This window comes from Rhinolophus sinicus, chromosome 14 (assembly GCF_057876585.1).
Source record: "Rhinolophus sinicus isolate RSI-liver-muscle chromosome 14, RSI-T2T, whole genome shotgun sequence".
Lineage (NCBI taxonomy): Eukaryota > Metazoa > Chordata > Mammalia > Chiroptera > Rhinolophidae > Rhinolophus > Rhinolophus sinicus.
The window spans coordinates 15,832,022-16,117,388 of record NC_142514.1 but is presented as its reverse complement, the minus strand read 5'-3'; the positions used below and the strand labels follow the sequence as shown (position 1 = coordinate 16,117,388).

The 285,367-nt window shown below is 45.2% G+C and overlaps 6 protein-coding genes and 1 long non-coding RNA gene across 22 annotated transcripts; 6 read left to right on the top strand and 1 right to left on the bottom strand.

The window, feature by feature from the left end:
• Positions 1–1,469: 1,469 nt before the first annotated feature.
• Positions 1,470–13,927, bottom strand: LOC148755451 (uncharacterized). 2 transcript variants are annotated; one of them, XR_016018565.1, is made up of 4 exons: positions 13,609–13,927; positions 13,159–13,263; positions 9,983–10,100; positions 1,470–6,362 (listed from the first exon to the last, which is right to left on the bottom strand). It is a non-coding gene; the product is annotated as an uncharacterized LOC148755451 (long non-coding RNA). The 2 variants fall into 2 exon arrangements; XR_016018564.1 differs by lacking the exon at positions 9,983–10,100 and having other exon boundaries at positions 13,609–13,887.
• A 37,073-nt stretch (positions 13,928–51,000) lies between these two features.
• On the top strand, positions 51,001–52,599 carry ID3 (inhibitor of DNA binding 3). The gene is made up of 3 exons (XM_088790496.1): positions 51,001–51,382; positions 51,496–51,578; positions 52,119–52,599. The coding sequence occupies exons 1-2, from the start codon at positions 51,083–51,085 to the stop codon at positions 51,553–51,555; spliced, it is 360 nt and encodes a 119-aa protein (XP_088646622.1). The 5' UTR covers positions 51,001–51,082; the 3' UTR covers positions 51,556–51,578; positions 52,119–52,599.
• Positions 52,600–70,247: 17,648 nt separating this feature from the next.
• E2F2 (E2F transcription factor 2) lies at positions 70,248–92,233 on the top strand. Of its 3 annotated transcripts, none has more exons than XM_088790495.1 (7): positions 70,248–70,938; positions 76,554–76,659; positions 78,765–78,978; positions 79,772–79,931; positions 81,030–81,143; positions 83,839–84,031; positions 88,858–92,233. In XM_088790495.1, the coding sequence occupies exons 1-7, from the start codon at positions 70,687–70,689 to the stop codon at positions 89,118–89,120; spliced, it is 1,302 nt and encodes a 433-aa protein (XP_088646621.1). In that variant the 5' UTR covers positions 70,248–70,686; the 3' UTR covers positions 89,121–92,233. The 3 variants fall into 3 exon arrangements, with proteins under 3 accessions (XP_088646621.1, XP_088646620.1, XP_088646619.1); XM_088790494.1 differs by having other exon boundaries at positions 78,765–78,984; positions 79,775–79,931; XM_088790493.1 differs by having other exon boundaries at positions 78,765–78,984.
• A 15,375-nt stretch (positions 92,234–107,608) lies between these two features.
• Positions 107,609–151,166, top strand: ASAP3 (ArfGAP with SH3 domain, ankyrin repeat and PH domain 3). Of its 4 annotated transcripts, none has more exons than XM_088790490.1 (26): positions 107,609–107,886; positions 130,695–130,767; positions 130,863–131,008; positions 132,471–132,545; positions 133,587–133,636; positions 138,997–139,146; positions 139,361–139,472; positions 139,709–139,794; positions 140,257–140,332; positions 140,513–140,599; positions 140,768–140,877; positions 141,792–141,861; positions 142,190–142,277; positions 143,355–143,403; positions 143,512–143,702; positions 143,793–143,926; positions 144,162–144,256; positions 144,488–144,665; positions 145,629–145,714; positions 145,883–145,998; positions 146,562–146,629; positions 146,723–146,830; positions 146,963–147,158; positions 147,980–148,205; positions 148,766–148,856; positions 149,781–150,006. In XM_088790490.1, the coding sequence occupies exons 1-26, from the start codon at positions 107,758–107,760 to the stop codon at positions 149,853–149,855; spliced, it is 2,865 nt and encodes a 954-aa protein (XP_088646616.1). In that variant the 5' UTR covers positions 107,609–107,757; the 3' UTR covers positions 149,856–150,006. The 4 variants fall into 4 exon arrangements, with proteins under 4 accessions (XP_088646616.1, XP_088646615.1, XP_088646618.1 ...); XM_088790489.1 differs by having other exon boundaries at positions 146,960–147,158; XM_088790492.1 differs by lacking the exon at positions 138,997–139,146 and having other exon boundaries at positions 149,781–151,166.
• Positions 151,167–153,782: 2,616 nt separating this feature from the next.
• TCEA3 (transcription elongation factor A3) lies at positions 153,783–189,802 on the top strand. Of its 3 annotated transcripts, none has more exons than XM_088790487.1 (12): positions 153,783–153,804; positions 154,457–154,579; positions 159,640–159,702; positions 160,462–160,567; positions 161,081–161,225; positions 165,729–165,791; positions 175,923–176,086; positions 176,253–176,314; positions 179,142–179,291; positions 183,856–184,002; positions 185,682–185,753; positions 188,006–189,802. In XM_088790487.1, the coding sequence occupies exons 2-12, from the start codon at positions 154,511–154,513 to the stop codon at positions 188,012–188,014; spliced, it is 1,050 nt and encodes a 349-aa protein (XP_088646613.1). In that variant the 5' UTR covers positions 153,783–153,804; positions 154,457–154,510; the 3' UTR covers positions 188,015–189,802. The 3 variants fall into 3 exon arrangements, with proteins under 3 accessions (XP_088646613.1, XP_088646612.1, XP_088646614.1); XM_088790488.1 differs by lacking the exon at positions 153,783–153,804 and adding an exon at positions 159,216–159,263 and having other exon boundaries at positions 154,381–154,579; XM_088790486.1 differs by lacking the exon at positions 153,783–153,804 and having other exon boundaries at positions 154,374–154,579.
• A 5,423-nt stretch (positions 189,803–195,225) lies between these two features.
• On the top strand, positions 195,226–204,577 carry ZNF436 (zinc finger protein 436). 3 transcript variants are annotated; one of them, XM_088790483.1, is made up of 4 exons: positions 195,226–195,994; positions 197,284–197,376; positions 198,179–198,305; positions 200,813–204,577. In XM_088790483.1, exons 2-4 carry the CDS (start codon positions 197,344–197,346, stop codon positions 202,063–202,065), a joined length of 1,413 nt encoding a protein of 470 aa, XP_088646609.1. In that variant the 5' UTR covers positions 195,226–195,994; positions 197,284–197,343; the 3' UTR covers positions 202,066–204,577. The 3 variants fall into 3 exon arrangements, with proteins under 3 accessions (XP_088646609.1, XP_088646611.1, XP_088646610.1); XM_088790484.1 differs by lacking the exon at positions 195,226–195,994 and adding an exon at positions 196,575–196,626; XM_088790485.1 differs by lacking the exon at positions 197,284–197,376 and having other exon boundaries at positions 195,547–195,994.
• A 10,165-nt stretch (positions 204,578–214,742) lies between these two features.
• HNRNPR (heterogeneous nuclear ribonucleoprotein R) lies at positions 214,743–246,242 on the top strand. 6 transcript variants are annotated; one of them, XM_088790478.1, is made up of 12 exons: positions 214,762–214,901; positions 218,083–218,248; positions 220,518–220,636; positions 221,279–221,386; positions 224,950–225,063; positions 231,284–231,358; positions 233,496–233,672; positions 235,268–235,403; positions 238,037–238,242; positions 242,392–242,541; positions 244,707–244,828; positions 244,965–246,242. In XM_088790478.1, exons 2-12 carry the CDS (start codon positions 218,092–218,094, stop codon positions 245,575–245,577), a joined length of 1,977 nt encoding a protein of 658 aa, XP_088646604.1. In that variant the 5' UTR covers positions 214,762–214,901; positions 218,083–218,091; the 3' UTR covers positions 245,578–246,242. The 6 variants fall into 6 exon arrangements, with proteins under 6 accessions (XP_088646607.1, XP_088646608.1, XP_088646604.1 ...); XM_088790477.1 differs by having other exon boundaries at positions 218,080–218,248; XM_088790481.1 differs by lacking the exon at positions 218,083–218,248 and having other exon boundaries at positions 214,743–214,901.
• The last annotated feature ends 39,125 nt before the right edge of the window (positions 246,243–285,367 follow it).

Below are 285,367 nucleotides of genomic sequence, written 5' to 3'. Positions count from 1 at the left end.
GTGGCTATTTCTCATCCTCCCTCTACCCCAGCTTAAATGTCACCTCCTTCAGGGGGCTTTCCCTGCATGACCTCCCAGCTGAGTCAGTGCCTGGTCACTCTGTCTTGTCACTTTGTGGTGTCCTTCCTTGCCCTTCTCACAAGTCACATTATTTCATTTATTTATTTACTGGTTTTGCATCCATTTCCTTCCACTGGACAGGGAGCTCCATGAGTGCAGTCAGGGGCTGTCTTTTCATCTCCATGTTGTTCCCAGAACAAGTACCCAGCTGGCCTGGTGCCTGGAATGTGCTATTTATTCAGTACCATCTACATTAGATACAGTCCTAAACATTTTTATATAAACTAACTCATTCAGTCCCCACATATCAACCCTGTAACAGAGGTACTATTAACATCATCCTTATTCTATAGAAAGGAAACCAAGGTACAGATTTGCTAAAAATTTACCCATGGTCACAGCTAGTGAGTAGCAGAGAGGAGATTAAAATCCAGGCAGAGGAGCTCCAGAGTCTACACTCTTAACCACAACTCTACTCCCCCTCCAGTATTTATTGAGGTCATCAATTGACATTTGAGGAATGCATGAATAAATGAATGAAAAAATGGCAAAGGGATTGGTACAAAGGGCCCTAGAATCAGATAGATGTGGGTTTGGGACCCAGCTCTGTCCCCTAGGATCTTGGGTCTCATATTCTCACTCTATTAAGAAACAAAAACATAGGGGCGGCCGGTTAGCTCAGTTGGTTAGAGCGTGGTGCTAATAACACCAACGTTGCCGGTTCGATCCCCGCATGGGCCACTGTGAGCTGCGCCCTCCTTAAAAACAAACAAACAAACAAAACCAAAAAAACTTCCCTGAGAATGCCTCAAAGCAACAAGAACTAAACAACCTAATTAAAAAGTGGGCAAAAGGCTTGAACAGGAAATTCACTGAAAAAGAAACCAGAATGCAAAATAAACAAATGCAAAGATGCTTCGTCTCATTCGGGAAATGCAAATGAAGACTGACATATTAGAAGTCAATGAAGGAGTCTGGTCACACTAAGTGTTGGTGAGGATGTGGAAGGACTGGAACTCTCATCCACTGTGGGAGAGGAAAGGGAGAGTATTCCTCCAAACAGGTACTTTGGAAAACAATCTAGCAGCTCTCGTAAAGCTAAGCATATGCATATTTAATGACCCACAATTTCCATCTTGGGTGTGTAGCTTAGAGAAACTCCTGCATGTGCGCACCAAGAGACAGAACGATCATGGCAGCCCTATTAGTTATAGCAAAACATTCAACAACCTCCATGCTCATTGACTGGAGAATGGATAAAGTAACTGAGGTGTACTTAAACAATGGAGTACTAGATATGTGGGGAAAATGAATGAATGAATGAATGAATGGCAGCTAAAATGCAAAATCTGGTAAGTATTTTAGAAACATAATGATGCATGAAAAAAACCAAGCCAAAGAGGAGTGCATATGCAAGATACACTATTTATATAAAGGTCAAAAAGCAGACAAAACAAAATGTTGTATGGGATCCATTTCCATACGGTGACTTTTTTTTTCTCCCCAAAGCAATGAATGGTGACAGAATTTAGGATTGTGTTGACCTCTGCAATAAGGCAAGGAAGAAAACTGGGGAGGCACACAGGTGGCTTCAACAGTGCGGGTGAAGTTCAAGTTCCTAAGTTGGAGCAGTGGGTTCACCGATGTTTGTCTCCACAAACCAGACACTGATCACAGGTTTTTTGTAGTCACCAAATATGGCATAGTAAAACATTTTTAAATTTCTCAAGTTCCCAGGGTTGTTGTAAGATTCCAATGGGAATGGGAATGGAATCGTTTCTTTATTCAACAAGTATCTACATTAGGCAAAGTACCCTCTTAGACACCAGGGAAGATACACAAAAAATGAGCACATGATCCAATTGCGAGGAGGTGGCTCAAAATGAGAGCAGCTTTGGAGCTAGAGAGGCCTGGGTACGAATCCCACCTCTCCTATTTACCTGCTGTGTGACGTTGGGCAAGTTACCCAACCTCCCCCTTCCTCAGTCTTCTCGTCTATAATTCAGTCAGAACAATCGTGGGAAAGCTACGAGGCTGAGCTAAAGTTATAAAGACACCTGTCTTGCCAGTTCTGATCATTCAGTACGAGGCTAGTGAACGTCATTATTTGTGCAAAATGCTGAGGAGGTGGGGTGGAGAGGAGGGTGCCGCTCCGCCCAGGTGAGAGTTGAATGGGAAGAGGAGTCTAGATGGGAAGGCCCCGAGGGGTCACTGAAGGTTTGAAGCAAGGCAGGCACAGGATTTGTGTCTCAGAAAGAGCTCCCTGGGTAAGGTGAGGGGTAAGACCGCAGCCAGGAAGGCTGTTTTAGAGGCTGTTTGTCATGCAGTTTGTCATGCCTCTGGCCCCCCTCCCCACACAAGAACGCAGGATATGGTAAGGCCAGAAAGGAACACCAACGGAGCCATCGATAGGGGAGTCATACCACTATATTCTCGCTGACGGCTGGGTTGGAGACACAGGAAACAGGAGGCGCAATCTGCCGTCCGCTTCTCTGCCAACCAACAGCCCACTTGCTAGCCACGGCAGTTATATCAGTGGCTAATAGCTAACTGGTTACAGCTGATGGCCAACTAGTCACAGCTGATAGCCATCTACTACCCGAGCCAGCACCTTTCTACGAGAGGCCAAGAACCTAGAAACTGCTCTCCTGGCTCTGTCCCCACATTGTTACAATAATCCAGGTGAGAGATGATGGAGTCCTGAACTAAGGGGTCTAGCGTGCACAGCAACAGGAGGACTGGCAAGAAGGGGACAGATTCTCGAGTTATTGGGGAGATTAAATTGATTGGACTGGAAGACTCTGTGGGGGCAAAGGAGCAGAAATAACCTGGAACAATATCCAGGTGTGATGCCCCGAGGCAGGGAACCCAGGAGGAGAAGCAGGTTAGAGGGGAGATCAAGATGATGGGTTCAGAGATGGTCAGGTTGAATTGGGGTACCTGGGGGTCACTTAGTGGAGATGTGTAGGAGGTACTGCATTTATACGATGGGCCGGGCAGAGCGCAGCTTGGAGAAGGTAACTGGGAGTGGGCGAGGTTGTCCCGGAAGGAGATGGAGGGTGCGCTGTAGGCCAAGGTGCCCATGACCCCAGGGGCAAGAGGAGGAGGAACTGGGGTGACTGCAAAGGAGCTGCTACGGAGGGAGGCAGAACAACAGGAATACGGGGTTTCCCTGAAGCTAAGGGAGCTGGGAGCTTGAAAAAGGAGGGCATGGCCCACCCCAGAGTCAGATGTCGCAGAGAGGCTGAGACAAGGCCACCAGATCTGGCCATCAGGGGTTGTCCATGCCTTGGGCAGGAACATTTTCCTGGTGTAATAGGGACTGAACTTTGGAGAAGCTCCATGGTGAAGGGCTTTTCTCAGTGTTCCCAGCGTGTCCCCCCACAGCTCCCATCCATCCTGTCCACCTTTCAGGTCTCACCATATTTGTTCAAAGTTTATTCCTGGTTGGTCTGTAAACTCCAGGAGCAAGGAATCATGCTAAACCTATCTCCTTTGAACCTCGTTTCAGTCCCGAGAAGTATTATTCTCATCCCCACTTCACAGAGGAGCAAACCAAGGCCCTGAGGTCAGGGACTTCCTTGGCCAATAGCGGGGATAGGTTCCATCTGTAATTTCCCGGGTGGCAATCAGGAAAAACAAACTCCCATCACCGGAACCTACAATGCCTGAACTTGGTGGTTCTCAAACTTGAGCCTGCATATAAAACACCAGACATGGGTGGGAATTCTCAGGCTCTTCAGTCCCAAACTGCAGAGCTTCCCTTCAGCAGGTGCAAAGCAGTGTCTGGAGACCTGTTTCGTTAACCCGTACTACAGGTGATTCCCTGCAGGTGATGGAGAGCCGCCCTTGAGGCAGCATTAACCCACTCCTGTGCTGCACACTTGGTAGAATTTGAGGCAGCAGAGTGGTCCTAGACTCCGAAGCTACTGGTTTCTGGCCATCAGTTAGGTCTCTGGCTGCAGCTGGGAGCGGGCTGGGGCTGGGGGAGGCAGAGGGTGGTAATAAAGAAACAACAGGAAGCTCAGCTTTTATTAGCCCTGGGTACTGCAGCTGCAGGTGAGTAATCTGATTTCTGCGGCGTCCTGTTTTCTCCGCTGCCTGGCGGTTCCTCGACACCCACTCACCTGCCACCAGCCACGGGAGAAAGGGCGGGTGGGAGGGAGGATGGGCGTGGGGGCTCCGCCCGTCTGGGTCCCTCGCCTGCGCCCACGCGGGCACACCCGCCCCGCCAGGGCCACCGGCCGTGCACCTGGGGTGCTTGCTGCGGGGACGCTGGGCTCAGCCTGCTGGGAGCTGGGGGGAGATGATGCAGACGCCCACTCGCGGCCCTGCCAACAGCGGCGGGAGCTGTGCCCCCTGACTCAGGATGTGCTCCACCGGGTCAGAAGGCCTGGTGCCATCTCCCGTCTCCACCATCCGCTTCTGAGCTCAGTTGCCGCCTCTATAAAATGGGAGCATGTCCATCTCCCAGTGTCAGGCTGGAGATGGGGGAAGAGATGTGAACGTAATAAACGCTAAATGCTGTACCAATACCGAGGCGTCAGGGAGAACCCGTCTAAGAGCGGCAAGTCTCTTAACTGCTCTGTGCCTCAGTTTCATCATTTGTAAAATGGGATTGATGGGCGGCTGGTTAGCTCAGTTTGTTAGAGCGCGTTGCTACTAACACCAAGGTTGCTGGTTGGATCCCCACATGGGCCACTTTGAGCTGCGCCCTCCTTAAAGAAAAAAGGGAAGGTAAAATGGGAATAATTAAACTCTTCCTCATAAGCAGGTAATGCTCATGAGGGGCCTAGAACACTACACAATAGGGCAGTAGCTGTCATTGTGGTTTGCCACTATGGTCACCTTTATCCCCATCCAGGAGCCGGCATTCTCTCTCCTTACTCAGGTACTCTGGTTTTCCTGGGTTCTCAGCTCCGGTCTGGGAAACGGGAAGGTTGGGGAAGGCTTGGATCAGAAGTCTGGGGGTCTGAGAGAGTCAGGGGCTTGCCCGAGACTGGGATTGGTTCCATCCCTAACACTCTGTACCAAGTTTTCCATCTGTAAAATGGGGTTGATAACACATTCCCTGACAATCTACCAAGATGGAAAGGCCACATGAGAAAGTAAACCTGGAAACATTTTGTAAACTACAAAGCGCTGTCCACGTGCAAAGAACTGTAATTATGATTTCTTCCAGGCACCTCTTTGCCCTAAAGCAGGGGTGTCCAAACTTTTTTCAACGGTTTTCACCAAGGGCCATATGCGGTAAAATACAAAAACAGCCGGGCCACTCACTCGAGGTGAAGTACGTATTGCCTCACCTGGTTTATTTAAGTAAACTAACTATATTTTTGGAATTTGCTGCGGGCCAATTAACAATGGATCACAGGCCGCCGTTCGGACACCCCTGCCCTAAAGCATCAAGGATTAGTCAAGAACCAAACTAGAATGAGCCAGTGAATTTCTTCTCGGAGGCTCGCCAAAACAGGGCCACTTGGCATTCTCCTCTTAGACCCTGCCACATCATGCCTCCCCCACAAGGGTGGAGAGGGAGAGCCTTCCCTCAGGGGCTTCCTGCTCCAGTTTGCCCAAGAGGCAAAGATGTCCCGGGAGCACAGAGGAAGGAGGAAGTGGCCTCCCTAGGGTCACAGGGTGAAGGACTTCCTGGAGTTAGCCTGGAGAAGACTCTTGGAGGAATGGTTGTAGTTCACATGAGAAAGCGACGCCCATTCTGGGCGGAGACACATTCCAGCAGACAAGTCCAGGGATGAGAAAGTGTGTAGTGTGTTCAGGGAAAGGGCGTGACATGGGTTCAGGATGAAGGCAAATTAGGTCAGGGCTTCTGTTGCCACCCGAGGCTCAGACTTTATCCTGAGGCTGATGGGGAGACAGTCAGCATTTGAAGCTGAGGGATGACGTGGTCAGCTGTGGGTGCTGGAAAGATCGCTGTGGTCACAAGTATGGAGGATGGACAAAAGGAAGAAAGAGGAAAGGGAGGACACGTTGAGTTGAAGGTGGCCTGACCCAAGGCAATGGCAAGGGGCAGGAGAAGGGACAGATGGGACAGAACTTTCTAAAACACAACAGCAGTACTTAACAGTAGAACAGTTGGAGGGAGAGAAGGTAAAGACGACTGAATTTTCTGTCACTGGAGCCCAAGGTAGATGGTGACAGCATTAAATGTGATGGGAAGCCCAGGAAGAGAGCAGGGTGAGGTCACCTTGAGGTACCTGTCAGACATTCGTTTCTTCAAGAGCTGTCTGCACTAGGCCCCTTGATGTGGCCGTAGAGAAGACCCAACGTCATCCAGGTAGAAGCTAGAGAGAGAAGACAATATTGCATTAGTCATGAATCTTTGGTTGTAGTGATAGAAACTCAATTCAAATTAGGTTAAGGACAAAAATTAAAAAGGAAAAAGAGAAATTAAGAATTGCGTGGCTCCTTTATCTTGGAGCTTCAAGGGTGCATCAACTTCAGGCATTGCTGGATCCAAGGTTCTCAGTAATGTTTTTGGGTTATCTCCCCACCACCCCCATCAGTCAGTTCTGATTGCTTCTGCCTTTCTGTAAGAATGGGCCTCTTTCTCTACCATGGCAGACAGGCCCACTCCTGTACCAGGAAAGATGCTCTCATATTTACATTCTGTCAGCTAATCCTTCAGAAGGAGAAAGCCAATGGTCCCCACTGGCTCCATCACAATCCCAGGGAGGGCCTTGGTTGGCCCAGCCTGTATCACATGCCCAGGCCTAACCCGGTCATCGTATCAAGGAGAATGGGGCCCTGCGGTTGGCCTACTTGCCCTTCCCAGTGGGTGTGGCCCTCTGACGCACACCCCATCCCACATGGACAAGAAATGGGAGGGGGTGGAAACATACCCCAGACAGGCAAAATTAAATACATCCCTGCCTCCGTTCACTACGAGGTTTGAGGGCAGAACCCTGGAAACACCAACAGTTAAGGACACAGGAGTATGAGAGAGGAGCGGGGAGAAGCAAGGTCTTCAAGGCACGAGAAAAGTTCTACATGGAGGGAATGGTCGAAGACAAATTTTGGAAGGAGTGACAGGATCCCACTTTTCTGGGCTCCACCCACCTGCCCTGACCTGCAGTGGAGAGGCTATGAGCCTTGGTTGGGCCAGTGCAGGTTCTACCAACTCCCCCAGCAGAGCCTGTTTCCCTCTCTGTGAAATGAGGATCCTAACAGTACACCCACCCAATAGGATGACGGAGAGGCATAACATCCAACTGAGAAATGCTTACCCCAATGCCTGGCACATAGTAAATGCTCAATAAATGGGAGCTACTTAGTGTGCTGGTGGAAGAAATAATAGCAGTGGTTGTAGCAATAGCACCCAGAATCCTGTTGCCCTTGTAGGGCAGAAAGTATAGCTGATACATTCAGCACAACTGAGACATCATTCATTCATTTGTTGAACAATCTTTAACTGAGCACCTGCTGTACACCAGTCCCTAATGCCAGACACAGCAGATGCCAAGAAGACTAGAACACAACAGTTGGTGGTAGTGTGGGATACAGACGTGATAGTGGATAGTTACAATACAGGATGATAAATGCCATGCAAACTGGGCTGTGGGAGGGTGCAGCAAGGACAGTAGGATAAGAAAAAGATGGGGGCCATGACCTCCAGCCAATCCTGTGCCTCCTGGAATCTCGGTCTCCTTATGTATTCAATGGGGGATGAGGAAGTCCATTATCTCCATCCCTATATTACAGATGAGGAAGCAGAGATTAGATCAAGGCCCTCTGGCTACAGAGCCCCAACACTGTGGCTCTGTCAGAGCAGATGAGAGGTGAGAGTTTGCTGCAAACCCTCCTCTCTGTCTCAAGGGTGGTAGCCACGAAGAGCCCCCGCCCCAGAGAAGGGGGAGCCTCCACAGGAGCAGCCTTCAGAGGGTCCCAGAAGACACTCCTGTGCTCTTATACAAAAATTCAATCTGAGGAAGTGGGGAGAGTGTTATTGTACTGATTAAATGAATTAATACATGTAGAATGATTTAAAAGTTCCTGGCACATAGTAAATGCCCACTTAACTGTTAGCTTCTTAAGTAAATCTCCAACTAGTAAATATGCTAAGTATTGTAAATGTGCTACATGCCTTTATATCGTCATGTTATTTTATTATGTTTAATCTTTATAATCACCCCTCCCATTTTACAGGTGAGTAAACAGAGGCTCAGAGAGGTGAGGTCACAGAGCTTGAAAGCCAAATAGTTCTGACTCCAGAGCCATGCCCCTAACCACTGCCCCACTACCTGCATATTTATAAGGGGCCCCTGCCCGCTGGCAGCCGAACCTGGAGGACTCAAGTCACAGGGCAAGCAGGCACTGTCTGCCAGGCCCTGGTAACCTGAAGGTGACCCACAAGGCCCCTGCCAGGGAAGAGGCCCCCCAAGTTCAGCTGGGCCCAGGCCCTGCCACACCTAGTACCCTCATCTCTCCTACTCCATATAGCTTCCTCTTGAGCCCCCGCCACCAGAGGCCTTGGCCCAGGTGGGGCGGGGGGCCAACGGGTGACAATGACCGATTTAGAAAGTAAAGTTGCTTCTCAAACAAATAAGAAAGAAGAGGAAAGAAAGAAATGGCCTGCCCGCTTCCTGCCCCACTCTCTCTCCCAGCACCTGGGGCCCAGCTGCGAGGTTTTCACTGCTTGTTTGTTCATCCTGCCTCGAGGAGCCTCTTCTTAAAGCCCCAGCCCCCTCCCCATGGGCAGCAGGATGATTGTGGAGCCAATGGAAATAAGTACCCTCCATGATTGTTGTATTGTTATTGTCTCAAGTATTGTTTTGGACAACAATACCAATAATCATTACAATCTGGGTTTCCTGCAGTTGGGAGAGGAGCAATTACCAGCTTGGACTTGGGGGTGGCCATCCTGGCTCTGCAATTTCTGAGGTGTGAGGGCCTGGCCCCATCATTACATCTCCGGGCCTCAGTTTCCTTGTGTGTAAAATGGGGACGGGTGGTGGTAAGGGCTGGATGAGGCCAGCAGGTAAAGCATAGTGCAGGCCCAGCGGCAGCGACTCCGTTGGTTACTGTGAAACCGGGATCATACAGGAATACAGAGCCTTCATGGATGTGGCTGGAAAGCTTACAGGACTGGAGGGAGAATGATGCTTAGTATGTTCTAGCTGCTGTCTGAAGCGCTTTAGGTATAACTCATTTTATCCTTATCACAACCACATGAAGTCGATGCTGTTGTCATCCCCATTTTACAAATGAGGAAACGAAGACCCAGAGAAAGTGACTTGCCCAAAGTCAACATGCCTGGTAGGTGCAGAACCAGGGTGAACCCAGCCTGTCTGGGTCCAGAATCAGTACTCTTAGCTGCATACGATGCGCTGGCTGTGTAGGGTCTGATTTGCTGTGTGACCACAGACCACTCTCATTTGCCTTCTCAGCCTCAGTTCTTGATCTGCAAAGGGCGCACTCCCTAATACCTGTCTGTAGATATTAGACAATCCTCAGGGAGAGTTGTGGTCAGATTTAGTAACAATGTAGAGAAAGACAATGAATAAACCTACCAGGAGCTCAGAAAGCCATGGTTGTCACTGCTGTAATTATTATTAGTTTCAGAGTCACAGGCGAGCACCAGCCTAGAGGATGCTGAAGGCCCCGCCCACTTCAGAAAATCTAACTCATGTGGTTGCAGCTGGGGACTGACTCCAGGAGGCACCTGGTGAGAGGTGACTCCACCCGTTGGGGCTAAAAAAATCCCTGAAGCTGCTACCGTGCAACCTGCTGGTTACCTGCCCCATTTAATGCCAAACTCTCCAACTCTGCTTCCCTGCCCTGTCCCTACCCCCATGAGCTGTGTGGCTCTGGAGAAATCACTTGATCTCTCTGAGACAGGAAAAAGATACAAGCTGACAGGTTTGCAGGATTAGAGGTAATGTCGATGAAGTGTTTAGCATAGTACCTGACACGCAGTCTCAAAGAGATGACGACAACCTGAGTTGTGGGCCCGACCTGTTCTCGTCCTGGCTACACCATTTCCTGTTGTGTGATCTTAGACAAGTTACTTGGACTTTTTGAGCCTGGAAAACAAATGAGCACAGCACACAGTAGTTGCTTAACTAACGATTGTGGTTGGCTGTGACCATTTCTTCTACTTTATAAGGATGTCCTAGGGGTATAGTGTTCTTTTTAGTGCTGATTTCTCTGTTTCCCCCTCTAGAACTGCCCTCTGCCCTTCTGCATCCTGTTCTGGGCCTTTGTAGGTGAGCTCTGTGAGTGACATCAATGGCTGACTTTGCCCTCTGGCTCCTGGTTGGGTGGGGCAGGAGGGCAGAGGGCAGATAAAGAATGGGGCCCCGTACTTACTCTCCCAGCCCCTTCCTGCAGGGTTGTCATGGGTTGGCTGTGTCCTTCACCCAAAGGCTCCCGCTCCTGTAGGTGGCCCCCTGCATATATCTCAGGCCCTGGGTCCAGGTAACCTCTCTTTCTCCACCCTTCAGGCCATGGGTGGTAATAGCTCCCCACTCTTGCTGGTCCAGAGACACTGCACTATCCCTCTGGTTTCCCTGATCCTGCCCACGTTTTTGTTTATAGTCCCTTGATGAAACTCTCTTCAAATTACTCGATTTGCGTGCACCATCTGTTTCCTGCCAGGGCCCTGGTCACATTGTATTCTGTTGCATTCATCTAGGACTCTAGGTAGGGGAGACTAATAAAAATTCCCACTGCTTTCACACACACGAATTTATCCATTCAATTAACTTTTGCTGAATATCTGCTGTTTGCCAGGCTCTGTGCAGGGAGACGGGAACTGAGATGACCAAGATATAGGCCCAGATCTCAAGAAGCTCATGGGCTAGTTGGGGAGACAGACACCTAAGCAGACAACCACAATGTTTGCTCAAAGCCATAACACAGGTGTGCACAAACCTGTGGCAAAGCCGAAGAAAAACCGTCAAACTCTGGGAGAGGCTGGGAAGGCTGCACAGCAAAAGGACTTTGGATCAGTGTGGGGACAGAGCCAGGAGTGCAGTTTCCAGGCTCTCGGCCTCACGTGGAAAGGTGCTGGCTCAGGTAGTAAATGGTCATCGCGACTGTGATTACATGGCCATCAGCTTTGGCTAGTTGGCCGTCAGCTGTAACCAGTGAGCCACTGGCCACTAATATAACTGCCTTGGCTACGCTAGCAGCAAATGGGGGCTAGCAAGAAGATGGTGGCTGAGCTAGCAAGTGCGGATTGAAGCTAGCACGGCGGATTGCAGCTAACAAATGAGGTGGGTTGGCAGAGAAGTGGACAGCAGATTGCGGATTGTGTGGCTTCTGCTTCCTGTGTCTCCACCAGCCGCCAGCAAGACTATAGTGACTCCCCTATCTGTGGCTCCGTGGGTGTTCCTTTTTGGCCTCACCATATCCTGCGTTCTTATGTGGGGAGTGGGAGCTGAGATCCCGCATGACACCCGGCATGACAATCAGCATCTTTTCGACAATGTTAATAACGTGTTTTATTTAAGTAATATTCCAAAATATTATCAACATATAATATTATCAATTAAAATTTTGATATAAAAGTTTTTGAAATTTTCTAACTCTTCAAATTCTGATGTGTATTTTACACTCACAGCCCAACTCAGTTCAGCCTGGCCATGTTTCTTCTCAGGAGCCATATGACTCACAGCTGAGCAAGCATCTCATTTGATCATTACCACAGGTCTGGGAGGTAAATGGAGTTGTTTCTCCCATTTTACAGATGAGAAAAGCAGAGACTCCCGGAGATCACAATTGCTCCCTGGTGGGGCAGGATTTGAACCTGCGTCTGTCTAGCTCCAAAGCCTATCTGCCTGCGGCCTTGCTCTGTCTTGGGCCACCCCCATCCCCAGAGTGAAGCAGCTGAGCAGGACTGAAAAGTCAAAACTTCAACTGAGGTCTTCCAATCCCGAGTCCTGTAATTTTTCTACCTTAGCTGATTCTATGGGACAGATTAGGGGAGGGTAACAACCCTCCAAAATGGGTTCTGACCCCATCAGAGATGGCATGGGGATAGGGTGGCAGAAGAGAACTGGGGATGGCTGGTAAGTTGTTCAATTCTCTTTGTGGGGAGGGGATTGTTAATTTGGGAGGCACAGTTCGCATTGGATGGGGAAGGTAAAGGTGGCAACTAGCCTAGGCCCACTGAGACGTCATCTTGGCATTTGTGCCAAGGCCATAGACAGCGATTCCTTCCTAGCCCCAACTCTGGATTATCCAGAAACGCACACTGAGCTTAGTGGAGTTCGTAGAGGCTGCAGTGTAGTAGTCACCATCAGTTCACACTGATGCTTGGGGAGTTTAAATACGGGATGATAAAGGTCAGACATTCTGATGGGCAGCTGACCCCGGCTCTCCTATGGAAAGCGTCATGGGAGGATTCTCAGACCCACACCCACTTTGGAGGAGAAACCAGAGCCATGGAGTAATGGAAGCAAGGGGAGTTCCCTGGCAAGCCCAGGGTGTGTATTTGGCGACTCTAGTGATGTTGTGTGATGCTAAAAAGAATGGATCAGTAGCTGAATATTCCCAACCTATTTACTATTTATCAATTCTCCATCCTCTCATAGAATCATACGTCCAACCATCCATTTACGTCCCTGTACACCCATCCATTCATCCATCTCTCAACTCCTTCATTCCTTCATCCAGCCATTGATTGCTTTTCTTCCCCATCCTGTCATCCACCCATCTGTTACTATCAACTCTGCACCTAATCCTGTGCTCCGTGTGCAAAGTAAGACTCAGACCGTCCTCTACACCTGGTGAGGCAGATGGACACTTAGTCTAAGCAAGGGAGGTAAGTGTGGTGATGGAGGGTGCTAAGAGGTGCAGTGCGAGCTCTGAGGAGGAAATGCCCAGCTGTGCTCTAGAGAGTCAGGGAAGGCTGCCCAAGAAAGGAACACCTGAGCTGGTCTTGAAAGAGGAACAGGGGCCTGTGAGGCCAGAAGAAGGAAGCCTGGCTGGTGAGACGGGCAGTGATGCGGGCTGGCCAGTGACACAAAAGAACCTGCAACAGAAGCTGGTGGGAGGACATGAAGGACTGGCCTCGAACCAAGATTTCACCCCAGGTTCTCAGGAGTGGCTTAAACATGGTGAAAGTAGCAGCCTTACCTGGCCTTGCTTTCTCAGGATAGCACAGGGTCTGGGATGTCAGACCTGGGAGACCTAGAGAGCATCCGAGTTAGTCTTCTTATTGTAAGTCAGAGAAACTGAGACCTAGAGAGGAGAAAGGACATGTGAAAGTCACAGAGAGAGTCAGGGGGCGCCCAAGCCCAGGTCTCTAAGGCCAATGCATTCTAGTGTTCTTTCCACTAGGGTCTAGGCCCCAGCTCCCCCACCCCCATTCAACAACACTGGAGTCTAAACACTTGCAACCCCTCCGTGCCTGGCACAGTGCTATTGCTATTCCATGTTCCCATTTAATTCCCACAACAATCCCAGGGGACTGGAATTACTGCTTCTTTTTAAAAATTGGGGAAAGGAGGCTCAGAGAGGGGAAGGGGTTTGGCCAGAGTCACACAGCTCAAACGCAGAGCCAGCATTGTGACTCCCCTCCCGTACCTGATCCAGACCCCGGCGACACGTCACATAGCGTTCAATATTCTGGCCCCCAACTGACCCTGTGCCATTGAAGTCAGAGGCTGTGGACAAGTAAGTTCCTCAGGGAAAGGAATCATACCAGGGTGGGGAGCTGGGAGGTAGAGGAGGACCCTGGAGAGGAAACCTCGGAGATTGTTTTCACCTGTAACCTGCTCTGCTCCACCCAGCAATGGAAAATGTGTGTCAGAGGAAGCTGCTGGCTGGGGACGGGCTAGGTGTGCGTGGGTGACAGTATGTGGAGGGCACCTTGGGGGGGGGCAGGATGTGCTGGGGTTGGGGGGCAAGGTCAGGGGTGCTGGAGCAGGGTTCAGGGTCTGCCTTTTTCTCTCTGGTTCTCACTTTCTTTCTCCTGCTCTCAGAACTAACGGTAAGACTTTCACTTCCAGAAGGATGAGCAGACCGTCCCCAAGCTCTCCTCCCAGATCTCCTTGGCCACTACCAATTCTCTGCTCAGTAGTTCAGCCAACAAGCATTTATTAAGCACCTGCTGTGTGCTGACACAGGGCTGCAGTATGGCGTCTTCCCCTCCCCGGTGAAGTGCACAATCTGGTGGAGACAGAAACATAACAAGACAGCTAGAGACCTGGGTGACACAACCAAGCAGGAAGCCAAGGCGGTGGTCAGGGGGGCTTTCTGAAGGACAGCACACCAAGTACAAGGGACATAGTAACAACTGCTCTGCCGTGTGCTTCCCACAAGCCAGGCTAAGCCCCGTGAAGGCTTTCATCCCTTTCCACCCCCAAACAGCCCTGTGAGATAGGAACTGCCAGTCTCTGCGTTTCACAGGTGAGGAAATTTAGACATTGAGGCCAGAACTTGCCCAAGATCTTGCTGCTAAATGCTAGGAAATGACAGAGCCAGGACTCGAAACCAGGCAGCCAGCTCTTAACCGCTTCACTGAGGAAAGGGAAGAGGGAACAGGTGTTGAGGGCAGGATGTAAAGTGAGCAACCAGAGGAAAGGCCCAAAGAGGAGACGGTGTGTTGGAGCTGAGAGGGGAAGGGAAGATGCTGAACGATGAGCCTGGGGAGCAGCCAGGGCCCAGGCGAGAAGTCCCTCAAAACATGGCCTTGGCCCTGGGGAGCTACAGATAAATTCTGGGCAAGGGAGTGACATGGACATGTTTGTCTTAAAAAGCCACCCTCCTTTCAAGTGATCATCTGTGGGGGACGACGTGGACAAAAGGGAAATGTGATTTATTTCAATGTTTTATTAGTTTCCCAGGGCTACTATAACTACAAACCCAGGGCTGAAGATAACAAATTTATTCTCTCACTGTTTTGGAGGTCAGAGATTGAAATCAACGTGTGCTCAGAGCCGTGTTGTCTGAGGCGCTGGGTAGAAACCTTTCTTGCCTCTTCCTAGCTTCTGGTGGTGGCTGTCAGTCCTCAGCACTCCTTGGTTTTCAGCTGCATCACTCTAGACTCTGGCTCTGTCATCACATGGCCTTCTCCCTGGGGGGCTCTCTCCTCTAATAAGGATGCCAGTCATATTAAAGACCCACCCTACTCCAGTATGACTTCATCTTAACTAATTTTATCTGCAACAACTTTATTCCCAAATAAGGTCACATTCTGAATACTAGGGGTGTTAGTATTCAACATATCTTTTTGGGGGACACAATGAAACCCATAACAGACATCATTAAAGTGGTTGTCATATAGATAAAACGGATCGGAAAAAATCCTATGCAGATCACATGTCCCAGTTTGAGATTCAGGAGGTCTGCCCCCCACACTCATACTTTGCCCTAGTGAGTACAAAATAAATGTTTAAGAAATAGTTGACTTGTGGTCCCCTAAGGCCCTCAGGTCTTTCCTTAACAAGTTAGAGCAATAGAATAAAAGTCCCCAGAGAACAAAGTCAGGCTGCCCTCTGTCCTGGATCCCTGGCAGGCAGCTGTTCCATTGACCTGGGCACCTTCTTCCCCTCCAGCCTGGGCATCAGCTCGGGGCACAGCCAGTCATGAGAAGGATAGAGAGGAGAGCTCTTAGTTCCCTTCCTCCCTTGGTTAAGCACTACCTACCCTTCTCAATTCTCTCCCTTGCTTTTCCATCCAAACAGGCTCAGATTTCTCCATGCAGACAAATGTCCCTGCCTCCTTGACCCGGTTTGGACCTTTGTCTTTACCATGGGGACTCTTGCCCCAGTCTCCAAATTGATTTCCCTGCCACCAGCAGCCAATTGGGCCATCGTAAACATGTATCTGATGACTTTTCTTCCTGCCATAAAACCTTCAATGGTTCTCTATTGCTATCAGACTCCAGACTTCTTGGCCTATTATTTCAGGCCTTGTATGAGTTGGTCCCCAGGCAGCCACCCACACTTGTTTTTCACGATCTCCCGATATGTGCTCTATCCTATAGGTTCGAGAATTTCCATTTAAAGTTGACTGGGGTGGGGGGTGCAGTCTGGTTGGAAGGGGGCACAGCAGGGGCTTGTCTTGACTGTTGTCTGTAAACAGGAACACCTGAGCGCAGCTGTGCTTCCCTCTGTTCTGCATCTGCTCCTTGGCATAGGCTGCTCCCTCCATGTGGAACGTTCTCTCCACATCTCCGCTTTTCAACACTGGCTCAAAGGATACTTCACCCTGATCATGTAACCAAGAGGACCTCTCCCTCCTCCAAATACAGACTATTTTGGTTGAACTGCCTCATGAAGCTTATTCCAGTCTAGCTTGGATTGAGCAAGGGATACACCTTTCTCCCTTTAGAGCAAGGTTCTAGCTCCAGGTGTGTGGCAGAATAGCAGGAAAAGCAGGTGAGAAAAGTACCAGGTTTGAACCCTGACTGCTAGTATTTTTTGTCAGTGTCTTGCCATGTGACCTTGGGCAAGTCACTTTTCCTTTGTGGGCCTCAGTTTCCTCTCTATAGAATGGGATGTGAGGAAGGACATCCAAGCAGGGTGAAAGCATGAGCTAAGTTTCTCCCTTCACCCATGTCTGGCTAGCCTTTGGTCCTATGAACAAGAACTTCTGGGGTCCTTTATTTTTGCATTAATTTGCATATATTTGTATATATGCTGTAAGAGGCACCAACTACATTTCATTCATAGAAAGAATTGAGACTGTTATCTAATTGATGTCCAGGGATGGAAAAGACACAGTGGCTCATGGTTCCATTTAAGTCTTACCAGTCAGAGACCTTTAGTAATTAACCCTCCAACCCCCTCCTTTCAGAGATGAGTAACTGAAGCTCAGAGAGGGAAAGTGAAGAGCCTAAGGTCACACAGCGAGTCAGGAGAGCCAGGCTTCCTCCTAGGCTTTCCACTCTCTGCCAGGAGATTGCACTAGGCCCCTCATTCCTCTCTCCATGCAGGGTGGAAGAAGGTGCAAGGAGGGGGGCTAAGTTTTCTCATAAGGCCCTTCTTTGCACCCCAGAATAACAAAGCTTGCCGGCTTGGCAACCTCCGCAACCACTACAGGAAACCAACTTGTAGTAGAAAGGCAGATGGGAGTGGAAAATCGTCTCAGAGATGTTAGATCGTTGCTTTCACCTGTTCTAAAAATAACCTGGTTTATTAGAGATTGATAGATGACAAGATAACCCACAAGTTATTCCACTGAGGCTGGGGAGAGGAGAGAGAGTGTGATTCTCTTTAAACAAAAAGGGAGTTGGGAGATGCTGCAGGGGATTATTGAGCTGACTGGACCCATCAAACTCAGTATTTGGCCAATGGCAATAGAGGGAGTGAGACAGACCTGGATGTTGCCTTCAAGAGATGTTAGACTAAGTAGGGGGGAGACAGGTAACAAAAGTGGACAAAATAATTGCAAATTGGGATAAGTTCTACGAGGAAAACAAGCAGTGCTGCGACAAAAATTAACGAGGCAGACCAGGCTGGGCAGGGAGGCCTCTGGAAGGAGGGGACTTTAAGCTGAGACGTAGAGGATGAGAAGGAGCCCGCTCAGCAAAGAATGGAAGGCAGGACATCCCCAGGAGGGAGACAAGCCCGAAGGTGGGAAGGAAGCTTGATGGTTCAAGAAAGGCCAGTACAGGGGGAAAGAGTGAAGAGCTATAGACTTTCAGGAGGAGGATGGAAAGGGCAGGGCCAAATCTGTGCTGGCTTTGAGGACGTACTTAGCCTTATGGATTTGATTCCAAGTCAATGGACGTTACTGAAGCAAGGCTTTGAGTAGTGGAATCATGGGGTGTGGTTTGTTTGCCTTTTAGGAAGCTTGCTCTTGCCTGTTGTGTGGGATAATAATGGGGGTAAGAGTGGGGGCAAGCCACAAAAAGACCAGTTAGGCAGAGAATGTAGGTAGGAGAGTGCCGGTGGCCAGGACTAAGATGGGAAAGAGAAAACAGAGAGAACTGGGTGGATTCAAAATATGTTTTGGAAATGAACTTCATGGGCGCTGGAGATGGACTGGGTCGGGGGTTGGGTGGAGGAGGAGGGCCCTGCAGGGGACACGCAGGTTTCTGGCCTGAGCACCTGGTGGGTGACCATGCCATTTCCTGAAATGGGAAACCTGCAGACTGCAGACGGGAAGGGCAGGTGTAGGGATCCGGTTTGGGGCACAGGGCACGCTAGGTTTGAGAAGTCTGCAGACTGCAGAGAGAATGCCTGGACGCTGCTCCAGAGGCCCTGGCCGTCTTGGGCCATCGATCAAAGCAGACAGTTGGTCCTTCTATCATTAACCAAATCTGAAGAGTGAGCTCCAGGGGACCAGGGAGCTCTGCTTTGTTTCATAGGTTCAGCACCTAGAAAGGTGTCTTGCATATAGTAAGTGCTCAACAAAAAGTTAGTGGATGAATGAAGCTGGACCACCAGCTGAATGAACTGGCTGACAGACATGGTGGGAGCTGAATAAGTATTTTAGGAATTCTCCGATTCCTTTTCTCTCACCCCCCACATGCAGTCAGTCAATGATTCCTGTAGATTTGAGTTTCTCAGACCAGTCTCCTGCTCCATCCCTGCTTCCTGCCCTAATTTAGACCCTTAGCATGTAGCCATATTTACGCTGACCTTTAACTGAGAACCTACTATGTACCAGGCACTGTGCTAGGCCCTTTATTCATAGTATTCGCATTGAAACTTCAAAGCAGCACAAAGGGGCAGGAAAGCTTTCCCCGCCTTTTCCAACCCGCAGCACTACTGCCCCAGCCTCCCATGTGATCTCACCGCCTTTGGACTCCACTGTTTCAGTCCACCCTCCACACACCAGCCAGGGTGGTTTGAGAAAAATCAAAATCTGAACAGTTCCTCCTCTTCTTAACACCCTCTTACCATCTACCGAATTGTGACCCAACACACCTTAACTCGGCCTCTAGGACCCTGAGCTCCAGCTCTGCCTCATCGCCCCCTGGGCCTCATTTGAATCTGCACTTGCACTTCCCCCGGGCACCCAGGGCTATTTCTCATCCCCAGGCCTTTGCTCACGCTGTGCCCTCTGCCAGGACTGCCCTTCTAACTGCTAGTTCATTCACATGCACCATTTGAGGCTCAGCTCTTCATACAGTCTTCCTTGACTCCAATACTGGCTTGACTGGGGGCCCCTCAGGCCATCCCCCCATTTATGTCGACTTCATCAGTACCTGTCATAATAAGAACTTTTTGTCATATGATAATTTCTCTTTTAACATACAGGATTATTCCCAACTCATCATGTCTGGTGGTTCCTTGCTGAACCCAAACCCAATCCAAGGGGCTTGGAGGCTGTGTATCAGGGGTCATTAAACGCTCCCTCCCCCAGCATTGGGGAGTCTGGGGAGAGAGGCCGGCTTCCCGTCCTCTCAGCCCTTAGGGTCTGACACCTCTTCAGGGGCAGGAAACTATTCCTTGTCACAGAGCTGTAGCCACTTCCCCCCCTCTGCTCCCCACCCAGGTCACTCCCCTCTTTATCCCCCTCGAGGGTCCCGGTAAAAGCATCCGCTTGTCAGTGTAAATCTGCTGGTTTCAGACCAGCAGCTGGAGATGGATGGGCAGGAAGCAGTAACAATGGATGAAAGACCCTCTGTGCCCAGGTGGGTGGGGGAGGGAGAGGCAGGAAACAGAAGACTCCCTCCCAATGAGGCCAGGAGTGCTGGCGGGAGGCCTGGGATGCCAGAACCTGCGGGGTTTATTTGGATTCCCCAAGGATCCAAGCTGGGAGTCCTTCACAAACATCAGATCAGCTCATCTCCATGGGGTGCCAGGTCCAGGATGTGTGTGACAAGAATGGTGCTTTCATACATCACTGTTTGTCCCCAGGGCCTAGCACAGGGCCAGCTACACACTAGGGGCTTGTTGTTGAAGGAAGAAATTAATCTGGCACTACCAATCATTGAAGAATTACAGTTTTATATCCATTTTCTTTTTAAAAAATTAAAAGCATCCACAATGATTCCTTTCCTCCTTCAGAGCTTTTGCATGTATGGTTCCTTCTGTCTGGCATGCTCTTCCCTCTGCTTTTTGCAAGGTCAGCACCTCTTCCTCCCCCTCCAGCCCAGCACTCTGACAATTTCCTTCATGGTACTTTTCATAATCAGAAATCCTTCTGTTTAATATCCATCTTCATTTTTTTATATCCTGTCTCTCCCACCAGAATGTAAGCTCCAAAAGGGCTTCTTGTTCTTTGTTGTGTCCTCAGGGCCGGTACTTAGAAGATGCTCCCTAAATAGTTAAAGAGAGAAAGAGATGAATGAACAAGTCCCTCTAATAATGTCATTCACACCAGATGCTCTGCAATCTGCTTCCTGGAAGAGAACAAAAGGAAGTCTTGCTCTTGCACTGAGGATTGTAAAGCACCAACCCACAGTGAGTGGCTAGTTCTCAGGTCAATGATTGTGACGATTGCAAATCATTATAGGGCTTTGCTTCCCCCACAATTGCTGAGGTTCATCACAGTCTGGGTGTGCAGAGGGTTGAGGGGAGGCCTATGCATGGGAATGTCCACTGCCCATCCAGCGTGTTACAGTAGGCACCGGGGTGGGCAGGGCTGGTTCCATCAAATGATCCATTTCAAAGATGGGAAAACCAAGGCCTAGAAGTGCCAACCTCACACACACATCAATGCAGAGCTTTACCAGCAGCTTAATAGAGCTGCATATTTCTTGAGTTCTGAGGTTTGTTCATTCATTTAACAGATGTTTATTGAGCACCTATTATGTGCCTGGCACTGTGCTAGGAATTGGGGGTATAGCAATGACTAAAGACTCAGAGACTAAAAGGCTCAGCCTGCGTGACACAAAGCTACTTCAGTGACCTCAAAAGCAAGTCCCTGCTTGGCCAGGTGTGAGAGCTGGGCCTGGGGTGGAGGAAGAAGAACTCCAAAGTCTTAGGAGGCAAAGAGAGGGAAAGTTGACCTAAGGCTGCACAGAGAGACTCCGAAATGGAGGAGAGTGTTGACTATGACTAAGAAAGCAGCTTCACTGGGGGTAGTAACCCTGCTCATATGCCCGCTGTGACCAGCTGGGGTTGGCTCAGAACCCAGAAATGCCGTGCCTTCAAGTGGAGTAATTTGTGCCATCTCAACAGTGTGGGACCCAGTCAACAGAGAAGACAGAAGGCCACTCATTCACTCAGGAAACTCATATTAGTCACCTGCTCTATGCCAGTCCCTGTGCTGAGGCCGAGTTACCAAGGTGAAGGAGACACAGGCCCATCTCTAAAAGTGCTCAGTACTTGGGCAGGGGCGGGGGGCACGTAGACGTGCAGGCAGCCTATGATAGTCCTGAGATCCTGGCCACCTGAAGGCAGCTCAGATCCGCAAGGAAATCCACCAGCAGTGCCTTCCCACCTCCCTCTCTGTCCACACCAGAGATATCAGGGACCATTAGGACCGTCATGAGGCCAGACAGATCTACGTCTGGTCTCAGCTCCACCTTGAGGTAAACATGTGACCGTAAGCAATGGTCTCTGAACCTCAGTTCCCTCACCTATAAAATGGGGATAATAACAGTACCTGCTGAGGTGGTGATGTGAGAATGTGATGAAATAAGCTGTAAAGTTCCTGATACAGGTGCTTAAGAAATGGGAAGCCGGGGGCAGCCGGTTGGCTCAGTTGGTTAGAGCACGGTGCTCTTAACAACAAGGTTGCCGGTTCGATCCCCACATGTGCCACTGTGAGCTGTGCCCTCCACAACTGGATTGAATCAACTACTTGACTTGGAGCGGATGGGTCCTGAAAAAACACACTAAAAATAAATAAAAGTTAAAAAAAAAAAAAAAAGAAAGAAAGGGTAAGCCAAAAGCTGGCCTCTCATTTGGACAGACATGGTGTGCAGTCAAATAGCCTGTGGCCTACAGTTGCAATTACCACCGTTCAAACTCACAAGCCCCAGTCCTGGATGGAGTCAGTCAGGAGACAAGCATGTATTGAGCTCTGACTCGTGCCAGGCCCAGTACCCAGCATGGGGGAGCAAAAATGAATGAGACCCAGCCCTAAACCAGGAGGGAGTTGCTCACCATCCAGGGAGGAACAAATACCATATGATAATATACTCAGAACAAAATGTGACCGATGTGATTATAGTCTGAGGCACAGTAGACAGTTCTCTGAGGTGGCTTCATTTATACCACACAACGGTCCTTTACAAGGTACGCATTGTTACCCCCATGTCACTGATGCGCAAACTGAGGCTCAGAGAGGCAAATTCAGCAGCACAGGGTGACATAAACTCTGTCTGCCTGTCTCTAGAACCCAAGCTCTGTCCTCACAAGCACCCTGCACAGAGCAAATGCTGTTCTCCAAAGTCCTGGACAAATGTTGGCTCGTTCAGTCAGTGAACATTATTGCATTCTGCTAGGTGCCCAGCCGGTCCTGGGTACACTGGGAGTGGGGATGAATAAGATGTGGCCCCCGCCCCCACCTCCAGCCAGCAAAGAGGTAACTTTGAGGCATGTTGGGGACCTGTCCCCGTGTCTTCTTAGTGACACTGGTGAGGGCCCCTTTGGCAATGGTCCAGCCTCCGCCCCCATCAAAGTGCTCATAGGGTTGCTGGGAAACGCTGAGGGAGGGAGGTTGTGACAGCTTCAGGCCCCCAGGGCCACCATGTCTGATCAGCCTGGCTCTGACTCACTGCCCACACCTGGTGCTGGCCTCAGGCAGCCACACTGCTGGAAATAGACCCGTGGTGAAGAGAGCAGGAGCCGAGGAGGGCAGAGAGGTGGCACCTGCACGCGTGGCTGCCGTTCCCACCCTCCCCGCCAGGAAGCAAAGAAATGTCATACAACAGAGCCCACCCGAAATAGCAGCGCTTAGGGATGCCCCTGGGTGTTGAAGACCCCATCCTACCAGGGAGGATGTCCCAGGAGCTGTGATGATTACAATAAAAATAATGATGATGCCTCACTTCCCCTAATGCTCGGTGGTTATTGAACACACTGTGTGCTGGGCACTGGCCTGAGTAAGTGCTTTGCATGTCTTAATGATCTCATTGAATTCTCACAGCTTCCCAGCAGGTTGTAATGTCATTAAGCGCATTTTACAGATGAGGAACTTGAGACTCAGAGAAACAGTAACTTGCATAAGACCACACAGCCCCTGTATTAGGCAACTTGGACTCACCTCACGCTCCCCACCCAATCCTAGCTAAATTGGCTTGTTCCAGGTGACACGACAGCTCTTTTCCCATCTGCCCTGCCTGTATCACTTTCCCACTTGGCCAAGGTAAGGCCTCCCTTCTTACTGCTCTGGGAGGCAGAAATCAAACCATAATCCTTCTCCTTTCCTCCCTACTTATCGCAACCCTGCTCAGCTTTCAGCCCAAGTCTGATCATGTTGTCTCAAACTGGCAGCGGTTCCTCATTGCCCTCAAGATAAAGTATATTTAAAGCCCTTCGTAAGCTGGGCTCCACCCACTTCTCCAGCCTCATAGCTCAGCAATCTTTGCTTGGGTGAGTCAGGATACCTCCCGGGGCTCACTCTCCTGGTGGGCAGTGATGAGGATGAAGGGGCTGATGCATGTAATGTACCTAGGAGGGTAGTTTGGTGTTTAATAAACCTTCCTGCCCCACTACCAGCTCTGAGCCACAGGCTGGGCCAGAGCTGGTGGTGTGTGAAATGGCCTCTCCTTTCCGCCAGGCTGGGGTCAAAGGCTTTCTGGTGGGCCAGTCCAAAGGCCGTCTGTGCTATTAGAATTCATCTTTTTGAGGAATTCTGAAAGGAAAGCAGTAGTTGAAACTAAAGTGGGAAAAGAAGGCAAAGGAACCACTGATGAGAATGTAAAATGGTAAAACTGCCATGGAAAACAGCATGGTGATTCTTCAAAAAATTAAAGATACAATTGTCATATGACCCAGCAATACCACTTCTGGGTATATACCTAAAAGAATTGAAAGCGGGGTCTCAAAGAGATGTTTGTGCACCCATGTTCATAGCAGCATTATTCACAGTAGGTAAACATGAAAGCAACCCAAATATTCACTGACGGATGAATGGATAAACAAAATGTGGTCCATCCATATAATGGACTATTATTCAGCCTCAAAAAGGGAAGAAATTCTGATGCATGCTACAACATGAGGACATTATGCTAAGTGAAATAAGCCAGTCACAAAAAGACAAGTACTGTATTAGTCTACTTATATGAGGTACCTAAGTAGTCAGATTCATAGAGACATAAAGTAGAATGGTGGTTGACAGGAGTTGGGGGGAAGGGGAATGCAGAGTTAGTTTGATGGGTATACAGTTTTGTTTTACAAGATGAGAAGAGTTTTGAAGATGGATGGTGGTGAGAGTAGCATATTATGAATGTATTTAATACCACTGAACTGTACACTTAAAAATGGTTAAGATGGTAAATTTTATGTTTGTGTATTTTACCACAATAAAAAAAAATGGAAAAAGAAGACAAAGGAAACCAACTTTCATAATAGGATCATTTTTATCTTTACCACAACCTAGAAGGTAGATATACCCAATCTGTGGAAAGGAAAACTGAGGTCAGAAGGGTGAGGGTTCACTATCAGAAAGAGAGCTGGATCTGGGACCAGCTTGTCAGGCTCCAAAGCCCATGCTCTTTCCTTACCTGCACCCGGCTCCTTCGAGCCTGGAGGATGGAGAGCATAGGATTAGGGGAAGAGGTCCTAGAGTGGGTGTTGGGCACAGGGACAGAAGATAAAGAGCTTGAATGCAGGCCTAAGGCAGGACAGGTTCCAGAACTTGAGGCAAATGGTGCAATGAGTGGAGGGGAATAGCTGAGGTGAGGTCATCTGCCATAAGCAGTGACTCCTGGACTTGATCCTTCCTTCCCATCCCCTCACTTCCCAGGTGAAGAAACTGAGGACCTGTTTCTTACTCAGGCCTCCATAATGCAGCGGGCTGGTGAATGGCTGGAATAAGGCTGAGGGAAAGAAGAGGCAGGCTGAACAGTAGCTGCTACCTCTTCCTCCACCCTCAGACTTGGCCTGGTCACCTGACTTACAGGTGGGAGTGACTCAGGCTGGGGGCCTGCTTTACTGCCTCTGGCCACTGGGCCACAACGGAGCGGAGCTCTGGGCCTCTCAGCTGTGATGTCAGGGCCCTTCCTTCCTCCTACATCTGCTTGAAAAGGTCGCCTATTTTAAACTCTTTCTCACCCTACCCTGTCCTGCCCCCCGAAAGAGGCTGAGTTTTCTAACCTGTGTCAACAGCTCAGTTCAGTATCCACACAGCTCTCTGTCTGGGTACCCAGCACCAGTGCCTCCATTGCCAGAATTCCCAGTCTCAGCTGACTCCCCCGGGTTGCAGGAACCCATCCTTGCCACTTTCAATTTAACAAATGCTTCCTGAGCATGTGCTACATGCCAAGCACTGTCGTAGGCCCCCAGGAATAGACTCTGCCTTCCTGGATTTTACATTTTAATAGAGGCAGACAGACAATGAATAAACAAGTCAACACATATGTAACAAGTTCATTTCTAATGGTGACCACAGAAAATAAAACAGGGCAAGATGATAGTGACTGAGGGCTGGCCGGGTGGCTCAGTTGGTTGGAGCGCGAGCTCTCAACAGCAGGGTTGCCAGTTAGATTCCCACATGGGCCAGAGAGCTGCGCCCTTCACAACTAGATTGAAGACAATGAGCTGCAGCTCAGCTGCTGCTGAATTTCCAGAGGGGTGGCTGGATGGCTCAGTTGTTTAGAGCGCGGGCTCTCAACAAGACTGCCGGTTCAATTCCCACATGGGATGGTGGGCTGCGCCCCTTGCAACTGAAGATTGAAAACACCAACTGGACTTGGAGATGAGCTGCGCCCTCCACAACTGGATTGAAGGACAACGACTTGGAGCTGATGGGCCCTGGAGAAACACACTGTTCTCTAATATTCCCCAATAAAGCTTCTAAAAAAAAGTTACTATGAACTCATAGATTCAAACATTAAGAAAAAGAAGACAGTGACTGAGAGGCTATGTTAGAGTGAGTGGTCAAGGAAGGCTTCTCTGAAAGGTTGACAAAATTTGGGGAAGGGCATTCCAAGGAGATGGAACAGCAAGTGCAAAGGCCTTGAGGTGGGAACGGAAAGGTCTCTTAGAGCAAGGGTTCTCAAACTGGGGTCCCCCAACCAGCAGCATCATCTGGGAACTGGTTGGAAACGTACATTCTCAGGAGCCACCCCAAACCTACTAGACACTCTAGGGGTGGGACCCAGCAAGCTGGGTTTTGACACGTCCACCAGGTGATTCTGAGGCACCTTAAAGTTTGAGTCACTGTGTTAAAGCTCAGAAAGAAAGTCTTGTGGCTGGAGTGTGGGGAAGGGGAGGGGCCGACTGCTAATCCTTAGCCTCATTCTAGCCCATGCCACTTACTGCCTTGCCCCCACCTAGGCTCACCATCCTGGCTCACTCAAGGCAAAGCTGAAAGTCCTTCCAAGGCTCCTCATTGTCCTCTAGGTGAAATCAAAACCTCTCAGCTGGGCTTATGAGGCCCCTCAAGATCTGCTTCCACCCACCTATCCAGCCTCATTCCTCACCCTTCTCCCTCTCACATCTTAGGCTCCTAAATACAGCTGTGCTTCCACTCCTTCAGACATACTGTTCTCATTGTCTAGAATACTCATTCTCCACTTTTTCACCTGGCTAATTTTCATCCATCTTTCAAAACATAACTCAGGACTCACCTCCTTGGGGAAGCCCTCTCTGATTGCCTAATCAGGGTGAGGGGCCCTCCTCTCTACTTCCACACCAGAGAGCCCCCATGCTTCCCCATCACAGAGGTTTGACATTATCTGGGGGAAGAAGGGTTATTCTTATATTTTTATTTCTAGTTGTATTGAGATATAATTGACATATAACATTGTTTAAGATATACAACACAATGATTTGACATACGAGTATGTATATATTGCGAAGTGATTACCACAATAAGTTTTGTAAACATCCATCACCTCACATAGTTACGAATTTATTTTTTCTTGTGATGAGAACTGTTAAGATCTCACTTAGCAACTTTCAAATATACAGTACAGTATTATTAACTATAGTCACCATGTTGTACATTATATCCCTAAGAGTGATGGATCTTATAACTGGAAGTTTGTACCTTTTGACTACCTTCACCCAATTTCCCCTTCCCCCTGGATTGTTTTTTAAATTATTTCTTTTCTATTAAATTACATAGGTACCGTGTTTCCCTGAAATTAAGACCTACCCCCAAAATAAGCCCCAGTTAAGACTGTCAGCCAGACGGACGCATTTAGTATATTATGATGATGTTCCAGAAGATGACATGACTGTATTTGAATAAATGTAGATTGTTGTATATGAAAAAATAAGACATCCCCTGAAAATATGCCCTAATGTGTCTTTTGGAGCAAAAATTAATATAAGACTCGGTCTTAATTTTGGGGAAACACTGTAATACATGAACATGTACTTATTATAAAATTTTCAAACATACAGATACAGTAAAAGACTTTCTTCTCATTGATGCTAGTTTGTTGTCTGTTCATTCGTACTTTTTTTGGTGCATTGCACACATACATATACAGAAGTTTAAGATTCATTTTGTGTTTATTTTTTCACTTGTAAATTACATGATATGGATAATTATTGTTTTACAACTTCTTTTCTTTAATTAACAATGTCTTGGAGGTCATCTATGTCAGAACATGGAGATTTACCTTACTATTTTTAACTGCTGTCTTGTATTCCAAAATAGGAATGAACTGTTGTTTTTTTAGTTATTCTCCAAATGCATTAATGATTTTATTTTTTTAAGATTTTATTGGGGAAGGGGAACAGGACTTTATTGGGGAACAGTGTGTACTTCCAAGACTTTCTTTCTTTTTTCCCCCAAGTCAGGTTGTTGTCTTTTCAATCCTAGTTGTGGAGGGTGCCGTTCAGCTTCAAGTTGTTGTCCTTTCAGTCTTAGTTGTGGAGGGCGCAGCTCAGCTCCAGGTCTAGTTGCCGTTGCTAGTTGCAGGGGGTGCTGCCCACCATCCCTTGCGGGTCTCGAGGAATCGAACTGGCTATCTTGTGGTTGAGAGCCCACTGGCCCATGTGGGAATCGAACCAGCAGCCTTCGGAGTTAGGAGCATGGCGCTCCAACCGCCTGAGCCACCGGGCCGGCCCCATTAATGATGTTTTTAATTTTTTGTATTTTCTGATGCTTTCACTTCCTAGGGCCTTGCTAATCCTGGAAAGACTGCCCCTCCCAGGGCTAGCTAATCCCTAGAGATAGTAAACAACTTGCCAACCAACTCAAAGCACATATCCCCAACCACCTCCTCTATCTAATTCTCACATACCAAGTCAATATTTGCCCTACCCTAAATCAGCCCAGCCAGGTACTACTGGACAGCTAGGGACCACCCCAAAAGCCCAAAGCCTGCAGACATTATGCAAACTATCCAATCCTGAACTTGTTCAAACTTGCATACCCTACTTCACCCATTCTTACAGAGAAAACCACAATCAAGGCTCTGGTAGGTCCATCCTCTCCCCTCGCTCCTTCCGCCTCCTGACTGACCCTGGTGTAATGTGCCCCCTCCTCTGGGGAACTGTAAGTAATAAAACTTTTAATGGCGTTGGTCTCACTATGTTGTCACTCAGCCATCTCAACAAATTAAATCCAGGTACAATCAAAACATGGAACAATGGACATTTAGAGGTTTTTGATTTTTCACTGTTATAGAAAAAGCTACAGCGATCGCCTTTATACGTATAGGCATGCCTGTTTGTACACATATATGTGTGCCTATTCCTCTGGAAGGTGGACTGCCAGGTGGTGAGTACCTAATTAATTACATGAGCGATGCCCCTCCCAAACCCACCGCCTGCTCCCTTTGCCTCAGCCCTTTCACAGCTATTGAATCACAGAATGAATGAGACTCATTCTCAGAGGTTTGGTGAGCACCAAGGAGGCTCCACGGTGTGAAACATCTTCCCTGTCGTCAGTCCAGCCTGTCCCCTGAATTTCTTCCCATTTGAGCCTTAGCATCACCCAGTCAAGAGAGATTTCCCTGGAAAGTAAAACATACCAGCCAGAAAGTCAGCAGAAGCTCTGTCCCAGTCATGCCGCATGGAAAGAACATGGATTTGGGGGTCAGAAGAGCTGACTGTGAGGCGTGGGGCAAGTGACTTCAACCTCTCTTGAGTCTTGGCTTCCTTATCTCCCAGAGCGACTGTCAGAATATATGTAACACATATAATACACATACCATGCTAAAAACAAAAACAAAGCTTGCTGTGTGTTATCCATTTGCCCCTCCAGATTGGCTCACCCTTCTCCACCCCGGGAAGCACCTGGGCTTCTCTGCTCTCTGGCTTCCACTTGGGTTTGTTCAATGGAAACACTGGCAAAAGACTGGTGTCTAAAGGAAGAGAGGGGATAGGTCTTTACTGTCCTGGCTTCCTCCTACGCTCTGGGCTAGGTTGGCTGTGTTCAGTTCTACCTAAGGCCACAGCTCCCTTCCTGCAACTCTACAGCTCTCAGCACTCCTTCCCCTCACCCTTCAGGTTTAATGGTGGCCAGGGCTTCATGCTGTTGCTTGTCCCTGGGTGTCCCTCCATCCCTTAACCCTGCCAACCTCTTGAGAAATGAACGCCCTTCATTAAACTTTCTTTCCAGTTGCCCCTTCCAGTGAGCTATCTGGTTTCTGCTGGACCCTTGATTGAAAGCAAAGAGCCAGTTTCCCTATTTTTATCAAGGCGTTCTCTGTCTGCCCCTCACCCCAGCTGCAGACAGAAAGTCCCTGTATCCCAAAGGATAGACCAGTCTTGGGGAAGTCTCTAGAGGTGTGGAGTGAGACTCCAGTTCAGAGGAGAGGCCTGGGAGAGGAGCATCTGCAGAGCTGTCTGCCCAGCTGAGCCCCACAGGTAGCAGCCCTAATGCCCCAATCTTCTTCCTGAACTTTGCAAATTCAGAGTCTAGTCTGCCCATTCCCCTTCCACAGCCCAAGTGTCCAGGCTCTGGGACCCTGACTCACACTAGTAAACCCATCCAGGATCAACCAAAACCAGATGTTCATTGATCCTGAGAGAGATACAGGCTGAACAGCAGGAATTCTGAGGTCAGCTGGTCAGGAGTTCTCTTTCAGGAATTAGTAGTAACAGTGACCAGATACTGAGCACCGACTATGTGTCCAGGCACTGTACTAGAACTTTCATTCACTCAGTCGGCAAATATTTATTAAGGGTCTACTCTATGTTAGTCACCATGCTAGGCCCTGGGGATACAGCAATGAACACACAGATGAAGATCTGCCCTATTGGAGCCCAAGGGAATGGGCAACTGTAGCCCTGGTCACTCCTTGAATAAGGATTTTCAGGTCCAGAAACTTGCCAAGGGCATTCAGCTGGTACGTGGCCGAGATAGGATTCAAACCCAAGCTTCCCTGCAGGAACCATCATCTTTAAAAACTACAGGAGGTTTGGGGGCTTGGGAAGAGCCAAACCCAACTCTCCAGAGAGAGGACCTGAGAGGAGGATGCCCTGAGCTTGGGGGAGGGGACACAAGGTTCCCAGCTGTCTTCCAGATGGTTGCAGTGACTAAAATATAGGGTCAGGAGCCCAGGGTGACACAGCCAGGGAAGGACACTCTGTGAAACGATGCTCCTAGTTATTACTTGTTTGTAATTTCCTTCTTGACGTAACACTTGTGAGTCATGGTCTCAGAACTTGTCTAGGTTTCACAATCCGCACAGATGATTACAGGCACTATTGTGTCTCCTGCCAGCACATTCTTAACAGTCATCCCCACCCCCTATTTGGGATTTATTTTGGAAGGCTGGTGGGAGCAAGGCAGGGAAAGGTAAGCACAAGACCCCATGCTCCACTCAAGGGTCTGGAACAGCTAAACAGCTCCTCAGAACTCCCTCGCTCCAAACACACGCAGATGTTCGTTTCATTCAGCACTTACTACATGCAGACAATGGATTAGGCAATGGTTAAAACTGTAGACCCTGGATCGATTGAATTCAAGTTCCAGCTCTACCACTTTCTGGCTGTGTGGCTTCAGGCAAGTGAATTCACTTCTCTGAGCCTCAATTTCCTTATTTATAAAATGGTGGAAATAATAGTGCCCACCTCACAGGGTTGCTATGATGATTAAATGAAGCAACACATCTAAATGCTTAGAAGAGAACACAGCACATTGTGAGGGTGCAAAAAATGTTAACAGTTATTACCATCAACAAATGCAAGTAGAGAAACAAATACGTGACATGCGCACATCACATTTGTATATTTATAATAATAATTCAGTTGTAATACAGATGGATACTCATGGTAATCAGTTTTTTTAATGGTAATCAGTTTTATCCTTCATGTTTTGCTCTTTAGTTTTTACACAGCACCCTCATTAGCATTAATTCGCTAGGTCCTCACCTCTTTGAGGTATCAGTTCAAATATCTCCTCTTTAGAGGATCCTCTCCAACTGCCTAATCTAATCAGAAATGTGCTCTGTCTCTACCTTACCACACTTTTTATTTTCATCATAGAACTTACCATTCTCGGACATTTTCCCATCACCCTATTTGTTTACTGGTTTACGATCGGCCTCTCCCATAAAAAATGTAAGTTTCCAGGACAATAGGACCCTGACATCCTGGTCCCTTCTCAAGTCTCAAAGTCAAGTATGATGCCTGGCACATAGTAGGTGCTTAAAAAAAAATATTTGTTCAAAGAACAACTAATACATTCGATCTTCCCAGCAGCCGTCTTTAGGCACCAGTACCTCCTTTTACACCTTTTACAGAGGAAGGTGACAGGCTCAGAGAGGCAAAAGGTGATTGGATGTTAAGTCTCAAGCGTGCCTATCTTAGTCACTGAGTTGGCTCCACTTTGCATCTGAGCTGTGCCCCAGAGAGTGACGGGATGAGGTGGTAGCTGTCAGATGTGGCAGTCAGAGCTGTCTGATACGGCCCCCCCGCCCCTCACTCCTGGTACCACATGATGTAGAAACAGCATCTGGCTTATAGAGCAGGAATCCTGCTTCCCAATCTTATCACTGAGGTGTTGGGTGACCATGAACGGGTTGCTTCTCCATACATGGTCTCAGTCTCTCCTCTAGAAAATGAAAGGGGTAGACTAGGTCAAAGGTTTTGTTTGTTTGTCTGTTTGTTAACCAAGATATTCACATACCATAAAAGATCAAAGGTTTTTTAACTTTTTTGGTCACTGAATCTTTTTTTAAATTTTATATGAAGATCCCATATATAAACCAGATAAAAGTGAGACTGCTCTGAGGAGTGGAGGGAGTGGCTTGAGTACCCAGCCTGCTTAGAGTACCCCTTGCCTCCACCGTGCTCCCCCCCCCATCCTCAGTGGTCCCTGAGGCACTTCCACAGAATCCCAGGGCTTGGAGAAACCCAGTCAGAAAACCACTGGACAAGAATTACTCTTTAGGGTCCCTCCCAAGGTGCAGGAGCCCTGGGGAGTGGTGGGGGGCCCCTACTCTCCTAACTTGCAGATGAGAGTTGTTCCTTGACCTGCAGTCCAGCTGCCTCCCAAGGGTCATGAGAAAGAAGGCAAGGGCAGGCTCAGGGCGTAGGAAATGGAGCCGGCCAGCTGGGAGGCAGTGACAGGCGCTGGTACTGTGGCCTCCTGGATGGGCTGGTGACATCACAACCCCAGGAAGCAGCTGCCCGAGAGGCCCTCGCTGTCCCTCAGTCCTTCTCTGGGAAAATCAGCCACCAGCTGTTGTAGTCTTCTTCTCACTCTCTTGCTGTTCTGGATTGTCCCCTCCTAAACCATCATCTTCGGCCACACCAGCCCCTTCCTCTCGTTAACAACCTTCTATGTGCCAAAATTGCACTATCCTTTACAGAACGGCTCATAATTACGTGCATTCCCTATATCCCTTAATTCAATCATCACATTAACATTATGAAATAGAGATTAACATCATCCCCACTTTACAGACAATGAAACTGAGGCTCAGAGGGGCAAGACAGATTGCACAAATTCATCCAACTGGTAAATGCCAGAACCAGTATTTGAACCTGGTTCTATCTGGCTCCATCTATGCTGTTTTCATGAATTATCCCATTGTCAGATTCAAAGCAAAACAGTCTCAGATGGAGATATCGCCATACATGTTGAGATTGTAAATTTCAAACCCAGTTTTTTGTTTTTGTTTGTTTGTTTTGTTTTTATTAACAGTTATGCCTGGCCTATTATCCAGGCTGAGTCTTAGGGTGCATGGAAAAGGCTTAGTACACTGCCTGGCACTCTACAGATATTAGCTATTACTATGACTCTCCTCATTTTACAAAGAAAGAAACCAAAGCTCAGAGGAGCAAAGTCGATTAACCAATACCATAGCACATGTAGGTGCCAAAGCCAAGTCTGTGAGACCCCCAAAGGCAAAGCTGTTCCACTTTAAGTCCTGAATTTCTTAGCCTGGATTATCCTGTTCAACCCCCATATTAGTCTCCTAGGGCTGCTGTGACGAACGTGGTGACTTAACGTCGCGTCCCACGCGACGAGGGTTGTGGGGAGCAAGGAGCGCGGCGCAGGGTTAAGAAAAGACAGTAGCCATGAATAGAGTGAAGAGGGGCCAAGAGTCTGCAGTCTCAAGGACTGAGCGTGGAATCGGGCCTACGCATAGATTTTCTTAGTTAGGTGAGGAAGGAGATAAAGCTTGTCAATCTCAAGATCTGTGAATCCTATACATCATAATAGGAAACTGATTCAAGCCAATCACCCTTGCCTGCAGGCAGCAGAACCGTAAGTCAGTCTCAGGATGTATGTACTTCCCCAAAGGACAAAACCTTTATGCATATGAATAGATGGAGAGCACACCATTGAATCACTTCCCTTGCAGGTTGTAGGAAGGAATGCAGCCACAAAGGCAGAGGCTCTCCTTAGCTGGGGGAAGGTGGGGGGCCGTGCCTACCTCTATGAACCCCGTGGGTTCTCCTGTTGGTCCCCACTTGACTGCGCCTGGCTTGAGTTGTCCCTCCCGTGGGGAATCTTACTCATCATTGGCTGACCAGCCATCTTTCTGGGGCCAAACTGGGAGACATAAGGTGCAAGCACAAAGGTGAAGCAAAGTCCCTGAAAGGATCCGTCTCATAGACTCTCCTTTCTTTGGGGGCAGGTATGAGGAGACAGACGGGTAGGCTGCTGCGTGGCAACAACTTGAAACAACAGAAATTTATTTCCTCACAGTTCTGGAAGCTCTGAGGGAGAATCCTTTCCATGCCTCTCTTCCAGCTTATGGTGGCTGCCACCAATCCTTGGTGTTCCTTGGCTTGGAGCTTCATGACTCTAATCTCTGCCTCCGTCTTCACTTGGCTTTCTTCTCTCTGTGTCTCAAACCTCACTTTCCTTTCTCTTATAAGGACACTAGTTTTTGGAGTTAGGGCTCACCCTAAGTAGGATGTTCTCATTTTGAGATCCTTAACTTAATGACGTCTGTAAATACTCTAGTATTTCCAAATAAGGTCACCTGCACAGGTAGTGGGGTAAGAACTTGGACATATCTTTTTAGGGACATAATTCAACCCACTGCATCACCATCACCACCCTGTTCAGCAAATCTTCACTGAGCCTGAACAGTGTGCCAGCCAGGGACACAGCAGGCACATTGCGTGAATGCTGCCCACGGTTGAGTGGGACAGGCAGTGGATGGAGGAGTGGTTTTCATACTAAGTTTAGAAATAAAGAATATGAACCCACAAAAGAGAGCAAACAATGACGTCTGGGGTGGGGTAAAGCAGGGAGCATGGTCCTATCAAGCGATAGCTCTTTATGAAACACCATGTGCAAGATCCTTTAGAGAAATATATATATATATATGTGTGTATAGATAGATAGATAGATAGATAGATAGATAGATAGATAGATAGATAGATAGACAGATAGATATGTATGGAAAAAACCTACACAGAGTAGAAGAATAAGCCTAAATTTTAGCTTTAAAGGCAGAAAGCCCTCAAATTCAGACTTTAACCAGCCTGTGGCTCAGTTTCCTCATTTCTAATATGGGAATACTAATAGCATTTGTTTCAAAGAGTGATTATTAGGTTTAAGTGAAATCACCCAAGCATTGAGTCAGCAAATATTTATTGACTATTTCCTATGTGCTGGGCACATAATGTACAGTAAGGGGCCAGCAGAATGCTGCCTTGGCACCAAGATACACTTCATAAATGTCGGTTCTTGTCCTCTTTCCCCTAATCCACAAGTTAGGTAAAAGTTCAGGAGAAATATGGGAGGTCACAAAGAAGGACAGGCTGCAAGCCAAGTAAAGAGCACTGTTTCTATGTGTTTAGAAATAGTGAGGACATGGCCAGATAGGTGTGCAAATGCCTCCTGGGGGAAACAGGCAGCCCCTGGAGGAAGGTAGGAAGGAGAGGAAGGAAAACTCCACGTAGCAATAGTGGTGTGAACATAAGGTTGGACTGAGAAAATTCGTTGGTAAGAAAAGAAGGTGTGGGCCAAATGGGGACACTTTCTACGGGATTCTGGGGAGCAAATGAAAGTTAGAAGTTTTCTAAAACTAAAACAAAAAAAAATCAAGGGCAAGCACAGAGGAGAACATACTTAACCATATCACAAGCATTTGCATGTCTTTAAATTTTGCTCCAACTTTGGTATCACTTTTTTTTTTTTTTTTAATTTTTTACTGGAGAACAGAGTGTTTTCCCAGGGCCCATCAGCTCCAAGTCATTGTCCTTCAGTCTAGTTGTGGAGGATGCAGCTCAGCTCCAAGTCCAGTCACCGTTTTCAATCTTTAGTTGCAGGGAGCGCAGCCCACCATCCAATGCAGGAATTGAACCAGCAACCTTGTTGTTGAGATCTCGCACTCTAACCAACGGAGCTATCCGGCCGCCCCTTGTATCACTTTTTATGCAGGACATTTTCCATCGGGAATTGCTCCATATGTTTCTATGATATTTAACTTGTCTGCGTTTCCTATTCAATTCCTATTCCTATTTCCTTGAAGACAGAGACTGTACCTTAGCATCAGTACATCCCTGGTACCAAGCTCAGTACTTGGCATATAGTAAGTGCTCAATAGCATTTCATTGATTGAATAAATTGCTTTCATATTTCGTTTTTACATAAGAGCGTAAAATTTTGAATGGTGTGCTAAAATTCATGCTTCCAGGTCTGGGGCAAGTATAAGATACGCACAATATGCAAGCGAGGTAGAATTATTTGTTTGGAGACAGCTACAGGGATCTAGTAGGACAGAGGCATACAGAGGCTTTGCTAAATGAAACTCATGAACTCACAGGCTAGGTTGTAAACCTATTAGGCTGTGTTGCTTTAAACTCGGGTCAGCCAACCAAAGGTGGATGCAAAAGACTTTTCTTTAAATGAGCCAGCACCTTGAGACTTAAGTAGAACAGAAAAGGGAATTCACAGGACTCAACCTTGTCTTCTGGCTGGAGCCCTTAAGACCCGAGGATGCTGGCTAGGCTAACTCTGTGTTGAGATAAGAAATGGCAGCTTCTTTAAGATTTATTTTGTTTTTGGAGCCACCAGATCCAGTGGGCGTATCATGCCTTGAAATAGAAGCATCTCAAAAGGCCTGTGAATCATTTCTTAGCTCTGGCCTGCAAGGTTTCATATCCTGTTCTCGGAGTTACCTTGGGTGCTCTGTGTGTGTGTGTGTGTGTGTGTGTGTGTGTGTGTGTGTGTGTGTGTGTATTGTTTTCAGGGGTGTTTGCTTAGGATTTGGTTTTGAAACTTTTACTTTCTTATAATAGTTTTTCTTTCTTTCTTTCTTTCTTTTTTTTTTAAGTTGGAAGAATTTTTCGAATGGCTGCAGGAGAAAGTTCAAACCCTGGAATGGTAAGTCTCTGAAAGAATTTGGATTTTGTGAGGGGAGTTTGTTTGCACTTGGTATGAATCGCCCAGTCACTGATTTCTGCAGTGATAAGATCTTTTGGAAAGTTTTTAGGTCAACCCCCTCAATGTACACATGGGGAAACTGAGGCTCAGGCAAGGAAAGGGGTTCGGCCAAGGCCACACAGCATGTTAGTGGATGTGATAGAACCAGAATGCAAGTCCTACTCCTGGAGCCAGCTTCGGGTTTGCAAGAAGCTCTCCAGCACCCTGTCTACATTTAGCTGGATACCTCTTCTAGGTCAGTAAAGGAAGAGAAAGAAAAAAATGGTTCTGAGGAGTCAGAATTCACTGAGTATAGGTATACAAGGATAGGGAAAGGAATGAATGAAGGTATCTTCTATGCGTTAGCTCATTTAGTCCTTTCCAGGTTCTGTGAGAGCAGTCCTTCTCAACCAGGGTTAACTTTGCCCCCAGGGAACATTTGGCAAGTTCTGGAGACATTTTTGTCACAGCTCAGGAGTGGGGGTTGCTACTGGATCTTATCGGTAGAGGCCAGGGATGCTGCTAAACATCCTATGATGTGGAAGACAGCCCCCACCACAAAGAATGAATTATCTGCCCTAAATGTCACAGTGTCAGGCCTGAGAAACCCTGCTAGATAGAGGGCATGCGTATATAGATCCCAACTTAACAGCTGAGAAAGCTGAGGCTCAGAAAGTACACCTATTCCCTAACCACGTGGTCTTGGGCAAATTACTTAACCTCTCTGTGCCTCAGTTTCCTCATCTATAAAATAGAGACAATAATAGCTCTATCAATGGTTGTTATGATGATGAAATAAATTAATATTTGTGAAGCATTTAGAACACTGCCTGGCACATGTTAAGTATGATATGATTATTTGTAAATAAATAAATATAAACACACTTGCTCAGAATACACAGAAAATAAGTGGAAGGATTGTGATGAAGCCTGAGGACACTTGAGGGCACTGGGACTGGGAGATGGGAGACCTCTGGGATGTAGGGCCCTGAGAGCAGTGGCTGTCCACGTGGCATCCGACATTCCCCTGGACCCGGAGGTTTTCCTTTCAGATACTGCTACCTTAAATGCAGCTTCATCTTTGTATGTTAAAGTGACATGCACTGTGAAACATAAACACTTTGGGAAGTCTGACACAGTAAGTCGCTATCAGTCATCAACAATTGCTCGACATACATTAGTTTGTTTGCTCCCTTCCAGCAAGTCGACTCCCCTCTGGTAATCCTAAACCATCAGTCTTGCCCACATCAGCCAGCACCACCTAAAGCAGGCCTCCAGCCTGGACCAAGCCCCTGCCCCGCCCCACCTTGCACCTACCTCACTGCAGGATCTTCTCCTGATCCTCCCACCTGCAGCTCTGATGGCCCCTTTACCCAGCCTGAGGCCTAGCCCCCGCTTTTCTGTTTTGACCTTCTAATCCTGTCCTCAATCAGGGATCAGATTCATCCACTGACTGCTGACATCTGTCACCTACCTGAGTGATTACCATGTGTAACCCCCAAGGCCTAACTGCTCAGCCCAGCTCGCTCAGTGAGAAATGGGCCCTGGGAAGGCAACCAGGCAGAGCGGTGTTCTGAGAGCAGAGAGAAAAAGCCAAAGCAGGAGTCACTCATGTCTCCCCTCTGCCTGGGACCCACCTTAAAAGCCTATTCTTTATAATGAGGTGCGTTTTATGGAGCATTTTAAGTCAAGTGTCTTACATACTGATAACAGTTCTCACCAGCCGTGCCCCACTCCTGACTCTTGGATCTCACTGAGCTCAAAATCAAGGTGTCAGCAGGGCTGTGTCTCTTTCTGAAGGCTCTAGAAAATAATCCATTTCCTTGCCTTTTCCACTTTCCAGACACTGTTGACATTCCTTAGTTCATGGCCCCTTTCTCCATTTTCAAATCCAGCCATGGCACCTCTGTGACCCTGTTTCTACAGGCACATCTCTTTCTCTGACTCTCTTCTTCTGCCTCCCTCTTCTCTTTTTAAGGACCCTGTGATTACATTGCACCCAACAAGATAATCTGGGATCAACTCCCTAATTTATGATCAGCCAGCCAATTAGCAACTTTAACACCATCTGCAACCTTAATTCCCCTTTGCCAGGTAACCTAACATTCACAGGTTTTGGGGATTAGGATAGAGACGTCTTTGGAGGGGCTGTTAACCTGCCTAACACATTAACTGACAGGGAATGATGGGGACCATGACAATCCAGAGAGCACATACTCCTTCTAAAGGGAACAACTGACACTCAGCCCCAATGGATTTCATCATGCATGAATACATGGTCACTGTGGCTGGATCTGCCAATATTTCAAAGGAAGCTGGAAAATCAGATTTTCAGGTGAAGTGTTCCAACTTTGAAATCACTGGGCAACGCTGCCCCCACTTCCGCCCCCCACACACAAAAATCTCATAGGCTAGATTTGGCCTGAGGCCACCCAGGTGTGAGCTCTGGATTCACCTCCACTCCATGAGCCATGGTGAGATGAGATGTTCTCTGGCATTTACAGGCTCTGCGGGCCCTAGGGCATGAGGAACCAGCTGGGCCTGAAGGTGGGAGGGAAGGTGGTCAGGAGCCTAGTGGGTACTCAAGGGGGTGCCTGGGGGAAAGTTTAGAGGGAGAAGGGACCCACCATTTCCCTAAGGGACCAACCATCACCTGCAGGAAGCAGTGGTGCATCAAAGGGTACAGGAAATCAGGCAGAGGCCAACCTGAAGAAATCAACCCAAGTAAGGTAGACTTTATGCCTGGTGGCTTCAGAGCAAATCAAGCACACCCTTTCTAATTTCAAAAAGTATCAGTTCTTCCCCTCCCCCTGAAAAAACGAGCAATATTGGTTGGCTGTGAGGGGACTGGCAGGCTGGGGGAGGCAGGGCTGAGGGTGGGAAGGAGGATTTTCACCTTATGCCTTTTCGTGTTTTTTGAATTTTGAACCAGGTGAAAGCGTTACCTATTTAAAACAGTAAATTGAAATTCTTTTATTCATTTAAAATATTTTAAAGTACAACAGTTTACATTCAAGGTAAAATCATGAATACAGTTGTCATGGTGATTCTATTGCACTTCCATGAAAATGCTATAGGGGACCTCATTGCAGGATGGTTTACAAATGGTGAAATGTTAACAACTTTGGCCAATTAATACGGATCTATCATCTTAACTGCCTGCTGCTTTTCCTTATCCTTACATACCAGCGACTTGAATAAACCAGGCTGGTGTCTTTTTGAGTTCTAGTCCATTCTTAATGGCAAAAAGTTAAGGTTCTAGAGTCAGTCTGCTTACCCCTTACACACTAGATGTCCTTGAGCAACTTACTTAACCTCTCTGAGCCTCAGTTTTCACATCTGTAAAATGGGGGTAATAATGCCAACTTGGGTTGTTATGAAGATTAACGAGTTAATGTATGTAAAGCACTTGAGACAGCACAAAATCAGTGCCCATAAACGCTGACTCTTATTATTAACTATTTTTACCATTCTCATTTAACTTTGTTTCTTTTGAGTGGGGGATTTATTAAAACAGTAACAACGTAAGACATAATGTAGGCAATTTACATTGAGATTTAACCTCTGGCCTCCCAAATCCTTACAACCACCCTCTGAGGGGAGTATCATTGTCTCCATTTCATAGATAAGGAAACTGAGACTTAGAGAAGGTAAGTGAACTGCTCAAGCCCACTGAGTTTGGAGATAAGATAGCAGCTTGAACCAGGTTTTCAAGATTCCAGGTTCCATGACTTTCAACTCAAGTTTGTTCTACGGTGTGATTATAAAACAATAGGGCTGAGGGAGACAGTTGGCTTTTGGTTTGTTAGTTTGGTTTGAGGACAGTCCCTCCCCCATCAGGGCCCCAGATCCAGTAGATTCCAAGGTGGGGGTCAGGTCAGGTCTCTGGCTCATATTCTGCCCTCAGCTTTGGAGCCAAGTTTCTTTGTCCCTTGGGAGGGAGACAGGGTTGGGGTGGGGGTGTCGGAGCATGGGGGTTACCGAGGATGACCCTGGCCAAGCTGCTGCCTGAGCTTTCTCACGAAGGAGGCTTTTCCAGTGTCCCAAAGCTACCCCAGGCCCTCTGCCGCCTCCCCCAGACCCTCGTCATCTAGTCATCTAAGAAGCAGTTGTTGCAGCTTGAAAATATGCCTGGCATCAAATTTGGGAGTTAAATGCCCCAGAAAGACGAAGAGCACTACCTAAGCAACTGCCAGGAAGCTGGAGAGCCCAGAGGGCAGGAGCACAGCGTTGCAGGTTTAAAATTTAGCTCTACTACTTCCTAGCTCAGTAGCCTTGGGCTTCACCTTTCTGAGGTTTCTGCAGCTGTGAAGTGGGATAATAATAGTATCTATCACAAAAGTTGTTGGGAGAATTCTCTTCCTTTTATAAAAAGCCTTATTGAGGTATAATTTACATACCATAAAATTCACCCACTTTAAGTATACAATTCAATGATTTTTAGCATATTTAAGAGTTGTGCAACCATCACCACATTAGAGTATTTTTATCCACCCCCACAAAAAAAACCCACTGTACCCATTAGCAGTCACTCCCCTTCTTTGTCCTAGCCTTAGGCAACCACTAATCTACTTTCTGTATCTATAGATTTACCTTTTCTGGAAATTTCACATAAATGGAATCACACGTTATGTGGTCCTTTGTTTCTTTCTCCTTTCACTTTGCATAATTTTTGAGGTCCAGCCATGTGTCACATATATAAGTAGTTCATTCCTTTTTGCTGCTGAATCATATTCCATTGTATGAATATACCACGTTTTGTTTATCCATTCATCAGTTGATGGACATTTGATTTGTTTCCACTTTGGGGCTATATGGATAATGCTGCTATGAATATCTCTGTACAAGTCTTTGAGTAGCATGTTTTCATCCATACCTAGAAGGAGAAGTTCTAGGTCATATGATCAATTTATGTTTGACTTTTTAGGAGACTGCCAAACTGTTTTCCAACATTTTATATTCCCTTCAGCAATGTATGAAGGTTTGCTGAGAAAATTAAATTTGATAATTAACAAAAAGTGCTTAGCATAGTGCCTTGTCATAGTGAATCTTCATACTAATAGAGGTCTTCGTAGAATCAGCTGTAGTTACAGTACCCACGGTACTGCTGCCTCCTTCCCTGAAAAGAAAGTGCATCTCACAGAATGACACAGTCATGCTGAGGTATTAATGCCCACATTCACTGTGCTCTTAGCCTGGCATTTAAGGCTGTCCACACACTCCACTTCCATCTATTTATCTATCCAATCTTGGCTAGCATCCGCCCCACCCTCTAGCTTCTGCTTAGCCAAACTGATCAGCACCTTTGCTCATACCATTCTCTGTCCTCTCCCTCCTGTCTTCTCTTTATGTATCAGAATCCCACCTGGCTTTTAAGTTTCAACTGGAATATCCTTTCTTGTCTAAGGTCTAGCTTGATGTTCTGACTAGATCAGCACTGTCCAATTGATAACTAGCCATATGTGGCTATTGGGAACTTGAAATGTGGCTAGTCTGAACTGAGTGAGATGTACTGAATTGCAAAGTATACACCAGATTTGAATGACTTAGTATGAAAAAGAATGTAAAATTAATCGTTTTTTTTTGTTGTGGTATTAATTACATGCTCAAATACTATTTTGGTTATAGTGAGTTAGGTAAAATATATTATTGAAATTAATTTCACCTGTTCTTACTTTTGAACAATGTGGCTTCTAGACAATTGGAAATTACGTATGTGGCTCACATGTGTGGCTCCATTATAGTTCTGTAGGCCAGCACTGGTGTAGAACATCAACATTCTCACAGTTACTGTTTATTGAGCATCTATTTCTTACATTTTTATATCTATTATCTAACATACTGCTCAGCACAATCCTGGGGGTAGATATTGTGAATACCTCCTTTTTACAGATAAGAAACAGAGGTAGGGTATGATCTCCCCAAGGTCACATAGCTGGACAGTGGCAGATTCAGGATTCAAACCCAAATTGCCTGACCCCAAAGCCCATAGTCTTCCATGGGATTTTGCTGTACAGACTATTAAAGCACCAAGGGCTTTGGGGGTCTCCCTGGGGTGTCTTTGACTGGAATTAGAACAGCTCGGCATGGTAATGAATCATGCTAATCAGAAACTCTGACTGAATGCTTGTCTTTCATAAATACAAATGAGAAAGCAGATTAATTAATACAAGCAAGACATGTGGAGTAAATCGGATCTTGGGATCTGAGGGTGGAATAAAAGTTTGACAACCACTGATTTAAACAAATACCTCTTTTTACAGGTAGGGATACTGATGTCCCAAGAGGAGAAAGAATATGCCCAGGATTGTCAATGAGGAGCAGAGTCAAGTGCAAATGCTGGGTTTACAGGATCCCAGGCTGAGCTTCCCAGCATGTACCTCACTGTCTTTGCAAGGAAGGTCCCTGCCCCCAGCCACCTGGAAGCCCTTTGTCTTGAACCAACCCCCTTCCTCCCCAAGCCTGTCCCAAGGACTAGAGAGGAGGGGGCCAGGAGACCCAACCCATTTCCCATCAGGGTCCCAAGGCCACCATCCGGTACAGGGCCAGGAATTCCTTTCAGAAGCTGAATCAAACTGAGCCAAAAATAATTCTGAACCCTTGGAGGCCTCCAATAGCCCCTATTCCTCCTCAATCCTAGTCTAGAGGGCCAGGCGTCCCCAAGTGTCCTCCCCTACAACTTTCTGGGCTCCCCCAGACATCCCCAGCCAGCTCCCATCTGTACTCACACGTGTGTAGAGTGAGATATGTTTAAACAAACTGCCCACATCCCAAGTTCCCTATTCCCAGCCCTCAGAGACTGTGCTAAGTCCAGCTGCATCCCTATGAGCCAACCGAGAAGAACCATAGCCAGAGGCACAGAGAAGGAGCCATCAAGAAACAGAGGCACAATGAGGCACAAAGTGTGTCTGAGACAAAGAGAGAAAATAAAGGATGGCTGTTTAGATCAAGATAAAGATGCTGAGCTAGAGACAGAAGAGAATAGAAATGAGAAAAAGAGGAAAAAGAGGTGGAGGAGGAAAGGGGACTCGCGAAAACGAAAATTAGAAAGGGAAATAAGAAGGAAAAAAAAAACAGAGAAATTAAAATTTGAGAAAACTGACAGAGGGGAGACAGAAAGAGCAGGGGCGCCAAGGGGGAGAGAGACGGAGACTGAGAGCGCGAGGAGACGCTCGGCGAGCTGGGGCGCAAGCGGCCCCGGGACCGCAGGGGCCGTGGGGGTCCCGGGGGCGGACCCTCCTCGCGGCGCCTCGCCCTGCCGCGGCGGTCCCAGCAGCCACATTCCTCCGGGTTTCCCACACACTCGCCATCAAAGAGTCCCCAAAGCCCCAGCTTTTCCCGCGCCCCTCCCCCGTCAGGGCTGGAGAAGCTATTTTTCACCCCCTCCTGGCCTTTAATCTGTTGTGGGGAAAGAAAGCGGCTTTTGTTGGTCGAGGGGCTGCGCGGGGGGCACGGAGGGGGCGACGGCGATTGTGTGTCCCGCAGCTGCGCGCCTGAGGCCGCTGGGGGTGGGGCCTCCGGGGCGCGGGGCGCGGGCGGGGAGGGTCGGATAGGGCCGGAGTGGGGGCAGACAGGGCGCGGGGTGCGGGTGGGGAGGGTCGCGGTGGTTGAGGGAGTGGAGGAAAAGGCCACCCGGGCGCACAAGCCCATTGTCCTCTTGGCCGTTCTGCACCTGGCCCGGAGATAGGGGGAAGATGGACACATAGGGAAGCGGGCACCGAGGGAGAGGCTGCACAACCAGAGGAGGTCGTATACTCAGGCAGGGGGCCACAGCACTCGGGGAGATACACCACACGTTTAAATGGGCTACAACACTCAGGGAGAGACGCTCTCTCACCAGAAGCCTAGACACACAATCCTCAAGGAGAGTCCCACACCCAAAGAGAGGCCAACAACACACTCAGAGAAGAACCCACTTACTCCGAGACTCACACACACATAGGCTATACCAGTCTGTTGAGCAAAATGGATTTCAAATATAAATTTCCTTCTTCCATCCCCAATTTCTCCTTAAGACAGTCCTCCATTCTCCAGCATTTGCTTCCTTTCTCCCTTCAGTTGGTGGCCTGGCTCATGCTTCAAAGCACAAACCCTGGACTCAGGCAGCCCTGCTCTACCTCCCAACAGCTGTGTGACCTTGGGCAAATCACCCCACCTCTCTGAGCTTCAATCAATATGAGACTTGAAGGAGATAATAGGTGTAAGATGCCTGGCTCATTGTTGGCACTCAGCAAAACTTAACCTTTATAAGCCTGCTGATGTGATGCTTGGGCCCTGTAATGATGACACTCAGGGACAGCTTTGACCGGCAGGAGGCTCTCTCTGAGCTGCAGTGGCTGCATGAGGCTCTCTCTGAGCAGCAGTGGCTGCTTCTGCTTTCTGGCACCTGGCATTTCCAGCGTACTGCAGAGCTCGGGCCTGCTTAGGGGTGGAGAAGCCCTTTCCTCTCTGGCAGGGTCAGCTCTGTCCCCAGGCTGGATCCCTCCCTTCACAGCCTTTGAACTGCTGCTGGGACCTAAGCCAACACAAGACAATATCTAGGCAGAATAAACACTGCTTTGCAAGGCTTTTTTTTTCCACCTTCATCTTTTCTTGCCTTGAACTCCATCATCTTTCTAAAGGGTTTCCTGAACCCCATTAGTGGGAGCCCACATCCAATCGTCTGCATCTGTCTGCAGCAAAGGCCATTATGCCTGAGAGTCACAGAATCAGAGTCATCCAGCACAACTTGCATTTCCGTTTTAAATCATCCTGTAAGTGGTCTTAGCAAAGTGATTACTGGGGTGGAACTTACTTCAGTACGGTACATCTTTACTAAGTGCCCATCCTGTTCCAGGCACTGTGAGGGATACTGAGACCAGGGAGACAAACAGGACTTGACTATAAAGCAGGTGAGCTCTATGCCCCATATGGTGGTTGGGAGTGTTCAGTGAAACCATGAATGAAAGCGCTTTAGAAATAGCAAAACCACTGCAATATATTATTTTCCTTTTATTTGCTAAGTCAGAGTTAAACTCCTACTAACCTACTGATGCTTTCCAGTCTAGAAGTTCCAAACTTTTTCCTTAACAGAGAAATTAGGTTGTCCCTGCCGGTCATTAGCCTAGAAATGCTAGGGTGAGGGAACTACTCCTTGTGTACCTGGACACCGTATGCAGTTTGAATGTCTGTCTCCATCCTTGTATGCAATGTTTGAGCCACCTGCCTGGGTTCAAATGTTGATTGCTGAAGTTTTTTTCCTACCAGCTATGTGGACTTTGAACTTCAATATCTTAGTCACAATAATATCTATCCTAAAAGACTCTAGAAGAGATTAAACAAGATAGAATGTATAAAGCGCCAGCCCAGGATAGGTTCTCAGAAAGGAAACTCCCTTCTTACTTCTCTATGGTCCACCCCACCCCCACTCCAGATGTCAAGCCAGCCCCTGGACATCCCATGGTCACTGCCTACCTGCTGAAGTGAGGGGTTAGGTAACTGCCATGCTCTCTGAGTCTCTCCACTTAGAAAACAATGTTTTCCCCTAATGTCCCTAATACCTTAGTATCTGTCTTCCTACCGAGTGCATTCTCCCTTTGCTTTCCTCTATCCAATAGAATAAAACCCTCTCAGGTTCAAGCCACCTTCTCAGGAGGTCCCTTGAAGAAGCAGAACAAAAAGCTTAGGCATCTGAGGACACTCTCTGAGACAAGCAGACCTGGTTGCAAATCTTGGATCTGCCACTAACTAGCTATGTGACTGTGGGGAAACAGGGTCAATGAGATAATGTGCAAGAAAACAAACAGGATTTGGCAAACAGTTAAGATATACTAAAGAATGATGATGAAAATGACACCAAGTACCTCTGAACTGTAGAGTAGCTTGTCTTGGATGCCCCTGAAATCCTTACTCCTATAAGAACTCATGACTTAGCTCCAGATGCTCCCCACACTCCCCTTCTCAGTATTGCCCAGATTCCTGAAAACACTCTCAGCAGGAACCATTAAACTTACCTGGCACCACCCATCCCACTCGCCCAGGGTCCATTTTACATCATAGCACATGAAAATAACCACAGTAATTGGTTCCCACAGCACTTTCCATCCCTTATCCCCTTTGACCCTCCCAGCTATGGGGTAGGTGAATATTATTTTCCTCCCCATTTTAACAGAGGAGACAACTGAAGCAGAGTGGGGCTAGGTAGTGCGCACAAATCCTGAGCGTGGCCTTGCTTCTGAATTCCCTGTGCTTGTATCACACAAGTCTCAAGCAGTTCTTTAAGGTCTAGCCTTGCCAGGGGAGAAGGGATATGTTTTGTTTACAGCTGGTAAGTCCTGAGCACACCTTTACAGGCAATTTGTGAGCAAACAGGTACATATTAGAAAATGCAGTGTCTGGAGGTTTCTGAGACCACAACAGACCATCCTAATGCTAATAAGAGTTAAGAGGCAGAGTGGACAGAGAGCCAAATGAAGGGGGTGTCTGGGTCCTACCGACACATCAGCAGCTGACATCCCAAGTAATCTTGGGCAAGTTTCTGAAGTTTCCTTGATCCCCCGTTTCAACATAAATGGCAAAAAAAAAAAGAAAAAGAAAAAGAAAAAAAGGGTAGATAGACAGACAGAAGCTCAGTTTAGGCAAAAAAGACATCTGCAATTCTCATCATCATTACTTTGGCTTTGAAATCGACAGCTCAGAGACCCCCCACCACTTTTTTAAAATTTAAAGACAAAACAGTATAACTTAATGGTTCTGCCAACTCTTCAAAAAAACCCAGAGAGCACAACACTTAATTTTTTTTTCTTTTCTCTCTCTTTTTTTTAAATTTTGGCAAAGGAAGATTCAGTTCCTGGAAACGCTTACAAAATAATTCCTGACACTGGGAGGAGATAGTTAAAAAAAGGAAGACGACGACGACGACCAGAAACTATATACCTATATAGATAAGGAAGACGATGGAAAGAAAGGAATAAACAAAAGAAAGAAGAGAAAGAAGGGGAAAAAAGACTTTAAAAAAAAAAAAAGGCCCCAATTCAAGGAACGTTATCAAGTTCTCAGCATCTGCAATTCACAAGCCGCTCGCGAGTCCTGGTGGCGCAGACTCCGCCCCTTTCTCGGGTGTCGGGCGCTCATTGGTGGGGGCGGCCGTCGCCGGCCGGTGACTGCCTGAGGAAAGGTTGCCTGGGACACGCATCCCTGTGTGAACGCATGACGTCCCACCCTGGCGCCAGGCTGTCTGGGGCTGAGTCTTAGATCAACACAGCTGTGGGACCGGGACCCACAGCTGGGCAAAGGAGCGGATTCCTCAACAAAAAATAGGATTGTGAGAAAAGTTCTGAAACAAAAACAGCGCAGACAAAAGCCTTAATGACATCCTTTCATAAAAATAAAAAATGCAAGAGGGGGGAAAATGCTGGTAAAAGGAGCAGAACTGGGAACAGAAAGTTCAGAGGCATTTGGAATAAGAGGTTGAGGCCCCGCCACCACTACACAAGTTGTAGAAGGCCTGAGCTAGCCCTTCAGTCCGCTGACGGGGCGGGGGGGAAAAGAGGTTTTTAGGGTTCAAAATTCATTCAGTGTTCCAACCTTAACCTGCTTCTTTCAGAATTAGAATCTTAGATTGGAGACTACGCTTAGAGGTCATTTTCTTTCCCAGCCCCCAATTTTACAGAAAATGAGGCCCAGGAAGGAAGGAAATTCGTCCAGGGCCACATTGCAAGTTACTGGCATGGCCAGGACACAATTCGGTGGCTTGTTAATTCCACAGCATCCCTCTCCTGTCTAAGGTCACACAGCCCAAAAGTATTTCAATCTGAATGCATCTTGGGAAATAATAGATATGAAGGTGCTTTGTTAATGGCTATACAAGCCTGAGGCATCTGTAGTAGTAATAAAAGAGGGAAAAGGAGAGAGGAGAGCCTGTGAGGACCTGTGGACTATGCACATAACCATACACTGGTCCATGTTGAGTCCCCAGGCACCCAGGAGACTAACTGATCAGATGCAGAGAGAATGTCAAGTGCTTTGCAGAGAAGAGGCACTCATCAATAATTATTTGTTGTAGGAATGAGGTTGGTTGAATTAGACCCATTTTATAAACTGGGAAATTTAGGCTCAGAGAGGTGACCTACCCAAAGTTCACATCATTAGTAAAAGACAATGGGGATTTGAACATAAATCTGCCTGGCTCTGAAAGCCATGCTTTTTCCAGAACCTCCTAGACTTTACCATTTTGCACAAACCATGGAAATCTGCATGGTAGAAATGGAAAAGGCTTTCTATTTGGTCATTGAAGAGTCCCCATAGCCACCATCTTCCCTTCCCATGACCAAATAGCTGGCGCTTCACTTCACATCTGTAGCATGTATAGACTGACTTGTCCACTCACAGGTTATTTTCCTCCTTTTTCTTAAACTAAAGAGGCTGTCCTTGAAAACATCTTTTGAAGACCTTTCTTGGGACACAAAGCCCTGTGGTATGATGGCAGAGAACAAGATTTCGGGTCTGGCTCTGCTATTACTTGTAGTGTGACATTGGATATGTTTTATAGCCCCTCTTTGTGCCCTTTACTGTCCCACACCTGTCTGTCCAAATTTCATAAAGCCTTAGACTTCTAGAGTTGGACAGGAATTTAAATAATCACCTAGCACCATATCCCCATTTTATTCACAAGGCAAATAGGGCCAGAGTAGCTGGGCTTGTTCAAGATCACATGACAAGTTGTTGGCAAGGCTGGGATGTTGAACCTAGAGCTCCTAATTTCTAGTTTTATGTCCTTTTTACTGTGACTATTTTGAGTTCCTAATGTCCTGTTAATCAGTGCCACATACTATAGAACTCTTAATTGTTTCCTGTGTTAATCTTGTCTCCCCAAATTGTGAGATTCTTGAGAGCAGGAGCCACTGCTTTATGTGAAGCGACTCTATAAATATTTACCAACTGATTAAGCATTGGGGGATCCCACTTGGTGAGTTTCAAGATGGCAACCAGCATTTTAAGGATGCACATTCCCAAAAGTCCTGGGAAGTGATAAGAAGACAAGCAAAGAATACTGAATGCAATGCCCTGTTGCAGTACAGGGCTTATTAACTTGTCTGTCCTCTGGTCCCCTTCCTGGGTTCTCAAATAGAGCTGAAGCTATTTCAGCAACAAGGCTAAGGATAATCAAGTCCAGGTGCCTTCCCTTCCATAGCAGAAAGGGACAGACAATAGAGGGATGGAATTACCAAACTATTGTTTTCTGCATAGAGGTGTGTGGAGAGTGGGGGAAAGGAGGAAGCAAGAGTTAAGAGATTTGCTGACTCCATAGGGGGCTCCTAAAAAGGTTATATAGAAATCATACCCTTCTGTCACCTCTCCCCCCACATTCAAAACCCGGTCCAAAATTCTAATCAAACTCACTTCCAAAACATAACTGGGCATATATTTGGCTCCTTATGGAGCGCGTGGGGCCAGAGGGTGGGAGCTCTTTTCCTTCCCTATGCAAAAAGCATCGATTCAAGCTGCTTTCTTCTTTTTTTTTCTTTTCCCCTGTTGCTCAAATAAATAGTGTTTTTTGCTCAACCCCCCTTCCCCTCCTCCTTCTGTAATCTCAGCGCCTAGCCCAAATCTGTTTTCTTCATTGTAACCTCAGCTTCACCGCAATTAATTTTTTTTCCCCTCTGGTCACAAGATAATTCCTGACGCCAGTGAGTCTGGAGGTCAGACGAACAGCAAATTGGGGAACAAGGCGGCACTAATTCCTTACAAGTTTCCCTTGAAAAATCTTTTGCTTAAAAAAAAAAAAAAAAAAAAAAAAAAAGCTTTGCTGTTCAGGGATTTATGACCTCGGAGGAGCTGTGGGTTCGAACCAGTGTTGGGCTGTGGGTGGACTGGCAGGGGGGCAGGGAAGCTCAAAGATCTGGGGCGCTGCCAGGAAAAGGCAAATTCTTAAAGTTAATGGTTTTAAGTGATTTTTAAAATCCTTGCTGGCAAAGAGTCCCGCCTCTCCCCAGTAACCAGTATCAACGCTTCCTCATTCTTTGAATCCACTACTACGCGGTATTCGGCGTCAGACCAGCCGGAGAAAGCCTGTTTGCAATTTAACCGGGTTATGAACGCCCAGGCTTGGCGGAGGCGGGGCTGAGGCGTAATGTTTTGCATAAAGGGGCGTGCCTTCAAGGCAGGCTCTTTAAGTACCGGCCGCGGTGAGAGTGCGTGCATTGCTAGCTGCTCCAGGGTTTCCTTTGCCTACTTCGTCTTTTTGGCACCTCTAACCTCAATCCTCAGCATGAAGGCGCTAAGCCCGGTGCGTGGCTGCTATGAGGCAGTGTGCTGCCTATCGGAACGCAGCCTAGCCATCGCGCGAGGGCGCAGCAAGGGCACCGCAGCCGAGGAGCCGCTGAGCCTGCTGGACGATATGAACCACTGCTACTCGCGTCTGCGGGAACTGGTACCCGGAGTTCCGCGAGGCACGCAGCTTAGCCAGGTGGAAATCCTGCAGCGCGTCATCGACTACATCCTCGACCTGCAGGTGGTCCTGGCCGAGCCCGCCCCTGGACCCCCAGACGGCCCGCATCTTTCCATCCAGGTACGCGTGGTAGTGCGCGGGAGCCGGGGCGGGGCTGAGTTTCACCGCTAGGATGCTGCTGGAATTCTTGAACTCCCAAGTGCCATGCGTAACTCCTCTTTTCCTTTTCTCAGACAGCCGAGCTCTCTCCGGAACTTGTGATCTCCAACGACAAGAGGAGTTTCTGCCACTGACCTGGCCGTCCTGGAGCCTCCAGGTGAGGATCCCCACCTTCTCGGGAGTGGGGGTGCTGTGGTGCTGAAACCGTAAATCTTGGAGTTGGTAGGCCTTTTAAGGGATTACCGGGATCCCCTCTGTTTAGGAAAACCACAGTCAGAGAGGGGCAAGTAACTTGCCGGTGGTCATATCAAATGAATGACGGAACCAGTCTAACGTGCGTTTGAATCTTAAACGCACGTTGCCCTTGCCCTCCCCCAGTGGCCAAAGACCCAAGCAAGTAAGTTCAGGTCCAACTAAATAAAATAGCCGTTTTGTTTGTAGTTTGGAATCGTAGAGGGTGCTGTGTGTCTTCTTCAGCCCCCTCCCAACTAGTGTCTATTCCAAAAGGGGAGGGGTGGTACAAGCTCCGCCTGTGGTCCTTTGGCGCCAACTGGGTGGGGGCAGCGTAGGGCGCGGAGTTATCAGCTGGAGGTAGAGACCAAGTTTCCTCCCTGGCGCCGGCCAGTCTACGGACGGCCTCCTCGGCGCGCTCGGCGGAAATTGACGGCTCCCTGGTCTTCTTTCCTCCTCCGCCCAGAACGCAGGTGCTGGCGCCGGTTCGCCTGGGACCCCGGGACCCTCTACAGCCGGAAGCCAGAGGGCATGGATGGGCCCCAACCTCTCCCTGCCCACTTGACTTCCCCAAACCCCTGCCTCGAGGCTGGACCTGGCGCCCCGGAGCGAAGGACTGTGAACTTGGGTGGCCTAAAGAGCCAGAGCTAGCTCTGGGCACCAGCTGGGCAACGTCACCCAGCCCCACCCAATCCCCAAGTTTTAAAGACTGCCTTTCAGAGTGTGTGGGGGGAGTGGCTGCTCTCCAAACTCTGCCAAGGCAGCGGTAGAGCTGGTCTTCTGGTCTCGGAAAAAGGCTCTGTTGCCCTGATTATGTATGAACTCTATAATAGAGTATATAGCTTTTGTACCTTTTTGCAGGAAGGTGACTTTCTGTAACCATGCGATGTATGTTATTAAACTTTTTATAAAAGTTAACATTTTGCATAATAAACAGTTTTTAAATACTTGTGTATATAATTTGATTCCTTAAGTGCTAACTTTCCCACAAGGCTAAATTTAGGGAAAATACATGTCCTTGGAGCTTGGGAAAAGCAAACTTGCTTATTCTCTTAAAAAGGAAATGGGAAAATGCCCAGCTAAGACTGGAGTGGAGGGGGGAGTGGAAAGGGCTCATGATGGGAGCCCTACGTCCATTGAGGTTTGGGTGCAGATAATGTCCTCGCCCTGACCCCTCATTAGGGAGGGGAAGTGACTGGCACCACCTCACCCAGCAAGTTGGGAGCTCAGGTTAGAAACCAGGTCTGAGTCCCAGCTCTTAAAGTCCCTTTAGTGCTTTTGTGCTACTCTAGCAGATGGCAGTCTTCAACCGTTAATTATTCATGATGTCTTTCTAGCAGGGGATGTGGCAAGGGAGCATCACCTGGTACCCAGACGGGTGGTGGTTCACAGACCCATTTCAGAGATGAATAAACAGATCACTGGGTCTGGTTTCATTTCCCTCCTCAGCTCTCTGGTTTGTCTTCCTCTTGGGCTTCCAAAATTGGAAAACAGGGGTCTCTTCCTTCAAATCCCCATCCACTCTGATCAGAAGGATTTTGGTGTTGGTTGGGTAATACTGATACCTATTCATCCTCTACCATCAATCAGGTACTTGAAGACTTATTCTGGACTGGGCATCTGAGGAAGAGGCCCTACAGCCTCATTCCTTCTGGTATTTCCTTCCCCAAACACCTCTTTTGGGAGCCTACTCTGTATCTTTATCCCTATTTCAGAAATGGAGAAACGGGCTCAGTGGGTAATAGGTCTGAGCCAGGTTCTCACAGCCCCTTGAGACAGAATTTTAACCTTAACTACAGTGACCAACATTGTAATGGACAGGAGCAGGGCCTGAGACTGGCTATTCCATGGTGCCAGGCCCCCAACCCACATCACTTTGCCCCCACCTGGCAGCTCCCCAGGTGGGCTCCACAGGCTCCTGGCCTCACCACGTTCCTGTTTATGATATGATCTCATCAGTGTGTTGGTCCCTGGCATGAATTACTTCAATATTTCATAACAAACAGCTCACGTCATCACCTTTCACACCTTAACCCTGGTGAGCTTTCAGGGGTGAACGGGCATGTAGTGGGGAGGCAACCACTGTCTCTGCCAACCTTTCTCTCAACTGACCAGTGGTTCTTAACCTGTTTCCTGGTCTCCTCTGATGATCGGATGGAAGGTATGAACACTCCCTTCAGAAAATACACACAACTTTGCAAAGCAATAATAGCAAACCTCCAATGCCATGGGAAGCCCTCTGTCCCCATGTGAGGAACTTTTTCCTCAAACCAAAACCCGAGCTGGGTCTACCTTGGATCATTAGGTGTGCTGTGCTGGCTCTGGAGACAGCCACACAAGGGTGCAGATCCTTGTTCTGCCACATACTAGCTGTGTAACTGAGCCTCAGTTTTAACATCTGTAAGAAACTGCTGATCTTAAAGGATACAGTTCTGAGGCACCACATTACACCATGAATGGCAGTACAGCCAGGCACTGAACTCAAACTTTCTGTACCCTTTCTTCCACAGCATGCTGCTTCCTGCTTGCTCAGAAGTTGTGGAGCTGTGGAAGGCTAGAAAGAGCAAGCCACTCTCTCCTCCCTTGCCCAGCAGCTGGTGGTTCTTGTACTGCTGCCTCCCTGGACATAGATAATGGTGGGAAAGTTCTTTGAAATGCATCACACACCTACAAGGTATTATTAAGCTAATTCCAAGGAAATTGCCTGTTAGGTCTGCTGAGGCTGAGCTGTTCAGGTGGCTGAGACAAAAGCTGAAAGCAGCACACCAATTCATTAGTCATTAGAGAGTGAAAGCAATTTGGCCTTTGGTCAGAAAACAGAGAGGATAGCGTCTCCTGTCATAATCACTTATTGAGTGCCTACCAAGTGCCAGGATCTATTTATCTTAATTTTTTCTCATTCTCACCACACCCTAGCAAAGTATCATTCCTATTTTATGGAGGAAACAGATCCAGAGAGGCTGAACTTCATCTAGGTCACATGACAAGGAAGTGGCACAGCAAGGTTAATAAACCCAACTTCATCTAGCTTCAAAGCCCATGTTCTCACCTCTACTCCAGGCCAGCCCTTTTCCCTTGCCATTTCCCTGCGCCTGGCACATGTGTGGTCCCCAGCGGGTGCTTGCTTAAGGAAAGACCTAAGGCCACCGAGGTCTTCCTTTCATTTGTAAAATGATGATGGTACTTCCCTTGCAGGTTTGTGGTTCAAATTAAAGATAACACACCTAAAGCATCTACCAGGCTCCCTGAAATACAAGATTCACTATTAACTCCGTGTCTTAACATTCATTATAGCATCAGCTCTGAAAGACGATCATTTGGGATTTTTGCTTTGTAAAAAAAAAAAAAAAAAAGGCTCAGAACAGGCGAAGTAACTTGCCCGTGGCCACACAGCTCCTGGGTAACAAAGCAGGGATTCGAATCTATGCCTGTGATACCGGAGATGGTGGGGCCCTTTCGAGAAGGCCAGTTATAGCTCTCCCTACCTGTGGATGCGCGAGACAACCTTCAATTATCTGTCTTCCTGGCCTCATCATCTCTCATCGCCACCACTCTTCTCTTTTCCCCAGGCTACACCCTAAAAGCCTCCTGTCGCTCTCTTTCTCTCAGAGCTGCATCTCAGGATACCCTCTGTGGGGTCCTGGCTCTGCAAGAAGAAAGCCGCACCCCACCGGCGGCCTGTCGGCGCCTGGGCAGGGGCGGAGCCTCAGCCCACGTGGCTCGGAGCCCGGCAGGGCGGAGCCGGCCGGCCCCGCCCCTCGTCCCGCCCCCGGCCTGGCGACCCACGCTCCCCCCGCAGGCCCTGGGGGCCGCTCGCAGGTGTTCGCTGGCGCCCGGATGTCTGAGCTCTGGCTCCGCTCTGGCTCCGGCTCCCTCCGCAGCCTGCGGGCGGGGCTCCCAGCCCATCCGGAGCCTCGCGGCGCCCCCACCACTCTGCCAGCAGCGTGGCCTCCCGGTTCCCAGCCTCCCGGCCTGGGGGGGCCCCCCACCCAGCGGAGTCGCTGACCCGATAGCTCTCCCGCTGCCCCCAGCTGCGTTCGGGCCGCTGCAGCCTCGGCGCTCCCCCACCCGGCTTCCTGCCTCGGCAGCTTTGCCCCGGCTGGGCGGCCGCCCTGGATCGCACCCCGTTCCTTCCTTCCTTCATTCTTTCAGGCAACTCGCATTCCTCGAGCGCCTGGGACGCGCCCCGTACAAGGCCTCTCCGACCTTCTGAGTGTGGCCCCAGGCCCACCAGGGGTCCTCCGGGAAGCCTCTGCCCTCTGCACCAGTCTCCCTCCCCACCCCGCCTCAGCCTCTCCTCTCTGATGTCCTATTTCACTCACAGAGTTGAGCATTTAATTGTTTTCTGATTACTTTTTTTGTTAAGGGTCAGTCAATGGCAGGGGCACGGGGTCGCTTTGTGACCAAAATCAGGGGTCAGTATGAAAGTAGGGTGAGGGGTCAGAGAGGGGCCAGAGTTGGGGTTCATTCAGACTGTGGCAGGGTTTGGGGATAAGTGTGAGTAGAAGTTGGCAGCAGTCATTCTGTGGCCTGGGTTAATAGGGTGTGAGAGTTAGTCTGAGTAGCATCAGTGGCCAAGGTTAGTGAGTCAGTCTTTGGGTAGGGTCAGTGGACAGTTGGGATCAGGGTAGTGGGTCACCCTAAGACCAGGATTTGGGGAAGCCAGATAAGGTGCTGGGGGTCCTGTAGCTCTCTGAACTCAGATTCACATCATTTCATGACTGGGGGCTGACCATAGCCTCCTCCTTCACCACCCAAGTAGTGGAGCTGACCTGCCATCTGGGGACACTCTCTTAATGCCATTATGCTCCTATTTTGTGCCAGAAGCTGGAGGCAGAAGCCTTCATTGGGCCAGACTGTGGTCAAAGGGAACCCAGACTGGCAGTAACAATGTCCACAGTAGGGAGGCCTTAGGCATCGGGGACCCAAGTCTGGAGTCACCCATGTTTAATAGGTAAGTTGATGCTCTTCCCTGTACCTTCTGTCATTTGGTCATAATCTAAAGCCTGTTAATGATGGAAGGGCCCTTGGAGGTCACAAGTGTGGCCCAGAGAGGGGAAGGAGCCTGCTCAGGGACACAGCACATTAGTAGTCAAGAGGACTCAAATCCAAGCCTCCTGGCTTCCTATCTAGGGCTCTTACTGTGATACTCTGCCTACCCTGAGCAGGGTAGTCCCATTTGAGAGATGGGGCACCTGAGGCCTCACCTACAGCTGTCACAGAGGGACTGCAAGGGGCTGGTGGACCGCACAGCCCCTCACCCTTAGGTTCTGGAAATGTGAAGTCAGAGAATGGTAATTCCCCAAAGCATTGTCTCCTTGTCATTGCCACCCAACCCCCTCGCTCCTGCCCTCATTAGGAGCAAATGAAACAAGGGTGGCCAAGTATGAATTGGAAGCCAGGAGAGGGAGAAAACACTTTTCAAGAACTGCTGGGGAAAAGCTTAGCTGGATTCTTATGGAAACATATGGAACTCATTACCCTAAGTCGAGGTGGTCGCTGGCCAGCTGGCAGTTGGTTGGTTTGGGGCTAAAAGTGTGTGCTGTGTGGCAATGAGGGTACCCAAGGCACCCTCAGAATAACCTGCCAGCTCAGTGATCCAGGTTCTTCCTAAACCTGGTTTTGTTTTGTCTATGCCATTTGTAGCCTAAAAAAGAGGGGATGTTCAAGATCCTGGGATACAGGCTACTGGGTCACTATAGGTTATATAAGGAGAAGAAGAGAACTTGGGGACCATCAGGACCACCAACCCCCCTCCCCACACACACACACCCTGACTCACACCAGGGGCTCCTGACAAGTCTTGCAGTGGGTCCAGAAGTATGAAGGGTTGATCCCAGCTTCCACAGAGGGTTCAATCGCATTTTCCACTGCATATTTCACTCTGCATACAAAGAGAGTGGCAAGGAAGTGTTCAAAAGAGGCCATTCACTAGTGCACAGCATTTTAGTCTATGTGGTAATAGGGCTGGAAGGGGTTGGGGGGGGGCTGCCTCCATTTCACCCCTGCAAGGCTCACAGATATTAAGGGACCTGCCAGAAGTAACCCTGATATAAGTGTCAGAGCCCAGGTCTTAAACACAGCCTGAACATGCAGGCATTTGGAACATCCAGTGCGTTTAATGTCTGCACCTCTTTTAAAATTTTGTACAAACCAATGGGTCATACAGAATTGGCCTCTCCCAGCCACCTCAGCCCTGCCAGTACTTTCTATGAGTCTGAAAATCCAAGAGATGCTGATTGAAATCTTCACTTTGTCGTGTGTCAGCTATGCCATCACAGGTAAATTATTTATCCTCTCAGAACCTCACATGATTACTGTGTGATTAAATCAGATGGCACATGTAAAGCCCCTGACATTTGGTAGGTCCTGTATGACCCCAACCACGGAGCTGGCTGGGCATGGTTGTCAGATTCCTAACATAATTCCTTCATCAGTATTTTTGATACAATCCAGACACAGCACCTCAGCACTGCCTGTCCAGCACCTGTGCTCATCAGAGCCCTTTTCACACACCCAGGACAACCTTGAGGAATAGCGCAGGGACTAAAAGGAGGGCTCCAGCCAAGTGCCTCCAGTCCCAGGCTCTGCCACCATGGGCCATCTCTTCACCTCTCTGAGCTTCATTTTCTCCCGTGCCAGAACCCTGGAACCAGTCCACAGAGTTGTGGTGAGGATTTAGTGAGGAACTGACGTAAAGCACCTAGAAGCCTGCCAGCAGCACATGGTAGGCACTCAGTAAATCACAGCATTACTATTCCTATTTCACAGATGGAGAAACTGAGTACCAGAAGGAAGAAGTGACTCAGCCACTGTCATGTGGAAAGATCCCTTCATAAACCTGGGGATTAAAAGCCAGATCTTGTGCCTGCCAGATGGCTAAGGTGGTTGGAGTGCTGTGCTCCTAACGCCTAGGTGGCTGGTTCAATTCCCACATGGGCCAGTGAGCTGCGCCCTCTATAGCTAAGATTGTAAATAACAGCTCTCCCTGGAGCCGGGCTGCTGTCAGCAGCCAGAGCTCTGCGTGAACTGCTGTGGGCTACCTTGTACTGCCATGAGTGGCCAGCAGCCATCATGAGGGGCCGGCAGCCAGCAAGAGCTACTGTGATGGCCGACCGACCACTGGCGACTGACTGCCTCAGCAGGGGGGAGCACAAGGCTCATAATACTAGCATGGGCCAGGGAGCTGTGTCCTACACAGCTAGACTGAGAAACAACGGCTTGAATCGCAGTGGCGGGGGAGGTGACAGAAGAAGGGGGCAAGAAAAAAAAAAGCCAGATCTTCATGCTCCCAGTCAGGGCCCAGCTGCTACTTTCCCATTATTGGGATTTGTAATTATTTCATCACAACTGTGTTATCAGCTGATGGAAGGACGGAGCTTCGGACTCTGTGAGCCTGCCTAGGCTCAGCCTGATCCAGAACCAGCTCATTCATGAAAGCACTCTTCTCTCACAGAGAGTGGGGGTAGGAAGGGCATGACCCAGAGGCCAGAGGGCCTGGAGACCAGAGGTGATGTAATTATGGGCGTGAGCAGCAGCTTTGTGATCAGACAGACCTGTGCTCAAATCTCGTATTTGCCACTTCTGAGCTGTGTGACCAGCTAAGTGACACCACCTCTCTGAGCCTCAGTTTTTTATCAGTAAAACTCCCAATAGTAACTCTTTCATAGTGTTGTTGGAATTAAATGAGACAACAGAGGTAGAGAACCTAAGTTGCTAGCAATTGGCAGCCTTATAATTTTATCAAGAAGTCCAGTGGGAGCCAGCTGCTTCTTTTAACATCATCCTCGGCTCAAATCTTTTTGTAAACTTTAAATTGAACAAACAATGGATCATACAGATGTTCTAATATTTGGCTATTGAAATATGGGCCTGTGTGTGCCCATATGCCTCCACTTACTAGCTGTATGAACTTGGACAAGTTACTTAATTTCTTTCATCTTTAGTATCGGCATCTATAAAGCGGGACTAATAAAAGTCCCTGCCACAGACAGTTGTAAGGATTAAATTAGTTAACATATGAAACTCTTAGACTAGTGGTTGGCACATAATAGGAACCCCCAAATGTTAGTTGTCATTCATTATCTTACTATACCATGTGAGGTGTGTGTTCTCATACATTCTATAGCCATCTGTGTTTTCATATAAAATCATGTCTCTTTTTTTTATTAAGTGAAATTGACAGTTCAGGAAGATGTACAGATTTTTATCACACGGCTTTTTGAGACCTGGCACCCGGCCGACTTCTCACAGTCACACATGTACATGTGTACAGATGTGCATGTGTACAGATGTGCATGTAGACACACACTTTGAGAAGGGCATACTACGCTGTGCTGCTCCCCAATCGGGCAGAGATAAGCCCTCTTATCTTGGAGAGCTGCCTGTACGCTCCCTCCCTCTCATCATGCTCTGTGGTGTAAAAGGCAAGAAAGGATGCTCACCTCTTAGCGGGAGTCTAGCAAAATTGGCCTGGGAGGAAGTCCTGGCTCCAGCTTTTAACCTGAGTGTCAGAGCCTGGGTCCCAGTCCTGGCTCTAGCCTCTCCTTACTGTGCAACCCTAGGCAAATAGCTTCACGTCTCTGATCCTCAGCTTCTCATCTGTGAAAGGCTGCTGACCATTTCTACCTTCAGATTTGTTGTGAGAATTAGAGAAATGCATAAAAAGTGCCTGGCACGTAGTCATTTCTCCATAAGTGAGAGCTCTTAAAAGACTGGCTGGTTTTTTTTTTTTTTTAAATTCAGTTAAAAACTATCTTTTATATTACTCTTTAGTAAAATGGGGCTATGGTCTGTGGGCCTGTAATGCAGGGACTCAGCTCCCGCTCCCTGCACAAGAACGCAGGATATAGTGAGGCCAAAAAGGAACAACAATGGAGCCATGGATGGGGGTTCATACCACAGTATTCTCGATGGCAGCTGGTCGAGACACAAAAGCAAACATCTGCCAGTAGCCCAACAAGCGGTCTTCCTGCACCCTAGTCTCGCTGGTGGCCGGGCGAGACACAGGAAGTAGGATCCACATGATCGGCAATCCGCCATCCACGCTTGCTAACCCCACTTGCTAGCCACAATCCGTAGTCTGCTTCTCTGCCAACCAACCAACCAACCCCCTTACCAGTGTAGCTACGGCAGTTATATTAGTGGCTCATGGCTAACTGGTTACAGTTGATGGCCAACTCGTCACAGTTGATGGCCATCTACTACCCGAGCCAATACCTTTCCACGTGAGGTCAAGAGCTTCAAAACTACTCTCCTGGCTCTGTCCCCACAGGGCCTTACATAATTTACTTTATTGCTTTGTAACACCAATCTATTAATCCAATAAAGATGTTTTGTCCTCCTAAAATTTTTTTCATATTTTATTCATATTTTACAATATCTGGGCGAGTCATCGAAACCCACTGAGCTTCAATTTTCTAATCTCTAGAATGTGAAAAATGCCTTCCTCATGAGGTCATTTTGAGAATTCAATGAGATGATGAATGTAAAAGTGCTTTGTAAATTATAAAGTTGAACAAGTGTAAGATTATTTTTTGCACCCCGCCCGTTTCCCTCTCACTAGGCTGAATTCCTCAAAGACAAGAAGGAGTTTTATTTACCTTTGGATCCCAGCATTGAATGCATAGTAATAAATTTAATAATGGTGATGGTGATAAGAACTTTCATTTCTTGAACACTTACTGTGTGTGGGGCTCTGGGCTAAGTGCACTGTAATGGAAGGATGAGTGATAGACATTTAAAAGTTATTGGTTCCCTCTGCTGATTATTTAAAGGTGAAGGGATTGTTTTATTTTTCCCTTTGGCAAGTTCTGTCTTCTATACCGCAGACAAATTGATTTTATTCTTCAATCTTATACATTGTTTGGCCAATCCAGTTGAATAACAATTGGCACAGGGTGGCAGATCTTTCTGGAATAATTCCCTGATTCTGAGACCCTCAAGTCCTACTTCTTCAGAAAAATCTCCCTTATCTGTCACAGCACTAAAGAGTCAGCTCACCCAAATACCCCATGCCTGTCACCTGTGATCATGTGTTGCCTATTCTAAGAAGGCAGGGTTGTATGTTAGGGGTTTGATTTCTATTTTTCCAAGCATCTTCTTACATCATCTCATCTCATCTTATAAACGTTTCAAATTCCCCAAGTCACAGATGGGGCAGCTAAAGCCCAGAGAGAAGAGGGCCTTGTTGAACCTGTCTGAGCCCAGGTACTCTCTGAGCACCTTCTTGACGACAGGTTTTGTGCTTGGTGCTCCCTCATAGTATTTTTATAATGCAGGTGTCCCCACTTTCCAGATGAGGAAACTGAGACTTGAAGTAAAATAACTTGCCCAAGTCAGACAGCAGTAAGAGACAAAATCATGACTTGATCAGGGCTGACTCTAAAATGTGTGCTTTTTATTACCCTGGGGACACTGTAGCTTTTGGAGCCTCAGAAAGATGGCCTATCCTGAGTCTCTGCAGCAGTAGTGTTGTACGCTAATGCAAGAAGTGATTACCAAGGCTGACCCCCACACCCCAGTATCTCAGCCCCAGCAATAGGGGGTCAGAGGATTCACATAGCAGGGCACACAAGGCCCTTGCTGCAGCAGTGATCTGCATGGAGAACCCCACCCCCCCACCACCCCTAGCCCATTGTCTCTCCTGGAGACAATACAGATAAAGGACCCAGCCTAGTGGGCTGCCTGCAACAATCTGTAACCATGGAAACCCCTACGGAGACAATTCCAAAGCCCTCCCTGCCACCCTCCACCCTGCAGCTGTGGCTCCAGGAACCCAGCCTCCAGCAGAAGGGGCATGGCTGATAATTGCCGCCCCCTACCATTACCACCATCAAATGGGACACAGCTGGGCTCCCCTCCACACACATCCTCCCCCAATCCCCAACCCCCAGTCCCAGAGAGGCCTTGGATGCATTTAAGGCCTAAACCTTATTTATTTTGCAAGAAGATCAGTTCCAAGAGGTTCCGCACTGGTGAGATGTGACCTTGGTTGCCGGGTTGGGCATAGGGAAAAAAGGGCTCAGCAGAATTCTTAACCATTGAACGGTCCACTAGGGCCCTGGGTAGGGCTGAGGTCCTCAGCACGTGACTTCCCTCTGGTGGCCAGTTTCTGCAATTGTCAGCTGAGGCTCTGGAGAGGAACAAAATTTACGTCTTCTTCCTGAGTTAGCTACTGTGTTCAGATGCCCACATGCATTAGACCGAATTATCACAATCACCATATGAGGTGGGTGTTCTTATCCAGCTTTATATGTGCTGAAACTAAGGCTTTCAGAAGTTATGCAGAAGGAAAGATGCAGAGCAGAGGAGTTAACAGGGTGAACCTGTTTCCACCATCACCAGCCCTGTGACCTTGAGCAAATTACCTAAACTCTCCGAGTCTCGGTTTCTTATCTGTAAAGTGGGAATGATAATACATACCTCATAGGGATGTTATGAGGATTATATGAGTTAAGATTTATAAGCCTTCAGAATTGGGACCGGCACATAGTAAATAAATAAAATTCCAGGAGCTATGCCTTCAGTCATATCATGAAACTACTCCTGGCCTCAGTTCTTTTACTGTAAAATGGGGCTAATTATGATGTCCTCATAGGGCTGTGGTGATCATTAAAGTGGATTTGGGGTGGAAATGTGCTCACTCTGCTATTATTGGCATCATTTTTTGGGGGGATATGCCTTTACAGGGAGGAATAATCATAGGTGTGGGGGTGGGGATGGATGCGGTTTGAAAGGGAGAAGTAGTTATGCTTCTCCGCAAGTCAGGGAAAGCGGGTAGCTGAGCATTCGGGTCCCCCATTTTCCCCTATGCAGAGTCACAAAGAGACTGACAGTGGCCAGAGACTTTCCTGGGAAGAGATTGGGAGTGGTCTTTCAACTATTGCAAAAACCTTTCACTGAGTTCAGTTCAGTAATTAATGCTTATGCTCTACCCTGTGATGGCCACTGGGCTGGATATTGGGGTGTTAAGAAAAAAGAAAAATGAGCATCTTAAATCTGGTCGAGAAGATAGAACAGAAAAACAGCTGTAATTACAATGTGAAATGATGACCGACTGAGATTCCTAACAGGAGGTGGAAAGCAAGGTCAGAATCAGCTTCTGAGCATTGGGTGGTATAAGCTGTCAATACTACCTGGACTCCAAAGACTGAGGGTCTTGCTTATTTCAACAGAATTCTGAGTCTTATTTCTCAATGTTAGTAATTGATTTGGATTCTTGACTTTGCATTCCAGGTTTCAATTCTGTTAGTCGGAAGAGTTAAAATATACCCATTCTTATTGATGTTGTTTGAACTCATGTGAGCATATGGGGTACACAGCATCTCGATGACTTGTGTATCTGAAAAACTTGTGTCTGAGGGCAGACCTTTTTTTTCCTGGTAGAAGAGGTGGAGAGAGACACCCCACGCAGGAAAAACAACATCAAATAGGGAGAGGAGGGAGGCCAGAGGCGGAGTCTGAAAAAGTGTGTGTGATCAGAGCCTAAGGTCCCCCTGTGAAGGGGGCTGCAGATCAGAGGGGCTGGGGTTGGGGTAGCCAGGCGACAGTGGGGAGCTACTTGCCAGACCTTAAGCTAGAGAGTTACAAGGTCGGGTGTGTGTTTTAAAGAGTTCCAGCAGGAAAAAGAAGGAATACATTGATAGTCACAGGAACTGTATGTGGTGCTTCCCGGAGCTCCTCTGGGCACCCCTATTGGGACCCGAATCCGATTGCCCTCCTCCAATGTGAGGCCACCACCACAAGACCAACATCTGTGAAAAACATCTCCAAGGTCTGGAAACATCTGGGAAGAATCTGGCCAATCTGGTAGCCCTGGCCTTCCCAGCAGGGCTGCATCTTTCACATTCTTTTTCTCCTCCCCAAGCCCACAGGGGGTTAACTTGTTGACTAGACTAGACAGGCTCGCATGCTTTTGGCAGGTACCGGCACTTACCTCTAGATGGCAGCCTTAACCCTTAAACCCCTTCAGCTTCCTCCCAGAAGCCTGAGAGAAGGGAAAAGAAACTAATAGGAAGGGTGCACACCCACCCTCTCTATTTTACAGTTGAGAAAACTAAGCCTCCGAGGGGTGAAGCCACCTGTCCGAAGTCATATAGATAGACAGGCACAGTGGGACTCCGCTTCTCTGACCTGAGTTTCCTTATCTGTGAGATGAAACTGACCCACCCCTGACAACACTACTCTGCTTTCCGTCTCTGTAGATTTGCCTGTTCTGGACATTTCACATAAATGGAATCATACAATATATGGCATTTTGTGTCTGGTTTCTTTCACTTAGCGTAAGATTTTTAAGGTTCAACCATGTTGTAGCATATATCAGTGTTTCATTCATTTTTATGGCTGAATAATATTTCATTGTATGGATACACCACATTTGTTTATTCATTAATCACTTGATGGACATTTGGGTTGTTTCTGTTTTTTGGTTATAATGAACAATGCTGTTATGGACATTCATGTACATGTTTCTGTGTGAACATTTGCTGTCAGTTTTTGTGGGTATATATCTAGGAGTAGAATTCCTGGGTCATATGGTAACTCTGTGTATAACTTTAGAGGAACTGCCAAACTGTTTTCCAAAGCAGCTGGACCAATTTACATCCCCATTAGCACTATATGAGGGTTTCAATTTCTCCATATCCTGACCAAACACTTGTTATTGTCAGTCTTTTTGATTATAGCCATCCCAGTGGGTGTGAATCTCGTTGTAGTTTTAATTTTTATTTTCTTAATGACTAATGATGTTGAGCATCTTTTTATGTGCTTATTTGGTCTCTGTATATCTTTGGAGAATTGTCCATTCAAATCCTTTACCTTCGTGATACGTTTTGATAATATTATACTACACACACACACACACACACACACACACACACACACCACAGCACATTCACATACCACTCCAGATTTGCTTCAACCACCACAATAACCATATGAGGCAGCCATGATTAGCCCCATTTCTCAGGTGAAGGAATTGAGGCCCAGAGTAGTGCAATAATATGCTCAAGAGCACACAACTTAAGGAATGTTGGGTCCAGAATTCTATTTATTTAAAAAACATTCATGTAGTATTTACTATGTGTCAGTCCAGAGAATCCATGAACCTTACATTCCAATAATTTTACAGTAAAAATATTATCACTAGCAGAACTTCCCCAAAGTAGAAACTTGTTTCTTTTTTCCAGAAAACCTTTTTTCTCCAATTACCTAAGTCATACATGCTTATTGTATAATAGTTAGAAAAAACTATACAGAGAAGCACAAAGAGTTTTCTGCCTTTCTTCCCATCCCTTCGACATGGCTTTGCTCTGATTTTGGATTCATGTAAACGGGTAACACACTGAGGCGCCTCGAAACAAAAGGTCTGTGTCTTCAGGAAGCTTCTAGCCAGCATTTTGTATTTGGATTAATTACACTTTGAACAGAGGGAATCTGAGGCATTTTTCAGGAGAAGATGTACCAGGGATGATAAGGGGCAGCAGCTGGAACAGAAGTTTGCTTTGGGGGCTTTTCCATGGCTTTTGGGCCTGGCTGGAACAGGGGCTTCCTCCCTTACCAGCTGTGAACCGCAGGCAAGTCATTTAATGTCCCCTATGCGTCACTTCCTCATCTGGAAAATGGGACTACGCATCCCTAACTTACCTAGTTGTGGGGCACACTCCACACCCACAAATGTCTGCAGCACTGGCACCCTAATTCATTGGCAGACTGTATCCTCCTGTACATTGGGTACTGGAGCTATGTTTTTTGTTCACAATGGCTTCGTACTTTAAGAGACAAGAGATCTGAGTTCTGATCCTGGTTTCATCTTTAACCAGCCCTCAGTCAAGTCCCTTTACATGTGTGAGCCTCAGTTTCCTCAACTGTCCAAATCGCACCTATGTTATAGGGTAGATGGGAGGTTTCCACCTAATGGTGCATGTAAAGTACCTGGCTGGGTGCTTTATACTGAGAAAGTGCTCGGGAAATAGGAGCTATTATCACTATCCTCACCGACTGCAGCCCTTCTATGTGCCTGGCACTCTCAAGGAGTGGGACACAAAGGTGAAAACGGAGCCTGGGTCCTGCTCCCCAGGAGTCTGAAGTGTCACTGGATGTCTGACTTCGGATTCTTTGCTCCTGTCATTCCACCATTTGAGTTTGGCCCTTGAAGGATGATGGATCAGATTTGAGCACATGGAAATAGAAGAGAGGATGGGCCTTGTGTATATGGAGCCATATGTAAGCAAAGCCTGAGACATGGGAACGTGTAGAGCATGTCGACATAAGCAATGTCCAAACCGGTAGAGAATTTTTATGAGTTTATTTGAGCCAAACTGATGCCATATGCTGGGGGTGGGGTGGGGTGGGGATGGGGCAAGATCTCAAATGCTCCAGAGAATAACAGTTTTGCAGCTTCTTTTATGCATTGAACGTAGATGGACGTGGGAGAAAGCAAGTTGAGGATTGGATTACAGGATAGTGCTGTGCTCTCTTGAGGGTTAATACCCCCTTTGAGGGATATTCTGGCATTTCAAAAGTGTGTTAACCTAGATTAGCAAGAACAATGGACAGGGCTGGTTTAAACCTTTCACTAAAGAAGTTATATGCTGGGGCAAGACTACCCAACATCACCTGCCCAGTTAAGAATTTATGATCAGATCATCCTGTGAGGTTACTTTCCATAGAATCCCTTTTTTTTCCATCCACAGGTATCCATGGAAAACTGCAAGCATTTTAGTACCGTTCCATGTGAGGGCCTTGTCTGGTTCATCTCACACTTCCGCTAAAAGATTCAAGTACCCACTACGCATGCGCCCCTCTGAGGATTTTATATCCAACACCTTATTGATTTTCACAGTAAGTGGAAAGGTGGAAAGGCCATTCCCATTTCAAAGATGAGGAAATTGAAGCTCCGAGAGGTCCAGCGGCCGACCAAGTGTACAGTGCTAGAGGTAGATGGGGCAGGAATTCAAATTCAGGGTGACAGACTGCAGATCTATGCCCCACATCTTTTACAGGAATCAATTCCCAGGCAGTGAAACTCTAAAGCCAGCCCCAACTGCCTGAAACTCAACCACAGAGAGCTGGCTCTCACCCCCTTGCTGGCTCCCTTCTTTTGTCTCAGCCCCACCCTGCCACCCCCATTTTCCTTCCTGGCCCTGGGGCCCTGTTCCTTCCTCAGACCTGTTCTGCCACAATTCCTTCCAGGTTCCCACATCTGTAAAATGGGGATAAAAAGAGTGCCTGTCTCAGAAGGGTGCTATGAGGATCAGGGGAGGTGCCCAAGAGCTTGGAGCCCAGCACACAGTAGGTTCTCAAAAACACCGGGGGTGCCAAAAAAAATGTATATAAGTGGACACTGGTCCATGTTGCTCAAGCAGTAGTTCACCGTAATCAGATGTGTCTGGATGCTGATGGTAACCACTATGAGCACCTCTTGTAATTGCAGAAGTCAAATATGACTTGTATTCACCTTTTGTTATCGGTGTATATTAAGTATTAACAATTTTAATATTTTCCTTTCTTAAAATGTGTATACATTTTTTTGGCACCCTCTGTATTAATGATCATCACCACCACCACTATTTCCATAGTGTCTCTGAAGTCCTGTGAAATAGGCTGAGTGAAAGCATTATTTGAGACATGGAGCAGCAGTTTGTCCAGAGTCACTCAGCTAAGAAGTAGAGAATGGGACTTGAATTGGGGCCTCCTTGCCCCTCTTTGCTGGGAAGATGAGCTAATTATATAATCTATATTGATTATACCCACCTGCATGCAAAGCCAGGTCCTAAATGCTGAGGGGCAGTCAGAAAGAGAGACCCTCTGATCCCTTGAGGGAGCTTAGAACCCTACTGATAAACAAAGCATAGAAACAAAGCCTTATTTGTTGACACACTTAAGTGGCCAAAGAGTGCAAGAGGCACTCTGGTAAAGGGGAGGCAGGCACGGAAGACTTCCTGGAGGAGGTGATGTTTAAACTGGGCTTTGAAGGATCAGTGAAATATGTCAACTGGAGTGAAGAGGTCTGTGTCCTGGAGATAAGGCCAGAGATGTAACCACAGCTACCATTTCTTGGGGTTCCTTATGAACCGGGCTCTATGCTGAGAGCTTTACATACATTATCTCATTAGATTTCCCCAGAATCCAAGGAGGTGGGTGTTATTAGGAATGAGTTTACAAAACTTGCCTGGGGTCACACAACTAATAAGAGTGATAGGGCCTGGGTTTAAACCAAAGGCTGCTGCAAAATCTGGGCTCTTAATCACTATGCATTATTGCCACCTCAGCCTCACTATCTAAGGATGAGGAAGAAGTCTTAAGCTGGGGACTGATTCTGGAAGGCTTTAAATACCAGGCTCAGACATTTAAAAAAAAAATCACACAGTACCAGGTAGGAATCAGCAGACCTGGAATTTAACAGCAATTTCTAGCAGCACTAGCCAAAGTGAGCCTCAGCATCTCTAAACTGGAGAGAAAAGGAATGTAAATGGATTATCAATAACGAAGGTTTTTAAAGAGGGAGAAAGGCTCTGTGACAAAAGGATTGTTTAGGAGAAACCTGGAGATATTCAAATATTTACTGAGTGTTGGGCTCTGGGAATACAACTGTGAACCAGACAGAACTCTGCACTCTGGACCCTCACCCACTCCCCTATCCATGCCTGCAAGGGGCAGATCACAGCTTGGGAGAGTTGGGGAGGAATCTTTTACTGGAACAGACAAGGACTCAGGAGCTGGCCTGTCCCAGATTGGATTGCCAGTTCCCAAATCAGCACATCTCTCTGTGTGAGCTGAGGCAAGTTACCTAGCTTCTCAGACTCTGCATCTTCACGAAGATCCTCATTCCTCTTCCCAAGATTGTTGGATTAAATTAAACACATGTAATCATAGCAAGGTGCTGAGCATACTGTAGGCGCTCAGTAGATATTAGTTTTCCCCCATGAAGAAGTATAAATGTTAGGCTCTGCCCTTTGCCTTGCCTTTGTGCCAAGAGAGAGAACAGGTTCGGGGCTTTCATTGAGTTGGTGGGGGTGGGTGGGATAGAAATGCATATACGCAAGGAGAACTGACTCTGGATAGTGAACACACAATGTGATATATAGATGACGTATTACAGAATTGTACACTTGAAACCTATGTAACTTTACTCACCATTGTCACCCAATAAACTTTAATTAAAAAAGAAATGCATATATGCTAGCTAAGCAACCTTGCCAACTAACAAAGGGCCCTGCGGCCTGGATAATGTACTGCTGGATCTGAGTTCTGGTCAGCGGGGGTACCAAAATGCCCTTCCCCTCTTCCCGCCAGGGAATTCGGGCCCATTCCCCAGCGCGCTCCGCACTGCTCCGCTGCCTCAGGATTGTACATGAACCCCCATCCCCACCCCAACCCCCGTCTGTTTCCCGAGCGACAGCAAGTGTGGCGGCCCCTTTAAGCAGCAAAGCTTGTGTTGCAATCGCCGCCTGGGGACAGGTCCTTTCCGGGGGGTGGAGCCTATGCCTGTTGCAGCGACCAACGGAAGGGCGGCATTTTCCGCGGGAGATCCGAATTTCGCGGCACGCAGTTTGGCGCTAAAAAAAAAAAAAAAAAAAGAAGAAGGAAAAAAAAGAGGCAGAGAAAAGCTCGGGGATTAAAGAGCGAGGCGAGAGAGAGTGGGTGCAATCGGTCTCTCTTCCCGAGTCCGAGCGCATTGCGTTTCCGTGGAGCCCGCAGGCACCCCAGAGACCCCTCCTCGGAGCAGGCCGGACCCCAGGCGCCGAGGCCTTCAAGGCCGTCGGGCTGTCCCGGGTCTCCGCCAGCCTTGGGGTGGGGCAGCCCCTGGCTGTGCGGCCGCCGCAGCCGCCGGGCGATCTCTAAGCGGGGATCTCCAAGCGCTGCTCGGTTCGGCCGCGGGCCAGGAGGGGAGGGTCCGGCCTTGCCCCGCAGGCGCCCATTGGCGGCTTCCCCCGGCCTCCGCTCCATGCCGCCGGCCGTGTGAGCCGCGGCAGGATCGGGAGCCCGCAGGTGCAGGCAGGCGCTCCAGGGGAGGGGGCGCTGGACTTGCCATGCTGCGAGGGCCCCGGGCCGTGGCTCCGGCCGCCGGGCCGCCCCTGAAGGGGCTGCCCGCGATGAGCCCCACAGAGCTGTGGCCGCCCTGCCTCGGCAGCCCCCAGCTCTACCCCGTCACCACTACCTACTACACCCCGCTGTACCCGCAGATTGTGCCTCCCACTGCGGCGCCCGGCACCTGTCTCGACGCCACCCCCCACGGACCGGAGGGCCAAGCTGTGCGATGCGCGCCGGCTGGCCGGCTGCCGGTAATTCTGGGGACCCCCCACCCACCTACCGCTTCCCCCTATGCTTTCCGGGTGTGGGAAAGGAGGGAGGGGCGCCTGGGACCCAGTTTGAGTGAAGCAGGTCAAGTTTGGGGAGGGAGAAGGGGAACTTTCAGCTTTCAGAACAACCCATTACCCCAATATCTGAGTAGAAGAGCCCTTCATTTTCAGACTTGGGATGAAACAACTTCATCCATGGGACTGGGAGTGTGGAGACCTAAGCCACTACCCCCACTACACCGTGTGACCTTGGGGGAAGTCGGGGGAGCCAACTTTATTGTCATCCATTCATTCTTCATTCATTGTTTGGCTCAGAAACCAGGACTGGGCACCTGCTATTGTGCTGGCACAGAGCTAGGCCTGGAGATACTGTGGGGACTTTAAAATGGGGGGTGGTCTTTCAGGTCCTGTCTGGCTTGGACAGACTCCAAATTTTCTATCCAGCTAACTCCTTCCCAATTATTGGCCCTGGGTCCTCCCCCGGCCTAGTCTTTCCTCCTGGACAGCCACTGGCAGGTGCAAGTTGGGGGCAGCCCCTTGGTATTCCTGTTCAGATTGACTTCCCTCCTGAAGCCCCCAGGTCTGTTGCCAGGGAGGGCCCAAATTGTGGTGGCACTAGGCACAGGGTGTGTTTTGTGGGAGTGGAATTCCTGGATGGAGCCCAAGAGAATCTAAACAACCAGAGGGTGGGGGTGCAGTGGGAAAAGCCCTAGGGGCATGGGAGTGGTGGTTGGAGAGCCTGGTTTCTGGTCTTAACTGCCACTAATTCACTGTGTGTCCTTGGACAAGTGTTGGCCCCAGTCTGGGCTTCAGTTTCTTTTTCTTGAAAATGTGTGTGTGCTTGAGGTAGCTGTGGGGCTAACTCATTTCAGATCACTTCCAGCTCCAGGTCCTGGATTATGGAAGCAGGATCCAGGGAGAGGTGATGGGATTGTTGCAGGTTTACTTAGTCTTGAGTGGTGAATAGTGCAGGGATAAGACCACCCCTAGAGGCATCTGGTCAGACTTGTGTCAGTCAACAGGCACAGACCTCCCCCCACTAGCCATTTCTGGATGCAGGCAAAGCACCTACTCCCTGCTACTGGAATCATGCTTTGCCCATGTTCAAGGCTTCAGCTTTCCCAGAGTCTCTTGCTGCGTATTATTTCCAGCTACGATGTTTCCCCGAAAATAAGACCTAGCCAGACAATCAGCTCTAATGCGTCTTTTGGAGCAAAAATTAATATAAGACCCGGTCTTATATATTATAATATAATGTAATGTAATATAATATAATATAATATAAATAATACCGGGTCTTATATTAATTTTTGCTCCAAAAGACGCATTAGGGCTGATTTTCTGGCTCGGTCTTATTTTCGGGGAAACATGGTAGGAGGAAGGAGGCAGAAGAGGTAACCCATTTTACAGTTCTAGCAGCCAAGGATAACTGGATATCTGTCTTGTGTTCAGCATCTTCAAGCCTAAAACAGTTTTGAACCCTGTGAAGTAGATGGCATTAGTAGCTCCATGTTGCAGGGGGAAATTGAAGCTCAGAGAGGGAATGTGACCTGTTATACAGGCAGGTGATCATTGGTCTCTTCTCTGTAGCCTTGACTTTCCCCAGTACTGCCAGACTTAGAAGCGAGGTACCCCCCAGAAAGGGCCCAGTGACTGGCCCAGTCTCCTCTGGCCAGCTGCTTTCAGGCACCCAGGCAGAGTTTCAGTAACAGCTGTGGTTTTGAACTGCTTCCCTTCCAGAGGAGCCCAAGTGCATCTGTTTGTACCTCCCTCCCTGAGGGGCTCAGTGTTCACAGCAAGAATGGCTCTCTCTTACTGAATGTCACTCGTGTGCCAGGCAGTGCTTGGCACGCTTCACATTTGTTATCTTGGTCAAGATGCTTGGCATGGGGCATCTTACAGATGAGGAAACTGAGCAGAGACGTGAAGTCACTTGTCGAAGTCACAAACCAAGAGGTGGGAGAGTCTCCTTGTATCTTGACCACCCTAAAGGCCTACCAGGCCCAGAGCCCCCTCTCCTGTCAGTCTCCAGATGCCTGGTGCTCCCAGCCGCATGGACAGGCCTTGGCCCCCTGCTTACTCATTTACCAGGGTGTGACCTGGAGCAGCTCCAAACCCAACCCTGGGTGTGGCCACTTGCTTTGTGGCCAGGCTGCAAAGTGCAGGGTGAACAGGATTTGTCAGCAAGCTGCTGTTTAAAGGGACCTCAGGCACTGCCCATGGATGGCAACCAAGTTCAATGGCAGAATGAAGGCCAGAGCCCAGGTCGCCTCACCGCTGTCTAGTGTTCTTTCCACCACTCTCTGAAGAAAGCTTGAGATGCTTGTCTGTTGGTTCCCCACTCCGGCCAGGCACACTGCATCATTTTGTTTCATACCTGCAGGAAGCTGTGAGAGGGTGGGATTCTGCACAGTTCTCCTTTCCTTTTAATTTGCATTCTCCAATTTTTCTCTGAGAACCATGAAAGAAAATGAACACTTTAATAAACAATCCTACAGGGCGGGTTGGATGAGGAAATGTAGGCTCAGAGAGGCAAGGCAGCGAATCCTAGGCTACCCAGCAACAGATCTAGGATCTGGAAGCAAGGCTCTCAAAACCTTACACTTGCTCCTACCCCGCATTGTCTCATTTAAGACTTGGGGCTTAGGGGTGGTCTGGCTCCACTCCCTGTGTTACCTTGGGCAAGTCACTTCCCTTCCTCCAAGCCCCGGCTTCCTCACCTTGCTGCCTGCAGTGGGTTTGTGTCTGGTGGGCTCTGCATCTCCCGCTTCTGGTGCTGCCTGAGGAAGGCGCTTTGCCCTTGGCCCCTGGGGTTGGCCGGGTGGTCTTGAATCTTAACCAGGCCCTTAGGAAACGGCCAAAGGGGCTGCCTCAGATGGTCCAGTTTAGAGCTAAACTGGACACCCCCTCTTTTCAGCTTACCTCTGAACTTTCCCCTTGCTAATGTCCCTGACATTTAAGTGAGAGCGCTTGGCACTGTCTCACTGAAATCCTCAGCAGAGGCTGAGCAGATTATCCCCATTTTACAGGTGAGGCTCAAGAGGTCATCTGACTTGCCCCCCTCACCCAGCTAAGAAGCGGGGTGGGGGGCTAGATAGGCACCCAGGTGGGTCTGCCGCCAAGGCTTGCTCAGCCTCTCCTGGATCCTCCCTCATCCTCCTGTCACTTGATCCTTGTCCTCTACACTTCTGTTTGCACGCTGAGGCCCATCCATGAGCTGATTTTTCTCTGCGCAGTGCCCAAAGGTGTCAGAGAGATGTTCTTGGGTGGGAGAACACTTAGGGACTTGGGTAAGGGTGAGGGAGAGTGAGGGAAGCGGGGGGCTGGTGTGTGTACGTAAAGTGATGGAGCAGATGGGTATAGCCAGGCCTTGACTCAAATTCCAGCAAATTCTGGGGCAATATGTGTGGATGGAGCTGAGGCAGCCTGGTACATGGCTTTGGAATCAGACCTGGGTGCAAAGTCTGGCTCTGCCCTTTGTGTGACGTTGGGCACATGGCTTAACCTCTCTGAGTCTCTGCTTCTTGTCTGCCAAGAGAGATTGCCAGTTCTGATGTTGCAGGACTGAGGAGCATGTGACAGGCCCAGCACAGGTCCTCTGTTCAAGGTTCACCCCTCCTTCTGCCCACTCTTTAGGTCGTGAGGTTTTCTTGGTGTGTTCTGTGAACTCAGCAGGGGCTGGCTCCTGTCGGGTGGGAGAGGTAGATGGGGTTGGGGGGATTCTGGGTTGCCCCACCTCTGCTTCAGAACTCAGCCTGACTTCCCTTACTCTTCCTGCCCTTGGTGTTCCTTTTGAGGAATGAAGGATTCTGGGATCAATAACCTCCGTCAGGATTGATAAAGGCCTCGGAGCTCACCAAGTCTCAGTTACTTCAACCGTAAAATGGGGATTAGTGGTTGTTGGGAAGATTTCAGTGAGATGATGAATGTTGGGGGTTGGCCCAGGACATGTGGAAGTTCTCAGTGAATGATTGGGTCTTTCTCTAGAGATAAGATGGGGCTGCAGCAGATCACCTTCCCTAGAATCTAGGAAGTTACCAGCTGGGAGGTTAGAAAAGGAATATTCCAGAAAGACTTCAAGGGGAACGAGTAAGGAGGTGTTTGGATTATGTCCAGGTCTGGGTAGGTGTGGAAGAGAGAAGCATCATATCCAGGTTCCTCAAACCAAGTAGCAGGGCTCCTCAAATCAGCCCAGGAAGACTTCCTGGAGGAGGTGGGGAGGGCAGTACAGAGGGGAGCTGACAGCAGGAAGAACTGTCATCACTTCCCACACCTGTCAGCCCAGCTGTGCTCAGCAGCGGTTAGAAGTCTCAGCCCTGTCGAGCATGACCTCACCACCAAAGGTTAAAATAGGCGTCTCTGTCCGAACCAGGGTAGGGGTGACTGGATGACTGGGAAAAGAGGAGAGGAAGAAAATGGGCTCAGCGACCCCTAGAAGGATGTGTCCAGAAAGAGGCAGAAATTGGATTTTAGGAAAGGGACTCTGCATTTCCTGAACACCTACTGTGTGCTAAACCACAGGCTGAGCACTTTACAGAAGTTATCTCCTTGAATCTTTACAATGGCCCCTTGATGGAAGTATTTTCTGCCCCATTTTATAGAAGAGGAAACTGAGGCTCCTAGATGTGGAGCATTTCCCCAAGTCACACAGTGAGTCTGTGAAGGAGCTGGGAGATGCAAGCCCAGGTCTCTGACCCCAGTGACCCAGTGACCCAGTGCCCTAGCCCTGTCCCTGCCCAGCCCTAGCCAGGAGAGAGGCCCCTTCCGGGCCAGTGCAGCTTCTGGGCCTAATTGGGGCTGGGTGGCAATGGGGTGGAGAGGAGCAGATGGGTCTGCGGTTTGATTTCCCCAGCAGGTGTTTCCCAAGCTTGGCGGGAACAAGGAGGGGGAGCAGGGGGAAGTCAGCTGCTTGTCCTTAAGACACTGGGGAAGGACTCATTGTCTGCTCCTCTCTGCAAAGAAAGAATGGCAAATGGAGTCTATTCAGGAAGTCCTGAGGCCCTTGAGCTAGAGCCCCAAGCATGGGGGTGAGGGATGTTTGCACTGCTTCCCGAAGTGGGCACCTCCCTGGGGTGTGGCACCGATCCAGGAAGTCCCCTGGGCCTGGGCGGATGCCCAGCCCCACCCTGATAAGCGCCAGCTGTGGAGCTGTGATGGGCACCCAGTCTGGCTGGGCCAGCTGCTTGTGCAGGGGGGGGGGCGGTTCTCCCCAGCCTGATGTGGTTTAGGCCCCACCCATTCCTTCCTCCCTGCATCATCCTCTGTGTATGGTGGGGGAGGGAGGGGACAGATGTCGAAGTGACCTTGGGGCCTGTTATTAAGGAACCCTGAGCTCTAGGCCAGACTGACTTTGGTAGGGTCTCAAGTGCCTGGGCCTCAGAGGATGGGAATGTCGTGCATCTCTCAGAAAACAGGACTTCCTTCCCCTGAAAGCTCACTTTTCAGGTCACTGCTATTTCCTTACCAAGTACACAGATGTTTCACCAGGACTGGTGGTAAACTGAGGCAACAGGTGGCCGCTGGTGCTTTGGCCCCAGATTGGGGAAAGGCTGAAGGAGGAATGCTTCTCAACCTCTGCTTCTCTTCCCCTCTCCAAGGCCAAAAGGAAGCTGGACCTGGAGGGAATCGGGAGGCCTGCAGTCCTGGAATTTCAGACTCCCAAGGGAAAGTGCATTAGAGTGGATGGCCTTCCCAGCCCCCAAAGTAAGCTGTGCTGATGGGACATCTAGGGGCGGGCTCAGGATACTGGGGGTGGGGTGGCAGGGGCAGAGGGCAGCAGCCCTGCCCAAATCATCAGAAGTAATATTTGTAGCACACTTCCCGGTTTATAAAACAGTTTTCTGTGTGTTCTCTCACTGGATCCTGCCAGGTAGGTAGGATTACCCCTTTTACTGATGAGGCACCTTAAGACTCAGAGCTTGAGCGGCTTGCCCCAGGTCACACTGCTAGTAAGTAGAGCCAGGACTGGAACCTAGTCTTGTACTGCTTTTCTCGCACCATACACAGCTCTTGTGATGACCAACGATTTAGTTGGGAGCTTAACTATTTTAAAAAAGATTTTACATTTAGTTCAATCTGACCTTTTCTAAAAGAGAGAATCCAGCTCAGAGAAGAGCAGGGTCTTTCTCCCACATGCAGACAGCTAAATAAGTGATTCAGAGGGAAGTGAAGCTTGGATTAATCCAATCCATGCTACCTCAGAGTTTTTAAGATCCAGAGGCTGCCTAGGTGGTGACTTTCTAAAGCTAAGTTGCAACGAATTTCCACCTCTTCATATTTTCAGTTAATATCCTGGTCTCTGGGCAGGAGTTTCAGCACCTGTGTTAGGGAGGAGGCGGAAAGCTAATTTGGGAGGTGAGAAACCTAATGAAGAAGGTATGTGACTGGTGGGAAGCATGCCAGTCAGGAATTTGGGGGTCTTTGCAGGGCCATGCTCTGACCTGACTGGCCACTCCTTTTCTGTGAACATTAGTTGTGTCATCTTTTTTTTTTTCTTCAATTTTTATTGGGGAATGTTGGGGAACAGTGTGTTTTTCCAGGAACCTATCAGCTCCAAGTCAAGTCGTTGTTTTTAATCTACTTGTGCAGTGCGCAGCTCAGCTCCAAGTCAAGTTGTTGTTTTCAGTCTAGTTGCGGAGGGCACAGCTCACTGGCCCATGTGGGAATCGAACCGGTAACCTTGGTGTTATGAGCACTGCGCTCTAACCAACTGAGCCAACCAGCTGCCCAGTTGTGTCATCTTTAAAATGAAGTACAGCTAGATCAGGAATAGCAAAAAAGTTTCCTTTCCAATTGATTGGTAGAGGCTGCCCAAAGCTCTTAATCAAAGGATCCTAAGTGCACTGATCAATTAGTAATAGCTGTCAGGGATGCAAAAGTTGAAAAAACAGCCTGTGTGCCAAATACTGGTCATCTGTATGTTAAGCTAGTCTAAAGTCCCCTTCTAGAGGAATCTGAGACTTTCTAAAACTGTTTCCTAAACTAGTTTGGCCACTAACTTGCTATATGACTTGCAAGTCACTCGATTGCAAAAGTCCTCTTGTGGTTTAAGATGTTTCATCTGAGATGTGGTCTTGTGACATCAGCTTCAATAAGAAAGGGACCTTTTTCCGCGAATCTGCCCCATTTGATATTATAGGACAGACTCCTCTCAGATAACCATTAGGCTACACATGGAAAGAAAAGGCAAGTCTATAAAAATGTTCTCAAGTCCAAGGTCATCATTCTTTCCCTACCCTAATTCCCAATTCCTGCAATAACTGGCGGGATAGGGTAATGGCTAAGAAGGAAGACTCTGGAGCCAGACTGTCTGGATTTAAATCCCCGCTTTGCCACTTTCTAGCTGAGTGAGCTGAGCAAGTTACTTAATCTGTCTGTGCGTCAGTATTGTCCTCTATACAATGGAGATGGTTATACACCAAACTTACAGTGCGTTGTAAGGATTAAATTTGTTTTATATGGAAAAGTGTTTAAAACAGTGACCTACACACAGGAAGCATTTATTATTATTGGTGGTGATGGTGGTGGCCCTAAGCTATGGTGGAAAGTTCTTCTGAACTAGGAGTTAGGACACTTGGTTTCCAGCCCTGACACTGCCCTTTGACTGTGAGACCTTAAGCACATCACTTTCCCTTTTAGGTATCAGGTTCCCTGTTTGGACAATGGTGATGAATGACCCCCCTGCCTCAGTGCTTTCACTGGAAAGTGGGTGCTTATGTGAAGGGTCGTACTTAATGGGTCCAGGTCAATGGAGGAGGCTCACCAGGCTGACCCTTTCTGAGCGGTGACGGGGCCCCTTTTCTCCTCAGCTCCTAAGTCCCCTGGGGAGAAGTCTCGGTATGACACGTCGCTGGGGCTGCTCACCAAGAAGTTCATTTACCTACTGAGAGAATCCAAGGATGGGGTCCTGGACCTGAACTGGGCTGCTGAGGTACTGGATGTGCAGAAGCGGCGCATCTATGACATCACCAACGTGCTGGAGGGCATCCAGCTCATCCGCAAGAAGGCCAAGAACAACATCCAGTGGGTGTGAGTGCCTGGGCTGGGGCTGCTGCCCATGGGTACACATGCTCGGGGCAGAGCCAGGGGCAATACCCAGTGGGTGTGCATGTCAGGGGTGGGGCTGAGAGCAACATCCAATGGGCACAAGTGCTGGGAGTGGACCCAGAGCAACATCCAAAAGGCTTACATGCTGGGGGCGGAGCCAATGTATTTAAGAGCAGGTTGGAAGAGCAGGTGTATATGCTGGAGTAATATTAGGAAAGCTTGGCAGGGGCAGGGTGGAGAATGATTTCTAGGATGTGTAAAGGCCTGAGAGGACTCCATACTTTTGAGTCAGGGATCCCAAAATTCCCCTCTTCTAGCTGGGCGGTAATAAACCAGAGTCCTTCCAGCTCTGATAGGGGTACGCCAGGCTCCTCTGCTCACTTCTACAAGGTCTTAAATAGCAGACCTGCAGCCCCTGGCATGAACTCTAAGAGAACCCAGGCAGGGGCGTCAGGACAGGTCATTCCAGCTTCCTGCTGTTTGGAGGATGGTGGGGCATAGGGTGTACAGAGTTGAAAGCCCCCAAAAGTGGAGTCACTCCCTGGTTTCTTTTCCCTAGCTCAAGCCCCAAACCTCAAGTTTCAATCCCTGGCAGCTCCCTAGGAGCTGGACAGGACCGCTGATTTGCACAACCCAGGAGCACTATCGTAGAACATGTGAATGGCCTCATCCGGGGTTTGCACCATCGGTGCAGCTCTGCACAGCAGCCCTGGGGGTGGGGTTCCTGAGTGTGGACTGAGACTGACACTGGGGGATGCTCTGTTCCCAGAAGCAAGGGAATGTTTGAAGATCCCACCCAGCCTGGGAAGCAGCAGCAGCTGGGGCAGGAGCTGAAGGAGCTGACGAGCAAGGAGCAGGCCTTGGACCAGCTCATCCAGAGCTGCTCTCTGAACTTCAAGCACCTGACTGAGGACAAAGCCAACAAGAGATATCCTCTTTGGTTGGGAGAAGGGGTCGGGGAGCTGGGGCCCGTTACATACTCATATCTATCCAGAGATGATGTCATACCTCTCTGTAGGGACTAACTCAGCCTTAGGTTCTGGCATATCTGTTTTTTCCTTTCTCAGTGGCTTTTCCTCTCGACTCTATTGAGGTTAACTTTCTCATAAAAGCAAGACAGGTACATTTCTTTAAACCTGGAAAATAGAGAGAAGAAATAGCTGCCACCTTAGTAGCCATTGTTCTTTAACTGTACATAGGGTATGTGTTATTTAAATATAGTGTGTGACTGCTGTATGTAACATTTTATATCCTGCTTTTCTCCACGTAGTATATCACATAGACATTTTTTTGTTGTTACAAATCCTTCCTAACTATTTGGTGGCTCTACGTGAAATTGTTGATATTGGACCATTTTTTAAAAATCTACAAAAACAGCAATCTCATAGTGTTTAACCTCATATTTAAAATGGTTTGAGAATTTCCTACTCAGACTGCAGTCTTGTTTGTTGCTAGGCCTACAACAGACATTTAGGTTGATTCTAGGTTTCTGCTTTTATAAAGCAACAAAACGATGAATGCCTTTGTATATAGAACATTTCCCTATTTTTTGACTTATTTCCCTCAGTCAGATTCCTAGGATTGAAAGGATGAGGTCACAGAGCATGGACTTTGCTAAGGCTTTTCATACATTTTTCCGAAATGGTTTCACCATCTAACGGGTTTTTGGATATGATCTTGTATTTTCTTCAAGGATCCTAGGCATTGTGAGAAATTTAAAGAAATAAGACATGTCTCCCTGCTTTCTCAGAACTAATCATCTAGTTTGAGAGATGAAGCCTTTATATAAAAAAACTGACAAAAGCATCATTTTAAATTATAATTTGTACCCCCATTTGCTTTCTAAAGGGACCCAAGGTAGCTTATGATATTAAAAGAACGGGTTACAGATTTTGGTTATTTCTAAGCTATATAGAGAGTGAGAAAGAGATGTTCAGGGGGCTAGGAGAGGTGGGTTGGCGTTCTGCCTGGCGGCCTGGGGGTGTGAATTTTGACCAGTCACTTCTCTTGACTTTCCTGCCCCTACACTGGCCTATGTGACTTACCAGGACCTCCGTGCTGTCAGCAACTTTAAGGAGCAGACGGTGATCGCTGTCAAAGCCCCTCCACAGACAAGACTGGAAGTGCTCGGCATGAGCGAGGTGAGAGGGGAAGCATTTGGTAGGGAGCAAGGTTGGAGGGTCCCGGGCAGCTCTGTGGGCTCTGTTCCTGACACTGCTCAGCCCCAAGCTTCCCTGGTCCATGCTGATGCCCACAGGAAGATCAGTGGTCTCTGAGCTGGGGTAGAAATGGCAGAAGCGGGGCAGCTGGTTAGCTCAATTGGTTAGAGTGCCCTGCTCTTAACAACAAGGTTGCTGGTTCAATTCCCCACATGTGCCACTGTGAGCGGCGCCCTCCACAACTAGACTGAAACAACTACTTGACTTGGAGCTGATGGGCCCTGGAAAAACACACTTAAATAAATAACAGTTAAAAAAAGAAAAAAAAAGAAAAAGAAATGGCAGAAGCTGCAAAGGGGGCAATAGGTTCTGGCCTGAGAAAACCTCTGTTCCTGGTTTCTTTCTGTGTCCCACCAGTCCCTGTATTCTTGCACACGGACGCACGTTGTGTCCACACACAGCGGTGTTAGTACTCACAATAATCCTTCATGCTAGCCATCCTCTCCCAGGTTAGAGACCCAAATTCTTAACACTCCCTATGAGGCCTTCCATGCTCTGACCTCGCCAACCTCCTCTGGCATGCTGCCCCTGTTCACTGTCTTTGCTCCAGCCACACCGACCTGCCTGCAGTTTCCCCACCACACTAAACTTGTCCCCAGTATTGGACCTTCACACATGCTGCTCCCTCCGGCTGAAATGCTCTTCCATCTCTGTGCTTGGTTTACTGCGATTTATCCTCCAGGTCTCAACTTGAACATCACCTCCTTCAGGAAGCCTTTCCTGATCATCCTCAGACTTGATAACCACCTGTGCTTTTCCACCACACATGATTATGTTCTGCCTCATCTATTAGAGTGTAAACTCCACAAAAGCATGTTCCACTCATGTGGTACTCCCAGACCAGGGCCTCATGAGGGCTCAAGAAATAATTTGTTTAATGAAAGAATATTAAGATTAATAAGGCCCTGCCCCCGGCTTGGAGGAGCTCAGAACCTAGTGGGGGAAAGACCCAAGCAAGTAGTGATGCTGTGATTTATAGGCTGAAGAAGTGCTTTGAGGGCCCGGAAAAAGGAGAGTTGGAGGAAGAGCCCATAGGTGCCAGTTAATCTGGGTCCTAAAGAATGAATAGAATTTTTAAAAAATTAAGTCTTTTTTTAATTTCATTTGTTATTATACTTATTATTTAAATATAGTTGGTATAATACATTTTTATATATATTTAATAATAGTGCCTGCATCTCAGGGCTCTTGTAAGGTGTTGTGTTTTTTTTGTAATTTTTTATTGGGGAATGTTGGGGAACAGTGTGTTTCTCCAGGCCCATCTGCTCCAAGTTGTTGTCCTTCAATCTAGTTGTGGAGGGCGCAGCTCAGCTCCACGTCCAGTCGCCGTGTTCAATCTCTAGCTGCAGGGGGCGCAACCCATCATCCCATGTGGGAATTGAACCGGCAACCTTGTTGTTAAGAGCTCGTGCTCTAACCAACCGAGCCATCCGGCCGCCCTCCAGCAGCTCAGCGGCAGCTCCTTGTTTTCAATCTAGTTGTGGAGGGCGCAGCTCAGCTCCAATTCAAGTCATTGTTTTCAATCTAATTGTGGAGTGGTTGTTTTCAATCTAGTTATGGAGGCACAGCTCACTGGCCCATGTGGGAATTGAACCGGAGACCTTGGTGTTATGAGCTCTGTGCTCTAAACAACTGAGCCAACCGGCCCACCCTACAATATTAGATTAGTTTCAGGTGTGTAATATAATGATTCCACAGTTATATACCTTACACTGTAGTCACCACACTAAGTCTAGTGATCATCTGTCACTGTGTAAACTTGTCTCAATATTATTGAATAGGATTTTTGCCCCGTGAAGTAGGGGGAGGTGGAGGGTGCTGCGTGACAAGACTAGAGACCTGAGTGCGGGCGGGAATGGCATGTGTGTAGTCAGTCATGCCTTCAGCTGTGGGTATGTGGTAGAGAAGAGGCAGGGGTGGGGAGGCCAAGTATCAGGACATTTGGTTGCAAGTAACAAAACGACAAATCCAGTTGGCTTAAGTGAGGGGGGCAGGGGGGAACTCAGTGACTGGTCCAGGGGGAGGATTTGGAGACTGCAGGCAAGGCTGGCCCAGCAGCTCACGTTATGGCTTTAAGTCTGCCTCGCACTCCATCTCTCACTGTGCCATTCTCTGTGCTGACTGTTCCCAGGTGGGCTCTCCCCTTGTAGTAGCAAAGATAGCTTTCCTGATACCAGCTCAGCCACCCCAGAGGGAAGGGAGCTTCCATTTCCAGGTCTTGGGCCTGATGCTGGTTGGACTGACCTGAGTCATGTGCCACCCTAAACCAGTCATTGTCACTCTGACTTTCTCACCCAGCATCCCAAACTCACCCATTGGAGTTGGGGAAGGGTGCGGCCCCTCCCTACTCCAACTACATGACCTGACAGTGGGGGAGGAGTGATTTCCCAAAGGAAAATCCAGGCATTCGCCCTAACGGAAGGGGCTTGGGGGCCAGACAGGCAGAAGCAGCAGATGTCCGCCAATGGCCGGATGAGGCAGGCCTCAGCATCCAGCTCAGGAGTTAAGCTTGCTTGCTCTCATCGATGGTGGGAGCCACCTGTGTCCATCCCTACACACTGACCTGTGAGTAAGTGTCCAGCTGTCCAGAGCCATGACCTAGTTTCTGTACCTCCAGGAGAACCTGAAGTTACATCTGAATAGCACGCAAGGGCCCATCGAAGTCTACCTGTGCCCAGAGGAAGTGCAAGAACCAGAGAGTCCTGCCAAGGAACCCCTCCCCTCCACCTCCACTCTCAGCCCCAGCCCTGACTCCACCTGGCCCAGCAGCAGCACCAACCCTGGGATTCTGGAACCCATGGCACCCCCAGGTAAGGCCCGCTATCCAGAAGGACAGGAGGTGGGGAGAGCAACCAGCCTTAGTTTCCTCTTCCATGTCAACATTTGTTTTGGGTATTGACCTACCCAGCAGCAGGGGGTATAGTTCTCCCCCACGTGTGTGCGTTGCACTCTATACCCTAAAAATCACATGCGCATTCCTTGTCTCACTGGCAGGCTAAGCTCTCTTTGCCTCAATTTCCTCATCTGTAAGTTGGACATAATAATTAATAGTATCTACTGCATCGGTTGTTGTGAGAATTAAATGAGTTAGTATACGTAAAGCCTTAGAACTGTGCCTGGCAATAACTCTTAGCTATTATTGTCATTATTATTGCCATTATCAGTAGTACTGTGGCTTCTATGGCAACGACTAATAGCAAAGCTCCTGGCACTCAATAAGCCCACATTAAATGGAAACTATAGGTTTTTTGAGGAAGGCTCAACACTTTCTTGGGAGATAATAACTAAGGCTTTTTGAACCATGACTGTACCTGGTACATCCATTTTCACATTACTCCTCACGGCAATTATTGAGGTAGGTTTTATTATTCCCAATTTAGAGATTAATAAACTGAGGCAGAGAGGTGATGTGACTTGCCCAAGGTCTCCCAGGCAACAGAACTGTGTCTTGAACCTTGGTTTCCATATTCCTAGCCTAGAGTTGTCTTCATGAGGCACAGAACAAATCAAGATAGGGGATCCTGGCTCAGCCCTGGCTGGGAGGTGGACAGTATAGCTAAAACCTGGCTACACTTGGCAGAAAGTAGTATGAGGTACTTGCCAGGGAGTAAAGCGGTAGAAGAGGTCCCTGAGGGCTTCCCAGGGAGGGTGGGAGTCCAGAAGGAGTAGAAATGGGAAGTTGTGAAAGCCCCTCCACCAGAATGGTTTTTTCCCTTTACTGGGATCACGCATCAGGTCAGACTGGCAGGATCCTTTGAGACCGTGTAGGCCAGTGTTGCACTCCTTGTGTTCTTAGCAACAGAATTCCCTTAAGTAGAACCTCAGTGTTTAAACAAATGCAGAGCTAGAACTGGTCTGATGGAAGAGGCATGGTTGGAGGAGGTCCATAGAACACAGGTTGGATTCCATTTCTTTAACTCAAGGGTTGACAAACTATTGCCTGCAGACCAAATGTGGCCTGCTTTTATATGGCTCATGAAATAAGAATGGTTTTCATATTTTTAAAGAGTTTTAGGAGGAAAAAGAAAAGAAAAGAGACTGTGTGACCGTAAGTGTCCTCCAAAACCTAAAATATGAAAGCTTGCTGACCCCTGATCCAACTCAACCCTTTGTTTTACATATGAATAAAACTGAAGCCCAGAGAGGGCAGTGACTTCCCTGAGGTCACACAGCAAGTTAGTGGTAGAGCTTGGCCAAGATCCCAGACTTGCAACTCTTCTCTAGGGATCTCTCCTCTGTCCTGGCCTGGTCTGGGGACCAGGGCTTCTCCCTACACCAGCCATCTGTCTCTCTGGGCACCTCCCAGTGCTTATCTCCCACTCCAGACCTGTGCCCCACCCTCTCCTCCCTCCTCCTGCTGCATCTGCCTTTTCATTTCTACTGTCAACATGTGCACAGCTCTCCAAAATTAGAACCACTTTCACTTTAGTTGTCCTCGAAGACCTTGGGCGGAGGTGGGGATCCTATAATGTAAGCAAGAGCGAGGTTTTTACCTCACTTGTACAGATTAAGAGTCTGAGGCCTGAAAGGAATAGAGGCTTACAGAGCAGTTGGTGGTGGGACCAGCCCAGAAGACCACCATGGCTGCCCCTCTCCACCCTTGCCATGTGGCCTCTTAGTGTTGTCTCTGTTGAAGGGAGCAGGAGGAAGCTTTCCAGAAGGTGTACACACACGCACATGCACGCTCTCCATGTTCTGGCCTAAAGCAGGGTCATTTTGAGGTCTGAGTGCTAGGAGCCACGCCCAAAGAAGAGGCCACTATAGTCTTGGGACCCAGGTTCTAGCCTAGCTCTGGCATCACCAGGGGAATTGCTAACCCTTTGGGGCCTCAGTGTCCTTATCTGTAATAGGAGGGGTTTGAATAATATTTGACTCTAACATCCCTCCAGGCTCTGACATTCTGAGGTAAGCCTAAATGTAGCTGATGGCACAGGAGTTGAAACTGGGAGATGTGGGCTTGAGTCTGCACTTCACCTACTTGGTGACAGTGGGTGACTCGTTTTAACCCCTCTGGGCCTCTGTTCCCACATCTCTAAAATGGGGACACTTCAAACTCCCTCATGATTCCTGAGTGGGTTACAGGAGATTATGCAGCGTGAATGTGATTTTTTTTAAAAGCTTATGTGAACCTAGCACCTACTTGGAGTATGTGTGGCTTTGGAGATATGGAAGTGAACACGAGCCATTTAGACTACAGTGGAGGCACAGATATTACCATTAGCAATTAGCAGTTCTCTTCTGGATGTGATAAATGCCAAGAGAGAGCAAGGTCCGTCCTGCATCAGAGGCTTTCACGTGTGCTATCCCAGTTACTATTTCAGCCACTCAGGTAGATCTTTATTTTTGCTTTTGAGAAAACGGAGGCACCAGGTCCTACATCTGAGCCCATGTCCTTACTCCCAAGCCAGGCCTCTTACTATACCACCTGCGGGCCTCTTCAATGTGCTAAACAAACATTCAGGTTTTTTGTTTTTTTTTTAATTTTATTGGGGAATGTTGGGGAACAGTGTGTTTCTCCAGGGCCCATCAGCTCCAAGTCGTTGTCCTTCAATCTAGTTGTGGAGGGCGCAGCTCAGCTCCAAGTCCAGTTGCCGTTTTCAATCTTTAGTTGCAGGGGGTGCAGCCCACCATCCCATGCGGGAATTGAACTGGCAACCTTATTGTTGACAGCTCACGCTCTAACCATCTGAGCCATCTGGCCGCCCTTCCAGCAGCTAGTTGTCTTCAGTCGAGTTGTGGAGGGCGCAGCTCACTTGCCCATGTGGGAATCGAACCAGCAACCCTGTTGTTCAGAGCTCTAGCTCTAACCAACAGCCATCTGACCACCCCTCAGGTTTTTTTTTGTTTTGTTTGTTTTTTCATTCAAATACATTGAATTGCCTTTTTTGAGCCTCAGTTTCCCCATCTGTAAATAGGGGTGACAACATTGCCGCTTGAGTGTCAGAGGAGGTGAAACATACCTCTTCTTGAGAGCAGAGTTGGCCTGGTAAGCCCTTGGGAAATGGGAGCCATTATTATTGACAAGGGCAGCATGCAGATCCCATGTGGGGTTTCTGCAGACCAGCTGTTCTTTGCCTGTATTTATCATTTAATCCCCTCAACAACCCTGTGAGCTCGATATAATCATGCCCATTGTAGAGGTGAGGAAACGGAGGCTCATAAGCATTAAGTTGCTTGCCCGCAGTTACACAGCTAGGAAGAGGTTGATCAGGCAGTCTGGCATACCATCGCAATTGCATTTTCAAAAGTGATGCTTGGTTAGGCTCTAAGGAATGACTCAAAGAGTGAGATTCTGGTGTCAGGATATATTTGGTAGGGGATTTTTGGTGCCCTATTCCACGTCCCTGTGTAGAAAAATCACCTTTTCACTTCTACGTGGAGATGAACTTTCTGTGCTGAGGAATAGCTGATGGCCAGTGTTGCTAGAGAGGGTGAGTGTGAGCTGTGGGAGGAAGATGGGAGAGGGAGTAGCAAGGTAGGTGGGGGCCAAATCATGCAGGGCCTTCTCAGCCCGGGTTGGAACTTGGATTTTATTCTAAACTCTTTTCCTGTCAGATGTCAGAGCACAGATGGCGAGGGGCAAGAGTAGGTGGGAGAGGAGGAGGGTAGGACCAGGACCACAGCAGTGGAACTGAAGAGAAATGGGCAGCTTAGAGAATTCATTTGCATCTGGAGATGACTGAACTTGCTGCTGGATCGCCTGCAGGGGAAATGGCAGGATAGCAGGTGACGCCTGGGCCTTTTGGCCAAGCAGTTGAGTGGGTGGTGGTTCATTTGTTGTGATGGGGGAAGATGAGGGGCATAGGTTTAGGGAAAGAAGTTTGGTTTTGACATGCTCAGTTCTTTTTTTTTTTTTTTTTTTTTTGACATGCTCAGTTCTAACGTAGCTTAGACATCCAAGTAGAAATGTTGCAGGAGCCCACAGCTCGGGGGCCAGGGACGTGTCAGAGTGTCCTCTTGGGAGCAGTAGGTCTAGAGAGGGATTTAAGGCCATGGGGCCAGCTGAGAGCACTTGGGCAGGAGTGCATCCAGAGGAGAGAAAAAGCTGAGGGTGGAGGCCCGGGGCCTTCAGGGTTAGAAGTTGGCATTGGTTCAGTGACATGGTGGGGACAGACCCCAGGGTGGAGTGGTTGAAGAGTGAATAATGGCAGGGAAGTAGAGAGGCAACTCTTGAGAAATTTTACTGTGAAAGGGAGAGGTACAATGGGCTGGTAACCAGAGAGTCATGAGGTGAGGGAAAGACAGGAGTTATTAGAGTATGTGTGTGGATGGGAATGGTCTAGTAGAATGAGAGAAATTGATGATGCAATAAAAAGAAAATGATTTCAGGGGCAAAGTCCTCAATGGTAAAAGGGGGTAGGGTTGAGTAGAGAAGCGGAGAGTGAGTTTTGAGAGCAGGAGACCCCACCCACTGTCAGAGGAGAGGGGAGAGAGTGGGAGAATGAGGGTGGTTGCTAGAGCTGGTGCTGGGAGCGGGAGGGTGTTCCTGTCCCATTAGGTATGGGGCAGGGTGGAAGAGAGACGAGAAGGGTGCCCAGTCATCCAGAGACCCGCAAGGCTGTTCTGGTCCTCGGAGGTCTGACCAGAGGCTTCTGGGCACCAGGGCCAGGCATAACCCTTGTCTATTTGTCTCCAGCGCCAGCGCTGACTTCCCAGCAGGAGCTGTCACCACCGCCATCCCTTGTTCCTCTGGAGGCTACTGACAGCATGCTGGAGCTGCCATACCCACTTCTGCAGCAGGCTGAAGACTTCTTGGCCCCAACCCTACCAGGCAGCTCCCCTCTGATCAGCTTCTCTCCGCCCTTGGACCAGGATGACTACCTGTGGGGCCTGGATGGGGGTGAGGGCATCAGTGATCTCTTTGACTCCTATGACCTCGGGGACCTGCTGATTGAGTGACCTTGCCTACCCCCAGCAGTCCTGTCCCTGTCTACCTCCTCGCAGACAGCCTGACAGGTCCTCTGTCTGCACAGGGACATTGAACACAACCTGCTGCCCTCAGGGTATTGGGGGGGGTTTTCCTCTCCTTTCCTATCTGACCACCCGCTGAAGTTGTCTAGGGGATTCGTGGAGGATGCAGGTGAGGAACGTATCAGGGTTTGGTCCTGTCCTTCCTAGTGAAAGCTGGGTCCGGGAAAGCACATTCAGTCTTTTGACCTCTCACCTTTCATGCGAAGGGCCACAGGCGAGGTGACCAGGTTCAGGGACAGGCCTTGCCATTGCCTTTTGAGGGATAATTAGGACCCTCAATTTATCGAGAAGCACTTAATATCTTTGTATTTATTTCAGCTTGAGTTTTATTTGTGTTGTCTTCCCTGAGTTTTAGCAGGGAGATTGTTCTAGTTTCTAGTAAGACTTCTCAGACAGGCCCAGCACTGTCTGCTGTCCAAGGGCAGCCCTGGGGCTTCAGGGACTCAGGCCAACTCCTTGGTTTCCCCACTGTGGTGGGGGCTGGGTCTCTGAGGGGCTGTCTAGTCTTCTGGAACACTTATCGCACTTAGGCCTCCTAATTCTAGTAAGTGGCAGGTGAGGCACCAGCCTTGGATTCCTGGTCTCCTCTGTGCCAGAGATGGTTCCAGGGAGCCATCCCAGTGCAGGTGGAACTGAGGCTCCTGAGGCAGCCAGGTACGGAGACCCCTGCCCTATGGAATTCCTTATCTCCCTACCTTAGAATGTAAAAAATGATCCTCCAGGGAAGAGCTCCTGAGGAAACACATGTGGAAGAGGCTGCAATGGCTGCTGCAGGCACCTTTCCTCTGTGTTTGCCTCTTGCTGGGACAAGCTGATTTACACTGAGGACCTGGGAGGCAGAGGCAGGTAGCTGCGCCATAGAGAAAGATGAGATTAAGACAACTGCTGAAACGCACCCCCTCTGGTAGCTGCCGGCATCAGTCTCCCCTGGAGAATATATATATATATATATATATTGCCTCCTTTATAGAAAGGGGTGATTCTTTAAGGACTTCCCCTTCCCTCCCAGTTCTCACACAGACCCCCAGGGACAGAGGCGACCACGGCTTGCTGGCATGTTGCCTCCTTTTGTCACAGGAAAGCTGAAGGGGTGACAGAGGTGTCTTTATTGCAGACCAGACTTTGGCAGCTAATGGGGAGATGGGCTCATATTACCTCTTTAGGCTAGGGGTCCTGAGAAGTTCTTTTGGCTTCACCCCACCCCCCAGAGACTTGACTATCCCATATTGTCCTTGTAGCCCAGTTGGGTGTGGGGGGTCAGCTTTCCCCCATCTAACCTGGGATGAGGGTGCTCTGGGCTCAACCAAGGTTGTGCCTTCTGGAGAGAGGCAGCCATGGGTGGTGGTCTGAGAAGCCCCCCACCTGCCCTCAGGGAGCTGGGTTCAGGGGCTCAGTTAGACAGCACTTTTTTTGTTTTTTAAGTTTGTAGCCTTAAGTTGGTTTAAAATATGAATTTGGCCTCGTGCGATTGCTCTTGAGCTGACCTATTGGCATCTGAAGTTTGGGAGGTGGGCTTCTGTAAGGGTAGGGTTCCAATGTCAGCTAAGTCCAGCTGGGGTCAGTCATGCCTTTTCATTTGCTCAACTTCCTGGCCCTCCAAGTTAGTGCCCTCTCAGGAATGGTCAGCAGGTCCCAGGTGCCCAGCCCTGTAAACAGGGCTAATTTCGTATGATTTACAGATATGCCTTTGGTCTTCCCTCCTCCACAGCTCCACAGGGCTCTCACCAAAAGCCTGTTTTGAAGCGCAATGGGCCCAGGACCAAGGGACCACCTTGGCCCTTGGGTGGGGGAAGGAGGTGCTGCATGGAACCTGGTTTGGGGCATGTAAGGCTAGAGATGGCATTGTTCTGAGGTCTCTGCGGGGCTGCCATTTAGCCACTCACTATCTCTGAGGGCAGAGATATTGAACTTCCAGGCCTTGGGCTCTGTCTAGAGCTTTCTCCTAAAATTAAATCAGAGAAAAAGAAGAGGCCTGCAGGACCCGTTGGGAATGAGTTTAATGGTGAAATCTGGCCAGAATTCAAACTCGTTCTCCAAATGCCCAGCCTTAAGGTTGGACAGAGGGGCTGCCCCTTGGGCCCATGGCCTGTATCCTACGCAGGTGTGCCTGCCCACTTCTGTCCTGTTCACTCCACACTCTGTCTGGCCCAGGGGCTGGACCACCCAGCCAAAGCCTCAGGCTCAGGGTAGAAAACAAGTTTGAGCCTCTTTCTTACCAGTGACAGTTGAAACCTCCCAATTCCATCAAGTGCTTTAAGATTGCATTTTGAGAGGTATTTCCTTTAGAGGCCAGGTAAACTTTAAATGTAGGGCAGAAGAAAAGCCAGTGTCTTTCAGTACATTATTTCTGCTAGGAAATTCCCCAGCCCCACCAGTAGCCCCAAATTACCTATGTCCCTAGGGGTATCAAGGGCTCAGGGGCTCCAGGGAACCCAGTAGAATTAAATTGTTGAATAGTGTTGGCGCTTAAAACCAGGGACATACTCGTCTGTCCCTTCCTGTTTAAAGTGTTAGCTAGATCAGACTGATGTCTCTTCTCCCCTGCAATGCTAGTCTAACTAGCATGGCTGCAGAGAAGAAGGGGGTGATTGTGAAGCTTGTAAAACGGGCTCTAGGCTGGTTTTGGCTTCATTTTCTCTCCCTACGTGTTTTCAGCATCAGTGCTGCACAGTGTTTAGTGTTTTTAGTGGAAGAGTTTGGATGTCCCCGCATCCGAGTATTGTGTGGCTTAATGCATTTGGAGTGAAAGCCTTTTGGGGTTGTTCATAAGCAGCTTTCTGGTTTTTGTCATTGTGTCCCGAGGTCCCCACCTCATCCTGGGACTCCGTTCTCCCATGAGAACCTTCAGTGACCAGAAGCCCTGTATGTAGCCCATGTGTCTTGAAGGTGAGAGAGCCTGAGGGAACCTGGTCCCGGTGCTGGGACTCCGTACAGGTCACTTACCTCAGCCTGGTTTTGTCCTGGGTCCTACCTTGATGAGCAACATGTAAAACCCCTTGTGTGGTGACAACTGGGCATTAAACAACAACTTGTCTGTTGTGCTTTCTGAGTGTCATTACGAAGTATGGGTCTGGTCCTCCCACATCGGGCATGGAGACTCCTGACCAACTGGCTAATTTCTCCCCAGAAGCAGCGTCTCTTTCCCACATTGGCCTATTACCATGCTTGAATTCTCACCATTAAAACACCAAAAAATTGGCAGCACACAGATCTGAAATGTGAGCACCTGCCCTGCTCTGCCTCCGTCACCTCTCGCCTGGGCTATTTCAATAGCTTCCTTATTATTCTTGCCGCTACCCACTCCTCTCCATCCCGTCCTCTATCAGTGGTTCTTAAAGTGTGGTCTTCAACATTACCTGGGAATTCTGAGAAATGCATATTCTCAGGCCCGATCCCAGACCTTCTGAAGAAGAAACTCAGGGAGTGGGACCCAGAACCTGTCTTAATAAGCCCTTCAGATGCTTCTAATGCAGCTGAAGTTTGGGAACCCATGCCCTCCACTACCCCAGAGAGATCCTTCTAAAATGCAGTTTTAATTATGTCACTCCCCTACTCAATGGATGGTTCCTCTCTGCCCTTAGGATGAAGTTTCCCCCTTCGCTTGGCATGAAAGTCCATTTACAATCTTACAACTGGCTTACCCTCCCTTCTTAGCCTCACTGGCCACTCCTTCCCACCACCCAGAGCCACATGGGACTTTTTATCAGTTTTCTGATGGAAATGAATAAGAATAGTCCCCATCCTAAGGATGCTCACAGGACACAAACACTTAAAAATATAATTACAAATGATGTGACAGTTGCAGTAATATACATTATAGGAGTTAGGGAGGAGTGGTCATTAGGGAAGACTTCCTGGAGGAGGTGATGTCTTAAAGGATAAACAGGAGTAGCCTGGACTTAGGGCATATGGGGGCCAGCAGTCCTCCCAAGCAGAGTAGTCAATACCTTCTGTTCTGTGATCCAAAACAAGGGTAGGTAGCATGAGCACTGCTTTCTGCCCCAACTCTGCCACTTTGGAGCTCTTGCCCTAGAAAAGCCCACTGAACCAATGAGGTTGACACAGACCTTGAGAGCAGTGGAATGAGGGGACAAGGTCTGGGGGTTCTGTTAGACCACAGGGGCTAATTGACTAATGAGAAGGATCTGGAACTTGACACTAAAAAGTCAGTTTACATGGAAAGCATGAAGACAATCTCATCCAGGTAAGCAAAGCAAGGTCTGAGGTTTGGGACATTAGCATAAATAAGGGAACATCAAAAAAGATGCCATTTATTAAGCTTTTACCTGTATTTGGACCCAATGCTGTGCTAAAGACCCTTTGCAGATCATAATCTTATTTAATGCCCATTTTATGAAGGGAGTATTATTATTATCACCACTTTATAGATGAGGAAGCCCTCAACCTAAATAAGTTCCCAGGTAACCCTCACACTTCGCTGGTGGGAGTATAAAATGGTACAGCCATTGTGGAAACAGGCAATTCCTCAAAAAGATAATACGTAGAACTACCGTACAACCCAGTAATTATTCCTAGGTGTCTACTTAAGAAAAATGAAAACATGTTCACGCAAAGACAAGACTTGCACGTTAATGTTCATCGTAGGATTATTCATAATGGCCCCACACTGGAAACATCTAAGTATGCATCAAACGGTGAACAGACACAAAATGTTAGATCCATACAACGGAATATTATTCAGACATAAGAAGGAATGAAGTACTGATACAATATGGATCCTCAACAACAATACGCTAAATGAAAGAAACTAGTCCCAAAAGATCACATATTGTTGATTCTGTTTGTATGAAATGTCCAAATAGGCAACTCTGGAGACAAAAAGTAAATTAGTGGTTACCTGAAATTAAAGATAGGGATGAGATTAACTAAATGGGCATGAGGGCTCTTCTGAATAGATATGCAAAAATTCTCAACAAAACACCAGCAAACCAAATACAGCCACACAAAAAGGATTAGACACCAGGGGATTTATCTCAGGCATGCAAGGTTGGTTTAGAATCTGAAAATTCATGTATTATACTACATCATATTAGTAGAATAAAGGACAAAAACCACATGATCATCTCAATAGATGCAGAAAAAACATTTAACAAAATTCAACACCCCTTCATGATTAAAAAAGGGGTATTTTTCGTGTTTGCTTCGGCAGCACATATACTAAAAGGGGAATTTTCTCAATCTGATAAAGAGCATTTGTGAACAACCCACTGCTAGCATCATATTTGTGAAATACCAAATGCTTTCCTGCCCAGATCAGAAACAAAACAAGGATGTCTGCTACCTCAATTTCTGTTTAGCCTTGTATTGGAGGTTCTAGCCAGGGCAATTAGGCAAGGAAATGAAATAAAAAGGCATCCAGATTGGAAGGAATAAAAACATCCTATTTGCATATAACATGATCTTGTGTATAGAAAGTCCTAAGGACTTTTGGGTAAATTTATTATTTTTCTAAAAAAAAATGTCCCGTTTACATACATTTTCAGCTCTGCCTCTCACTGGCTGCATTACCTGGGAGCTTTAAAAAACACACAAATTTATTGAGGTATATCTTACATAATATAAAATTCACCAATTTTAGGTGTACAATGCAATGATTTCTAAAAATTTTATCAAGTAACCGTTACCATAAATCAGTTGCAGAACGTTTTTGTGTCCCCCGTAAGATCCCTCTGTCCCTTTGTAAAATGATAGCTTTATTGAGATATAATTCATATACCATATAATTAATCTATTTAAAGTATACAATTCAGTGGTTTTTAGGATATTTATAGAGTTGTGCAAAAAGAAATAGAAATCATTAACTAACCTGAATTGGCATTCAAGAATTTCTGACTCCAAATGATGCCGGAGCAAGATGAATTTACAGGCAAACTTTATTAAAACAATCTTGAACTTATACATTTTTCAGAGAATGGGAAAGAAAGGAAAGTCACTTATTTTATGAGGCTACAATAAACTTGATCCCCAAACCAGACAAGGACAATACAAGAAAACAAAATTACGGAGTAATTCTCTTAAACATAGAGGCACAAATTCTAAATAAAAATTAGCCAATGAAATATAGCCTTGTGAAATAAAAATACATCACAGCAAAATTGGATTAATCCCAGGAATACAAGCACGTTATCAGCACATTTGCTGCAAAACTCTAAGCTTTGCTTATGTACAGAATGTGAAATAGAAATGCTATTCTTTTGGAAGTTTGCCCAGGAATTTGTTCCTCATTTATTCATTCAACAAATATTTGAGTCCCTGTTAAGTGCTGGTTCTGTTGTGACACCAGTGCATAACACAAATTCCTGCCCTCAAAAATGGAAAGAAAGCAACCTATGCAATCCCCCACATTAACAAATTAAAGGAAAAACCCATGTGACCATCTCCATAGATACAGAAAAAACACTTGAAAAATTCAACACTCACGATTTTTAGAAACCTGATGGATAAATGAGAAAGCACAGAAATGACTGTTCTACAGCAAATGTTATACTTAATGGTAAAACCTTAGAGAAACAAGACAAAGATACCTATTGTCAGTTTTACAAATCAACATCATCCTGGTGACCTCAGACAAAGCAATAAGACAAGGGGGAGAAAAAAAGGCCAGATCTGACTGCCCCAAACCCATGCAATTAACTACTATGCTCTCCTGCACAAGGGTCATTTATTTATCAGACATTTATTGAGCATCTACCCTGTGCCAGGGTGGGCTCATAACTATTGCTCCTTCTTTTTCAAGGCTATCAACATGCTTTAAGTGCTGTCTGCCTCTTTTTGTGGATGGACAAGGGCTGGCAGCTGTGTCTGCAGCACAACTCTCGAGGTGCCAGAAGTTCCAGGTTACATCAAGGATAGAAGACCAGATGTCTCTGGGGTTCTAAACGAAAGTTTCTCACAGGGCTCAGCAGTGTGACAATACTGTTTTGCTATATAGATTCATATATTTCATTTGCCTCTTGGCCATTCCATCAATCCTAGGAGAGAGAACAGGTAATAAAACTGAAGTTTGGAAAGCTTAAGAGACTTAGAACCACAAAAAGAACCAGAAGGGATCGATCTTCACTCATTTGTTTTACAAACATTTTTTTGAGCACCTACTATGTGCCTGCATCTGCTAGGTGCTAGGGAAACCATGACCCCTGCTGCCTTTGTGGAGTTTATAGCCTTTTCTAATTCAAATCACAGATTTGTACATTCATTTAAACAAATACTTTAGAGCCTCTGTTCTAGGCTGATGCATCTCAAACGTCAACCCTCATCAGGAACAACTTACGGGCTTGTTAAAGCACAGATTACTGGGCTCCATCTCCCCAGAGTTTCTGATTCAGTCGGTCAGGCGTGGGCCTGAAAATGTGCATTTCTGACAAGCCCCGAGGTAATGCTGAGGCAGCTGTTCATAGGTACCCTACTTTGAAAACTGCACTCCCCATGTGCCCAAGCATCACACAATGTAAAACAAAAATGGTAGGGTACCACTGAGGCGCTTATGCTCAGTGGGTTTGATAGTCATGCACTCACTCATTTGTTCAACAAACCAGGGCCTTGCATGGATGTTGTCACTTAGTTTTCAGAAAACCCTATGAGCTGGATGTAGCCCCGTTTTTACAAATGAGGAAACAGATTCAGAGAGTTTAGGGGATGTGCACATGGTTACAAATATGTGACAAAGCCCAGACTCCGGGTCCCCAAGAGTCCCTGTTCTTAACCACTGGTTAAACTGCTCGTAAATAATTTAGTGATGTGTTATAAATGCTACCATTTAGGAAAGAATAGAATGGTTTGGGAACCCAGATGGACACCATCTATGGAAGAAGGAACTCACAGAGATCACATTGGGAGACATTTGCAAAGGAAAGAGAGGGAGAAGGATGCACAGCAAGCAGAAGGAACTGCTCTGGAAAAGGCCAGGTGGCTTTATGGCTTGAGTTTATAGAATAGAGTATCCCAGAAAATTCACTGGTCTCAGCTTCGTGCCAATCCTCAAGTGACTGCAGCGGACAGTGACCAGCAAGGTTCCCAGTGTATCTGTTGGCTGGTGGCTGTGTTGACTCAAGCAGGGCCACACACCCCTCCCGGCACTCGTGTGCGCACGTGTGGGTGCATGCGCACGTGTGGGTGCATGCGCACGGTCTCCGCGGCATTACTGATCACCCGGCAAGTTATTCTCCAGTATGGAGACCACTGCCCTCTGGTGGCCACTGATAAATGCTGAAACTGGGAAAAGAACTACCCTTTATTGAGACTGTTAAGGATCATTAAGGACGAGGTTTTATTTTATTTACTCTCCCCCAAACCTTATTGAATAGGTATCACTATTCCCAGTGAGGCACAGAAAGGTAAAGTTACTTGCCTAAGGTTACACAGCTAGAAGTAGTGTAGGAATGACTAGGAATGAGTAGCCATGACTAGGAAGAGGTAGTAGGATGAGGCAAGCAAGGAGTCTCACCTGCCTCCTCCTAGTCCAAGCTCTGGTAATGGAATGGGACTGGAATCAGGTTAGCCAAACTCCAAGGTTCATGGTCTTAACCACCACGTGGCCCAGCTTCTAATTGGCATTACAGAGGTTCCCTTCTGACCTTGGACTTTTCTCTGTATGTACAATGTGAGATGCTGGGGAAACAAAGACACAGCCCTTTGCCCATGAAGAGCATGACTCGTGTCTGGTCATTGCAAGTTGTGTGAAGACACCTTGCTCCAGAAGAAGCAAAGGAAGCATGATTTGTGTGTGTGTGTGTGTGTGTGTGTGTGTGTGGTGTTCTAAAGGAAACAGGTGTCCGGGAAGTATGAAGGCAGTGTCCCGGCCACAAGGACTCTTCTTGCCCAGGCAGTGCATCCCCTGAGACAAGCCAGTGGGCACCAGGTAAGCTCCTTGGAGGTGCTGGCGAAGTGTTTGTTGGATAAATTACCACAAACTTGCAACATAGTTGATCCGCTGTCCATTGTGATGATACACATGATTGTTATTGTACTGGGTGGGCACGAGACATAGAAGGAAAATTCTCATCGGTGTGAACGTAATTAGCATTCCTTTGACCCAGACATACCCAGTTGGGCTATTTTAGCTCTTCTCATTTTGCCAGCATTTTTCATCAGGGTCCAAGTCAGTAGTTTAACATAAAACCAATTCACAAATTGTGTGAAGTGTTTGAGAACACACTAGGAAGTAAAAACCCAGGGAGAGGGAAATTATAGAGGTAGAGCACTGTGTCATTTATTCAGCAGCCTCAAGGTCCATGGCACATCAACCCAAAGGGGGGGACGGGGATGAATTCTTTCAGAGATGAGAAAGCAGCTCCGAGAGGGGAGAGGGCAGAGGATGTACCCAAAATCACTCAGTGAGAGGCAGAACTGAGATTCAAGCCCAAGTCAAGCCTCATGCCAACTCCTCAACCTGTGTGCCTGCGATTCTCAAAGTGTGTTCCCCAGGCCAGCATATCGGGATCACCTGAGCGCTTGTTAGAAATGCAGGTTACTAGGTCCCACTGCAGATGTACTGAATCTGAAATTCTGGATGTTGGGCCCAGGAGCCTGTGTTTTAACAAGCCTTTCAGGTGATTCTGTGCGATTCTCAAGTAGTATGAGAACGACAGACCATTGCTATAATAGTTCCTGTGCTTCAACTGTCCACAGTCAGATGGGGACCCATAACTCTAGTCAAGACATTCTATAATATGCTAGAGGACGATGAGTCGTTCTGGGGGTGCTGAAAAGCTTTCACGGAAGAGACGACACTTGAATTTGGCCCTAATGAATGGAAGGACGTTAATGATCATAAATGGAGGAAAATGCTGTGGGGACAGAGCCAGGGGTGCAGTTTCCAGGCTCTCGGCCTCACGTGGAAAGGTACTGGCTCAGGTGGTAAATGGCCATCAACTGTGATTGGATGGCCATCAGCTGTGGCTAGTTGGCCATCAGCTGTAACCAGTGAGCCATTGGCCACAAATATAACTGCCGTGGCTACACTAGCAGAAAATGGGGCCTAGCAAGAAGATGGTGGCTGAGCTAGCAAGCAGCGGAGTGTGGATTGCAGATTTTAGAGAAGCGGATTGCTGGCAAGTGAGATTATTTCGCAGAGACAAGTGGATGGCGGGTTGCAGACAGTGTGGCTCCTGCCTCCTGTGTCTCCAACCCAGCCACCAGCGAGACTATAGTGGTATGACTCCCCTATCTATGGCTCCGTGGGTGTTCCTTTTTGGCCTCACCCTGTCCTGCGTTCTTATGTGGGGAGCAGAACCAGAGACCCAGCAGGCCGCCCCGCATGACAAATGCCTTTCAGGCAGAGCAGAGGCAAGAAAGTACCTGTTTGTAAACGGGATAGAGGCCAGTTCATGAAAGGCCTTGCCTGCCAGGCTGAGAGGTCCAACCCTTATCCTAAAGGCAGTGGGGAGCCATGGTAGGTTTTTGAGCACATGAGTGCTCATAGCTCAAAATCCCAGTAGGTCACTGCCCAACAACAGCGTTTTCTTACTTACCCACTGTGATAGAGAGAAGAAAGAACCCCCCAAAGATGTCCATGTTCTAATCCCCAGAGCCTGTGAATAGCTTATGTTACATGGCAAGGGGAAATTAAGATTCAAGATGGAATTAAGGCTGCTAATCAGCTGACCTCAAGTAGCGAGCTGAGCCTATCTTGGTGGGCCCCATGTAATCACAATGGTCCTTTTAAGTGAAAGAGGAAGAAGAGTCAGTAAAAATGAGAGATTTCAAGATGTTACACTGCTGGCTTTGAAGCTGGAGGAAGGGGACGCAAGCCAGGAATGTAGGCAGCTTCTAGACGTTGGAAAGGTAAGGAAATGGATTCTTCCCTTTGAAGGAACACAGCCCTGACAACACCTTGATTTTAGCCTAGTAAGACCCATGTCAGACTTCTGACTTCAGGGCTAGATAGACCTCCAGAAAACTGTTAGTTTTTGAATACAAATAATAACATCAGTCACCATTTTCTGAGTGTTTACAGTGTTACGTACTTTATGAACATGCTTCTTTAATCCTCACAACAACCACGTGAGACACATTATTATTTCCATTGTCCATATGGGGAAACTGAGGCTTGCCCAAGCTAATAAGGAGCACAGCCAGCATTGAAAGCCAGAGCTATCTCCAAAGCTTGTTCCTACTAGGCTTGAGAAAAGACTTTAGACCACCCCTGACAATCTTCCACTTGAGGTTTACCTGGAGGGGCTTCGGCCAACAGTGCTGGAGGCCTTTCCTGGATGGAGCAGGGGCCAAGGGGTTGGAGGACCCTGGAGATCCTCCCCCTCTAATGAGGAAGTTGGTCAAGACAAACTTGAACTTTTCAGTGTTCCCCCGGCTTGGGTCTACTTTCACCTTGGCCAAGGGAAATAGAAGCCCAGACATTGGGCATCTGTTCACAGCCAAATTGCCTGCATTTGTCTCCTGGTTCCATCACTTGCTTACTGGTAATTTCTTTGGGCAAGTTCTTTCCCATTGCCTATCTTAGTTTCCTATTCTGTAAAATGGGGATAATAATAGTACCTACTTTTGAGAGTGTACTATGAGCTATTGTATGTAATGGGCTTAGAATAGTACCTACACAGAGTAATTCTGATAACTCTTTTCATTATTATTTCATGTCATGGGAGACCCACCCCATCCCAAGCCCTCTTCCCAAGAACATTGGTGGTGATCGGCTGTGCGACAGGTTCCCATACATACCCTTTTAATAGGAGTATTTTAGGAGTATTTTTATATGTTCACCAAATATCTCTTTAGGAGTTTTCAACCTTTTCTGGGTTTGTGCACCCTTTGGGAATCTGATGACAACTACAGACCTTTGTAGTCTACACCCTTCTCTGAAAATTATCCCTGGGTGCACAGGGGTAGGTCCCCACAAGTATACGTATATTCTGTGGGTGTTGGTGGGCCTCCACATCTCACAGGAAGTTGAGCCCACCCTAGTGACTACTCAAAGCTGCTTTGCCGAACCTTCCGGCTATGCAGCCTGTGTACTGCCCAACGCTAGGGGACGCCAGGATATAGATATCCTGGAGTTGTGTAACCTGGAGCCTCGTGAGCTTCTGTTGCAGGCTGGGGCAATTCAACTCTCAAGGGAATTTAAGAGTTGAGATTTTAAGATTAGTGTCTGCTGGAGGCTTAAATGGAAGATACGCAAAGACTATTTGGCCCTGGAGAGGAGCTGCCTTTGGTTCTTGGGTACTTTCTGGTGCCTTGTGGGACCTTTGGGTAGGAAACATCTTACATAACTTGAGGCCACAGGATCATGGAGCTCCCAGTCTAGTAAAGGGTTCGAGTGGGTCTTTATACACATATGCACACACAGGAAGTGAAGGAAAAACAACAAAATGAAACATGATGGGGCAGCACAGGGGCCTATGGGAAGGGCACCAAGCCTTCTCACGCATCATGGAAGAATTCCTGAGGCAGCGACATCTATGACATCCAAGTCATGAGGATGAGTAGGAGATGGCCAGATAAAGAAGCTGGAAGAGTAATGCTGGCAGAAGGAACGGCCTGTGCCTGAGCAGAGGGGTGGCAGTCTGGGAGCCTCAGGAACTAGACGTGGTTGGTTTTCTTTACCTGAGAGGTAGGATTGAAGAGGCAGATGGGGCTAGATCAGGAAGGGGCTGTGGCCATGTAAAGGCGCATGGACTTGATCCTAAGGGTGAGGAGGAACCCCTCTTTGCATCCATTTTCCCTTGGTGATCCTCATTTTCACTTTTGGTCTCATCTCGCCCCATGACATGAAACATGAATTCTCCACTCCCTGGAGGTGAGCCTAGAACCTACCTCCAGAGGATGGGTCATGGAGCAGTGGAAGAAGCAGGGATTTTGACATCAGATAAACCTGGATTCTAATTCTGCTCCTGCCACTCACTGCTCATGTAACTTTGGCCATCAGAAAATTGGGGTAGTAACACCTACTTGATCCAGCAAATATTTATTGCGTACCTGCAATGGACAAGCTGTAGGGACAATAAGTAGCACTGTCGAGCTAAGACATACTGTGTGCTGGGCACTATTGCCTAATCCTTTGCATCCATCACTTCATTTAACCATTTCTATAACCCTGTGATGGAGGTACTATTATTCCCCCATTTTACAGATGAGGAAACTGAATGCCACAGAGATGAAGGGGTAATATTTGCCCAAGGTAGATAGCAAAGCCAGGATTCAAACCCAGGCAGTCTGGCTCCAAAGCCTAGGCAATTAACCTGGTTTCCCACAAAGCCCTAGTCAGGACAAAGAAGCCCCTGCCCTCACAGAACTTACATTCTAATGGAGGGAGTGAACAATAAACCATAGGCAAATAAGAAAAGCAATGTGTTGAAAGGTATAAGTGCTAGATAGGAAAAAAAAATAGAGCAGGATAAGGGTGATAGAGAGTGTGGGGGAGAGGTAGGTGACTGTAGTTTCAGATGGGATGGTCAGGATAAGGATCATTAACATGGTGACAGTTGAGCTATGTAACTTGAAAAAAAAAGTGGCCATGTGGATATCTGAGAGAAGAGTATTCTGGGCAGGGGGAGCAGCCAATGCAAAGGTTCTGAGGCAGGACTGTGCCTAAGTGTGATTGGAGCAGAGGTGGGGAGCAAGGGGAAGAGTGAAAGTAGATGCGGTCAGAAGGAGACAGTTTATGTAAGGGTTTGCAGGCCATGCAACGACTTGGCTTTTGTCTGAGTGAAATGAGCCATTGGAGGGTTTTGAGGAATGAAATTACGTGATCTGACATGAAAGTGTTTTTTTTTAATTTTTATTGGGCAATATTGGGGAACAGTGTGTTTTTCCAGGACCCGTCAACTCCAAGTCAAGCCATTGTTTTCACTGTAGTTGTGGAGGGCGCAGCTCACTGGCCCATGTGGGAATCTAACCAGCGGCGTTGGTGTTATGAGCACAGCGCTCTAACCAACTGAGCCAACTGGCTGCCCCTGACACGATATTTTAAAGGACCACTTGCTGCTCTGTTGCAAATGGACTGTAGAGGAGCAAGGGTGGAAGCAGACCAATTAGAAGACTCCTGAAGTAATCTAGATAAGAGGTGATGGTACCTTGGATCAGGCTGGTACCAGTGAAGTAATGAGGAGTGGTGGATTCTGGATCTATTTTGGGGGTAGAGCCAACAGATTTCCTGATGTGGGGAAACTGGTTTGGAGAGGGAAATCAGCTTTGTACATGTTAGTTCAAGATGTCCGATTAGACTTCAGGTGGGAGTGTCAAGGTGGCAGTTGGATACAGTGGTGACTTTTCAATGACTCCTGCTGAAGGGGGAGCAGGGAAATGGGCAGTAGCTGGAGGGAGAACTAAGGACAAGAGGAATTGTTTTATTATGGGAAATGTTACAGCATGCATCTATGCTGATGGGAACGGACTTTTCTGTATCGTCTTTCTTATCTTTGCTCATTCTGTCCCCAGCTCCCTCAGACCCTTCAGGACTCAGCTCAGGTGCCCCTTCTTCACTGAAGCCTCCTCAGCTTCCCTGAGCCAGATACCAAAAGGGCTCTCTTTTATCCTCCCCACCCCTAATTCCCATTGGATCTCTTTAAGGGCATTTACAATTTGCATCTTATGATTATTTGAGTACAAGTCCCTTGAGAACTGCTCCATGTTTTGCCCATCTTTGTATCTGCAGCCTTCCCACTCCTCATTTTCCACTCAGGAGAATACACCTAGAACTGCTTGATAAGTGTTTGTTGTATGAACAGTTGAATTCCGGGGAGCCAGATTTGTGTAGGCTGGTCCAGGGACCTAGAAAAAGCTATTTTATAAGTAGTCTGTCTCAAACTCTTCCCTTGAAATAGCCCTAATAAAGTGAATGTTTACATAGGGGAAATAGTTTGAAGCAACTGGAAATTTCCTTGAAGGCACATGTTTTCTCTGAAAACTCCTAAAAATTTTATACCCTACTCTGACATAGCTCTGGGTTTATATTATTTCCATTTAATACTGTAATTTATTTACCCTTTGTTTTTCCATTTTCTCCCCAAAATCTTGAAATAAAACTTATGCTTCAGAAAGGGGCTCACCATCAGTAGCATGTGTCTCTCAGTTTGAGTATCTGATATGGGATTTGACATTAAAGTAGTTGCTTAACAAAATATTAAGGAATTTGTTAGCCTGCAAGATATTATGACAATATTCAGCCTCTGGTGGGTGGCATATTTGAACTATAGGAGAAAATATGTGGAACAATTATATCTACTTAATTTGTAAGAGGCAATATTTTCTAGTTAGGTAACAGTTCAGTGATTAATACTAAACCAAAACCAAAACAAAAAAAGATTTTGGAGTCATGTAGACCTGGGTCGGAATCTTGATTATACTACTTGTTCATTCTGACTTTATACAAATTCACCTTTGTAAGCTTTAGTTATCCCACCTATAATACAGAGATGGGAAGAATAATATTACCTGCCTCATTGGATTGTTGTGGGTATTGAGTGAGCTATTGCTTGTATAGCACTTGGCACCCCAACTGGTACATTGTAAGCACTCAAGAAATAAATAAATGGGCCAGAGACCCAGACCAGCAAACAGGTGATTACAATTCACAAAGAGAAGTGCTGTGGCAGGGAATATTGGGTCCTATAGGAGTCTCCACAGGGATATTGGGGAAGGTTTCCTGGAGGAACTGACGTCTAATTAGGCCAGTTGAAAGGAGGTGGGGAGTGTTACAGGCAGAGGGAAGAATCGTGAGAGGGCTCAGATCATGGCAGGGAGGGAATGGTGAGAGATAAGGCTATAAATGGCAGGAGGATGGAGATCATGCCGGACCAGGTAGTCATGAAAAAATGTTTGTCTTTCATCCTGAGACCAATGGGGGCCACTGAAGAGTTCTAAGCAGAGGAGCAATGGATCAGATATGCAAGATTGGGGGCAGGGAGAGCAGTGAGCAGGTCAGAAGTGGCATGGCCTGGACTAGGGTTGGCCTGGAGATGGAGAAGATGGCCTCATTTGTGAGACATTTAGGAGGCAGTGATAAGACTTGATGACTGAGTGGAGATCTGTGGAAGGAGATGGAGAGGGTGACTCCCAGGGAATGTATGGTGGTGCCTTCACAGGGCAGGGTATAAGATAGCGAGTTCAGTTTGGGACATGTAGAATTTGAGGTATCTGTCTGTGACACAACCATGTGAAACCATCCCATAGGTAGTTGGATACATAGATCTCAAACCACAGAAGGTCCTAGGCTGAAAATGGAGAGTTGGAAGATGTGGTAGGCTCAATAATGACCCCCAAAGATATCAAGTTCCTAATTTCTGGAAACTGTAAATGTTATCTCATATGGCAAAAGGAATTTTGCAGGTGTGATTAATTTAAGGATCTTGAAATGGGGAGATTATCCTGGATTATCCAGGTGGGCCCTAAATATAATCACAAATATGCTTATAAGATGGAGGCCGAGAGAGATTTCACCACAGAAAAGAAGGCAATATGACATAGAAACGAGATGCCCTTGCAGATAGAGGAAGTTGGCCACAGGCCAAAGAATGCAAGGAATGCAGTTCTAGAAGCTGGAAAAGGTAAGGAAACAATGCTCTCCTAAGGCCTCTGTACACTTCTTGTTGTTTTAAGCCACCAAATTTGCAGTAATTTGTTACAGCAGCAATAGGAAACTAATACAGAAAAACGTCAACACTGATGGTGTAAAGGAAGCTGGTGGCGTTGGATGAAGGTGTCCAAGACTGGGTAGAGTGAGAAGAGCAGAGGGGCCAGCAGAGGGCTCCCAATCACTCCAGCATTTAAGATACAAGCAGAGAAAGAACATCTCAGAAAGGGCCTGGAGAAGGAGCAGTCCCAGAAAGGAGGATCACCAAGGAAAATGGTTGTCCTAGAATTCAAGAAAAAGGATGTTTCAAGAAGGAGGGAGTGGTTAACATTGCTAGATGCTCCTAGAAGTTGAGCAAGAGCAGTGCCTGTTGCATTTTAAAAGAAGGAGATCCTAGTTGACCTTGAAATAACTCTTTGGGTAGTTGGGGCTGAAAATAGACTAGAGAGGGTTGAAAGGTGACTGAGGGGTGAACCAGAGTTATATTCCACAGCACAGTCATCCTGTCTTCTCCACCAGCTTGGACATATTTTTTCAACTTTTGATTCTATGACACAAGTAGTATATGTTCCTTACAGAAAAGTTAAGATATACAGATTAACCAAAAGAAAAAAAAAATTACTCATAATGTCCTCGGCTGGTAATATTTTAGTGTATGCCTTTTCAGATTTCTTTTTCTAGGAAAACTGTATAATTCTCTCAATCACCTTATGGGGTACAATACCATCAGGCCATTTTAAGAGGAGGAAATTCAGGCTTGGAGAAGCAAGCAATTTCCCCAGCTGCACACAGTTGGTTAAGAGCAGCACCAGGATTGAAACTTAGACCTATCAGACTCCGAAGCCCATGTTCTTCACTTTGGTATTTCCCTGATATTTTTACCTGAAGGATTTTTTTCCAGAGGGCCTCAGGCTTCAGAACTAAACTAAGTGGAATTCTATCCTGAACTCCATCCATCATCCACCCAAGGATATAGGTAGTTCCCAAGAGGAAGAGGTTAGTGGGTAGGGAGGCGTGGCAGTCTTTAGCCTGGTAAGGATGGTGAGAGGGGGTGAGGAGTGAAAGTCACCAGAGTGAGCCCAGGAAGAATGAAGGCTGCGGTGAGAAGGCCAGGTAAGGGGGAGCGGGTTACTGAGCGCCTATCCGGTACACGCACACGTTAGGTTCTTTCCTCGCAAAATCATAACCAAGTGGGCATCAGACTTTCCATTTTGCAGAGGAGACTGAGGCTCCAAGATGGGCTGTAATTTTCCCCAAATCACAGTTACCTAGGGGCGCCCAGCCACATAGACCCCGGAGGCGGGGCACGCGGCTGGGGGCGGAGCCAAGAGGTGGGTGGGCAGCCCCGGAGGCAGGCGGAACCCGAGGCAAACAGCTGGGAGTGGGGAGCAAGGGAGAGGTGGGGCGATCCGGGTGGAGCGGGGCAAGGACACTGGCAGGCCTTGGGGCGGGGGGTTGTAAGGCTGAGCTGAAGGGGCCAGGTCATGGGGGCTGGGAACGAAGGGAGGCCCGAGGGGGAGAAAATTTAGAAGGCCAGGGAGCTGGCAGAAAGTAGGCGGAGCTGTGGAGGCTCCGAGAGGGAGAGAGGGGGCCGGGCGATCTTCTAGGGAGGCCGGGGGCGGGGCAATGAGGTATGGGGTGGAGCCGAGGAGCCAGCGAGAGGCCAGGGGCGGGGCAGTGAGCAAGGGGCGGAGCTCTCTGGGGCTGAGAGGCCAGGGGGCGGGGCCGAGGAGCCCGGCGTTGGAACCGGGACCGCTGTCCAGGCAAGGTGCAGAGAGAAGCTGGAAGGCTGGCGTGGGGCTGAGACGAGGACGGAGTGGGGAATCTCGAGGCTCCTGGGGCGCGAGAAGCTCGGCGGTAGGTAGCTAAGGCAGTTGGGGGCGGGGCGACGCGAAAGGGGTGGGGCGTGCGAAGTCCCTGAAGGCGCCCGAGGAGAGCTAGCTGTGAGGCCAGCCTCGCGCTGTGTAGCGAGCTCCCCGCGACCCGCTCCGGCAGTCCCGGAGCCCCCGCCCCGCACCCGCCATGCCCGAGCAGCTCAGCGTCGCCGAATTCCTGGCCGTCACAGCGGAGGACCTCAGCTCCCCAGCCGGGGCTGCCGCCTTCGCCGCCAAGATGTCCCGGTGCCGAGGGGCAGCACTGACACGGGAGGAGGTGAGGGGGCTGAGGCGGGAGGGGTCACGAGTCCCGGGAAGGGTCTCGCCTTGACGTTCATAGGCGTGACCCGAGCTACGATGGCCCTTACGGCTTCCCGCAAATCTGCCCTCTCTCTGGATCTGTGAGAACCGAGTGCATCACAAACATCCGCGTCCTCACCGTCGAGGCCGGGGGAGGGCCCGAGGGTCTGTTTGTGGGGGGCCTCACGGTCACCTCTATGACAGACTTCACAGGTCAGAGGACATGCCCCCAATGCTCTCGGTGACCTGCCCCATCGCAAGTGTTGGCTCAGCGACTCACTGCATGTGTCTCGGTTTTCATACTTGGAGCCCCACAAGTTTGGTCCTCCAGTCACTCCCCTTCTGGGAAGCAGGCCTTCCCGCCTCGGTCCTGAACTTACTTCTCCCTGGCTGCAGGGAGGCCCCCTCCCCCTGGCTGCTGGCTCTGAGATTTGGCCCGTGTTTGAGGAATGAATGCGAATGAGTAGGCCCCAGGAGCTGGGGTTCACCTTGGCCAGGCTGTTGGCAAGTTTCTCGTCTCGTCTCCCCTCCCCTCCTCTTTGTCTTTCCCAGCATCGCGTCCCAGGCCTTTCTTTGGCTCTTGCAGGCTGCCCCACCCCATTCCCCTGCTCTTTGGAGTTCATTCCTCTTCTCCGACCTGCTGCACTTTCCCGGGCCTCCCCTGCAGGTAATATTCTAAGGCAGACACCCTGTGGCTTTGGGCCAAGGGAAAATACTGTGTTTTTGCAACTCCCTTTCAGAGGATGCCCAGATTTTGGACCTCAGTGGCAGCACTCACCTTCCATTTTTCACCATAAGAGTACTGAGCACCTACTTGATACAAAGCTCAATAGTTCATAATACCCTGGGTCAATGTCTTGGGAAATCTCTCCTTCTCCTCTCAGGCTGAAACCCCATCTGAGTCTGGGTGTATCGCTTTGTAGGAGTGACAGGATTGCGGAAAGAGCATGAACTTTGGGGGAGGCAGACCTGTGTTCAAATTGTGACTCTGAAGTTTGCCAGCTGTGTGACCTTAGGCGTGTGACCTGATCTGTTTGAGCCCCACTTTTGGCATCTGTAAAATGGGGATAATAATGTTTACCTCACAGCACTATGGTATTATAGGAGGCAATGCATGCAAAGCATGCATCTCGATAAATGGAATGATGATCAAGTTAATTGACAGATCTCTTTGGACAGTGACTGGGTCTCTTTTGTCCATTTCCCTCACAGAACCCAGCCTAATGCTTTGCACATAGTAGGGTTACAGGTTTAAATTAAAATAAGAAGCAGCCAATGGCCTTTGGCTTCCTTCTTTGGGCAGAACCACTAGCTTGGAGTCTACCACCTATGCATGGGGATTGTATTTTACTGGGAGACTCACAGGGAATCTGCCACAGAGCCTCTTTCTGAGGAGAGCTTCCCGAGGTTTGTCTTCATAGGCTCACATTTCATGACCCGGAAGAGTTCAGTGCCATTGGCACCATTAGGGCTGTCACAGTTCACCCTCCTCTCTGGGTTGTTCATTAAAATGTTAAATCAGAGCAGGGGTGGGAAAGGGGCTGTACTATGAACCTTTCTCCTGGGACAGAAATGCCCATTTATGCCCGTGCATCTGGCCTTGCCTGGCTTGGTGTGTGTAAGCACTTGTGTGTGTCTGGAGGATAGTGGGAAGGGAGCCCTTGGAATGGGTCTGGAGGCCACAGCGGGCTCTGGTCAGGGTTCAGCTTTGCCCCAGTTCAGACCTGACTAAACCTGTCTCCTTTGTCTTTGGGACTTTGGTTTGGTGCGCACAAGGTTCATTTAACAACAGAAAGCCTGTGGCACACAAACACAGCTTTTCTCTTCAGCATTTCACTGCCCAAAAAGTTAGAATCTGACCTTTGGATTGGACTTTCCTGAGGCTTCCTGTTTGGTTTTGCATTCGTGTTGATATTTACATGTAGTTTGATGCTGGCATCCCCCTCCCCTTTCCTGAGTATGACTAACCCACCCCCAGGTTTGAAGCAGGATGAATTTGGCTGAATCAAAATGCAACTGATTCTTAAAGCAAGTCTTCCAGTCCCAGCTGGTTTCCTGGGAGTAACTAGGGACTCTGTCCTGGGATTTGTAGCCCTTTTTTGCAGTCCTGGGCAGGTCACAGGAAACTAGAATGTCAGTGCTGAGGGACCCTTTAAGATGGAGATCACCTAGGAACATTCTCATTTGAGGTGGGGAAATTGATGTCCAGAGAATGCAGGAGACTTGTCCAAGCTCCCATGTCTGGGTAGGGGAAGAATTGGTATTTCTACCCAAATGTTCTAACCCCTGGTCCTATTCTCTGTCCTTCTAAAGTCCAACTGCCTGCCCTCCCTATGTAAATTCTCTGAACCCAGTTATTACACCCTTAAAATGGGTCTAATCATCCCTCCTTGCTTGCCTCTCTGGGTTGTTAAAGATTTTTTGGTTTTAATTGTGAAACACGGTACAAATGCAAGGGAGTATTAAGACAGATAATCATTCTGTCGTCACCCATCTTCTTTCTGTCCTGGGCCCCTTTACATCCATCATCTCACTGATATTCACAACAACACAGGTGAAAATGGGCATAGAGAGGTTAAGGCAGTTGCCTTTGTCACATAGTGGGTCTGTCTGACTCTAAGGCCTGTCCAGTTTTCCATGTCATCTCTGTGCTAGGCACCAAGGACATAAAGATGCTGCTCTCGTTTGCTGGCTGGGGAGATGTAGCCCATCTTAGAGAGATAAATTGGAATCCTAGGAGTCTGTCCTGAGTGCCCAGAGAAAGGTACAGTCAGTGCCAAGAGGCTAGTGGAGCGGGTCAGAAAAAGAGCAGTGAGGATGGGTGCGATCAGGGAGAGCTTCCTGGACGAAGTGACACTTCCAGGTGAGCCTTGAAGGATGGAACAAGTCCATTAAGTGGAGAGGATACGTGAGTGAATTTGGACACTGGTGGGAAGAGAGCATATTCAGGACCCAAGTAAGCCATTTTGACCAATGCTGAGAATTCATGCTATAGCGTGCATCCCAAACTACTGGTGAAACTGAAATCTCCTAGTGGACCTTGGATGAAGCAGTCTGCCACAAATAGGAGATCGTCAAAGGCTTGTGTTTTATATATACTTTTTGAGATTTAATGAAGTTTTAATTGCACAAAGGACAAAATTTTTAATTAAAAAATTAAAAACATTACCAAAAAGACTAAAGTCACCTGTGACCATGTCTCACAATCCCTATGCTCTCCCCAGAGGTAATTGCTGTGGAAATGTGTATGCTTCCCAGCGTGGGTCCTCAGAGAAAATGTATTATCCATCAGGGGGTGCTAGTTAGGGAGAATATTTACCTAAATTGGTATCTTGTCTTATAATGCACAGTTTTAAATTTTATTGGCATCAAATTTATCTTTTCCGTTGTGACTTTTGCTTTTTTGAATCTGCTTTAGAAAGTATTTCATTCTTAATTCTTAATATTTTGTGAATGTTACCCAAAAAATGCAGTTTTTGTTTTACAAAAAATAATAATCGTAGAGACTGTTTGCAAGAAACATAAACCCTCTCAAACGTGTTTACGTTGAAGGGAAATTTGTTTTAAGGAATTAGAGGTGCCTCATGGGACTGAAGAGCAGTCAGTAAAAGTAAACCTCACCAGGGCCTCACTGGAGGCTGGAAACTCCCCAGGGCCTCAGTGGAGGCTGGGAAATTGTTGGAAACAAAAGCAGCTGCTCCATCATTCTCACTGTTTCTTGCCTCTATTGCTTTCTGCATATCTGAACGGTGCTTTTGATCACTTGTCATCACACAGGCCCCAAAGGGCATAACACAGTATTTTGAGGAAGATAGGCAACTTCAGCCCCCACATTCACGTGACCTCATTGGTCCAGCATCTAAAGGTAACCAGGCCAGTCTTGTGCGCCACTTCCAGGTTCCTGGCAGAGAGGTTAAAGGCCCGGCCCAGCTTCTGGATTGGTTCCAGAAGCCGGGTCTCCACCCTGGTTTCATCAACAGAGGTCATGAGGGATAGACTCGGGCGGGGTAAACGTGGCACGGAGACCTACACTGTGGAGGGGTGCACTTCTCAGAGAAGAGGGGCACGGCCAGAAAGTTCCCCTACAAATCCACAGCACTTCTGCTCCATTTGGCACACTAGGATCCGGGGAGCGGCAGTGTGCTCATCCTGTTGTGTGCCCACCTCGTTATCCAGGTATAGATGACGCCCAGTTTGGAAAACTCAGGTGTAAGGGAATTAAAAGGATGGATTGGAGAGCTCAGGAGGTACAGCATGACTTGGAGGGCCTTATATTCCAGTTAGGCATTTGGGCTTTTTGCTGCGCAGTGGGGGCCACTGGCCCCATTGTGTCGGAATGGATGAGACCAGCCTGCTGAGGGACAGCAGTGAGCATATGCTTAGGGTCTGCTCCATGCCAGGCCCTGGATCAGGCACTGGATAGACATGTTGCTCATTAGAAGAGATGCAGTCTTTGCTCCATTGCGATTACGGTCTTCTGGGGGAGACGGGCAGTAAACAAACAAGTACATCAGTAATTACATGTTATGATAAGTGACGTGAAGGCTCATCTTCCTGATCAAGGCCCTCCTTGGCGTTTGGTCCTGTGTCCTCCTCTCTTTGCATCCTAGCCTCTCTCCCCAGGCCATCTCACCCACACCCAGGGCTTCAGTCCTTTCCCATCTTTAGGCGACTCACACATTTGCACCTCCAGCCCAGACCCTTGTGTTCCATTGCTCACTTGGCTGTTTCATTTAGACTTCTCAGCACGTCCAAAACCACACTCTTGACTGTCTCACCTGGCTGGCCCCTCCGGTGTTCCCTTCTCAGTGAGTGGTACCTGCGCCGTTACACAAGCCGGAAGCCTCGCACCTCCACAGGCACCCTTCATCACCAAGGGTCATCAGTCTTCCATTCTAAGCATCTCTGCCATCTACCCATTTCTCTATTTCCCTCCCTTAGTCCAAGCCACCATCATTTCTCCCCGGGAACACTGCAGTGGCCTTCTAACTTGTCTCTCCGTGGTTACTCTAGCTCAGTTCTCCCTCATAGCACCTTATCAGCACACATCATACATAAACTTTACATTGATTTGTAGAATTCTTTTATTAAAATCTGATTTCTCACGAAGTTTCTGACTTCCATGAGAATAGAATCCATCTCTCCATTGTATCCCTAGTATTTACCATAGCACCATAGTAGGTGTTCAGAATATATTGGTTGGATAACAAATAAATAAAAGAAGAAAACTGAAAAGGAGTTTTAATAGAGAATAATGGTGCGAGGTGCTCCTGGTGGAGGGAACAGCTTAGGGAACAGGTAAAGGCCCTGAGGCAGTAAAGAGTCTAAAGTATTTGAGACACTGAAAAGAGGCCAGAGGAGCAGAAGCATAGCAATGGGCAAATGGAAGAGAAACGCAGGATGAGTTTGGGAAGCAGGGGTAGGTCACGTTCAACCTCCTAGGCTGTGGTAACAAGTTTGGATTTTATTTATTTTGCAGGCAAGCAATATGATCCCATTTATATTTTAGAAAGACCTATCAGCTCCTGTGTTGAGACTAGATTGAAGGGGGAAGGAGACCACCCAAGGAGGCTATTGCAGTGGTTCACAGAAGAGATGATACGATGGTGGTGTGCATAGGGCTGTGATTGGTGGAAGGGAGAGGGGGGTGGGCTCTGGAAGTATTTTATAAGTACAGTTGACCCTGGAACAACATGAGTTTGAACTGCGCAGGTCCACTTATATGTGGATGTTTTTCAGTAAATCCTGTAACTATTTTCTCTTCCTTATGATTTTCTTAATAACATTTTCTTTTCTCTAGCTTAGTTTATTGTAAGAACACAATATATATAATACATATAATGTACAAAATATGTGTTAATTGATTGTTTATGTTATCAGTAAGGCTTCTGGTCAACAGTAGGCTATTAGTAGTTCAGTTTTTGGATAGTCAAAAATTGTATGTAAATTTCCCACTGTGCGGGGGTGAGGGGATCCGTGCCCCTAACCCCCACATTGTTTGAGGGTCAAATGTACAGCCATGCGCTACATAATGACATTTTTGTCAATGATGGATTGTGTATATGGTGGTGGTCCCAAAAGATTACAATGGAGCTGAAAAATTCCTATTGCCTAGTGATGTATTGCCTAGATGTTGTAACGTGCATATCACAGCGTGTTTACAGTTGCCTATGGTATTTAGTACAGTACCATGCTGTACAGGCTTGTAGCCTAGGAGCAATAGATTACGCCATACAACCTAAGTGTGTAGTAGGCTATTCCATTTAGCTTTGTATAAGCGCAGTCTGATGTTCACACAAGGACAAAATCGCCGCACAACACATTTCTCAGAATGTGTATACCTGTTAGGTGACACACGACTGTAATAACATCAAGATTTATTGATGGAGTGCATGTGGGGAGTGGTCACAAATGGTTCCCACGTTCCTAATGGTAGAGTGCCATTTACCCTTCCTAGGAAGGGGGAGTCTGGAAGAGGAACAGGTTTGGGGGAAAGTCAAGCCTTCTGTTTGTGCATCTTATGGGTCTTTGAGACATCCAAGTGCAGGTGTCAAGAAGGCGTTTGGATATATGAGTTTAGAGATCAAAGGAGGGAGCTGGAGATACACATGTGAGAGTTGTCAGTATTGAGATAGTGGGTTTTAAACTTGCATTTGTGTAATAATCTTTTGGCGTCATTCCCAGAGAGTCTAATTCAGTAGCTGTATCTTACTTGGACTTCTTATTGCAAGTAACAGAAACCAACCTGAGCTGATTTAAACAGAAAAGGAGTTCATTGAAAGGGAATATTCAGTAGTTCACAGAATTTCTGGGAAGCTGGTGGGCTGGGGTAAGGAATCAGGCAGGATTTCAGCCAAAATTACTCCACTGAGCCAGTTTGGCAAGGACACTGCTACCCCGCAATAAATGCCACAGCTTGTACTCCATTGTCCCTTGGAGACAGGGAACCTTCACTGCCAGTGCCACTAGCATAAGAATGGATCTTCTACTCTCTCTGTTCCTGATTCAAAGTCTACAGTGGGTGCCTCTGAGTGGCCAAACTTCACTCATACACCTGTACCCTAGCTGCAAGGGAGGCTGGAAAAGCAAGAATTTGATCTTAACGGCTTTTTAAAGAGGCAAACACTGCCAAGACTTGTGCAGCAAGTAATTTCCCAGATGTAGAAAAGAGGTTCAGATGCCAGATTGGCAAAAAACTCCAAATGTTCCTGGCAGGTTTGCCAGCATGTGGGAAGGTGTCTAGGAATCTGAATTTTAACCAGCAGCCCAGGAAATGTTCATGCGGGCTGTCCAAACCACATATGCATACATTGCATTAGCTGGTATTTAAAGCTGTGGGAATGGATGAGATCACCCAGGGAGAGGAATGAAGAGGGCCCAGGCCCAAGCTCTGGGGAGCTCCAGTGTTGAGAGATTAGGACGGGAAAAGGAATTCATATAGGAGACTGTAAAGGAGCTGCCAATGAGAAAGGAGGGAGATCAAGAGAATATAGTCCCTCAGGAGGTATAAGAAGAATGTTTCTATGAGGGAGCTCTGTCAGATGCTCCCTAGATGTCTAGAGGTAAAATAAAACGACAGACATGACCCCTGGCTTTGGCATTGGACAGATTGAGTGCTTTTCCCCCCTTCACATTGGTCTGGATTGATTGGAGGGGGAGGTAGATGAAAAGTTCCCTGCATAGAGGAGCAGACACATGGGATGGTGACCAGGGATGTGGGCCAGGAGGGTTTCCCAGGATGGACTTAGAACGCAGCTCTGCCGAGCCCAGTCTCTCCCATACCAGGCTGGCTCTGCACAGGGCAGAGGGTCCTCCTGGATTTGTCCGCCTCTAGCCCAGTCTTCCAAAGATCCTCCTGTCCCCAAATGTTAGTCTTCGGTGCTTCCTTCCTTGCCTGGTATTCAGTTGTTTCTGGCCACCGAGGCGACATAGGCAGGTTTGGGAACTTTAGGTCAGAGCAGAAGGAAAATTCTTTCCCCAAAGGCAATTTGGTAGGACAGGCATCCCTCGAAGGTATTGAGGGCTCAGCTTCAGACCACTGCAGTAAAGCAAGTGTGGCAATCAAGTGAGTTGTAATCTTTTTGCTGGTGGTGAGTCTTGCCTTCCATTTGTTAAAACACACCCCATCTGTGAAACGCAGTAAAACAAAGCACAATAAAATGAGGTGTGCCTGTATACCCCTCAGACAGGATTATTGCTAGGAGGTCTCTTTGATGGGCCCGGGGCTTTGACCCAGAGCACATAAGGGCCCACAGAGGCACAGTGAGTTCCCCAGGCTCTAGGGAAGGGCTGTGGGCTCCATTTGTTCTGGGAACATTGTGATTGGGTCTCACTGGGGTCAGTGAGTAGGCCTCCTTGTGGAGGGTTCATGAGGCCCAGCTGGGAACAGCTGCTAAAGGTTCTCTAACTCAGCTGGGTTTTGACCTTGACTGACTTTTTAAGAACGTCAGGCTCCACCCAGACCTACGGAATCAGAATCTCCCAGGGATGAGGCCTGGGCAAATGAGCAGATCAGAAGTTCCCCAGGCAACCCTGATGAGCTGTCAGGGTGAAAACTATCGTGGTGAGCTATTGCGTGCGCACTTACGGTTAGTAATCTATTGAACTCTACTTACTGAACGCCTGCTGTGTACAAAGGTGGGATAGTAGGTACTGAGGGCATGGAGATGACAAGTCCCCCATCTGGGAAGGACAGGGACTGTGTCCGTGAAAAGATGACTGACAACCCGTAGCATACAGGGACATGGCTGAGGTCTATGGAGACAGTCCAGTAACTGAAATCAGACAGACCTGGATTTGAATTCCTATTGGTTCTGTGACCTCGGGCACATGACTTACTCTTTCTGAATCTGTTTCCCCATCTGTAAACCGGGTGATAATAACTATATGGACTTGTTTGAGGGGATTATATATGAAGAATCTAGCATACACCTGGCACATAACAGACACTTGGTCATTTTTAAAAATTCCCTTCTACTAAAAACGTAAGTATCCCTGTCCCTGGGATAAAGAGATCAGGAACCATACAGAGAAATGCGGGAGATAATTGCAACAGGGATGAGGTAATTACTACGAGTGATCGCTGAAATTGTACCATATAGTCCTGTGCTAGAGCAAAAAGAAAAATCTTGGCTGCCTTGCAGATGCCCAGGAATGAAAAGCTGAGTCTTGTTCTGGACAAGGCAGGTTCTTCCCTCAGCTTTGCCCTTTGCACTTTCCCATCCATTCATTTCTTCATCAAACATTTGTTGACAGCCTACCCAATTCTCCGTCCTGGCTGCACAGTACAATCCCCTGGGTTGCTTTTAGGTGCATTTTCAAAGACTGAGATAAGATTCGTATAATATAAAATTCACCTTCTAACTATTTTAAAGTAGTACGGTTCGGTGGCCTTTATTCATGGTATTGTGCAATCATCACTACTGTCTAATTCCAGAACGTTTCCATCAGCTCCAAAAAAAAAAGCTGTGCTCATTAGCAGTCACTCCCCACTCCCACTCCCCCAGCCCCTGACAACTTTCTGTCTTTGTCGATTTGCCTATTCTGGACATTTCATATCAATGTAATCCTGTAGTACGTGGCCTTTTGTGTCTGGCTTCTTTCTGTTGGCATAATGTTTTCAAGGTTCTTCTGTGTCATCTGGGTTGCTTTAAAAGCAATAAAAATAAAAATAGCAAATACCAGTCAATGTTGTTAGCATTTCCCATATATTGATTCATACAATCCCCATAAGGAAACAAAGGCACAGAGACCCTCCCCCTCCCCAGGGCCTTTGATTTAACAAAGTGAGGCTCTGGCACCCTCATTATTATTATTATTATTATTATTTTTAAAGACACATTTAATCAGCGTCATGATAAGACTGTTACATTTAGCAACCAACAGCATGGGGGCAAAAAACCCCCATCTACATTAAAACCTATTGTTGGTGGCATTCTTTTTAAAGCTTTCCAGGTCACTCCCCTGGGCAGCCTGGGGATGTGTGTCTCAGGACTCAGGAATACAGAGATGTCTGCTGGGCAGGTTAGCTACTCTGCAGTCCACCCTGTATGCCCTGCCCTGGGCTAGGTGCAGTCCTACGAGATAGGTGCTGTTATTATCCCATTCAACAGATGGGGAAATGGAGGCTCTGAGAAACTAAATCACTTGCCCCAGTTCACCCAGCTAAGAATATTAGAACCAGAATTTGGACCTCAGAACAGTGTGATGTAAAAGCCAGAGTCCTTAATTCCCACTGTCTTTTCTGTGTTCCACAGGCCCTTGCTCATACCCATTCATTCATTTACTAATTCATTCATTCATTCATTCATTCATTCATTCATTAATTCCACAAACATTTATTGCTATTCATGTGCTGGGTGCTGTGCTTGATGCTGTGGATGCAAAAACAAATGAGCCAGTCCCTGCCTTTTTGGAGTTTTCAGCCCCGTTAGAGAAGTCAGAAATGTGGTGAATAAGGGCCGTGAGTGCCCTGATCAAAGTGGGCACAGGGTGGCATAGAGACAGGAGGGGTGAGTTCTGAAGGGGTTGGTTCTGTTGTGGTAGGAAGGGAGTGACCTGTAAGCTGAGTCAGAAAAGGTGAAGTGTTTACTAGGCAGAATGGGGGAGGGCTCTCCAGGCAGGCAGGAGCAGCCTGGGTAAAGGTCTGGTATATTGGGAAATTGCAAAGAGTTGGACAGGGCTAGGGTTTAAGGGATTAGTGATGGATATCAAGTCCAAGTCCGGGACAGGGAGACATTCAGCCAGGCCTACAAGGGGGCCCAGAGGATGGGGGAGCAAGGGACCCTTTGCAGCACTGTCCAGGAGGGCAGGCCAGGCTCTCCCCAGGGTTGGGTGGAATTCCGGGCTTCGGCTCAGGCTGGGATTGGAAGGGAATCTTCAGGGGTTGGTCTGCAGAGTTCTTGCCCTCTTAGCTCATCACTGCCGAGCAGTCTCCAGAGGAAAGTCCCAGCCAGGAAACTTGGGGTTTGCAGAGGCCTCAGCATACAGTGAGGGTGCGGCTGTCTTCCTGCAACCCCTCTTCCTCCCTGCTTCCCACCACCCTGCAAGGGGCAGCTGGTGAGGCTGAGCTGACAAGACTGGACAGGCTCCCGGGCTGGGGAGACATCTGCAGGGGCCCCATCGAGGGGGTACAGGGCCAGTCACGGGTTCCAGCAGTGCAGGAAGGAAAACAGTGAGAGGCTGAGGGATCCTGAAATAATAAATGTCAGAGCTGGCAGGAGCCTTCCACGCCACCGCCCAACCCCTTGGTTCCAGATGAGGAATAGAGCCAGGGAGGGAAGGAGACTGCGCAAGGTCACACCAGAGGCTGGGGCTGGCCCCAGGTCCTGGCTCCCTGGCCTTGCGGTGTAGCCACTGCAGGGGCTGCGGGCAACAGGCAGGGCTGAGCACTTCCCTGTCGATGGACCATGCAGAGGGCAGCTGGGAAGTGCCCTGCCCTTCTTTGCCACCTCCTTCTGACTGTCCTCACCCAGATCCTAGGGAGCTGGGGGTGAGGGCTTATCCAGATGAAAACCATTTGCAGACTTTTGCTCCTGCTGGTGGCTGAGGTTGGAGCAGCCTTGCAGGTCAGATTAACCTTGACTCTTGAGTCCTGGAGCCTTGACCTGGAAGGGATTTAGAGTTCATGTCCGTCAGCTCTGAACTGTACAGATGGAGAGACTGAAGCACAGAGGGAAGGAACTTGCTTAGCGGGATACAGAGGGGCTAGTGGCAGAGGCGAGCCTAAAATGCAGCACCCCCTTCCCTCAAAATGTTTCTACATTGACTCTCAAGAGGCCCGACATCCACTGTTAGAAAAAATATGACCTAATTTCATCTTCATGGCGATCCTTACAGAGATAACTGGGGCTCAGCGAGGTGGGATTTACCTCGTGATTTGCTGCAATGTGATAGTGAGAGAAGGCTCTGGAGAGAAGGCTGGCTCTACACTTCCTAAGTGACCTTGAGCCAGTTGCCTAACCTACCGCAGCCTCGATTTGCTCACCTGTAAAAGGGGGAGGATAATAACCACCTCATGGGGTTGTTGGGAGGAACAGATGAGGTAACCAACATAAAGCGCCTGCCCCAAAGCCGGCACTCAGGAACGGGGGCGGGCGTTGGATTCCTGTCCCCAAGCAGACTCACCCTGAGAGCTTGGAATCCGAGTCCTTCCTGTTGGGAGGACTGCTTTGGGCCCGGCTGGGCTGGGCTCCCCATTACCCTGTTGTGCCTGGGGGACAAAGCCGCACCCCTTTTTTCCCACTTGGACAAGTCTGCAGCTGAGCCCCGGAGTTGACCTTTCTACCACGAGAATCTATCCAGTCACTCTCTCTTGTTCAGAACCCTGCAGGAGCTCCCCAACACTTGTGGGATAAACACGTAGAGGCTTTGGTTACAAGCATGGATTCTGGAGCCTGAAACCCTGGGTTTCAGTCTTGGTTCCACCACTGACTAGTTGTGTGAGCCTGGGCAAATGCCACAACTTCCTTGGGTCTCAGTTTCCTCCTCTGGAAAGCCACCTGGGGTTACTGACAGGATTACATGAAATAACATACAGCGTGTTGCGGGCTTAGACTAAGCCTGGCACGTGGCAAGGACGACACAGAAGCACCTATGCAGCTCTCATTAGGAGCCTGGTCTCCCAGCGGGTCACTCTGGGCCCTGCTGAACCCTGAGGCCTCCCTGCTCGCCTCTTCCCCACTGGCCCTGGTGAGTGCCTGCTCCAGGAAGCTCCGGGCTGTTCCCCACATGCGCTGAGCACTCCTACCCGGGGCTTCACAGAGGAGCCTCTGCTCTTAGTCATCTGGCCCTGGCCTGCTTTGCTTCATCAGTGTCTCCTCAGTGTTTTTGAGGCTCTGGTGAAGTATCCTTATCTCCCTGTGAGAACCTTGAGGGCAGGGCCCGAGCCTGCCATCCATCGGTCCCCACCCCTGCACAGGGCTTCGGGTACAGCCCTGCGCTTGGTAGCTCCTATTACGCGCCAGTGACTGTTAGAGACTCCACCCCACCAGGGTGGAGAGGGGCAGGTTTGCAGATTTGAGATTCTGGAGCAGAGGCTATGAAGGGAGTGGAGCTGAGCTGGATTGCCCGGAGGTGGGATGCTAGCAAATTCTTCTCAGTCCCACCCATGCCCCTCCTTGCTGGCCACCCAGGAAGGGCGCTGTGGGGCTCCCTGCCTTGCTCGGGACCTGGTGGTTGGGTAGGTGGGTGAGAAAAAGCAAACTTAGCGCATGACACCAACAGCACAGCTCATGTTTGCTCTGGCTACAAACTTTCCCAGTCTTTATGTGATTTGATTCTCAGTGGGGGTGGCTAGACCAGCAGCAACTGTCATTCCCATTGTACGGGTACCAATTCCCCTAGAGGGGCAGGGGCCTTGCTCAGGGGCTTGGAGCTAGTGAGGCATTGGGTCTGGAATAAAACCCAGGTCTCCTCACTCCACATCCTGTGCTCTATCTACTATGTGCCTTCTTTGTAATTAGGCCACAGAGCTCGGTGACCACCTTTACCCAGCAGGTCAGCCTTAACCCTTTCCTGCCTCCCCTCAAACACCCTCCTGCCTTATCCTTGCCCTGCACTGGGGCAAGTCTCTCAGGCTGGCTTCTCCCAAACCCCCCTCTGTCCTATCACATCCTTCTTGTTGAAAGCTGTGCCTTGATAGGTGTCCATCAAAAGGGGCCAGTTCAATATACTAAGGTGTCAAAGACTAGTTCCAGGTAACTTAGTGCAGAGGTTCCCAACTTTTCTGACTATAAGAACCTCTTGCCTTTTATTAACTTTGTATTGTAGAAAATTTCAAACACACAAAAGTAGACTCACCCAGCTTCAACTTTTAATATTGTGCCAATCTTTTCATCTATTCGTCCTCACTTTTTTCTGACAATAGAGAATTTGGGATATTCAGAACAGAATGATGAACCGCCATTTACCCATAAGCCTCTCCACATTCCCACCTGCTTCCCCGACTTTTGTTTTATTTTGAAGCAAATTCCAAACATCATATCATTTCATCTTTACATATTTCAATATGTATCTCTAAACAGTAGGACTTCTTTTTTGTTTACATAACTATGATGCCATTATTGTACCCCAAAACATTAACAATAATCTGTAAAAAATCAACTATCCAGTTTTCAAATTTTCAGTCGTTTCATAATTCTCCTAACTTCTTTTAGAGTTTTTTTTTTTTTTAAAGCAGGATTCAAGTAAGGTCTATGCATTGCATTGCCATTTGTTATGTGTTTAAATCTCTTAAGTGTCCTGCTCCATCATTTGTGCTTTTTTTAAAAAAATTTTTATTGGGGAATATTGGGGAACCGTGTGTCTTTCCGGGGCCCATCAGCTCCAAGTTGAGTCGTTGTCCTTCAATCTAGTTGTGGAGGGCGCAGCTCACTGGCCCATGTGGGAATCGAACTGGCAACCCTGTTGTCGAGAGCTCACACTCCAACCAACTGAGCCATCTGGCTGCCCCTGTGCTTTTGCGTTTTGCGGTCCACTTGTTAAAGAAACCTGTAGTTTCACACAGACTGATTGTACTCACTGTTGCATCCCCAGGTGTAGTGTAACAAGTGTCTCCATCTTCTGCATTTCCTGTAAATTGGTAGTTGGATCTAGAAATGAGAAGCACCAGGTTTTTTTGGTTTTTTTTTTCATTTTTAAATATCATTTCATTAAATGTTTTAGGTCTAGCTTGGTTTGCTCATTAAAATATCATATTTTTAATTTTCACGTTTAATATGTGGTACATTTAACTTAATCCTGTGGACATCAGAGTTGAAGATCAAAGGAGTTAGGATTCCGCCACTTCACAGGAGGAGCCTTTTCTAATGTCAGACTTTCATTGACCTTCCCTCAACAGTTGTACTTTTAGTATTGATTGATTGACAAAAAGCTACCATGAATTCAAGAACAATTGTAAAGATTTCTGGATCTTACTGATCATAACAGCTGCAGACGTATTTGGTCAGACTGATTTTTGAGACTTGTTTTATTGGTCTATGGTGTTTGTTGTATGTGTGGCTTCGTAGGGCCCTGGTAGGAACTGGTGCCCACAGACTGGGAGTGAACGAGAGAGTTAGAGTCTAGCAGTTTGGGTCCCGGGTCCATCTCCACCACTTTCTGGCTGTGTGAGCTCAGGCAACTTTATGTCTCTGAGGCTCACGGACACATCAGCCAGATGGGAACAAAAGCAGTGACAGCCTCATTGCGAAGCTGTGAGTGTTAAAGTGTAGATGTCAAACTGCGTCACAAACTGTAAAGCCCTATACAAGATTTGGTTTGTATTCTTTTTCTTTAGTTTGTTTTCATTTCCAATGAGACCTGGTGCAAAAAACTCATTTGAACCTTTGTTTTGCAGTCTGTAAAATGAGGAGGTAATGTTAGATTATCTCTAATATTCTGTGATTTCATCTCTCAAGGGACGACATCATGGTCCAAAGCAAAGATAAATGGTTTTCATTGCCTATGCCAACTCTAGTTTAATTGGTAGAGGTTACCTGAAGAGCTGTCCTAGCAGACTGATGCACCAAGCCCAGGGTCCATGGGAAAAATTCTGTGATTGATTAATGATAGCTGTTATGGTCATGAGATACCACAAAAGTGGTCCCTATGCCTTGTATTATAATAGTCCAAAGGAGTGAATGTCTAATGGTGAAATTTAATCTGCAGCTCCCAAGGCCTGAGCTTTAGCAGCTCTGCCCCCTTGGCTGAGTTGCCATGGCAACCACAGCTGGCTCTGAGAGATCCCAGGAATGAAGAATGGGTCCTATTGATGAATCCTGACTCAGGAGGGGGGCATGCAGAAGGCCCTTCCAAGCAGGGCAGCTGGGCATGGCCCTAGTGCTGCCATCTGTGGTCTTTTGAACACAAACCAGAGAGCCATAGCACAGTGTGTGTGTGTGTGTGTGTGTGTGTGTGTGGTTTGGGTGGGGTAGGGTGGGGGCACAAAGGGCAGTGCCACCAGCTAGAATTCAGGCTTTGTCTAGGGCCAGCCAGGCAAGACTTCCCAAAGGCCTCCAGTTGGTTTTCGAAGTGCACATGTCCCTGTCGCTCTGCCTTTCACCTGTCTTTGTCCAGTGCCTGACCAGGCTCTTGCATGGAGCCATTGACTCTTAGCATTGAGAGATAGCTAAAGGGCCACCGATACTAACCCAAACTCCAGTCCCTGAATCACACTTTACCACCTGAAGTCCTTCAATACTTCAAGTGATGGGGAGCTCACTCTCTACAGGGTCCGCATATTCTTCCTTAGGATATTCTGTTTGAGCTGAAATCTGTTTCTCTCTCCCTAACTTCCACCTCTCACTCTTGGGAAACCTTTCCAGGGCCAACCTGAAGAAATGTGTTTTCTCTTCAGTAGGATAGCCCTTGGAGGCTTTGTAGTTGGGGCCCATCACTGCTGTCCATTTTGCTTTCTTTGGGTAGGTCTCCCTCCCCACCTCCCTCTTTCTTCCCCTAAGTTTGTGAGGATGGTGAGGGGATGTGGTAGAGGTGGTAGACTTGAGGTTCAGGTTCAGAGGCAATCTAAGTCCCAGGATCAAAGAAGCTGCGTCCCCTCACCTTTGTGGAGCAGCTTGGTGGTATGGATGTAATATTGGCCCTGGATTGGCTAGACCTGGATTTAAATCATGACTCTGCCACTGTTCGGCATTGTATGACCCGGACGTCCCTGGACATGTTTCTTCCCCTGGCAACTCCTTCTATAAAATGTGAATGATGATGCCGACCTCAAAGGATGGCTGGGAGAGTGACAAGTAACGTTCCTGGCTCAGCAGGCACTCAGGACATGTAACATCTTGCACTGTGAATGCCCAGTGGCAGAGGTTTCACTGTGGCCCCTCTGCACCGCTGGTTCCCACATCGTGCTGAGTAAGATGATTGGGAGGGTGGAGGAAGTATCTTTAATTAGCTCAGAGAAAGTTGAGAGATTCCTAAACCAAATTCAGTTTCATTTTGAAGTAGGTAACATTAGCTTCAAATAATAATGTTCTAAGCACTTTTTGTGAATTCATTTAATCTCCCCCAAAACCCTATATACGTGTAACAGGAACTATTATCACCCTAACTTCATGAATGGGGAAATTGAGGCACAGAGAGGTCGCACAGCAGCTGAAATTCAAAACCAGGTAGTTTGGGGCCAGCCCCATACTTTTAGCAATGAAGATTTACTGCATCTCTGAAGGGTAGAAGTAGACCAGTGATTCCCAAACTTTAGCTGCATTAAAATCACCTAGAGGGCTTGTGATAACACAAATTGCTAGGCCCCACCCCCAGATTTTCTGATGCAGCCAGAGAATGTGCATTTCTCACATGTTCCCAGGGGCTGCTGCGGTGGAGGGGCCCCACTTTGAGGACGACTGACTCCTGGGGATTCAATGGGCCCACCCGGATCCAACGGCTGACTTTGTTTTTTCTAACCTACCCAGGCCCAGGCATGGGGAGTGAGAGTTGATCTCACACAAAAGCAGAAAACAAACCACAGTAAGAATCATACTCATATTTTCCAAATGCCTTAAGCCTTGGCACACGTCTGCGATCTCATATAAACCTCACAGTAACTCTGTGTGTTAAGTGGAAGATGGTTTTTTTCCCCCCCTCGTATTATATTATTTTTCTCCTGTTTTAAAGAAGAGGAGGTTTGGAGAACTGGCTGGGCTGGTCTCTCCCAGGGAGGTAGTTCTGGGGAGACTGGGGCTTGTGACTCATGCTTATCGTAGCATCATTGCAGGTGTCCTGGACACCTCTGTGCCTTCCCCAAATACCTTCTCATCCCCAGGCTATGATCACAATTTCCTTAAAACTATATTTCTTTAGCTTAAATCTTTGCCCCGTTATATCACAGAGGATAGCGGTGATCAGTCCTTTACAGCCCAGTGTGAATGACTTTCAGGTATTTTCTTGAGAAGAGGGTGATTCGAATTCTTCCCTCTTGTGCCCCTTTCAGGCTCTTGTGTGTTTATATGTCTGTGAGCCTCTTGAAGGCAGGGACCATGCCTGGCTAAAAGTGGCACTGATAGATGCTTGTTGAAATGAATGAATGAATGCATGAACAAAGGAATGGATGAACAAACAAACTGTATTCCTCTCCTTGCCTGTTCTTCCTAGAGCAAGCCTCCCTTGTCTAGCAATCCTACCGTTATCATACCCAGCGCTCCCCACAGCGCCGCACAGTGCAGGCTCTTATCCCTTTTCTGCCTGACCAGCCCTAGAGTCAAGCATCACAGCTTCAAGGAAGCCTTCCCTGTTCCTGCCAAGCAGACATGGCTCTGCTTCCCCTGGGTTCCCCACCTACCATTGTCGTCCTAATCACATTGCATTACAAGTATCTATTTACTTGGCTGGTTTCTTCTCTTAGATGGTGATGCCCGGAGAGCTGACATTGTGTCTTTTTATTTTTTCAAAAACAAAGCCAAGTGTATTTGTTCATTTCTTGCATTTGATGTCCTCTTTGCTACAGTCCTTACTCACCACTGTACCCAACCACGTTACGGGGCTTTTCCCTGTCCCTGTGATGGAGGCCGACCCACTCCCTTAGCTTCTTGCTGTCATCAACCCTGACTAGGTGGGTTTGGTGTTCAGCACAGAGGGCCTCCCCCGACCTGACGCACGTGGGTTCTTTGCAGTTGGATGCCAGCACACGAAGATGGGCTTGGCGCTTGTCTAAGGCTTTGACAGCTTCACAAATTCCACGTGCTAGGCCCTCGTGGATGAGGGTGGCCTTCAGCACCTCTTGTAAAGCAGTATTAATGTCCATTGCACCTCCGCCATGGCGCTGGGTTCCGGGTGGAGCCGAATCTTGAATGTACCCAAGCCTCTGTCCCACACTACTCTGCAGCAGCAGGGAAAGAGCTGAGATTGTGTCTTTCACACAGGTTTTGAACACATAGCAGGCATTGAATGAATGAATGAATGAATGAATGAATGAATGAATGAATAGCGTGTGAACCTTGGTTGCAAAGAGCAGTAGGGACAGGAGTGGCATCTTGCTGGGAAGCAGTTTCCTCGATAGATGTCTGACAAGGGCATCAAGGGACAGTTTATGGGTGACTTGCCTGTCTGTACCAGTTAGAGCTAGGTTCAGCTACAAGTGACGGAATACCCAGTATAACAGTAGCTTCAATAAGATAGACATTTATTTTTCTTTCATATAAAAGGAGTCTACAAATAAGTAGTCCAGGGATGTTAGGGTGGCTCCCCAGTCACCAGGACAAGGCTAGAAATTTTATCGCTTCACCATTCATAACACATGGCTTCTACCTTATGGTCCAAGATGGCTGCCTGAGCTCCAGCCATCACAGATGCATTCTAGCCAGGAGAAAGATGTGACAGAGGGCACCCCTCCCTTCCTTTTCTTTTCTTTTCTTTATTTAAATAAAAATAATTTCTCTTTTAGAGCAGTTTCAGGTCCACAGCAAAATTGAGTAGAAAGCACGGAGAGTTCCCATCTACCCCTGGCCTCACACATACACAATCTCCTCCACTGTCACCAGCCCACACCAGAATGGTGCCTTTGTTATTGTCAGTGAACCTACACTGACACATCACTGTCAGCCCAAATCCATAGTTTACATTAGGGGCCACTCTTGATGGTACACATTCTATGAGTTTTGACAAATGTATAGTGATATGTAGCTGCTGTCATAGTATCACACAGAATAGTTTCACCACCCTAAAAATCCTCTGTGCTCCACCTGTTCATTCCTCCCTTCCCCCGCCCCCTGACAACCACTGATCTTTTTATCATGTCCATAGTTTTGATTTTTCCAAAATGCCATAGAGTTGGAATCATTCAGTATGGAGCCTTTTAAGATTGGCTTCTTTCACTTAGTAATATGCATTAAAGTTTCCTCCGTGTCTTTTGTGTCTGGATAGCTCATTTCTTTTTAACACTACTATTCCATTGTCTCCCAAGTTTTGGCAGTTATGAAAAAAGCTGCTATATAAACATCCATGTGCAAGTTTTTGTGTGGAAATAAGTTTTCAACTCATTTGGGTAAATACCAAGGAGTACAATTGCCAGATCATATGGTAAGGGTATGTTTAGTTTTATAAGAAATTGCCAAACTGTCTTCCAAAGTGGCTGTACCATTTTGTAGTCCCATCAACAATGACAGTTCCTATTGCTCCACATCCTTACAAGCATTTGGTGTTGTCAGTGTTTTGGATTTTGGCCATTCTCATAGGTGTGTAGTCCCTTCTTTTTAAGAATACTTTCTGGAAGCTAACAATGAAATATCCATTACATTCCATTGGCCACCACATTTATCTGCAAAGTAGGCTGGGAAATGTAGTCTTTATTCTGAGTAACTAAGTGGCCATCTGAAAAATCAGAGTTCTTATAGCTAAGGGAGAAGAGAGAATGGACCTTGGGAGCCAGCCAGTTGTCTGTGCCACATTGCAGGGAAGAGAAATCCTCTCAAACTAGCTTAAGCACTAACGGAAATTTGTTGAGTGGATTCAGGGGGATTTCATGGAGACCCAAGGACAGGAAGTATGGAAGGGTCTCTCAGGGTGCTGGATCTGGAAAATTTCCAGAAACCAGGGCAGCTCTTTTCTTCTACCGTTCTGTGGCAGCACGGGTCTCCTGCTTCTTTCTACATATCTGCTTTGTTCTTTTCTCTTTGCACATGATGGGAAAGATGTCCCAGTTTAAGCACTTTCAATCAATCAGTTAGTTTCCAAAAGCCCAATTCCAAATTCCTTGGAGAGAGAATCTCATTGGCTGAGCTTGAGTCAAATGTCCACCCTGGTCAATCAACTCTGGCTAGAACAAACAAGGTGGCAAGGGGCCACCTATAGAAGGGAGGGGGGCTATTTTCAGAGAAAAGGTGTCACAAGATGAGAAGACTCCCCAAAAGGTATCTAGAGCATGGACATAGTCCTGTCAGATTCATGCCTTAGGACTTTGCAAACCATCATTTATTTAGGTAAACAACTTTGAGCACCTTTTGTATGCGAGGCATATGGATCTGCCTTTTAGGGAGTTTTCTAAATCTCTTTGTAATTTGTTCATATCTTTAACCTACACTATCTTTTGGAGTGAAATTATAGCTCCTTAATTTAATCACTTCTTATCTTTCCCTTTTCAAGTTTCAAGGTGGGGATCAAGGGCTTTGGTGAACATGTGTTTCCCCACCTGGATCTCTGGGAACTGTCGAGCTGTCCGTGTTCTCGCCTCTTATCTTTGTTTCTCCCATAAGAAGTGTCTTAGTCCTTAAGCTGATTCAAACATCAACCTCCCTGATCCTTGACTTTCTTTCTTCAGCCCTGGGATGGGCCTCCACTGGTCCCAAACATGGAAGTATCTCAAGGTCATACTCAGGGAGGATATTGGGTTTCAAATCCGTATAGGGAAAGTACCCAGAATTTGATGGACCTCTTTATCATCATCATCATCATCATCAGCTGCTGATAATGGTCACAGGTGCTGTTCTTTAAGGACATACTGTGCTCAGCACCACGCTAAACCCTTTAGGTCCATCATCTCACACAAAATAATCTCCATAACAACCCTGACAGGTGGGCATTGTTTCCTTCATTTTACAGATAGCTGATTAGGAAGCTCAGAGAGAATAGGCAACTTGCCCAAGGTCACAGAGCATCTGGGCAGGGGAGCTGGGCTTCAAAACCAGGCCTCCTCCGTCCAGAGGCTTCCCAGAACCCTCCACGTGGCCTCCGAGGTCTGCCTGCCCTGTGCATGTCCTCCTGTGAGCGTCGTTTAGAATCTTTGTAGGTACCAATCCAAGTGTGTTTGCTAACTCTTGTCGCATTGAAGTAACTCTTTGGAGATGAAACTCTGACCCCATTTTAGTCACTGGACAAAACAGGTGGGGCTGGGGTCAGGGCCGGGCTATGGTATGTGGGTGGAGCCCTGTCAGCTCTGCTTCCGGCCCACTGTTTGACTGGGCACGGCCCTCCCTCTCGGCCTTAGTTTCCTCGTCGTGGCTCTGTGGGCCCTTTGCAGCCCTAACGTTCTATGACATTCCATGTTAACTATGTGTTTCATAATGGCTTCTTGAGGTTCGCAGCTTCCATACCCCATTGAAAGAGGGGTACGTCTGGGAGGTTTCCATGAGGCTGAGTCCACCTGGGCGTGGAAGGCCTGCTTCTCGCCATCACAGTGTCTGGCCTTCCTGGCAGTTTACTGTTTGTTCTGCAGTCCCTGGACTTTGGGGTTGTCTGATGTCATCCCACAATTCTCTCCACTGGGGGTTGAGTGTGTCCCTCTGCCCTCTCTCACCTCACCGCCCATCTATGGAATCCTGCCTCTGCTTCCTCCTCACGTGGCTGCTTATTGAGCCTGGGATTTGGGGAACAAGCTGTGTCTTTCAAGAATATAGAGATGTCCGTGTTCTCTCCTCTGGTCGTTTGCTAAGCATATTCATCAAATCATTAGTTCTCTCAGCAACTCCGTAAGTGCATAGTATCATCCCCATTTTGCAGATAAGGCACCCAAGGCTCAGAGAACTTAACAGATTTGTCTAGGCTGACACACTAGTTAGTGCCAGAGCCAAGATTCTAGCCAGGGCTCGCATACCCCACTGCACCACATGCTGTGGAATCGCTGCGTTTACTTGGCCTGCGCTGGAGTCGGCGAGAAGTCTGTGGTCCTCCTGGAGTGGTGTGACTGGACTATGGTTCACGCGTGGTCTCGGTGGAAGAAGGTGGTCTGTTTATGTTTGGAGAAAGGTGTGGGGGTACCCTCTGGAGGAAACTCTTAGCGTGTGTTTGGAGGGTGGGATCGTGAAGTGAGGCACCCCACCCCCAGCTGAGCACCGCTGAACCTGTGTCCGCGTTTGCTTCCAGAGTCTGGAAGGAGACCAGGCCATCCTGCAGAGAATAAAGAAGGCTGTGCGGGCGATCCACAGCTCTGGCCTTGGTGAGTGAGTCTGCTTGATGCCCACCCTGGCCAGGCAGCCCCTTCCCCAGGCCCAGCCTGGAGCTAACGCCGAGCTCCCTTCCCTACCTTCACAGGCCATGTGGAGAATGAGGAGCAGTACCGAGAGGCCGTAGAGTCCTTAGGCAATAGCCACCTGTCCCAAAACAGTCATGAGCTGTCCACCGGCTTCCTGAACTTGGCCGTATTCACCCGTGAAGTGGCTGCACTCTTCAAGAACCTGGTGAGGCCCCTGGTCCTTTCTCAACTAGCCCCTATCCTAGGCTCAGGGTAAATCCAGTGGGCTTAAGAACCTGACAGGGAAAGGGTTAGTTTCCACCTTTCTCCAAGATTGCTCTTGACCTCTAGTGTACTTTGACCTCTGACCCATGACTTGAGGTCCCTATCCAGTTTTGACCTACTTTTTGCATTCTTCTTCCTCTCTGATTTCTCGCCCACGTCTTCTCTCTGTCTCTCGCCCTCCTCTTTGTCTTCTGTGGTGACTTCCCAGGAGCAGTGGGGGTGGGGGTGGGAGGGTGTCTCACAGTGGGGCAGAGTCCCACACCAGGGAGGGCTGCCTGGAGGAGGTTTGGGAGAAGGGAGGGCAGACTCTGGGGTTCCTGTGTTTGCTCCACAGCTTCTCCTCTTTGTCCTCTGTTTTCCCAAGTGCATCTGCTTTGTCCTCAAGTCCTAGAACCTGCCTTGCCTCTGCAAGCCTCTCAGCTCCTGCATGGGGGCCCAGTGGCCTCAGGCTCCATCCTGAGATGGCCTTTTCCCCTGTCCTCCGAGTCCCCATCGTGAGGCCATCCAAGATACAGGCTCTTTCCGTGTGCAGGCCTGGTTCCCAGTAACTCACGTGTGCTAACTCATTTAACCCTGGAGCACAGCTCGGTGGGGTTGGTTTCACTATTGTCCCCACTTCACAGGCTAGGAAACTAGGACACGAGGTTAAGCATCTTGCCTGAGGTGATACAGATGGATTTGAACCCAGGTTGTCTGGCTCCAGCATCTTGAGCATAAGCCTGGCTGTACCTCCTCGCAGGAAAGACTCTCTCCCTCCAGGCTTCCTTGGACTGGTTTGATGGCTCCTTCTTTCTCTTAGTTTCTCTCTGTCTCTACTTAATGGGCAAGATAAAATGGCCCAGCAGGCCCAGGTTCACATCTTACCAGAAGAAATACAACGTCTTTCTCCCACAACTTTGGCAGGAAAGTCCTAGGAGGATCTAATTAGCTGGCTTGGGTCATGTGGCTGTTCCTGATCCAATCACTGTAGCCCGAAGATGGGGCACTCTGGTCAGCTCTGACGCCTGTGTTCACACCATGTGCCCACAGGGAAAGGGTTCCCCACATTAACGGGGAGACAACAAACTAGCCAGACAAAAACAACAGGCAAGCACTACAGGGGGACTGCAGAGAGTCAGAGAGGGGAGGGAGGGTGCTCCTAGCAAAAGAACAGACATGGGACTGGCCGTGATGTTCCCGGGTCATGAGGACCTGAGGCTGAGTTAGTCAGGGGAGGGTAGCAGCTTTTATGGGAGACCAACTCCGCCACTTCCTTCTATCCTTCCACCTTCTCATCTTTCTCTCCCTGCCTCCTTGACCCCCAGCACTGGTCTTTGTCTCGTGATGCTTCCCTGTACCCGAGCCCCTTAGGACTGAACAGACAGTCACACAAGGTGGGGTGTGGGGGTCTCTGCTTTTTCCAGGTTCAGAACCTGAACAACATCGTCTCTTTCCCCCTGGACAGTTTGTTGAAGGGGCAGCTGAGGGATGGGCGGCAGGTAAGTTTCCATGTGTGGGGGTACCCAGAGGTGGTGGGATGAAGCAAGAAAGAGGTGGGCAGGAGACCACAGGGGAGACCAAGCGAGGCTGGCACGGTGGGGGTCTGACTCCATATTCCTGACCCTCGGAAGAATGGGAGGAACTGGCCCTGGGTTCAGCCTAGGATGGCTGACCTACTGCCTGCCAGGGCCCTTATGTGAAAGAGCTCGTGGAATTCTTACCACCCTATGTGGTGGGTTCCGTAGGGACTATCATCCCATTTCGCAGCTGAGGAAATCGAGGCTCAGAGCGCTTAGTAACTTGCTTACAGTTTACACAGCTCTTCAATGGAGGAGCCAGTGTGGGATCCCAACAGCCGACTCTAATGCTTTGCTGCTCACTTTGCACCTGGCAGCGCCTGGCTCAAGGCAGAGTGGAGCTCAAAGAAGGGAACAGAATAATCTCCCTGGGAAGCCTGCCCCAGAAGGCCCAGGGGAGGAGCTGTCCTCCTCCCAGAGGCTTCCTTTCCTGCCCTAGGCTGGACACCAGACTGGGAACCACCCAAACCAGACAGGCAGGCTTTTTCACCTAACTGACTGGGGCACCTTGGAAGTCAGAGCTGTTCTGAAGGGTGTGCGTAGCCAGGCCCAGGCAAACTAGGCCAGGGACCAGCCAGGTCGCACTGGCTTGCTGTGTGGCCTTGGGTTGACTTCTTAGCCTCTCTGTGCATGTGTTCCTCTACCAGTACCCTTCCTGTTGAGAGGATGATCTAATACCAGGCGGAGAAAACAGTGGGATAAAATTAGGGGAGGGGTCTGACCTTCATACCCCTATACTTGGCCTCATGGTCATCTCCGTCTTCTGAGGGAAGCAATTCAGGGCAGACCCCCCAAATCTCCCCACAGGTTTGCAGTCAGGGCTATGGGAGCAGGGGTTGGTTGGAGTAAGGCTCTGAGCGGCATAGGGGAGCACATAGGCAGGATCCCCAAAGGTAGCAAAGTGTACTGTTGATTCCAGACCCCAAGCGCCCCTTTAGGTAAATTGTTCTTTTTAAACCACAGGATTCCAAAAAGCAGCTGGAGAAGGCGTGGAAGGACTATGAAGCCAAAATGTAAGTGGCTGAGGCCTGGGTGGTTTGTCCAGAAAAGAGATGTTTATGTTGCAGTAGGAGGCTGGATTCGGGAAGAAACTAAATGCTGCCAGGACATGTTGCCCAAAAGTGCGTGACATGTCACTCTCTAGAGGCGTTTACAGGGATGGTTTATGCCCAGGCCTCATGGGCATCTGGGGGCTGGGCCATGAGACCACCAAAGGGGAGCTATTGTGAAGCGACCCCGAGATGCTGCTCTCAGAGACCCATCTGCTTGGTGGTGTCAGACGTAGCGGAGATGGAGAAGAGCTACGGCCGTTTACTGAACATCTCCATATGCTGGTCACTTAACCCTCACAATCATCCAGTCCTGTGAGGGAGGTATAGTATCCCAATTAACAGAGGAGGAATTGGAGGCTCAGAGAGGTTAAATAACTTGCCCAAGGCCACACAGCTAGGCAGAGGCAGAACTGGTGTTCATGCTCCTCGACTGTGTTTTTGCAATACGAGGTGGTATCTGTAAACATTTAGTTGGACAGAGAGAAGGAAAGGGATTGGATGTCATACTCCCGATGACATGGGGAAAGAAGGAGCCTCAGGCTCCCAGTGACCAACTGCCCCTGAGCAGAGGCGGGCTGTGCCTTCTGGTCTCGATGCAGGTCCCAGCCCAGCCCTCTGCCAGGCCCATTGTACCTCAGAGCAGTTTGCTCTTCTTTGTAAATCTTTTTTCTCTTGTATTTTGCAAAAGCAGTACATGTTCATTCGAATAACTTAGAAAATATGAAGTGAAAGAAAAAAATTAATCATCCTTAGGAGAGGATTAGGGTCATGTGGTGAATATCTAGTACTTCCCTGTGGTTTTTTTTTTTTTAACATGGTGTGCGTGGCCCAGTAATTTTATTGCTTAAAAAGAGGCGGGGGGTAGGGGGGAACTACTACCAAAAACTAGGAGGAAAATCTTTAATTTCCAAGACCAAGGTATTAACATCTGTCTAGCCATTTTTGTATATATAAAGAAATATTTTTACAAAACCGAGATCATAATAATCATGCTGTTTTGTAATCTTTTTTGCTTACTTAAAAATATATTGTGACCATCTCTCTACACCATTACATATGCTTATGTAACATAGCTTAAATGGGTGTACACTGTGCCAGCAAATGCATAATCCACAATATATTTCATCCACCAAAGATTTAGCAAACTAAATCTTTGCTCCCACCCATAATTATCTCTGTAGTGTCAATTCCAAGAAATAGATCCTGGAGCTTTATTGTTTCCAGGGTACCCAGGGCCATGGGGACCTCCCAGAGTCTGAAGGAAGGCCACGATTTCTCCCTCTACTGGCCCAGTGTGGCCATGGGTGTGGGAGCTGCGACGGGCGTGGTCATCTGCTGCCTTAAGAGGCCCAGGGAGAGGTGTGGATATGGAGGCTACCTGTCTCTTTAAGAGTTGATGTGGGTCACATGACCTTCATCTTCCTGAGTTACCTTCACTAAAGTAAACCCTTAGCCTTGTGGGACATCATCTACCAAATGGAAAGAATAAACTCTACCCTGCTGACCTTCCCCAAGCAGCTCTGCTTTTACCAGGTTTATGTATTGAGCTTGCCTGTAAGGTTTCATCTAAAGAAAAGACCCTGTGTGATTGATGGGGAAAGGGTCATGGCTGGGGTTATTCAGTGAGTTATCAAGGGGGCCTGGACTAGAACCCAAAGCTTCTGAGTCCAGTGCTCTTCCTGCTATGTTCCAGGGTCTCCTGGCTCCTGCCATGCATGTTACATGGGTTGAACTACATGTCCTGGCAGAGGTATCTGTGTGCAGGCCTTTTCATGAGGGCTCCAGATACAGCTAGATATTGATGAGCCATGAATTTATGAGTAATTCCATGTCATTCTTACCAAACCAGCCTTGGCAGCAGCTGGAAGGGACCAGGGCCCTGATAGCATCTGATACCACCAGAAGTCTCATCCCTGAGTTGTTCATATAGGAGGAGGGTTCCCCTCTCCACCTGGGGCTGCTGAGAAAGGCATCTCAAAAGCCCTGTGCAGGGGCCAAGTTTATCTAGGCTGTTCTATGTGCAGGTCTGTTTCCTCATCTGAAAAATGGGGCCAGTCATGCCTTGCAGGGTTGACGTGGGGATGAAATAAGTGCAGTGTATATAAAGCATCTGGCACTGCAGTTCATCAAGTATTCACTGGCCATCTTCCTGATCCAGAACTGGGACCAGAATAACACAGCCAGGGGCCTAGAAGTGGGAGCCCAGACCTCTGCTGCTAGCACTTCCCCTGGCCAGCTTGGGATCTTGGGCAATCACTTCCCTTGTCTCGGTCTCAGCTTCATCAGCTGTAAAATAGTTCCTGACCATGATCTATTAGAAAAGACACTGCAACTGTCACCAGCTGGGGGAAACCAGGCAGGGAAGGAGGGATGGAACAAATCTGAGCACCATGTTGGTTACCAGTGCTGTCCCCAGGGCTCTAGCACCGAACAGACCTGGGTTCAAATGCTGCTCTACCACTTAACATACTTGGACAAGTGACTTATTATCTCAGCCTCAGGCTCCTCATCTGGAAAATGGGGTAATGATTCCTGCCTCACAGGGTTATTGCTTTAGTGTGTGAAGGGTCTAGCAGAGTGCCCAGCACAAAATTTAGTGCTTAAAAAGAGTAATTAGTAATAACAGCAGCTTATACTTAAGAGCTTCCTTTGTACCAGGCCCTGCCATCAGCCGTTTACATCTGTTATCAGATTTATCCCCCTTGGCAGGGAAAGGTGCTGCTTTATCCCCAATTTATAGTAAGTATGTAGTGAGGGAAAAAAACACCACCACAATATCTGCCTTCGTGGATCCCACGGGTTTGTAAACGAGAAGAGAGTTGGGTTAGTAAATAATGGAAACACTAAGTGATAGTGCCATATTACAGTAACAGCACACAGGTGACAGAAAAGGCAGGTAGTTTTGTTTGGGTGCAGGGCAGGGTGGTTGGAACTGAGGGACAGAGCTATGGTAATTCACAAAGCCATGAATGGTACTTTACAGCTTATCTTCATCCTGAGCTAACTAGCTTCTGTCCTTTAATCTCTACTAGGCCCTGTATTATACATGTTAAATAAATAAATAAGGAAGTACCCTATGCTGAAAAAAAAAGATCTAAAACAATCACCAATAATTATTACTACAATCATCAGTATCATTAGCATCATAATCCTACCATTTATTGAGGACTGTACTGAATGTTTCCCATGCAATTACATCATCTGAGAACTAGGCAGTATTAGTCTCATTTTTCCCCCCCCCCGCTTCTTTTGCCCCCCCCCCACACACACACACTCCGGTTAAAGCTGTTGTTTCTCAGTCTAGTTGTGTAGGACACAACTCCCTGGCCCATGCTGGTAGTATAAACCTTGCACTCCTCCTGGATGAGGCGGTCGGTCGCCAGCTCACAGCAGCTCTTGCCAGCTGCTGGCCCCTCAGGCTGGCTGCCGGCCTCCAGCCGCTCATGGCAGCACACAGCAGCCCACGGCAGCTCACGCTGGCTGCCGGCCACTCACGGAGGCACACGGTAGCCCGCGACAGCCCGCAGCAGCCTACGCCAACCTCCAGCTGCTCATGGCAGCCCAGCTCCAGGGAGAGCGGTTGTTCACAATCTTATAGCTATAGAGGGCGCAGCTCATGTGGGAATCGAACCGGCGACCTCGGCATTAGGAGCACCGCGCTCCAACCACCTGAGCTACCAGGCCAGCCCTAGTCTCATTTTTGAAATGGAGAAACTGAAGCTTAGAAAGATGTATAAAAGCTAAGTAAGTGAGGAAGCTGCCATTCAAATCCAGAATGCATGTTTCTAGCCTCTACTGCACTGTGGCTTCCTTTCTGTCCATTTACTCTGGAGCAGGCATCTTTCCATGCCAGGATATAGAGATCCCCCTCTTCCTTTTTAACAGCTTTGTAGTTTTCCTACATTAGGGACATAGCATAATTGATTAAACTACTTCCTATTGATAGACACTTAGCTTATGTTTCATTTTTTTCACCATTGAGAGCTATAGTAACAGTGTATACTTGGGAGAGTCCCCTGTCCCCTCCCAGCTGCTCTCCCACTCAGTCTCCTGCTGTCCTTAGCAAGCTGGCTTGTCCCAGCCATTGCCTCTCTCTCTGCTGCTCATCTTCAGATCCCAAAAGAAGTCTCTGCCCTGATCCCCAGGCTGGGTTTACAGAGCTGGTCCCCACCCCAACTCCCCGAACCACCCTGCCCAACTCCCCCATGGAGTGAAACATAACCACTTAGGAGAAAAGCTTTAAAAAAAACAAATCTACAGAACCCCTCTCTGGAGCAGTGACTCTCACCCAGGTGATTTTGCAACCCCATCCTTACCCCCAGGAGATGGTCTCTGGTTGTCACGACTAGGGAGATTGGTATCTCCTGGGTAGCAGTCGGAGATTCTGCTAAACATCCTACATTAACAAGACAGCCCCACCACCAAGAATTGTCTGGTCAAAATGTCTGTAGTTCCAAGGTTGAAAAACCGCTCTGAGGACAGATTCTGCATATAAACATGGTCCCAGAGGTCTGGCCTCAGTAAAGCCTGGAGCTTGAGAGCCAGCAGGGACCCAAGAATTCATTCTAGGCCATTGCTTCTTCAATGTATAGATGGAAAACTGAGACCTGGGAGGGTCTATAATTATAATAGCTGCGGTGTCTTCTGCATGCTGTCTTTTACATACTTAATCTCATCTGGGTCCAGATAAGCGTCCCATTTTCCAGATGAGGAGACCAAGGCTCAGAGAGGGGAACTAATGCAGCTCGTAATGTATCCCCATGTCTGTCTTCCCTGCTCAGGGCTGGCACCCAATGCAGAGCAGAACTGTTAAGTGAGATGTCTCTATCTGGGATCTGTGGTCACGTGCACCAGCCTCAGATGTGGACATACTCTCCTTCCTGGGGGTGGGTGGTCTCCTGAGTGAGGGGTTTCCAGGAAACCATGTACACACAGTTTCACCCATCCCCAAAGAGAGAAAGCAGCCAACCCTTGAGATCTGCGGGGGGAAGGCCCAGGTTACTCTGAGTTACAAGGATGGGAAGTGCTTTCTGTCTTCATTTACAAAGAAAAGAACAAAGGTTTTCTAAGCTTTAAATGGGAAGCTCCATGGCTCAGAAGGATGAAAGCACCATGTGGTCTTCTAACCCCCATGGTCCTAAATTCCTTCCAGCAAAATCAGAAGTGGTCACCCCAGTTCCCACCTGGCCTTTATCTGAGCCCATCACCTCCCTGCATAAAAACCTTCAAATCCTTCCAATTGCTCTTGGGATAAAGACCAAGACCCTTGACAAGGTCTGAATTAGGCCCTGCGTGGTCTGTCCCCTCTTTACCTCACCTAGAACCACTTTCCTCTCCATGTCGGCTCGTGACCCCTCCTGCCTCCAACCGTCACATGCTCTGACCCTCCTACGAAGCCCTAGGTTCCTCCAAGGCAACTTCTCAGTCTTCAGATCTCAGCTCAAACATCACTTCCTGAGCAGCCAGAAAAGGTTGAGTTCCCCGTCTTAATCGCCCATCACTCTCCTCATGGCCTGCGGATTCTCTGAACCTGTTTGGTTTGCCATTTTATCCCAGCCTCACCACACAGCTGGCACACAGGAGGGCCCCTCACTCTGGTGTGCCTGTGGCGAGGAGCATGGAGGGATGTGGGACATGAATGGGGCTGGCAACAGTTGTTCAGGCCTCTCTTTCCTTGGGGTCTAGGGCCAGGCTGGAGAAGGAGAGGGACCGGGCTAGGGTGACAGGAGGGAACCCTGGGGAGGTGGCCCAGGACACACAGAGAGAGCGGCGGGTCTTCCAGCTGCACATGTGTGAGGTAAGGGGTGCTCCAGGGGGAGGGTGGGTGGGATGTGTCTTCCTGTCTGTGTCTCCTTAACCCTCAGGGGCCCAGTCACAGGCTCAGCTCAGGTCCCGGCCAGATGGCCCTTGGGATGTCACCAGGTTCAGTCATGGCCTAGAGGATCAGCTTGGGAGGGGGACTACAGCCCTTTGTCCCCAGGATTCAGCTTCTGCTCACATGGCACATCTTGCCCTGCCCTCCCCCTCCCCCAGTATCTGCTCAAAGCTGGGGAGAGCCAGATGAAGCAAGGTCCTGATTTCCTGCAGAGCCTCATCAAGTTCTTCCACGCGCAGCACAAGTAGGTTTCGCCCCATGTCCCCACCCTACTCCCACGCGCCTCGTCCCTTAACCCTTCAGGCAACACAGAACAAGGCCCATGCCCAGGGTCTGGCAGACCCTCAGGACCCTGGCACGTCTGTACATTGTTGGTAATGCTTTTTACAGCTCTCCTTTACTGAGCACTCTCCATGTGTCAGGTACTAAGCACTTTACTCACTTGACCTCTCTCAACCCCCCCAACATCCCTGTGATCGGGGATTGTTATTATCCCCATTTTACAGATGAGAAAACTGAGGCTCAAATTTACTAAGATCACACAGCTATAAAGTGGGATCTGGACCCAGACACTCTAACTCCAGAGTGCCTCTTCTTGACCATCTGACTATACTGCCCAGTGATCCTTGGAGCACCTTCTCCCATACTTCTCGCTTTTCTCATTTTCATTTCTCTCTGGTCCCTTGTTTGGCCTCGCACCTCTCAGCTTTTTCCAAGATGGCTGGAAGGCTGCTCAGAGCCTGTCCCCCTTCATCGAGAAGCTGGCAGCCTCGGTACACGCCGTAAGTTGGGCCTCACCCTTTGGCATGTGGTCAAGCCCCCTGTCCTTCCGGGAGAATCTGTGGTGTGGAAGAGCTGGCTCCTGCCCAGAGAGTGAGGCCCCTGCCCTGCTACTCTGGGTCTGGGCTCAGCACTTGGCACATCTGCTGGTTGAAGACAGGGTCCTGCCTTCTGTACCATAGCTACGGCAAGCCCAGGAGGAAGAGCTACAGAAGCTGACCCAGCTCCGGGACTCCCTCCGAGGAACACTGCAGCTCGAGAGCAGAGAGGTGAGCCCCTGAATCACCCCAGGAGGAAGGCCTTCCCCCAAGACCCACCATGGAGGGGGGAAAGAAGGAAGACCCCACAGGGTCCCCTTGAGAAGTCTTCCTGAGTGAAACCCCTGCAGAACGGGACTCTTCCCACCCTGAGGTCCCCTTTGCATGTCTGAGGAACAGGAGAATCTGAGCCGGAAGAACTCAGGAGGTGGCTACAGCATCCACCAGCACCAAGGCAACAAGCAGTTTGGGACTGAGAAGGTGGGCTTTCTATACAAGAAAAGTGATGGGTAAGTGACTCGGAGAGCTTAAGTAACTTGCCCAAAGCCACACAGCCAATAAATGACAGGGTTGGGGTTGCTGCCCAAAGGGATTGTTCTTATCGCTTCTGTAGACCCTGAGGGTCCCGGGACCCTCCACTCTGGCAATGCAAAATCATCACAATCCTGGGCACAGGAACTAAAAGTCACTGGTTGGCCTTCACTTGAAGAAGACGAATGGCAGCAGCTAATACTTTCTGAGCACTTGTTACGCCCTGGACAGTCTCCATGCCCTCACCCCTAACCTCTACAATATATTGAATATGCCTGGAAAAGAAAATGTTGCCTGTGCCTTGCTTCCTGGTAGAAAACAATCAGTCTGTGAAATGCGAAGGCCCTTAGGGGTTTTGTTCATGTTTCTAATCAATTTTTATCAGAGAAGAATAACTCTGTTAAACCAATTAATATTTACCTCTTACCAGAGAAGTGTTAAGTAGCTTTGGAGCATGGATTTACTCATTGTATTTTGGGGGTCTCGGTATTTATCTTGCTTTGTCTTTAACCATAATTCATCTGTTGTGGTCACAAGCCTGTTCTGCCTCTCAGACTAGGAGCTTACTAAGGTTGGGAGCTGTGTCTCCTCCATCAGACTAGAAGCTCTCAGGGGGTCAAGGTCACATGGTCTCCTTTAGAATAAGGATTTCCAGAGAGTGAGGCTGTTTCCCCATCAGACTGGGAACTTCCTAAGGGCAGAGCTGTGTCTCCTCCCTCAGAAGGGAGCCCCAGAAAGTAAGGGGTGTAGGGATCAGGGTACGAAAGAGGTGAAGAGGTGTGGCTGGGGGTCATACAGATGGGCCACGGACCTGGTCCAGGACTCTGTTTTCTGATATAGGGGAATTACGTGTAAGCTTGGGTCACTGTTTCTCTATTTCTCTGGGCCCTAGAATTCGAAGAGTCTGGCAGAAAAGGAAGTGTGGAGTCAAGTATGGCTGCCTGACCATCTCACACAGCACGGTGAGGCCTGAAGGGGTGGGGGTCTCAGAGCAAGATGGTTTCCCTCTCCTCCTGGTGTTCTGAGCAGACAAGTGTCAAGCCCTCTCTCTAAGAATAGCCCCCAAACCTAGATCCAGGTTGCTGGAGACTCCCTGTGGAGGGAAGACTAGGACCCAAAGCGCCCAACCTAGTCTGGGCCCACACTCCACATCCTTGAGATGCTGGAAGAGGGGAGCCATAAACTGGAACCAGATTATTATGCCCACTTAACAGATGGGGAAACAGAGGCCTAAGAATTGGGGAGGCCCAGAGGGTAACATATACATTCTCTACCCCCAACTTTCCACAGATAAACAGGCCCCCCGTGAAGCTGACCCTGCTGACATGTCAAGTGAGGCCAAACCCTGAGGAGAAAAAGTGCTTTGACTTGGTGACCCGTGAGTAGTCCCTGCCCTTCCCCCACAACTGCCCAGGGCTTCTCTAAGAGACTTGTCAGCTCCTCAGAGCCTATAATTTAGGAGCCTGTGTCCAATTCCACCCTTGTTTATCAAACAGCTGCTATCGCAGGCAAAAGACTCCTTAGACACTCTCTGTAAAACATATTTGAATGGATTTGGAGATTTGGCATTTGGAATTGTTACTACTTTAAAATGTTCACTTTTCATCCTTTGGAGCCTTGAGTGCCAGGCTTTCCTGGGGGCTGAGAAGGACCTAGGTCTCATCCTCAGGGAGCCCTCTCTGGCAGGAATGTAATGTGGGGACCCAGGACTGTAAGATGAGGGGGAGAATCCAGAAGAGAGGTACAGATGTAGCACCATCAAAGATTAAAGAGAAAGACCTGCCCTGCTATGGGGAATCAGGAAAGACTGCTTGGAGGAGAGAGCATTTGAGGTTAGCCTTGAAGGACACAGGAAGTAGAGCATGGGGAGGGCATTTCAGGAGACAGAACTGGCATGAGGAAAGGCATGGAAGCAGAGTGGGTCTGGCCAGTTTGGCCGAGTGCGGAGTTCACATAAAAGTAGTGGGAGCTGTGGCCTGGGAATGCCTCTTAAAGGTTTGGATCTTATTTCCTGGCAGTAGGGAACCAAGTGGGGGGAGGGGCAGTCTTGGAGCAGGAGAGTGGTGTGGTTAGAGCAGAACCTTAGGCACAACAATCTAGCAGCTGGTACAGGCTGGGGGAAGCGGGAAAGATGGGGAGCAGGGAGGCCAGACAGGAGGTGGGGTGGTGACAGTAGGTTCAGAGGATATCCTGTGTCTGAGTTGGGTAGGGTCCTGTGCCCTGGGAGACCTCCCCTGACCCTGGAGCCCTGGCTTTACATAGAGAGCCTTGCCGGGATCCTACTTCGTAGGTGACTTCTGAGAAACTGCCCCCTCTGCTGGCCACTGTCATTACCACGCTGGCCCCACAGGAACAAAAACTCCCTGTGGACCCAGCGGTTTGGGTGAGGGATCCCTGGGTCCAGGGAAGGCCAGGAGGACTTCTGTGGGCCAGATATCTCCCCTTTTCCCGACAGACAACAGGACATACCATTTCCAGGCGGAGGACGAACATGAGTGTGAGGCGTGAGTGTCCCCCCATGAGCAGCCTGGGGGTGGGAGCAGGGGAGCCTGAGGGACAGGACCCCACCGCTGTGGATATCATCCCCACGCCACCCCGTACTCTCTCTGCAGGTGGGTGTCAGTGCTGCAGAACAGCAAGGACGAAGCCTTGAGCAGCGCCTTCCTCGGGGAGCCCAGCAGCTGCCCGGGGCCCTGGGGGGGCGCCGGGCTGGACGGGGAGCCCCAGGACCTCACCAAGCTGCTCATCGCGGAGGTGAAGAGCAGGCCTGGGAATGGCCAGTGCTGCGACTGCGGGGCTGCAGGTTTGGGACCAGTGGTGCCTGGGCGAGGAGGGAGGTGGAAGTGGAGGGGAGGCGCCCGCACCTCCAGGCACTAGCCGCTGTCCTTTGCAGACCCCACGTGGCTCAGCACCAACCTGGGCGTGCTCACCTGCATCCAGTGCTCGGGCGTCCACCGCGAGCTGGGCGTGCGCTTCTCGCGCATGCAGTCCCTCACCTTGGACCTGCTGGGCCCCTCCGAGTTGTTGGTGAGTGCGGGCGCCGGGGACAGAGGGGATTCGGGGCGTGGTTTGATCGGGGGTGGGGCTTGGGCAGACTGGCTTAGCCAGAGTTTGTAGAAGCGAGTGGGGCGGAGCCGAGGTGGGGTGGGATCCAGACAAGCCAGAAAAGGGGATGATCAGGACAGGGCCTCTGGGGGCTCAGTCCTCCAGGGGCACTGTCCTGACCTCCCAGTCTCACACCACCACTTTCCCGCCGTTCCAGTTGGCCTTAAACATCGGAAACACGCGCTTCAATGAGGTCATGGAGGCCCAGCTGCCCTCACACGGCTGTCCTAAACCCTCAGCTGAGAGTGACATGTAAGAGGATTCTCAGATGGAGGGCGTCTGGCTGGGGGATTCTGCTTCTCCAGCTCCCGAGATCTCAGAAGGATCCTGGACTAGATGTCTGGGAAGAGGGGAGCCTCAGATCTGGAAGAGTCCAGGAGAGGTTCTGGAGAAAGGGAGATCCGTACCTCTCGTAGGATGGTTGCAGGGGTCCGCTGTGTGGAAACAGTGTTTGCTCTGAGATCCTGCGGTTGTCTTTGGCAGGAGCGCCCGCAGGGACTACATCGTGGCCAAGTATGTAGAACGTAGGTTTGCCCGGCGGTCCACGCCCGAGCCGCAGAAACTCTGGACTGCCATTTGCAACCGGGACCTGCTGTCAGTACTGGAGGCCTTCGCCAATGGGCAGGACTTCGGACAGCCATTGCCGGGGCCTGACGGCCAGGTGAGAACCCCCTCCAAGGGCCACTTATAACCCACCGAACCCGCATACTCCTTCGTACTTCTCCAGGACCAGCTATCACTCCCCTCTGCCCACATCTGACATCTATTCAAACCCCACCCCTCAGAGGGATAAATGGAAGAGAGCACAAGCTCAGTCAGGTAGACTTGAGCCAGCGTCTTGGCTCTGTTTTTTTCCTAGCTGTGTGACCTAGAGCAGGTTGCTTAACTTCTCTGAGTTTCATTTTCTCATCTGTAAAACAGGTTAATGATAGCACCCAAAGTGTTGAAGTGAGAATTAAGTCATATATGGAAAGGGCATAATATGGGTGCAATAAATTGTTAGTGTCTTTTATTTTCCTTGATAACCTTAGAAATGGGTGTGGGTGGGTCAGATTAGAGCAGGGAAGGCCATTGTATGACTTTTCTAGTAACAAACATCATGTGAACTAGGGGGGTGGGGATGCGGAGGGGAGGATATCAGAGACATTTGAAAGATTAAATCAACAGGACTTGCCGACTGTTTGGGCATCCAAAATTGGATGTCATGTCCTTGGGCTGTCTGATGTCTTTGTGGGGCCGTCCAGTGGGCAGTGAGAGTGCAGTATGTAGATGAGTAAGAATTTGAAATGGCTACAGGGGTGATAGCTGAAAGCACGGGGTCAGCTGGGGTCCTGGACGGCCGTGAGAGAGGATCAGAGAGAGGAGGCGCCCAGGGCCAAGAACCACTTTTGGGAAACACTGTCTACTGGGGACAAGAGGAGCCAGAACCATTCAAGGAAGAGATGAAGGAATGGTCTTTCACCCTCCTCCCAGACATGAGGTTCCATCCATTCAGGCTCATCTCTCAGGGGTTCCGACAGCTTCATATCGAGGTGTCAAGGAGCAGCAAGAGTTCAAGAGGGTAACACTGAGTTGGGGGCAAGTAAATTGGGGGAAACTCAGAGGTGTGTGGATGTGTCTTCAGGCACCTGGAGAGCTTGCCCTGCACGTGGCTGTCAGAGTCGCCAACCAGGCCTCCCTGCCTCTGGTGGATTTCATCATCCAGAATGGGTGAGAGACTCCCTGCCATCTGTCCGTCTGTATCCTCACACTGCCCCCCTTGCCTTGCTCTTCTCCCACTCTCTTCCCTCCCCTCCCCTCCTCTTCTCTTCTTACCCCTGACATTGACCCCTTGACCTTTCTGTTCCCGGTCCATGCTCCCTGACCACACACTCTCAGCGGTCACCCGGATGCCAAGGCTGCTGATGGGAGCACCGCTTTGCACTACGCTGCTCTCCACAACCAACCCGACTGCCTCAAGCTGCTGCTGAAGGGGAGAGCTTCCGTTGGTGCAGGTGGGACTTTTGCCTTTTTCCCAGACAGAGCGCACTGGTCAAAAGCATGGACTTCGCACACAGGCTTGTGTCCTACTCCTGGCTTTTGCCTCTGACCACCTCTGTGACTGTGGGGTTTGTCTGTTCGGCTCTTGAACCTCATCTTCCTCATCTGTAAAATGGGGATAATACCACTGATCTAGTAGGCCTGCTAAGAGGGTAAAATAAAACATTGTTTCTGAAAGTGTTAACCAACTCAACATTAGCTGAACCTGAATAATAGTGATTATGATAGCCACCATTTACTGTTTAATATGTGCCTGGTAATGTGCCAAGTGTTCTACACATATTAACTCATTTAATTTTCACAACAACCTAGTCAGGTAGTTACAGTATCATACTCATTTTATAGATGAGACAATTAAGGCCCAGAAAGGTTAAGGACCTTGTCCCAGGTCACACAGCCAGGAAGTAACAGAGCCAGGATTCAAACCCAGACAATCTGATTTCAGAGCCTCATCTAAACCTCTAAGCTGTAATGCTGCTTTGAGCCTAACTGTGTCCTCTGACTTTAACCCTCACAGTGAATGAGGCAGGAGAGACAGCTTTGGACGTAGCCAGGAAGAAGCGGCACAAGGAGTGTGAGGACCTGGTGAGCTCTAGGGAAGGGGGGGCAGCCCCTGCTCCCCGCTCTCTCTCCACTGAGCCTTGACACTCTGAACTGCCAAGGCTTTGTTTTTGGCAGCTGGAGCAGGCCCAGGCTGGGGCGCTGGCCTTCCCTCTGCATGTGGACTACTCCTGGGGAATTGCCACAGAGCCTGGCTCTGACAGTGAGGAGGACGAGGAAGAGAAGGTGGGTCCCCACCCCTGCCTTTCTGGCCTCTAGAGAGCAGAAGGAAAGAGCCAGATTGGACCTGGTGGGGGGAGGGGCAGGGTTGAACTAGAAGAACCAGCTGTCCTTCCTCCCACACTTCCTCCCCAGCAGCGCTGCCCTCTGAAGCCCCAAGCCCAGGTCCGCTGGGCCAGTGGGAGGATGGACATCAGCAACAAGACCTATGAGACCCTCAGCAGCTTGGGCCCAACTGCCGTTCAGAGCCAGAGTGAGGACTGCCCCCCACCACTGCCGATCAAAAACCCTTCTCGGACCATGGTCCAAGGCCGTACGGGACATGCCAGTGGAGGTATGGCTGGCTGCTCAGAAGAATGCTCGTCATGCCATTCATTGGAGGCCTGCTGTGTGCGAGGGCACTGAGCTCAGACTACACGTGTTAGTTCATGTCACCCTCCCCATCGCCTGTCAGGCAGGGGTTATCAGCGCTCCCTTACAGCTACAGGAACAGAGATGTTAAGTAACTTGCCCAAGATCCCACAGCTCATGAGTCCCTGATGTGGGATTCAAACCCAGGTCTGTCTTATTCCAAATGTTGCTTCTCTTAGATAAAAAGAGAGCAGCATTTACTGAGCATCCACGGTGTCTTGAGTCCTTTGGGGGCTACTGAGACACAGTCACGAGTGGGGGAGATAAAAACTGGAATGCAATCCCTTATGCTATGAGGCACAATGTAATATGAAATGGACATCTCAAAAGGACAGGGACTTTGAGTGTTTTGTTGACTACTATTTCTCCAGCACCTAGCACAGAATCATTTATTGAATGAATGAACAGCCTTGTTCTGGGAGGGAGCATGTCCCATTGGGGCTAGAAGTTGGTTCAGGGAGGCTTCCTGGTAGCATCTGAGCTGAGCCTGAGGGGTGAGCAGGAGAGTCCAGACTGGGGAGAAGGTGTGAGCAGAAGCAAGACAGTGTATCGCCGTGGCCCTGGCTGTTGTGAACGAGCGCCGTGGGTGAGAGACCACAGCATAACGGGGAAGAGTTGCAGACGAGGGCTGGAGAGGTAGACAGGGAGCAGGAAGTGGGAGACAACCATGATAGAGCCTAGGGGCCAAAGACGGATTTGAAACAGCAGAGTGATAAGTACAGGCTTTATCACTTCTGATTCCAGATCGTTCCGAAGTCCCCAGCCTGAACTCAGAGCCTCCCGAGGCCCCTGAGAGCCTGGGCAGTCCAGCCTCCTCCTCTTCCAGCCTCACAAGTCCTGTGGAATTTGGAGGTGCCAACCAATCCCCACCCAGCTCTGAAGAGGGCCTCTGGGAGCCCCCAGGCACCTCTCGACCCTGCCTGACATCTGGAACCACCCCTGCGGAGATGTATCCCCCCGTCAGATTCAGGTTGGTGAGAGCCCAGCTGTGCAACCTGGGCAAGTGTCCTGACCTCTCTGAGCATCCATTTGTTTCCCAGTCTCTAAATGGTACCTGCCTGAAGACTGGGACACCTTCCAGCTCTGAGGCCCATGACTAATGCAGAAGTGCCAGACCTTAAGTGGAGGCTGATTGGACCCCTCTCCCCTTCACACACCTGCTTCCAAGTCTGGCCTGCAGAGCTGGGGAGGAGTCTGGAACCCAGAGTGGAGTAGAGGCTTAGCCCCACCTGTGTGGCTTGTTTTGGAGACCATCAGTAGGGTCTTTACTCTGTCCACACCTCTAACCCAGTCCTCCCTTCCTGCAAACCCTTTCAGTGTGGAGTTTGGGGAGTTGACATGGAGAAACCCCCAGTGCTCTCTGGGAGTCAGTTCCAGGCCTTTGGGGCCTGTGATGGACCAGCCTGGGGCCTTGTGGACTCTACCTACCCGTCCTGAGCTCCCAGCCTTGCTCCACACCCGAGCCCTTTCTCCCCACTCTGAGGGGCTCTCTGGGCATAGGGATCACATTGGCCTTCCCCTGCCTTCCAGCTCTGAGAGCACGCGCTCCTATCGGCGGGGGGCCCGGAGCCTGGAAGACGGTGCCTCGACTAGGCAACCTCTACCCAAAAGGAATATGACGGTAGGTAGGAGCTCAGGACTGTGGTTTGAGGGGAGATGGCAGGGTACCTGGGAGGTAGAGTTGGTCAAGAGTGGGCACATTGGGGTGAGAGGCCTCTCCCCGTGATTAGTGTACACATCATGTCTAGGGGGCCCCAGTTTGACCAGTCCCTGTCCTAATGCTCCCCCTCCCCCACTCCAGCCCAGGACGTGTGAGGCTGGGACAGCCCAGGCCTTGAGGGATGGCAGAGGTGAGGAGCCCCAAGCTCTGGCGGCTCCCAGGGGAGGAAGAGCAAAGCTGTGTCGGGCAGGCTGGTTGCTCAGAGAAGGACTCGCCTCTCTGCAGTAGTGGCAGCATTCGGGTGGCTGTGTACCAGCCCTCGGTTTGCCCCTTCTACAGGAGTCTCCTGGAATCTGCTGAGACGGCCAGCTCCCAATCAGACAGGAAGTGCATATATTTAGTTGAGAAACCTGGGAGTGACCAGAGGACAGTAGTGCCTGCCTGGAGGTAGATGAAAGTATCCCCACAACGGAGGAAGCCTCCTCTGTTCCTTTTTCCCCTGGGGATTCCTCAGGGATGGCGGTAGTTATCTGTGTTGGGAGTGGGGAATGGCAGAGGCAGGAGCTGGGTCTCTCTGGGGAATTGTCACCCTCAGTTCATCCAAGTCAGGCACCAAACACAAACTTGTGTCTGCAAACAGGTATCCATCACCCAGCATTTAGTTGATGCCTGTTGTTGAAACATGTATGATAAGAGGAGCCCCAGCTTTCAAGTGAGGAGGCCTTGGGCAAGTGTCTTCACTTCTTCAAGCCTCAGTTTCATTGTCTATAAAATGGGGATACTTTCATCTATCTCCACATTAGGATATAATTTCATCAGCATAGCATAGTTGTGAAACTGAGATAAACAGCTGGTATATAACAATTTTCTTCCTTCTCTCCCCAGACTAGCCTCACTGAAGGAGAGGGCGCAAGAACTGGGGTTCTCCCAGCGAGTTCTGTGCAGCTTTTGCAAGACTAGCTCCTGCTGGCCCTTGCGTGCCTGAATCACCCCTACGCTGGACCCCAATGTTCAGAGCTAGGACTTGAGCCCACAGAACTGGGGAGCTGAGGCATTCATTTCCTTGGGTCTTGCTCTCTCTGTCCCTGGTGCCTCCGTGGCTGGCCTTCCTCCCTGTCATGGGCCCAATGTCCCTACCAAGGACATTCCTTCCATGTTAGGGCCGATGGCAGTTCTCTCCCCTCTGTCTCATTACCCCCTGGGGACCAGAGAGCCCTATGGCTGGATCTGAGTGACCCTGAGCTAGCTTCAGCTGCAGAACTCTCAGTCCCTCATCACAACAGGACTGTGTTTCTTCCATCGGTCTGGGGGCTCCGCGAGAGTCGGACCAGCCCACTTTCATCATTCTCCACATCCAGACCAGGGATTCTGCCAGAATAGGGACCATCTTCTTGACCATTCATTTATCTAGTATTCCTTTACTGAATTCTGGCTCTATGTCCAGACCTGTGCTAGATGCCGCATGAACAAGACAAGAGGTCCTGCACATGTGGTCCCTTGCTGGTCCCAAGGGTTGGACTTGGGAATGAGCAGGGCAGGTGGTTCTGGGCTCAGGGGCAGACTGACAAGCAGCTGGTTTATACCTGTATGACACGGCAGTTGTCTGCAGCCCATATCCATTCTGGTTGGTCAGTGCCCATTCTGTACTGGCTTTTACCGAAATATTCTGCCTATCACTGCTTTTGAAGGACAGCACAGCCTTCCCGGGACCTCTACTATATTCCCCAGCCAGAAAGCAGAGTAGGACTCACCCCCCACCCCCCGCCCCGCCCACTCTCCTTGACTTAGCAGGGAGGAAAGGAATGGTCCCGGATGATGGATTCATTTTTTTTGCTCTTTCTCTTGGTTAACTCAGGAGCCTTCCAGTCTCAGGGAGGAAGGGCCAAGAAAGTAGAAAGGAGAATGATAAAAATGGGAGGGTGGGGGCTTAAAGGTTCTGCTTCCCAGTGCCAGAAATTCCACCCTGGCTTTGAGCTCCCTATTAGAAAACAGATCCCCCCAAGTCACCATCAGCCTCTAACACCTCAGCGTTACAGTCGCTGGGTGCTGGGCCCTGGCAGGGATGGGCCAGGCCAAACGGGAGGCCAGAGAGTACCAGTGGCCAACATAGCAGTCTTGCCCAGAGGCTGGGCTGTTACCCTGGAGACCTGACTGCTCTGTGATCCCCAGACACAAGGTTGTCTTCTGAGCCCCCGTGTCTGGTTTTGTTCATCTCAGACTTGTTCTTTCACTCATCTCTAATAAAAGATTTTTTTTGTTTTTGTGAGTAAATTCCAGTGGTTTTATTTACGTGATCTGAAGAGCAAGAGGAAAGGGGAGGGCATCTTAGGGCTTGGAATTCTTTCCCTGGACCCTGTAAGGGAGACAGTCTGGTGTGGAGCCGTGGTTTGCAACCAGGGGCGATTTTGCCCCAAGGGACACTTGGCAATGCAGAAACATTTCTTTTTGTTGTTCCCAACAGGAAGATGCTACTGGCAGCTAGTGGTTAGCGGTAAGGGGTGCTGCTAAACATCCTACAGTATGCAGCAGGTCAGTCCCCCATAACAATGAATGATCTCATCTGAAAGGTTAATGGTGCCATGGTTCAGAAACCTGGTGTGGAGGAAAGAGCACTGGACTAGGAGTCTGGAGACCTACAATTTAGCGCTGCCACAGTTCCTGCCTTAATTGGATTTCCCCTGAGACAGGTATTTGGGGACAAGTAGTTTATTTATGAGGTGATCCCAGGAAGCATAATGAGGGAGAAGGGAAGTGAAACAGAGAGGGTCAAGAAGCAATAAGGGTGTGTTAATGAGGGGCTACCACCGTGAGCATCTAGGGCTTATTTTGTTGGGGAGTTTGAAGGACCATACTGATTAGAAAGAACATGCCTTCAAGTTGTCCCACTGAGAGTGAAGAAATCGGTGTCTTTACCACCAACTCTGGTCTCCTGTTGTTTGGAAGGCCTTTCCTGGGCGTGTCAATTCCCAAGTACTTCCAGGCTGCCCGAAGCCCTTAGAGACGTGGGAAGATGTCAGAGGTGTGTGTGTCCAGGAATCGTCTTCAGGTGACTTCCAGGGAGGACAGGTAGGCAGAGGAGGTATGGTAGGTACCAACAGTGTCTGATATGGTTTGAGCGGTGCCACCCTGGGCCTCTCTGGGCCTCAGTCTTGCCATCAGCATAATGAAAGGGTTGGACTCATTTTCTTAGGGTCCTTTGAGTCCTGATGATGTAGAAGTCTTGGCTTCTTTTGTTGTCATACAACTCAGTGGGAATTGGGTGGAAGTTTGAGAAAAATTTACAAAGTTGTTTTTTTCTTTTTTCCTCCCTTCTTCCGCCCACCCCCCACCGCCAGCCCATGCTGGTATTATGAGCCTTGCGCTCCCCCCAGTCGGTGGCCATTTGCCAGTCATGGGTGGGCCGCTCATAGCAGCTCTCGCCGGCTGCTGGCCAGCTGGCCACTCACGCTGGCCACCATAATGGCGGCACACAGTAGGCGGTGGCAGCACTCGGCAGCGGCAGCACTCGGCAGCCCACGGCAGCCCACGACAGCCCAGGGCAGCCCAGGGCAGCCCAGGCAGCCCAGCTCCAGGGAGAGCTGTTGTTCACAATCTTAGCTGTAGAGGGTGCAGCTCACTGGCCCATGTGGGAATTGAACCAGCAACCTCAGGGTTAGGAGCACAGCACTCCAACCACTGGGCCAGCCCCCCCCCCCCCAATTTTTTTTTTTTTTTAAGGCAATCCTAAAAAACTGCAGACAGCAGTCCTTTCAACCTAGAGGGGCTTGCCGGGGGATTGGCCAAGAGACCCACCAAATCCCAAACCATTAAAAAACCTAACCTCCTAAAAGTGGCCTACAATGCTTTGTGTGGTGGAGCCCCACCCACCTCTGATTTTCTGCCTCCTTTCTCCCCACACTCCTCTCACCTCTGTGCAGTAGCCACGCTGATTTTTCAGTTCCTCCAACCCTGACATGCCAAACACCCTCCCATCCCTAAGCTTCACACATTCAGAACTCCAGGAGGACTGTTTAGTTCCTCTCTGGATGCCCAGAGCTAGAATGGCCCAGCACATAGTAGGTGCTCAATAAATACATGTTGACTGAATGAATGTTTCCTCCTCTCTTCCCTTCCTCCTCTCCCCAACTCCCACTCTGCACTTCCGCCCAAAGTTTAGACTTCATTTCTTCAGAGGAGATGACACCCCAACTGGTGCAAGTCTTCTCAAGTGTGTCCTTCAAGTATCCTCCTCTTCTTACTGACCCTCACCGCAGTTGTGATAATATAGACTCGTGTCCATATTTGTTCAAGGCTCCTCTTGCCCAGAGACCCAATCATAAGCTTGCAGTAACCGAGTCTTGTTGGTTGCATGGACGCTCAACACGTATTTGTTGAATGAACGGAAAACCTCACTTCTTCCTACCTTGGTCTCAGGTCACACAGCAGCAGTTAGAAGACTGATGAGTCCACACCAGTGTCTCTGTGACCTGCCTGGGGTTCTCTGAGGTTCTCAGAAAAAATCTGGGGATTTTGCTGGATGCCCCAAGCCGTAGCTCCTCACCCTGCGTACTCTGTGGACCATTTTTCATGCCTCCCCTCCATGTCCCTAAGCACCCTGCCCTCTCCCTCCACCCCAGAAAGATCATTTTCTGTCAATTAAATGTACTTGTTTAGGAAGAGACGTGGGTCTGCTGGGGACCTTTGGAAGGTCCTATCTCAGGAACACAAATGTGTGCACAGCGATGGGAGCACAATTCCGTTTCCTCCCCTCCACCCGAGATGAGCGACTCCATCCCATGGAAGACGTAGTACCCTAACTTTGCATAGAGGGCGCCCATGCACCTGGATTATTATTTTCTCAAAGTTTGGTGCACTTAAGGATCTCCCGAGCCCTCACTATTCAGAATGTAGGCCTGGGACGGCAGCACCGGTACGTAGCACTCGAGGACCTGGTTAGAAATGCAAAATCTCTAATGAAATAGACGGAAACAGAGGGCCTGGATATGGGTGCGTACAGGCTGCGCACACGAATGAGTGAGCACAGGGTAGGGCAGAATTGGCTTGAATGATCGTGTATAAAACTGGGATTCGAGTCCACCAAGTTGACTCCACTTGGGCACAGGCACGGAGCTCAGTCTGCCCGCTCTGAGCTGCAGCGGTGCAGAGACGCGGGAGCCCTAAACTCTTCTCGGAGCTCCCGGGACACCCTTAGGCACCCACCACAGCCTCTTCTGTCCCGACGACAGACTCCCCGCTCGCCGGATAGCCGTGCTCACCAAATCTCCCTTCAACCTCGGTTCCCCCGGGAAGGGCTAGAGGACACGGTTCTCTCTCAGCCTGGTCCCGCTCCGGAGGCGCGACCCGCGGGCTCGGGCAATCTGCCCTGGCGAGTCCTTGAAGTCTATATTTAGTGCACGCCACCCCTCCCCCCATGGCGGAGGCAGGCCGGCCGGGGTGGGGGACGCGGGGGGGGGGGCAGAGCCCCGCCCCCGCCAGGCGTGTGGGTGTGTGTGTATGTATGTGTGGTGTGTTTGCAGCCCGCGCGGGTTGCACACCCTCCGCCTCTGCGCCTCGTCCCCTAGGCCAGGCTGCTGCTGCCCCTGCGCCCCTCGCCCCGCTGGGCGTTGTAGGCCAACATGGGCCAGGAAGAGGAGCTGCTGAGGATCGCCAAAAAGCTGGAGAAGATGGTGGCCAGGAAAAACACGGTGAGGCTGCAGAGTTTGGGCCACAGCCCCCGCCCCCGGGAGGCGCGGCGCGGGCGAACCCTGGAGTCCCGGGGGTGCGTGCTGGCGCGGCGCCCAGGAGGCGCGGGCTGAACTCACGACCCAAGGGAGGTGCGGCTGGTGCAGGGCTCAGCGCCCCTTGGGGACTGTTGGGCACCCCCGAGTGGATGTGTGCATGGCTCGGGACGCCCCGGGAATCGTGTGGGCCACGAAGACGAGACTTGTGCTCGTCCCTCTGGACGCTTAGGGTTCAGGGGTAGCTTGTGTAGGGCCCAGGAAAGAGAATGAAAAGACCAGGACCTGGAAAAGGACTTTCGGAGTCCCGGGACGCACGACGTGTGCAAAGTCTGGGGAGTGGCGGCGACTGCGGGGGAGTGGGGGGTGGGGTGGTTGGACTGGGGAAACGTTGGCGGACTGGGGAAACAAAATCCCAGTGGCTCCAGAAGGGGCAAAGAAACTTGAGCTGATGAGAGGTGCTGAGCCGCGTCTATCCCGCACCCGGGAGTGGATCTGGGAGAGAGGAGTGAAAGACCGCGGATTCTGCGACCCCAAAGCTTGGGGCGCCAGGAGCGGTTCTGTTTGCAGTTTTCCCTTTATTCGGCCGCAGGGTGGAGCCCGCGCTGGCGGGGGCCGAACAGGTGCGGGGCAGCCGCAGCCCTCCGGCCCGCGAGGCGGGGGGAGAGGGACAGGCTGAAGGCCTGGCCTTTGTGCACGAACCCGGAGGTTGACCGCAATCAGTGCTGGCGTCGCAACCTGCGGGTCCAGGAGCCCCGAGCGCAGGTCGACTTGAAGTTAATGTTTGATCCTTCGCGTGATCTTTGCCTCATGCTGGTGCCTCAGGGTTTCCAGGCCAGAGCAAACTTGGCCTTGGATCAGGGAAGGTCCTGAGCACACCTGGGAAGGGAAAAGAAGGGAGGTTAGAGGGCGTGTCCCCCCTCCCCCCGTCTCGCTCTGTCCCTCCTCCTCCACCATCCATAGCCCTTACCTGGAGCAGGACTTGTTTCCAGGGCATTCTGTGACCCAAGGAGTTTGGGAAAGGGGTAGACCCTAAGGGAGGTTTTAGAGCAGGGTAGAGGGAAGGGTCTCTGGAGTGTCAGGAAGCTCTAGTGCAGACAGGAGCGGGAATGAATTGGTGTTAATATAAAGGCCAGAGCCTCAGTCTCTCCATCTGTAAGGAGATGAGACACCTACCTCCTGGGAAGGAGTGTCACTGAGTTTTTGTCTCTACTGGCGGTGGTAAGAGTGAAAGAGATGTAAAACTCTTAGTAGCAGGACTTGGAATGGTGCTGGCTAAGAATTAGAGAATGAAACCTGCTTTTGCACAGCCAGATGAAACAGAAACCTGCAGAGTGCTGGCAGCTTCTCCCAGCCCCCACCTGCCCCCATTCCCGGATCCTCTAAAATCAGTGAAACTGAACCTCAAGTAATGAGGGGCACTTTCCCAACTGGGGACGGCAGAGCCCAACTCTGAGCTAAATTCCAAGGCAAGTGGACAGGTTATCCGAGGCTGGCCCCTTGCTGACCGAGGTTTGGGTTGGGAGATTCCGGACCTCTGAATGAGAGGAGTGGAGGGTGGGGGATGGGGTGGGGACGCCTAGGAGACCTGAGAAAGGCAGCTTGGTTGGGCGCAGAGCTCTGGCTGAGAAGGGAGGAACTGGCCCTGGCCTCCCCTCACTCCTTTTATGGCCACAGGTCCACTGTACTTCCCCTCTCTGGGCCTCGATTTCCTCTTCTATGAAATGGGAAGAGGAAATGGTGTCCCTTGGCAATGGATTCCTGTGGAAGTATTCAGAGCTCTCTCCAGGAAAGACGCAAGTCTGGCCACAGGGTCCCTTTAGTTCAGAGCCAGTCTGCAGCCACGTCTGCGCCTGGGCTCTTGGCAGCCTCTGGGTGGGCACAGATGTCTGGGCATGTGATCGAGAAAGGTGGGGCCTGCTCTAGGAGTGCAAGTGGGCTGGCCCAGTGGTGGTTAGGGAGAGGACACACTTCCTGTAATAAGACGGATCCTCCACGTTGCAACTCAGGCCTGGGGTTTACTGCCAATTACTGAAGTCCCAGCAACTTAGGGCTTCTGTCAGATGTTGTAAGCATGCACCACTGAAACAGCTTTAAACATAAAAAGTCACAAACCAAGTCACAGCTACACAGAAACATAGTTACACATGATAAACATAGCTACACACACACACATACACACACACACACACGCAGCCACACATAACAATAACTAAACAAGCAGCTATAAACATAATTACATAACATGACAGACACACTGACCATTATATTTATAGAAAGATACACAAAGACAACTTCACGTGTGCGTGCAGACAATAAGCTACACCCAGACATGCAAAACTAAAAACTTAACAAACGGTTACCCTTACACATTCAGACGTTGTAACACAGGCAGCATACAACAAAGACAAATACATTGTGCTTTGGGCTGCGTACCTACAGCTCCACACCTGGGCCAGGGATACTGCTGGCTACACATCTCATACATGTGTGCAGAGACACACACCTGGTAAGACTTGTACAAGGCTATAAACTAGGGCTTGTGGCTATGCTCCAACATGATCCACTTATACAGTGACATACGGAGACAGGCTCAGTGGTGAGATGGAACTGGCTTAACACTGATGCTTGAACTTTCAGGAATTTTGCAAGCTGGTTGTTAAATACAGCCATTATTTTAAAAATTAAATCATAAGCTTATAATTAAATAAATTATATTTTAAAAAGGTAATGATTCTCCAAAATCACCACTTCCCAATTATTTTACTACATTTTACTATCAGCTATGGTCTAGAGGTTATTTACTTCCATTATATCGATATGGTGAAAATACTAGTAGGTTAGTGCAAAAGTAATTGTGGTTTAAAAGGTTAAAAATAATTGCAAAAACCACAATTACTTCTGTACCAACATATACCATGTTTCCCCGAAAGTAAGACCTAGCCGGGCAATCAGCTCTAATGCGTCTTTTGAAGCAAAAAAATAGTATAAGACCAGGTCTTATTTTACTATAATATAACACCGGGTCTAATATAATATAATATAATGTAATATAATATAATATAATATAATATAATATAATATAATACTGTGTCTTATATTAATTTTTGCTCCAAAGACTCATTAGAGCTGATTGTCCGGCTAGGTCTTATTTTCGGGGAAACATGATATATATATATATGGATATGTATATATATGTGGGTATGTGTGCTACTCCCCAGTACCTCCTTCAGTTGAGTGACAGCATGTGGGTAGCTTGAAATTGGCCATGGGAGGAGTATTTACACTAGAAATTGGCAAACACTACAAATCAGGTTTGTTTTGTTTCGTTTCTTCCCCTGAGAACTGGTTATTAAACATTGACCAACATACCACTGTGCTTACTTATGTTGGAGATTCCATGACTGTACAAGTCTGGACACATCCAAGTCCATACCTACATAGTTGTGTAGTTCGAGCCTGAGAGGCCTGAGTTTGAATCCCAGCTCTGTTCCTTGTAACTCTGTGCAAACTATTTAACCTCTTTGTTTCTTGCTCTTCTGTGACAACGGGATCCTCTGTAAAAATGGGGTTGGTAATAGTACCTACCTCATGGGGCCATTGTAAGAGTTAAACAAGATAATGCACGTAATATACTTAGAAGAGGGTCCAGCACATAGTAAACCTTTCACGTTACACACAGCATTATATACCCACAAATTTACATACACACACAACCCACAGGTCACACCTCTGAAAACATAACTGTGAATCCAGGCTCTAAGGGAGGCTGAGACCGGCAGCCCTTGGGTTGTGGTCCAGGAAGCCTGGCCTACAGAATACAGTCAGCTGATACTCTTCAGGGAACTGAACTCAGGACAGGAGGCAGGGTCTAGCTTCTAGGAAGGGGGTGGGAGGAAGAAGAAGGGGCTGCTCACGGCTTGGCAGCCAGCAGATTTTCAAATCTAGGTCTCCCTTCTTCCCCTCTTGGTCTTCCCTCCTGCCTTCTGCTTTCTGCTTCATTCATTCACTCAGGGAGCCCTGGGCTGTGGGCTGAATCCTGAGGTCCCAGAGATTAAAACAGGCCTCTTTACCCAAGAGGAATGAAAGTAGATAGCCACACAAAGACTTGTACGGGAATGTCCCTAGCAGTCTTATTTGCAGTAGCCCCTACTTGGAAACTACCCAAAAGTCCATCAACAAGTGAATGGATAAACAAGTTGTAGTAAATACATACAATAGAAAATGACTCAGCAGTAAAAATGAGCTATTGCTATACATGGATGAATCTCAGAATAATCATGCTGAGTGAAAGAAGCCAGACAAAAAGGAGTCCATTACGGTACTCTTGATATAAAATCCTTAAAATGCAAGCCCGTCTATTGTGACAGAATAGCGGTGGCCTGCAGCTGGGGTTGGTGCAAGGAAAGATGGATTACAAAGGAGAACTAGGAAACTTTGGGGGATGACGGTTATGTTCTTATCTTGATTGGGGTGAGTGTTACATAGGTGTACATGTTTCAAAACTCATCAAATTGTAGCCTACAATGTGTCCCGTTTGTTGTATGTCAACTGTACTTCAATAAAATTGTTCTTAAAAAATGACACAGTCCTTACCCTGCAGAAACTCACAGTTGGTAAATGAGGAGAAGAGAATACAGACACAAAAGCAGTAAGTGCCTCGAAGTAACTAATTGTAGAGGACGAGATGGGGGAGTGGGGAGAGCACACCCAGTAGAAAGAACAGCAGAAGCCACAGCTCGAGCGCAGGATGAGTGGTTAGGGCTGGACCGTGGCTCCGAGGGGTCTGCACACAGCTGGGTGGTGGGAGATGACTGAGAGTTGGTCTGGGGCAGAAGTCTTTCCTTCTCTCTCCTGCTTTCTGTCCCTTGCCTGTTCCTCGACCGTGTGTCTATCTGTATCCTGTACCTGGAATGATTTCCTCCCTACCTCCTGCCTCCCTCTTTCCCGCCAAGACCACACAGTGGTCAGAGAGGGGCCTGGGGCAGAACCCACTGGCCTCAGTCCTCACCTTGTGGCCTCCACAGGAAGGGGCCCTCGACCTTCTGAAGAAGCTGAACAGCTGTCAGATGTCCATCCAGCTACTCCAGGTGGGGTGGGGGTGGGAAGCCTTGGGGGCACTGCCTGGGTGGGAGAGATTTTCTGGGGGGAAGACCCTGGGGAGGGCTCTGGGAGGAATTTCTGAGGGATGGGTTGGGGCGAGAAGAGATGTTGAGGTACGCTGAGGGTGGGGACCGAGGCATTTAGACGGGGTAGGGGGCCTTCCGAGCACAGGGGGCCCTCTGGGTCTGGGAGAAAGACTGATGTGCTTTCCTTGAGTACCCCAGTTCCCAAGGCCCTGGGCCTACGGGATCCAAGAGGCCAGTGATCCAGGGAGAGGGGAGAGTCCCTCATTTTTCGATCCTCCCTGTGTTGCCCATGGAACCCCAAACATTACCAGAAGCTCTTGGCCCTGAAAATAAAATTAGGTTTAGTCGCCAGACACAAGCTTTAGTAGCCAAAGCTGCATCTTAAGCTGAAACTTGAGCTTGAAGGCACCAGGGGACAGGGGATGGAGAGGGGTCCTTATCATCAGCCAGGTCCACCACCACCTCAGCTTTTCACCAAAGGCACAGTTATCCATTAGTGCAGGGGGCGGGGCCTGGGGCACTGGCCCTCACTAAGGGCGGCAGGTCAGGGCCTCACTTATAGGATCAGATTGGTTAGTGCAGCCACAGGTCAGGGCTGGGGCTCCGGAGAAGTTGAGGCTGAGGCAAGGGGGTGGTTGAGCTGGGGCAGGTCTTGCTAATTAGGGCAGCCAGGCCTGTGTGTCCCTTCCCAGACCAGCCCCAAACCCTCTCACTTTGCAGACAACCAGGATTGGAGTTGCCGTTAATGGGGTCCGCAAGCACTGCTCAGACAAGGAGGTCGTGTCCTTGGCCAAAGTCCTCATCAAAAACTGGAAGCGGCTGCTGGGTGAGAGGGGCGAGGCCAACGTGTTTCTCAGCCATGTTTTCCTCCCAGCACCTGGGACAGGACGGTGCCTGGCTCATAGCATGCACTGTGTTTGTTGCATGACTTGTTGCATGACTTACTGAATGACAGATGGCCTCTATTGGGGAGTGCCAGTGTTGTCTACTCAAGTGTGAGATTTGTCGATATGGGTTTTCATGTACATGTACCTATGTATGTATTTCTGTTTGCTTGTGAGTTCATGCACATTTGTATGAATATGTGCATAGGTGTGTGTGCAAATGTCTTTCTGTCCCCAGAAAGTATGAGCGTGGATTTGTATCCATGTGCATATTGTATATGTATCTGTGCATAAAGGTGTGTGTGTGTGTGTGTGTGTGTGTGTGTGTGTGTGTATGTGTGTTGGGGGGGTGTGGCTGTCCCTATCCCTGCCTTTTGCTCCTTCCACCCCAAAGTCTTGTTGGGTTTGACTGAGACACAGCTGAATTGAGCAGCACTGCACCCTTTTGTATTCAGACTCCCCTGGATCCCCCAAAGGAGAAAAAGGAGAGGAAAGAGAAAAAGCAAAGAAGAAAGAAAAGGGGCTTGACTGTTCCAGTTGGAAGCCAGACGCAGGCCTTTCCCCACCAAGGAAGAAACGAGGCGACGAGCCCAAGGACAGGTATTTTTTTCTGGGATGGAGAGAAGGGGGCTGACACGTGTTATGTCCTCTACCAGCGGTCTTGGTTATGTATAACTTCACTTCATCTTCACAACCCGGGAGATGGTTATTGTTATTATGTCCAACAGAGCCCCCTCCGGAGCTCAACCAAACGGACTTACAAGACCCAAACGGGCCGTCTCTGATACAGGTTTCAGCTAGAAGGGTGCAGGGGCAGGAAGTGCAGTGTGCCAACAGGGCGGCCTCAGGTTTTCTCATCAGCCAGAGTTCTCATAGGGGACCACACAGCATCCAGAGCTATTCTCTGACCCACCCAGGTAACCGCCCAGAAGCAGGAAAATGAGACCGCAATGGTTGGGAACTCCCTGACTTAGAAGCGCATGTCCCAAATCTTATAACAGTCACATAGACAAAGCTTCCAGGATCGCAGCAAAGGCACTGACCAATTATAAGAATCACAGTCACTGTACCCGGGGAAGCCCAAAAGCTGTGGTCTTCCACTAATTACTTACGGTTCATTCATAGCGCTCCCCCCCACCTGCCCCACCCCATCCTGACATCGTTTACCCATCAGTGCTCATTTACACGATATGCAATGTTGCCTAGTAATGCAGCTGAATTGAACCTTTGTCAAGGTTACAGGAAAGTGGTGCTAGGAACCTACTTGCCCATGAGAAGGAAAAGTGCTTTGTTGGCTCTTTATTCAAAATTCCCATTTAGCAATGAAGAAACTGAAGGTTGGGGAGCAGGGGCTTTCCTAGGATCACACAGCCATTATGTGACAAAGTGGGCTTCCAGTCTTGTCTGTCAGAGCCCCAGACCTCTTCTGAGAAGAATAGAACAGTTGTTTGACACAACTCCATGCCCATTCCCCCTTATCCACCCCAGCCAGGGTGCCCAAAATGAGATAACCTTCATATAGGACCTAAAAGCCTTATCAGTCATAGTCGGTAAAAGCCTTTGTGGTTGTATAAGTAAGTCTTACCTATTTCCTAGGTAACAAGACAGATCACTTAATTCTTTGGGGGGGGAGGTTCCTACATTGTTCATCTAATAGATAAGGGGTGGTACTAGATAATACTGAGTAGTATCTGATGGTACTAAATAACACTAGATAATATGGACAATATCATCCATGATACATCAACGTTTTTTTAATAGTATTTTTTTTTTAAGATTTTATTGGGGAAGGGGAACAGGACTTTATTGGGGAGCAGTGTGTACTTCCAGGACTTCTTTTTTTTTTCCAAGTCAAGTTATTTGTCCTTTCAATCTTAGTTGTGGAGGGTGCCGTTCAGCTTCAAGTTGTTGTCCTTTCAGTCTTAGTTGTGGAGGGCGCAGCTCAGTTCCAGGTCCAGTTGCTGTTGCTAGTTGCAGGGGGCACAGCCCACCATCCCTTGCGGGAGTCGAACCAGCAACCTTGTGGTTGAGAGGACTGGCTCCAACCAACTGAGCCATCCGGGAGCTCAGCGGCAGCTCAGCTCAAGATGCCATGTTCAATCTTAGTTGTAGGGGGCACTGCCCAACATCCCTTGCAGGACTCGAGGAATTGAACTGGCAACCTTGTTAGTTGAGAGCCCACTGGCCCATGTGGGAATAGAACCAGCAGCCTTTGGAGTTAGGAGCACAGAGCTCCAACCGCCTGAGCCACCGGGATGGCCCACATCAACATTTTTAATGCGTATACATTTCACCCAGTGTATCCACTGCAAGGAATTCATTTTAAGGAATGAATCAGATTCAACTTACAGGTGAAACATTCTGTGTGTAACATTTTCAGCTGGCATTTCTAAAACATTTGTTCCTCTGAACCCTTTTTAAGTGAATGTTTATTATATAATCCTATACAATAAGCATTTTGCGGAAACCCTATATAATAAGCTTTAGAAAATTATGCTGTTAGAGGAATGATTCTTTACCAGCTGGGAGATATGCTTCCACCACCCTACTCCCATTTTGCTTGGTAAAAATAACTGTGGGGCAGAGGGAACCCTGCATGCTACTATCCCTGCAATGCACAGAGCAGCAGTACATGTGGACGAACCATTTATCGTGTTCAAAATGCTAGTAGAGCCCCACTGTAGAATAGAAGAATACTTAATGACATGGGAAAATGTTCACTGAGTATTAAGAGAAGCTGTGTCCTTTATCTTGTGATCCCATTTTTATAAAGATTAAATAAATGAATTTTAGGTATATGCATAGGAGAAAAGACGAGAAAGCTATTCACTGGGGTGGTAATGGTGATTATTTCTGGGTGATAGGATTGAGAGGGATTTTTTTACTTCTTTCTTTGCAAATTTCTGTCTTCCTAATTTTTTTCCAATAAATAATGTATTTTTAACATAAGAAAACAAAGAATGAAGCTATTCTCAAAACACCAAAAATATATGCGTGGTTATAATTCAGAAGAGCTTTGTATTCTAGAGTATACGATAACATTTGTAAGTCTATAGTGTTGGGGTTTTTTCACAATGATCCCGTATTGCTTTTGAAATGAGAAGAAATAATAGCACTTTTTTTAAAAAAAGAAAACAAGTCAGAGTGATGACAAACTTGTTGTAGAAATAGAGGATTGGAGGGGCGTGGGAAGGAAGGTCTCTCTTCCCCTCTCCCTCTCTGCTGCCTCCCCTCTGTTAAAGCTGGGGTGAAGGTGGGGAGCCAGATGGGTCTGGTCCGCAGGGTCATTAGGGCTGGCCCTAACGCTGCCTTGCCCACTGTCTCCAGACCACCTGGAGGATGAGGTGGGAGCTGGGAATCCACGCAGGAACATTGGACGGTCTGGAAAACCAGAAAACAGATGCTGGGATTATGGAGCTCGAGGGCTTTATGCTGGGAACTGCTATGGGGACATTAAAGAGCTAATGTCTTCCTCCCAGCCAGGCAGTCAGCCCCAAGGCACAGGTTCTCTTCTCCCCGTTTCACAGGCGAGGTAACAGATGCTCAGAAAAGATGACCTGCCCAAGGGCAGGGCTGGGATTACAACTCATGTCATTGCCTTCCTTTTTTATCATGATAAATGTTACATATGTTTGTATGCATGTGATCTGGTAAGAAAGACATGAAACTTAATAGTTGTGACCTCTGGGGAAGTTTCTCTTTCCACTTTTTCAGTTTTTATATTGCTGTACTGTTTGTTTTCACAAATATTTAGAGAGCACTTACTCTGTGCCAGGCACTGGTCTATTTGCTTGGGATAAGTCAGTGGATATATTAGATTGGGTTCCCCAGAAGCAGATTCTGAGACATGGATTCTGGTGCAAGGGGTTTATTTGGGAACTGACTTCAGGAAATGCAGATAGAGGAGTGAGGAAGTGAGACAGGGAGGGGAGGGAAGTCAACACAGGGTGTTACTGCTGTGGGCGACCAGGGCTTAAATCCTGCTGGGGAACTTGGGTGATAGTGGCAAACACACCTCAGGTTGACTCATTTGAGGGCTGAGGAAGCTGGAGTAAATATCCACCCAGTACTCCTGCCCTACTGGCCTGCGGATGCGAACTGGAGCAGAGAACTCCCGCAGGCCCAGCCCAGGGGGGCGTGCAGCACGAAGTCCCTGTGCCCCAGTTCACTGGCAGAGTGAGTGCCCAAGGGGATATGGGCTCAGCTCGGACGTGTCCCCCACAGTGAACAAAACCCATCAAACTCGGCTTTTGCAGAAATTACATGGGGGTGTGTGTGATTGGACAATACCTATAATAAGTAAGAATATGAAATAGTCTGTTAAAAGGTGACATCTGCACTGAAATTAAAAGGAGAGCAGGGTAAGTAAGATGGGGAGGGGGGTGCAATTTACAAACATTAATTTTATAAAAATCAATAAAAGGGAAAAATGCATTCTGTATAAAAAAATGTAGCTACATGCATTTTGGAAAATGGAGGAAATTTTTCCACCTATAATCCCATCACCCTAATATAACTAGGGTTAGCATTTGGGTGTATTTTCTTTCCATCTTTTTTTCCTCCTAGGCATTAGTTTTCTTCAACACTTTAGGCAGAGTATCCATCTAATTTTGTGCTCTGCTTTTTCACTTGCCGTTTTAATGCAACTCTTCTAAGGCCTATGTGCTCCCCTCCTCCTGTGGTACCTGCAGGGGAGGCTGAAGCTGATCTTCTCCAGCTCCTCGTGAGAATAGGCAATCCTAGGAATTCCTCTCTCCATGGACTCCAGCTAGCCACAGCCTGCCTGACAGCAAGGAGGAGAGGGGCCTGCTGAGAATTAGTTATTCATAATTAGTAATGCATGACATTACACATGTAACGTATCTGGCACGTATTCGGTTGCCTTCCCTTGTGATGCTTCATTTGATGGAGGGTAGGTGACAGTGACCAGCCAGCACTGCCTGGAGCTTCCTCTCCCAGGCAGCTGTGGTTCCAGATGGGCTCTGACATCCTCAGCCCAGCAGACCTGGTTCCAGGATGCTTTCTCCCCAGTCTCTGATCTGTCTAGGTCAGTACTTATGTGACCCTACAAGACAGTCTCATCTCCAATTTCTCTTCTTGCAGAAGAGATTCTGTGGACTCCAAGTCTTCGGCTACCTCCTCTCCAAAAAGGCCATCGATGGAAAGGTAAGGAAAGCCACGGACTTCCCCGCAGAGACTCTGTTCAGCATGTGTCCCTTTCTCTACTTTAATGGAGGAAGCCCGAGGCGGGGGAAGGAAAGAAACCTCATACGGTATGTTGCCTCTGAATTCTAGGACCCACACAGTAAGACCAAGGGCCCCACAATCAGACCTGTGGCTCCTTCACTAGGGTGGCTCACCCATCACTGTTGCCCTGTCACTGTCTGGGGAACATTCTTAAGGTCAAACTGAACCCAGTGAGGACAGACTTCCTGTGAGCCTATACCTGGAGTGGGATCTCTGGTTCTGGGCTGAAATGGTTAGGGTATCTGTCCCTTAGTAGCATAAATCACCAAGTCATTCATTCATCATCAAATATTTATTGAGGGTCTACTATGTGCCAGGAACTATTCTAGGTGACAAGCATTACAGTAGTGCACAAAACCAAAAATCCCTGCCACCATGAGGCCTATATTCTAATAGGGGAAGACAGCAAAGCATGTAAGTAAACTCTACAGAGGTTCAGAAGGTGACAAGTGCTAGGGAAAACAATAGAGCAGAGTGAGGGGTATTGGGGAAAAATGGTCATCCAGGTGGTCAGAAGAGCCCTCGTCAAGGAGGTGACCTTTGAGCAAAAGTTGGAAAGAAATGAGGGAATTAGCCATGCTGACCTTGGGGTCATTCCAAACCAAGGAGCTAGGAGGTGGCCCGTGGGGCTGGAACGAATAAAGGAGGGGGGAACTGGACTTGAAACAGGAGCCACTGGAGGGTATTAAGCGCAAGAATTATATGACCAAATTTATCAGGAACCCTCTGGACGCTGTGCCCAGAATGGATTATTGGGGCAGCAGACCAGCCAAGAGGCTCTTTAGAAAACTCAGGCAAGATACGTGGGTGGCAGCAGTGGCGGTGGGGATAAGTGGTGGATTCCAGATATATTTTGAAGGGAGAGCTGACAGGATTTCCTAACAGATTGGATGTGGGGTATGAGAGAAAAACAAGAGTCAAGGTAATTCCAAGACTTTTCACTCAAGCATGTGCAAGAATGGAGTTGCCATTAATTGGTAGGGGGAAGACTATAAATCAGGTTGCGGCAGGAGAGCCAGAGTTCAGGTTCTGACATGTCGGATTTGAGGGGTGTACTCGTCATTCAGGTGGAGAAGTTAAACAAGCAGTTGGGTTATACCAGGCTAGAATTTAGAAAGAAAGTCTGGGCCAGAAATATAAATTTTTGAGTCATTAGTGGGTAGCTAGCATTTGAAGCTGGATGAAACCACCAAGGAGAGATTGTGGATAATGGAGTGTGAATTGTGGCCCAAGAGGGAGGTCAGAGGTCGGTGCAGGGAAAACAGGGCCAGGGGAGAGCATGGCAGGCTAGGAAGTGGCTTACAGGTGGATCGAGGCAAATGATTGGGGTCCAGGGGCCATACTGCACCCTGAGGCAACCAGGTAGGAGAGTAAGGGTGTTGGCTTCTAGGCGAGTATGGCTGCGAGCTGTACAGCTATCGTAGACCTAATATACCAGTAAGACTGCCACTGGAAAGAAAACAAGAGGCACAAAAATTAGGTTGTTTAATGCTTAATGAAGATTACAAAAGGTCTGAGGTGTTGTCAGGGCTGCTGTATTGTCCAATTCCAACATGGCAGCTGAGTGCCAGCTCCAGCTGACGAGTGGAGGCTGATTCTCAGAGTGCGGCTTGGAGAGGGCGTCTGAGGCTGCATCCTGCCTCTGAAGAAAAGAGTTCTGTGATCAGTTAGCAAGGTCTGCCATGAGTGAGGCCTAGGCATGGAGGGCCCAGCGTTGTCCTGATTCTAGACCAGTGGTTCTCAACAAAGGATCATTTAGAAATGTGTGGAGGCATTTTTGGTTGTTACTATGACTTGGGGGGTATCTTAGCTCAGGCTGCTATAACAAAATATCATGGACTACATGGCTTAAATAACAGACATTTATTTCTCACAGTTCTGAAGGTAGGAAAGTCCAAGATCAAGGTGCCAGCCGGTTCTTACAAGGACAATAATCCCATCATGGGGCCTCATTGAAACCTAATTACCGCTGAAAGGCTTCACCTTCAAATACTGTCACATTGGTGGTTAGGGCTTCAACATTTGGATTGGGGGGAGGGACACAAATATTCAGTCTGTACCGGAAGTAGGGGAGGAGCACTACTGCATTTAGTAGGCAAGGGTCAGAGACGCTAAATGTCCTGGAAGGTGAAGGGCAGCCCTGCATAAAGGACTGACCTATCCCAAAATGAAACACTGATCACTAATCCAGTTCTGTGTTTAGTGCTGTAATGTAAACATACAACATTTGTGGGAGGATTTATACCTCCAGATTCCTCTCCTGACTTTGCCTATGGCCTTGAAGTCTCCTGGCTCCCTCTCATCATGCACTCTTTTCCTGAACGTCAGTCAAGCAGAATGTTCGTCCTTCCAGCAGTTGTGCCCCTTCCTGCTGGTTCAGTATTGGGGGTGGGCAACCCAAAGGGACAGAAGCAAGTCTTGTAAATCGACTTTAGCCACTACCCAGACTGTTGCCTTCACTCTCTACTTCTCTATCTCATCTTTTCATTCATTCATTCATTCATTCATTCATTCATTCATTCGATGAACTCATTTGTTGAACACCTCCTTGCAAACAACATCCTCCAGGAGTCAAGGGCGTGTGTCCATGCTGGGTAAACAGTATACACCGTGGCAAAATGGCGAGGCCTTGCCCGTCTATAGAGGGTACCCTCTACCCAGCCCCAGCTGGCTGTTGCTTTATGGAAATGCAGGCCCAGTGTGCCATGTCTTCTAGCTTTTTAAGGAAAACTGAACACCTAGATTTTCATACGAAACTCCCAATTTTAAACATTGACCACATATTCATATTTTTCTAAGACACAGTAGGGCAAACAAAATGTATCTGTAGCCCTCCAGTTTGCAACCTCTAAGGCCTGGCAAAGATTTAAGTGTATGATCTCTGCTTTCACACAGCTAATGACTGGTGTAGAAGCAAACAGCAAAATATGTTTTTCAAAGATATACCACACAATGGGAACACAGGAAGACTGTCTCCTTATGACTTAAGAAGTTATAGGAGACTTCATGGAAGAGAGAGTATTTGTGCTGAGAACTGACAGATGAATAGGAGTTTGCCTGGTAGACAAGCCAAGAGAGAGCATCCTAGGCGGGGGAATGAACAGCACATACAAAGATGTGGCAGTATGGGTGAGCTGTAGTGCCAGGGAGCAGATTACGAAGGACACAGCTGTATCAGGAAGGAAGGTTGCATTTTTTTTTTTTGGGGGGGGTGTCTTTTTTAAGAAGGTTGCACTTTATCAGCTGTCCTAGGCCCCAACTGTGGGAATTGATTTGTTTTCGCCTAGAAGTTATGCGTGCTTGGCGGTGCAGTAACTTAAATGTCCTCGAGGTGGCGCGCAGGAGCAGCGAGCCGGGCCTCCTGCTGCTTGAGCTCTGACCTGGACTGGGAGGATTTTCTAAGCGCTTAGTGGTATCAGACCACGGGATGGTGCTGGCGCTGGCACATCCGGGGAGAAGAAGGGAACTGTGATCAATCCAACTCCTCCACCCCCGCTAGTGATACCCTCTCTGCAATTTGACCCGGTTCCCAGTTCTATGCATGGAAAGCAAAATTAGCGTGGCTGCCCAAAATACCACTTAGAAACCAATTTCAGCCAGCCAGCTCCTAGCCAAGAGGTGGGACTGGGGCTGGGAGTGCACTGCCAGAAAGGCACGGAAAAAATGCAACAAGCAGTGTAGCCTTGGCCGGGGATGGGGACTCTGGAAAACTGCCTTTTAGAGACACGGTGAGATGTGTTGAAAAGAATTTGAAAGGCAGGCAGACCTAGGTTTGTAGTCTGACTCTGCCATTTGCTAGTTGGATAACCTTGGACAAGTCAGTTCTCTGAGCCTCAGTCTATTGATCTGTAAAATGGGGATAATTATGACCCCCTTTCAAGGTTATTGTGAGATTACTGTTCCCAACCCACATAAGTGCTCAATATATGCACAATGCTTAGTGATAATACACTCACTTAATGTGGTAATCTATGTAAATTGCCTAATACTTCCTTACTAGAATTCTCTTAGGTGCTTTAATCCTCTCAATAACTCTGTGGGTACTATTGTTATCCCTGTTTTACATGTGAGAAAACTGAGGCACCTAGAGGTGAAGGTACTTGCCCAAGGTCACATAGCTAAAAAGTGGTGTGTCAGGCTTTGAATCTGAGAATTTGGCTCTGGATCTTGGGCCAATGCTATCACTTCAGTGTAGGCATTCCCTAAATGACAATTGTTGTTATTATTGCTGTTTGCTATTATGCCTTCTTCCAAACAGCATCCTCCGGCTCCCCAGTGGTCCCCCACTGCTGAGTCCTAGACATTGAGGATGTGGTGATGGGGCACACAAGCCAGTGAGGGGCAGCATCTGGAAGAATCTGGGGCTCCATCACAGTGGTAGAGATGGGCTGGCCCAGGTCATAGTTGATAAACGCTGGTTCAGAGAGAGATTCTTCTTTAAAGCCCAGGGAGTGGGGCCACTGGCCTTAACAAGAGGACCTGTCCCCCACATAACTCAGCTGTGTCTAGACCCCCTGGATGTATCTTTCAACGCTTTGTAGCCAGCTCCCTCAACTTATCCTATATTCATTCATCAACAAAGATTCATCAAGTACCTACCTAGAGCACTGTTACAGGTGCTGGAAGACTGGTGAACCAGCCCATAGAGTCCCTCTACTGTGGAACCTGTAATCTGGAGATGGAGGCAATGTTTATAAACACATAAACAAGTTAATTATAGACTTGGATAAGTGCTATGAATGCAAGAAATTAGGTCATGTGCTGCTGGGGTGGTCAGGGAAGGCCTCCCTGAGGAGGTGATATTTGAGCCGAGGCCTGACTGGTGGAAAGAACAAGTCATAGGAAAATCTGGAGGAGGGAGAGACTTCCAGGAGGAGAGGCCAGCTGTGCAAAGGCACTGTGGTGGGTGGACAGGTGTGTTTAAGGAACAGAAAGCAGCAGGGCAGTGGGGGCTTCAGTGAACAGTGAGTAGAGCGTAGCATGAGATCAGGTGAGAGGGGAGGAAGAGGCTAGGTGTGGAGGGGCTGGAAGGCCACAGTGAGATTGACTTTATGCTGAAAATAATTGGAAGCTGTTAGAAGGTCAGAAGCTGGGAAGTGATGGGATCAGCTGTGAGTTTTTGAAAGCCCTTCCACTCCCATCAAGCTGCTGTGTGGCCGATAGATTGTAGGGGGAAGCAAGAGGATGCTGGGAGACCAGATTCGGGGGTCTTATGGTTGTGCAGAGGAGAGCCCAGTGGCTGAGACCAAGGGTTGGATGCAGGGAGATTGATTTTGGCAGCAGGCAGCCTCTAGACTCCAGTTTATACCCTTCCCAGCTGTCCCTCACCCACACCTTTGCCTCCCGCTGAAATCTGACTCCAGGAGAGAGCTGGTTGGATCACAGCTCCCCCATCCCTGCGCCCCGCTGCCAGGCCACCCAGTTGTCAGGCAGGGCTGGGTAGAGTCCAGGGTAAGTTAGTCTAGAACAGTAAGGTTCAAATGGCATTAAAAACAAACAAACAAATAAATAAAAGCTAGGAATCATTTTGGATAAAAGTTTTGGAAATTCAAAACGTGAACTTTATACGAGCAGAGACTTCCCTCCCCAGCCCACCCCACTCCTATGGCAAAACTGAGATACCTCTGAGGAACCTCAAGGCTCGAGAGCACACAAAAACCCAAGGATATCTGTGGTGACAGAAAGGATCCAAAGTCAGGCCAAGCAGCAAGGACTGGGGACGAGAAGGTCGCCAGCAGAACTCACACTGAAGAGTGCTCAGCGGGCTGTTGGATGGGATTCTCTCGTAACCCCAGATTTTTAATGCTGGGAAGCCTGGGCTACTCAGTCAGCCTCACTCTTAGACACAACACCCTGGGCCTGACTTTTCAGAAGCCCAACATCATCTTCCTGAAGATGATCTGTACTGCATCTGTAGCTCCAGAGCTGCCTGATGCAGCTGCCCCTGCTGTGAGGTATATATGCCAGGAAGTACCCAGGTGACCATGTGAATGGCGCCCCCTGGAGGAAGGAAACGCAGCTGTCCTTTGGAACCTTCCACAAGGGTTCAGTGTGGTAAGACCCTGGAGTGGAGGAGGGGACCCTGATTTCTTCAACTCTGATGAGTCAATTTTTCCTAGGAGGCATGAGGGCTAGCGAGCAGATCCTGGTGGGTTACTGAACGAGAAGACTGGGCAGAGCCAAGAGATGAAGGCTGAGACATCTTGACTGCCTGGCTCCCACCCCAAGGGTAGTGCAGAAACACCTCTGAAGAGAGGGAGTTGTACAACTATCACTCCATCCTCTCATCTGTAAAATGGGGCCAGTAACTTGTGACTCTGAGGCTTAGGGAAAGGAATAAATAGCAAAAAGCAGTGATGGGGGGCTGGCCCGGTGGCTCAGGCAGTTAGAGCTCCATGCTCCTAACTATGAAGGCTGCCGGTTCGATTCCCACATGGCTCAGTGGGCTCTCAACCACAAGGTTGCCAGTTCAATTCCTCAAGTCCCGCAAGGGATGGTGGGCAGCGCCCCCTGCAACTAAGATTGAACATGACACCTTGAGTTGAGCTGCCACTGAGCTCCCAGATGGCTCAGTTGGTTGGAGCGCGTCCTCTCAACCACAAGGTTGCCGGTTTCAACTCCCGCAAGGGATGGTAGGCTGTGCCCCCTGTAACTAGAAACGGCAACTGGACCTGGAGCTGAGCTGTGCCCTCCACAACTAAGACTGAAAGGGCAACAACTTGACTTGGAAAAAAGTCCTAGAAGTATATACTGTTCCCCAATAAAGTCCTGAAGAAAAAAAAAGGCAGTGATGGTGGCTTTTGTAATTACCATCCTTAACAAGCCCAAGAGTCTGGCCAGATCCTTTCTCTCCAGCTCCCTCACCCTCACGCTCCAGAGGCCCTGAACCCCTCAACGCTGCTCATGCAAACGTGGACTTTCACTCTTCCTTGCATTTCTTTCTTTCTTTTTTTTTTTTTTTAAAGATTTTATTGGGGAAGGGGAACAGGATTTTATTGGGGAACAATGGTCAAATTGTTGTCCTTTCAGTCTTAGTTGTGGAGGGTTCTGTTCAGCTTCAAGTTGTTGTTCTTGCAGTCTTAGTTGTGGAGGGCGCAGCTCAGCTCCATGTCCAGTTGCCGTTGCTAGTTGCAGGGGGCACAGCCCACCATCCCTTGCGGGAGTCGAACCGGCAACCGTTGTGGTTGAGAGGACAGGCTCCAACCAACTGAGCCATCCAGGAGCTCAGCGGCAGCTCAGTTCAAGGTGCCGTGTTCAATTTTAGTTGCAGGGGGCGTTGCCCACCATCCCTTGTGGGAGTCGAGGAATTGAACTGGCAACCTTGTGGTTGAGAGCCCGCGCTCCAACCAACAACTGAGCCATCTGGGAGGCAGCTCAGCTCAAGGTGCCATGTTCAATCTTAGTTGCAGGGGGCAGAGCCCACCATCCCTTGCGGGACTCGAGGAATTGAACTGGCAACCTTGTGGTTGAGAGCCCACTGGCCCATGTGGGAATCGAACCGGCAGCCTTCGGAGTTAGGAGCACGGAGCTCTAACCGCCTGAGCCATCGGGCCGGCCCCCTCTTCCTTGCATTTCTGCCAAGAATGTATTTTCCTTTCCACTCCTCTAATGGCCAACCCTTCTCCCCATCTCTTGCTGAATTTCTTGGACCGAATTACACTGCAGTGTGACCTGTTTGACCTTCTTTGAGTCATGTGGTAAGGTCTGGTGTCACAGTGCTGATTTTCATGGGCCACCATGGGATGCTGGGGATACCTCTCATTGCGTCATACAGCACCCTCTTCACGAGGACCCGAAAGGGAACAAGAAGCTGTTGGACTCTGAGCCTTGGCTTGGTTTTTTGGCTGTATGTACCAGTACTTCATTCTTTTTTCTTTTTGTTTTTAATTTTTTATTGTGATAAAATATATGTAGTAAAATTTGCCTAGTTAACCTTTCTTTTTAGCATGAGGTAAAACGAGATATTTTATCATTTTCAAATGGATTAAAATTTACCAGATACATAAAACTAAACATAATGATTAATTATCATTACCTAGTTCAGGTTTTCTGGCTACTTTTGTTCATTGAACTTACTATATAGATTTTTTTTTTATTGTGGTAAAATATACGTAACATAAAATTTACCCATGTTAACCATTTTTAAGTGTACAGTTCAGTGGTAGTAAGTACATTTACATTATTATACAACCATCACCACCATCTATCTCCAGAACCCTTCCGTCTTCCCAAACTGAAACTCTGTCCCTGTTAATCACTAACTTCCAGTTTCCTCTCCTTCAACTCCTGGAAACCACTATTTGACTTTCTAGTTCTATGAATCGGACTACTCGAGGTCTCTCATACAAGTCAAATCATACAACATTTGCCCTTTTGTATCTGGCTTATTTCACTTCATAATGGCTTCTAAGTTCATCTATGTTGTAGCATGTTTCAGAATTTTACTCCCTTTTATGGCGGAATAATATTCCATTGTATGTATCCACCACATTTTGTTTATCCAGTCATCTATCAATGGACACTTGGGTTGCTTCCACCTTTTGCTGGCAGCTTCTTGAGAACAGGAAGACAGGAAGCCTGTCTGAGCCCTCAGCACGGAGTTACCACTCATAATTGTCAAATGTTAAAGAAAAAAACCTGTTTCTTATTATAAAAGTAGATATATTCTTCATAGAAGATTAAGAAAATATGTATAAGCAAAAGAAGAAAATGAAAATCTGCTATAATCCCGTCTCAGATAGATAATTGTTATTAACATGCTGTTATGGTCTGAATGTTTGTGACTCCCCTCCCCAAATTCATAGGTTGAAGCCCCAACTCCCAATGTGACTGTATTTGGAGGTAGGGGCTTTATGGAGGTAATTAAGGTTAAGTGAGGTCATAAGGGGGGGCCCGGATCCAATAGGAGAAGGGTCCTTAAAAGAAGAGACACCTGAGCGCTCAGTCGCTCGCTCTCTATGTAAGGATACAGTGAGAAGGTGGGCATCTCAGGCCAGGAAGGAGAACTCTCACCAGAAACGAAACTGACCAGCACTTTGATCTTGGACTTCCTGGTTTCCAGAACTGTGAGAAATCAATATCCGTTGTTTAAGGCACCCAATCTAGTATTTTATGATGGCAATGCAGGCAGACCAAGACACACAGTTATCCCTCCAATCATCTGTGCCTATATATACAAATATGTTTATTTGTTTGTCAGTTTGTTTGTCTTTTTAAAGCCAAAACCAAAATGGGATCATTCATAGGCAGTATATCATAGGAATTAGAGCGTAAGCATTGTTGGAATTAGACAGACCTGAGTTCAAATCTCAGCAGCGTAACTCCTTATAGGTTTGTTTCCCCATCTGCAAATGGGGATGATAACAGTATTTACCTCCTAGGACTGCTGTGAAGATTAAATTAGAAAATGCTCCTACAGAGCCTGGCACAGTGGCTGGCACTGTGGTAAAGCCAGCTCTCTGAAATGGTGGGACATTCAGTATTCGCTAGACTGTCAGCTCCTTGACGGAGGGAAGTTTTCTGACTTGTCTGCTTTATCCCTTGTTCTTCGCACAGTACCTGGAGAATGGGTGCCTGATAAATATTTATTGAATGAGTGAATTAATGGTGCAATGAGAGCATAAAGAGAGAGCAGCCAGCACAGTGCCTATTGGATCAGAGTTGAGTCTTCAGCTTTGTTACACTGTTCTGTAACCAGTAGGGCGCAGGGGTTGGTTAAGAGCGTCGATACCGGAGTTCAACTGCCTCCGGTTGTGGTTCTCCTAGTTTCCAGATGTGTGACCTGAGTCAAATTATTTAAAATGCATCTATCTCTAAAATGCACTTTAAAATGCGGTGCTAAAATGGAAGTAGGAATAGTACACCAACCTCATGGGGTCGTCATGAGGATTAAATGAGATGATCCATACCGCGTGCCTAAAATAGCACCACTACCTCACAGGGTTGTCATGTGGATTAAAGGAGATCATCTCTAAAAACATCTAGAATGTTGCTCAATAAATGCTTTGTTTGCTTCATGTCAAAATGTTAATTACCGATTGTCATCCTCAGATCAAACAGCAGCAAATCGAAAGCGGAGACCCCCAAAACACCCAGCAGCCCCACGAGCCCCACCTTTGCCCCCTCCGTCTGCCTCCTGGCGCCCTGCTATCTCACAGGGGACTCCGTCCGGGACAAGTGTGTGGAGATGCTCTCAGCAGCCTTGAAGGTGGATGGTGAGAGGGCCTGGGCCAGGGAGGGAAGGGCTTCCCAAGGGCCGATGAGATGGAGTCTTTCTCAGTGCCATGGAAGTAGTACAGGGCGCTCTAGTCCCTGGTACAAGCAGGCTTCACTGCCAAGGTCATGTCTGGCTGATTCCTGTGTTCCCCAAATTTCTTTTAGATGACTACAAGGATTGTGGGGTCGACTGTGACAAGATGGCATCAGAAATTGAAGATCATATCCTTGAGTAGTGCCGGGGTTGTGGGTGCCTGTGGGTGTCCAGCAGCAGGTCCTCCAAGTTCAGGGGACCCAGGACAGTGAGGAGGGAGGGGAAGGCCTCCGGGGCCAGCTGCTGCTCTGCCCCAGAATCAGAGTTCTTAATTCTAGCTAACACTTAAGTCTTGCACCTGTCAGCCTCATGTAGGCTGTTTACGAGCAGTACCTCATTCAATGAGCAGTCCGCGAGGTAGTGTCCCCTCATTAATCCCATTTTACAGGTAAAGTAACTGAGGCTCAGGGAGGTTAAGCATTTGCCAAAACTCACACAGTGACTAGTAATGGCATAGTTGGGATTTGAACCCAGAAAGTGATGCCAGATCCTGATGGCTCAATTGCTGTGCCAGACAGACCGTGTCATAGTGTGTCTAGGTTGTGACGTCAAGTGGTTGAGTAGATAGGGAGGACAGCATATCTCATGCTGAGCCTTTTCCCCTCTTCCAGCCTCTGGAGATAACAGCTCCCATTTTTTTACTCCCTAGTATGTACCAGGCACTCTAATGGGCAGTCGACACTTCCTACCTTTGTTAATTCTCACAACAATCTCTGAAAGGCAAGGGCTGTTGTTCCCACTTCACAGATGAAGAAACTGAGGCTCAGGAACTACTGGGTGTCAGAGCTGGACTACAAACCTTTGTCTTTTGAGTCCATGTCCTGAGTTATTTATACACCCCATTCTCCCACTATCTGAAAGCAGCCTTGTGAAGACAGAGAAGGTGACCACCTGTGTGATATGGGCCCATTGCACCAAAAGATTTTTGTCTTAGGGAAGACAATCCCTCAGCACTGTGTCCCCCTGAGTGAGTGCTAGAATTTCTTTTACTGGAAACAAAGCTTTGCATGTCAAAGAGCTGTAGAGGAAGGGGGACAGAATCCCCGGGAAAGAGGGGGTCAGAGTGTCACACTGAGGTGTGAGTGACTCTTTGTCTCTACCTAGGGAGCTCAGCTGGGGTTGGAGAGGGGCAGGAGCCAATCTGTAGACAATAAACTTACCTGCTTCCATCTCCTGGGAGGCCCACCCTAATATTCTCCAGCACATTTTCTGGGATTTTCTCTCCATCATCATTTAATTATTAACCAGCAAATCTTGAGCTATCCAGCACCTCACCAAGTACATTTTCACAACTTCTAATTAATTCAGAACAAAAAGCACAAGCTTCATCTTTGTTTTCTCTGGGATACTCATCCCTCCAAGCTGGTCCCTTCCACCTTCGAGCCCAGTTTGAAACAAAGGTGAATGATCCACGATATTTTCCCACTCTCGGCCTTTCCTCTTCGTTTTCTTCCTCCACTGAGTGTCCCTCTTCTGAAGGAGAGAAAATCAGAGTTGCATCAATCCTTTAGCTCTTTGTTCTTAGGTAATGGAAGGTCAGGGGGAGGATGGGTTTGGGGGCTTGAACGCTCTGTGTTCTAACAAAGCTCTATCCTCTTTGGAGTGACCCGGCAGCCAGGGGTGCTAGCATGTGCTCCTCGGAGTGGTCAGTGACCCCCTGCTCTGTGCTGCACCTCGCCCTCCCCTGTGACCTCAGGAAATGGAGACAGAGTGGGGAAGAGGCTGACGAAGTACTGCCAGCCTCCCATCCCCACGGAGATCAAGCAGACACACACCTTCAGGAATCCCAAACACAGATTTTTAAACAAACGTTTTGGCTTTCAGATGCATATTATGGCATATTTCTTTTTACATTTTTATTACACAAACAACATTAAAACCACAGTAACCGAAAGAAAAAAAAACTACTACCTTCCCTCCCACCACTTCTAACAAGTCAGCTGTTTCCATTTTTCCACATTCCCGGCAGTCTCTTTCTCGTATATGGCTTTCCCCAGTAAAGGCTTTGTCTTCCTGATTCTGCTTGGCTTGGGAGACCAAGAAAATGTGGCTGTGTTCCCTGAGCTCCTCCAGGGATGCAGAAGAGGGGGATGGGGGTGGGAGGCCTGTCTGGGATGCAGCATCTGGACAGAGAACTCACTGTGGTCCGTGGCCAGGGGCGACTTCCTGCTGGGTGAGTGTAGAGAGCATTACCGTTAGTGGGGGGGTCTGGCTTCCAGCCTGTCTCTGCCGGGAATTTGCCCTGTGACCTTGAGCAAGGGCCCGCACCCTTTCTAAGCCTCAGCTTCCTCATCTAGTAATGAGAGACAGATCAGCAGTTCCCAAAGTAGGTTCCAGGGGATGGTCATAGGTAGTACTAGAAAAAAGGATGTATCACCAGAGAATTGGGAACACCAGAATAAACAAAAGTCAGCGATTTCTTTATTGCAGCACTTCTCAGAGTCTTAAACCTGTGCCTCCTACTCTTGCTTTCCTCTGCCAGCGGGCGTCAACCTCCGGGTTACTATAGGTGATCTTCCTCAGTATCGTCTTAACAGCCCCTGAGTGTTGAGCACCTGATGTGTCCCAGACACCGCGCTAGTGCATCATGCAGCTTCGCTCACTGAATCCTCATAACAGCCCCTGTATTTTATGAAGAAGGAAACTGAGGCACAAAGAGGCCATGTGACTCACCTGAGGTCACACAAGAGGCTCAGACAAACCCGGGGTCCATGACACCACAGTGCTTGCTATGACCTGATCTCACCGTGGAGGCTGTTTCCTGTCCCTGATGTGTGGCTGACCCCAACTACCCAAGTGAGATCCATACTTAGGGAGTCAGAGGTCACAAAAGTGCCCGACCCCTGTGTAAGGCCAAGGACAGAAAGAGAAGGGCCTGGGGCTCCCTGGGCTTCAGGGAGAGGCTCCCATCCGGGGCCCCCCCACAAGTGGCTGGCTGGCCCTTGACTGTGTCACATATCTACCAGGAGCTCAAGAGCACAGACATGAAGTACCGGAACCGCGTGCGCAGCCGCATCAGCAACCTCAAGGACCCCAGGAACCCCGGCCTGCGGCGCAACGTGCTCAGTGGGGCCATCTCCGCCGGGCTCATTGCCAAGATGACGGCAGAGGTGAGCGAGGGCCGGGACCTCTGTACGGTGGGGTGGGAGGCACTGGCTTGTGACTCCGTGAAGATGAGCCGGGGGCTCTTGCAGCCGGACCGCAGCCTCCCCGTCCCGCAGGGCTTCTGGACCCTCAGGATAGTGAACACAGTTAATGCGTACCAAGCACTATGCTAAGTGCTTTAGGTGCAGGGGCTAGTTCTGTCTTCACACCATCTGAGGAAGAGATGTTTGGTATCCCCATTGTACAGATGAGGAGGCTCGGAGGAGTTAACTGCTTTGGCTATACACACAGCTAGAAAATGTTGAAGCCAGGAGGCAAGCTGTCCGGCCTCGGAGCACCTGCTCTTCACTGCTTTGTTATCTGCCTCCCTCTTCTGCCCTGTTCAGTCCTGTGTCCCATTACTCAGCTCTGGACCCAAGTCAGAACAGGAATCCCTGTCTCCATGGAGACAGTCACGGTGGGGAGGGAGACACGCTTACAGATATGTATAAAACAGAGGTGGGAAGTGTCATGGTAGAGCCATGATGGAAACTTATAGGAAGGAAGGATTGACCCAGCTTGAAGGGGGCAGTTAGGGAAGGAAAACAGAATAAGCCTGTCTGAGGAAGTATAGTGTAGTGGTTAGAAGCTTGGGGGCTGTGCCAGACTGCTTGAATTTGAATTCTGCCTCTGCCACTTAACTGTGTGATCTTAGACAAGCTACTTAACCTCTCTGTGCCTCAGTTTTTCATCTGTAAAATGGAAATAACAACAGATATCTCATGAAGAATTGAATGAGTTTCATATATGTGAAGTGTTTAGGTTAATACATGAAAAGCCCTCCCCAGAATTAGTATAGGATAGGCCCATTCACCAACCATTTCATGTAATCCTCAGCATAATGCTATGAAAGAGGAAATGCTGTCCCCATTTTATGGATGAGAAAACTGAGACCACACAACTTTTAAGTTACAGATGAGAATTTGAACTGAGCGCCATTTATTTCAGAGTACATCTTGGAAAGATGTTTTGTACACACTCAGCAGTTCTTTACTGCCAGAGCTAATGGAGGGATTCCCCACAAGCACCTGGAGATGGCACTGCTAAAGGAAGTGGCCCAGAGGAGGGGAGGAAACAGGCGTGACATCCTGGAGTCTGTGTGTACCTCAGGGTGTCGGGTATCCTCTGAAACTGTCTGGCAAGAGTGTGCCTCTGGGCGTTTGTGGTGTGTGTGTGTGTGTGTGTGTGTGTGATGTATGTGGTGTATGTTTGGTGTTTAGTATGAGTGTGACTTGTGTGTGTATTTAGTGGATGTGTGCGTTGTGTGTGTGGTTAGCGTATGTGTGGTATATGTAGGTGTGAGGTGTGTGGTGTGTATGTACGTTCTTCTGAGGGGAGGGTTCCTCAAATACCCAAAATAAGACAGATAAAATCCTTGGCTTTAGGATAAAATGGGGAACTTGGCACAGGTGAACCAGGGTTATCTTGCTACTTAATTAAAATATCTGACCTTTTCCAGCAAATAGCAGTATATACCTAGAGTTACAAATTCCAAGTTGGCTTTCCAGTGCCTTTTCTTTCCCTGCAAGGTGCAGCTGTAACTGGATGGAAACTCAGACTTATGTGTATTTCTCTCTGTCCCTCACTCTGTGGCTCTGGGACCCGTGTGTGTGTGTGTGTGTGTGTGTGTGTGTGTGTGTGTGAATGCTAGCAGAAGACTGTCTTACAAGCAAGTCCAGAGCCATGTTGAGAAACCAGGCCTGGGAGAACCAAGAACAAGGTGTAGACACAGGGTTGATCGAAACCCAGCAAGGTCCCCGCAGGTGGCGGTCTGGATCAGGACAAAGACAGGCCCCAGAAGTCCCATCAAAGGCACTGGCCCTGCCAGATAGGTGCGCGAAGTCAGGCCCCAACCCAAGGACTGTTCACTGGAACAGGGCAAGAGAATGGATTGGTCACCCCAGGTCCAAAACGAGGCTGACGAGAGAGACCAAGGGGAGCAAGCCAGGAATCAAGCAGGCCCTCCCCAGTGACAGCCAGGGACAGCCGCCAAGGACCCCACTGCCGGCAACCCAGGCAACAAATGCCAAGGAGATCTTTGTTCTGGGGTCGTCTTTGCCCCATGCAGGAATCTTCTATAAGAAATATAGGACCATTTTTGCTGCACTAAGAAAAATAACAGTTTGGGGTGGGGCTGCCTGCTGTGCTGTGACTCAGAGGACAGGAAGTTGCTGTCAGGCAAAGCCTGAGGCAGTGGAAGCCCTTGTGGATGGGTGTCCCCCTTTGCATCTCTGTAGCTCCCCTAACTCCCTTTTAGTGTCTCTTTCCTTGTCCACCCGATGCCCTCACTCTTCCTTCTCCCTGTTCCTCTCTATCAAAGAATGGAGTAGATTCTGAGATATTCATTAGAGCTGCTGAGCGGACATGTTGTCAGCTCCACACACAGAGGGGTTTTGTCTGCTGTTCACCCAGCACTGAGACCAGTGCCTGGCACACCCTAAGTGCTCAAAGAATATTTATTGAATTCACATTTGGGGCCCTTCTCTAACTTTGTATACAATGTGAGGAATGCCATGTCATACCTTTATTTTCCTCATTTCCTACCTTATTTTCTGTATTACGGTACTTACTCCATGTGTCTTTGATGCTGACACCTTTTAAATGAGTCAGGGCAGAGATAGGCAAGTGGCTTGGTGGGTAAATGGATTTCTGTCTGTGCTCTGTTTCTTAGGTGGCACAAACGGCTCTCTTCCCATAATCTGACCCCAGCCATGTCTCCCACACTCCTCTCCCTGAACCCACTCCAAATACTGTGTCTAAACATGTTATTCTGTCCTCTGATCTTTTACTTCCACCATTCTCTTGGTGTAGAATGTGCCATCCCCCTTGGGAAGTCCTGCTCATCTTTCGAGACTGGTGAAGGTGTCAGCTTCTTTAATGAGCCTCACCTGCCCCCAAGCAGTTTGCGCCCACACTCTGGGGATTTCCCTGTACTTTGTATAGCTTTGCTTTGGGACTTCAAACTCTATCTTGCAATCATTTCTAAATGCTTGGCTACTCCCCCAGATTACCATTATCTGCGGACAGGAACCAAATCTTTGAATCCTAAGGGCCTCGAGTCAGCGGTGTGCTGGATCCAGCAGCTTCTATCGGCTCTCGAGAGACGATTATGCTTAGCTAGTCCCAACTCTGCCTTCAGTTAAACCACGTTAGGAGATTGAAATTGGCTATGGTGGAAGTATTTACACCATGGAAATTGGTAAATGCTACCAAATTAGCCAACCCTACAGCCAAAGCTGGTTTACCAGCAAACTAATGCAGTTAAAGACATTCAGTAAATTGACATCCAATAGATTCTGAATGAATGAACGCATTATGCTCTGGAAAATCTCCCCAAATTAAACTCAGCCGCTCTTTGCTTATATGGCCTTGGGTTGACTTGTTTTTCTATATACCCCCGCCTTGGGTTAGGACCTAGTCCTTAAATTTAACACAGTAGGATTTAAACATTCGTGAGTACCAGGATAATTTGGGGGCACTGGTAAAAATGCATATGCCTGGGCCTGCCCTTCGAGTTTTGGATTCATAGGAATCTGTATTTTCTCAAGAAACCCAAGTGGTTATGATACAGTGGTCAGCATTAGATTTAGTGGTCACTAAAATCATTTGACCTTTGTGCCAACTCTGTTCTCCATGGTTTAAGGAGTCAGGATAGACAGCAACAATGAAAATGCTTTAGCCAGTACCAAACCCTCATTTTAACGTTAGCTTCTGCCGTCTTCCTCGCTCCACGCCAACCTTAACTAGCGCTCTCTCCAGTTTGAGCGTCCCCGTCTCTGCTCTCCTCTGGCAGAGGCTAAAGAGGAGTCAGATGGCCAGGGAGATGATTAAAGGAAAGGACCTAGATCAGGCAGACACTGAATGTCTGTGGTGAGTTGACACAAGTCAACTCTGTTCTGTAGGAACTTACAGAAAAAGAGGTTCTGTGATGCACCCACAGGTGAGCAGTTAGTTGTGGGAACCCAGGAGTTTCAGGTCCCGCATGGGTGGGCACAGCAGCAGCAAGTTATAGTGAGACCAAGGTTCCTACAAGGCAGAATGGGCTGGGCTGTGATCACCGCTTGGACAGGTCCTGGGTCAAGTCCAGACTGGAAGCATAGGGGACGTCATAGATCATAGGTTAGTGGTCAAGTGAGCTCAGGCAGGAAGGGTGAGGCAGGACCTAAGGTCCTGGCAGGCAGGGCAAGCACCAGATCCGAGGACCTAGTCCTTGAATTTAACACAGTAAATTAAGAGTGGTGATCCTCCTTGGGCAGAAGCTGTATGTCTTCTGCTCTCCTGTACACGCCCTTCTGCACTTGGCCCAGCCAGAGTCCCTCCAAGTTTGTTCTTCCGCCCAAAGCCAGAATGGGGACTCTGGGTATAGCCTTTTCCCAACTGGGGTAGGCCCAGGAGTCCAGGCCTCCCTCCAGCTTCTTGTACTCAGTCCATCATGTTCCCCTCTCCTCTGTTCAAGCTTTCTAGAAACTAGGTGTGGGGCAGGGCCCCTGTGACTCCCCAGCCCTGAAAGGCAGACTCGTTTCTCTCCAGGAAATGGCCAGTGATGAGCTGCGGGAACTGAGGAACGCCATGACCCAGGAGGCTATCCGTGAGCACCAGATGGCCAAGACAGGCGGCACCACCACTGACCTCTTCCAGTGCAGCAAATGCAAGAAGAAGAACTGTACCTATAACCAGGTATGGTGGAGGAGGTGACAGGGGCAGAGAGGTGGAGACCCAGAGAGAGAGGGAGAGAGCTCAGGGAAGATCCAGAGGGGGCGAGGGCTGCAGACAGAAGGACAAGTCTTAGTCACCAGTATGATGCACCTGTGGCTTCCAGAAAATGCTCCTCTGCATCTACAAGCACCCAAATTTGTGCCTGTGAGGCTTGGCCAGCATGTTCTGGCTGGCTCTGAAGCAAGCATAAGAGGAATCAGGCTTACAGGGCACAGAACTGTAGAGACACAGCTGGTTGGAAAGGCATGTAGCAATATAAAACTCAGCTCCCTCACGTGACACACAGGGAAACTGAGGCCCAGACAGGAAACAAGCTTTGCAGCTTGGCCCAAGATGGCAAAGATGACCAGTGGCAGAGGTAGTAATCAGTTCAGATCCAGACCTTTCTGCCTGCAATACAGGCAGCTTGGTGTGTCAAGCCTAAGGGAGTTAGCCCCGAGTCCTAAGGGTGAAGCCCACTGCCCAGTGTGGGGTGACACAGAAAGCCGTGAAGTCCCCTTCTCTGGAAGACTTAAAACCAGAGAACCATGTCCTGTTTCTGGGTGGTACATATTATGCCCTCGGGTCACCCACATTCTTGGATTCTAATTGGCACCTAGTCTTTCTAGAACTCTATTCATTCCTCCATCTGTTCGGCAAGAAAGATTTCTCAAGAGCACCTTGCTGGTGGAATCTGTGGCAACAGCAACAGTCAGCCTAGCCAGTAGGAGTTGTCCCTCGGACAATTCCCATTCAGGAATTTGGAGATGTTTGTGTAAGCTCCTGCTCCCCTCCAAGCACATTTCCACGTGGGAGGATGTGCTTCCTGTACCTCGCCTCCCACCAGAAGAGAATTGTCCATTAGCAAAGTTTTCTCTGCACGGGGCAACCCCAGTGTTATCCTTCCTCAGGTGTCATTGCTCTTCAGCGACAAGGCTGTGCTAAGCTGTGTCCTCCTGGCCAACTGCTGGGCTCACTCATTAGCCAAGGGACTACCTCCCACTCCACAGACTCGCAGCTGACATCATTCATAGCGGAGTGTCAGCAGAGTAACAACATGCTGTATGTTATGGCCATCCAGGATTGGCCGTAGAAAATTAGAACAGCAATTGTTAAATCTGGAAATGCCAGGGACTTGCTGTGCGAAACCCAGTTCCTGCACCTGAATGGTTTGGTTAAGGGGACGAGAAACTAGAAAATACAACATTAAATAGTCCCAATGATCTTCAAAACTCGTCCCCTCTCTGGGCCTCAGTTCTTCCACCTGTGAAATAAGGTGATCTCTAAGGGTGCTTTCAGCTTATGCAAGCTCTGATCACCGAGGCACATCCAATGGGGTGTGTGCAGAGGTAAGTCAGGGACCACTTCCTATCGGAGATGAGACTTGAGGAAAGAGAAGAGAGATCGGTTCAGAAGGATCAACGAAAATGAAAGCGCAAAGGCCAGGCTGAGCCGGTGAGATACTGAAGTGAGCTGATGGACCTGTGAGAGGAAAGGAAAATACATATTATGGGGTTCTCAGTGATAAGGGAATTGCCAAAGTGGGGTGGGAATAACAGTGCCAAGCTCTGGGATTGGGACCTACTCGGACAGACAGTAGGAGCTATGGCAGTCCTAGAGCAGGGGAGTGACTTACTTCTTCATGAGCGGTCCTCTCTCAGGTGCAGACACGCAGCGCTGATGAGCCCATGACTACCTTTGTCTTGTGCAACGAATGCGGCAATCGCTGGAAGGTCTGTATGTCTGTGTCTTTCTCCCTCCCCTGTCATCCACAGATCATATCCCACAGGAGTAGTGTGCCCACAACCAAGAAGGGGCCTCTTACACGGGGTGGGAGGCAGGGGCGGGGGTAGAGAAGGGGCTTACCAGCCCGTGCAGAGGGGTCTGCAGAGCTGGAGATAGTGGCAGGTTGTGGTCGATGAGGCAGGGAGAGAGTACACGTGCATGTTTTCGTTTTGGAAGGCACCCAGCTGGTGGGAGTAGCAGCCTACATTTTATCAGAGGATGGGCAAGTCTGTCATTTGAGCACAGATGGATTCAGTCGTTCCCCCTCCCCCAGATCCACAGAGGGGAGGAAAACAATAGCACTTTGCATTTGGACCACACCTCTTTGGAAAACGCTTTCACAGATGGTATTTCCTTTGAACCTGGCCACAGCCACGGATGAGAAAGTCTGAGCCCTGTCAGAGGGACCTCCCCCTGCAGTGCTCCCAGGTCATTCTCCCCTCTCAAGGCAGCTCTGGAAAAGCTTCCATTACCCGAGGCTGTAAGCTGGGTTGCCCCAGTTCCTGCAAAGGCAGAGGTTTGGTTTTCCGGCATAAGAGCCAAGCAAAGCCTCCTCCCAGAGTGTTCCTTCCTGCCACGGCTTCTTCTGAAAGAACTCAGTGTGGTCATGTGAATCATGTCAGTTTCCAGCACCATCTGCCTTGCACGCGCACTGGGTGATGCCTGGGCCACCAGGCAGGCAGCAGGTACTCCCAGGGTTCTAAGGTACTTAGCAAGGAGTCCGAGACTGAGCGTGGGACTGGGAGTCGGGGTCCCCGGTTTCAGGCCTCCACTCGACACTCCTGGCCGGGTGACCCTGAGCCTGTCACTCACCCCCCTGAGCAAAAGGGTGACAATAAGGCCTTTCTTCCATAGTTGATGTGAAGGTTATTACATATGCCACACACTTTATGAGGAACGTTCCTTTTTAGTGCTGTACTTTCAGAAAAGGAAACAGCTACCAAAACACTTAATGAGCATAAAGTCACACAGTTTGGCGCACTGAAACATAATGCTCCAAATTCCTGATCGATTTAGTTTCTACACCTTTACTGAGGAGCTTGATAGCCCTGGGGCCTCATTAGAACTGCCATGCTTTTAAAGGTAAAAGTCAAACGAGTCTGCATTTTTCCTTCCGTCATCTATTGAGCACTTAGGGATGGCGCCAGTACAGAGTAGTACAGAGCATGGCTTCAGCATCAGGTGCAAATCCTAGCTTTATCACTTACAGAGTGACTTAGCTAAGTGACCTGAACTCTCTAGGCCTGGATTTCCTCATCTATGAAATGGGGGTATCACTATGTAGCCCACAGAGCTGTTTTAAGGATTAGGGAAGGTAATACACGTAAAGCATTCATTAACATGGTCTCTGATAGCTCATATAGTATCTTCGTCAAATTGAAAAAAGGTGTCCCTATCTCTAGGTAGACACAGCCTTGCACCAGGGCAGAGCTTGGCAAACAGAGCAGGGGCTGAGTTTCAGCCCCAATTTGTCCCTTTGGCCAGGCTCTCTTGTGCAGTGAACAACCTATACAACCATCCATAAAAGCCCTGAAGTACATGTTTCTGCTACATAGAAACCATTATTATTCTGAGTTTGTCACCCACCTATGGGAACTTGGGCAAGTCACTTAACCTCTCCACATTGCTTCTTTACCTTTGACACAGCCCCTCCTAGGGTGATAGGATGAAATGAGTTAATGCATGTTAATACAGCCTAGCCTAGAATAAGTGCTCAATAAACGGTAGCCTCATCGTTACTACTGGGAAAAGGACATGCCGCCTGTTCCAAACCCAACTCCTCCTCCCTCATTCCTATTAGTTGGAGAGGCAGGGCCCACTAGAGGTGGCAGCTACATGGCTTCTGACATTTTCAGGTAGTGTCCACTGCCATGTGGAAGTCCTAAAGTCCACTCAAGTGATTAGTAATAATCCCAGGGACAGCTTGACTATGAATTGAGAGCTACCACATGTCTGATACCAAATTTCCATTCATTCAGTACCCAATAGCCTTCTTGCATTGGCTGGCATTGTTACCCTATTTTACAGATGAGTGGTTTGTTCAAAGTCACACAGCTAATAATGGCAGAGCTAGGATTTGGAGTCTGGTCTGTGTGGCTCGAGACCCTGCTTTCTTTTTCATGTCCCCTCCCCCTGTCCCTAGCCTCCTTGGGTGACACAGGGAAAGCTCTAAAATGTTGTTGCCTTTTTGGTTTTGCAGTTCTGCTGATAGAACTGCCAGCCAGGATTTCAGTGAACAAGGTGAAGAAGAACAAAGAGAAAGCACTAAGCCGTCATAACTGGAGAAAAAATAAAAATTAAAATGAAGAAAAATGCTGAGCTCTGAATGGGGTATTAGGGAGCAGAGGGGAGAATTCTTTTGCAAATTAATTATCAGTTGTTAATAATGGTTGGCTACTGGGGGAAGCCGGATGGGGATATGATGCTAAGAGTCCGTGTTGACAAACCTCTTGTAGAAACTCAGAGACTTCAGAGCCTCATAGGTGAGGTATCATATCTTTGACAGTGACAGACCTTTGCTTTGAGTCCCTTCCCTCACATCCGAACCTCTCAGCCTTTTCTGAATTGAAAAATAACAGACTGACGCAACTCGTACCCCACCCCACCCCAGAGTCACATGTGCAGAAGTTGGCACAAGGTTTGGCTTATGCAGATATGACTTCCATGCCGGGTGGAAAGACTTCTTCCTTACTCCTCGTCTCCTTCCAAACTCTCTGCTATTCCCTGTTCATAGCTGGCTTTGGGAGTCTCCAGACCTGGTCCCTCTAGGCAGAGAACAGACTGTCTTGAGCTGAGGCTTTCTGGGTGAAGGGTACAGTGGTGCCACTCAGTCCCGTGGACCCTGGGAGGTGCTGAGCCTTGGAACCTGCCCAGGAACTGGCAATGTGTTCTTCACAGCTCCATCTGTGGCCTGAGCTTCTGAGGAAGTCTGCAGGGCAAGGGGCCTTCTTGTGCTTCTCCCATGATTGTATCGGTTTGCTTTTTAAGCTGATAGGAACTTTAGACCAAGCTGGAACCGTCTGGAAAAGCCTCGGGAGCAGTCCTGGTGGTCTCTCCCATCCTGATCTCAGTCTCTGACCGCCCCTGACCTTCTGGCGGCTCCAGACTGAGCTCCTGGACTCTGTTTGCTAAAATGACTGACATATGAGGACTGACTATTAAGTTTGCGAACGTGTTGCTAACCTTTTTTGATATCAGAGGGATTATTCATTATGAATTTGTACCAACTGGACAAACGGTTAACCAAGTTTACTATTTGGAAGTGCTGAAAAGGCTGCGTGAAAATGTTAGACGACCTGAACTTTTCACCAATAATTCATGGCTCTTGCATCACGACAGTGCACCAGCTCACACGGCACTGTCTATGAGGGAGTTTTTAGCCAGTACACAAATACCTGTGTTGGAACACCCTCCCTACTCACCTGATCTGGCCCCCAGTGACTTCTTTCTTTACCCGAAGATAAAGGAAATATTGAAAGAAAGACATTTTGATGACATTCAGGACATCAAGGGTAATACGACGACAGCTCTGATGGCCATTCCAGAAAAGAGTTCCAAAATAGCTTTGAAGGGTGGACTAGGCGCTGGCGTCGGTGCACAGCTTCCCAAGGGAAGTACTTCAAAGGTGACCATAGTGATATTCAGCAATGAGGTATGTAGCACTTCCTCTAGGATGAGTTCGCGAACTTAACTGTCCTCGTACAGGAGCCTGTGAGCTCCTGGGAGCCTGCACAAGTCACTTAACCTCTCTGAGCCATTTCCTGTAAAAATGGGAGTGGTACTAGTGCCTACCTCATAGAGTGATTGTGCAGAGGCCAGTGGGTCTCCGTCTGCCTTGGTTCACCCTTAGAGCAGCTGTTCAGGGTAACTTTAGCCCAAGTTCCTTATATGCCCTGGACATCATCCACTCTGAATTGGTTATTGCTTTCCCGCTTCCACCCGCCAAGTGCCTCCTCCAATAGATGAAGCCAGTGAATAAACTGTGTACAGAAATCTGCCACCATCTTCAGCTTTTCAACAGTCAGATTTGGGGTGGGTTTTTTGGAAGGATTGAAAATCCTCTCACAGACGATACAACACACATAGCCCATAAGTGGCAGAACCAGGACTGAAACCCAGGTCTTCTGCTTCCTGTCATTGTACTTGGTGGAATGAGAGATCCAGGGCCATACACGGTGCTCGGCCCCTACCTTCCCAGAATCCCCAGCCTGCAGGGAAAGAAACCACAGGCACACACTTCCACAGCAGACAAGATGTGATACATGCCTGAGGTATGAATATTGCCCACAGAAGTGTGCAGGGATGTTGCTTAGATACCCAGGAGCTTCTTAAACTTGAATATGGGTGGGAATCCCGGGGGTGGGGGTGGGCGTTAAAATGCACGTTCTGACTCAGTGGGTCTGGAGTGGGGCCTGAGATTTTTCATTTCTTAGAAGCTCCCAGGTGATGTCCCTGCCACCGGCCCCCAACCACACTGAGGAGTAAGGGTTTAGAGATCCAGTTTTTTCTCTGCATTATCTAGTCCTCTGTCCAAGTGCCTAGAAACCAAACACGGAACAAAATAGCACCCATTATCAATTGAACAATGTCAATAAATGTTATTTTGAGGCTTTTGAGAGGTGGCAGCCTGGGGCAATTTTCCATAGTCACAGTCTAAATATCCACGGTGCTCCCAGTGCCATAGGGATTTACAGCCAAGGAAAAACTACAGAACTGAATCTCTACCCTCAATAACCTTACTGTTTACAAAGGAGATGAGTCAGATTAAACAGCGAAAGGACAAGTCAGCTCCAGTGCACACATCTATACAGTTCCCATCCACATTCACAAAAGGACACAGAAAAGCCTGAATAGGCCTCAGGCTGTGCTCAGCGGCAGGAGTCAATAGCCTCCCAACGGGTCTTCCCGTGTCCACTGGGGACCCACTCCAATTGGGGCTCTCCACTGCATGGACCAGAGTCGGTGGTTGGAAATTGCAAATCTGGTCATGTTACAGCCCCCAGGCTATCACCCCCCCACCCCCATGTAAAAACCTTTCATTTGTTTTCCCCCACTGCTCTTGGCAGGGTCTACAAGGCCCTGCAGGACTGGCCTCTGATTCGCCCCCACACTTTACGCTCCAGCCACAGTGGCCATGCTGTGCTCCTTGTGCCCCAGTCTGCACATGCTGTTGGCCGGAACAGATGATTTAACCCCATCGCCACTTTCATATCGAAGCTGAAGAGAATGTGAGCTGCGAGGGAGTTAGCATGAACTTCTGCCACCCGGGAAGGCTTCCTAGGGGAGGAGAGATTGCTGCTTTGTAGGTGGAAAAAGACAAGGTCAGGTGAGGTGAAACAGAGGCGACGTGCTTGGGAGGGAGGAGAGAAGGTCTCACCAGGAATGTTGTGGCCAAAGACCTTGAAAACAAAAGTACATTCAAGATCCCATGACCAATTTAGAAGATGTTTCCAAAGGTTACAGGAACTTGAAATACTATATGGAATGAGAAGGCCTTCTTCGTAGTCGCTTCCAGACTACCCAATCTCTAATTTTGGCCCTGACTTTAGTCACCAAGTGCCTATCTGGGTATCTCCCCCAAGTACCCTACTGACCCTCTCAACACTATTAATCTGAAACTGAACTCACATCTTCTCTTCCTTCAATCCCCTCTGCTGTCTTTTTTCTATTTGTCAGTTACTAGTCCATCACTTCGGCCATCTCTGACCCTTCCCTTTGCCCTTTCACTGCATCAGTTACCGATGCTGTAGTCTCCCTTGTCCACCCTTCTCTCCATCACCATAACCATCAACATTGTCTTCTGGGTTTTCCTTTCCTCTTGGACTCATGCAAAGACCTTCTATGGTCTCCCAAGTCAAAGCACTCCCTGTCTTACCTGCTTCTGTCCTGCATGGCTCTGAGCTTCACTTCCCCAGTCACCGTCAGTGGATTTCCACCAGCTATCAAACAGAATTCAAAGCTCCTCTCCATCTATCTGCCTTCTGCCTGTGTTTGGTGGCCTATTTTCCACCTCTGCTGCCCTTTTGCTCCAGCCTAAGGGAAGTAGTGCCCTGTTCTTGAAAACCTGCTGGACCTTCCCAACGGTGCGGCCTGTTCTGATCCCCCCTCCCCCACCCCATCCGACTCTTACCCGTTCTTCAAGGCTCATCTCAGATGTACGGTATGTCTTCTATGAAGCCTTCTCTAATTCCCTGGCCATAAGACATGGTTCCTCAGAACACACAGTGCTGTGAAACTAATAATTACACTACATTCTACCATGATGATAATACCGATGATATCTTTGTATGATGGTGTCAGTACTATCTATTAGTTATTAAGTATTTGCTAGCTGGGTATTTTGGACACCTTATGTAACCTCTCCATGCCTGCATTTTTCACCTGTAAAATGCCAGTAATGGCACCTAGCTCAAAGGGTCGGTGTGAGGAGTCACGAGAATTATGCCTGACACAAAGTACCTGATCAGTAAATGTTAGTTATGATGATTACTGTGAGTAGAGTGGAGTGCTTTGTATTCCTCCACCAACCCTCAGATCCCAGGTTACTATTATTATGCTCTTTTTAAAAAAACGGGGGTAAAATGTACATAAAATTTACCATCTTAACCATTTTAAGGATACATACAGTTCAGTTGTGTTAAGTACATTCACACTGTTGCCAGCCAATCTCCAGAACACTTTTTATCTTGCAAAACTGAATCTCTGTAACTATACAATTCCCCATTTCCCACCCCCCAGCCCCTGGGAAGCACTATTCTACTTTCTGTCTCTATGAATTGTATTATTACACTCTTTTTACAGACTGAGAAAACCAAGGTTCAGAGAGTAATTTGCTTCCGCGGATAGAATCTGGACTCGAACCCAGTCTCCTATTCATGCTCTGAGCCACTTTGAAATATGGCTTCGCCTCACGGAACATGATGCGTTTTACTTCCCGCAGAACGGTGATGGCCACTGGGTACCAGGGCCCTCCGGGTACCAGGGCCCTCCTCTGTGCCCATGCATTTTGCAGCCATTCTCACATTTAATCTTCACAGCATCCCTAGTCATTTGTGATGGGTGGTGTCCTATCTCCCAGCACAGTGTCTGAGAGACACGATAAAGACGTTTGGTGAATATGGGCCTATTTGATGTCTTTAAGTAAGCTAAACAAACAAGTTTGTTGTACATTTTTAATGCAATTGTTTACATTTTTTTAAAAATGTTGATTCTCTCAGGAGATAACCAGCTGAAATGCATGAGGTCAAAGAGCTTCCCAATCCTCTCCACTCCCCCTCCTCCTGCAGAGTCCATCTGCTCTTCTCACCCCCGGGCCAGCCCCCAGGCTGCCCCCCATCTGCACCTCACCTCATCCCCAGCTTTGCTGATTCACAGTCAAAGGCAGAGACAAATAAGCAGGCAAGCAAGGGGACGTAAGAGACTGTCCCTATCTGCTTCCTCCCCTGCTCCACTCCCACACTCTGCCCCTAGCCATACCCAATCCTAACCCTTCTGGAACACGCTCTGTCCTCTCATGCCTCTATGACTTCGCACATGCTGTTCTCAAAGACTGGAATGCTATCCCTCCTCTTGTTCTCCACCTCCAAGACTCCTCCAGCCTTTGCAAGCCAGCTCAGATGTCGCCTCCTCTGTGAAGCTTCCTCCCTTACCCCCAGCCCCCAGCCCGGCCCCCTCCTTGGTGCAGACTAGCTGGCTCACCCTTATACTGTAGTAGTGGGACTGTAGGGACTATTGGCAAGTCAATGTCCCCCGTGGACCCAGCTCCTGTGCTGGGTTGAGGCTCCATCTCTGCTCCTGCAGGGAGGGGTCAAGAGAAGCCCCGTCACTTGGACGTTTTTGATATTATTGGTATATTTGAAAATGAAGAGATGACTAAATAAGGTCACAGATATTGAGGCATATTTTTTAATGATTAACAAATTAATGCTTCTAAGACAAAAAATTACAACATGATTGTGAGGCTCACAAGATAATTATAAAATGTATTAAAATATAATTTATAGTGCTCCATAGGCACAGTGATCTGCTGATGATAAACAAGCTGAAGGATATACAAGGAGGGTCTTTGATCAAATTGGTCAGTGGAACTGACATAGCGTAAAACTTTATTTGGAGATAATGTCAAAAATCTAAATTGGAGACCCTGGCCAAATGGTTCTCCTGGCCTCTTTTCCTACTGATAGTCTGTGTTACTGCCTCTGCACATAGTAGGTGTTCACTGTTTGCTGAATATGGGACAAATACAGCTTTCCAAGTTGGTTATTGAAAACCCACATACCGTAAGTATTCCTGAGAAACAATGAAATCCTGAACAATGGGGCAGGAAGCCACCTCCTCCTCCTCCAGTGACCCCAATCCTCAGTCCAGCTGGAGGCTGCAACAGGAAGCCCCTCACCCACTTTCTTTCCTCCCCCTCATCCACTCCCTACCCTTATCCCCCCAGGGGCACCAAATGCAGTCAAGCTTCCATTGCTGTCAGCCTCTCTTCTCCACCCTCTGGAGGGTCCCAGGTGAAGAAAGAGAAAAGCACTTACTCACAGAAGGAGGCAAGCAGCCAAGCTGGGCTTAGAGAGTCGCCCTGCCCCCAGGCAGGCCTGAGGAATAAAAGAAACAGCAGAGGACAAAGAAGGATTTAAAGCACTGGAGCAATGGGGAGAAAAGGCCTAAGAAAGTTTACAAAGCAATCTGTCAGAGGAGGCATGAAAAGGGAGCCCTGCTGGGCTGAGCGGCTTAGGCACTCAGCTCACCTCACCTTAGGCCCAGTTAGAAACCTGCAATTACTCAGCCAAATCAAAGCATGAAAGGATCCCCTACCTCCTGTCCCAGAGGTTTCCCTGAGGGTGAGGCCTTATCTTGCTGGGTTCCTGGCAGCTCCAAATACCTCTGCGCTACTGGGCTCAGTGCACCAATTCGCTGGAACCCATCAAACTGGTCAAACTTTAGTCCCCTCAGGATTTCCAGCAGAAATATTATGTGAGGATAACGTCGCCAGCAGATCCTCTGACTTCCCAGATTTTCTGAGCCAGTGAAAATATCCACATACCTTTCTGAAAATCTCCCCTCTCACCCAAGGCGCGATTAATAACAGGTATCATCTGCGTGCTCAGTGTGGCGTGCTTATTGCTCACCACTGCCTTAGGTGTGGGGAAATGGGCCTGCAGAGATTAAATGACTTTCCAAAGGATACACAGCCTGGATTCCAACCCAGGTCTGTCTGACCTTGATACTCACATGCTTCCTACAAGGGATACTGCCTCTTGGGGACCCTCTGTGATTCCATTTTGTGTGTGTTTGTTTTGGTACCCATACCAGTTTTAGATGGGGTAAGATGGTACAATTCTGTGGAACTTAAAGAATTCCTGGCCTCACAGTGTGGGCTGAGGAGCAGGAGTGAGAGTGGGAGAGTCTGCCTCATGGCTTGGTAGGGTCCTAGTCCTTTTTAGGTACTTGAGTAATTTAACCATAAATAACTGGGCACTGACTGGGAACAGGACACTCACTAATAAAAGCACTGCCTGGAGTTATGTTCAGAAAAAAAAATTGAAGTCACTCAGTGGGTGGATATATCTGCAAAACAAAAGAAAAGCCCCTTTCCCAGCCCAGGCAGAGAAGCCTCCTGTACAGTTAGAGACAACAGGCTTCTGGGCACGTAGCCAAGGTTCTGGGGATATTTATAACTTGAAGAGGGTGGGAGTCCCTAATAAGCTGCTATATTCTTTTTCCATCACTTCCCTCTCCAAGGCTACAGCGAGCTCAGTGCTCTTCTCCACGCAGAATGCCTGCTTTCCCTAGTGCTTGGCTTCCATTGTCTAATTTTCTCGTCCTGGCTGGGGAAAGGAAAGGCTGCAAGTCCTTCCGTTCGGAAGAACTCCAGCTGAATGCAGCTTAACTGCCAGTGGTGCTTCTTGGCTAGCTGCTGTGGTCTCTGAGGGATCTGCCTACGAGCCTGTGGTTTCTGAGCTGCATGAGAGTTTGAGGTCTCGGGAATCGGAGTCTTTGGGATCCGCCTACGATCTCTGTGCTTTGCCTGCAAGGATTCGAGATCTACCTGCGGGTCTGAGATATCCTGAATCTGCCAGTGATCTCTAGAATCTTTCCGAACGCTTAAGACTCAGAGAACTCTGCCTGCGGATTTAGAATCTGGCGATCTTGGAGCCGGCGATCTAGTGGATCTTTTGCGGGCCAAGAGGTAAGTCTGTTCGTTCTCAGCTCGAGTTTTCGGCTTCCTATCTTCAGCCAGTCAGGGACTGTTAACATCCCGAGGGCCCACCCGGCTCAGGCCCTCAGAGGCTTACGATTCCATTGGAGCCGGAGGCCGCCAGGAACCCATTTATCAGACAAGCCTTGGGCATGACAAGGGTGGCCCTTTCCAGCCTTGGGGCCTGGCTCTCTCCTCCTTATGCGCCCTGTTCCCCCACTCTCTCTCAGGATTTTCGCTTTCTGTCCGCTAGGCGCAACTCAGCCCGCCCCTCAAGGGGCGCCTTCTCTAGAGGGACAGGGTCCCACGTCCTTATAGGGTTAATAGCTAGCTAATAGAGCAAGCACGCCGCGGGGCCCAGCAGCTGAACGCACTCGCACGCCCTTCGGTGGCGCGGGGCCTTTTGGGAGTTGTAGTCTGTGTAGCAGGGTGCGAATGCCGCAGGTGCTGCTGGGAGATGTAGTGCGTGGGCGGAGCTCAAAGTTCCAGCGCGGCCGCGGAGTCTACCCTGGGGAGTGGGCGGCTGCCGCTTTCCTCTGAGGCCCGGGCTGTCAAAAGAGAGAGAATCCAAGCGGGACCCAACACAGGCCAGCGCCTAAATTAGGGCCAACGTCCCAATTAAGGTCCGACTCAAGATAAGCTTCTAGGGACATGAGAAGCAGGGCTACCTCCCTGGCTTAATCGGGCTGTGGTCTCCAATAGAAGAAAGCGGAAGATACTCCACCCTAGCTAGGAGGACGCACTTCTTTCTTCACCCTTTTGTTCTTTTCCTTCTTTGGTTTTTGGCCCCTGACTGGCCTTTGTACGCCGGAATGGAACTCCAACTCCCGGCAGGCCACAGGGGCAGGCGCAGGCGTGATAGAGGTGCCCAGACATGCTATAAGAGGTGGGCCTAGTGTTTGGCTTCTAATTGGCAGAGCGTTTTGCGAGCTTCGTCCGGTGATTGGCTGAGGCAGCTGCCGGAAAGGGCCCAGCCTCGAGATGGAAGAGCAGAGGCGTTCTGTGGGCTGGGCTGAGAGCCCCCTCCCGGAGACCGCAGAGGCTTGACCCCCCAGCCCTGGTGGGACCGAGCCAGGGAGCTGTCTTAATAAATTCCGGCATTGCCTCTACCCCTTAGTGGCGGAGAAACAGAGGGCAGGTCGCGCTCGAGGGTCAGGGAGGAGAGTGACCCTGCCCAGGTCCAGGGCCCTTCCCACCAGCCTGGCGGCCAGAACTCCAGCCCTGGGGAGTGGGCAGGGCCTGTTTTCTGTGCCTCACGCCCTGCTTTTCGCCTCCTTTAGCGCTGTGTGCTAGCTGCTTTTCCTGCTCTCTCTCCTGGGAGGCGATTCCTTGAGCCCGAGATGGCAGCCACCCTGCTCATGGCTGGGTCCCAGGTAAGCCGGGGGTGGCTTTGCGGACCTTGCCCGTGCTTACCCATCTCGCCCGGCGTTTCTTTGCTCTGCAAATCCCTGTGGGAAATTCCCTGGGATTAGTAATTAGCTTGGTTCGGTATTCTGCCTCCAGGGACCTAGTAGTACCAGGCCAATTTAGCCACAAACAAGCATTTATTGAACACCTGCTGTATGCTTTTAAATACCGGGGAGACAAAAGATGGATGAAATGGGGCCTCCCCGCCTGCCTGCTCACAATCTGTAGGGAGACAAACGCATCCGTTTTAACCGCGATACAACGTGATAAGAGCTGTATTTGCCTTAGGAACAAAGTACTGTGATGTGGGAACCAAGAAGTGGGAGTGATGAATTTTATCTGAGGGATCCAAGGCAGGAATGGAGCAGAGCAGAGGGATGGGGGGCACTGAAGAATAGTTGGTACTGGAACAGGGCTTTAAAGAATAGTAGGATTTTTCTAGTCTGAGAAAGATATTCCAGAAAAAAAGGAACATTGTGAGTAAGGTATGGAATGATGTAGGTACTAGATGTGTTCTGAGAAAAGGACAGCTAGAGGATAAGGTTCCAAAATGGGACAGGGATATCTGGCCATAGGACCAGCATAATCAGCTCATAAATTGCTCCCTTCTTGACCACATCTCTTTTTAGCTTATTTCTTCTTTGGAGTCTACAGGTCAGACTTAATACCTTTTGCCTCCTCAACAATTCGAGCCATGTCTAATTTCAAGAAGAAAAACTGGGACTGACCTCAGATACCAAGTAATGAGGAAACATTGTGTGATTTCAGGCACCTGTGACATTTGAAGATATGGCCATGTATCTCACACGGGAGGAATGGAGACCTCTGGACCCTACACAAAGGGACCTTTACAGGGATGTTATGCAGGAGAATTATGGAAATGTTGTCTCATTAGGTAAGTAAGGAGTCTCTACCTTTCTTCATCCCACGTTTTTGAGACTGTGTCAAAAATGGCTTGGCTCTTTCAACACAACCCAGTTGTTTGATTTTTAAAGCACTTAATTGGATGTTGGCTTGAGTTGAGTCCTCAGACATGTCTTTGAGTGTGGGAACATCAAGGTAATATTGTCTAAAAAGAAAGAATGTTTCTGCACATTTTAGAAGCATTCAGATTTCTTGTGCCCTGAGTCATTTGCCATTCTCCAGCCTGTTTGTACAGATCACTGACCAAACAGGTCTGACATAATGGTGCTTGCCAGGATATAAATGCCCCTGTAAACGGTGCTTTTACTAGAAGATGAGGGGGTTCTGACCCAGGTTCATGGGAAGACAGAAGCCACCTTTCTGTGTTTGTTTTGGCTTCAAATCCCTAGCTTTGCCTCTGGTCCTTTATTTATCTGGAATAGATGCTTGTCTAGAGATGTTTCAGAGTTGATCATAGATTTCAAGGAGAATCCTGAACTAAATGAGATCACAAATTCTATTAGTGAGGGAAACTAATATTTTTGATGGTCTGTAAACCTGTTTTTTTCTCTTAGGTCTGAGTGTAACCAAAATAAACAGTATATTCTTGAGCTGAACAGTCTTTGGACTCATTTTGTCTCCTGTTGAGATTTGACAGTAGTTAGCAACCATGTGTCGTTTACTAGGTCATCTGCCACTCATTAAAACTAATCCTTTTTTTGAAATCTGTCTTCCTTCCTATAGTTTTTTCAGAACAAAAGACAACTATGAGGGGTTTTCTTTTTAACTTCAGCTCTCTCTGATTTCCCAAACTGCTTGGATCCTTCCTTTAGAAAAGCAACTAGAAATGCAGTTTTCTATCCAGCCATTTGCAGTCTGTAACCCAAAGTTTCCACTCAATCCAACGAAAATAAATGAGAATCTTAAAGAAATGTGGATTTACATGTCTATGGTTCAGTCCAAGGAGCACTTGTTAGAAAGATGGAAGCATGGAAGCACCAAAAAAAGAAAGAAACAAAAGTTGCTTGCCAAAATAAGTTTGGAAGTGTATTAAATAATGTTTACAAGTATTCTTTATCTCAAGACTCTTTAGAACCTTTAACGTGTTACCAGGTGTTATGAATTTCTAAGAAGATGATGTTATATGCATGATTTATCAAACTAATTTATCTATGGACCCTTTTCTCCCAGCATACCTAGTAACCTCTTTCTGAAGAATGTACTAAGAAACACAACTTATAAAACGTGGTGTCTGGTAGGAAGTTTCTTGTACACAGTGGTTGTACATACTGAGGGTGCCAAAAAAATGTATACAAGTGGACACTTTGGTCAACGTTGCTCAAGCAGTAGTTTGCCATAATCAGAAGTGTCTGCAGACAATAGTTTAGTGGTTACCAGAGGGTAAGAGGGGTGGGGGGTGGGGGGTGGGAGATGAAGGTAAGGGGGATCAAATATATGGTGATGGAAGGAGAACTGACTCTGCATGGTGAACACACAACATGATATATAGATAATGTAATACAGAATTGTACACCTTAAATCTATGTAACTTTGCTAACAATTGTCGCCCCAATAAACTTTAATTTAAAAAAAAAAAAAAAAGTATCTGGATGCTGATGGTAACCACTTTGAGCATCTCTTGTAATTGCAGAAGTCAAATGTAACTTATATTCATCTTTTGTTATTGGTATATATTATTACAATTTTAGTAGTTTATTCCTTTCTTAAAATGTGTATACATGTTTTTGGCACCCTCTGTATATTTTCATTTGAAGACTGTGCTTAGTCAATGCTAAAAATGTTCTGAGCTGAGCATCTTTCTTGCCTTCTCCAACCTTCCCACCCCTATTTTCATTAAAAGGCTACTGGAAAGTAGCAAGTAGCATTTGGCAGTCACTTGTCCTGTGAACTAAGACTTGATATAAATAGATAAAAAGTTATTTTTCTCCATGCTGTCCTAGTAGGTTCTGAGTAAGTAAATATATAATGGTAATGATAAAGGCTTGACCAGTTAAGAACAAACACATATACACACATGCATTCACTCATAAAATTTCTAGGCTCTTGGCTATTAGAGGTTCTAATTTAGAGTCTCTTATATTCTGTGTTTATGATTTTCTTCTTTTGAAACACCAGGAAAATATATATATATATATATATATATATATATATATATATATATATATATATATATATATTTATTTATTTATTTATTTATATTTTCATAAAGAACCATTAACTGTATTGGTGCAGAGATCAGGTAGACCTCTGATCTCAGGTAGAATTTGAATCCTGGCTCCACCATTTACTACTATTATCACCTTTTGCAAGTCACTTTTCTCTGTCTTGGATTTCTTATTCATAAAAATGGAAATCATCATAATGCTTGACTCTCAGTTGAGGTAATTTATGTAAAGAACTTAGAACAGTGCCTGCACACAGTAGATAATTTTTTGTGCGTTTACTACTGTTATTATTATTCTTTACTCTTTATTGCAGATTTTGAGATCAGGAGTGAGAATGAGGTGAATCCAAAGCAAGAGATTAGTGAAGATGTAGAATTTGGAACTGCATCTGAAAGACCTGATGGGAATACTGAGGAAAATCATGAAAGTGAAGAGGCCTTTGAAAGCAGGGATAGGTCAGAAAGACAGTGGGGAGATTTAACAGCAGAAGAGTGGGTAAGCTATCCTCTCCAACAAGTCACGGATCTGCTTGTCCACAAAGACGTTCACGCAGGCATCCGATATCATATATGTTCTCACTGTGGAAAGGCCTTCAGTCAGATCTCAGACCTTAATCGACATCAGAAAACCCACACTGGAGACAGACCCTATAAGTGTTATGAGTGTGGAAAGGGCTTCAGTCGGAGCTCACATCTTATTCAGCATCAAAGAACACACACTGGGGAGAGGCCCTATGACTGTAATGAGTGTGGGAAAAGTTTTGGAAGAAGCTCTCACCTCATCCAGCATCAGACAATCCACACTGGAGAAAAGCCCCACAAATGTAATGAGTGTGGGAAAAGTTTCTGCCGCCTCTCTCACCTAATCCAGCACCAAAGGACCCACAGTGGGGAGAAACCCTATGAGTGTGAGGAGTGTGGGAAAAGCTTCAGCCGGAGCTCTCACCTAGCTCAGCACCAGAGGACCCACACAGGCGAGAAGCCTTACGAGTGTAATGAATGCGGGCGAGGCTTCAGTGAGAGATCTGATCTCATCAAACACTATAGAGTCCACACGGGAGAGAGGCCCTACAAGTGTGATGAGTGTGGGAAGAATTTCAGTCAGAACTCCGACCTCGTGCGCCATCGCAGAGCCCACACGGGAGAAAAGCCGTACCACTGTAATGAATGTGGGGAGAATTTCAGCCGCATCTCACACTTAGTGCAACACCAGAGAACCCACACTGGGGAAAAGCCATATGAATGTAATGCTTGTGGGAAAAGCTTCAGCAGGAGCTCTCATCTCATCACACACCAGAAGATTCACACGGGAGAGAAGCCCTACGAGTGCAATGAATGTTGGCGAAGCTTCGGTGAAAGGTCAGATCTAATTAAGCACCAGAGAACCCACACAGGAGAGAAGCCTTATGAGTGTGTGCAGTGTGGAAAAGGTTTCACCCAGAGCTCCAACCTCATCACACATCAAAGAGTTCATACGGGAGAGAAGCCTTATGAATGTACCGAATGCGAGAAGAGTTTCAGCCGTAGCTCAGCTCTTATTAAGCATAAGAGAGTTCACACTGACTAAATCCTGTAATTATGACTGAGAAACGGTTCATTTGAAGGTACAATTTTATTTTATATCAAAGAGCTCTCTTAAGACTGAGCTTCTGATACAGTACCAAATTTCCTTGTGGGCCACAGTTTAAAACATCAAAGAAGACAAGCCATTTGAAATTCTGACCCACAGCTTTGGGAATGTTATCCCCTTCCCAAAATAGTGATTTTTATTCTCTCCATATGAATGAGTTACTTCATCAAAATCAGCCCGAAAAGTAACTGGAAATCTGGAGACTAGGGGATAAATGCTGGTAAACGCTCAGGCCTGGAAATGGAGTAAATCTTTAAAAGTTATTTCTTCTATCTTTGGCCCAAAAAACTACTAGGGGAAATGTTGGACTATAACAGGGTGGTCACAACTGCTTTGGAAAAAGACAGCCAGAGACTTTACCTGAATTTCCACATTTATTCACTCACCATAGTAGTTGGGCACGCACATCTTCCCCTTCAGAGGGCTTTTTCCTTGAGTTGCTCATGCATTTGTTATCTTTCTGACTTCCTGAGATCCTGCGCATGAAGGCAGTGATCATAATTTTTCTCCTCATTGTTCCTAATTAACTTTTTTTAAAGCTTGCATCTTTCTGAATGCTAACTGAAGATACAGATTGAAAGGAAAAATGAAACAGGTTTGGGGACCAAGGACTTATCAGTGGTAGTGACTTTAGCAAGTGATACCCACTGTTGTTATTGCCATTAATCAGAATTTATCAATTTTGTTTGGAGAATCACTTTAGGGAACGTTGGGTAGGACCATAAGTGATGGTGAAGTGTAAGGAGCAAGTAGAATCGATGACTTCAGGGAAGGGAGCACAGAGTGCCTTCCCAAGGAACACAGGTCATTTTTGTGTTCATTCACAGGTCATTTCTGTATTCTTTCTCCTTTACCCTTTAAGATCAATTCTCCCTGTACTGCTAACTCTAGGATATGATAAGGGCCACATCCCACTGTTTCTCTTAGCTTGCATAAGGGCATGTGTATGTACAGTAAAATGTATTCCTGTGGTTTTTCCAATAGCAGAAACTGAATTCACACAGAATTAGCATGTTCTTGGGTAATGTTGATCGTATGACAGAACTACAGACATAACTCTAGTATGAGGAATGTCCTTTTCATTCTTTATGAAAAAATTGAAACACTAGTGCTCTAGTGTGCACTCTCCTGTAAGCTCTGTCTTTGGACAGAACTAAGCATTTGTTTATATGTATCAGTCAATTGTGGGAGGTAATGACTGGACAAATAGGTTGATTGTCCTATTCTCAGACTGAATATCTTCTCTTTGGGCTGATCACAAGGAATTAATAAGCTTAGCTAGGAATGTATTTTCATCCTCTCAGCCTACAGATACGAGTGGTTAAAATAAGAGTTGACCCAGTGTAGGCCCAGTAGTGTCAGTTCTCTTTATCTCAGCCTGAATAGGAATTAAGAAATATCCCAAATGTTGGTGCTTATTTAAGCATTTGGGGGTGGGAGTGGGAGTGGGAGGGTATTGATGCCCAGGAAATGGGACTGAAGTAAGGAACACTTTTTTCCGTTGTTTTTGAGCGTGCCCCAAGTTATATCTACTGTGCATTGTTGTGAGTGTTGTAACATTTGAAAAATACTTTTGCCATAGCTCTTTGGGACTTGGTATAAAAAGAGCCAGTGGTCTTCTCTTGGGTAGTGTACTGTAGTGAGTTTTGACCCACAACTGTGTGGGACTGCATCCCTTGCAAATGACAGAACCTCGAAAGTAACAAAATGAAAAACGACTCCACCAAGGAGCCTTCTTTCTGTTGCACTCCTATTTAAGTATGAACTTGGGCAGGGAGCATGTTTTTTTTGTTTTATATGAAATCTAGCAGGCTATGGGTATTCATATTTTAATTGTTGAATGACTTACACGTTTTTGATGACTAAACTCAAATATGTCTTTTCCCGTATCAGTGTTGCTGTTGGTTTTAATAAATATCAAAGTTCTCCTTTTGTTTCTGTGAGCCACTACGGGCATCAGCTTTGGAGTGGCCATAGAAGACAGAATCTCCATGACCTAACTGTATTTCACCCCCTTTTCCTCCCCTACTCTCCTGCCCCACCCCAACCTGTTCCTGGTGCTGCTTTTGGCTTGTGAGTGCCCCAGCCATCTCTGCATATGTGCGCTCCAGCTGGGAAGTTAAAAGGGCAAGGGTCAGACCCGCTCTGTCGTGTCTGTTTCTGCCACTTGCAGCCCATTTGCTATGTTGAACTTTGCGTAGAAGTTATGCATTGGACTCCCTTTGCTAATGCTTTTTGCATGCTTTCTGCTCCCAAGACTCTGGCTGCTTCTGCACATACCCTGAACACTTTGTGCCTGTTTTCTATGGTTGTGGAGAGTGAATGAACAAGTAAGTATGTAGAGCAGTTTTCCTTATGGTATTGATCACAGTTATCCTAGTGTCTATCTACATCTGTATTATTCTAACAATATTCTATAATTAAAAGTATAATTTTTAAAATCAAAAAACTGAGAATTGTTTTAGTAATCCAGCACCAGTTCACACAATCGTTTTTCATCAGAGTCATTAAAATTGGGTACAGTTGTCTTTACATTCATGCATTTGTACAGATGTTCTTGTGGAAATTTGAGAGTACGTTGTCTTCACACATTGGGGAGCCCTCTGGATATTGCCATATTTTGGGAAGATGCAGAAACCTAGACAATTTTCTTTGAAGATTAGGCCGGTGGCAAAGCAACCTGGAAATATTTGGTACGAATGACTCATTAGCTTTGGAGAAGGGAAAAAAAACCCAAAACCAACATCCAAAAGGAAAAAATGAAAGGAGGACTTGTTGCTTTAGGGAGATATTTTTGGGGTATCTATTAAAAATACTAAAACAATTTCTACGGAACCAGTTTTGGGATTCCAGAACAGAGATACCTCTTAGAAACAGTCAACGGTTCTCTATTCATGTACAGTTGCACAGCCTGCCTGAGGCAATGATTGTGTATTACCAGGGTGTGGCCACAATTTTCAGATGACTTACAAGTAATTTTCTCTTACGAAAACTTTTTTTAAATGGAGAGCCAGGCCAGGCAGGAGTAGGGAACGGAAGTGCTTTAAATTGGGCAAAAATACAAATATGGAAGAAAAAAAACGCTTGAATTAACCCTATAGTCCAGACTTGGAAAAGAAGTTTTATCAAAACTTTTTTTTAAAACTATTTCTTCATCCTACCCGTTCAGCATTTTTTATTTCTGGGAAGGAGAATTGAAGGAGAAATGCCAGTCCACGTGGAGAAATTCACCTGGAGCCTCCCCTCTAAGAGTGTGAATATTTCACCATTATAATGAAGATTTTCTTCTGTGTGAGCTGTTCTCTAGCGCAGGCTAATGGTTGGTTAGAGCTCTGCTTCCAGGACATTAAGACCCTACTGAGTGCACCGAAATGATCATTTGTTTAATGGTTTCCTAGTGTTTCAAAAGTTAGTGTTATTCAAAAAGGAGTTCCTATACCCTGGGAGAAATGGACCCTGAAGCATTGCTTAGATACCTATCTCCGTGTAGCAGAGTAGCCAATTTGGGCCTACTTCTCTGTAGGAGCCGTCAAGATAAAAGTCCATTAGTGAAAAGCAATTGAGGAATAAAATTAATAGAAGAAAATGACCCTATCGTGACCTAAGATTGTCTAGTAGTTAATCCCATTGTATGACCTGTTTTCCTAAATGCTTCATGTTCAAAATTTAGATCGTTTTCAGCTTCTCCAAAGCTGGTTTTGGTTTTACTTTTGGGGGAGATTGAGGCTGATAACACCAGATTCTCCCTTTTGAGCCCCTGCAGCTAGCTGCCTTGTAGACATCTCCACTTGGAAATTACCCAGGCACCTTAAAATCAAACCCCAAATTGAATTGATAACTTTCTTCCACTGCCCGCCCCCACCCCCCACCTGCTTCCCTGTATTTCCTCAGACATTGTTTTGTTATCCAAGCTAGAAACTTGCATATCATACTTGACAATTCCTGCTCCTTTAGCCATCCTCCCAAAATCAATAATGAATATTAGTTGAATAATTAGTCATCCAGACATGACCATCCCACCTCCTAAATATTTCTCAAGTGCACCTACCTTGCTTTACTGCCACCGCTTACCACATGACCTTGGGCAAATTACTTAGCTTTTTTGTTCCTTGGATTTCCCATCACTTTACAGAGTTGCAAAGATTAAATGAGGTAATGGGGCTCAAAATATTAGCTGCAATTATTCCGACCATTACCAGGCCACATCTTCCTTGTGCAAACAACCTAATGAAGTTCTTCTATTTTCAACCCCCTTCAGTTGCTGCAGCTAGACTGCTATGTCTGAAGGGCAAATCCCTCCTCGCCACTCTTCTGTATAAAACCTCATGCTTGCCGTCACCGGCAGCACACAACAAAACTCGTTCAGGGTGATTTATGAGGAGGCCATCCGTGATCTGGCTTCTCCTGCTCTCCTCTGCTGCTCTTCTCTGCACTTGCAACACTCTCCAAGCTGCATCTCTTTCTACTCTTCTGGCCAACTCTTCTGCATCCTTCAAGTCTCGCGCCTACCTTGTTGTAGGTAACCTTTCCCGATCCCACCAGACTGGAGAAGGTATTCCCTTTTAGTGTTCCCTAGGTATATGCCAATCAAAGCATTTATTCCTGTTTTGTAATTGCCTGTTTACTTTTTCATCTCCATTAGACTTTGACATCCTTAAAAAAGTCACTGTCTTGCTCACCATTGTAGCTTCAACCCCTAGCACATGTTTGACCTAGAGTAGGAAGGCAACAAATATATCCTGAATCAATGAGAGGAGAATAAACTTCATTCCCTTTAGCAGGTGACTTCATTTCTGACTTGTCACCATATTACCTACTCATATAAGAACTGTAGAAATTCTGTCATTAGGTATCTGGTGCGACCTTATGCAAGAGGAAGAAGGCTCCCAGATGCAATATTGACCCATCTAAGACACGACCCCTCAAAGGTTTAGCTGGGATAAAGACACCTGCCCTTGATGGGTCCTGTACTCGATGAGTCATTGTCATCTTTGGAGGGTTTCTTTCTATATAACTTTGGAGATGTGTTGCAAGGCAGGCTTTCAGCACAAGGAGTTTGGGCAGGATTTTAAGCTCCCTGTTCTAGGTCTGGCATCTGGTCAATCTCTGAATCCTCCAAGCCAAGCACATAAACCAACGGTTGTTAACATTTTGGAGAGGATGAGATTCCTTTGAGAATCTAATGAAAGTTTTTGGATCCCTTGTTTTTATTGCATTTTGGAAGTCCTTTACATATTTTGGATATAAGCCCTTTAGCAGATTTATGATTTGCAAATATTTCCCCCAGTCTTGGCTCATCTTTTCATCCTCTTAATAGTGTCTTTCAAAGAACCCAAGTCTTAAATGTTGATGAAGGCTAGTTTTCTGATAGGAGTTTTACCCAAGATTTCCTTTTCTAAGTCTCTACATTGATAGCTCTTGAGTCATAAAACTTAAATCTTTGATTTTTAGGCAAGGCAGGCAAGAAGCATGCTTTCTGAACTTCACTCCTGCTTAGTTACATCCACTCTATTTGCATTTGGGTTTTAGCCTAGGTAGTACTGCCATTAGATCAGAGTAATGGGGCTGCTTCCCTGAACCCTAACCCGTTGGGGCTCTGATCTGGCCCTCCTCCAGTTGCACTTTTTTCCCATGGGGCCAAGGGGCTCTGCCCATCCAAAACTCACACCTCCTCCTCCCCTTCTAGGTCACAAACTCCCAGTATCCAGGACGGTGGAATTCTTTGCCCAAACAGCTCACTTACAAGCCTCTTCTCCAGGTTTGTTCTCTTGAGAGAAAACCACACTGCCTGTGTGTACCCCTAGGTCTCAGCTTTGGGGGGATGGACAGAGCTTAGACTTGAAGGTTGGGTAGCCACACCTGTGGATGTAAGGGCCCTTCTGGAATGAGACAGAGCCAAAATGGGAAAAGGGGGCAGGTCTCCATTTGTACTCTTGCTCTGGTCCTGGTTCCAGGTATATCATCAAACATTTCCATGAGTGATTTATGATAAGGAGTCAGAACCTATGTAATCCAGATTTCTGAGGTGAGTGATTTGTTGGATGGATGAGTATGCTATGAATGGAACCAGAACTCACAAAGAAGAGGAGTCCGTGGTTGGGTATAAATAAAGTTCAGTCGCTCATTTAATGAAATGTTGTTGAGCAGCAGCTTATGTGCTCAGCACAAGTATAAGACTGAATGAAATAAAGGCTCCACTCTGTTGAACTTATATTCTGGTGGGGAGATGGACAGTAAACAAAGACACATTATAATGTTAGGTGATAACAAGTGCAATGAAGAAAAATAGAGGGCAACCGAATGGCTCAGTTGGTTAGAGCGTGAGCTCTGAGCAACAGGGTTGCCAGTCCAACTCCCGCATGGGATGGTGGGCTGTGCCCCCCCGCAACTAGATTAAAAATGGCAACTGGACCTGGAGCTGAGCTGCGTCCTCCACAACTAGACTGAAGGATAACGACTTGGAGCTGATGGGCCCTGGGAAAAACACACTGTTCCCCAATAAAGTCCTGGAAATACACACTGTTCCCCTTCTCTTCCCCAATAAAATCTTTATAAAGGAAGGAAGGAAGGAAGGAAGGAAGGAAGGAAGGAAGGAAGGAAGGAAGGAAAAAAGAAAAGGAAAGAAAGAAGAGGAAAATAGAATGAGGGAAGGGGAATGAATGGGGGCTGCTTTTTTAGAGAGAGTGGGCAAGGAAAGCCTCTCTGAGGAGGTGACATTAGAGCAGAGGTCTGAAAGTCATCAGGATATGTGGGGGGAAGTGTTCTAAGTACTTAATTTACTGAAGAGCAAATGTAAGGGTGCTGAGGCAGTGGATGGCGTACTGGAGGAACACCACCGGGCGATTGGTGTGGATGGAGCTCAGTACAGAAGGGGGCAAATGGTGGGAAATAAAAACCAACTTTATAGAATAGTTGCTGAGTTTGAAGAATCCATTACATCCAAGCATATATTCATATACCCAGCAGGCAGTCGGAAATACGAGTGCGGAGCTCAGGACCAAAAAGTGGGGCTGCAAATAAATGGGAATAGCAAACCATGCAAGTGAGTGGGTGGCCCTGGTAGAGTGAGAGAACAGTGTCAAGGATGGAATTCTGGGACCACCAACAGGTAATGATGGGCAGAGGAGAGTAAAAGGAAGTATTATAGAAACCAGAGAAGAATCAGGAGAGGAGATTCACAGGGTCAAGGACGTGGCACATTTCAAGATGTTGAAATGTAGCAAAGATGTCTAGTGAGATGCTGTATTTGAAACTCTGCAAATAGAAAAACTACGTAAGAATAAGGTATTACATTATTGTTATTAATTTTAATTAGAGAACACTTGCCCCCTTCTAATGGATGTTTTCACTTAAGGATAATGAGAATTTAGTTATATATACATAGTCTATTTATAAGCAATCCTTATTATTTTATTGAATTTTAAAAACAAATGTACTGAAGGGACAGAACTCACAATCCTTGTTGAACCTTATTTGTGGAACAGTATATTTAACTTGTATATTTGAATATGGGTAATAATAGTTACCTTAGGATTCTACTGGATTTTGATTAAAAGCTTACAGTAACACTTCCATAAATGATTTGCCACGTATAGCTCTTCTGCCTGCCTAAAGGGAAGCCTTAAAACAATTAGAACTCAATGGACCAAATGTTATGTTCTATAGTATCCCAGAATTTGATGTTTGGGGACTTTTGCTGCTGCTCATTCCCATCTCTTTAAATGGCTGCAGAATTCAGTGTTAGTGGGTAGATGCACCAAGGTCCTAGTGGTGAGTTGCCAGGGAACCGGCTGTTGCCAAGGCAAGAATGTTGTGTTAAATTCTTCCATGAGACCCAGTGTTCAGCACTCTTAAATGGGATTTAACAATCCTAAGTGGACTTGAAAGTTGACTCTCGCTTTCTTGAGTCTGATTAGGGGAGTGGGAAGTTGGAAAGGAGAGCTCACTGTGCTTTCTTTTTTCACTTTTTCCATATTCCCTTAACAGAACCCAAGGACGACAGAGAACTCGTGAAAAAAAAAATTAAGGACAAAAAGAATTTCAAAATCAGAGACGACCAATATCAGGCTTAAAAACGGAGGTTTAACGTTATTGGTTTTGACCCATCTCTTCTGGCTGTATAGCGTAAAGAGACTGTGAAGTCATTATAGGTAAATCTTTACACGACATTCTCTTTTCTAGCAAACCTATCCAAAGGACTGTTGCACCCCAGTGCTGAGATCTTGTGGAGCCACAGTTTTTGTTCTTAGATACTGTTGCTTCTTAGAACAAATTCAGATTGAATTGAGAAGCCAATTTGCAAACCACATGAGGAAATGTTCTCATTATCTTATATCACAGTTTGCTTTGGACCCTAAGTAGTATTTTCAATTTATTCATCAGATTGACTATGATATTTGACTGGTAAAAACATGTACCTCTACAAGTGAAGAATCTGCCAATGCTGAGACTTGCATTGAAAAGTAGCTTGGTGAAGTAGATTTGGAGTCACACAGACCTGTATTTGAGTCTTAGTTCAGCTATGTGGCCTGGAGCAAATGTTTTCACCTCTCTGAGTCTTGTTTCCTCAATAAAATGGGGTAATATTACTAACCTTTAAGGTTTCATGTAAGGATCAGCAATAGCATATGTAAAACACTTGACACACAGTAGGAGCTCAACAAATGGTAGTGATTATTGTTTAAAACGTTATGCCACTAAGATGGAATTACACATTCTTTCCATTTTAAAACAGCGATGAATTCGATGAATTTGAGAATTAGAAGGGAATTCAATAAGCCAACCCAAGGATAATCTTCTTCAAAAGAAAAGACGCTACAAAAATGACAATAAAGCAGGAGTGCAGTAATGTCTTAAAGCAAGTTGACTACAAGCTATTACCAGTTAGCCATATGGCACCTTATTTTTTAAATGAAAGACAAACAGCCTTCAGCTCTGGTCAACCTTGATTGGAACAGCCCTGTTTGGGAAAATGCCTTAAAATAATAAAAATTATTAACGTTTGATGAAGAAAATAAATAGTTCTATTTGACAATGGAACAATTCAAGGTAGAACTGAAGTTTTGAAATAAAGCTGAGTAGAGGACTCTGGGCACCTAAACGTTAGCAGGGGTTGGTGGTTGATGCCCCTTTTTCCACTAACAATCTACATGGGATATTCTTCATTTTCCATTTCTCTATCCTCTTTCTTCCTTTTTGCATTGTTTCCGTTTTTCCTTTCTCCTGTCGCTGCCTTTGAACTGTGGGCAGGTTGGCTTATCCTTGTTATTGGCAAGTGAAGGCATTTTGAAGAGGCTGAATTGATGTAATCTTGTTTGTAGTCTGAGGAATAGACTCAATGTTATGAAAGGGACAAGCATGATGAAGATGAGTCTAAGGGCCCAGTAAGAAGGTTTGATGATTTAAAACATTCTCTGTTAACTTCAAGTTGTAAGTAGTAAAAGTAAAAGCTTCAGTTTGAATATTCTGGTGCCTGGTAATTGTTTTAAGAAGCAAAAGCGTGTTCATTGATTAACATATTAGTTCAGACCACAGATTTGGTGTGTGACAGGGAAGGGTTGTGGAATGGCCTGGCTGCACTGTGTTATCTCAAAAAATTAGGGATATACCAGTAGCTGGAGCTCTCCTTAACAACTCATTTTTATTATGTTTATTTGCATATCTGACCTGCCTTGTGAGCCCAAATGTAAGCTCTTTGAGGACAGAGATTGTATTTTATTCATTTTATGTTCCCTACTTTTTTTTTTTTTTTTTTAAAGATTTTATTGGGGAAGGGGAACAGGACTTTATTGGGGAACAATGGTCAAATTGTTGTCCTTTCAATCTTAGTTGTGGAGGGTTCTGTTCAGCTTCAAGTTGTTGTTCTTTCAGTCTTAGTTGTGGAGGGCGCAGCTCAGCTCCAGGTCCAGTTGCCGTTGCTAGTTGCAGGGGGCACAGCCCACCATCCCTTGTGGGAGTCGAGGAATTGAACTGGCAACCTTGTGGTTGAGAGGACGCGCTCCAACCAACTGGGCCATCCGGGAGCTCAGCGGCAGCTCAGCTCAAGGTGCCGTGTTCAATCTTAGTTGCAGGGGGTGCTGCCTACCATCCCTTGCGGGAGTCGAGGAATTGAACTGGCAACCTTGTGGTTGAGAGCCCACTGGCCCATGTGGGAATCGAACCGGCAGCCTTCGGAGTTAGGAGCACGGAGCTCTAACTGCCTGAGCCACCGGGCCGGCCCCTTGTGTTCCCTACTTTTAACAGTGATTTGTATGTAGAGAGCATGCAATAAATATTTGTGGAATATTGAATTCATGAATACACACACAGTGTTTTTTGGAAATGCAATGCTCAGATGACCATATTTTCTAAATAAAAGAATTAAGACATATGGTCTGAAATGGTGGAGTATACTTATGGGATTGTATGGCCAAATACTTTAAATATTATCCCAGAAAAGACTGAGTGATAGAATTGCTTTAATTACAATATCCAGCCCAGGGTTTCTTATCCTGTGGCTAATGGACTTAAAAGAGTCTCTGAACGGATTTCAACAGTCCTTTAACTGGGATGGAAAAAAATAGCACCTTTATTTTAGCTAATGTCCAACTGAAATTCAGCATTTCCCCCCGTTGTGAATGTGGCAACAAACCACAGTAGAATTAGCAGTACCTTTCATTGTCAATAGAAATCACAGACATTTTTGTATCATATTATAGTTGCTATGGATTTCTTGAAATACCTTCTAATTGCTTTAAAATTTCAGTAGTTATTGGACCCCCTGTAAGATCTTGACATTTAATGTGTTAATAAAGAAAAACAGATTACTGTCACAAATTTCTTTTTAAAATGTTTCCTAATCGTATTTCAATATAAAGTTTCTTTTGTAATGCTATATATTTTATTTTAAAACCTAGAAGGGTTACATGGCTTTTACCAGACTGTCAAATGGTACAAAATATGTTAAGAACACTCAAGCTAGAGACTAATAAATGTTAAACTTCAAGGTCCCTCACTTTTTACTATGTCCTTCCTACCGTGTTTCCCTGAAAATAAGATCTAGCTAGACAATCAGCTCTAATGTGGCTTTTGGAGCAAAAATTAATATAAGACCTCCAAAAGCCACATTAGAACTGATTAGGGTTTCCGGGTGGGAATTCCCCCGCCCATTCTCAGGAATTTTTTTCGCTTTCCCGGTCCCGAATGCCAAGATACAAACTGTTTTCTGTTCTACACAATGAATTGTTTCCACAAAAAGTGACGGCCAATACTACCAACCACCTGGGTTCAAGGAGCTGATTTTCCTGATTTCCCGACCAACTTTTCTCGGGATTCGGGAACAGAAAAGCAAAAAGAATTTCTGAGAACGGGCGGGAATTCTCTTCTGGAAACCCTAGAACTGATGGTCTGGCTAGGTCTTATTTTCTGGGAAACATGGTAGACTGTTCCTATATTTGTATTCATCATTTTATAGTATTTTTAAAAAAGAACCCAACATTTGTTTTAAGTTTCACACCCCAGAGTACAAAACTTTGATGCACCAAGACATTTAGCTCGGTACTGGGCACATAGTAAGTTTCCAATAATTAATTTTCGGTTGATAGGTCTGAGAAATTTAAATGATATTTGAGTGTATCTGGAAATCCTGCAGACCACTGCTTGACCCTCTCCACTCCCTAAAGCGTGGGGCTTTGGGGGTTAGGGTAGAGGTAAGGGAGGGAAGGGCTGGCTCTACAGAAGTGAGTTTGCAGGGCTGTGGGATAAAACAAATTTGGATTACCGCAAGGACAAGGAACAAAATTAGTAGGCGCGGAAGGTGAAAACCAGGTTTAGAGATAACAGGAATTACTTTGAGCAGCAGTCCTTTCCCCTACATGGATTTTTGGCTTCATCTGCCCTATCTATTTATGAATATTAATGAGCTCCAAACCCCGTGGGGAAAAAGCCCTGCTCTATCATTTGTGAGTAACATTGTTTTTCAGTTTTTCCCCCTTGAGTGATTTCTCTCACATTCTGAGCTGCTCCCAACGATGTGTGGAAGGGAGCCAGGGAGACAGAGGGGCAGTGTTCCGATCGTTCCAAGCAATCATTTTCTACACGAAATTCCCCAAACGACCAACCAAATCAACCTTTAATCGTGTTCTAAGAGGACTCCAAAAGATGACCTAGAGGGAGGCCCGACCGCGTGGCGGTGGGCGTGTCTGGGGCGAAAGCTGGCGGCGGCGCCGCTAGGGGGGCGATTAGGGACGCTGCGGTACCCGCGAAGGGGGGTGGGCCGCGGCGGAGAGGGCTGGCGCGGACGGTAAGGGGCGGGGTTCCGGATGTGGCCACGCGGTGCGAGGCCTAGGGCTTAGATCTCGTGTCGGCGGCAGGCAAAAAGGGAGGAGCCTTGACCCCCCAGGGCCTGGTGCTCCGCAGCCTTGCCTCTACCCGGGGCTTCACCACAGACCCCTTTGTGTTCCTGCCCCCGCCCCGGAGGCGCCCCAGCCAGTGGCGCTGAGTTCTCTCATTGGTTCAACCGACGGCTTCATCGATTGGCTCCCGAGTCGTCCGGCGTGGTACGCCTCTTATCGCTTCCATTGGTCGCCTGAGCTGCCTCTCAGGCCGTCGCGCGAGGTGATTGCCGGGCTACTCGGAGTCCCTGGAAGCAGTTCCGGGAAACCCCGCGTGCTGCCGGGATCGCGTCTCTGTCCATGAGGGGGGGCAGGGGGTGGCGCGCGCGCCATTTCTAGTCGTTTTCAAAGCGCCTCGCGCTGATTTTCACGGGCCTAGCCGTCGGCCCCTGCTCTGCCCTGGTGAGTCTCGCGCCGGCCCGTGGGGGGAGGGGTCGGGAGCCCCGACCGACCCTACTGGGCCCGGCCCGGGCTCGGCGCCTGGTCCCCAGTTTCATTTTCCCTCCGAGGTCCCTGGTGGGGGTGGGGATGGGCTGGGGGCGGCTTTGGCCTCGTCTGGCCGCCCAGTTGAGGGCCTAGCCCTGCTGAGGCGCCTCCTCGCCCTAGTTCATCTCCCTCCGCCCCTCCAAACCCCGGCCCGCGGGGCCGGCCTGCCGGGCGTCCTCCGCGCGGCCTGCAGCGGTTGGCAGTGCTTTTCCCGCCTCCGCCAGCCTCTCCACGCGGCCCGGCCGGTGGCCTGAGGCGCCCGCGATCCTATCGCTTCTTGCGGGAGCCGCCTCGCTCCCATCTCAGCCGGCCTAGCCACGAGTGGGATGTGTTGATGGTCGGGATGGGCTTGAGGGGGTGGGGTGGGCAGAGGGCGGGATGCAAACCCCGGGTTACATGAGCGGAGAAAACTTTTGTGGGAAGCAGAAGCCGAAAGGCCGACGTGTGTAGGAAGCCTCCCCTCCCCCATTCTGCATGCTGCGAGCTGATTTGAAGGAAAAAATGACTACTAGAGGCCGTGAAACTTAGGCTTCAAGCAGCGCCTGAGATACATAATTCTAAGAATGTCCTAGGCGCAGTAAATTAGAAAGGCAATTATTTTTCTTACACGGTAGTAACCGTTTTGCCAATATTTAAAACTTAAAGCCACGGGGTTCTTGAAAGATCCAGTCTTTTCACACTGCCTGTTTGAGATTTTTGCTGTCCTCAAAGGCTGGATTTATGTCTCATGAGTCAGTCGTAGGATAAGGGCTTGACACTCCTAAATCATGAGATAACCGTTAGTTTTCATTTCGTTGGTTCTTTTACAGCTCGTCTCTTAATTTGCACAGAGATGTTTTAGAAAAAGTCAGGGAGGGGCGAGTGCTGAGTTCCCTAATTTCCCAGCAGCCCTTTTAAATCTTAATGAAATGTCTACTTTTTGCAAAAATGCTTAGATCAAATGACTCCAGTCACATTAGTATTAGTATATTTGCTGCATCAGAAATATGGTTTGGCTGTGTGGCATTGTACTGAATTGAAACAAGAGTTTTAAATGGTCTCATGTGACCTAAAAGTCTTTTTTAAATGAGCACATTATATTTGGCTTGAAGAGAGGTTTTTCCTTGATCTGAAAGGTTTTATCTTCTGGAATCTAATTATTTTACATTTTTTTGTTAAAGTTTACAAACTTTTTTAATTTCAACCAATTTGAGAATCAACTTGCAGAGAGCCTTTGCAATGAAATAGTAATCATAAATATTTCTATCTTGTGCTTAATATGCAGCTTGTCTCTTTGCTTTACACATACTTTAAAGAGCACACCACTTGAACAGATGTTCATCGAACTTTTCTGTTAAAAATTTGCTTTCTTTCTGTGACTAATAGTATTTCCAGGTGCAATACAGTGAGGGTCTTGTGATGCTAAGAACTTTTGAGTTCTGATGATCTCATGGTTGTACTTGGGGGTGGGGGGCACATGGGAAAACAGAACTATATGTTCACAAAGAGACTTTGGACTTTAGGATGCCTCTATAGAAATAGGTTGTATTCAGTAAACATACTCATCTTTTACTATAAGTAGTTTCTTGATCAAAGTATGCCAGTTTTGAATGTTTTTGTTTTGCCAATTCATCAGAATTTGAGGCTTGCCTTGAGAAACATTTATCCACCCAGAGTTTAACCATAGAGTCTGCGTCTGCATAGACATTAGTGGGCTATGAAGTCTTAATGATTTGTAATCATAAGAAGTCATGATATTATTTATCTCATTTTCAGAGTAACTGCATTTTTCTCTCTTCCTACTCTATTACCTCCTTCCTCCCGTCTTCCTTTTTCATTAACTTCAACTAAATATTACTGGACTTTGAAATGAAAAGTTGTTTTAAGTCAGAAAACTGCACCTGGTACATTTGCACAGTGTTCGATAAGCAGTCTGGAAGTGTGGTTATCTTACGAGTTTTAGTGCTTTCTAGGAAACTTGTATTTTCTCTGTAGGTGACTAGTTATCTTGAGTTTCATCAAGAAAAGTAGGCTTTTTCTTGAGATCCACCTTCATGTTCTTTATTTCAGTATTCGTTACAATGTCTTTATTCTGCTGCTTATTATCTTCATCACATTATAATTTCACCACAGATAAATGCACTTTAATTCTCTGTCTTTTGAGGCAGTATAGAGACTTGCCTTGTTTGTTTTTATTATTTAATCACTCTCTTCAGGGAGTTGGTTCATTTCAGCATTACATACAGGTTGAACATACAAAATGATGTGGGTAGGTTAATCTGAGACATCTGACCTAAGTTTATCCTAATTAGGTAGTGTTTGTTGAAACAATTTGGAAGAAGTTAGCTTGTCCATTCCTCATTATGTTTTTGCAGCTTTATTTTACTGATACGAAAAATTCAGTATGTACTCATGATTTTTTTTAATGAAGCAACTTCAACTATAGCTCGCTTTTTATTTTGTGTGGACTTAAAACAATCGTTTAGCTTTTAAACTTGGTCATTTTTTCTTTTAAATCTGTGAATGGCAATAGCAAATTAATTTTAGAACAAAAAATAATGTCAAGTTGTGTTTTTTTGTTTTAAGTGAGGCGAAGAAAACCCAAACCACCAGTGTGTTGAAATAGAGACAACAGGGCATTTATTTCACACCTATCTTGGATTTGAAGCAGAGCTAGGAAAATTTGAATATTCTTAAACCTTGACTAAGTGGTCTGTGGGTGTTCATTATGTTTTCAAACCAAAATTTTAAAAACTGTAAGAATTGAGAGCTGAGGGGCTTTTTAGGATTTTGTGGTGATTTGTTGATATGTTTGTCAGGACACAGCAGCTGCTTTTGTTAATCAGCGATTCTGCCTTAAGTAAATTCAAGCCTTTATTTAACCTAGTGTACATGAAGTTCCTTAAAGATCTAACGCTTTCATGTACATTATTTCCTATGGTTTTACAGGATTGTTATTCCAAATTTAGGTCAGATACATCACAAAAGGCATAAAATACTATTTTGATAGAGGTTATTAGCAGCATGTATACAAATTAGTTTAGATAAATCATGCATTGTCCTACAAACTAGTTATTTCTGGCTTAATGTAATATAGCTCCTGAATTTTTTCCAGCAGCATAATAAAATGGCTAATCAGGTGAATGGTAATGCGGTACAGTTAAAAGAAGAGGAAGAACCAATGGATACTTCCAGTGTAACTCACACAGAACACTACAAGACACTGATAGAGGCAGGCCTCCCACAGAAGGTGGCAGAAAGACTTGATGAAATATTTCAGACAGGTATAATATGCATTTCTTGTTTCTGACTGGTTATGAAAGTGAGGACAAACCACTTTGAATTTTATAGATTTTTTTAAGGTTAATTAATACTTATTGTTTCTGATCTATGTAGAGCTGAATGTTTGTTACTTTCCCTTCATTGAGGGCATATTGGGTTTGACTTTGATATTCTTATCACATTATTTTGAAGCCTTCTTAGTGTTGAATATGCAGTCTTAGTTGTTTCAGAACAGTACATCAATTTGTCTTAGATTTACCACCAATTAAAATGTATGTTTCAGCGTATCAAATTTTACTTTTTTTTCCTTAATCTAAATTAGTCATCATTTTGCTTTTACTTTTCTACTTTTAGCTTCTTAAAGGGATTGTTAAATCAGCTTAGGTCTGATTAGGTGGCATAATAAGAGGACTAGTTAGACTGTATTGTCTGAAATGACAATAAATGTCAGACTCCTTGAGAGTTTGTGGCCTATCTAGTTTCTAATAGACAGAAATCCACATCTCTCAGTAATTTGGAAGTGTTCGGTTTGTAACAGCTGCTTTTATTTTTTAATCTAGAAGTCCCATGGTTAAGTGCTTAAGCAAATTTGAACATCTTAATATGGTCGGTTGTAAGTGGTTTGAAGTTTTAGAGAGGGAGAGAAATATTTACCCTTAGGGAGTGTTGTTCATAAATAAATGTGTCCTCCCCTTTTGGGGCCATGGATGGAAATGTTTTTCCTCAGTGTTTTGTGTGCCTATCCAGATTCTGGGAGAGAGAATTGAATTGTCTCACAAATGTGTATTAAGTACCATAGTTCCAAATATCTGGGTTTTTTTTTCTCTTTAAAAAAATTTAAATCTGAAAAGCTCAGGATAATTTCAGACATTAAAATGACTTCTAAAAATGACTCCTGAGTGATGGTCGCATTTGAAAATCAGTCCTCAGGAACTTTCTGTGACATTCTGCCGTAGAGAATTGGCAGTGATCTGCTTAGAGATGCTCTCTTGTGGAGTGTTTTGTTATTGATAAAATGCTGATGGCTTGAGTGTAGGGTTGGATTAACAGAATGGATTGATGGGTATCCTGAGTTGTGGCTTTGGGTGGTGGTATGGAATATTCAAGCAAGGAAACTCCAATTATTTAGACATGCTCATTTTGAGCTTTTAAAACAAATCATGGCAATATTTTTTAAAAGTAACTTTGCAAGTGGCATTACATTTATTTAAAATATATTTACTGTATGGAATAAAGGTCTTTGTCTTTAACCAAAATGGAGTCACTTTTGATGTTAGTTCATATGGACTTGGGGGTTTTAATCTACCAAATATTTCCATTTTACATTGGATCAATTCTGAAATATATTCCTTATACATATATATAGAGAAAAATATAACACTTAACAGATTTAAGAAATTATATTTTAAACTTAGATGTTCTGTGTGCAGTTAAATATAATACATATATAGAATAATGCAGTGTATGTTTTCTGTATAGTTTACTTGTAAGTCCATAGTAAAATCCTTAATGCCATTTAAAAAAAGTTGTTATTACTTGAGTGTTGTGAATGCCACAGCATCTTTTTAAATCTCAGCTTGACACTTCAAAAGAACAAAAAAAAAAATGCCTTAAAATATGACTTTCAGAATTGATTAATCAAGCTGCACTTGCATTTGTAGAAAAGTTTAAAAGTATGCCTTTCCACATTCTGACTGCAGCAAAATAGATGCTTGGATAAACAAATGTGTTTCATTTTATCTTTGGTGCTAAGGAGGGAAAGCCTTTGGCACTTTTTGGAGAGCAGAAAGAATTATTTAGTGAAAGTGGTTCTCATTTTTTCCCCCCACCTCTTGTGTGGTTAGCAACAACTACAACAGTTGATATAATTTGAAAGTTGATCCTTGGGAAATACAGTGTGTTCTTAGCACTCTAACATAAACCAGAATTTGTTATATTAATGCTTAATCTGTAGTACAATGTGTACATCAGATTTAACTTCCAAGACTTAAACCTTCTGGGGAGTGGGCAATGGGGTTAATATTTTTGTGTTTTTTTGTGGGATATGGGGATTGAAATTCATGTTTATAGGTATTGGCATTTTATTTTCATATTTGTACTCTTGACCTTTCTATGTAGTATTTGTATAGCTGCGTATATGCATATAGTTAAATGAAAATATATTTTGTTAGTGATAGTACTAAATATAACTATTCTTGATTAAACATTGCTAACACAGTTTAGATTTTCTTTTGTTGCAATAATGTTACCTCTTCTCAATTTAATTTTTAGGATTGGTAGCTTATGTTGATCTTGATGAAAGAGCAATTGATGCTCTCAGGGAATTTAATGAAGAAGGAGCTCTCTCTGTACTACAACAGTTCAAGGAAAGTGACTTATCACATGTTCAGGTAAGACCATTACTCAGAAATATCTTTGAGCAACTAATGACCGGAAATTATTTTCCTATTACTTTTTCTCGTGTAGTGAAGCGGTATTTTTTGTTTGTGACTACCTCTGCTTTTAAAAAATTAGTTTAAAGAAAAAAAACGATCTGCTTATGGCAAAGAGTTTTCAGAAACACATGTATAAAGTGAAAGTCTTCCCCCCACTCCTTTGTTTGCAGTAAGTTACTTAAAAAACTTAAATCAAAGCCAAGGTTTGCAGTTTTTTACTAGTTTTTTACATGTTTAAATTACTAAGATTTTAAACATTTTTGGATTATCTGATCCTGTTTTATTATCTTGGAGGGAATGATGTAGGTAGAATAGTTTTGGAACCTGTGGCAAAGAATAGTCCAGGTGCATTTAAATATCAACAAATGAAGACTGTTTTGCCAGTGTAGAAGGTAAACTCCCAGAGGCCTTGGCTGTCTTGCTGCTTTCTGCTCCAGTCTCTGGCACATGGTAACCACTCAGCAAATATTTGTTGAGCGAATAAATGAGTAAATATTTTGTTAAAATTCTGGTTTTCTGAAATTTAAATTTAATTATGTATTTGACCTTCAGTGATTCCTGGTAATTCTTCTTCATTGAATTACTTCCCTATTCTAGAACAAAAGTGCATTTTTATGTGGAGTTATGAAGACCTACAGGCAAAGGGAGAAACAGGGGAGCAAGGTGCAAGAATCTACAAAGGGACCTGATGAAGCAAAGATCAAGGTAAAATTTGGTAATGAAATTAAATTTAATGATGAGATTGAATGCTTTTGTTCCTAGAGACAGTTTTTATAGTTCAATTTTTTAAAATTCGTGTTTAGAAATGAAATAATTTAGAGAACATAACATACGAATTTTCGGGGCAAACATTTAATTGTATGTTTGGTGGAAATCCCTGATTCCAAATCTCCCTTCTTCCTTGTTCTTTGGGCTATGAATGATATCTTTTTATTGATGCTTCCTGTAATAGTTTTTTTGGATTGATCCAGTCATGACTTGGTTCAGTTTCTTTCCAAGCACTTTGCTTGTTTTCTCTTGGTAAGGAAGTTTTATAACTGCTTTTTTCCTTTTCAGTTTTTATTGCTTCAGTTTCTTTATTTGTAAACTGGGAATAGTAATAGTGCCTACTCATAGAGTTGTTATGAGGATTAAAGGAATTCAAGTATGTAAAGCACTTAGAATAATACCTGGAATGTAGCAAGAACTATATAACTATGAGCCATTATTATTACTATTATTATTATTTAGATAAACTGCTATGAAAAGTAAATATAGGACTTTTAGTGAAAGACCAGTGAACCCAATTCCTTAGTTAAATGGACATTGTTGTTTTGCTGCAGTAATAGACTTTGCAATTTGAAATAGTCATTTTATTTAATGTTGAAGTTTTTAATACAGTTTTATGTAGATAGGAAATATAACTCGTAGTTTCTGTCATATAACTAGCCTATATAGAACTCCTTTGTACCTTTTCCCCTCATCTGTAAAATGACATAACCCCGTTATATTTTGGAAATAAATAAGTATGTGAAAATTCTATATGACGTAATAATTGTTTTTTTTTTAAAAAATGATTACTATTCATTGTATAGGCCTATATTATTTCCCTGACCTGAGGCTATTTGTTCTTGGTAAGGAGTATATTAACATATGTAATATGTGTATATTACATGTTATACAAGTACCATGTATAAATCTGTAATATACATATGAGGTCTGACAGTTAAGTTCGCGAACTCATCCTAGAAAAAGTGCTACATACCTCATTGCTGAATATCACTACAGTCATCTTCGAAGTACTCCCCTTGGGAAGCTATGCACTGACGTCAGCGCCTAGTCCACCCTTCAAAGCAATTTTGCTACTTTTTCTGGAATGGCCATCAGAACTGTTGTCATATTACCCTTGTGGTCCTGAATGTCATCAAAATGTCTTTCTTTCAATATTTCCTTTATCTTCGGGTAAAGAAAGAAGTCATTGGGGGCTAGATCAGGTAAGTAGGGAGGGTGTTCCAATACAGTTATTTGTTTACTGGCTAAAAACTCCCTCACAGACAGTGCCGTGTGAGCTGGTGCATTGTTGTGATGCAAGAGCCATGAATGTTGGCAAAAAGTTCAGGTCTAACTTTTTCATGCAACCTTTTCAGCACTTCCAAATAGTAAACTTGGTTAGTTGTTTGTCTAGTTGGTACAATTTCATAATTAATAATCTCTCTGATACCAAGAAAGGTTAGCAACATCATTGCAATAAGTTGGCGAACTTAATTGTCTGACCTCGTATTATGTATAATATATTTTATACATTACATTTATTCCTATGTTAAAAGCAGAGCAGTCCTGTTTGAGTCACAGGTAAAAGAATGGAGGATCTAAGGTAACTCTGGAATCCCACGGTTTCTCAAAAAAAAAATTTTTTTTCAAATGTTCCAAAGAACTTTTTTTTTTCCTTTTATTTATGTAAGTGTGTTTTTTCAGGACCCATCAGCTCCAAGTCAAGTAGTTGTTTCAATGTAGTTGTGGAGGGTGCAGCTCACAGTGGCCCATGTGGGGATCGAACTGGCTACCTTGTTAAGACCACCGTTCTTTAACCAACTGAGCTAACCTGCTGCCCCAATCCAAAATATCTTTGAAAACCTCTAAACTCAATGGTGTCTAAAATCTCTTGTTGCTCTGACATTGTATAATTTTTAAAACCTGAAGTGTAAAATACTCCCCTTTCTAGGTAGATTGCATTTCTTTTTTTCCACTGTGTCTTTGTTCTACAGGCCTTTCATACAAACTAACAAACTTTTGAGAGCAAGGACATTATTTTCTTTTCTACAATTCCTCTTAATACCTAATAGATCTGGGTGATGAACACACAATGGAATTTATAGATGATGTAATACAGAATTGTACACCTGAAATCTATAATTTTACTAACAATTGTCACCCCAATAAATTTAATAAAATAAAATTAAAAAAAAGAAAAACCTAATAGAATGTTGTGAGGAAGGTAGGAAATAAGAAACAGGAAGTTGTGTTTGTTTTGTGAAACCTGAGTATATTCATTTGGTAATTGCAAAATATTTTGAGTCTGAGACTCAGTGAGTCTATAAGCTGTATGAGAAATGGTCTGGTTCTTACAGAACTTTATGTTACAGCAGGAGTACAAAACAAAAGGATCAAAGAAAATAGAAGTTAAATTATTTCAGTACAATAGAAAGAGTAGGAATGTGAGAAATAGTAAATGAGAGAAGCTGCCTGAGAAGTAGGACCGCTCTCTAACCAAGGATAGAGAACACTATTTGAAAAGAATCACTGGTGGATATGAGTATGGTATCTAAAGGGAACAAGTAAGAAAAGAAGTCTAGTTGAAGTAGAGGGGGTACAAAATGAGGCATACTATGGTACATAGTGTGAATAGGTAGCCTGGGGTCTGCTTAGGTCAAAAATTTTTTTTTTTTTTATTGGGGAAGGGGAACAGGACTCTATTGGGGGAACAGTGTGTACTTCCAAGACTTTTTTCTTCCAAGTCAAGTTGTTGTCCTTTCAGTCTTAGTTGTGGCGGGCGCAGCTCAGCTCCAGGTCCAATTGCTGTTGCTAGTTGCAGAGGGTGCAGCCCACCATCTCTTGCGGGAGTGGAACTGGCAACCTTGTGGTTGAGAGAACGCGCTCCAACCAACTGAGCCATCCGGGAGCTCAGCGGCAGCTCAGCTCAAGGTGCCATGTTCAATTTTAGTTGCAGGGGGTGCTGCCCACCATCCCTTGTGGGAGTCAAATTGAACTGGCAACCTTGTGGTTGAGAGGATGAGCTCCAATCAACTGAGCCATCCAGGAAGCAGCTCAACTCAAGGTGCCATGTTCAGTCTTAGTTGCAGGGGGCGCTGCCCACCATCCCTTGCAGGACTCGAGGAATTGAACTGGCAACCTTGTGGTTGAGAGCCCACTGGCCCATGTGGGAATCGAACCGGCAGCCTTTGGAGTTAGGAGCATGGAGCTCTAACCGCCTGAGCCACTGGGCCGGCCCCTGCTTAGGTCAATTTTAATAATCCTTGCCTCCTTTTTTTGTTCTCATAACAGAAGGTGTGTCCTTGGAGCCTATAACTCTTTTCATTAAATATATGGAAAGGAGAAGTGAAATAAAGTGGGAGCAACGTGAGAGGAACCAGTGTGAATTTTAACATTTTTAAACCTAATTATAGCATACATAGCCTAAGAGGTTGGGGTGCCTTTTGGAAAATATTAATATACTGACTTGTGTGTGATGTTTAATATTCAAATAAAAACAGATGTATAATTATCTTTAGGCCTTGCTTGAGAGAACCGGTTATACGCTGGATGTAACCACAGGACAGAGGAAGTATGGTGGTCCTCCACCAGACAGTGTGTACTCTGGCATGCAACCTGGAATTGGAACAGAAGTAAGTGTTCTTCAGTTTGTGGATTATTCTATCTGTTGTGCGATTAGGAAAAATACTTGATTCTTTTCAGAGTTAGCTTTTTTTTTTTTTTTTGGATATCCACCTGTATTTTGTTGTCATCATGAGCAAGGATAATCATGTGACTGGTAGATACCCAAACACTTAGTAAAGGAATGCAGAATTCTTGGAATTGGTTGCTAAAACTATGCAACTAGCAACACACCATTTTAGATGCTTGGGATGAGGTTATTAAGGAGAAACAATTGTTTTATTCTATTTCTGGTTTTGTTTTATGTCTAATTTTGAACAGTGCTTTTCTTCCCTCCTTGACTCTCCCCTCCATCACGTAGAAGGTCCTTAATATTTACTGAGATTTATTGATGGGAGTGGATTGCACAAAGGAAGGATGTAAAGTAAGAAAAGGTTGAGCACATTGGTTTATACTTGAACAAAGAAGTAAATTCATCCTCCATCTGTGCCTTCATAAAGGTTTCTTCATACACCTTTATGCTAGCCTATTCTGATCCTTTAAATGGAGAAAACTATGTGTCAAAATATAAGCTCTGTTACAGCAGGGACCTTTTCTGATTTGGTGTTTCTACTGGCTATATCTAGTGCCTAGCATAATGCCAGGAATATAGTAGGTAAACAATATTTGACAAATGATGGGTTATAATGTTTTCTTTGAATGCAAAATTGTGGCTTTGTAACTTAAATTTTAAACTAGATTAAATGATAATTTATAAGATTTTCTCTAAAGCAGTGATAGGGGTAGCTTTCTTAGGTGATGTCAGTTAAATATTTATGTGGTATTATGTGTCTTTTCCTTATATTAGACTTCTAAGAAATCTTAAAAGTTAACTCAAACTCCTTTTAGGTAACTTTAAAGGAAATAGTAATGCCTTACTAAAACTTACCAATACTTCCCTAAAAGTTAAAAGTTAACTTTTCAGGTAGTCAAAAAACAAAGATTATTATTTCTAGTTTGAATAGATAAACAAAGACATCACCATTTAATGTACGTTTTAGATCTATATCTGAACTAATTCTACTTGTGTTCTTTGTATATAGAATGGAATTTACATCCATTTGTCTTTGTTTCCTGAACTTCTTTCAAACATTACAGTTACTATTCTATTTCTTTACATTCAGCATTATTAAAAGGGATCTAAGCTTTTTATTTTCATGATAACTGAATCAGTTGCATAGGATTTTTTTGCGTATTAAAAAACGACTCTAAGTTTCTTAATATTATGCAATTATTGATAGAGGTGGAATTGGGATGTGAAGCCATCTACGTTCCTTATAGTAGCAAATGTCATCAAAACATAGTGTACAAGTGAATATTTTGGGCTTTTTTTCACTTTTGTCCTCTCATTAAACCCCCCCCCCGGCTATCCTTTAATGTTCTGCTTATGTAATGAACCCTTTCAAATCTACATTTATATTTTATTTTTAAGCCATGTAGAAATCTAGTTCAATTTTCTTACTTGGACTCTTACAGCATAGTATTTTTGTCTAATGGTTTTAAATTTTGTTCTTAGTATCAGGATTTTTTTTCTTAAATCTTCACATGAAATGATTAAAATGGAATTGCTCCTTTGCTTTTTTCTTGTTCTTGAGGCAGCCTAGAACATCTCCAAGAGGGGAATTCAGTTTGAAGAAGTTATCTATAGTATCCCATTAGTATGTGTTACCCATGTTAGTATTTACCAATTATTAACATTTATGTTAAGTCTTGTTTTTTCAACTAGTTATAAAACCCTTAGGAATAAAAGTTATGTCTGTAGAACACTGATGTTCCTCACAGTGCTCATTACAGTCTGGTGTAAAATTAGTTGGTTGTATCTATTTCATAATTAGAGAAATGAACTTTTTTAGCCCATTAGATTGGTTTCCTTAATGAGCTCATTAATGGAGACTTGTTTTATCTTTGCTTTATATAGATAGGGAAGGAATTTGCTAGTACTTGAAGATTTCACTGGAAGCATTTGAACAATTTAATAGATTATTTTGAGTATCCAATTAGAAACATAGTTGGTATGCTAATTGTAAAATATGTACACATACTCTTGTATTGCATTGCCTCTAGGAGAAAGATGCATTTTCCTGCGTATTAGATTTCATTAATAACACAGTAGATAGTGTTGTAGCAAAAGCCCTATATGAGATCACCAGCCTAAGCCACTCCTGTCAAGCAATTTGTTACAGCAAAGTCTCAGTGTAAAGTTTTGGATTCCTCCCATAAATTTAGATTTCATGAGATTTGACTTATTGAAAATTAAAGTTTTGAAAAATAGGTTTTTAATAGGTTGAGTTGTTGGTATATTTAATAAATTAGTTTTAATTGGTGTCATTTTTGACGCTGTGTGGTTTAGATTTTTGTTCTTTTATGTTTCATTATAGTCATTTAAATTTTTTTAGCTCTTGATTGAGGAAGTTGAAATTAGCTTAGGGTCAGTGCCTGAGACTGACAATTAAGGTATGAGAAGACTGACATTTTATCTTTGGCTAAAATCTACTGTAAATTAATCCTAAAATGAGCAGTCATTAGCAGGCATCGTTGCTAAGCATTGTTCTGAGATGAGAAATGTACAAGAATGATAGGTATTAATTTTGGAGTGTGTTTTTTAGTATGCCTTGGCTCTCAGACCTAGTCTGGTTATAGCATCTTTATATTCTTTGGCTGGTATTGTAAAACTGTTTTTGGAAACAAGTTCTATTTTAATTTGTTTCCACTGACATGAATGTAATATCCATGGAGATCATGGCTATATAAGAAGCTCTTATTGTTTAAAGTGCATAGCACTGATGTTCTGTTTAGGAATTCAAAGGAAATGGTAGATTGAGATCATTCTTTGGCTTATTAGCTAATAGAAGTGTTACAGAACCAATAACAGACCTATTTAACAGAGACTTAAAAGTACATATGTGACTTTGTAGCGCCCGAATTGAAGTATATATAAGGAAAAGCTGCTGTTTTGGCAAAATAGTAAATAGGAGCAGGATAATGAAAGAACCCCAAGTAGATAGATACTCAACAGATTTTGTTGAGCTGCTTGGTTACTTCTCCTGTCAATTCCTCCCGTAGCCTCAAAGGGCTTCCTCTATTACTGTTGAAGTATTTGATGGATGGGTAATAGACAGCCAAAACTTTTTGCAAGCCTGGATGCCAAGTGAGTAAAGGAAGAACTGTTGTTACGGTATTTACTAGAGTCTGTTGGTTCTGGAGGTGGGGTGGAGAATGCCCATGACTGAGAGCTTAGCCTGAACAGCTCATATGCAGCGAGAATGACCCAGGGACCATGAAGTTAATAAAAGGAAAACATTTCTATTTCATTTTAGTTAATTGAGCTTTAAAAAACTTTAAAAAGTGATGCTTAGTTTTTGTATACTGTTTTTTAGATTTAGCCTTTTAAAATTTTTTTAACATCCTAAGTTAAACTGATCTTGAAATGAGGCCACTTCCTGTTTCATAGATGTATCAGTGTTTTTGGCCTGTTTCATCATGGACCCCGGTGATTATAATATTGGGTACTTTGTTGACCACAGATTTGTAGATGTTTCTTCTAAAATAAAACAGTGTTTTCTTGGAAAAATCTATAAGTTGGGCTTCTAACATTCAAATGATCGAGTACAAGGAGCTCGCCTTTATGAATCCTTTCTATAAAGTGTTTAATCAATCATTAAAACACTGGTGGCTGAAAATACAGGTTTTTCACTTTAGGTATGCTTAATGAGGTAAACCTGTCTGGTTCTAAAAATAGAGGCACAAATTATATATTAGTGGTATAATAATCTGACACGTAGCCTCCTCGCTTAGCTGTATGTCAGATATATTTTCATAGTACATGTGCTCTTTCTTTGCTTTTATATGTATTTGTAATGGGTAAGGAAAAAATATGGATAGTGAACAATGTAATTATGAAGCACCATTGCATTATGTTAATGGAAACGATATAAAGCAGAACATTTTTAAGATAATTCAAATACAAATATCCTCAAATATAAAAATAAAGTCTAACCAGATGAGGCCAGAGGGCCTAGCCACACCAAAAAATGCATTTTAAAATTAGTATCAACTATCCTCATATATTTCTTATCTCATACTTTTTATTAGTAGCTTTTTTTTAGTGCTATGCCGTTAATGTATGTTTGTTTATGGAGGTGATGATACATGTTGGTATAGCTGAAGCTAGTGAGAAATGGTCAGATTCTGGATATTTTGAAGGCTGATCTAACAGTATTTATTGATGGTTTGGATATGGGGGTATGAGAGAAAGGACCCCAGGATGACTTCAAGACTTCTGATCTGAGTACCTAGAAGGATGGAGTAGCCATTAATTGAAATGAGGAAGGTATGTAGGGAAGAACAGATTAATAGGATTGAAAGACAGTAGTTAATTCTGGACATGTTGTGAGTTAGATGTCTCGTAGACCTCCAAGTCTAGCTGTTGTATGATCAGTTGCTTATATGAACCTGGAGTTCAGGGAAGAGTTTTGGCTGGAGATTATAAATGTGAGGAGGCATAAGCATCTAGATGGTATTAGAAAACACGAGTTTGGATGTGGTCACAAAGGAAGTATGTGTAGCTTAGAGAAAAGGTCTAAGATCTGGTCCCTGTAGCCCTTCAACGTTTAGATTTTGGGGAGATGAGGAACTAACAAAGGGGACTGAGAAGAACGAGCCAGTGAGGTGAGAGAAAAACCAGGAGTGTGGTATCTCAGAAGTCAAGTGAAGAAAGTGTTCACCGAAGGATGGTCAATTATAATCAAACTTTCCAAGTAAGATGAGGACTGAGAATTGACATTTGATTGTGGCAACATGGAGGTCATTAGTGACTTTGACAGGAATGGTGGTAAAAGCCAGATTTGGAGAGTTCCATAGAGTGGGAAATGAAGAATTTGAGATAGCGATTAAATACAGTTTTTGGAGCAGTTTTGCTACAAAGAATAGCAGAGAAATGGGATAATAGCTAGAAGGTGTTGTAATCAAGATACAGTTTTTATTTGAATTTTAAGGGAGAAATTATAACATACTTGTGTGCTGATGAGAATGATCTATGGATAAAAAGGGAAATTGTTGCTGGACCATGTATCCTTAAGTAGGAGAGAAGGGATGGCATCTAGTTAGTGCATAAGTTAACAGTATGAGGTAGATGTTCATTTATGCATTAATTCAGGAATGAGCAGCTATTATGTCCCAGGCATTGTGTTCAGTGTTGGGAATAAAATGAGAAACAAGTTGTGAGTTTTCTGCTGACATGGAAATTGAACCCTCTTGCTGGTGCTATTCCCAGATGAGGATATTGAGACTCACTGATTAAGAAACTTGCTCAAAGTAACTAAAATGTAGATTTGAATCCAACGTAATTTGAAACTCACCATTTCTCACATTTTTCCTACCTTCATAGCTATCACCTTACCAAGCCACATCATCCTTTGCCTGGATTGCCCTGTTAACCTGACCAGTCAGCCTGTTTCTCCTTACAGTCCATTTTCTACCTAGCTGCCAGAATGAATATTCCTTTTAGAACTTAAGTCATAAGTTTGTTTGCTCAAAATTCTTTGATGTCTTCCCAACATATTTAAAATAAAACTCAAAACTCCTAACCATTGGTTTAACTTAATCTGGCCCCTGTTCTCTCTTTCTCAACACTGTCTCCTGTGTGAACCCTGTATTCCAGTCACTGGCCTATTTGCTGTTCTTTAACTATGTCAGTTGTACTCCCATCTTCTCGTACTTGTTTCCTCACCTTGTGATGCTCTTTCCTCAGATTTTTTCTTAATTTTCTCTCTTAGGTCTCAGTTCAGATTTACCTCCTTAGAGAGGTCCTCCTAATTAAAATACAGGCTCTCCCTCATCATTTATCCCCTTTCCTTGCCTTTAACACTCCTGAAATCATATTTATTATTTTTGTTTGTCTCTATTAGTAGACTATAAGCTTTATGAATGCCTTAGACCTTCTCTGTGGTGTTCACTGTCTCTCTAGAACTTAGAAGAATACATGGCACATGAGTCTGAGGTTTACGCAACTCCATGTCTCATGAACGGTTGGTTTATCTCATGAGAGGGAACCAGTTGTCTGTAATAGGCTAGGCATTATGCACTAGAGAAACTTCAAGCTGATACTGAAAAGATTAATTGGATATGGGTGGGAGTGGGGGGGAATTAAAAATATCTGAGATTTTTTTGATTATGGGAGTATTATTTCCTCAGTCATCTTGCGGGGGCAGCAGAGATAATGTTCTTCCAAGAGAAATGACGAAAAATCAGAGGAGCCGGTTGACAACGGTGGGTTTTAGTTATTTTGATTTTTGGAAAAAGGAAATCATTTGTTATAAACATATCTTTATTGTGGAATATTTATTAAATATAAGGAAAAAGAATAAAATTCAAACATGTTTTTCATGCATTGATAACTATTATTCTGATACATAGTCACCCTTATCTATACGTATATCTATATTCAAAGAACAAAATTTAGCACAACTAGACTTGCTAATGATTTGAGGTAAAATCTGGACAATCAAGAGGAAATGTTTTAATAGACAATTGGAGATACAGAATTAGGTCTTGGGGTGTGGATCTGGGAGATGACTGTATAGCTATAGGCTTTGGGAATGGATGTGATCTTAAAGTGAAGACTAGAAGAGTCATAAGTTTGGGAAACACATACATTATAATTAGATGGATAGAAGAATCGCCATGGAAAAGCTAAAGAAGTAATTAAAAGTAAGACCCAAGTTAGGATTCTGAAGACTTAAGGGAAGAAGATTTTCAGAAGTAACGACACCAGTGTTAATGCTTGTTGAGAAGGCGAGGATGATGAGACTGAGGAAGGACTTGAATTTGGTCATTAGAAAAGTCCATTAGTGACATTTGGGCATACAGTTTAGTGTTAGAGGAAGAAGACAATTTTAGAGCGTTAAAGAGCATAGATAGATGCCAGGTGCTTTTCAGAGTGAGTTTCATTTGAAAGATGGCTCTGTAGGGATAGCATTCAGAAGATGCCTTAAATCCCTTATACTTCTTTAGCTGCCCAGTACTAAACATATAGTAGATGTGTTGAAAAGAACAACTATGGGTGAAATAAAATATGGGGCATATGTTTAAAGCATGTGTTAAAAGTCAAAGGAAGAAATATATAATGTAAGCCAAAGTAAGGGTTTTTTGTTTGTATTTTGTTTTGTTATGGGAAATTTGGCATACTTGAAGACAGGAAGGAACCAGTGGGAAGGAAAGGATATACTGAGCAAAATAGAGTTGAAGAAATAAAGGTTTGTGATTATTTCTAGAAGGTGGTGAGAAGAAATGGGCTTATTTATTAGGGTTAAGGAGTTTACCTTGGAAAGGAAGTAAATCTCTTTCTGTGAGGTATAAAGGAAAGAAGTGAAAATAGATATTGAGAAAGGTTTTTAAGGCTGAGAGGAAAGAATATGAGGAAACCAGTAATTTCCCCAGAGGACCTTAGAATGAGATTTTAGTGAACGAGGATTGGAGATTTTAAGGTGATATAAGAATTATATGAGAATCATGCTAGAAATTCAAAAGAAGACCTCAAGTTTTACTAGATAGCAGTGAAGGTGAATCTGATTGTTTTGAAAAGGATTGTGTTAAGGTAGCATAATTGTTGTAGAGCTTAACATCAGAATCTCAATATCCTGTATAATTTTGATATCTTTTGGATTGCTATTATTCCTTTATCAGGTCATTTTTCAGAATAAGAAATATTGATGTAGAAGAGTTTGACTAGAAAATCATCTCTCATGTTTTTATGTGGCTGATTGTTTTTAATGTTGCTGACATGATGGAAACTAAGAAAATTGTGGTCTGACAATAAATACTGAGAGGGTTTCTGATTATTCTAATTTATCATTGTATATTATAATTTAATACCGTATAATTTTAATTAAAATAAAACATCAAATCTTCATATAGTGAAGAATTTTTTTCATACCTTAAAATGTAATATTCTGATAAAGAGGGATGTATTGAAGCACTGGAGTTCTAAATAGTAGAGATCGTAGAGTTGAGAAAACTTGAGGAAGACCACATCAATCCTTCAATTGTTTTTATAACAACACGGATATCATATTCCCATGAAGATACATACATGCCCTTTATTCTGTTTTCTTGAGAAAAAGACAAATTATAAATGTTCAAATTATAAATAATCAAATTCTGGTTAGTACAAATTCTGCATACTTTTATTAATCAGTTTCCATTTTTCAATATAGAATATTCTATGCTGGTGACTCTAAAGTCATTAAAATAAAAATTAGGGTTAGCTCTGAAAGATTCAAATTGTCCCCATTCCTTCTTAATCATCTTTGTGTCCCCCCACCCCCTAAAGAAAAGGCAGTTTAGGCTTTATGGCTCTAAAATCAAATGCTTACATTGGGATTCTAATACAGAGTTTTTATTTCAGGTCTTTGTAGGTAAAATACCAAGAGATTTATATGAGGATGAGTTGGTGCCCCTTTTTGAAAAGGCTGGTCCCATTTGGGATCTGCGTCTTATGATGGATCCACTGTCTGGTCAGAACAGAGGGTATGCATTTATCACCTTCTGTGGAAAGGAAGCTGCACAGGAAGCTGTTAAACTGGTATGTGATAAAACAAATACCCACCGTCCAGTAAGCCATTATTTGAGAGAATTACCTCAATTAAAACTGTTTGCAGTTAACGTTGTTTTATTTTCTTTAGTGTTTTCTTTGAATGTTTTTATATTGACTGAATTGGTATGTGACCTTTGCTCTATTCTTCTCTGATTATAAAAGGAAAAAAAATGAAAATACCCAAGAAATAATGTGTTAGAGAAAATCTCCCATAATTCTAAAAAGTTATTCATTACAGTAATTAGTATCTAACGTTTCATTTGAATATCTGGCTTCTGCAGGTCGCTTGATTTTAAACAAAAAGGATGTCAATTCTTGCTGTTAAACTTTAGGATAGGATTCTTAAAGTGTAATGAAGGCTGGGATGGGTTCTGGGAAACAACAATAGGAGACAGTGACTTTAGGACAGTTCAGGAAATAGTTGTGAATCTTTATTTTTGTCACAGCATAATCATACAATTTGTTTATTTTCTAAGTGTATTCTTTTCTATCTTTTTGTTTCCAAACCCTTCGGTCCTCTCTGTCTTTAATCTTTCTCTTTTCTATTTTATAACCAGTCTTCTAGTAATTCTTTTCTGTAGGGCCTTTTACTCTGTTCTTATTTCAGAGTAGAAGTAGGAGTAGGAGTAGTAGTATCAGCAGCAGCAAAAAGTTCTGCAAATTAAGTATGTCTACAATCCTACTGTATTGAGATACAACCATCTCAGTAACTTAAAATAACAATATCATTGTTTTTTGGCATATTCTTGTGCCAGACATCACTTAGTCTAGTTCTGATCCTTCTAGAACTGTAACCTCGTTCACCAAGGTTTTTGGTTTCATTAGTTACCTCTAAATTAATTCCACTCTGTCTTGACCCAGATTTTAGTTTCAATTATAGACTTTTCCTTACAGTTTGTTTATTTAATATTGAGAAGTTTTCAAAGCTTTGTTTCTACATTTCTGGCAATGTATGTAGGGATGATTTCATTTTTTAATAATAACAAGTTTTAGTAAATAAATGGGTAAGTAATGTTGAGCTAAAGTTTATCAAGGATACCATCGTTTAGTGATTTAAAACATTTTTTGTTCTCATCATTTCATATAATTTTGAAAGTATTGTGTTTGATATGCAGTTTAAAACTATGTATATAATTAAAATTCTGTTTTGTGTAGAACATGAAGTTCTAAATTTCTTTTGCATTGATTAAACATAGTTGTTACTCTTTATTATTATTATTTTGCCTATGGCTTATCTATATCTAATTTCATCTCCAAGGGCTCTGATTAATGAATCTCTGGTACTTTTTCTGAAATTCTCTGGAAAAAATTTTTTAGATAGATAAAATTGAAATATGAAATAAGATATAAAAAAAAATAAAGTGAATAACAGAGTCATTTATATATGGAGGAACAGTGAACTAAACTACAATGAGAGACTAACAAGTTTAAAAATAGCCATTTATATTATGGCTTGCCTGAAGGAACTGTGAGTTCATGAAACAGGAAGTGTTTGACCTTAAATTGTTGAATATTTTAGATTGAGATCAGTTGTCCTGAGTTTGGGGTGGTTGTGGGGTGTCTGGTTCTTTTCTTCCTTGCAGTGTGACAGCTATGAAATTCGCCCTGGTAAACACCTGGGAGTGTGCATTTCTGTGGCAAACAACAGGCTTTTTGTTGGATCAATTCCGAAGAATAAGACTAAAGAAAACATTCTGGAAGAATTCAGTAAAGTCACAGGTAAAACAAAAATGTACTTAGAAGTTAGTTTTGGGAAATCTGTGGTACTATTATAAGTGCAAAAAAGTGTATATTAATCTAAAAATTCAAATGTCTATTCAATGTCTGTATTGCCTCCTTTCTGCTTTATAGTGGTTTGGACTAAAGCAAGTTCTGTCATAGCCATAATTTCTTGGAATGTCCCCTTCACTTCTTTGTCTTAATAGAACCTTGGCTTTTGCCAGAGCATTTGTCCTGTAGCCCTCAATTAAAGGCTTTTCCTCTGTGACATTCAGTGTGCTTTAGGGCAAAGGGGATGACAGTTTTTACCTTCTTCCTTCCTTTTGCCTCATCTAGATCGTATTTTTTCAAAATTTCCAATTCTAAATTCATGGAATTGATTGAGAATTACGTTTTATATCACAGATCTATCTACATTTATATATAATTGAAATAAAATTTAATGAAGCCATACTTTTACTTACTATTCATGACTTAGTATGATATTTCCTATTCTATTTCCTTTTTTTAAATGATGGGGATCCACTAAATACTAGCTATGGTTTAAAAAATTGTTTTAGACCATTACTTCCCCTTATAAAAACAATATGCCTTTATATTTTTGTCATCCAGACATATTGTACTTTTTTTTCCCTTCACGCTGTCATCTATTGCTCTTCTGGTTTCAGTCTTTCATTAATTGAAGATTGCTTCTAGTCTTCCTCTTCTGCCCTAAATTGGCTTATTCTTAATACTTTTAACATCTGTGTGGATGTACTATCTAATACCCTAGCCTCCTAGTTTTTTATGACCAACTCATTTCCAGTCCTTTATTTCAGCTCCTCCACATCCAGATCACATTCGGGATCTTGTTGCCACCCATTCCAGCCACTCTGGAATCTTGACTTCTAGCATCCCACTTTGTAACCACTGCCTCTGTCCATCATAATTGTGTTGGTCAGACACCCCTTAATGGCACACTTCTTTGACCTCATCACTTCCCCCCATTGGCTTTTTGTTTTTTTTTAAACTTTTATTTAAGTGTGTTTTTCCAGGACCCATCAGCTCCAAGTCAAGTAGTTGTTTCAGTCTAGTTGTGGAGGGCGCAGCTCACAGTGGCCCACGTGGGGGATCAAACTGACAACCTTGTTAAGAGCACGGCGCTCTAACCAACTGAGCTAACCGGCCGCCCTGACCTCATCACTTTTTTATTACCTATCATCTCCTTTCTGGCTTATCCATTTATTCATTCTCCATATGTTTAGCCAGTGCCTATTAAGTGCTGACATTGTGCTATGTGCTGGGATACAATGGTTGATAGAAGAGATCTGTTCCCTGCTCTTGTGGAACTTACAATCTGGGAAAGGAGATAAGACAAAAAAATTTAAATATTTACACATTGTGGTAAGCTCTGAAAGAGGGAAATAAAGGGTATTTAGCTAGAGAATAGCTACTATCCCAGTTTTGATGGTTATGGAAGGCTTTTCACCCAACACATGAAGAATGAGGAGGATGTAGCATATAAAGAGCAAAGGGATGTGCATTCCAAGAGAGCAACACAGGCCAAGGCTTGAAGGCAAGAAAGGACTTAGTGTATTTAAGTAAGAGAGAGAAGGCCAGTGTTGTTAAAAGGTAGAATTAGGGGTAGACTTAGATGAAGTAGGCGGGGCTTCTGTAGACCATGTAAGGAGTTTGGATTTTATTGTAGGTATAATGAGAACGTATTTGAAGGTCTTAAGCAGGGAATAACATCTGTTTCATGTTTTCAGAATATTATTCCTACCGTTACATGATAATGGCTTAGAAGGGGTTAAGAGTAGAATCTTTCATAGTAGTTCAGATAGAAGATTGGACTAGAGTAATAGCAGTGGAGATGCAAAAAATAGATTGACTGGGAATTGGGTAGGGGAAATGAAGTAAAGGAAAAAAATCAAGAATGAGTCTTCAGTTTCTAGCTTGAGAGCCTGGGAGGTGGTACTGTTTATTAGATAGGGAATTCTAGAGAAGACTGATTTTGGGAGTGGTAGTACAGTTTTGGACATGTTAAATTTGAAATGTCTTAAGTCTGGGCTCGAAATAAAATCTTAAGCATTCTTAAGGACATAGATAGTATTTAAAAGTAGGAACTAGCTGGTATTACTACCTAGAAAAAAACCATATGGAAAGATGAGGGTACAGGACTAAGACCAGAGGAACACCAATATTTAGCAGTTATTTTCATTCTTGGTAAAAACAGTAACTTTTAAGTTAGATCCAAGGACAATTTTTGGTCGTGATTAGTTGTTGAATGTCACTTCTCTTGGATTTATATTAATAATTTGGTTTTTAAGTTCCTTCGTAGTGTTTTCAGAAATTATAAGGTCATGTTGTATCTCACTATAAAACATTGTAGAATGTCATATGTCAAAATACAGTAGTTGGACCTGTTGTTTATGGCTGTATCTTCATGACCCCTTGAAATGAAAAGGGAACATAAAATACTGTCCCAAACCTCATATCTAATAATGCTGATTTAATTGTCTACTAGGTTATTAGTGATCATTTTGAGGCTTCTTCAGTTATTTTTGTTCTTCAGCAAGTGGATTTAGGTCTGCCTAATCGGTAGATGTGTGGTGGATGCTTTTGGCTTATTTATCTGGCTGTTGGTTTAACAGAGGGTTTGGTGGACGTTATTCTCTATCATCAACCCGATGACAAAAAGAAGAATCGGGGGTTCTGCTTCCTTGAATACGAGGATCACAAGTCAGCAGCACAAGCCAGACGCCGGCTGATGAGTGGAAAAGTAAAAGTATGGGGAAATGTAGTTACAGTTGAATGGGCTGACCCTGTGGAAGAACCAGATCCAGAAGTCATGGCTAAGGTAAATGCAATTGCTTGGGGTGGGGGTGCAGTTATCATTTAAACCTTATACTTAGAATGAAGCTCAACCTTTTTAAGTTTTATAATAAATATAAAATGTTGTAGCACTATTTAGGCAAGGACCTGCTTCAACACTAAATTTAACAGCTTATCTTGGTATCCGGAATTTCCATTAACCATCCTATTTCCTGCAGATTAAATGTAACAGGAACTGAAATGAAATCCTTTGATTAAGTATTTGTATACACACTGAGAGCTTGTTTAGTGCTAGGCATTATGAGGGATACACAAGTTTTTTTTTTTGGTGTTGTTTTTTTTACCACCCCCCCTACTTCCGCCTGCCCCACTCCCACCGTTACCACCCAGTCTGGTTCAAGCCGTTGTTTCTCAGTCTAGTTGTGTAGGACACAGCTCCCTGGCCCATGCTGGTATTATGAGCCTTGAGCTACTCCCGGCTGAGGCAGTCGGTCGCCAGCCTCACAGCAGCTCACAGCAGCTCTTGCTGGCTGCTGGCCGCTCACGTTGGCCACCAGCTGCTCACGACGGCACACGGTAGCCCATGGCAGCGCTCAGCAGCCCACACCAACCTCTGGCAGCCCAGCTCCAGGGAAAACTGTTGGTCACAATCTTAGCTGTAGAGGGTGCAGCTCACTGGCCCGTGTGGGGATGGAACCAGTAACCTCAGTGTTAGGAGCATGGTGCTCCAACCACCTGAGCCACCGGGCTGGCCCAATACATAGGTTTTTAAAAAGGGAATGAGGATGGGGTCTTATTGAGTAAAGAGAGAAGTAAAATTTGGGAGATTATGAATTACAGTCTTCATTGACTAGACTGTGACTGATTACATGTCCATGAATTGTTGTATTTAGATTTATAGCTAATTTTTCTTTTTTTTTTAAATCTTTTTTAATGATGAAGCTCCCTTAGAGTATTGTCCCCATGAAGAAAGGCAAAGGGTTATCATGTTTGCTGTTACATGGTACTGGCAAAGTATGCATGGCAAGTCCTGTAGAGGGACCTCTCTTTCCTCCTGTGCCCTAGACTTGCATTGCCAAGATCTTTGCCTGGTAAATGATGGCACCATGAATCCTGGTTCTTAGGCTTTCCTTTGGATGACCCCTGGGACTGAGGGGGCACAGAGTTGCATCTCTGCTGCTTTAAGTGAGTTTTTGAGTATTTTGGTATATGTCTTTTCGCTTCTCAGGGAGGTGGCAGCTCAATGAATAGCCATAAATTAATAGTTAGATTCTTCTGGACTGCGGAGTCTTTTCCTTAGCTTTTTATTCCAGGTTCTGGGGAGGCAGTTCTCACTTTGGTTAGTTTGGAGGACCGCCCCAGTTTATACTATAGTGTGATAAAGTTTTCATACACAAAAATACCTTTGGGTGAAGCAGAGAACATCCATTGAGAGTAAACCAGAGAGGCGTTCACATGTGCTGCTCAGTATCTATTTCTCACATTCCTTGAATAGATGGGTATCTAGGACAGGGACTAGTAATCTAAATAGCCCTGATCTTTTTACTAGGTTGATTTCAGTTTCACTTGTTTCTTCTAATACAATTGTGACTTTGGGCAAACTTACTGAACTTGGATGTCATCTGTTTTATTGGGGTTGGAAACATACCTTCAGGTCTTTTACAGCTTTGAATCTACCTTATAGAAATTAAGTGTAGCCTAAGTGTTGCTTATCTATAAAAACATTTTAAAAATAGCATTATAAATATATTACACATAGAAGTGGGGAACAAAATCCCCAGAAAATCTAAAGTGTAGCTTCTAATTTGCTTATTGACCATATTTCACATACTCTGGTAACCTTTCACATTGGAATATATCTTAAATCTTTTTATAGGGTTAGAAAACCTCAAGATTTTATTCTAGTAACTGTTCTTCCTGGATCAAAAACAAGTTTCAGAATGTAAAGGAGACCTCTATAAACTTGAACAATAAAGATGGAATCAAGTTGATTGATTAATACTGACTCCTTTATTGTTTTCTAATGGGGAGTTTACCCAGTAGAGTAAAACTTGTGCTGCTATTTCATTCTGTCAGTGTTATAATTTATTGAAGATCTTTTATCAAATTGGGTCAGTTTTATAATCAAATGGAACCTAAGAGCCTAAATGTATCTTTCATAACACAATTTCGACAAGTAATTTTTATGTAGTATGTTATGATTTCATCCCAGAAAAGAAGAAAAGTTCCATGTTAACAAAAGTAAATCACTGGAGGCCTATCTAATGTAGGGTTAGACCTCAATATTGACAGCAGTGCGAAAAATAAAAAATGGGTAGAGGTGGAAAATGTTAAATGTTTTTCACCTGTTGAATTAATTATATTCTCCCCAGTTCTTTTTTATTCATATAGCTCTTAACCTCAGGCAACAATTTATTCAGTGGTATGTTAGGTTTTTTTGTTTGTTTGTTTGAATAGGAAATACATTTCTTTAGCTCAAAAATCAAGACAGAGAAGACTCACTTCAGTTCCTAGCCCCATCTACCATATCCCCCTCGGATCCTATCAGCATCCAGTTTTAGTAGTCTCCAATTTATCCTTTCAGTGTTTCCTTAGGCAAATACACACATTATGAGTATATATCCTTACTTTCCCTACTTTTTACACAAGTGTTTGCTGGTAACTTACTGTATGCACTGATCTATATTTGTTTTATTTACTGTTACCATTCTATTTCATCAGCTCTAAGGAAGGTATACCATTATTACATGTGCCACTAAGAAATTATAAAATGTTGCCATTAAACTATGACACAGCTTGCCTATCACATTGACTGTAAGTTGGATCCCTATTTTGGACATGAAAAAATAACCAAGAATGTATCCTGGCAGTTTCTTCATATGAGCTCTTGGAGCGCTTACTCATTTTTTGTGCCTACTTAATATTCCATTCTGTGGATGCGTTGTGGTATATTCAACCATCTGTACATTGAATTGTTTCTAATCTTTTATTATTATACTGTAATGAATAAGCTTGTCAGTTGATACAAGTGCAGATGTATCTGTAGGATAGCTTCTCAGGGATAGAATTGTGGGACAAAGGGTAAATGGATCTGTTGTTATTAAGATTGCTGTATTCCCCTCTGTAAGATATATGTACCGTTTTACCCTCTACCAGCAAAATACAAGAGGCCTATTTTTCTCATCGTCAATATAGTGTATGGTCAAACTTTTGGATTTTGCCAGTCTGATAACAAATGGTATCTCAGCTGTTAAGATTTTTCTTCTCTTACCATGCATGATTTTAAGTTTTTACTATGTTTAAGGGCCATTTGTGTGTCTTTGTATGAACCATATAATTAAGAATTTTGTCTATTTTTCTATTCAGTTTTTCTGTTGAGTTTTTTTTCTTATTTTCTGGAACTGTTACAAGAGGTTAACTCTGTGGTATATAAATTGTTTGTTTTTTAAAATTTTGCCTATATTTTTTTTTTTTTTGCAATGTAGAAGTCATTTAGTTTTAGTAGTTCAATTCATACATTGTAGATTTATAGTTTATAATTTTAAGTCACGAAGCCTTCCCCAGTGAAGTGTTATATAACATTATTTTCTTCTAATAATGTTTCCCCCTCCCCCTCATCCTTTTGTGGGGTTTTTTTTTGGGGGGGGGTCCTGTTTGGAGTTTATCCTGGTATACAGTGTGAGATACGGATCCAGCTTTTTATCCGGATTAATACTACACTGATTCAATGATTGAAGCATTTTAGTTTATTGTATCTGGTAGGTTTAGTCTCTAAATTTTGTTTTAATCTTTTTCCTAGCTATTCTTGTTTGTTTATTTTTTCATATGAATTTTAGAATTAGCTTATCCAGGTCTGGGGGTTAAAAAAAGAAAAACTTATTTTGGTCGGTGGGGGGCCTTAAGGACCATCTTAAATTTGTAAGTTAGTAATAATTATGTGTTGGTTTCTTGGAGGTCCTATTCACAGTGTCAGGCACATTGATGGTAGGACAGGAGAAGGAACCAGTAACTTACAATCGGCAACTAATGTCAGAATCATTTTGTTGGTAGTTTTTATGCCTTTTATGATAGTACTTAATGTGTTAGAGAAGAAAAGCCTATGTCATGAAAATAGGAAGAAATACTTAAGACCAGCTAAAATTAAGTAGCCAATTTTATGTATTTGTTGTATTAGGTGAAAGTTTTATTTGTGAGAAACTTGGCTACTACAGTGACAGAAGAAATACTGGAAAAGTCATTTTCTGAATTTGGAAAACTTGAAAGAGTGAAGAAGTTGAAAGATTATGCATTTGTTCATTTTGAAGACAGAGGAGCAGCTGTTAAGGTAGAAATTTTGAAATGTTGCTTCTTGATATTTGAATTGTCTTGTTGAAACTTGCTAAATATATAAAGTGAGTTTAAAAACTGAAATAAAATTGGTTTTCAGCTTTGCCGAACTCTGGAACTTTTCTTTTAATAATCTCTGACGTGGTAGTAGTGTAACAGGTAAGACTCCATATTTCAAAGTCTGATTATTACTAACTGGGTTTGTGATCTCAGGCAAGTTTTTTCCCCGTTTTTTATTTTATTTATTTGTTGTTCAGGCCATTTATTTTTAATCTCTGTGTTTTTGTAAGCCTAAACTTTGATAGCAGGATACCCTGGAACATTACAAGGTATATAGTAATTAGCAGCTGTAAATACTAAACAGGTAATGAATGTATTATAACTACTTTGTTTACCTTGGTTTGTGGGCCTATGAAAGAAACTGAGCAGTGTACATGACTTTACATATAGTGCAGCATATTTAATTCACTAGATGTGTTCTGAGGAAATGATTAGTTCTTCATAATTTTGTCTTTAGTGATTTTAGAATTCTAATAGTATTGACTATGTTTCGCCAATTTCAATTGTTGTTAGATATTTCTTGCATATAACCGTTGATTTATTCCTTGATGATATAAATGAAAAGTGTGAAAAAGGTGTTTTCATATGGTGTCTAGAACATAAAACCTGAATACTCTGCTGTTTTCTGTTGATAATGGATCAGCACCATCTTCGATGGGTGAAATTTCCAGGTTTTTCTTCCTCTTGTTCTCTCTCCTTTGGTAGGGAAAAAAACTAATAAAAGCCTTTTTATGTAATTAGGAAGATGGATCCAAAATCCTCAGTTACCCAGGCTTGGTTCTTTTTCTACATGTTCTGTTGATAGAGTGGATCCACCTCTTAGCTGAGCAATTTTTGTTTCCTGCCCAGGGTACTGCTTTTAATGTGCCTTATAGAAGAATCTTTGACTAGTTAGAATTTGTTGGTTTGCTTTTTGATGGTAGCTAATTAATTAGACAATATTGCTTATAAAATGCACAGCTTAGTACAGAATTTAATGTTTGTCTTCTTAAATTGCCAATGATATGAAACAGATAATTAAATTTATACCTTCTAAATATTCCTTTGATTCAATTGGTATTAAATAACTGGTTGTATAAAAACTGATAGGATGGTTTGCCGAAGAAATCTATGCAATTATAAAACTTGTAGCTCAACAACTGGGAATCACATTCTTAGGGATGATGGGGTGAGAGAGTAGGAGCTCCATTCTTTTGTTTACACCAAGACTCACTTAGTTTCTTTAGGTGAAGTAGCCAAAAGCTAAGATGGTAAAGGAGGAAAATTAGTATCCAGAGGAGGACTGACATAATCTTAGTCTAGATACTTATAAATCACCAGATGCTCTTTATGGACAGAGAATTTATGTATGTCCCAAGAGGAAAAAGTTGTATAGGGAAATAGAAAAGCTATGATGAGGAGGTGATACTTTATTACTGAGTTACCTGAACCTTCCAGTGTGGCAGAGGCTGTTAGGAGGAACAACATGAAGGACTAGAGCATAGAATGCTTTTGATTACTGCTTTCCAGGCGAGTATTTGAGACTTCATTAGTTCAGGCCTCTTCTGGACTCTGCTTTGAACTGTTCAGGCAAAGTATGTTTCAGGTTAAGTGTCGTGAGGGAAACCTAGGCTTCTTTGGTCAGCTTCTTGTTGAGTTTCACTGCCAACCTCATTTAGTAACCTCATTTGTGTTTCAAATCCTTAAAATTTTTATAGAAGAACCGTGTAAGACCTACATGTTGAATGCCATGTGTTTATTTAAAAATTTGAATCCTGAAAAGTTTGTGGCATTTTCCCCATATGTGAATTTGCTTCTTTGGTATGACAAAGTTTTGAGGAGTTAGTTACTTGGAACTAAGGAACAGCAGTAGGGAATTCTGGCAGCTCGTTTACATTTTAAAGTATAATAGTAGGGAATCAGTTTTCTCAATATAGTTTAATATAGGAAGGTAAGATTGAGGGAAAGAAGTACTTTCTTGTGTTTTTTTACTTTTCTGCTAGATTCATAGTTTGCAAATTAAAATATTTACATTATTAGTGTTTTAACTGGCACAGATATGTTTATGTAGTTATATTTTAAAGTACTGTTAGTTGTATAATTTATTTTTCTAATTTTATGTAGGCCATGGATGAAATGAATGGCAAAGAAATAGAAGGGGAAGAAATTGAAATAGTCTTAGCCAAGCCACCAGACAAGAAAAGGAAAGAGCGCCAAGCCGCTAGACAGGCCTCCAGAAGCACTGCGTGAGTCTGCGTTTTAGTAAATCGATTTTTGAACAGAGAATAACTTGATGACGGAGATAAGGTTACTAGAACAATCAGGAAGAGTCTTGAAGTAAACTAATTTGTTTTTTCTTTTCTCCCTCCCCTCCATTGTCAGGTATGAAGATTATTACTACCACCCTCCTCCTCGCATGCCACCTCCAATTAGAGGTCGGGGTCGTGGGGGGGGGAGAGGTGGCTATGGCTACCCCCCCGATTACTATGGCTATGAAGATTACTATGATGATTACTATGGTTACGACTATCACGACTATCGTGGAGGCTATGAAGACCCCTACTACGGCTATGATGATGGCTACGCAGTAAGAGGAAGAGGAGGAGGAAGGGGAGGGCGCGGTGCTCCACCACCACCAAGGGGGCGGGGAGCACCTCCTCCAAGAGGTAGAGCTGGCTATTCACAGAGGGGGGCACCTTTGGGACCACCAAGAGGCTCTAGGGGTGGCAGAGGGGGTCCTGCACAACAGCAGAGAGGCCGTGGTTCCCGTGGAGCTCGGGGCAATCGTGGGGGCAATGTAGGAGGCAAGAGAAAGGCAGATGGGTACAACCAACCTGATTCCAAGCGTCGTCAGACCAACAACCAACAGAACTGGGGTTCCCAACCCATCGCTCAGCAGCCGCTTCAACAAGGTGGTGACTATTCTGGTAACTATGGTTACAATAATGACAACCAGGAATTTTATCAGGATACTTATGGGCAACAGTGGAAATAGACAAGTGAGGGCTTGAAAATGATATTGGCAAGAACGATTGGCACTAGATCTACATTCTTCAAAAAAATTGGCTTAACTGTTTCATCTTTAAGTAGCAGTTTGCTGCCATTTGTATTGGGCCGAAGAAATCACTATTGTGTATATACTCAAGTCTTTTTATTTTTTCCTCTTTTCATAAATGCTCTTGGACATTATTGGGCTTGCAGAGTTCCCTTATTCTGGGAGTTACAATGCTTTTATCGTTTCAGGCTTCATTTTAGCTTCAAAACAAGCTCAGCACACTGTTAAATCATGATTTTACAGAACCTTTGGTTTTGGACAGTTTCATTTTTTGGATTTGAGATAGATTACATAGGAGTATGGAGTATGCTGTAAATAAAAATACAAGCTAGTGCTTTGTCTTAGTAGTTTTAAGAAATTAAAGCAAACAAATTTAAGTTTTCTTGTATTGAAAATAACCTATGATTGTATGTTTTGCATTCCTAGAAGTAGGTTAACTGTGTTTTTAAATTGTTATAACTTCACACCTTTTTGAAATCTACCCTACAAAATTTGTTTGGCTCAAACGTCAAAGCCGTGACAATTTGTTCTTTGATGTGATTGTATTTCCAATTTCTTGTTCATGTAAGATTTCAATAAAACTCAAAAATCTATTCAAAACATTACCTATTTCAAATTCAATTGTGTCCTAAAACATTATTTTATTCGTAATCCTTGCAAGGAATTTTGTTTTCAAACTATAACTGCCTATGTGAGTGATCAAATTCATGCAAAATTTCTTGTCTATTCCAGTATGTATTGTGGCTATCAGACTGAGGATTAGTCTAAATTCTAGTATTTATTCCAAATAGCACTTCATTGATTGGTGTTCTCTCATAGTCTCTTCTAATTTTGAAATTTTATCCTTTTTATAAAACAGGTTCAAAGTCTTTTGAACATTCTTGCAGGCATTGAATAATTTGCGTTAAATAAAATGGGGTTAGAGAAGCAGGCTGCAATTTATTTTGACCCACATTCTTTCTATAAAGGATAATTTGTTGTCTGAAAACTTTATTTGCTGGATAAGTGAATGCACATGACAAGAAAAAAAAGTTAATATTGTGGCGTCAATTGCACTGCGGACTAAACTCAGTGTTAGTATACATGATGGGGACTACCACTTTGTTACTGGTTTAGGAATATAATTTTCTATTGCTACATAAATTTGCTTTGAGAAATACATGCCCTATAAGAGAGGCTTAAAAATATCTAGTAGACATAACTTCTGACTTTCTGTTAATACTGCTTATTTTTATTTTTTTACTATCCCTAACGTTTTTGTTGGCCAAGCATCACATCTATTTCCCTCTTTCCTTTAGAAATTCTGATTTATTATAATGACTTTTTTGCTTGAGAATAAGAGGAACAAAAGAATCCAAACTTTACAGTGCAGAAAAGTCTGGATCACTTTCAAATTACCATAAAATTTTCCCTTTCGTTTTGTTCTTAGGTGGGTCTAAATTGTTTTTAAATTATAAAAATAAGCCATTGGGGAATAATTAAAATGGGCACACCTTTATTTTGTGTTTTGTTCCTGTTTGGTGTCTATTATGACAATAGTATTAGATTTCAAAATCATAAGTCACTTAATTTTTTGTGAATTTGGCTAGATCATATTGCGGGTTTCATGGCATCTCTTGATTTCAAGTAAGGAAATATTGCTGATGAAAGTATGTCTATTTCTCTTTAAAAGTGTACTTACTACATAGTACAGTAAGTTAACAGGCATTATTAATATTCCTATTATGTTTTTGTGAACTGATAAAGAAATTATATAGTCTGTTTTAGTTTCAAGTCAACATGGGTATTTTGGTAAAGCTTAGATCAGTTGATTTTCTTACACCCATGTGTACAAGTGAAGACACCAAACATTCCTTAAATGCTGCTTTTAAACTTTGAAAATAAAATTTGAAGCTATAACTGTAAATCTAAATTAGACTTAAATAAAACCCTGATTTTTCTTGGAAAGAAAAGGGTCCACAAATAAAATTTGAATTGTTTGTATTTCTTAAAAGTTTTTTGGTACCACCTACAAAGTTGTCAAGAAAATTAGGACTGGGCATAGAAGTGATTCGCAAAAGGAATTTATTGTGCTCCCCTCCACCCATCCTAAAATACAAGCCTTAGCAAAAACATAAGAACAAAACTTGGGTTCCATGTCAAGGTCCTTTTAATTGCGAATTATATTTTACTCTCACCAACTAAAAAAATATATATATAGAAATGTTCCTCTAATATTGCTTTATAGGTTTTTTTGTGGCTATTTTGTAGAACAGAAAAAACACAGCTTTATAAACATTAAATCTCACTTTAGAGCTTTTCCCTTGTTGATGTCTTGTAAACTATTGCTGTAGCAGCATTCAGAGAAAATAGATTGAGAGTTCAACTTTTCACAGAACTAAATTTAACAATCTAATATATAAACTTGAAAAATGTCAGTTGAGGGAGGTCTTTAGATTTGTATTAGGTGTTTTTTTAAATAGGCACAAATTATGACTTCTGAAAATTTTGATTTTCTGCACTCCTGTCATCTTTTTTGTTCCCCAACCCAATTCATTTGTGTTTATTTATGAGCCTGCTACAGTAATGTGTATGTTGAGAAATAACATACTTTATATTGAGGTAGAACTCTTTGTAGGTACCCACCTGAGATTGACATAAATATGCCCCTTCCCCATAATGGAATGCTAATTTTTATTTGATCACTCATTTATAGCAGTTGCTTAAATGTATGTATTTATATGATGGTGTTTTAATTTTTTAAAAGCAAAAAAGTTCTAATAAGTTGCCAGATTTCTAATAAATTCAAGTTTACCTGATCAATTGATATGGAAATTGAATTACTGTGGTTCTGTAGTTAGTTTTTATTTTTTTAAACAAGAGTTCAGCATAATTATTTTTCAGTTTTTAGTTACTGAGGTTATTCTGCATAAGAAAGCCCATTGCTTTCTGTTAGTAGATAATTTGTCTCATTTGACTTTGAAATCTGACTTAGGGGGTGAACCCTCTTTTTAAAAAGGTCAGCATACATCAAAATAAACTATACATGTATTTTAAATTCCAAAAGTAAAGGGACATAAAATTTCATTCCTAGTGTAAAGCCATATAATATTCTTGAAACTCATTACATCATTTGCCTCCTGCTCATTTGGATAATCATACCTACGTTTTATTAATTGTGTATTATTTGTAAAACCAAACCCTTCCAGTAAATACTTGCTATAAGGCTATTATTTGTCAATTATAAAGGCTTCTAATTACATTAAAATTTGTTGTTCTGATTTTCCAAAGAGAATTTTATTAAACTGAGCTGTCCAGTATTCTTAAAGAAAACCAACTGAAGTATGTGGAAGAAATGTTAATGCCCTTTATTATGCGGGATCTCTTATGTGAGCAGTTATGGAAAAGCCTTATAGAAAGAGTGCACTGGATTTATAAGTGTGTTTATGTTTCTCTAAGAATGAGAGCTTCTGTTAACTTAGTTCTGAGTAAGCTGGTGGTTGGGTGACAGACTAGAGAATCCAGAATGACAAATCCATTAACCAGGCATATTTACTTTTGCATTAGAAATTTGTTGATTAGCTCTTATTTTTGAAATGCAAACACCAAGCTTTAAAAATATTGCATATTTAATATATTGGTCAGTAATTTAAATATAAATATTTAATTTGAAGTAGTTAACTGTTACTCTTTCTAGAAAAGTTTTTTTTTCTTTTAAGATATATATACACATATATATTATATATTTTTTTATTTAGAGGTTACCAGAAGCTCTGGGTTTTTTGTTTTGTTCTGTTTTTTAATCATTTTCAGATGTTATCCAGAAATCTACAAGTGTACTTTTCCTGTTTTAACTCCTTCCTTTTATCACCTGACTATCAGGGAAGCGAGGTTGAGGCTGCCCTGACCTGACATGTCATGATGTCGACTTGCTAGGTGGGGTTCGCTGGGGACGATAACCAGTGGAATTGTTGGTAAGAACTTTATTTTTTCCTATTTTTTTTTTTAAATCAGTAGTGGGGCATTAAGTATGGTAGAATGCCCAAATCCTTTAAGTGGGCATTTATGTCAGCCTTGTAGAAAGATAAGATTTTAATTTAAATAATTCTTTTCTTAACAGGAACATATAATAAGTACTTCATACTCTTTATGCTCAAATTGGTAGATTAGCAGGAAAGGCCTGCAAGTATGAAGTAATGAAATACTCAGGGTATATTTTAAGCAATGAAGATAGACACTTTATTAGACAGACTCTAAATAGTCTTTTGGAGAGAAAATAAATTTGCTTTATTTTACTGTGATTTCAGTCCCTTTAATATCTTCATTATATTTATTTACATCATTATATTTACATTTTTATTGGGTATGTTAGCATGTAATGCATCTTAAGAGATGTTTATTGCACACTAGTATTTGTAAAAATAGGAAGGTGGTGATAGAATGGAGGGTTTTAAGGCTACGAGGAACTATATTTTTAAATCCTCCAAAAGAAATCCTAGCATTGTAAAATGAAACTTAAAAGTATTAGCAATTTGAAAAACAATAGTTGACTAAAGAACATTTGATAATGACTTTGGGTCACGAGGAAAATACATAGCTGAAATATTAGGACCTTGAACATAGCAGAAACACAAATTAATTAACAACTTGTGTTTTGTCTGAAGCCCAGGACAGCTGATAGGATTAGTAGATATGGTAGAATTAAGAGCCAATTTTTAGACGATTGCTAAAGATTAAAATCTTTTGTACTCAGTAGGGGATTCCATGATGGTAAAATATAAATTGAGGAAATTAATAACTATGTATTTCTGACTGTACCACGTAAAAATATAACAGAAGCACTGATGATTAAAATTACGGATTTTCATGCCTGGAGAACGACCTCAGTATTATGCCTCACTGGTTGAGTGTATCTGTCTAGGAAGAATCTCCTAGGTGTTAAATGTGTGCTAGTTGATGTCATGAATATAAACCCTGATCTGTAAACTTGCTGTAGACGAGCTACACATCACTGCAGTGGAATTATACTTTAAGAATTTCAGTGATTGCATCATTGTGTTAAGGTGCTTGTTTCTCTTCGGACACAGTTTGTGCATGTATCAGTGATAGAAAAGATCAGGATATAGAACTTTAAATATTACATTTAATAATGTGCTCTTTGCGAAGTTTTACAGTAAGCAATAGGAACACTCAAGTAGTTCTGAGCAGTTCGTATAAGTTAAGGAAAACACAGTGCAAATTCATTGCTTTTATACATTAATAACAAACTATATTTCATGGGACCAGAAAAGAAGCAGGCATTGTGGGGGGAAACTTAACATTCCTCAAATATAAATAAGGGCTTTCAATTTATGTAGTAACTTTGTTAGGATCCCAGGAACATTTCTTATCTTGATTTCTCATTTATGATGGTTAGACAAAAGGGATTTCTGTAGCCTGTCAATAACATAGGTAGAATTGTACTCCTATTATGTCTAGCATTGTGTTACAAGGCTGTTTCTATAATTGAGCTGAAAGCTCCTGTAAATATTACATTGCCGATATGCGTATAGTAACATGAGAATATTAAAATAGAAACATTTGCAAGACAATTTAATCAGCAGTTTAATAAAAATCATGCTTTTGGTACGTTGTTCAGGTACCATTACTGTATTGGAATATTTGTACAATGTTAAATATTTTTAATAAAATTTAACATGTTCAAAATGTTGTGTTGGTGATTTTGGGTGGGGTGTGATGGGTTCAATTGTGCAAAACAGATTCAGTAGTTCTGTATTTGAGACTTTTGTAGTCAAATGGAGTTCCTGTCGTCAAATTTCATACTAGATTGGGCACCTGTTCAAGGGAAGGTCTAATAGTAAAGGAGTAAGATAGTAAAAATACACAAGGATTGAAATTGAGGGGGTTTATTAAAGTATCAGGAAGTAGCTTTACTAGGGTTTAGAGCTCGTCTACAGGTATCAGATAGGAGTGTTGGCTCTGGCAAAACAGGCTGCCGATAATTTTCTGATGAAATTGTGGCATGTCTACATTAGAAATGATCCTAGAAAACAGGTGGGCAAAAGGAAACACTTGTATGATACTTTCAGTAAGCATTTTATTCCCCCAGTGTCCTTAACCAATTGACATGACATGCCAGCAAGTGAAGGAAAAGTGGTGAGGGAATATTTGAGGAAGGCTGTGTTTACTTTAGATGCATCATCTGGAAATATATCCAATGTTCAAGAAGCACCATATAGAGAGCCCCCTCTTTGTTTCTGAATGTAAACTTTTCTTTTGTTGAAAGTAAACTTTTTAAAGGTTCCTCGTTTAATACTGATCCCATTCTCTTGAAGACATTCCTAATGTAGTAGTTTTTCTTTTGACCTCTTTTCCTTGGAGTATTAGTTCCTGTAGTCAAAAAGATCGAAGTCCTGCAACTCAGAAGGGAAATTTACTTGAAGTAATGTGCTCATTCCTCTGCAGACTGTACCATTAATAACAAAGATGGAGGAAAGTGAGGGACCGCTAATCTGTAAACAAATTGAGAAAGAAACTATTCAGAAGGAATAATAACGTGTTCTGTGTTTTCTCCTTTGAATGAAGACTTAAATGTGAGATATGGGCAAGAAAAAGTGATTACACTATTGTTTTAAGATAAGAAAGAGTAGACAAAATACGTACCTAGGCCAGTATTTTCCAGAAAGTGTTTATTGTTTTTGTTTTCCTATTCTCCCCAAATCAAAGGTCACTCATTGAAATAGGAAGAAATGTTCTAACAGCAAAAGTATCTAAATTTGGGCACCTTTAGGTGTTGGCAGAGCTGGAGGTAGGGTGGGACAAAGTGGGGGTGGGACAACTCAGTGATTTGTAGTGTATTTTTTCAAAAAATAAAGAGAGGTTGCTTTTGACAGTCATTTTAAACTTAGACTCTATTGGTATCTTTTTGCTCTACCTAAAGCCCTGAATTTATTTATTGTTTTTAGAAATAACAAAATTTTATTAGGTATTTTCCTGTGGGGTGTATTATATTCACAAGTGGGAATATTTTTTGCCTATAGCCATGAGAAAAATTACATTTCTATTAGACTTGAAATTTGTGACAAAATCACAACCATGTATAGACATTTCCTCCAAAAACTAATAAGCAGGAGTAGTGTTTCATTCATCTATTTACTTAAATTTCCCAAAGGGTGATTTTTAGGCCTAGCCATCCATATAAGAGATCAGGAGGTTAAATTAGTCATAAAATTATACATCTTGTTCATGCCTTTTAAAATAAAGTGAGATTTGGTCACTTTAAAATTATTTTCCATGGGTAAAAGCGAAATCAGTATTGTCAAGTATAGTAACGGGCAAAAACAGAGCTCAGCATCGGGTTTCAAATACATATACATAAAGGGGAAAATAGTTTCTTAAATGTAAAATATTATGCATTATTGAAGATGTCATATATATTGAGCACTTTTCAATAGAATTTGGAGACACATTCCTATACAGGTGTTCTTGGAATTAATCTCATGTATCAGGAACCCTTTAACTGGAAATTTCAGTTGCCTAGGTTTTTAAATAGATTAAGCAAAAGTTAACAATTTAAAAGGCTATTACTGTTTTATCAGTTAAATCACTATTTTGAAAATTCTATCTCATATCGATCAAAGTACTATCAAAACAAATTGTTTTCATTTGAACCTATTGATTATAATGGTGTTTATATGCTTTGCTATTCAAGTACCTGAATTGGTTTGGTCAGAAGAGTATACCTCTGGCACGTTATGGTATAACTAAATATTTTTGGTTAGATATGGTACATGTTTACTATTGGCTTGTCATACTGAAACTTTTCATGCTCCTATTGATAAGTAGAACCTTACTAGATTAATTATATTTAAACATAAGCCATATTGAGTTGGTGTGGAAAGCAATTTGGTTTATTTAAATAACCGACAATAAATACTGTTACTGAACTTTTTAAATCATAAAGAGTAATGTAGGTATGTTTGTTAGTTGTAATGTCATTTCTATTTGACTTTTCAAAATTTACAGGAAAAAATAAATGAGACTATTTGTTGCATTTATCAAAATAATTTTCAAGTAACTTCTGGTGATTATTTTAATTTCCTACTTAAACTGTTTAGGTCATACTTCATCATTCAACAGTTTCTGACACTTGAATCTGGGTGGGAATCCCTGGGGATTCTGTTAAAATTCAGATTCTAATTCAGTAGATTTGAGATGGGGCAAGAGTCTGCATTTCTAACAAGCTCTTAGCTGATGCCTGTGTCCCTGGCTACACTTGGAGTAGCAAGGTCATAGACTGATATATCTCACATTTTGGGAGAATTTTAGAGAGTAGACCTTAGTAGGGAAGATACCAACAAAAGATGTTTGCAGTAGTTTGCAGGATCTAGGTGATCTAGTTGGAGATTATAAAAACTTTGGTAAAGGCCACCACAATAGTCTTGAGGATCCTAAGGAAAGGTTAGGACAATGGTCTTCAAGAAAATGAAATGAATTTAGAAAAACAGGCTTTAATAGTTTTAAGGAATTGGTGGAAAATAACAATAGGAAGGAAAACACAAAAGATCAGGTCGCTGAGGAAATGTCCATGGCATGTTTATTTAGGAATTACATCAGAAAACAAGTTACAAGAGTCATAGAAGGTGAAATAAAAATAACTTCTGAGAGCTCCAAAGGGAAGTTTAATAGGTTACTAAAAATACCTCCGTGGTTTTTTTTTAAATCTCTAACTGCAAAAAAAAAAAAAGAAAGAAAAAGTTAACACTTATTAATTAGATCAAAGTAAATCTAGGATGGTGAAAAGCTAAAGCAGATTAAGGAAGAAAATCATTAAAGATGACAATTTATATGGATTAATATCAAAAGATGGGAAACCTTTCAAAGAATAGAAATGTATCCACTTTTATATAAACGGGGTAGAAAGTAGTCCCTGATAACTGATCAAGTATCTGATTTTCAATGCTAAAAGTTTAAAGCTCTTTAAGTTATGCCTGAAATAAAGCCAACCTAATTTGAATTTAAAGTAAAATAATTTTTTCCTAAAGTGGATTGCTAAAGTGTTTGTGTGTGTGTGTGTGTATAGTTCAGTTGTCATTTGTTTTTTTTTCCATCATTCATTTATAAAAATTGAGGTCTGTATACCATTGAATTAAAGAAAGCCTTTTTTTTTTTTTTTTTACCTTAGGTAAGCTTATGCTTGTGCCACTTTCCAAATGACTTAAAAACTAAAAATTTCACTTCCACATACTTTATTGACTAAACATATTAGTGTTTAAGTATTTTTAAAGTGTTGGTATATCAAACCATCCTTCTCATTTAATATTTGATTTCAGCCCTTCTATATGTTTCTAGGGCATGGTGGAAGAGTTTGTTAGAGGGCTTCACTTTTCACTTATCAGACCTGAGAGAAAGAGAGGGAGGGAGGTTTTGAGCGGGAGAGGAAAAGATGATAGGCAGACAGACAGATAGACAGATAGATGCAGAATTACACATAAAGAAGTATGCTCAGCTCTAAAACTGGTGATGTGGAGAACCTACTTTCCTTATGCACTCTTACAGAAAATGTTATCTTCCCTGAAATAGAAAGAAAGGTTGTCTTAAGACATTTGAAAAAATAAAATAAAATAATGCTTTAGATTATTTAGGATATTTTCTGCCCTTCTATTTCATGAAAATCAGAGCCATATAGAAAACAGTATATAGGTTAACAGACATCACTATTTTTGTTAAAAGCCTATTCATAAGGACTATAGTATCTTGCTTCCAGAATTCTGTGTAATTTGGTCCACTGGTTAAAGTAAAGGGTATTTCAGAATATGATCAGGGATTCTCAGTACTCACCAGTCATGAATTTTTTGTTTTTCCCACCAGTCCTGAATTTAAGGTCACTGTGACAGTAACGTGACACTGCATTAGGCAGGAGCTGAAGGCTTATTTACCATTACTAAGCTTTTAAGTCATTTGAGTTTATAACTGATCAGTTGATCTGGCTATAAGAAAACCAGTTCTCCTTAACAAAATTTTCACAAGATTGGTTTTGTTTGGTGTAGACCAAATGTCTGCCAGAGGGAGATTATTAATGGTGTGAAATATATTAGTAAAAGATTGGCCAGTGTTTTTCGAAAAAGTCATTATCATTCCTCTTTTAAAAATAACATTTGTGTGACAGGTTTACTGTTTATATTTTCATCTGGAAAATGGGTCAAAGCAATGATAAGTTCTTATGACAGTTGCTAGTTTATTTCTCTGTAGTGTGAGCTTTCAGTATGATAGTACCCATTCTGGGTACCAAAAATTCCCATCCTGGATTTTGTCTTTGAAAAGTATTATAAAGGTAATTAACTTTTTCCTTTTAGAAAGAACAGTAACATCTCAACCAACCTATCAATGCTTAGGAAGGGATACCATTAAATTGATCTTGTACATCATCAACCAAATTTAGATGTAATCAGCTAAAAAAATTCAACTATTTATTAAAAAGGTTAAGAGTAGTCAACATCTAACATTGATAATTGATAAGCCATCCATTAATTTTATAGCAATGGGATGATTTATGTTTCAGGAGTTAGGAATACAAAATTAGTAAATAATGATCGTTATACTCCAAGAATTTGGAGAAGATTCCAGAAGGCAATGATATAAATAATAGTGATAATCATCAAAACCAATCTTCTAGAAACATTGGAAGTTTGAAAGGTGTTCTGGCTCCTAATAAAATACTCAGTTTATAATTGGAATACATAAATAATATATATGATTTAGATTACTCCTAGAGAGCAGAAGAATTTATAAAATGTGTGTCATGATTTTTTTTCTAACTAAAATTAAGCTTAGTGTCCACTGGATTTGATCAGAATAACTTGATCTTAATTTTCACCTGTACAGTTCAAATTTTAATTAAAGAAAATAAAAAGATTGACTATGAATCTGAAACAACAAATGTGAAGGTAGGTTTCTTTATATTTTTATCTTTTCCCATTACTGAAAACCTTAGGCCTTTATGCGAGAAATCCCTAGTTGAGGTTGGATTAATGAGCAGTTGTTTGAAACATTTCTTCCCTCCCTGAAGAAAAACAGACGTACAGATGTTGCTTCATTCAGATGGAATAGTTAATAACTTTTTCCTCCATTCCATGTAACTCATAAGATTCTTTATGAGGTCAAGTGGTTTCATATTCCATTATGTCTTGCAAAACTGGTTAGTGTGTCTGATAATACATTTTTTTTGTCATCAGTATTATAGGAAATTATTTGATACAGAATGACTGCTGGGGTGATTTAGAAAAGGTAGATGATAATAGCTCTTTTTTGAAAAAAAATTACATGTCTCATCAGAATACATGTTTTAACCCAGTGGCTTTCTACCCTTTTCACGTCTCTCTATTTTTCATCCATGAACATTTTCTGTTTTAAAATGTTTTAAGGCCTGTAACTGACTACTGGAACTTTCAGTCAGCAAGAGAAACTGAGGTTAACACATTGAGCTGGTTATAATTTTAGCCAAAACCAAATTTGACAGAAGTGCTAATACTGAATATTTCCAATGGGATGCCAATGTCTTGTTATTTAAATTTATTTACAGCCTCTGAAAAGTAAGTATAAATGTGGAAACCAAAACACAAATACTCAGCTCAGGTGGGGCCAAGGACTAGTTTAAGAATTATTTTGTGTTGTGATAGTACGATCACTGATAGCCTTTGAAAAGCTCAGAAAAATCCCTTTGTATATAAATGCTCTGTGTAGCCTCCATTAATTGAACAATGCCCTTCTTAAACCTGTTTACAGTTTTTCAAACTACTCTTTTGTCCTTGCGACTTTTGCCACAAGTTTCTAAACATCTTATGATTTGAGATTTCCTTTTACCAGTTTAAAAACATCTAGTTAGAGTGTTTCAGGATTTGCTTTAAATTAGTTCTAATAAAATGGAGCCAGGCTGTGGTATTTTATCTGCAACCATTATAATTTTACATGGAATTCAATTGTATCGTCTTAACTTTCTTTCCATATTGGAGTTCTTACTTAACTCTTTGAAGGTAAAAGCCACTTCACTTTTTGTTTGTTTATTTATATAAAGTGTGTTTTTCCAGGACCCATCAGTTCCAAGTCAAGTAGTTGTTTCAATCTAGTGGATGGCACAGCTCACAGTGGCCCATGTGGGGATCGAACTGGCAACCTTGTTGTTAAGAGCATCGGGCTCTAACCAACTGAACTCACCGGCTGCCCCCAAAGCCACTTTATTTTTGTGCACACTTCTTAGTTGCTGTTTTATATCTTTCCCGGCTTTGTTTCATATCTTTGAAGTGGCTACTGGAAGGTCATGAAGTATGCTGGGAGTGTACATAACCATGGCTTTGTGTAGTGTTGATTTCTTTTTTGACACCTTTCCCATTACACTTAATTATTTGTTTATGTTTTAGAAGGGGGCATTGCTGTTTCCATTTCACTTCATTACTCACATGAGTTACCTAGGCTAGGGTCGTAGCATAACGATAGAACAGAACCAGAACTTCTGATTGGTTTCTACTCACCTTGATTCCTGGAGATGGAAACCTATAGTATGCGTAAGCAGACTTGAGTGGCATCTTCATTGTCTGTTAACATTGGAAAAATGTTCTCTCATAGTAACAGCACGCGCATGCGCGCACACACAGAGATGGTGAATAAACAGTTGAGCATTATCAGAACTGGAACTTAATGGCCTGGAAGGTATTAATCAAAGTCAGGCTGGCTCTAGATACACTCAGCACCAAATAGGCATCTGAAAAACCAAGGTGTCCTCGGTTGCTTTGGGGTGCTACCTACCTGTCTTCTGCCTAGGAGATTCTTAATTACAGAGCAATTATAATCACTGTTTAGTCAAAGCCAATGTGCTAATGGCAGCAGTGGTCTTCCGGCCATTTGGGTTCCCTTTTTCCTCCAACTTACTATTTTTGATCTTTTTGTTATTTTGACACAGTTGCATAAACCTTCAAAATTTCTAGCTTTCTTGGCTCTGACCCACAATTCTGTGTATTTCCTTGTCCCCTGTAATGCCCCCTTGCGGTGTATTTTATCCCTCTTTAGGGACTTAAACCACTGTTAGGGCTACTGGATTTTATATCCTTCCACGTCATATCTCTAACTCCAGTCTTTTGCACTGTAATCTCAGGCGTACCTCCAGATCACATGAAACTTGATAATGTTGAAAGCCAGTTACTAGCAAGTGTTCATTTAACACTTACAGTGAGTATGCATATTCCTGGCACTGCTGGCAGTAAGGATACAAGGGGGGAAATCTGGCAAAGGGAACAAAACCATATAGCTGTGAAAGAAATACGTGTTTTGGGAGCACCTCTTGATCCTAAGCTTGCATTCTTAATATGTTGGGTTGATAAGTGATACTGATTCTTCTACCATGTCTTCCCCCTAATTTCTCTAGTCATTAATCTATCCTCCGGTGGCAGTTCTTAATCTTATAGGAGAATGACTGGAAATGTCAGACCAGCCGTAGGAACTAACAGCTCTACTTTAGTACTTCAGTTGATTTCAAAACTTGTATACTTCCCTGGCATCTTTTCTTTCAAATCTTTTTTTTTAATTATTTTTTTCTTTCAAATCTTTTATTCCTTTCCCAACCTGACTGATTTTATTTAAACCTTTATTGTTAGCCTTAGGAAAGTTACACTGCCTTTGTCCATCTTGCTTTAACCCATTACTTCCTAGCAATTACTTTGCAAGATTATTCCATTTTCCTAAGAGACAGGGATTAGAATGTTACATCATTCATGAAATAATAGGAATATATGGCTGAGCTATTCAAATTGCCATATGCAAAATGATTTCTAGACTTCAACCAGTGGCCCACTTCAGGGAGCATTTGGAATCACTTTTAAGTGGTAGTTGGCCAAAAAATTGTACTGAACCTCACTATCTAGATGCGAAGGCTAACAAAGTCTAAGTAAACGAGGAAGAGTCAGAATCAGTCATTTGAATTAGAGTTTGTAGTCAGGTTTTTGAGGCTCAGTCTAGTGAGTCAAAGGGAACTTGAGAAGATTCTCTGCTTCTGACTTAGAGAGCATTCTAGGTTCACAATGGTCAAAATCCCATTTTGTGAAAGTACGCAGACCAAACAGTAGAAAAACAGCCTAGTTGCACTGTCCTGGCCTAAAAATTGCACAGGCGAATACATGCTGTTGTGTTTTCTGAAAGCAAAGGCACTAGAATGTTTTTGCAGTTTATGTCCATATTGCTGTATAGATATGTCCATATTCATACTATGGATGAAATTGTTGAAAGATTTCTTTAATCATAGTGGTAAACTCCCTTAGACAAAGTCTGTTAGCCTTGCCTTCGCATGACTTCTGGGCTCTAGCTGTCTCTTCCAGGGGAAGTACAAAAGAAAAGCGTCTAGATTATTTTGACCTTTGACTTGATCCAACTCCCCCTCACATTAGTCACATTAATTACGGAACAGCTCTCATTGAGTTTCTACTGTGTGCCAGGCACATGAAGCTACGTGCTTTGTGTTAGCTTTAGTATTTACAATAACTTCGGAGTTAGGTAAGTAGTATCCCTATTTTACCAATGGAAAAACAGATTCTGAAAGGTTGGGTGACAGGCAGGGTTGTAATTTGTGATGAAACAAGTATTAGAACTAATTAGAACACTTTTCTGTTTTTTATCTTTTAAAATACATATTTAGATTTTCTGAGCTGGAGAAAGCAGTTTCTTAGGTTAATCTTATTGTGGGGAGTTTTGAATTACAAGCTAAAAAGAACAGAAAGTTTATTTTAGACCATGAGGTTTAACTTTGTAAAATTTAAACTATTGTATGCTGTTGCCCTGCCCTTAGCATCGTAGAATGTTTTCCACATTTTGTAATTGATACATGTTTTATATATACAAAAGCCTTAGTTTTCTGGAAGAAACAGATAAAAGAAGTTAAGTTGGTTTTATGCTTGTAAGTATTAATCTAGTCACTTTGATTATCCCCACAGCAAATTTGATTCAGTTCACCCACCATTTACCATGCTGATGTACTATTTATGTATATGTATATGGGCATACTGCCTTCCATTTCCTTCTAATATCAATAGTAGTAATTAATGCCAGACAAGAAGAGAAGCGCTACCTTATATTTGGGTCAGTTACTTCTATGGAAAGACAGCATTTTAAAGAATTTACCCGAAGCTGTTCTGAAAGTTAAGTATCAGTAGATACAGTATCGTAGTCTGGACTCAAATTTCAGCCATTCATTGTGCCTGTCAGGGAGATCCCTGCTTTTTGCCCTTGGGAAAATAAAAGTTATAGCTGATGAGAAAATAATTTAACTGAATATGTGCTCTGTGTTTAATGCTAATAGCTAGCATTTGTTAAGTGCTTACTATCTGTCGAATGCTGTTTAAAGTGCTTGACAGGTGTTCTTTAATCTTCACATTGTCACTGTACAGATAAATACACTGCGATGCAGGAACGTTTTATAGTTGAGTCATGATTCAAATACTAAATAACTGGTCTCTTCAAAAACAGAGCCCCAGATTATTGTACAGAAAGGGTTTTTATTTTAATTTTGGTGCTGTCTCTGTCCCTCTCCTCCCCTCAACTTCCTTCCCTTACCCCATGTTCTGTGTTGGATTTTTCAACCTATATTTATTTCCTTTTTTTTGTTTAGCAGAAAACGAGATTTATTCATAAGTTTAGAAATTTTATAAAAGACATCAAAATAATTACACTTCATTGACCTATGTCTTGTCTTAAAATTTTTCATTTTAAATTATGTTATTTAGGGGGAGGGCTATTAAAGTGTTCTGTCTGTCCGTTTATGATACATTTTAGATCTTCCACATTTCTTTGTGAATATTTATCAGGAGATGGTGTAGAGGTTGGGTAAGTAATACAGTTTGATTTTGTATGTCTCAAGGGTTTCTCATTCAGTCATATATTTTGAGTTTTTTTGTTTTATTCTGTTTGTTTTATTCTGGCCTTTTTTTCCTGGTGATTCTATTTGCAGTGTTAACTGAAAATACTGTGCTAATGCTAATTTTGATCTTTTTTTTTTTCACTAGCATGTATTGGAGCACTCAGACTTGAAGAAGGACATAGGTAAAAAATATAATATGGAACATTTTCTAACATTAGGGTTATGAAATCTCCTTTAGTTGCATACTTGCCATATTCAATCTGAAAATTATTTACAAAACAGGTTAAGTGGTATAGGTTTTGCCAAAGTGATTATGAAAATTTCAATTCTCTTTAGTTTTATAAACAGTATCCTCTTAATCCCTAGAGCCGAAAAAGGTGGTCTCATGTTCCATTAGGAAATACTTAGGATTTTAGAGTATTTCCCCTCTGTGAAATTTTATATGAGACGAATTACTTAATTGTAAAGTGAATAGCAAATATTAATTTAAAACATTTTAATAGCAAATATTAATTTAAAACATTTTAATCAGAATCAGGCGTTACTGCTGCTTTGTCCCAAATGCTTTCTTACCCTCATTCGATATAAACCTCACGTCATGTCAGTGACATCTGAGCGAAGTGTGCCAAGTTGAATCCTGCATGTCCTTGTAAGTTCTTTCCTATGACTAGAAGTTGTAGAAGGCCAAAACACCTTGGAAGTGATGTATTCCTTTATCTGCTTCCTAGGTTTGCTTTAAAACATTTTAATATAGAAGCAAGATACGCCACACATTTACAAATTTTAAAAGTTAATTTAGTGACACCAAAAATGTTAACATGTTAATTTTTCTATTAAACGGATTGAAAACTAAGTATCTGCAATGTTTTTTACTTAGACTTAAAGTTTGCTTAAATTCCATTTACTTGGAGTAGAACTTCGCAGTGGACACAAGTTTCTGCAGCTGCATAATGTATATTCTCTTTTCCTACTTCGCTTTGATAGACCTTTAAGAACAAGGCTGTGATGGCAATCTAGAAAAGATTTAGAAAAGAATATGTTAAAAAAACACACTCCACATTTTATGTCTCATTTAAAGTAAACTAATTTAGCAAGATGAAATTAGGAATTCACCCAGGGCATCAGGTAGAATTTACTTTAGGGAAAAAAAAAGTACTAGTGGAGGGAAGGAGAAGGTGCTGGTTGAGAGCAACCGTAAATGAAGATAAGGCTGCTGTGAAATTGTTGTCAGTAGGAAATTTCATTTGTATATACAATTATGTTTATTCAAGTGGATTTTGAGGAATTGACTTACTTCATAAAGCAAGGAGAAATAGGTGTGGCTATTGACATTTGGAAATATGTCCATTTATTTTTAAAAGTGACATGCCAGGTCACATAACAATCACTGGCAAAATTAATTCAAATCTAGATTTTTCTAATTTTTCTTCTTTGCTTTAGCATTTTTAAAAAAGTTACCTGAAGGTCAATTTAGATTGGAAAATAAGGACTTGATTAATGGAGCTCTGTATGATGTTATTAGAGTGCCCACGTTAGTATTTTCATGAAAGACTGTGAGAGTACAATAACTCATTTGCCAGTGATTAAAAGATAGTGATACATTTGGCATTTCTTTTTCTTTGAAGTTTGTGTTAGAAGTTTGTGTTCTTTGGCTCATGAAACTGCAGCAGCTCTGGTCACTGTGCCACCTCTACCTAAGGGGAAGGTGGAGTCACCCTCTCCCAAATAACCCCCATTCACTTGGTCCCTGACGATCTACCAGTGACCTTGATTTCTAAGGTTCACTCTTAGAACCAAAGACAAGAAGAAAGGGAGGAGGGTGCTGATCAGAAAGTGTTTGCAGTACCTTTAATAGGATCCTTGAGTCGATAATTTATATGAAAAGTAATACTACTTTACTTTTTACTATAGTATAGTACTTTTACTATAGATCTGCTCCTAGTTTCACCACTGATTTTTTTTTTCCCCCCAAATTTCCAGGAGCTTAGCTCAGTGTCTTTTTCAAAGATAGTGGGGGTGCTGGAGAAGCCCACAAATGTTGGGAGAACTACACAGGGAAGGTAATTTTTCTTAAAAAATAAATAAATAAATAAATGAAAATAGAGATGATGTTCCAGTGAATGGAGTGGGGTCAGCATTAGGAAGGCAGGATGATATAAAGTACTAAGTAGTTTGTAGTGTGATTTGTTTCCTATGTGGTTCACTTAAAACTAACATGAAATGAGTATTTCGTTCCTTAAGCACACAGCTGAGGAAGAATGGAAAGCCAACCTGGCGGCGCAGATTTGCAACAGATGCTTTGTATCCAGATAGCAAAGGTGGCTCTAGGAGCAGTCCAAGAGCAACAGCATCTCCAAAGGAAAAATCTATAAGTAATCATGCGTCTGATCACCTTCACCATCGTCAGCCCATGAATAGGATAAGGCTTCATGAAGGACATTTTGATGGCTTTAGATTGTCAGGAAAGTATGTATAGAAAAAAAAAGGAAATTGTGCTCAAGGTTTTTTTTTTCTGCCTCATTCCCCTGGTATAGGTAACATTTCACAACTGAAATCTGAACACTTTATTGTAATCTTTTAAAATGTGTTTTCAAGATTTGAGGCTGCAGAAATCTCCATTTTGTGGACACAGTTGACACTCAACGCTTTGCTTACTACTACTATGTCTAGAGTATCCCCAAATTGGGAAAGGTTGCCTCTTTCATGTTGGTGGCTACTTTGCTTCAGTGTGAAAGCTTAGCCTACAGATTCAGTTTTGCTCTTGTCTTTGTCCCTGAATTGAGAACCAAGTCAAGAGAACTGAGTGGAAGTGTTGGAACAAAGCCAGTGGATGTACTCAGTATACGTCATATATGAGTCAAGTGTACTTTTTTTTTTTTTTTTTTGAAAGATGGGTTATTGAGCCTACCGTAGTCAGGGACCCTGAATATTGATTGGGTTTAAATAAAACAATTATCTTACTGTTTTTATATATTTGAAATTAATATTTTAAAGATCCATGCAAACACTTAAAAATGTCCCTGGATTTGTTGTTGGCCAGAGAAATATGGCTATTACCATGAGGCATAACTCACGGGGTTCTTGATTATTTTTACACCATTAGGGAAGAACACATATCTGAATACTTCAAAGTAATTTTACTCTGAAGATTATATGTACCTCTAAATGTAGGGTAACTGGTATCCTTGGAATTTACTTCAATTGAAGGATGAAAACACCTGTGAAAACTTGGTGCTAGGACCTCCATTTTTTTCTTAGTGCAGTGGTCAATTTATAAACCAGGCATGAAGAGAAACAAAAAATTCTCCAGATCCTGAGGTTCCCCTCCTCAACTGGTATAATGGAACAGGTATAATGATTACGTTTCTCAGAATTACCCTCCCCTTTGAGTTTATGTGGGCAATTGAGATGTCAGTGAAGCTATGATGAAGTTTATCAGGTTATATTAGGATTGGAAATACCAACAGAAGTGTTTAGAAGTATAGGTGTCACAACTGACCTTGAAGGTAAGATACACCAGGAAAATTCATCATGAAACACTGAGGAAAAATCAGTTTCAAAATACCTTGAAGCTTAAGAACTATATTGTCAGCTGTTCAAACAACAACAAAATGCTACAAACCAGGATATCTTAAAAGTAGAAGTTTATTGTTGCCACCTCTTGGCTCTGGAGCAAATCTAATCCAGGATGCATAGCAACTCTACAGCAGACAGTATTTTTGCCTTATTTCCAGATACCAGTTTAACACAGGTGCTCTGTCCCCTTGATGAGCTTTGAGCAGTGTCTTGGCTTTGAAAAGAAACTTAGGTGTATGTTTTGTCTTCCCTTTGAATGTTTGTTTTTAACCGCAAACTAATTAAGTACTGAGCTCACATTCACACAACTTGTTCTCAAACTCTGTCTTACTTAATTTTCTCAGTTTTTTCTCAGGTCATCCTAAATGGTGATTCATTTTATTTCTGAAACTGAATTTTGCTTTGTTTTTCTTGATAAAGTGAAAAGTAGGTAACATAAGTCCCACTTGGCCTTTGCTATTAGAATTTGGCATTAGGGGTAATTGCTATGTCTGATTTTCATCCATGGATTTTTCTGGGATGGAAGGCATATTGAATCCAATGTTTATTATTTAATTGGCAGTATAAGTAAATTCACTTTCTTTCCTATATAGTGAGCACCTAGTTACGATATTTTGTATTCCTTATACTTCTGGAATGTCAATAAAAAATAGAAGTAATGGAGAGAAAAGAGGGTAAAAAGGATACTTTGACTATACTTTGAAAAGTAGACCTTTTGAGATTTTTTTCTTAACTCCTCATGACTGGAGATGTTCATTATACTTTCTAAAAAATTGATTCTAGTCATTATGTTTATCATTCTTAGTATTCTGTCCTAGTCCCTAAAGGTAGTTTTATACGCTAACTTTTGTTTTGCCTTTCTAGCTACTAAGATAGATAATAATTGCAAAGTGCACATTTTTAAATGGTCTTCAGTACGGACTGCTGAGCCAGTGATGGAATGAGTACAGTGAGGAAGAATGTCATTTGGAATCCAGGACCATTCAGCAAGGATAACTACCTGATCATATGGTCAGAATGCTCAAACTTACGGCATACCGATGGCTTTCTTCCATTCCCCTAAAAAGCAAGTTTTGACAACCCCCGAGTTCCTCTGATCTAGCTACTCTTATTTCCATTCCCAAAGTAGTGACCTATTTCTGTCACTTTCAGGTGTCAAAGGGAGTTGAAATGTCAGTGTGAGTACAGCAAACTTAATGACTTAAACAGGAAGAAAATAATTTTGTTTGCTAACTATTTGACGTAAAACTTTGATTTTTCAGTTTATGATTTTGCAGAGCGTAAAGACATTTCCTGGTTGTTAATTCCACGTCAATGATTCAGTATTTTGCTCTTTTTTCTAAGTTAATTTTAATACTAATTTCCCGTAACTAAGAAAACAATTGAATGGAATAAGCCTTATCTTTTATTTTAAACTTTGTACTAATGGTAATCAGATAAGTTTACTTCCGTTTTTCAGATTTAAGTGGTATGTAAATAAAATGTTTCAAATTTGACTGGCAAATTCGAAAGTCACTTAGAACAGTTTGCCATTATTTTTAATTCCGTTCGTTAGAATTGTTTTTCTTCACATATCATATTGCAAAATAAATCAAGAATGCAGACTCACACTAAATTGATCAGCTTGTGTCTGGCTTTCCTGGGATTTACGTCTTTTTCTACTCAACATTTATTAAAGGAACAAACAAAATTTTAGGCTATCGCAAACTAATACCTTTAGCTTAACTAAGAGCTGAATTTAATTAAGGGACATAACATAACGTAACTCATTTCCACATACTTTCAGGTATGACTCATCCCTTTTAAAGTTGTGAGACAAAGCTACACTCATATCACTTAATTTTATGTCCTTCCCTGTTTACTGTGTCTGACCTTCAAGATTTCGTGACTGATGCTGAAATGGAAGCCAACCAATGCAGACATTTTGGGGAAAATGAATCTGAAGAATGCAAGGGGAAGTAGGAATTCATTTCTAGCATTCCTAAACCTGCTTTGTCGTGTCAACTCCACTACAATCAGAGGAAAGAACAGTTCATGGAAATTACCAGCTAAGCCTTACATCTGGCTTTAATGTTTTTAGGAAATATACTGAAAAGGTAAGTGAGATGTCTGTTTTGAAGAAAGACTACTAGGTATTTTAAACCCAGTTCCATATTAGTGAAGATGGACAGCTTCTTTATTCTGAGCTTCAAAACGTCTTTTCCCCGTTTGGTGGTTCTCCATATTGTGGACAAGGTGGAGTGGGTCCAATCAACGTGGAACTTTCATTGAAGTATACAAAGTGCCAGTTTTTGTGCTCAAATCCTTTCTTAAAAATTACATTAGTTGAGCTTTAGTTTTATCCCTCACCGTATCTATAGAAAAACTGGAAATGCTTCAAAGTTCCTTCCAGAACTATGTTTGCATTATATGTAGTCAAAAGTAAAATTATGGGGTGGTTATAGGTCTCTTAACATCCACCTACATTGGTTTTATAATTTTTAGATTGCTAGGATTAAGTTTCCCGTTTATCACACACCTCTGTAACAGACAGTTACGCTAGACCCTGGAATACAAAGATAGACTAGCATACATACAGTTCATGATCCCAAGTTCATTTTTTTTGATGCAATATGGAATTCTAGTTTAGGGAGTCAGGATCTAATAAAATGAGGCTAATTCCATTTCCCCATCCACAGTCCACTCTAGCACGTTAATCTGAATATGACATTCTATTTGAAAGATCCCGCACACATGCCATTTGCGGGACAATTACAGAACATTTCCTATGTGCCAGCTACTGTTGTAAGCTCTTTAAATACATTTTTTTAAATCCTCAGAACTGCTCTATGAGAAAAGTGCTACCATTAAGGCTCATGTTTTAAGTCATTAAGGCAGAGAAGTTAATTGCCCAAGTTTGCACAGTATGACCTAGGAACAGTTTTGGAACCAAGACAAGCTGATTGCAGAGCCTGTACTCATAATTTGTGATATTTGTTTGTAGTACCTGGCATAAGACATTTCAAATACTAATAAATTTTGTGTAGTTTTAAAAATGGAAAGTTTCAATAGCATAGAAAGATGATAGATGTAATAATAATGAAACCATCTAGAAAACCAAAAAAAACTTTCTTCAACTCCTTGCTCTTCCAACAGTCATTTTGGGTGATGACTTTGCCTCCCACGATCCCTCCCCCCAACCCCAACAGTGCAGGCACAGACAAAATTGAAACAACTGGGACAGAAGCAGAGCTTCTCACAGTTATATTTTATATTCAGTACCTGTTGTGCCTTGAGTTCAGTCCTTTTCTTTTTGGAATGTGGACATTTTCTTCAGCTGTGAAGTGAGAAAATAAGACTGCTGAGACTTTTCCTAGGATTCTTAAAAAAATAGATTAGGCTCTGCAGAAGTAAAGAAAAACTCCTCAGAACCTCAGGTAGGTAATTTGCTTCCTATTGTATGCATAGTTTATTTGAAGCTTCTGAATCTCTATCCCCTGTTTTATACTTCTGTAAATCTGATTTGGCCTTTAATAAACTGTTTTCTGATGTGAGTGGGTTTTTTTGGTCTCTTTTCTCATCTGGTTGTGTATTTCCTTTGGTTACCTTATATATGTTACTGCCACCCCCTTCAAAACTTGGTTTAATTAAAATAAGAATAGCTGGTACATGCCTGGTACTATTGAGAGAGAGAGAGAGAGAAAGAGTGAGAGTGTGTGTGTGCGCCACAGCTTTGCTCTTAGCTCAATGGAAGTGCTACCCAGTACTAAAACTGCAAAATTTTAAAGGAAAATCAGATGTTATAAAATGAATGTGAACAGTGGTTGATTGTATATCTTAAGCAATTGTGACAAGAAAATACCCTGGTGAAACCAAATTATCCCATGAATAATTAACAGGAGAAACTATTGTGACTATTCTAGAGTAGTGCTCCTCAAATTTTAATGTGTGTGTGAATCACCTGGATATCTTGTTAAAGTGCAGGTTTTGATTCAGTAGGGCTGGCCTAAGAATTTGCATTTCTTTTTCTCTTTAAAAAAAGTTTTACTGGAATACAATTCATACAAAATTCACTCTTTAAAAGTGTATAGTTTGATGGGAGTTTTTTTTTAAGCATGCAGCTATCACCACTATCTTAATCAGGATATTTCCATCAGGATTTTATGCGTTTACCTATTCTGGACATTTCATATAAATGGAATCATACATTATGTGGACTTAGGTAACTGGCTTCTTTTCACTTAGTGTAATGTTTTCGGGATTCATCCATACTGTAACACGTATCTGGTACTTCATTCCTTTTTATGGCCGAATAATATCCCATTGCACGGACATTACTGCATTTTGTTATTCATCAGTTGATGGGACATCTGGGTTTCTACCTTTTGGCTATCATGAGTACTGGTACTGTGAACATTTTGTGTGAACATTTTGTGTGGACGTATGTTTTTGTTTCTGTAAGGAATATAAGCAGGAGTGGAATTAACTTGAAAAAAATTGTGATAGTAACACATAACGTGAGATCTACCTTCTTACATTTTTAAGTATACAATACAATATCGTTAACTGTCAGCACAATGTTGTATAGATCTCAGGCATGTGTTAACTTGAACATTTTGAGAAACTGTTAAACTTTTCTAAAGTGCCTGTACCATTTGAGAGTCTGCATTTCTAATAAGCTCCCAGGTGATGCTGTATAACAGGCTCTAGATTACATTTGGGCACCTCTAAAGTAAAAATTAGGAACATGAACTTGAAATTAGTTCAATGGGGAATGTCTGTCCAACAGCAAAGAAGGTGTTTTGGCTTTCACAAGGCCTTGGTGCCTCATTTCTGCTAACAGTCTTACTGCACCTGGCATTAACCATCTAGCCTTTGAACTCCCAGTTGGTGTGTCTGATAGCTAAAGGGGAAGAGAATATTCATTTTTAGTTGAAAGGCAGTTCTACATTGAGAATGCCTATATAATTGGCAGAATATTAATAAAGATCTTTGATACTGTACAGAATTCTGAGTGGCTCCTCAATATGCTGATGATAGCATTTGGGGGAAAATAGATGAATGAATGAACAGCAGGATGAGAAGGTGTGTAGAGTCCCTACCAGTTGAATTCAAACATTTTTATCTTTTTTAGATGACTTCAGAGAATGAAGGATACAGTAGTGAAGTATACACACTGGAATGATTTGATGCATTTTAGCATACGGGATGTATCTAAGGAGGGCAGATTCAAGGGAGACTCGGGAGATTGGGACACCTAAACTCAGTCCCTTTATTCATTCAACTAAGATTTGATTTATTGTGAGATTCTAGGCTTTGGTTCACAGCTTGATGGGAAAGACTAGGTGGGCAAAAAGCAAGTATAATGCCAGGAAGCGAGAAGAGAGAAATGTAACTTCAAGGTCGGTGGGGATTCAGATGTTGCAGAGATTACTTCTGTTTTGTATGCGGTTGGGTGACTGGGGGATAGGAGGTGATAGAAATTAGAAAAGATTTCTCGGAGATGACAAAGTAAGCCCGGATTTTAGGAAAAGAGGTGTATCAGAAGGATGTAGTCTATGATGAAGCAGATATATGTATACAAGCCATGTTTTACTGAACAGCTACCATGTGTCCAGGTGCTGTGCTAAACGTTGGATATGCAAAAAGGAACAAAGACCTCTGCTCTCATAATTAGCAACCAAGAGAGATTCTAAGTGTAGTACAATGTGATCCATATAAACTAGGGAGTTTGTGCAGAAGTAGTTTTAGGAAGGCATAATTGTCTGGGCTGGTCATTGGTTTTGTTGAGCCTGACTCAGTGAGACCGGAAGTAAAAGGAGTAGGAAATATGTGTGTAAAGATACTGCCTTACTGCCTTCTGCTTTGGCAGAAATGGTCTAAAACCCTAAGCATGTGGCTAGGAGTAAGGAGAGAGAGAAAGCAGGAGTTTGGGGTTCTTTCCTCCCTGTAGTCCTGTGTGACTCACCTATGACCATAAATTGATGCATTTAATGGGGGTGCATGGTACTTTGTCTGGTCCTCAGTCTAAAAAATGAATAAACTAATATACTCTAGGGCCTAACTTGTGCATCCCATAGTTGGAAATTGTCAGCTGCCCTACAAAGATTGATTTATGACCTACCCTTCAAAATAACTTCTTATGTCAGATATTTTCAACCTCTTTGGCTGTGCACAGCAAAGAGTCTCTAATTGCTTTCCCCATTCCAGTAGATAAATTGCAGGGCAAAATTTCCATGAGTTACATTGAACAGGTTTTCACATGTCTTGGGAATTCCTTGTGTATTTATTGCTGCATAACAAATTACCTCCAGAACTTAGCAGTTTATTTTTTTCATTTTTAAATGTAATTTAAAGTTTATTTTAGGGGATAACTATAGGCATAAATATTTATACTAACACAAAAAAGACTAAAAATTAATGAGTTAGTGGCCTAACCTAAGGATGAGATACTGATAAAGCTAATCCCATACTCATAACATTTATACTTTTTGTTTTCAGTATAAATTGTTTTGTGGCTACTCTGCAGAGCTAAAGCTGGGGCATCCTCATGTTGATTGCATTTCTAGGGTTCCCCTTCAGTATGAGTTCTCATGTCAGTGAAGACAGGAAGCAAGGAAATATTTTCCAAAATTAATCCGCTCACAGATTTTGCATCCAGTGAGGATTTTCATGTTTCCGGATGTAAGAGGCATCTCTACGGGCCTTTCCTCATTCTTCATTTCGCAAGTTTCTTTGCAGTGTGAGTTCTCACAAGTTTGTGAAGGAATGTGGAAAAAGGGAAGACTCTCCAACACTGATGACATTAGACAAAACTTCAGAATAAAATTCTCACGTCTCTCAAAACTTGAGAGAACATTTAAGGCTTTCCCATAGTCATTACATTCCAAGTATCTCCCCTCTTTTGCTCAGTGGTAGGAGCGCTTTTGCCATAAGGTTTTCCACATTCCTTTTAGGGGTGCCAACACTTCGCAGTTTGAAACAAGCATGTATTACCTTGTACAGGTACACTGGGTCAGGAATCCAGGAGTGGCTTAGGTGAGTGAGCTGGCTCAGGGTCTCCAGGAGGTTGCAGTCATCTGAAGGCTTGATGGGTTGGACGGTTTGCTTGCAGGGTGGCTTGCACACACACCTGGCAGTTAGTGCTGGTTGTCGGCAGAAAACCTGGGTTCTTAGCCAGGTGGACCTCTTCATCGGACTGAGCGTTCTCATGACAGGTAGCTGCCTCTCCCTCCCCACCCCAGCCACAGTGAGTAATGTAGCAAGCTTGCATTTCCACACTGTCCCATTGATCACACATTCAGAACCCCATTCAGTGTGGGAGGGGACTACATAGAGGCAAGAATACCAGGAGGTGAGTGAGAATCATTGGGGCCATCTTGGGGGCTGGCTCCCACAGCTTGGGATGATTTAAGGCCGTTTGCTGTCCTATTAAACCAGGTTTATAAAGCTGGCCCTTGACATGCGAACGTAAGAATGCTTGTTTATGATCCATAGTACATCTTAATACTCTGATACCTAAAAGTATTTTGACCTAAATGTTTGGTATGTGTATAGCATTTTTGAACAATTGGGTTGGCAGACATTTTTCTAAGATTCGTAAGTGCTTAATATCTACACTAAGGTGAGTTAGTCTAATTTAATGTTTTAAGGGTGCCGAAGGTACTCAATAAATATTTGCTCAACTGAACTGATAAGAAGAGTGCGGATTCTCTTCCTCCTTGTTTGGGCTTATTTGGTAAGATAAAGGCAGGAATTAGGGGTTTAGAGCCTGGGGAAGGAAGTTTCCGGTGTGACTCCTGGGTTTCTAGTTAGATTATCTGGCGGGTGGTAGCTATTGACTGAGATAAGGAATGTAGAAGCCTGCGTCAGATCAAGAGGGATGACTGGAATTAGATTATAATTAGTTTGAAGTGTTTCTGGAGATGCCAAAAACTTGAATTTGGAACTCTTACTATATGTAGTCTGAAGCTCAAGTGAGAGGTCAAGGCTATATAGATAAACCTCCAGGAGAGTTGGGAAACAGGAGCAACGCTAAACTCAAGGGAAAGGAGTTTCAAGAAGGGGAATCGGGCTGGCCCCCTGCAACTAGCAACAGCAACTGGACCTGGAGCTGAGCTGCGCCCTCCACAACTAAGACTGAAAGGACAACAGCTTGAAGCTGAACGGCACCCTCCACAACTAAGATTGAAAGGACAACTTGACTTGGAAAAAAAAGTCCTGGAAGTACACACTGTTCCCCAATAAAGTCCTGTTCCCCTTCCCCAATAAAACCTGTAAGAAAAAAAGGGGGGGGGGGCGGGGGAATGGTTAAGTCTCAAACACAGCAGAAAAATGTGTGGAAGTGAGATGTGTCCACAGAAATTGACAATACGATGTCAGTAACAGTGGGGAAAGCAAATTGTGTGTTGAGGAGTAAGTAGGAGGTAAGAAAGGGGAGTAGTGTAGACTACTTGTAAGCTATCTGCAAAAGGAGAGGAAAAGGAAGGCAATGGAGGGATGAAGCTTTTTGTTTTGTTTTGTTTTAAAGACTGGGCAGGCCAGTTAAAAACAGGAAGGTTAAAAATACGAGAGGGGATGGTGACTGCTAACCTAAGGCCCCAGAGAAGATGGAAGTGAATGAAGACCTTGATGAAGCAGTGGACCTTGCCCAAAGAGACGTCATCTGAGACTGGAGGTAAGAATAGAAGTTTGCAAGGTGAGGGAGAGAGAGGAGAGTTTACCTTATTTGAAACTTGTTTGCTTTAAATACTGAAGTTTTCAGGAACAATAGTTTCACTTTATCGTAAAGGAAGGCAGTGTTGATTTTTCATATCTCCTGTGGCTGGAAGCCCTGTTACAGTTCTGCAAACTAAAATTGATGACTACACTCTCTGTCTAGCAGTGAGGCATGCCCTGTAACCTCTGGACCTCGGTGGTCTCATCTCAAAAACAGTGAGTACACTAGGTGGTCTCAGGTTCTGTCTAGCTCCTTGTTACTGTGGCTAATCCATCTAAATCACATTTCTCAGTGAATATGCTGCAGGCATTCAGTTTGGCTCACTACTTTTAAGTATATTTCAGTGATGCTTTTAAATTACTCTGTAATATCAGGCATGCCCATTTTGGAAGGTATCCTGATTTCAAGAAATACAAATCTTAGCTCTGTTTGTGACTAGACAAATAGCCTGCCAGAGCCTCTGGTTTCTCCTATGTAAAATGTGAAAGGGCTAATAATTTCATCTGCAGAACAGGTCTATTATGTATGTAAAACACTTATCATAGTGCTAGGAACACTGCAAGAATTCAGTAAGTGCTAGGTCCGGAATCCTGCATTCAATATCTTTGTGCCCAATGTGTTCAGGAATTCAGAATTTTTCAGGTTTTGGAAAGCTACTCTAGGGCATAGGTACTAGTATTTTATGTTATCCCGCAGCAGGGTTCCTGGGGCAGCATCCATAATCAAATACATTAATATTTCTGCAGGAAAAACATGATAAAGAAAAACTTCAAGTAGCCTTGTGTCAGTTCAGGTTTTGCCTCCAAGTGAATTTTGTATCAAAAATTCTTTTGGTTTTTGTAACTTTTTGGGTTTGGAGATTACCAGTAAGTAGTGTGGACCTGCACTAATCAATCAACATATTTATTAGGCCATCTCTGTCTAGCACTTTGGGTATTACAAGCAAAGAATAAGCCTTAGTGCCTGACCTCTGTTGTTTGGACCATATCTAGAATCCCTCGTGAGGTCCACAGTGGAAAGAAAGGCATGGCCTAGCTCAATAGGAAACTGGGCAAAGACTTTAACCATGAATAAGCAAGCACACCATAAAAGAAGATACCCCAGTGGTTACTAAACACGAAAAAGTGCTCAGCCTCCTTTTTAATCAGGGAAATGTACATGAAATCCACAATGAAATGCCACTCTGATGGCAAGTGTTGGTGAGGACACGGAGCAATGGGAACATACGCTGCTAGTGGCAGAGTAAATTAGAACAACCACATTATAGAAGTTTGTCTTACCTAGTAAATGGGAAAATACTAGGTGTGATCAAATAATACGGTGAATGTTTTAAAAAATTACAGTAAAAGACCCATTGCCATTAATTCCCTCAAAATACTTCCCCTCTTTTCGGACACACTCATACTATCGTTCTTGGCACTTTCTGAAGCAGTTCTGGAAGTCCTCTTTCATGAGTGTCTTTAGTTGCACTGTTGTGACTGCTTTGATGTCAGTCATTTTGACTTTGGGGAAGAGTCAGAAGTTTCACTGTGCCAGATCTGGTGAATATGGTGGATGAGGAGACACCGTAATGTTTTTATATTGACAGAAATTGCCGTACCAGAAGCGATGTGTGACACAGAGCCTCTCTGTTGTGATCACAAGATACAGTGCATGCTACTGCAAGTGCCATCCAATGGAAAGGCAGGGATCTTCAATACCGGAAGCGGTGCGTCAAACCTTAGTAACAGTGTATGACAAGTTTCAATTTGTTCAGTGCAGTCAGTCGGGCGTGAGCTACGGTTTAGAGAAGGTGTGTGTTAAGTGCCGTAAATCATCCTCCATTATGACCACATTCTGTGTCTCACATTGCTCCTGGTATATGGCAATTTCTGTCAAAAATATTACAGTGTGTCCTCGTTCACTGGATCTGGCACTGTGAGACATCTGGTTCTTCCCCAAGTCAAAATGATTCAGGACATCAGGGTAGCCATGACAGTGCAACTAAAGACACTCATGAAAGAACTGCTTCAGAAAGTGGCAAGAATGGTGGGATAAGTGTGTTTGAAACAAGGGGGTGTATTTTGAGGGGGATTAATGACAATGTGTCTTTTACTGCGATAAATATTTTTATTTAAACATTCACCATATTGTTTGATCACACCTTGTATATACACTTATACCCCATATGCAGTTTTGCCACTCCTTAAACCCTAGAGAAATTCATGCACATATGCATCTGGATATATATCCATATGGAAGACACAGAAAACTTGTAGAATTAGTTTTTCTTAATTTCAGGTGTACAAAACAGCATAATGATTAGATATTAACACCTCACAAAGTGATAAGCCCAACAACTCTTCTACCCTTCTGACACCATACATAGCTTATTACAATAACCGTTGACTATATTCCCTATGCTGTCCTTTACATCCCGTGACCATATATATGTATACTTAAATTATAGTTCACATTCAATATCATTTTTATTAGTTTGAGGTGTACAGCACAATGATTAGGCATTTATATAATCTATGAAGTGATCCTCCTGGTAAGTCCAGTACCCACCTGGCCCCCTACACAATCTTGACAACATTATTGTTTATATTCCCCATACTATTTCACATCCCTGTGACTATTTTGTGACTACCAATTTGTGCTTCCTAATCCTTCACCTTTCTCACCGAGCCCTGCAACCCTCCTACCATCTGGCAACCATCAGTTTGTTCTCTGTATCTCTGAGTCTATTTCTGTTTTGTTAGTTCATTTATTCTGTTCTTTAGATTCCACATATAAGTGAGATCATATGGTATTTGTCCTTCTCAGTCTGACTTATTTCACTTAGCATAATATCCTCAAGGTCCATCCATGTTGTTGCAAATGGTAAGATTTCATTCTTTTTATGGCAGAGTAATACTTCATTGTATAAATATACCACAATTTCTTTATCTAATCATCTATTGATGATTTAAACAGGCATTCCTGTTTTAATTAGAAAACTGAGAACAAAGAATCTTATAGGCCCTAAGAAAGGAATTGTTTAAAGGTGGGATTTCCCATGACATGACCAAAATGACTACAGTATATTGCAAAATGGTCACCACCACAACCTTCACTAACACTTCATCATATCATGTAATTACCATTTTATGGGCTTTTCGATAATTAAAGAGCAATTCCTTGTGAGAACTTACATTCAAAATTCATAGTAGGAACCCAAGGGTTATAAAGAAATAAAGTATGGCGACAAGTCCTGTGCTCTTTCTAGTATTCCAAAGGTTCCTTATTGAATAACTTATTGAATATGCTTATTGAATAACTAAGAATAATGGAGAAAATAAAGGACTAGTATAGACCATCTTCCCCGAAGGAGAGGAAAACCAGAGTTGGTAGGAAAGACATTGTCAGACTATTCCCTGCTCTGACCACCAGGCGGCACTATTTTCACATGTAATGGGTCTTGGTTGTTTTCTAACGGTGTGTACCATATATTTATGAAACGTAGCTCACAGAAAATTTGTCTTCAAATTTCAAAGCTATTTAAAGTTTTATTCTTACCTTGACACTCACTGTTTTGAACTCTGTGTGTAAAGGAATGAGCGAGCGTCAGCCTTGAAGTTTCTAACTACATGTTACAGGACTTGAGTGATTGGCCCTGATACTCAAAAGCTTAGCTTTAGCCTAAGTTTTTAGGATATTGGGCTTCCTGGCTAAAAAAAAAAATGAAATAAAAAAAATGTGTTTAATTCGACCCTGCCCTTTATAGATGCTTATTTTATAATATTTTACATAAATACCTGTTAAGATAGCAATAGCCAATTCCACAACAAGTGACATTAGTGGTTCAGTATTTCTTAAAAATTCCTTTGGGTTTCTTTTGACACCAAGATATATTTCTCTAATTTCAACTTAGTTCAGTCAAAATCTTCTGTATTTAAGCAGCGCTTAAGGACAGAGGTGAGAAGGAAAGGGAGTTAGAGAGGACATTCAAATATACTTATTCTCTTCTGTCTCTTCTTTTCCCTTTTTATCTTTTTCCTTCCTTTCCCTATCACCTTTTTGTCTCACACTTATTTTCCTTTTTTCCTGTTCTCTCATAATGCGATGTGCCTTTAGGTTTATTGCAGCATTTTATTATGAAAATTTCAAACTTACGGAAAAAGTTTAAAGAATTTACAGTGACGACCCCTATACCAACCACCTGGATTCTCTAATTATTTTCTTGTGCTTGCTTTAATCCATGTCTATGCATCCTTCCATCAATTCACCCATCTTATTTCTGTGATCCATTTCAAAGGAAGTTGCAGATATCACTACATAACCTCCCAAAGAATTCAGCATGGGATAGACCTTTCAGCCTATCTACCAACATAAACCTTTTGGATTTACCACATCTTTTCTATGAAAACTACTGTGTACTTTCAGTGAAGTTGAGTGGAAGTTTCTTTCACTTGATGGAGCTTAGGGTCTTTATTTCTTGCCTTGGTCCTGCCAAGCATCATAATGTTTCTTGTAATATGAAGACTATTTCTTGGCTGACTTCCCTCCTTGGGGCCCCTCCAGGATGGTCAAGGATTGTTCAGTCATTCAGTAGTGACTGGTAGCTTCACTGTCTCTGACAGGACAAAGCCCTTAAGAACCATCCCCACCCTCCACACTCCCTAACTTGGCTTCTCCCACCTGCTGTGAGTTTTCTGGGAGAAGCTCTTGTTCCTTCCCACATGGATTTGGGAACAATGTCAGTTTCCAGAGCAGAATGTGTTGCTATGGGAACCTACAGTTATTTGAAGTTGCAAAATGCTATCGAGTAATCAGTGACAAAACCTGAAACCCTCCGTAATTGTCCCTGGAGAATAATAGGGTAAAACATTTTATTCTTAGATGAGGGGACTTCAGTGCTTTTGTCCTCTGGGGAGCTTCAAGGAGACATGGCTGCTGAGTGAGAAAGCCAGGGGTTGGGAGAAGCTGACCTCTCGTGACTCAGACAGACTCCTAGTTTTCCCTAGTATGTTCCCTTAGGCAAGTTATTTTTTCTTCTGAGCTGCAGTTTTCTCTTCCGGAAAATGGGACATCAGTCTAGAGCTAAAAGGGACCTTGGAGGTCATCTAAAGAGTGATTCTCTGAAACAGAAAATGCCTGCACATTTTGTTTTGGCGGGGGTGGGGGGTACCCTATAAATGGGAAACCAGAGGTGAGGGAGAAAGTCTACATACAATCCTGGACTGCCTTGTGTCTGTCTTTCATAGAGCTCACACATTTACACATTACACTTGGACAGTCTCTAACATTTTAATCTATATGCGGCACTGGCCTGTGACTAGTGAATTACAGTACCGTGTAATTATTAACCTGCAGTCAAAAAAAGTGATGCTTGCATTTGAGAAGATAACAATGCATTTAAGAAGATATTTCTGTTCCAGTATAGTTAAAATAAAAATGGATATGAGGTGGAGGAGGAGATGAAATCAGGAAGGTAACAAGGATCAGGTGTATAGGACCTTCGAGGCTGCTGCAAGGATCTTTGGGGGAAATGGGAAGGCAGTGGAGGAGTTTGAGCAGAAATATGACTTACTCCACTGCAGCCACAGCGGCTTCCTTGCAGCACCTCAAAACTCAGTGCCTTTGCACTGGCTGTTCCTTCTGCCTGGATGGCAATTTCCACAGATACCTGCAAAGCTCACTTCCTCACCTCTTTCAAGTCTGACCTGCTCCATAAGAAGGCCTTTCCTGACTATTCTATTGAAAATGGCAACCTGGCCTGACTTCCCCGGCCCTTGAACTTCCGATCCCTGTCACCCAGCTCTACTCTTTACAGCACTTATCACCTTTTAACCTAGAATTTATCATTTACTAATCAATTATGTCTGTTGTCTGTCTCCCTCTGTTAGATTATAATAAACTCCAGAAAGACAGGGAGCCAAACACCTACAATGTGTCTGGTACATAGAAGGGTCCCACATATTTTCTGAAAGAATGACTTTAATACGTTCTGATTACATGGAAAATTAACTAAATGTATTAAGTTAATTTTTTCTCATCAATGGTGAGTATTCAAGTATGACTAACACTTTTAAGGAAACAGAAGTTAATACTTTTCAGTGCCTAGGAAAACTGAACTGGCACCCAGCTGACAGAGTTCCAAACTTACAGGTGAATAAGGAAGATCACTTCTGGGAAGGTCTCAAAATCTTAGATATTTGGGGAACTCAAGAAGAGAGGAATTCGCCTAAATTTAAAGTCTAACCTGAGATTGCTTATGGAAACTTTCAACAAATGTATAAGGTCTGTGTGGTGAATTAATATTCCTGCTGCACCTATGTATATAATCAGGCCAAACCTAATGAGACCAGCCTTATTTTGTGATCAAGAATAATCTTTCTTTGAGATTCTTTTTTGATAAAAGGGGGTATATTAGTTTCCTATTTCTGCTGTAACAAATCATCACAAACTTGGTAGCTGAAAGCAACATAAATTTACGCATATTATTCTGCAGTTCTGGAGATCAGAAGTCCAGAATGAGTCTCACTGGGGCTAAAATCAAGGTGTCAGCAGGACTGTATTCCTTCCAGAGACTCTAGGGGAAAACCCATTTTTTGCCATTTCCAGCTTCTAGAGGCTGCCGGCGTTTCTCAGCACATGGCCCCCTTCCATCTTCACAACCAGCAATGGCTGTTGAGTCTTTCAGTGATGCCATCTCTGCCTCTTACCTACCCCTTCCTCACTTAAGAACCCTTGGGATTATATTAGACCAGGGGTGTCCAAACTTTTTTCAATGTTTTTTATCAAGGGCCATATGCGGTAAAATACACAAACAGCCAGGCCACTCACTCGACGTGAAGTACATATTGCCTCATCTGGTTTATTTAAGTAAACTATATTTTTGGAATTTTTTTTTTTAAAGATTTTTTTTTTTTTTTTTAATATTTTATTGGGGAAGGGGAACAGGACTTTATTGGGGAACAGTGTGTACTTCCAGGACTTTTTTCCAAGTCAAGTTGTTGTCCTTTCAATCTTAGTGTGGAGGGTGCCGTTCAGCTTCAAGTTGTTGTCCTTTCAGCCTTAGTTGTGGAGGGCACAGCTCAGCTCCAGGTCTAGTTGCCGTTGCTAGTTGCAGGGGGCGCAGCCCACCATCCCTTGAGGGAGTCGAGGAATTGAACTGGCAACCTTGTGGTTGAGAGCCCGCGCTCCAACCAATTGAGCCATCCAGGAGGCAGCTCAGCTCAAGGTGCCGTGTTCAATCTTAGTTGCAGGGGGTGCTGCCCATCATCCCTTGTGGGACTCGAGGAATTGAACTGGCAACCTTGTGGTTGAGAGCCCACTGGCCCATGTGGGAATAGAGTCGGCAACCTTCAGAGTTAGGAGCACAGAGCTCTAACCGCCTGAGCCACCGGGCCAGCCCCAGGATTTTACATTTTTAAAGGATTGAAAAAATCAGAATAATAATATTTTGTGACATGTGAAAATGACATAAAATTCAAATTTTAATGCCTATAAATAAAGTTTCATTGGAACACAGCCATACTCATTCATGTATTATCTATGGCTACTTTCACACCTAAAGGACAGAGTTGAATACTTGAAATAAAGACAATATGGCCCACAAGGGCAAAATATCCACTGTCTGTCTTTTTACAGTAAAAGTTTTCTGACTCCTGGTCTAACACATACCTTCACAGGTTACCTGATTCTAGCTTTTCATTGCTTTTGAGCTATTTTGTGTATGTTGCATGGCTCTGACTCCTGGCCGCCCTATGAATGGGTGATATCCACGACCTGTCCTAACCTCCCCTGCTCAGCTCCTGTAGACTCACGCCTGTGGCTTCGTTTATGGGGTCAATCCATCTCATATCTGGTCTTCCTCTTTTCCTGCTGCCTTCTCTTTTTCCCGGCATTATTGTCTTTTCCAAAGAATACTGCCTTCTCATGTACTTGACATAGACTAGTTTCACTTTTGTTATATTTGCCTCCAGTGATGTCTCAGACTTAATTTGCTCTGGGACCCACTTGTTCATCTTTCTGGCAGTCCATGGAGCTCTCCTCCAACACCATATTACAAAGAAATCAAATTTTTCCTATCAGCCTTCTTCCCTGTCCGACTTTCTCGTCTGCACATAGAGATTGGGACTATGAGGGTGTGGATGACTTTTGCCTTGGTCCCTAATGATGCGTCTTTGCTCTTGGGTATCTTCCCTCATTCTGCCACTGCTGCCCTTCCACAGCCTTCCCTTGATATCTTGGCTGCAGTCTCCATTCATATTGATGACTGAACCAAGGTAAGCAAAATCTTTAATTTTTAAGCTATTTTACAGCAAAGGAAAATAATCCTTGTCTATCGACATGCAAATTCTGTCTGACAGAGTTTCCACTGCCTTTACTCCCTGACTGCGGAAGAAGCCCATTTTGCTTCCTTTTGCATATTTACATTAGTATTCCTAATCTATAAATGTGTCTGTTTGGGGGGTTCTCCTTTGAGCTGGTTGTCACATCTTCCCAGTTCCCCTCACTAATGAGTTAAAATTTTTAACATGTATTCACTTTATACTTGAATGCAAATCATGATTTTACCCTCTTTTTTGAAAATGATCCTTTTACATGGGGCATTCATTTAATAGGGCTGCAAAGATGCATGAGACCCTGTCTCAGCCCCTCCAAAGCCAGGCTCTGCCTAGACCGGCTTTGGCCCTGATGTTACCGAAGCTTTCCAGAGACACTACAGAAACCGTTCTGCTTTTGGCCTCATTTAGGTAGTGAGATAGCCATTACCGGGACAACAAGGGCCCACACAAGGGAATTATTCAGAGGAACAGTTATAGACGGGAACCTGTCCAGAGGTGAATAGCAGTAGTCGGGGATCTGAGTGCACAGTAGATGAGGCTCTAGAAGGAGGCGTTTTACATGGTAACAAAGGAGATGTGCTTTGGAGTCAGACAGCCTAGTTCCTGCCCTAGTTCTGCCATATGTGATCTTAGACAAGTGACATTATCTTCTCTGATCCCACTCCTTCTGTAAAGGGCACATACCAATTACTTATAGCGTTGTTATGAGAACTACAGAAGAGAAACTGCTTGGTCCAGGGCCTCGCACATGGTAAGCCTTCAATAAGTACTATTCTCAGTGTGGTTCACAAGTAGCTAAGGGTGATGGGGCACAGGAATGCTGTTTTCCAATGATACTATTTGTTTCCCCAACCAGACTGCAAGCTCTCTGAGGGCTGGGACAGCCTGGTTCTGTGCATCTTCACAGCTTTAATGCCTGGCTCAGTGGCTGTCAACAGGGGGCCAATTTTGCTCCCAGGGGACATTTGATAATGTCTGTAAACATTTTTGGTTGTCAAGACTGGGGTGGGGGGATGCTACTGACTTCTGAGACCAGGGATTCTGGTAAACATCCCATTATGCATAGGACAGTTCCCCACAACAAAGAATTATCCTGATCAAAATGTTCCTGCAGAAGTGAAGAAACCCTGGCCTAGCACAAGACCCGGCCCACGGAAGGGACCCAGTGAATGCTGAGTGAACGAATGCAAGCGTCTTCTTGAGTGTGTTCCTTTTGAATGCATCCCAAAATGATCTCAAAGATAGGATTTGAGGCTTGAGTATTGAAAAGGGGAAAACCTGGTAGGACTGGAACCAGACTATTGTCTGATGTTCCTGGAATGTACGTAGATGTCCTGTTTTGGGGTATCTGAAGAAGGCCTCGGCTACATAAAGTTTCTGGCATGTGAAAGCCCGAAAGACCCTATACCAGTAACATTAGAAGATGAACCAGTTCTCACTACCAACTGTGACTGTAAAAGTCCAGAGCCTTGAGGGAAAGGGGTGCGCAAAGGGAAGAGGCAAGGAAGAGGGGGAAGGACTTCCCCTTCCATCCCAGCCACAGAAGTCCCCCCACCAAGCCTATGTCACCACTAAGGGCTCCTCACTTAACACATCTTGACAGCTATCTTTCCTGTTAACATTTCAGCCGCTTAATATCTAATCTGCCTCCAGCTCAGATCCTTTCTCTGAAAAGTCTTAAAGTCCGTCTGTTCTTTCCACACCTACCATCTTTGTCCTACACCTGGTCTCCCCTTTCCTGTGTCACTGCAAAAGCCTGGCTTCCCAGCCTCCTCGCCTCAGGCCACCCTCTCCTCTTAGCAAACAGGTCCCCAGCAGCAAAGTGCACACTGAATTGTCAATGTAAGAAACACCCAAACCCGTAGAGAAGTTTTAGAAGAGTTTATTTGTGCCAAACTGATGACAAATGCTGGGGAGCAAGATCTCAACTGCTCTGGAGAACAACAGTTTTGCAGCTTCTTTTATGCATTTGAAATGAAAGCAAGGTGGAGTGGGCACTCAATGAAAGACAGCTGCTGTAACGTCATGGTAATGTAATGAAATTGCTAATAATAAATAGGAGAGATTTAACAGTAACAACAACAACAAAAAGATTAAAGCAAGGTGGGATTGGATTATAAAATAGTTAACAAGATTATGTGCTCTCTTGAGGGTTAGTAACCCCTTCCAGGGGTATTCTGGCATTTCAAAGGTGTCTTAGCCTAGATGCACAAGAACAATGGACAGGGCTGGCTTAAACCTTTCACTGAAGAAGTTACAGGCCTGGGGCATAACTACCCACCACGACCTGCCCAGTTAGGAATTTATGGTCAGATCACCCTGTGAGGTTACTTTCCATAGAACTCCTTTTTTTCTTCCACAGAATTATGCTTCGTATGATTGCAATAATCGCTACATGTTTACATCTTTCCATTTATAAGTCAAGCTCTCACCCATGTCCATTGGGAAATAAAGAGACATTCAGAAAAGGAGGTTTGGGAAGAAGGGTGTGTCAGGTAAGTGATAATAATAGGACTTAATTTTTAATCAGAATTTTAGAATTATGACTACTTAGCACATGATGGGTGTGTGGGTGGGTGGGTAGAATAAAATATGAACATATGAATTACGAGATGATTACTTTTAATCTCACTTTTCAAACAAGAAAATGGAGGCCTCGGAAGGTTAAAATTGCATTGTTTTGATAGCAAAACTAGGACTTGAATTTGGGACTTCTGCTTCTTAGCTCAAAGCCTGAAAGTCTAGAAGTTTCCACTCCATACCCAACTTTTTCTTCTTTCAGTAGGGCTGGGGCATGTAAACCTTTTAAGAAAGATCTCTACGTGAAATGGAAATTGTTTTAAATAATTGAAATTTAAAGTTATCTCCATGGAAGCAACCCAAGTGTCCATCAGTGGATGAATGGCTAAGCAAAATGTGGTATATACATATAGTGGAATACTGTTCAGCCCTAAAGAGGAAGGAAATTTTGAAACCTGCTACAACATGGTAGAAACTTGAGGATGTGCTAAGTGAAATAAGCCAGTCACAAAAGACAAATACTGTAGGATTCCACTTGTAGGAGATAGAGTAGTCAATATCATAGAGACTGAAAGTAGAATGGTGATTGCCAGGGGCTGGGGGAAGGAGGGAATGGGAGCTATTATTTAATGGGTATAGAGCTTCAGTTTTACAAGATGAAAAGAGTTACAGAGATAGATGGTGGTGATGGTTATATAGCATTATGAATGGATTTCATACCAATATTATGAATGTACACTT

What these genes read in the sequence shown, in the direction of transcription:
- ID3 (XM_088790496.1), top strand. Translation starts at nt 51,083, where the DNA reads ATGAAGGCGCTAAGCCCGGTGCGTGGCTGCTATGAGGCAGTGTGCTGC. An exon ending in GCCCGCATCTTTCCATCCAG is followed by an intron (nt 51,383 to 51,495) that starts GTACGCGTGGTA and finishes TCCTTTTCTCAG; the next exon opens with ACAGCCGAGCTCTCTCCGGA.
- E2F2 (XM_088790493.1), top strand. Translation starts at nt 70,687, where the DNA reads ATGCTGCGAGGGCCCCGGGCCGTGGCTCCGGCCGCCGGGCCGCCCCTG. An exon ending in CGCCGGCTGGCCGGCTGCCG is followed by an intron (nt 70,939 to 76,553) that starts GTAATTCTGGGG and finishes CCCCTCTCCAAG; the next exon opens with GCCAAAAGGAAGCTGGACCT. An exon ending in GGAACCCATGGCACCCCCAG is followed by an intron (nt 84,032 to 88,857) that starts GTAAGGCCCGCT and finishes ATTTGTCTCCAG; the next exon opens with CGCCAGCGCTGACTTCCCAG.
- ASAP3 (XM_088790489.1), top strand. Translation starts at nt 107,758, where the DNA reads ATGCCCGAGCAGCTCAGCGTCGCCGAATTCCTGGCCGTCACAGCGGAG. An exon ending in AAGGACTATGAAGCCAAAAT is followed by an intron (nt 133,637 to 138,996) that starts GTAAGTGGCTGA and finishes TACCTCACCTAG; the next exon opens with AACCACTTTCCTCTCCATGT. An exon ending in TCCAGCTGCACATGTGTGAG is followed by an intron (nt 139,473 to 139,708) that starts GTAAGGGGTGCT and finishes CCCCTCCCCCAG; the next exon opens with TATCTGCTCAAAGCTGGGGA.
- TCEA3 (XM_088790487.1), top strand. Translation starts at nt 154,511, where the DNA reads ATGGGCCAGGAAGAGGAGCTGCTGAGGATCGCCAAAAAGCTGGAGAAG. An exon ending in TGTCCATCCAGCTACTCCAG is followed by an intron (nt 159,703 to 160,461) that starts GTGGGGTGGGGG and finishes CTCACTTTGCAG; the next exon opens with ACAACCAGGATTGGAGTTGC. An exon ending in CAGAAATTGAAGATCATATC is followed by an intron (nt 176,315 to 179,141) that starts CTTGAGTAGTGC and finishes GTGTCACATATC; the next exon opens with TACCAGGAGCTCAAGAGCAC.
- ZNF436 (XM_088790483.1), top strand. Translation starts at nt 197,344, where the DNA reads ATGGCAGCCACCCTGCTCATGGCTGGGTCCCAG. An exon ending in TGCTCATGGCTGGGTCCCAG is followed by an intron (nt 197,377 to 198,178) that starts GTAAGCCGGGGG and finishes GTGTGATTTCAG; the next exon opens with GCACCTGTGACATTTGAAGA. An exon ending in TGGAAATGTTGTCTCATTAG is followed by an intron (nt 198,306 to 200,812) that starts GTAAGTAAGGAG and finishes TCTTTATTGCAG; the next exon opens with ATTTTGAGATCAGGAGTGAG.
- HNRNPR (XM_088790478.1), top strand. Translation starts at nt 218,092, where the DNA reads ATGGCTAATCAGGTGAATGGTAATGCGGTACAGTTAAAAGAAGAGGAA. An exon ending in CACAGGAAGCTGTTAAACTG is followed by an intron (nt 233,673 to 235,267) that starts GTATGTGATAAA and finishes TCTTCCTTGCAG; the next exon opens with TGTGACAGCTATGAAATTCG. An exon ending in ACAGAGGAGCAGCTGTTAAG is followed by an intron (nt 242,542 to 244,706) that starts GTAGAAATTTTG and finishes AATTTTATGTAG; the next exon opens with GCCATGGATGAAATGAATGG.